Source organism: Fusarium oxysporum, chromosome VII (assembly GCF_013085055.1).
Source record: "Fusarium oxysporum Fo47 chromosome VII, complete sequence".
Taxonomy (NCBI): Eukaryota; Fungi; Ascomycota; class Sordariomycetes; order Hypocreales; family Nectriaceae; genus Fusarium; species Fusarium oxysporum.
In genome coordinates, this window is record NC_072846.1 from 2,257,354 (window position 1) to 2,490,839 (window position 233,486).

The following is a 233,486-nucleotide window of genomic DNA, read 5'->3' on the forward strand; positions in this document are numbered from 1 at the left end:
CTCTAAACCTACAAGAATCAGTTTCACGAAACATCATAATCTGCCTAGACAATATTGCGGCTGCTACATGCCTGCGAGGCACACCTTCCGACTCCTCACAGGACGTCTTTCTCGAGTTTCAGGCACTAGCAGCTTTGCATGGAGCCACACAGGTACGCTGGGTGCCAGGACACACCGACATCCCCGGCAACGAACAGGCCGATAAACTGGCCAATAGGCTTAGTTTACGCTTTTTATAAGGTTTTCAAAACTAGATTTTAGGGTATATAGGGTAGTGTCACGCTCGCTTGTCTGTCACGCTCGCTTATCAAACACCCTTTTTCTCTTTATAAGAGCTAATACATCTATATTATTCCTAATTAGGCTTTAGTTAAATAGGTGACTTTATCTATCCTTAATCTAAGGTTTGTTTAGTCGAAAAACCTTACTTATCCCGATACCAATCCTCGTATATATAAAGTAGCTCCGGTTCAATGGGAACCCTCTGTTGAAGCCAAATGGTACGATCCGACAGTCCACTGACCTCATGGCAGCTGGAGGCTTGCACAGTCCTTCTAATTGCCCTGGTTGTCTTCGTCCCGCACAGTGAATCAAGTGGGTGATGCCAAGAGGCAAGAATGACCCGTTTACTTTCTCTAGATACTCAAGGATGGAGTTATAGTCCCGTTGGCATCAGCTAGCATGCCTAGGTTGGCCGATCATCATCCTCAGAGTGCCTCTAGTGTGAAGAGTGGTTGGATGCAGGGTCAGCATTTTATTAGGTAGTGTACAATATGTAACTCGGCCGGATAGAATGGTGTAACGATGAAGTCAAGTGGACTTGTAAGTACGTAGGTTAGAGACTGGTCCAATAATTGACATGCTCCTTGGGACAAAACTAAGGATATGGAAGTTCTATGGACTATTTTCTCGGAATGAGGTCATCTCCACAACGCATTAACTAACACCAGAAACAGGCGTATGATACGAGTAAAACCCTTGAGCCAGTCATCTCTTCACCCATTAGCCAACCCAGTCCTTAGCTTCGGCCTGACGCTCGTCATAGTCAAGCATCGTTTGAAAGCGAAAGCTCGACCAAAAACTCGAATGGCTCAGCCTCTAATCGATATGATTCAAAAGGAGCGGGACCACAGCTTCCCGATCCTATGCCGTGCTGCATATAATCGAGGTTGAGGAAGTGTGTACCCCCCTTTCGAAGCTCATGAGGATGTTTGGCATTGTCCAATTCTTGGATAGAATGTTCTCGTAGAGAAAAGTTGAAAGGGGCTTCCATGCGAGCCTGCAAGGACATGCCGGCCTTTGAAGATTCAATGGCTGTCCAGCGCACGTCGCTCCTGTTTCCATGCTCCTGGGGCCACTCGTACATTGTGCCCAAGTCCTGAATTGAGGTTGACCAACGGCCATAACGAGCAGATTGTTTCTTGTCTCGATAGGACTCCCCAGGACCACGACCAAACCAAGTCGCCCTGTCAAAGTCGGACGGCAGCTCCATGGTGAGCCCGACACGTGGAATGATTTCGGGGTGATCGCCGTCAAAACTGCCTTTGACATGTATGCGGACAGAAAAAGGGTTGACTGTATATGTCATGGTTGCCTTGCATGCCCAATTGAGGACTGGAGGAGCCACCAAAACATGGGTGGTAATCTCAATGCTTCCGTCTTCTTGAGTCTTCCATGAAGCCTCTCGAACATGCATCTTGGCAGCATGAACAAATAGCCGCTTCCATTCTCCACCATCGCCACGGGCTCCCTTGTCGTTCTGCGTAATAGGTCTATACAGACTCAGTTCAGGGCCTGACTTGAGTACGGGGCCTTGATTCGTGGACCAAACGAGGTGACCGCGAATGAGATCGAAAGTGAAGTTGGAACTTTGCGAGGCTGTTGTCAAGAAAAGCTTTGCGCCTCCTTCGCGCGCAATTAGCTGTTCGCCTGTCTGGATAGACGCAAGACTCCAGTCTCGCCTGGGGTCAAGAGGGACTTGAGCCCAAGCAACTTCGTGATTCTTTGGCGCCCAGTCCATGGCCTCCTTGAGACGGAAGCTCACCGTCAACCATTCTTCCTTATCGCTGGGAGTTAATGTGGGCCAGTCAACCAGCACACTCTGTCCGGGTCCAACACTGGGAAGACACCAATCCGTCTCTTGGGTGGTACCAGACTCGCCTGAAATATACCATACCACCGAGAAACGATCAAGGTCCAGAAAATCGTAGTGATTCTGCACCAGTAGCTTGTCACCCGACTGTTGCACAGTGAAGGGCTCAATAACCTTTTTGTACTCTGTCAAGCCAGGATTCTCGGTGTGGTCAGACCAGGTAAGTCCATCCATGACAAAGTCGGCATCATTAGGAAAGTCACCAAAGTCGCCCCCGTAGGCGTAGTACTGGTATCTTCCTTGTTCGTCACTTCGGAGAAGCCCGTGGTTGCACCATTCCCATACGAAACCTCCCTGGAGCAGCTTCTCGTCACGAAAGGCTTCGACATAATCCTTTAGTCCTCCCGGACCATTCCCCATGGCATGCGCAAACTCGCACGTGATCAGGGGCTTATCTGGCCTCCGCCTGGCTAGTTGCTTCAGGTCTTTCGGTGATGTGTACATGACACTGTATAAATCAGCCGTCTCAGCCTCTCGGTCGCCTTCGTAGTGGACTGGCCTGCTGGGGTCATGTTTCTTGATCCAGTGATACATTGCGGCGTGGTTGCGGCCATAGGCTGCCTCATTTCCAAGCGACCACATGATGATGGACGGATAATTCTTGAATCTGTCGACGAGTTGAACAGCGCGGTCAAGATATGCTTCCTCCCAATCACCATTGTCAGAAACCCACTTGACGCTGAGTGCGATGGCCTTGATCATGATTTCCGTGCGACTCAACTTGTCCTGGTCAGGGACCTTTGGTTTCTCAATCGAGATGAAGCCGTGAGCTTCCAGATCGGCCTCAGCCATGACATAAAGGCCTATCTCGTCACAGAGCTCGTAGAAACGTGGATCGTTGGGTTGATGAGAGCAGCGAACCGAATTGATGTTGCTCTGCTTCATCAAGTGGAGGTCAGCCCGCATGGCTTCGTACGGAACGGTACGGCCGTACAGATGATGGTGATCGTGTCTATTGACGCCGTAGAATATTATGGGCTTGCCATTGATGAGGAAGTTGGAATCCTTCATTTCGACGCGGCGGAATCCGATTCTCTGAGCAATTGTGCGTCCTCCGAATGTGAGAGACAAGGTGTAGAGAACAGGTTGTTCGGCTGACCAAAGCTGCAGCGGCTGGCTGTTGGCGGAGAGAGTGCAAGAAGCCTCGGGCTGGAAACTCTCTTGTTGAACGAGAGTTCCGTTAGGTGCGTAGAGCTTCGCATGCACGGGCTCGTCAGATTTCCCTTGTGTGATGGTTTGAAGCTGCAGGGATGCTTGCGTTAAGCTCTCATCGATAATAGGTGTGGCCGTGAAGTCAACGATAGCATCCGGAGCAAAAGCAACCAGGTAGACATCTCGGAAGATACCAGATAGAAGCCACTGGTCTTGTCGTTCGATGTATGAGCCGTCACAAAACTCATAAACGCGGACAGCAATAGTGTTCTGGGTTCCTGGCGTATGAACTAGATCGGTAATATCGAACTCAGACGCGTTCCGACTTCCTTGGCTATATCCGACTTGGAAACCGTTGATCCACACGTGAAAAGCACTGTCGACTCCTTCAAATCTGAGACGTATCTGCTGACCGTCCCAGTTGGTTGGGGTAACAAATGATCTCCAGTAAGAACCTGTCTCGTTGAGGTAAGGCGCCCGAGGCGGATCTACGTGGAAGGGATAGTTGACGTTGGTATAAAGAGGCCTGCTGTAGCCTTGAAGTTGCCACATACCCGGGACCTGGACGTCGGCCCAGGTCAACGGGTCTTGGTCTGCCCAGTCAGGGGCTTCAAAAGGAGACGCATCATGCCGGAACTTCCATACACCATTCAATGATTGCCACTCGCTCTGATTGCGGTCAAATGACAAAGCGTGCTGCTCGGTTTTGTACGGAAAGAAATGAGCCCGGCACGGAAGGGTGTTGCGATGAAGAACTTGGAGGTTGCTCCAGTCTGGCTGAGATGTAGGAAACATGATGTGCTTAGAACAACTATCAATGTGTCGACGTTGGCGACATATTTATCCTCGATGTAGTTACGTCAACAACATGCGACATTTTCTGCTCTGCTTATACCTGGTAAGGGTCGTCGAGTTAGAGCCATTTTCTAGCTTGAGCGCGGGGTAATATGGAGTATCATGGCATGGCATGGCATGGTGCCAGAATAGTCCCCGGTCGTTGGTTAAGCTTGTAAATCTGCGAGCCAATCGGTCCATTTTACTGGGGGGAATGAATGAGTTAACTCACACATTGACCAATCAATGATTTTGCGCAATTCGGAACGACATGGTACAGTAGCATGACCCTGGCATTCACACCCTAAGAATCGTCCGTGGAGGAATTCACCATTTTAGGCTAGACAGCTACATGGGAGGTGCACCGACTTCGCTTACAGCCAAAGACATGCCAACCTGAGGGGTAAATGATTCAAGCATATCGAGTCTAAAACCATAATCCTTCCTTCTTCGGCACACCACAGACACCGGTAAGCCCGGATACCTGAGAATGCTTGCCACTCAGCTCTGTCTCTACCCCGCAAAAGCCTTTACCCCACGCTATGTTTTGACCCGCGGGTGATTCTTCTGGGGTCAGACCATTTCTGGGGATCCGGGGGCGGCTAAGATGCTTTTCTTTGGTCTGGACCAGCAGGACCAACGCGAAGAGACATTGGCAACTCAGTTTTGGTATGCTCATGGAAGTATATATTAAACTAACTCATCAACACAAGATTTGCAATGTTTCTTCACCAATGCAGTTGTTGAGCCTGACCTCTCTTTATTCTGAACATTATCAACACCATGACTTCCCCCGACACCAAATTCGCCACGACCCCGTCGGTTGCGGAGGGCACTGGGCGTGTCTCTCATGACACCCAACCGAACGATATCGAGAAGCCAAGAGCAAAGGTTGTCGAAACCAATGCGGCCTCAGTCGCTCTTGCGGCAGCCTTGGCTGGGAGACCGCCTGATGTGTGGTCCTGGTCCATGATGCAACTTTACGGAATCATGGCTGTTGGATACCTCGTATCGACCATCAACGGCTTTGGTGAGTTTACTACACCCCTTGAATACTTTTGCTGGTCGAGAGCTGATCAAGACTGTAGACGGGTCCCTCATGGGTGCCATCAACGCCATGAAGCCGTATCAGGAAACATTTGGTCTTGACGGCGCGGGATCATCCACGGGAATTGTCTTCATCATCTACAACATCGGACAGCTCGTCACTTTGCCCCTTACTCCCTTCTTGTCGGACGGATACGGTCGACGTGTCTCCATCTTTGTAGGATGTGCCGTGATTCTGATCGGAACTGCTGTGCAAGCCACAGCCCACACGCTCGGGCAGTTCATCGTTGGCAGGATGCTCCTTGGGTTTGGAGCCGCAGTGGCCCAAGCAACAGGTCCAGTCTACGCTGTGGAGCTCGCTCACCCAGCATATCGAGGCATGATGGCTGGAATGTAAGATTGCCCCCTCAATCCTTACTACCAGAGGGTAGTTTTCATGAATGCATCTAACTCAACGTCACTAGGTACAACAACTTCTGGTGGCTTGGAAACATTGTCGCTGGCTGGTGCACCTACGGGAGTAATCTGTTAGTACCCCCATTCTGGAGTCATTCTTTCTCACCTCCAAGTCTCTAACTCAACGCCTTGTTCTAGCCATTATGATAACAGCTGGGCCTGGAGGATCCCCACAATTATTCAAGCTGCCATGCCCGCTATCGTTATGATCTTGGTCTTTTTCTTTCCCGAATCTCCACGTTGGCTTGCGTCCAAAGATCGCAACGAAGAGGCCTTGGAGGTGCTCGCCAAGTATCATGGAGCTGGTGATCGCCAAGCGCCCATTGTGCAGCTCCAGTATCGAGAGATCCTCGAGGATCGAGCCGAGAATCCATCCGACGATCGTTGGTGGGACTTCCGCGAGCTTTTCCGTGATCGTCAGGCCCGCTACAGGACCGCCATGGTCATTGCAATGTCTTTTTTTGGTCAATGGTCGGGAAACAATGTCGTCTCGTACTTTATGGTAAGAGCATACGTGTTTCCCTCTCTAGGCAACATATGTTAACTTCTATGACAAGCCTGCAATGGTGCTCAACGCCGGAATCACCAACACGAATACGCAGTTGCTTCTTAACGCCATCAACCCAATTCTGTCCATGATTGCCGCTATTGCTGGTACTACTGTCCTGGATCGTCTTGGCCGACGACTTATGATGATCGGCTCGCTCGCAGGCTCCTTGTTCTTCTATTGTCTGCTCACTGCCTTTACGGCCGAAGCGCAAAAGAACGACAATCTTTCCTATGGTGTCATTGTCTCAATCTACCTCTACGGAATTTGCTTTGCTGCGGGAATGACTCCCTGCCAGACGCTCTATCCTTCTGAGTGTCTCGAGAACCGCACTCGCGCTAAGGGAAGTTCCGTGAAATTTCTCTTCATCAATATCGCCATGATTGTCAACACCTTTGGCATCTCAGTCGGGATTCGAGAGATCCAGTGGAAGCTCTACCTCGTCTACATCATTTGGATCGCTATCGAAATCGTTGTCATTTTCTTTTTCTTTCCCGAAACTGCTGGAAAGACTCTGGAAGAGCTGACGCATATCTTCCAAGCTAAAAGCCCTCGCAAAGAGAGCGTGAAAAAGACCAAAGTTCAGGTTGACGATGTCGGACGTATTGTCGAGATCGACAAGCCGGCTTCCGCCTAAATTGGGTTATCTTTACCCCAGACAAGAGGTCTATACTGTTAGGATTCCTTGGGTTTCTGGGGTACATAGTGATTTCTCCCATTAGGGAAAATCACCAGGGTGGGTGAGCTGAATGGAGAAAGATCTCAGACCGAAGCACCCGGATAGTAGATGGTTTCTGGGCAGGTGGCAAGTGCTATTTATAGGTACTATTTGGAACTGTTTGTCTGCTTCATTCGACATTTGGGTACTTTCTACCGAATTGCCTAGCGGTTGCACAGTTTCAATCAATGTAATTTGATCAGTAACAACTTTGCCACCACATATCCTTACTTGCAAAGACTCTCAGCTCAAATAAAGGAAAGCCTCCATGGCACCTAATGTGAGAGGGAAAAGGATTAGTCGAAGGCTCCCACTATGTCGTACGCATGATTAATCTGAATAAGGTAGGGGCCGTAACAACTCACCAAATGAACCGCGTCCCGTGAGAGGGTTTAGCCTGGACTCGGACAAGGCCCCGAACTTTGGGTCATCCAATTAAGAGGCCATAACAGGGGGCCCAGAAACCTACAGGGGCACAACCAAGCCGGCGTACAGGTATTTTGTCAAGGGTCAAGTCACTCTTAGACAGGGGCGTCTGGACGGATCTAACGCCACCCTCAACAAAATATTGAACTAGCCCTCGTTTGTATGTAGAACCTGGTCTCGGAGATCCTCTAGGTAGTACGCACACACCTATAAAGGGGTGCAGTAGGTTCTTCTTGTCCTTCCTCAAGTAATGGTGTCCATATACATCTGTCGCAGGGTAGGCATGATCTTCATGGCCTCAGGAAACAACTAGGTTAGTACTCCGCAATCTAGCTGTATACTTTATTTAACTCTCCCCACGGAATTGTGTGAGACCCGCTCTATAAGATTATCAGTGCGGGGGCGGGAAGGGGCCCGTAACCTCGGGTTCGTATAACAGGGGCCTATGCGAGCAACAAGCGACCCAATCGCACCTTTTTTACCCTGACGAATATGGCTGAAATAGGGATGGCTACATGATTACGTTTGAGCTTGTAGTGAGTCTCATCCTTCCTTCTTAGGGTACGGTTGACGTTCAGAGGTATATGCAGAGCTTTTGTCGCGAAGGAAGTGTCCGTGGGGATTTTGCGAGTGGTCGAGCTAAATTAACCGGCGAGGACTTGGGAACTGGTAGATCTAAGAGATCCTAGGTCGATAGTGGATGATAAAAGCTATTTATTGCGTCTTATCACTCATGATAAATTTCTTCGAACCAGAGCAAGCAACTCTGTACTTATCATCACAATGAAGAGGTCCCTCTTTACCACCACCCTTTTCGTCTGTTTCGGGACCACTCTCAGCCTTGTTCATTCTCCCCAGGCAGAGACGTCTAAAGAATGGCCAGGCCCAGTATTTGAACGCTCATCTCCCCCGCCGGCTCCTCCCAAGCCAGAGCCCATCTCTGTTATAGAACTCGCACTCCCTCCTGTTTCCGAGGACCAACCTGGATCCTGTGATAACAAGGTCAACCCAAGAGGAACAGGCTGCATCAAGAAGTTCCCAGATCTTATGACTGGGAATTTCCTTTCAGACAATCGCCATGTGGTAGCCTCAGTGAACTACACTGGTGCACCTTCCACTGGACCACGAAGCATCTACCAGGGAGCGCATCTCATCATTGCCAAGACGGACGGCAAGTATTTTCAAAACGGTGACACTTGGAAGTGCATCACTTGTGGCGTACCTGAGAAGAACTCCCGTGGCATGCATCATTACCTCGACTACCCGCAGGTGTTCCGCGATGGTAAAAAGATACTAGCTGGCACCAATATCATCGAGTGTGCAGCGCCTTTCCAGAGCGACAAGTGTACACCAGACAATATCAAAGTGTATCCTATCCACTGGTATACATCGAAAGACTCGGATGCCCCCAGCGGCAGCCTAAGAGAGCTCCGTATGCACCCGGACGGCAAGCATCTTGCCTGGAGCTGGATCACGCAAGCATCGGGAAAACTTGATCAGTATGGATTTGTCGGCCGCCTAAAACTCAACCTGTCACCCACGTCAGGTATACCTTCTGTACCACGATACGACTTGGAAAACGTGCAGCTACTTTTTGATCCCCAATCGCCGGCGCCCGTTCGGGTTGCGTCTGACAAAAAGCATCTCGTCATTGATCACCAGGCCATCAGCATTGGAGAATTGCGAGGCTTCACAGGTACAGGTCGCGAGCTACACTACGTTGGCTATCCCACAGAATCGTCCAACATAGATGTCTATGCCATTGATCTTGTCACGGGTCATGTGAGGAGATTGACCCAGCATCCAGAGTATGTCGACCCTGTGGACTTCTCAGTCGACGACAAGTGGATGGTTATCGAAGACACAAGAGGCACAGATCGCCAAATGTTTATCGCAGGGTTGAGGGGAATCCCTCCCGTCACAGACTTGGTATCATCTAGCGCGACATCGTCTACTCGAAATAACGGGTATCGCAGGTTCTTCTAGCCTTGGCTTCTAGACGGTGACGGTGATCGTGGCTCTTACTTTGGACAGCAGGTCAACGTAGGCTATGACTCAACACCAGGTAGCGGTAGCCCAAGTGATCCTGAATGGAATTCAATGGCAGATCCAAAGTTTTCTTGGGATGGAACGCAAATTGCTTGGACACAGTCCCAGACAGTTTCCCCCGCTTGCGGTGGACAGAACCCGCTGCCTTGTTATCCCTCAAAGGCGCAGGGGGGCCGTACCCAGAGGATGATGCTTGCACGTCTGACAAGCCGGAAGCCCATCGCAAAGGCGCCGCCTGTCCAGGAACTTCCTGGAAATATCTCTTGGGCAGTCAAGTACGAGCCTGGTTTTGCCCCACAAGGCAGGCTTTTCCCAGCACCAGGCGAGTATGTCCTCCAAGGCGCCTCCTCTGGCTATGCCAATGTGACCATTATTGGAAACAAGGAAGGAACTAGACTCCGCACAGTCGGCTTGGTTTACCACAGCTTCTCGGATGATGGCCTGAACGTACTGAAGGGTAGTGAGGAAGTGTCAGTCGATGTGCAGGGAGGCGTCAATCTGCTAGACTGGCACTCTGATCTTGTCCAAACCGGCCCATTCAATGGCACCAAGAAAACAAGCCCGGGAGGCTTCCAGTTGAGGATCGACGTTCGAGTCAATGAATTTATGGCAAACGGGACCTTGACAACCACAGTTGATGGCAAAGAATACCTGCAGCCAAAGAACATGACTTGAAAAGCTGGTCTAGGAACTCCTGGCTTACTGTTTAGGCTGCGACGTATACTAGTATGGCATGGTTATCGTGTCAATTGCAAGTAGACAGAATAGACGAATTACTAGTAGCCTTCTCACTGACACATGTCTACAAAGTAGCTCAGTACCTCCAAGTTGTCCGATGCTTTCGAGTCCAAGTTGGCCAGAATATCCAACAATTGCTCGAACAAGCTACGAGCTCTTATTTCTATTGTAGGAGTTGGCGCATTATTGACTATGGCAAGAAGAATACTGCCCACCCGGCGGACCCGTTCAACCTGACCCATCACACGCGTTAGCAAGAATATACCACAGAACAAGTCAAAGGCAAAGGCTGAACTGAACTGAAGACTCACCGCTGGCTCGCCCTGCACCTTGAAACACGCGAATGGGGCCATCTGAACTTCGCGGATAAACTCGCGAGCAGTCTCCAACTTCTGCATGGCCCAAGCAATTGGATCTTGATTGAGACCCACCACCTCTGGGACAGCCATCTCTATACATTTCTGTAGGATGACGAGTTTCATACAATGATACACAGACATGATGTTGCTTCTCTGAGCCCAGTAGCTCGCCGCCTGATATTCTGCGACCTGCGCCTCAACACCTTCGAGAGCACGCTGAGGGGACTGATGCCACTCTGGCAGGTGGTCAACGTGTTCAACAAAGTTCAAGTAGCGCTCAACCAGTCCAGAGATATCGGGACGGTCTACCTCGGTATTCGCTAGAAAAACTTGATTCCGAGTCGAAAACAACCTAAGCTCGCTGATCATATCCGCAGCAGCGGCCCAAAGGCGCCTTTTGAGATGAAATCCAGTTATAAGTCGCCTCTCGAGGGAGTGGCCGTTACAAGGCCGGGAGAGATCCAACTGTGAACTATCTTGATCCCCCTGTTCGCGAAGAGTGAGCTTTTCCGCGAGGTAGTCATTGGGTATCATGGAAGGCCGTGCTTCAAATGCGGCGGCAGTCTTGTCCGCCAGATACATTAGCCAAAAGTTGAGACGGAGAAGCTGCGCTTCGAGTTGTGAGAGTCGACTGATGGCATTCTCGTCATATAGTCTAGCCCTCACAGCCAAGAGAATACCTTCGCCGTGGATGTGCCACGAAGCTCGATCTCGCCCTGTCGAGTTTTGTAATGCGGCCGACTGCCATATGCGGATGTTGTACGACGTGGAATGCGGAAACTCGAGGTCGTATTCTTCATAGAGCCTCAGGGTCGCCCGCGAGGCGTCGTAGAATAGCCAAGTCAGAGATTTTGATGTAGAGAACAGCCCCTGAGACACGGCCGAGTTGACGAGTGTGCAGAGAGCTGTGATGAGTGTCAATGCTCTCAGGGTCTCTATGGATGGTGTTTCATCATCCTCCGAGGACAGGAAGTCGCCATCGAGGTCAAAAAGAGCAGCGGCCGACCGGAGAGTGGGTTCATGAGCAATTGGTGTATTAGGGAATAGGTACTGCATAAATATGTCGACACATTTGTGTGCGCATGTAGCTATCGTCTCACCCTTATCAGCCAGCTGATGATTGACAGCGGCAGCAAGCTTCTGGAAGATGTGTGCGGCATCGGGAACAAACTGATTGCGAGAAACCGTGGAAAATGCAGCTACAGAGCCTTGGCCCAACGTCTCTCTCAAGACAGTCGAGACTGAGGCCGGCGTTGCCAAAGTGCCTGAGCTGAAGGGCGTGGCCAGTGCTTCTGGGATATTCGTGGCTTGAGGGTCAGAAGCCGCGTCTTGCTCAGAAAGACTATTTACAGGAGAATCATTTATCAGATCGGCGGTAGTCTCCTCGATAGACTCGCATGTTTCCTCCTGGGACAGCTGTCGCGAACTACTTTTGGCGGGTCGTCCCCGTTTGCGGGGAACGATTCGGTGTTGACACGATATCCGCGAGATGCTACAATTGGCGCAGGGGTCCGCGTTGTCACACTTGACTTTGCGTCGCTTGCACGCATCACAAGCTCCCATGACGGGACGCGATATGATTTGCCCCAGGGTATCCGTATCGTGTTGCTGCATTACGGATACTGCACGGGGAAATTGACGTGTATTGAAAGATAAGGCGGAGAATATGTGGCAAGTAGTAGGTAATCACCGTGGAGACTGGGAGTAAACGGCCGCGGGGTATTAACGACATTTAAACACATGACGGGTAAATTCATACAGCATCCTTGTGCACGCCGAAGTGACATGGTCAGACTGCTAACCGCCCCTCATCTCGCTCGCTAGCCTTCCGGGAATATTTACTGCCAGTTGTATCCGTACATTTCATACTATCAGCTTTTATTGCAAGGTGGCTACGCGCCGGCACAAAGTACTCCGATGTGGTGGACCGAGTGATAAAACAAATCATGTTCTTAATGAGCGTTTTGTAGAGTATATAGATTTAATGAGCCCGCTCAAGGTCAATTTGTATCTAAAGGGCGGCTGGGAAGCGCGGCTTCTACCGAGGCAAATCATCTATGCTACCGACTCCTCCGCTAACCCGTTGGTGACAACTTGTGGAATACCTTACTCAACTTGGTACACTTGGACTTCAGCAATTCCAGTGCGAGCTGGAATAGCAATGGGAACAGCAGATTCTCCAATGTGCGACTCATCGCCTGGCATATTCGCCCACGTGCCACTACGCGACTCATCACCATTGAGATGTCTGGCCGTTCTGAGGGTTCCATTTTGGTCCGCCACCTCCTTCTCGTAAAGGCGTAGGAGCCCGCTCACGACTGAAGTGCCTGATCTTGGTTTGAACTGGACCTTGAAGCCCGTGCCCACCAATAGGAAGCGATCCTCATCAAGTTCAATGATCAAGCCGTATCCTGGCCCAGGCTGACCAAACACCACAGATCGACTGATGGAAAGCTCATACGAGGTTGCAAGCTTGACGATATTCTCCTTAGTGTCGGGAGAACCTGGTGGAATCCCGTCAAAAAAGAAACCGCAGATGTATGCCGACTCCTCTCTTGCCTTGAGTAGCAGCGGGGAAATGGACGATAAAAGCTCGTAATGGGACTTGAAACTGCAGTTGTCGATCCGTAGTGTGTCAACTCCAAAAGGTGCTGCACCTAAAGCCCCGTGGCTTCCTATGGCTTCCCATATTCGTCGGGCTCCATAATCATCTCTGCGCTGTTCGGGTATGAAGAATGGCTGTCCGTTTCCTGCGTACCTGGAGCAAATCTGGCCGTAGTCGCCGGCGTATATATCTGGAGATATGAAATCGAGTGAAGGTGTCAACCACTGCCAGACGTGGAGGAGATTAGGTGTCGGCCCTCCCGAAGGATATTCCCCCGGCACAGCGCCTCCTGACGCAATGTTGCCTGACGCATCTTGGGTACCGGGCATGGGTAGCCACGCATTGGTGAAAAGCGGAATATCATAGGCCTGTTTTCCTGCAGCGGCTATCTTCTCAACGTAGCAGGCGTAGTGGTAGGCCATGAACAGCTCGTCAGTGTACGAGCTCTTGCCAAAATGCTGCTCCCAGCTCTTGGCAAGTCCCTGATGCCGAACATCTGCCCTCGTACGTACGAACGTGGGAAAGTTGTTGGTAAACTCTGAGGGCAGACAATCCCAGTTGCGTTCAAGAAGCTTTACCAACTCTGACGGAGCATCGGCCTGAAAGGCGCTTTCAGCAACAGGGCCTACATCACGCGGTCCACTAAGCAAGCCAACCTCGTTCTGGACCTGCACCGCAATCACTGTTCTTGATACATCTGTCTCCTTGATATAGTTCATGAGCTTTGTAAAAGCTCGGCGATCCGCCTCAAGGCATTCGTCATGGAGAATCGAGATAACATTCGTATGATATAGCTCCCCGTCTCGTTGCCGCAATTGCATACGAGGGAATCTTTGGATGTTTGTCTTGACCCATGGGGGTACATAAGAAGACATACCTAAGAAGGCGAGTCAATATAACAGAAATCATTATAATGATGTTGCAACAAGCATACCGTTCTTAAAAGATCCAAACCAGAGGAGAATCAGCCGTAAGCCGTGAGATTGTGCATCTTGAATGATGGTGTCGAGCTCAGAAAATGTGAAGCGTCCCTCTTCCGGCTCGATATCCTCCCAAGCCACAGCACCCAAGACGGTGTTGATGCCCATATCTTTGAGATTCTTCCAGATGGTTTTCATGTATCGCGCCGAGCTCATGGATGAGTTCTGCAGCTCGCCTCCCAGGATTAGAAACGGCTTACCATCCACCTGAAGTTGCCATCTCCCCCCAACCTTCTTCAAGCAGGGTAAGCATTTCGTCTGTGTTGTAGACATACTGATAATCAGCTATTTATCAGCGCCGTTCTGGTGTAATTTGTGATACTGTTTCTGGCCGATGGAATTGCGATGCTGTCTAATAAGGATGTCTCAAGTGCGTGAGGTAAGTAAATTGATATAATCTTAGGACTCGTTAGGTTGGAAAAGAGTTGGATGAAAAGTAACTAATTTTTGTTTGTTGCGTGGCTTGCTTTGAGTTCTTACCTTTGCTAAATATGACGTGGCACTACGTACTATGTAGATATAGCATGGCCGTTGTAATCCCTGTCCAGGACTAAGGATATCGTTTACCGAGGCGAGAAATACCCCGTGGCCTCCGGTGAATTTTACAATTTACAGTAGGGGTGCAAAAGTTCTGACACATTTATCCGTAAACTTTTTGCACTAACGTGCATGATAAGCTTGCGGATCATCCAGGTTTTGAGATGTACTGCGTGGAAAACAAGATCATAACTCCCTATGCCAGCTCACTCATCTCATATACTCTAGCCCCTTGATATCGGATGTTTTGGCCGGCTTAAGCAAGCATATGGCCGACAGATCGAGAAGAAGATGAGAGCGGGTATAACATTCAAGGGGCAGAATTTGGACATAGCACAACTTGAATACACAAATCTGCATCAATGGACCGAATACACGTAAGGCCCTGGTCTGTACGAAACGTCCGGCCACATATTCGATCCGGCACTTGTGCCAAATTTGAGGTTATACCCGAATAAGTAACTTCTGGTGATGGATTGACTGTTTGAGGGATTTTCTATCCGGTCAGCAGTTATGTACAATTATGCGATATACCCCTTCTGCCGTAAACCGTAAATAGTAAGGTTGCCAAGGCCAGAGGCTAAGATTTAGCCTATTTGTATATAAAAGTGACCGAATATTCATGACGTTCCCTAGCGCAATATCCGGCTAATTCTAAACATCCGGATGGTACTTACGGGGCTTTATGCACATATAGATGTACCTTTTATCCGGATCGAACTGGCCGGACGTTTCGTACAGATCAGGGCCTAATGTCTGATAATTCAGAGAACTTGTAGGACATAGATGGTCCCCCCTCAATACAGCGGTGGGTGTGTCGACGATCAAGGATCTATGACGCTCGAGCTAGTACAGCTATGCGTAAACTAACCTGGTAGTGCGAGGTTAGAGAAAAGAACAGAAGAACCTAGTTCTAACCAAGTCTGCTAACCAGATAGGACTAGATACAACAGAGTATACTTTATGACCAGGAATCACATAGTATGCTTACCTTGCCATGTCGAGGTATGGATTGCAAAGTAGGAGAAAGAGCTAGGCTAGAAAGACTTGAGCAGGATATGGTTGCAGAACGCATCACTAAAGTTTAGAATGGAAGGATTAACTAGATCAAGTCTGGGTAATACTTTATTATCTATAATATTCTAAGAAGTCTATCTACTGATTGAATTAAAGTGCTTAAACCAAGTCCTAGTCACACCTGCCCCATGCAAGTTTCATTCTGATCACTGCTTGCAGAGTCTGCCAGTGTTCAGGTTATAATCCCAAGCATCACTTCCCACTCCAGAAAGAACCCACAGGCTGTTGGTGGGGTCATACTTGTTCTTTACCTCGAGCAATCGATCGTAGTAGCTTCCATAGAAATCCTTCTTGAAGTTGGAGTTGAAGGGGTTTCCCTCATTCATGTAGGCGCCTGTTTCAGGAGCCCACTCCCGCCACAAACTCTCAGTGCCTTCTTCAAGCTGCTCTGCAGTATCGTTGAGCATGTCCTGCGGTGCAAGGGCTGTGTTGAACTTCGCGCCATAGCTCATGACGTGGAGGTAGTTAGAGCGCCATGTCGGGAGCAGAGCGCCGCGCATACTCTTATCAACCTTGGCAGGTCCAGGTCCTCCTTGAAGACCGATGACAGCAAACCCTTTACTAAGGAGACGTTTCGCATAGCCAACGAGCTTTTCCTGGCTGAGATCTGACAACTCCGGACGTCCCAGAAGACGGCTCGAGACCATTGACATGGCGCCGGCTGTATGAGAACCCCCAGCATTGACATTATTGAAAAAGGATAGATAACTCGACTCAGAAATCTCATCGGGCATGATAGTAATGAGACTGCTGTTTTGTCCCCCACTGGCAGTCAAGAGATGCTTGGTGGTCGAATTGATAAGCTTTTCAACAGCTGATGGCGATGTGTTGTAAGCGTAGATGCCCTGACTAATGGTTACACCGGTCTTTGGGTTGCCCGAAACAATAGCGGCACCAGCCCAACCGGCGTCCATAAGAGACGGAAGATCTTGCAGAAGAGCAGCCTGTGCCTTGAAGCTGGCTTCAACAGCAGCAGAGCTGTTGCCAGCAGGGCTAACAGAGAAGCCGGCGTTGACGACTCTAGGCGCAGCATGAGCCTTGATAAGGTATTCGGTTACGATACCGTACTGGCCTGCGCCGCCACCACGAATCGCCCACAAGAGGTCCTGGTTCTGAGTGGCGTCGGCTACAAGAATCTGACCCTCGGTTGTAACAACGCGAACTTGGTAAATGTTGTCAGCTGCAAGACTGAATGTGCTTGACAATGGACCATGGCCTCCTCCTTGGATGTGGCCACCAAGGCCTACCGTGGCGTCGTTGCCACTCACAATGACACGGCCGTAGTTCAGAGCATGGCCAACGGCTTCGCCATAGTTGAGACCGCTTCCCGCAATCAAGACTGTATCTGTCTTGTTTGATCCGGGTATCTTCCACTTGCGCACGAGCTTTTTATTCTTCAGGTTATGGGTCCAGATAGATAGCGAATGAGCTCCAGCGGATCTATCGAAGTGTCAGTCTTTGAAGACATTGTAGTTTCTCTCAGACTTACCGCCCAAACAAATCGTGTCCAGTTCCCTTGACCACAATACGTATGTTCCTTTGGGATGTCCAGCGAGTAGCAATAGCAATTTGCTCGTTGCTGGTAGCGTTGACAATATGGCTCGGATATCCACCAAGATGACATCCATGGGTAGCGTTGTAACCATCGGCACCAGGTGGTAAACACGAGTTGTTGGCATAGAGTGGAGAACCGATCGACTCAGGCAGAGCGGCGTGGAGGGCGGCGGCAGTCCAGTTGCCCTCGACGGTTCGGCATGATAAGGGCGAGTCAAGTGGGTTGCCCCTATAGCATGAAGATGCGGCTGGATGGGTTTTGAGTAGAGCATAGCCGATGGTTCGATTGAGCTCTCCCCATTCTTCAACAGAAGGCCAATTGTGATCAGAGGGGGAGAGTTTGCAAGCTGGGACGGCTGAGGCTAGTGCTGAGCCTAGGAAAGCGAAAGCGTAAAAGAGCATCATATCCCGAGGTACCCCGCGGCACGAGTCCGGACACCAAGCAGTGTGTCAGTACTTCGTATACGAAGTAGACGATGTGGTCGTCCTCAGAATACGTATTGAAGTTTATTACCTCGAATAGTCGGCTGACTTGATCCAGAAGCGAACCGTTCAAGCCAGTAGGAGTGTTGTTGCCCATTTGAATCACTGAACAATTAGGGTCTTGTCGTGCTTTATCAACCCAATCATTGTTTTCAATCCCAGCGGCCTGCTCAGGTGTTAAGACATTTGTGCCGGCTTCCACAAAATACAATTATTCGATCCTGCCTCTAGCCTTGAAATCTCCATAGCGATCCGACCGATCTCTGACAGGACGGTAAGCAAAGTAGTCAAACCGGGCCTCTCGTGCTAGTCCGTTCAGATCCGAACAGGCCATCCCGACAAATGCACCAGTGAAAGGGGAGCCTCCCCAGTCCTGAGCACATTCATCCGAAAGCGTTGATGCATCCAGCACCGGCCCCATCTGCTTAAGTTCCTCATCTTTCATGGCGTAAAAGAAGCGTAATTTGTCTCCGCGTACTGACATAGCTAACTTTACTCTACCTTGTTTAGGAATCGAAACAGGCTCAATAGTATGACTATCCAGTGATGCTTCTTTGTTTGGGGCGGAAACCTTCATCAAGAGAAGTTCCCTCTCTCCGTCCGAGTGTGCAGTGACAGTAAGGTAGTAGAAGCTATACCGGTTGTAGTATGCAGTAAGCCCTGCGTACTGACGCTCATCCTCTGGATAGAACTCAATTATTGTCTCGGCATCGAATGAGAAATGACACTGTCGACGCGCTACAAGAGCCTGCTCAAACCAGGAGCCAATCGACTCGCGACCATATAAGACGAGTCCATTGTCTACCTCGAAGATACGGTTCGGCTTGGGCGTTCGGAGCCACTGAAAATCGGACGGGAGATTGCTCTCAAAAGTATATCTTTGCTCAGCCCAATAATTCGCATCATTGCGAGCCGCCAGCAAGTTAACGTGCAAACTGGGAATTGGACCATCCTTCACGTATAACCAGTCATCATCGGCCCAGTATGCCTCCTGTATAGCTGTCTCACGACCAAGGACACATCGACGTTCTTGTCCCGTAGGCCGACCGGTAAGATACACCAGATAAGTTCGACCGTCGGGCGTATCCACAATATCTCCATGGCCAGCCTTTTGTAATTCGGTAGACGGGTCGTCCTTTGAAGTCAGGATATGGTTCTCTGGATGATTCTCGTAAGGACCCCAGATTGATCGAGACCTTGCCATGGAACATGCGTGAAACCATCCAGTTCCACCCTCAGCAGCCAGTATGTAGTACCAGCCGTTGCGTTTGTACATGTGTGGACCCTCTACATACCCTAAACTCGTTCCTTGCCAGATGTTCTTCCTAGGTCCCACCAGCTTTCCCAGATCAGGATCGTACTGCTGCAAGCAAATACCTGCAAATAGAAGAGGTCGGTTGCGGTGGTTCCACAGCATATTGACGAACCATTTCGTGCCGTTTTCATTATCATGGAATAATGAAGGGTCAAAACCTGAGGAATTGACGTATACTGGCTCACTCCACGGTCCTTGGATATCGTCGGCGCACGTGATGTAGTTGGGAGTATCTTTGAAAGATCCGTGAAGTCGTCTGGTGCATGTATAAACAAGATAGAACTTCGATCCATCATGGGATAAGCATGGAGCCCAGACTCCACAACTATCAGGTATCCCACGCATATCAAGAAGGCTTGCACGATTCAAAGGCCGACACACTAGGCTCCAATTCGCAAGATCCTTAGAATGGTGTATCTGAACACCGGGGTACCATTCAAAGGTTGACGTGGCAATATAATAATCATACTTAACCCGAAGAATAGAGGGATCCGGGTTAAACCCAGGAAGGATGGGGTTGGTAACAAGAGGCATTTTAAATGGTGCCACAATGGAACTGAGACTTTAGATGTATGTAGGCCGGATTAGATAGATAGAGATACTGCGATTTTAAAGGGAAAAGTAGGGTTGTTGTGCAGCTCTACATGTCCACTGCTAAATTGCATTTAGCCTAAAAAGTATTTCGTATCTCTTTAGGCCACTCAAAGCTTATGGAGCTCTACAACATGTAATTTAATCGTTTGTTGGCAATCGATTAGTTATTTTTACTTTCTTGACTGGTCTTATGCATGTTTGAGTATCCCCACAAGCCTTGGGTGGCCTAAACAGTCATACGATCTCCTAAATTACTAACGACTTTTCTCTGCTCAGTCCGATCTGTGACAACCACCCGAAAAGCAAGCGTTCGTTATTAGCAGCGTTAAAAACTCGGCACATACTAAGCCGACTTAAACTTGGATTCAGTAGTCGAGATATCCCTGTGCTAAGACTTTCCTATTTAGATGTCACGTTGTAAGTTGGCACAGCAGTAGAAAGCAGTTAGCCAGCTCCCACCAACCAGGCTCAATCGGCCGCTGCCTAAGGCTACGCCAGTGTGTCTTGAGTGTGGAGCAGACGCTAGCTGACACTAAATTCACGCCACTACTGCTAAGCTCTACCCCAAGAGTCGCCGCCAACATCTGACATACCCTTATTGGCCTGAAATACTGAGGGGTTATTGTTTGTCTGCCAACAGCCGTCTTTCAATTTGCACGATCTACCAATGAAATAATCTGAATGCTTGGGTCATGGCAAATCAACCCAATAGCCTCAGCTTGCGGCAGAATCGGAAGCACGCTAACTCATTTCTCATTCCGTTTTTGAGAATTTAGATTATGCGTAGCCCGCTTCTTAGTATCCGTAGAACAGGCGATTGGACAGGGTGCTAAGCCACACTCCATGGCGGCAGCAAGGGCCAAGACGAAAATCATGCAATTGGTTGAGCCGTCCTACCTAGGGCGCCACCACATTGCACTAAGCTCGCCTGAGTCAACCGTGCATGCCAGACTCCAACAGCTGAGTGGTTTCTTCCTCCGTTTCGGGCCACGTCTCTCGACTCACGGAATAACAGGCCTAGAAAGTGTAGGGGTAAATTTAGTCTTACCTAATTGTTATTTACTAGGTAAACACAACAACATTACACTTTTTTCAAGTATCAAGTGTTGAAATGGTATATTTCAAAGCTTTTAATACTACTCGCGGGGCTAAATCTGCATCTGCTCATTGAAATCTCTCAAGGGGCTATCTTGGGCTCAGATGTAGGACCTACATCTGGAAAAGCTTGAATCGCTAGAACAGGCCAATCTTGAGCGTAAAGCTCGCAAGAAAAGGACCATTTCCCAGCCTTAACGATCCTTACTTCGTCTTTTCCATCTGGCAAAACAACTTCGGCTTCTGTCATAACTGGAACAACAATCTCCATAAAGAACTTGCCCTCCTCCACCCTCCACTCTATAGACGCCAACCCATAAGGTGTCTTTTGATACGCATTCGCAAATTGTATATCACCACCGGGCTGTGGTGCAAACTGGATTCTTGTCCAACCTGGTTCAAGACATTTCAGGCCCCCTAGACGCTCATATAAAAACGTTATCACGGAACCGAAGCAATAGTGATTGAAGGATGTCATTTCACCGGGGTGTATGTCGCCATTGGGTAGCATACTATCCCAACGCTCCCACATGGTTGTTGCACCTGATTTAACAGTGTATAGCCATGAGGGACATTCTTGGCAGAGCAGTACAGCGTATGCTACTTGCACATGCCCAGTACGGATAAGAGCCTCGCATAAGAATGGCGTTCCCGCAAAGCCTGTCCCGATCTTGAACTGGTTTCTCCTCATGATGGTAGCCAGACGCTGACCTGCATAGGACAGTTGATCATCGGACACCAGCTCGAAGCAGATTGCTAAAGCATAAGCTGTCTGAGAATCTGAGCTGATGCGGCCTCTTGGTGACACGTATTCTTCCAGGAACTCTTGACGGCAGTCGACTGCCGCTAGAGCGTAGCATCGAGCATCTTGTAGCTTGTTCAGTGCAGTCGCAACACGAGCCATCAAATCTAATGAACGAGTGAGAAATGCATCTGCCACTAGAATGGGGTCTGTAGACCCGTCCATTGGCTGTTCTGGTGGTGCTTTTGGGTCTAGCCAATCCTATAAAGTGTTAGATAACAAGCATCCACTGACAGATCCAGTCATGGCATCACTTACACCCAGTTGAAATGAGTCCCTGGCCCATAACCTTCTCTGGCCTTTATCATCCCGCGGTATAGATTCGATCCACCTCTTCATACTGTCATAGTTGTCACTGAGGATCTGCATGTCACCAGACGCCATGTAGAGAGCCCATGGTACTAGTACAACCACATCATGCCAAATCGCGACAGGCAGTGGAAGGTTCCAGATTCCAACATCCTCACCAAATATGTTGGGTGTGACATATGCTGGGATACCTTTTCGGCAATCTTGATCATATCTCACATCCACCATCCAGTCTTCCAGGAAGCCGTGACAATCAAATAGCTTCACGGCAGCCGGAGCAAATTGAGCTATGTCTCCAGTCCACCCCAGACGCTCATCTCTCTGTGGACAATCTGCAGGGATGGAAAGAAAGTTTCCTTTCGTACTCCAGCGTGCATTGCTGAAGAGCGTATTGAGGTTCTCATTGGAACATGAGAAGTCTCCCACGGCTCGCATGTCAGTATGACACACAACAGCCTCGACTGAATCGAGAAGAGTACTGTCATGTGCCATACCATCGATCTGACAGTACCGAAAGCCATGAAAAGTGAACTTGGGCTCCCATGGATGAGCAGAAGCGTCGCCGTCACAAATATACACATCAGTCGCTTCACAAAAGCGGAGGGGTCGAAGGCCAAGTTCACCATGTTCAAGAACCTCAGCATGACGAAGCTCAATCTTGTGGTGTTTTGGCCCCTTAATTCCCTTGATCCGTACATATCCGACAAGATTCTGGCCAAAATCAACGACTGTCTTGTTCGAGGGCGTGGTTATGAGTTTAACGGGACGGATGGTTTCTACTCGGCGAACAGGTTCCGAGCAACCGGAAACAAATCTAACAGATTCAGGCAAAGGATCAAGTACAGTAACTGATTCCCAACCTGCATCAGCCGAGTGGCTCGCATTAGACCAATGTCGGATCGCGAGGTTGGCGTCGTACTTTTCTCCGTCATACAGCTCGGCTTTGGTTGCAGGTCCCGGTATCGAGTACCAGCTCGAGTCTGAAATTACCGACTCTACCGTTCCATCTTCGTATGTTATCTCAAGTTGTGCCATCAAAGTAGAAAAAGGACCCCATCGGTGTTGTTGGCCGCCAAAGAAACCAAGGCGTCCACAGAACCAACCATCAGCAAGACGAAAGCCAAGGCAGTTCTGATCAGAGGATTTGAGTAGGTCAGCTACGTCGTATGTCTGGTACCGGATACGATTATCGTAAACTGTCCATCCAGGGGCTAAGAAGTCATCACCTACACGATGGCCGTTCAGCTCTGCTTCATAAACACCTTGGACCACGACGTATAATCTTGCCCTGGAGATTGAGCAGGACCTGGTTCCGAAAGCTTTACAAAGCAGTTGCTCTCGCTGAGACGAGCTGCTTCCCTGGACAAGCTGGGTCGAGCTAATCCTTTGGCAAACCCAGTTCTCTCTCGTCATCAGTCCAGTTTCGTAGAACGTCCCCTGGCTCCAAGAGGTAACGTTCTGGCCGTCAAATGCTCTTATACGTATAGAGATCCTTTGCCGGGGTTTTAGAGAATCCTTGTCGGGCCACGGCACCAACTGTGAAGAGCTCGACTCTATTTTGAAACAGGTCTGCCGATTTTGAGTGATAGCGACATCATTTTGAGTAGTTGACGTTAGGGGATGTTGAGTAATCTCAATTTCATACGCAGTCTGTATGAAGGTGTTCTCAGTAACCAAGGTCCATGATATTCTTGGTCTAGGATCATCCAGACCAAGACTGTACTGAGGTTGGTGGTGCTGAAAATGAACGTTCGCGACCTGGACATCTACCAACACCATGATGAAATTGGTTTTGGTATGCTGAAAGAGGCAGAAAAATGGCTTGACTGTGGAGAAGGAAGGTTGAAAGCTGGCTCAGGAATTGCATTCGGCGCAAGCTCGGCGTTTAAATACGGCTCTGCTCTGCGCCACGGTTATTCTTGGTGGATTACTCTTCCGAGATGATGTACGAAGTGGTGGGTACAAACGTACAGCCGGGTCCCTTGATGTTACAAACGTGAAAAAGATTCTACGTGGGCCGTTCCATTGGAAACAACTGCAGGCAGAGCAGTTACCCAAACGCTGTCGCCTACCAACTCAGAAAAGAATATTACAGTATTAGATGGAATTATCAGGACGTATGCTGCACGCGTGTCGCAGACTCATTTACAATCATCCCTGTTGCCAGATGATGTTCAGGCAGGCTAGTGGCTGTATCTCGTCAAAAACCCTCCTCAATAGACTAGACTGTGTTCTCCACCACTCCGTGATGTGCGGGGTGCTAGGTGACTCGGGAGATGCAGGGTGGAACTCAATCAGTCATAATTTGACAGCAACACGCAGTGGAAACTCCACATGCCCTATATGGCAAGCCAAAGCGCTCTGAAATGGTCAAGGGTAGTCTACTAGCCTCGCAGGAGTCCGTGGAAATGGCCAATACTTGTCTCGATCATGAGTCTATTTGCAATGATCCGCTTCCTCTCGGTATCAGTTTGTAGCGAGATGCTGCTTTAGTGTTCCTAAAAGGTATAGCCAGTTGGCTAGCAACATTTCGTCCCCTTGAACAAAGTCATCTGACGTCTAAGTGTCGGTCTAATCGAGACCGAGGGTGGTTTGCCCCGGATCTTTCGGACCAACCTCACACTACGGGGACATCGATGCCTGCGGTCTGACTACAGGACGTAGAGTTAAAAGCCTTGGCTCCATGCTGTAGTGGATTGCGCTAGCATGCCCCGCATCATGATTGTGGGGGATGATGGGGTGTGACTAGCTACCTAGAGTTAAACTTTACATCGGTTTCTTAACACAGCAGGGGCGTCCGTTTAGACATAATTTAACCTTAATGATCAGGCAATATACCCTTGTTCCTCCAGATTACCCCATGATTCCTGTTACTAGCTTATTCCGTCCATTCGCACATATCAATATACATCATTTGCCCTCAAGCTAGGTCTAGACCATGATCCTTTCATATTTTACCATGAACAAAAGGAGAATAAGCTGAGCTTGGCTTAGGACAGCATCAAAATGGTTGCACGTAGAGCGGTAGGGATCAGTAGTGAGAATCTCATGCCTTTATTGTAAACTTAGAAGAGTGACCCTGGTCTTGATGGAGGGAACACACGACAAATAATAATATAAAGGCTTGGAAGCTCCATTGGAAGGAAGCGCATCTTGTTTGAATCATACGCTCCATTGCCACCAGCTCTACCCTTGGCGAGACCTTTATCGGCCCACTCTAGTCATCTTGCAACAATGTTCCCATTCATTGCAAGGCAAGTCTGGTAAGTAAATTCTTACATTTTATCCTAATGCATAAGCTCACTGGGAATCAAGGTCATGCTTTTGTGCCGCAACTGCCTTTGCTGCCACTGTCGAGGCTATAACGCCTCCTATCGTAGCCAAGGGCCCTGCATGTGTTACCAACAATGGAGCCGTCCAAGTCACGGCTGACTGCGTTGATTCCACTTATAACACAGCCATCATTGACGCTGAGCAAGACTTCGCTACTCCCGTCGCACACCGGAGGGTTTCAGGGCACTTCAGTGAAACCAATATCGACTTCAATATCTACCTTCCAAAGTCTGGGTGGGATGGAAGGTTTTTTCAGCTGGTCTACCCTCTGCAGAACTCGACTGCTGAAGACCACGAGATTGGCTTCGGTGCCGACAGCGGCGGGTATACTAACCATGTAGCTGGAGGTGGAGGCTATCGTGCTGATGCTGCCGTGGCCAAGTTGTCGCGAACTATTGCTGCTAGGTATTATCAGTCTGATCGAAAGATCTATGGCTACATCTATGGCGCCAGCGGTGGTTCCATGGTTACCGTTGGGGCTGTTGAGAATACCTTCGACGTTTGGCAAGGTGCTATTCCTATAGTCCAGGCTATTACTGTCTCCAATCCAAACAACTTTTGCATCCGTGCAATGGCAAGTCTCGTCCTAGAGTCACAAAAAGAGGAGATCCGAGACTCGGTCCGCCCTGGAGGGGATGGTAACCCTTTTAGTCACTTGAATGCACTTGGAAAGAAGGTCCTCACCGAGGTCACTGAGCTTGGCCTCGTACTAGAATCATTCGAGGATTGGGAGGGCCTCGCTGGGAACAGGACAAACTTCCTACGGACCTTCCGAGTTCTGGTCCCTCCCACGATTGCCGGCTTTGATCCGACCTATGTCAACGACTTTTGGACAAAGGATGGATATCTTGGAACTGAAAAGTCCGACCTCGGTGACTTTTACCGCAAGGCTGCCGTCGAATTCAACACGACAGTCAATTCGGTTGTGATTGATTCAGCGAAAGTCCCTGTCGCTCTTACTCTCGCCAAAGCTCCTTCAACCCTACCGGCTTACGGGCTTCAGGCCACTATCAAGTCGGGGGATGGTAAATCGGCTCTCGGACAGTTCACCATACAAATTGCAAAGGGCTCTCGGACTGCTGAGATCGACCCCGGTCAGAACACAACTGTTCTTGCCATGATCTCCAAGGGTTCTCGGATCCAGGTTGACAACCAGGCATGGTTAGCAGGTTCTGCATACCATAGATACCAAGTTCCCACTCAGTCAGACCTCTACGGATATGATTATCTTCGCAAGGCCGATGGAACAGCCAAGTACCCCCAGCGTAACGTACTGATCGGTCCTACCATCGCTCGTGCTGCTAGTGGTGGGGCCACCTTTACTGGCAATATCACTAACAAGGTGATAATTATGGATTCGCTAAAGGACTTTGATGCATTCCCATGGCACGCCGATTGGTACAGGACAGAAGTCAAGAAAGCCCTCGGTGATCGATTCGGTCAGAATTTCAGACTGTACTATACTGCAAATGCCGATCACTACCTGGAGCCGGTGCCCCAGGATCAGCTGACCCGGATCGTCTCCTACCATCCCGCTTACGAACAGCATCTCAGAGACTTGAGTGCTTGGGTTGAGAAGGGGAAACAGCCACCTGCTGAAACATCATACTCTGTCGGCCATGGACAGGTCAAGGTTCCTGCCAGCGCGGCCCAACGCAAGGGTATTCAGCCCATTGTGGACCTGACGGTGAGTGGCAAGACACAAATAGTCACCAAGGCGAGACAAGTCGTCTCCTTCAAGGCTCACATCGAAGTTCCTCCGGGCACTGGGTCTGTTACGTCTGTCGAATGGGATTTTGAAGGAACTGGGGATTTTGAAGCAGCTGGAAGCTTTAAGAAGGGCAAAGCTGTCTTGGATGTGGCGGCTTCTCGATCGTACCAAACGCGAGGCACTTATTTTGCCGCTGTTCGTGTCACTTCCAACCGTAATGGAGATGCCAATACGGCTTATGCTCAGGTTGCCAACCTTGGTCGTGTTAGGGTAGTTGTAAACTAGTTCCAATATACTCGGTTACAGACTGTTGCAGTCTACTAATACTTTCTTTCCTACAAGAATTCTTGTGAAATCTCCATTATTATGTATATTTACCGTATATTTCCACAAAGTCCATTGACTATTGCAAAAGGGGCTGCCCCATTGTCAACTAGGGCTGATTCTATCCAATCCAATTGGGTATATTAGAGAGGAACGTAAAATATTAGACCGCCTCTGCCATATAATGCCTTAATGTTAATTAGTGCCTTGGTCGGTAATGTCAAGCTGTTAGACCTAACGCCAGCATCGATGAGTGTCGTGGAAACATACGGTACATGAGAGTCTTTCAATGGATTGCTTTCTTTCAATTTTTTTTTACTTCTTTCTAACAACCGTTTTGTTATAATTCATAGAAGCATCATAAAGCACAGAAGAGTAGCTGTGTACTGATAAAATGCTACTGTCTATTTCGGCAGCTCCATCCACTCCGCAGTTGTTGCGACCGCAGTCCCCCTACTACCACGTAAAGCCTTGTTTGTAGTTTGTATGACGACTCGTTTGTAGGTCGTCATACAGGGCTCTCCGTTATCCCGAACCTCGAGGACGATATGGTACTCAAGGCCCTTGGCCATTGCCTGGCCGCTGATCGGCTCTTGAGCGGACACTTCGGGGCCCGGAATTTGCACTTCAACCTGATCCCCACGACCTTTCAAGTCGACAGTAATGATGTCAAGGTCTGTATGAAGACCAACAGGCCATCCTTGTACAGCGGTTGGTTCCTTGTACTGAAACCAGTTAAAGGTGATGTCTTGTCCATCTGGGTCGTAACTTCTGGAAGCATCGAGAAGAAGCTTCTCGCCAGCCTCTACTTCTATCAGGACAGGCTCGGGACCACCGGTGCTGTCGTTGACAAAGACAACAGGTGCATGGTTAGTCTTGGAAGGATCATCAGTGAGTGTCCACTGCATACGCGCTGCAAAGTCGGTCTGGAAGGCATGTCGCCAGCGCCAAATGGTGGCGAAATTGCTGGTATAAGTCCGCCCATCCATGCCTACTACATTGTCGACGGCATCGACAAAATGATTGCCCGTCATGGACGGGTCAAAGTAGCTATACCGGCCGCCCCAGCTGCCCCAGTGAGGATGCTCCGGAGACCCCAGGCCGTTTTGGATGAGATAGAGGAATGTCGGGGTGTCACCTTCGACGAGGAACTTGAAGTCAGGGTACTTGGCACCCAGTGGCCCGATCTGGATATTCTCCTTTATCCACTCCTTTGTAAATTGGCTAGGGTCTGCACCGCCGACGTCGGTCGGACCTGACATGCCTGTCCACGCTGCGACATTATACTGGCACCAGCCATGGATAGAGCAGATGTAGAAGATATCCCGATATGTGACTCTGATCCAGGCACCAGTATCGTCCTGGTCAGAGATGGCATACACTCTGATCTTGGATCTGAAGTGAGCAAATGCCGAAGCATTTCTGGTCTTCTCAACGTGTGCGAGAGCCTGGGCAAGTGGATTGGCGCCGCCCCAGAGAAGAACCCAGATAGGCTCCTCGGACTCATCAACACGAGCAATGATGAGCTGGGAGCCGCTACTCAGTGGAGTGAAAGGCTCGAGGGCGATTTTTCCGTACACCGGGGGGCCGACCTTAATCATATCCCGAAGGCTTTGTGCGCTCGGGTACTGGTTGTCGGGATGAGCATGGGCGTTGAGGTTGTCGACGACCTCGCCATAGCCGTCGACGATGCTCTCAATCTCTTGCGGAGCTACACGGGACCTCATGTGCGTGGATGTACAGGCCACAAGACCGCGCGTGTCAAACTCATTGCTGTAGAGTAGGTAGCGCACAAGTGATTGCGAGTCGTCGGGTTCGTTGGTTACGTCGGTCAAGATCAAGACTCTGGGCTTGCCTTTGCAGGCCCGCAGCTGGTTTTGGAACACCATGACAGAGAAACTGTGTATTTGATTGGCGTGCCTGGAGGACAAGCAACCAGAGTCCCTGAACAGCTCTAAATATGTAATACGTAGTACGCTTGTGCAATGAAGCTCCTGCAGGTGCGTAAAACTTCCTTTTCGGGCCGCTCGGTGTTTCGCTCATTAACTTCCCCGATTTTATGCTTTTGCAGCGCATGGATTGTTGGACGAAGTTAACGTGGCCCGCCAAAGTGCAAATCAGGTCAAGTACAGGGTCGCGGTGTATTTACCAGATGTCTGCATAGAGAAGGCCAGTTTGTACTGTCTTTGGGCTGCCGAAGGTAGAGCTTGAGGATCGATCAGATTTGCTGCAGAAGGACTAGATAATGTTGACGTCAAATGGTTCTCTTCAATCTATTATCCAATTAATTGTTAATTTTGGAAGCTGATTTTTGTCTCAGCGGAGGTCATGGGAGTAAAATCACGAGAGTTATGCCGTAGCACTACTACGTAGTAATTCTAAAGAGAGGATTTAGAGAGCTTGCGAACCGCTGGGTCGGGTGGGACATGGATGTTCCCCTCAGTACAGTGGTGGGGTGTATCAACGATCAAGGGTTTACCACGCTCGAGCTAGTACAGCCTGTGCGTAAACTAACCTGGCTGTGCGTACTGAGCCACTCAAGGATCTGTCCAATCGGCGATTTGTCGTTCCCTGAGCCTCCACCTTCTATAATGAGCGTGAACCTAACCGAGAAGAAAACGACGTACCCCTTGCTGTCACGATGTGTATTTTAGGTAATGGGGCATGTGATGGTTATAGCAGTGATACTCCAGCTTGGCCCCCGTACAAAGATGTACAAGGGACTTGAAGCGGGGAAGCAACTCAACTCAGAATATACACACATCCAATGAGACACCCGGCAAAATCAGGGCTCGTAACACCTGCGAAAACCCATCCTCACCCCCTTTATCTTCATCTTGTGTTCTGTTCAATTCTGCCCCTAAGAGGTTTTACCATTATGGTATATGTAATCTTAAAGTATCCCTGCTTACACGTGATATCCAGTGCCTGTTCAACATACAGTGGGGGCAATAAGTTTGAATACCGGGCGTGTATATTTTTAAGCTGCTAGCTTCTTTAGGTAAGTCAGTGCGTATATATCAGCCTCACACGCAGCTTTTAGATATACTGATTGGCTGCCTTAAGCCTTTAACCGGGACCAGAAGTCAGCTGATGCTCAAACAAGCTAAACAGTGGGTGCCAGTACATCAGAAGGTATTCAAACTTTTTGCCTCCCACTGTATATCCGCAAGTTGACAGAAGTTTAAGCTGGATAAGACACGGTAACCCCGCAATCAACATGCAAAGACGGCAAGGGTTACCGCAATGTCAGCCGACCGAACTCGGCTCATCATGGAGCGAATGTTTTCCAAGCTGAAAGCTAGGCCCACAAACAACCTCTATAGTCTATATATCAGAGCTGATCGTGTCGGGTGATGCAGATCAGCCTGAGTTCAGGCAATGTTAGGCTACTGCCCGAGATCAGGCTTTTTACATGCTAGGGATTGCACGAATTATCCGCTTGTCTGATGGATCGGATGGACGAGAGGCTTGTTTCTGAAGAAGCAGAGTTGTGAACGAGCCAGCATGGGCCTGCATCTGTACGGAAATACAATTGCTCAACTGGATTACTGTGCCGCTATCAATTGACCCGACATACTGTCTCGTTTCTTTATTAGGCATAGAGCATGACATGGCTCGGGTTAATCCGTTAACGTCTCCTGATTCAGACCAGGAATGGCCCCCCTGCGCCATTCGCCTAAGAGTAACATCGCAGCTCCAGTGAGTAATGTTGCACTCAACCCCCGCAGAGGGGAGAATCTTTTTACCTCATTTTTACCAGTAAAACTTCAGTCGCCTGGTGTAGTGCACACACAAACTTTCCACACCAAGAATTCTCGACAGGGATTGAGAATTGCATTTGACTTTTCTTTCTATTTATTACGCTTAACTCTTGCACCTATCCCTTTCGGAATCAGATACCCTTTATCCAGTGAAGGCTGCATACTAAGGCTAAGAGTGACAAAAATGGCACAACGAAGCCATCTCCAAATTTACCCTGGTAGGTCCCCTAGCCATAGTCACTGTCTTGTAAGATACCGAGTCGCTCACCTAGGCTATCCATAGGCGCTACCTGGACTGCCGATAATGGCCAGCACATTCAGGCTCATGGCGGAGGAATCATCAAAGTAGGTGAGCGATATTATTGGCATGGTGAAGACAAAACAGAGGGCACCAATTTCCGGAACATCAACTGCTATAGCAGCAATGATCTCGTGGATTGGCACTACGAGGGTGCCGCCTTAACTCGTCAAGAGTCGGGCGATCTCGGCCCAGAAAGGGTTGTAGAGAGACCCAAAGTCATCTTCAACAAATCCACCAACAAGTACGTTATGTGGATGCACATTGATGACCCTGTATATTCCCACGCGCTTGTCGGAGTAGCAACAGGTGACACTGTGAATGGACGATTTTCGTACCATGGGAGCTTCCGCCCTATGGGATGTGCTTCTCGAGATATGGGGGTTTTTGTCGACGATGATGATAAGGCCTACTTGATGAGTGAGGATGTAGGTTATGCACACAGTCTTGAAAATAGAAGATACTTACTGGATACGCAGCGCAAACATGGACTCCGTATTTTCGAGTTGTCGCAAGACTATCTATCGGTAGATAAACTCGTCCATTTATTCCCTGAAAACTTCGAGAGCCCAGCCATGATCAAGCAGAATGGATTATACTACTTGTTCGGTTCGCAACTGACGTGTAAGCGCTCCACATGACTATTTTGAAGGGTTCTTCCCTAATCGTTTTACAGACTGGTATGCGAATGACAATAAATACACGACTTCAACATCCTTGTCGGGCCCTTGGTCACCATGGGAGCCCTTTGCCGACGTCGGGACCAACACCTACGACTCGCAAGTCACATTTGTCTTACCCACGGGGTCTGGGACGCTCTACTTGGGAGACCGATGGGAATTTCCACCGCTCCCGCGTAGCACGTACGTGTGGCTAATGCTCAATATCGACGGTACCAAGGTCACAATGCCTCCCGCCACAAGCTTTGTCCTTGACCAACAAGATGGAGCGGCGGGGACGCGTTTCACGAACAAGATGTTGAAGCAGTCTACGAACGGTGAAAATGGCCGCAACACAGATGGAGATAAACAGAGATTGGCCAACTTTGAGTTCGAGACAAGCATGGAAAGTGGCGCATCTACACTGGTCTTTCAGTATACAACTGAAGGTGACAAGGAGCAAAGCGTTCTCGTGATGATCGATGACGATTTCAAACAACAGGTGGCCTTCCTTGCAAGTCCAGGGCCTGACAAAGTCGCTTTGAGTACGGTTCATGTGATGAAAGGGTTCTCAAAGGGAACACATTCCGTTACGGTAGTGGGCTCTAGCGGTCAAGGAACAGATCTTCGTATTGATGGACTCATCATCCCAAATATTTAGCATTTGGCAATAAAACCAAGGTTACCCACGACCATATAATCGAACATGTTTATGCTAAACGTGCAGTTGTGCTTATTGTCGATAGGGATCACTTGAGGCACAAATTCGCATATTTGTCATTCGTTGCCATTTAAATTGACAGAAATTATCACCGACCGAACGTACCCCTAGAACCAACTGTACGCGCTTTTCAGTGAGTAACTCATAGAGTCGCTTCCGTAAGTCCTCCAGCTGGTGGCAAGATTCATGCCGCCCTTACTCTGAGCATGGCTGAAGCGTGGTGAATCATGCGAAATTGGCCGTCCGGTCAATACCGAGTGAAGGTATCTCAGACACGACGCGAAAGTCTAATCCGATCAGATGAGGTCTGGAACACCCTTGCCAGAAATTTGCAATTTTCTTGTCAAGGCGCTCATGTTGACAGACCTGGGTCTGGGTCATGGCGAAAGAATGAGAGACAGCATTAAGGAGCGGTGATTGGCTGGGTGGTAGTGGTACAGACGCGGTTCTAGACTATCGAAAACTTGCTGTCCATGTGCACTACTAGGCTGCCGTCTAGACTGATCTAATGCTCTCCACGAGACAGCATGAGTTTGGCATTTCGTGGTATCAAATACCGAGAATTGATGGTGACTAGCAGTAAAGCGAAGCGAAGCAAACAAAGCAAAGCAAGGCGAAAGGTATCGGCGTGAACAAGCCACAAGCCACAAGCGAGAATGAACGGTCCACGCCGAGGAAATCTCTCGCGGTTTAGGGAACGCCACTGCACACAGACCCATCACATTTAGCCGGTTGGGGAGCAAGTGTAACCGCTTGTAGGGTTCTGTCGTCTGTAGAGCCGTGTTGGGCAAAGGGGGGTTAAGCATTTCCGTTGGTACCGAGTAATGTACAAGGTGACCCAGGGGCCTAGGCTTGCCTCTGCACTACCCCATATCCTCTCTTTCAATCCAAGCGCTAATCCGCATCACCCCATACCCCATACCCCAGCTTAGTATCCGTACTGTACCACCCCGCTCGTCAACCATTATAGCGAATTCCCAGAACCTTAATCCATCACCTCTAGAGCAGCCGCACACTCGGGGCTTCTCCTGATGATTTAAAGACCCACGCTGCTCTCTGGTAAATCTCTTATTGCTTCAGAGTCCAAGCAAGCTCACGCTTTAGCATCAAAGAGCTCAAGCATCCTTTTCTTTTCTTTTCGTTGCACTCAATCGCCCCCATACTGCCCATCGTCATTATGGCTCTGATGTCAAGTGCCGAGAAAGACGTCAGCAGATCCGGCGACGCTGTCGAGCATCATGAAGTTGCTGGAGATGATCTTCAGCCCCCCAAGGAGCTTACTTCAGAGGCTGCTGCCAGGGGACAAGGTATCTCTGGATATGAGGAGCTGACGCCTTGGGAAACTATCAAAAAGTTCAAGATGAACGCTGCTGTTTGTTTCGCCGTCACCGTCAGTGCAGCTACAGATGGCTACCAGATCGGGTATGTGTTCCATATCACTCCTACCTTTGCTCACCTTGGTGCTCTTGGAAACAGCCACTAATGCTAGACTCGCCCAGACTCATTGGAAACATCATTGCAAACTCGGGTTTCGTCGAGCAGTTCGGTACTCAGCACACCGAGGAGGGTGTTGTCTTGGCGTCGTCTGTTCTGAGTGCGTGGAACTCTATCGGATCCGGCGGTCAAGTCGTCGGAATGGTAACCTTGCCTTTCCTCTCGGACAGGTTCGGCAGGAAAGCAGCCATGTACTGGTTATGGTTCCTTCTCGCCATCAGCGTCATGCTCGAGTGTGTTGCCAAAGAATGGAGGCTCTGGTTGGTTGCAAAGCTCTTTGGAGGTATTGGTGTTGGCTGTCTGCAGTCGACAATCCCAACCTACGTCTCTGAGGTGGCACCTCCCCGCGTACGAGGTGTCTTTCTCATGTGCTACAGTCTCTGGTGGATCATCGGACAGTTCTTCGCTCCAGTTGCTCTCCAGGTCATGCACGCCCAAGACCCAACTAATTATCTCACCCCGGTCTATACTCAGTGGTCTCAGATTGGGCTGATGCTCATCATCTACCTTATGCTGCCCGAGTCCCCCGCTTGGTGTGTTTCTCGAGGCAAAAGCCATCGGGCCAGAAAGTCACTCCGGGTCTTGTACCGCGGCGTGGAAGGCTTCGACGTGGACCATCACATTAGCCTTATCCAGATCAACCTTGAGCACGAACGCGCCATCGCCCAAGAGCAGAAAAATGAGAAGTGGTACTCTATCTTCAAGGGGCGCGACGGCCTTCGAACACTCATCTCATGCTGGACTCTTATGACACAGCAGTTTATCGGTCTTGGCATCTTCTTCGGCTACGCTACCTACTTCTTCCAGCAGGCCGGACTCAAGGACCCCTTCAAGATCACCTGCATTACATCGGGTATCAATATTTTCTTTAGCATTCTAGTCATCTATGCGTCGGATGTCTTTGGTCGCCGATGGCTTGCTTGTTATGGAACCACTATTTGCTGGACCTGCTGCGTGGTTGTCGGTATTCTCGGAGTCGTGCCCGAGACCAATGCAACCAACTACGTCTTTGTTCTCTTCGCTTGTATCTGGAGTGAGCCTTCTGACAATTTAACAAAACTTGATATCATACTAACTTCACTACTTAGATATCGGTCTGGTTGCTAACGGAGCTACTGGTTGGGGTTTTATTGGTGAGATTTCTTCTCAGAGACTACGACCTTACACAGCTGGCTTTGCTGCTGCTTCTACCTGTGTTATGGGCATTGTTTTTGGTGTCCTAATTCCTTATATGATCAACGCCCATCAGTGGAACTGGGGTCTCAAGACCAGCTGGTTCTTCGCTGGCCTAGGAGCGCCATTTACCTTGGCCATGTGGTTCCTGATCCCTGAGACATCTGGGTATGTTTTACACACAATACTTCTTTCAAGGGTGAGTCTGATACTGACATTACACTAGTCGAACTGCCGCCGAACTCGACGAGCTTTTCGAGCGAAAGATCAAGCCGTATAGGTTCCACAAGACCATCACTACCACTCAGCGCATTGTTCGGGTTAACAAGGGTGAAGAAGCATGAATGAGTGAACATAGTCAAAAGGAGACTGATGGAGAATGTTCGGCATTTCGGTTTGTCGCCATGCTCAGCTTCTTATCCAGAAGTCAGGCCATTTCCTTTCTTCTATCTATTTTGGGCGCCTCTGATGGGCCAGCAAGCTTCCATTGTGGCTGGGTTGTACTCTGTGAAACCTCTTTTTCAGCAAGATATGAGACGTTGCTTCGTCTGGTTAATTCCGTGTAATATTTATCCGTACGGTCTGACAGAATTATTGTACCTTACTATCTTCCAGATCTCTAGGTGGAAGACGGAATATAACATGCTGTTGGAATTACTGGCCAGTTTCCCCATCGAAGTTCTGCTTGTATGTGTCTGTTTTCTAGCTCCAGGCAGACCGAGTGTTATCTTGGTGTGCTTCATTAAAAAGACACAAGATATCTAACCAACGACTTACGGAAACTACCCTGTGACTTGCTGTGTACTATCTGTGACCGCATTCGGCTTCATATTTTGACTTCCTTAGGCTATGAAGAGAATTTAAGTATTTAACCTTGATAAAAAGGATAAGAGAGTATGTATCTCTTAATTCTTGAAGGATGCCACGATCCTCTTGTGGAAACATCAACAAGACCTCGCCAACATGGCTCGATGACTTGCAAGACTTCGCCTATCCGTCCCCAGTTTCTGTTCTTTCCACCACGTTCCAGTGATATGTTTGACTTTGCTCTTCTGAATTCTCAGTACGCATACATTCTTCTTCTTCTCTTTGCAGACAACTTTCTCGGAGAGCGGCCAAGTGGGAACTATATCAACTCCACCGATCTAATACCCTAGATGTGCATAGTACTTGAGAAACTTTCCTTCTCCAACGAATTGAGCGTACCTGGCCAGATCATATTGATCTCACTGCTGCAGCCGGCCATTGCAAGAAGTCAGCATAGTCGTCGGTTATATACATCTCTGATGCCCGAAGAATGTGTTCAGCCCAGCCATGCAGGAACCAGTCTCTTTTCAAGGTTTTAATCAGAGGGGCGTAATAGGCTAGTAGGAGCAATGCTATGGGTTCTTTTCTCTGTAGGCACTCCACAAATGAATCATCCATCAGGTAAATCCATATAAGGACTGCTTTGTGATGCAAGGGTGCTTGGACGGATCCATCGTTATCACCAAATGTAACCTCGTAGATAGCAGTAAGCATCTGCAGGGAGTCTACATAGACACCATTGCTCGACGTTGCAGTTGGCATTACCAAGTCGTGTAGTCTTGCAACAGGGCCAGTCCAGTCAACTCTTACGAAGCCCCTGCAGACACAGGTCGGACGAGGGTCTTCAGGTGGTATGCCACTATTACTACCAAAAGGCTCCGTATGTCCTGAGAACAGGACACTTTCGTCGTAAAGCTCTCGTATCAGTCGCGCACCACGTGCTAGTGGAAGCCATTTGTGAGAGGATGTACCCCCTGCAGAACATACAAAAAGATCGTCAGGACCGCTTGGTCCCGCGGCAAATGAACAGAAGCACACCAGTATGGTTGATACGTAAAGGCTGCCACAAGTCGATGTGTTAATGGCGGATAAGGCTTCATTTGCCTGGGTGAGACCAGTAGTGAAGTGATGTCTAGCGAGGAAGGTGTAGCGGGCTTTGCCGGGCTCTGTTTCGGACGCTAGAAATGCCAGGTGATATGCCGCAAGGGAGAGAGAGAGATGGAGCAGATAGGGGTACGAGATCGCGAGTAGCGTTGCATTTCGCGACCAGAACTTGACAATTGGGTGATTAGGGTCATCGGAGCCGCCAAGATTGGGCCCAGTGCAAGTGATGAACTGATGCAGCAACTCAGCCTGAGCGATGTTAAGTTCGGTATCTGAGGAACGCAGTGCCTGGCTAGACTCCGGTTGAACGTGTGTCTCTGATGCAAGGCCTTGAGTGGTCCAGTCCTTACGCGGCCGACCTCGCTTACGTCTTGCTGAGGCGACGGGTGCGGGCTCTGTGTCAACTTGAGGAACAACTGTGGGTGGCGATACGGATATGCTTTGCCGAAGATTCCGATAACGACAATCCAAGCGAAATCGGTCGCAATTTGTGCACCTGGGCTGAGACTCGTCACACTGGAATGCCTGGTGGTGAGTATTGGTATACGCGGATGGACCAATTGACCAACCTTGACCTTGCGCAGCTTGCAGTTGATGCAACCATTTCTTGACTTTTGGTGAGGCTTTTTCTTGAGCCGTTGACTTGGCAACATTGTGGGAACTGGCGCAATTACAGTAATGTCAAATCGCGACCCAGATGTGATGTATCTACTATGGAGTAATCGAAGATTGTCCAGTCGGCGCAAGAGAATATTTGTTGATTTTTCGCATACGTGGTCAAGCTAGGTAGTTATAGCTTCCCTGTCAGCTCTCTTCGGCCTTAAAGTCCAGGCATATGATCTTGTTTCTGGTGCTACGCTTGGTAACTTTAGGAATGGTCAAAACTGCGGAGTAAGATTATCAATCGTGCAGTCCAATCGGCGACTTCTCGTTTATGTATCTTTGCAACAAGTGGGTACGCTATGTGTTAGATTGGCGGCTGGGAATGGGCTCCACTTCCCTTACTGCAATATTATTCTTGTATCCAAAAGAGGGGTTTCACCCCTCTTTGACAGACTGATCAAAGAATCAAGTCGACGATCAATAACATCACAACATTCTGCTCCACACTTGGATACACTCACCCCATCGTATTCGTGCGTATCTAACAATTAAGAGTCTCATCCGCTTACGAGCCATCTGCGCGATACCGACGATACGCGATGTCGAACGATAACCCCTCATCAAAGAAGGTGCTGTTGCAGACCTTCGAAGATTGGGGACGATGGGATGAAGAATTCCAGACGAAAGCCATAAGTCTCCACCTATGGGAGTTCATCGATCCGGAGAGTGATGAAACCCTCATGGAAAGGCCTGAAAGACCAGACATTGGGGCATATCATCGGAGGATCCCTCCCCGTACTACGGATCCGGACTTCCTCCAACCAGCAGGGATCCAGACCCGCCGAAGTGGACAATCGAGCCAAACGGTTAGCCAGCCGTCCACCGCGGAACCGGTGGTCTCGCTACCGGAGACGACCGACCCACATAATCATGCTCGAAATATATCCGAACTTACGGCCGAAGACAAAGCATCGTTCACGTTTGAATGGCGGATCTATGAGCAGGATCACCGAGAATACAAGGAACAAGAAACCAATTGTGAAAAGTTGAAGACCTGGGTCACTGAGACAGTAGACTACGGCCTACGCCAAAGCTCATGTCGAGCGATGTGGGACCTGCGAACTTGGTACACCAACCTCAAGACGAGTGTAGGCGCTACGGAGAGGGAACAACAAGCAGCCGCGCGAAGAAAGTACCAGGCAGCTACAACACCACTCGCTAAGATTCCAAAGGACTTTACTGGATGGATTACTACTTGGGAAATGGCAACCAACCATGCCTTGGTCATGAAGACGGGGGGCGTGGAAGACCCAAATACCTGGTTCGAAGACTTAACAAAGGCTGTGCAACCAATTCTCGGTAGCTGGGTTGCTATCTACGCTGGCATATACAAGGATAAACTTGAAGACAAGTCGTTGTCGATCGGAGAGGTGGCAAAGGACCTCCGAAAGGAGGCTGAACGACGAAGCATCCTCCACGTCAACCAGAAGGGATCCAAAATCACAAGAGGGGTCTTTGGACCTACGTTTGCCGAAGAGAAGCAACCACCGGAACCGACGGATATACAGAAACCGACAAAAGAACAGAATACACTACCTCAGGGGCAAGACAAACTTGGAAAACGTAAGGCAGAGCATTCACCTTCATCAAGACGAAAGCGAGTTGTGACATCCAGGGATACCGAAGCTACATGCAGGGTCTGTGATGGCAATCATGTACTCGCCCAATGCTACTATGTCTTTCCAAAGACAGCGCCAGAGTATTTCAAGGAGCGGAAGATAATCCGCGAGGCCGTCGAGCACCGTCTCAGAAGTGATACATCTCTGAAGGAAGAGATAAATCGTCTAAAGAAAGTCGGTCATATCGAAGAGACTGAGTGACTAGGAAGGGCTGTTGGAGAATATACCTCGAGCTTCGTAGTTGCCTCCATTAAGTCGGCATTCCCATCAGCCACTACCCACTTAAGAACTCAGCTCTGCTGGATTCTGCTGCGACCATTCACATTTTCAACAACTGCGACCGATTTGACAAATACCGTCCTGCTGGACCTGAAGACTACGTATTCGCGGGCAAGCAGCGAGTACCCATCCAAGGGTATGGTAACGTGGACCTCCACGCCCAGGGCCCAGAGGGATCGAAGACGATTCGATTATGCGACGTGGCGTTCTGCGAGGGATTCCCTTGCAATTTAGTTTCGCTACGACAACTACACAAGAGAGGATACTGGTGGGATAACAAACCGCCGTCGAACTGCATTCGAACACTAAACGGAATCGTGGTGTGCAATGTGGTCATCCGACATGAACAATTCGTCATTGAAGATATAGCAATGGGAGAGACCGCTTTTGTCACCCAGAGACATAAATTTAACTCTTGGACGGGAAGAAGGCCCGCAAAAGCAGACGGACGAAGATGGCACCTGCGCCTGGGCCATCCAGGGCCTCGGGCTCTCGAGCATCTCGTCAATTCATCTCAAGGTGCGAAGATCAAGGGAATACCAACAGTTGAATGCGATGACTGTGCGGTTTCCAAGATACGACGACAAATCCACCGTCAGCCTCGAGAAGTAGGGCACAAACCTGGAGAACGGTTAGCTATCGACTTCCATGACATTACTCCTGACCCAGAGGGCAAGAGTAGCGTGATGTTGATCACAGATCGATGGTCCGGTTTCATTTGGGATTATTACTTGTGCAGCAGAGGAACAGGAGAGATCATCGCTGCAATCAGAGACCTTTTCGGTTTTCTCTATCATCAGTATGGAATTCAGCCCAAAGTGGTGGAGTGCGACAACGAAATTGTCGGCAAGAATCAGTTCGATGCAGAACATAGCATGATCTTCACATATCTCCGATCGCTTCATCTGACAATCGAGAACACTGCCGCGTACACCCCAGCTCAGAACGGGAACGCAGAAGTCTCAGGACATATAATCAAGGCAAAGGCTAGAGCAATGAGGGCGGGAGCACGACTACCTGCCAGCCTTTGGGTAGAGATTTACCGATGCGCTGTGTACCTCTACAACCGAACACCCAAGTACATTTACGATTGGCGTACACCATACGGTCGGTTCCATACATATCTCGCTCAACGAGACGGAATCTCTGTGGAAGATCGTAAACCTCAGCAGTCACACCTTCGAGTGTACGGATGTAAAGCATTTGCGATGACAAGAGATGCAATGAAAGGTGCAAAGAAAAAGCAAAGACTCAATCCGAGGGCTTGGATAGGATTCTTGGTCGGCTACCAATCCACAAATATCTACAGAATCTGGAACCCTCAAACCGGAAGAGTCATCTCAACAAGAGACGTCATTTTCAACGAAGATGAGCGATTTAATGGAAATATTGACCAACTGAAAGACGACTTATTACACATGGAAAAAGAAGAGCTCATTGAATTACTCGATCAAGTCGAGGAGCCTGAGATGGATCGTAACACGATGGCAGAAGAAGACCCGAGCGGTGCCTATATACCCCAAGGTAATTGGGAGGGCCTTCGTGGAGAAGACGAGGATGTTGAAGCCCAGCACACCTGGGAAGACCCCGCACTCCATGAAGTGGTAGAAGACACGGGAGCTGAACAGTCAGAGGTTGAGCCTGATCAGCCAACTGGAACTGACGAAGGCTTTGGAATATCCAGGGACGCGGAAGTCAGCGACGGACTACCAGAAGGCGGCACGGAAGACCAGGCGACAGCCGGCACCGATGACCAAGCCAAGAATTCTGACGCCTTCGTTCGGCCGTACCCGACCCCTGTGTCTCTTCCACCCATGGCACTTTTGACCATAGTGAACCGAGAAGTCTCAGGTGATTCGCAGGAAGAGTATCTCAAGCTCTGGGATACCCATGAACCTATTGAGGTGTGGAAGGCTGCCTTTGTTGCTGGGCGCCTGGCCACGCCACTTGGGATCTTTGAGGAAAAGGTGATTGACAAAGCAAAGTTTCAACGACTACTCAGAAACCCAAGGGTTCTGCATAGAAGAGATATGCCACCCTTACCACGAAGTCATTCAGACTTGATCAATCATCCAATGGGAACTCTATTTGAGGAAGCAGAAACAGCGCATCTTAGGAGCCATGAAGAGATGGAATCATGGACTGAAATTCCTCGAGACGACCCTCAAACAAAGGGAAATCAAATTCTTGACTGCATGTGGGTCTACGTGTACAAGTTTGACAAACACGGTCGCTTCCAGAAGTGCAAGGCGCGTCTGGTAGTGAGGGGCGACCAACAAGCCAAGTCAATTCACGAAGAGACCTATGCGGCAACACTTGCTGGACGATCCTTCAGGACGTTGATGGCCATCGCTGCACGCTTTGACTTGGAATTGATCCAGTACGACGCGGTCAACGCGTTTGTGAACGCTAAGCTAGACAGGACTGTTTTCATGCGCATGCCACAGGGCTATCGGAAACCAGGAATGATCCTGATGCTCCGGAAAGCGCTTTACGGGCTAAGGGAGTCGCCACTACTATGGCAAAGAGACCTCACAGCTACCCTACAAGAACTTGGATTCAAGACCGTTCCACATGAACCCTGCTGTATGACCAAAGGAGCAATAATCATCTTCTTCTATGTTGATGATATCGTTCTGGCGTACAAGAAGGAGAGAAAGAACGAGATCCAAAGTATCATAAACAAATTACAGAACAAATACAAACTCAGTGGAGGAAAACCATTGCAATGGTTCCTCGGGATTGAAATCATCAGAGACAGAGAGAAGAAACTCCTCTGGCTATCACAATCCGATTATCTTGACAAGATTGCTAACCTTGTTGACCGGACAGATTATCGACATGAAACCCCGATGAAACGAGAAGAGCTACTAGCGTACAACGAGCGAGCTAGCCTGCCATCTATCAGACGCTACCAAAGAAAGGTCGGATCGGTTCTATACGCAGCAGTCATCACACGTCCGGATGTTGCATTTGCAGCGGCCAGACTTGCCAGATTCAACGCAAACCCCGGACCTCACCATCACGCAGCGGCAGACCAGGCACTGCTCTATCTTAGAAGCACGAAAGCATTGGCACTGCAATTCGGTGGAGATGATACATTCAACGTAGCCAGCGATGCTTCGTTTGCCGACAACACAATGGATCGCAAGAGCTCTCAAGCATATGTTATGAAGCTATTTGGCGGTACCATTGGATGGAGAGCCAACAAGCAAGGCACCGTGACTACCTCGACCACAGAGGCGGAGCTCCTTTCACTTGCCCAAGCTGCAAAGGAAGCAATGTTCATTTCAAGACTGATCAAAGAATTGGGGATCAAATTGGATGACGAACGGATACGAATCCAGTGTGACAATCAGCAGACCATAAGACTGGTGAACAAGGATATTGGAAAGCTCCAAACCAAACTCAGACACGTCGACATTCACAACCACTGGTTGAGGCAGGAAGCACAAAGGAAAAGAATTCAAGTGGAATATCGACAGACAACGGACATGATCGCAGATGGACTCACGAAGGCTATGAATCATGGACAACTTCAAAAATTCGTCAAACAGATTGGCCTGACTGACATCACGGAGCATCTGATGAACAGACGCCTCCAGAATCTCGGAGAGGACGAAATTTCAGAAAGACTAGCTAGACTGGAACTTCATGTGTGAGCAGTTTCAGCCAGTAGGCCTCAACTGGGGGGGTGTGTTAGATTGGCGGCTGGGAATGGGCTCCACTTCCCTTACTGCAATATTATTCTTGTATCCAAAAGAGGGGTTTCACCCCTCTTTGACAGACTGATCAAAGAATCAAGTCGACGATCAATAACATCACAACATTCTGCTCCACACTTGGATACACTCACCCCATCGTATTCGTGCGTATCTAACACTATGCGGAGACTGAATTTTTCAGCTGCATACACTAACCGGAGTCGAACAAGTGATCGTCCACACGCACATGACATATGCGGGGTACGCTTGTGGACCTAAACAGACTGACAGGTTGATTGGAGCCTTAAACGCGTATTCACTTTACTCGATCAACCAGTTCTAGACATTTCATCCCGTGGAACTCCTTCTTTACCACCGTTCTTAACTCAGCTCGTAAGAAGTGAAAAAAACACTGGAGAATGTAATAATTCACTATCTACTGCTACCCGGTTCAATCACTGCACGGCTGAATGTCGCAGCTTTCTACCAACAGCTGGCCTCCAAGACTAATGGTCGCCCAGTTGAACACTGCGAACCGATACCCCACATACCCTAGAGCGTCAGTAGACACGGCGAAAGCTGGTCCAAGCCGTAAAAATTCCTCCCCGTCAAGACTGTACTCAAATGTGGCGAACCTCATCTCCTTTTCGTATCCGTCAGAAAAGGCGGGCGAAACGTCTGCTTTAATCCGTAGCCACGCCCGGTCGACAGCGATGCTTGTTTCTGCCTTGACAGTTCCTTCGGATTTTGCTGTCCAATCCAAAGCAACAGGATGCCCATTCATCCAGCCAACAGGGATATTGACTGGGGCATGTACTATGTCTTGGACGCAGACAAGTCGCGAGGCGCCGGCGTCTTTATGAATACCAATGTATGCGCTGTTGGTGCGGAACATGGATACACCAGCTCTGTCACCATCTTTCAGTCGTGAAAAGTCGAGACAAAAAGTCGCAGTGCTCTTAGGCCCGATCGTGCGGTGGGTGAGGGTGTTGGTTGCCAGGTGAAGGTTGTTTGTGATTGTCCCTGTCGAGAGTGTCAATCGGCTCTCTTGAATGCTCCATTTCGAATTGTCGGGGTTATGGTTCCATTCCCAGCAAGGTTCCAGAACGTTACTATTGAAGCAATGCGCCTTGAAACACGAGTTCTGAGATTTTTGGCAAGTTTGACCAATTGGCAAGGGATATTGCATGGGCCATGCGCCTGGAGGAACTGAATCATCAACCTCGACCTTGGGCCAGCCTTCGTCATCGAAAGTGACTGGGGCAAGCACAGGAGCTCGTCCTACAGGGAAGCCATCCATGAAAGCCATGTAATACCATTTCCCGTCTGGGGTGTCGACCAAGGCTCCTTGATGAGGACTTCCTGAACCTGGGATTGGAGAAAGTACGTTGCCAATAACGCACCGGCACTCGTAAGGTCCAAGAGGTCCCGAGGTAGATTTAAGAACATACTGGCCGCCGTACGGGCGCGTCAACCAGATGTAGTATACTCCTTTGATGTTGTACATTCGAGCACCTTCGAGGTACTCATCCGAACTGTAAACAACCTAAGCAAGACTGTTAGAATTTGTTATTAATAATCGTCGGGGAGTGGTTGCTTACTTTACTATTAACCTCTTTAAGCCCATCGGCAGTAAGTGTGGCAACGGAAATGGTCTTTGTACCATACGCCAGATAGAAAGTATCGTCTTCATCAATGAGCAGTCCAAGATCATAATAGAACTTGTCAATTGGGGGCAGTGGCGTCCAGGTTTCTTTTGGGTCTTTGGCTGTATAAATGTACGTCCTTTCGGTACCTTGTATTGGTCCATACCAATAAAAAAGCCCGTTACTTTTGCGATATTTGAGGGTTGACGCCCAGATGCCTTTCCCGTAGGCGCCACCATGTTGACCGTCAAGGTAGAATCTCTCGCCAAATGCAAGCTCTGGAACTGAATGTCCGATATATTCCCAGTCGGTGAGATTCGAGGATTGTAAGACAGGAGCGCCTGGCGAGAGCGCAAAAGACGATACACTCATGTAGTAGACGTCTCCAATACGGATGACCTCCGGATCCGGTAAATCTTCCCATTTCACCGGGTTTGAGGCAACAGCAACAACGTTGGTGCTGTTTGTAGACTGACTTTTTGTGCTCGGCATTGTGATAAAAGAGAGTTGGGAGAAGCTTTAATTCGAACGAGCTTCAGCGAATTCTACTTGGGGACATCAATCTATATACTTTATTTGACAGACTGGAATTCATTTATTCCAAACCTCGGGTGAAAAGACAGCGAGAATGGTGGGGAAACAGTGGCGAATTTGCCTAAAATGGAGGTGGCTTTACATGCAAACCTTCTCCGCAGTTCTAAAGTGCAACTTAGCATAACGTGAATGATAAACGAATCGGCCAGATAAGCGAAGCGGCTAAAAATCTCTCATCCTACATCTTATTATCTGATCAATTAGTTCACAACCGTACAACATGCCACAAACTATTAATGAGGCCAGCCTGCTTTTTGCACTTCAAGCCTGTCAGAAAAACCCAAAATTAAGTTTACGACGCGCGGCAAATCTCTATGATGTTGATCATCAAAGACTCTCTGATCGAAGAAATGGAATACAAGCCCGGGCCGATAGAATGCCTAACTTACGAAGACTATCTGATCTAGAGGAAGACACTATAGTTCAGTTTATTCTCGACCTAGATTCGCAGTAGACCTTGTGACGAGATTCAGACGCTCCTGTGGTATGTGTAGACGGCAACATCAATGATAACTTCAAATACACCATGACAAAATTTCTTGCCCGCTACTTGCTTAGAGTTAGACAAGAACCGAGATTCAAAACACAGTTTAAGCCCTATATTCCAAGGCTTGCACAGTTGCTTGCCCGCTACAATAGCGCTAGTCTGGAAACCGGTGATGTTTACTTGATGTCTCACGTCTTCGCCACGAGAGGTGCGGCACAGCACAAAGACCATATGTGATTGCGGCAGGGATATTGATCAATTGTAACCAATTTTCCTAGGCTTTTGAAGAGGCTTGTATGGCTCTTTCCCCTGTTGCGGAGTCGCCTTTGCTTTTGGTACTCTGTGATGCGGTGTTGCTAGGGTCGCCGTCCGCGCAGTTCTCTTTGATGGACTCGTAAAACTGTACAAAAACGCCAGCTACTGCGTCCGCCATTGTGGTAGCAACGTCCACTGATGCTTAGCCAGCGGCAGTAATTAGATCCCAGCGATAGCTAGGATAGCCGTTCAATGGGATGGGTGAGTGATGGGTGCCGGCAAATATTGCTTTTTCTGTCATGACATGACATGATGTGTTTGAATGAGAGTTACCCAAGAAATGCATCGAGTCAAAGACCAAATTTCATTATTAGTACGGTACGGTGGTGACAACTAGCGCCACTCATGACATGAATTCACTACATTGCTCGTCAACTAGCTAAATCTGGCACAAGCTGACGCATGTTTTCGGGTCCAAATGCGAGAACTCAAAGATTGGTCCTACTGGACTCCACTACACCCTCTAGCTCGAAACCTTCTCCAGTTTTCCTCCACTTCTTCATTTCATTTTTCCATGTGTAACCGAGTCAGTTTCCACTAGGCATACTACCAAATATTTTTAAGTACAGTGTTCGATAAGGGGGATTGACCGTGTGGCAAAGGCCTTCAAAGAGGGGATTCGCTCAGCAGTAGCCAAGATGGCGAATGGAGGATGTCTCTCCCAAAAAGGCCCCACTAGCTCAGGGACAACCCTAAACAAGGATCCAAACGTACTCTCGCGTATATATATGCCCTGCTTACCTCCACTGTGAAGACTCTGAGTTGGGAAACTCACCAACAAAAGATCAGTTCCAGTTGCCCATAATGCAAGAAAAAAGTCCACTCTACCCTACCGACGCAAAGGAGGTCGAATACCTCAAGCACAGTATGTTGCCGGTATATCCCCTCAGCATGACTTGTCTCTAACCACTTACCCAAGGTCCCTCCGTACAAGACGACCACAAAATAGATCTTGAGAGCTCGCTATTGAGCCAACAAATCCCGAAGCTATCGACAGATACCGCCGACTATCGGGAGAAGAAGCGCCTGGCAGGTCTAATTTCCCATGCCGTGCTACGTATGCTGCAATGCATATTCGCCGTAGTCGTGGCGATCCTGTACGGACTTGACCTTGCCCAAGCGACAAAAGACAATGCAAGGGCAGACGCGTCTTGGGTCTACGCCGAGCTTGTAGCCGGAGTGTCCATGATCATCTGTATCATGCAACTGTTCTTCATGACGGCTGTGTGGTACTGGGGCTTGTTGGATGCTCTGGTCTCTGTTCTATGGCTGGCGCAGTTTGGGGTGTTTGCTTCGATTTATCTAGACGCGGAGGGAGATGAAGCATTTGCGCCAGCTTCACACGGCAGGATGCAGGCGGCTGTCTGGGTCAATCTCATCAGCGTTCTTCTGTGGTTCGCGACAACACTATATGGTATTATAGGGTGCTGCGCTCGTTTCAGGAAATCACGACAGAAGGGCAAATCTGTCGAGATGAGTTTGGTGAGCGAGAGCTAGTCATGTGGTGATATTGGGGTACGGGATGACCGTTTGACGCTTCTTCAATGATACGATGTTTTTAAGAATAATGTGATTCTATACTGCAATACAAGCCATGATGCGGTACAGTGAGGGTACTCAGCTTGTACTCATTCTTCATCACGTTAATGATATATGTTAAAACCATACTCGAGGGCGTGTGTTGCAGCCTCTCTGTAGTTGAGACCGCTTCCAGCGCTCAGTACAGTGTCTGTCTTATTTGACCCAGGCACTCTCCAGTTCGGATCCAACTTCACGCGTTGCATGTGTCAATTGAACATAGCCAAGATGGGCACCGCTGGACCTTTGCAAATTCGTATTAGCATGAGCCGAGCCCCGATAGACTGCAACCAAGCATAAAACTCCCAGCTAAATCGGGACCTGCCCCTCGAAAACAACACGAATGTGTCGCTCCGATGCTCATTTAGCAGCAATGTCAATTTAGTCATTATTTGTACCATTGCCGACTCGAGCTGGATACCTACCAAGGTGACATACTGTGGTTTAGTTAGTTAGCACCCGGCGGTAAGCAGGAAGTATTGGTATATACACGCAATGAGGTGGACTGTCGTGTAAGGCGGACTAGGCCCATGGTCTTGTAATCTAACGATGCAACAAAGAGAGTGGTACTGTGGCGTGGCATTATGATGCAACTGGCCTCGACCTGGTGAAAACGCTGTCGATAGACTTGACCAATGCCGCTCACTCAATATCTGTTGCGCAATTGTTATTAACTAGCGAAAGTTTACACCATGGTAGCTATGCAGGAGAGAGAAAATGCTGCCGGGAGAAATAAAACGGAATTTGGGACATGATAATTGTAAAATGGTCAATTGCTACTGGTACTGCTAAAATGCCATGCCGATGGGGCGATGTCCAGATATCGGTCGAGAGATGGATCTTCGATACGGACGCCTGAAGCTTTGCTTTCAATTGAGATTGGTATAGGTCGAAGGTAGTGGTAATATGACGCATAGCTGCGTCGCGGGACGTGAGGAGAAGATCCTCAATAGCCGGATTGCATGCCAATATGATATCCTGCATCTCATCCCATTTCACCGCGGAGAATGGTAAACGACGGCGTGTAAGAAGACCGACAATCGATTCTATATATTGCTGTCGGTTAAAGACGCGGCGTAAAGTGGTATCTGATAGCCGACTCGGAAAAGAACTGTCCATCCGAGGCTGGTTTGATGGCCGGGTAATAATATCTGAGTCGTGCTCGTCTACGGTACTGGCCTCTGTCTGAAGAATAGAGGCATGTTTCCTTTTCGCGTGGTAAATAGCATTGCCATACTTTCCATTCGACCATGGACTATCTGGGGGACAATGAAGGCATTCATACGTAACACGACCAGATGTCTTTCGTTTGCCAGATGGGCCTAGTTTGGCCTTCTCTGGATGAGTGGTGCGGAAAATGACGTCGAAGCTAGATGATTCGGAGGGCAGATTATCGGGTGATGCTCTAGTCTGTGATCGAGTAAGGGTATCAGTGATAATTTTTGAAGACGAAATCATAATTATATATTGAGAGTCGAGGCAGCTTACTGTCAGACAGCGCGCTCTCACTAGGTAACTCATAATCTAATGATGATCGGAGTGATTGTCTTCTGTCTCTTTCTCCTCACGGTTGTTCTTGCTCTCTTCTTTCTTATCGCTAAAGAGGCGAGGCTATGATACTAGACCTGCTGACCCTGTAACAGACCTGTAACACTGTTCTGATGAGTCATGCGTAATCGTGCGACACCCGTTTCCTGTAGCTGCCTATTCAGCACTATCATCCATGCCACTTCTTTAACATAGACTGCGGAATTCAATGATGTTCGGCAGGGTGAAGGACTGGTGCTAGCATGAAGTGCATTTAGTGTGATGGATGCTAGCTACTTATACACCAAAGGTTGTACCATGGCCTGCTGCTTATAAAATCCTATGTTGTGTTAAAAATGTGACGAGAACAAGGGGGTGTTGAAAAAGTTCATTGCAGTAGATCCAACCAAAGTACTGTAGATAAGATTATCTAATCTTATCAGATAAGGGTGCTACACGGCCGATAGCATTTTAGCTATCGTGATATCATACTTAGCTGAAAAAAAGTGTGATATATATTCACGGCGATATAACGTGTTTGATAAGCGAGCGACGCACTTTTCCCTCTTACATCATACATTTTATCTGATCAGATATTTCTCAACAATTAACAAGGCCACAACCTTCAAATGAAGCCAGAACCCTCCTTGCCCTTCAGGCCCTTCAAAATAACCCGAAATTAAGTACCCGACGCGCTGCAAAGATATATGAGATCTCTGAGCCTAGGCTACGTCGGCGTAAAAATGGCATTCAATCGCGTTGCGATTCTATCCCAAACTCACGGAGACTATCTGATCTAGAAGAGCAGATTATAGTTCAATTCATTATTGACCTAGATTCGCGAGGATTTCCCTCGCGACTGCGTTTTGTTGAAGAAATGGCCAATTCTCTACTTGCAGATCGCGACGCGTTACCTGTTGGCAAGCGCTGGGCTCATAACTTCGTCAAGCGACAACCAGAGCTAAAGACGCGTTTATTTCGGAAATATGACTATCAGAGAGCTAAATGCGAAGATCCGTCTATTATTCGTGGCTGGTTTAGGCTCGTACAGAACACAATCGCGAAGTACGGTATTAGATCAGATGATATCTGGAACTTTGACGAGACTGGCTTTATGATGGGCCATATTATGGCCGGAATGGTTGTCACAGGTTCAGAAAGGCAAGGAAGGCCAAAATCAGTGCAGCCTGGAAACCGGGAATGGATTACAGTAATCCAGGCGATCAATGCGGAAGGTCAATCGATTGCTCCATTCATCATTGGTGCAGGCCAATACCACCTTGCGAATTGGTACCGAGAATGCGAGCTCCCCGGCGATTGGGTTATTGCAACGAGCCAAAACGGATGGACAAATAACCAACTGGGTCTCGAGTGGCTAAAGCACTTTGGTCGGTCTACAACTAATAGATCAACTGGTCCCTATCGTCTTTTGATCCTTGATGGTCATGAAAGTCACCACTCCGTCGATTTTGAGAGATACTGTGAGGAGAAGAAGATTATTACGCTCTGCATGCCGGCTCATGCATCTCACCTACTTCAGCCTCTTGATGTTGGGTGTTTTGGGCCGCTAAAAAAGGCATATGGTCGAGAAATAGAGTTTCTGATCAGATGCTCTATAACCCACATTTCAAAAACCGAGTTCTTTCCCGCCTTTTACGCCGCTTTTAAAGCTACATTTACAGAAAACAATATCCGGGGAGGTTTTAAAGGAGCCGGGCTTTCTCCTTTTGGCCCTGAAAATGTAATCTCAAAGCTTGATGTGCAGTTACGAACTCCAACGCCTCCCGAGGAGGCTGCTGAACCTTCGACCCCATGGGTTTCAAAGACCCCAAAGACAGCAATTGAGGCTCAATCTCAGTCTGAATACCTCGAAAAGCGAATCAGAAGGCATAAAAGCAGCTCCCCAGAGTCAATAATAGAAGCCTTAAAGTCTAATACCAAAGCAACAAAGGCAGTTATGCATGAGGTTATCCTATTAAGGAGTGAGCTCCGAAACATTCGGGAAGCAAATGAGATACTAAGCCGGCGCCGGAGGATAAAAAGGACTAGACTAAAGAAAGGAGGGGCAATGGCCGTACAGGAAGCATCGCAAGTAATTGATCAGATGGAAGTTGATGCGCAGGTAGTGGCCGAATCATCGAGAAGTGGTGGTCGAGCAAGGCCGAAGCGACCGGGTGGTCGGCGTTGTGGTGTATGCAGTAGGGCCGGGCATAATGCAAGGACCTGTCAGGTAGTAATTGAGACATCTGGGGAAAAGTATAGTGAGTGATTTTAATCGATTAAATAGTTTGCAGTGGTTTTATAATAATTTAAAGTCTCAAGGTTATGATTTTTGGAGCACTCGCTTGTCTGGAGCATTCGCTTATCAAACACGTTATTGTAAAACCTATTTATTACCTTAATAGCATTTACTTTAAATTACTATTTAACTTTATTAATATAGTAGAGCTTTGTTACGATTCGTGCCCGTAACAGCGCTGTAAGGCTTCTATAAGGCAGCTATAGCACACCTGTAATCGCTTGCGTAGCGATTATGGCCCGATCTTTTGCCCTGTGGCTTAACGGCTTGTGCAACCGTTACAAGCTTTCCCTTAGTAGTTATTTTAAAATTATAGTTTCTTATTAAATTTATTGCTAATTATTAAAAATACTGGGAATAATCTTAAAATAATATATTTATAGCTTATGTAGCCGCTATATTGCTGTTGAATAGTGCCAAAAAGAAGCTCATGGAAGTAGCTTGAAAAGCTGATAAATATTGTCATTAAAGATGACAGTTGCCACCTATTGCCACAGCTTAGCAAGCAACTTCCAGTTGATTCCATATAGCACAGAAAAGCCATATAAAGCTTGCGTTAAACCTCAAGCAGCAAGCGAGAGATGGGGACGAGACAGAAAAAGATGAATAATATATAATTCACCCCAATATTGGACAATTGCAGTGCTTTTAAATAATCTTAAAGACCTTAAGGTAAGTGTTACAGCGCAAGACCAGACCGGATCCCTGTAGGTCACGTGGCAATACGTTATCGCAGAACTTTAGAAGATCAGATAGAGGACCTCTAGAACGTAGCTCCTTGAGCTACGTCTTGTCAATAGAGACTGACCTGCCTGCAGTGCCTACCCGTAGCGATAGATTCTGTTCCGCCTGAAGCGTTCCCCGTTCACCTGTATACCGAGCCCAACCCGTGACACTATAGTAAACTATTAACTTTAATAGTCTTAAAATTAAAAGTAGATAGTTTTATTAATAGCACTCTATAATAATATAGTGTTTTTAATAAAAATAGACTGATAGATATGCTAAGGAACCTTAATTGTCTGAAGGCTAAAGTGCTATCTTGCAGTGCTCTTATGGCATATAATGCTCTCTATACCCTAATGGCAACGAATACCTCCAGCCTTACCGGTTCACCCTATCCTAGCAAGACTTATATACTGTTCTCAGTTGATCTTTCTCGAAGTAGTACTGCCTCGGTTCTCACGTAGCTATGGTGGTATTGCGGCCCGCCGCGAGTATATGTGTGATGGCACGTTATCGCCTATGGGCGAGTTCCTAAGTCTCCTGTTTTACGGTAACGCTCTTCGGCGGCCTCAAGGGTCGACTTTCCGATTTCATTAGAGCGATGACGGCGAGGTCCTCTCCTGGAATGGCAACCAACGACTTTTGATGGTAGACTTCCGTGGCCTGGCTTGTGAAGTGCTGCGCTTAGTTACAGCATCCTGTTCCCGTTTGATGTATGATTGGGAGCCTAGTTATATTGATTTGTCGCTGATTCGGGATAATCTTTTAATGATAACACCGGACTATTCCTTTGTATCTGATCCCGCTAATCAGCTAACAGATGCCTACCCCGAGTTGCTACTGAGAGCATGTATATCCCCAGTTGATGGTTTGCTCCGTGCATAGGGTAAAAACTAGAGTGTTTGAGATGTCAGAGCCACTCGTTCGTACTTGGAGGCTTATGATGAGCTCTTGTGGGGACTTATGGTGCTTTGTAATCTTGATGGCGGCCAGTTTGCACGGGTTTCGGAGCTATTAATGCTAGATTGTTTTAATACTGCTTCAAGAGAGCGAGGTATTAGCTTATGGGGTGCGAAGATGTGCTCTATCACTAGGCAACATAAGGCTTGTCTGGCCACTAATAATGAGTTTGATGTCGTATGCTTCTTCTCCAAACCTGTCTCCCGGCTCATGTTCCGGTACCTCGTCAATATACGGCCAGTCGTAATATTAAACTTGCGTAGATGTTTTCATATTGAACATACCGACGCGCTTCTCTTCTCCCCACTTTCTTAGTTAGGCCTTAGATTAACACCTTGGACCGCCTCAACATTCACAAAGGAGCTTCGGCGGCATTGTAGTGTTGCCCCTGGTATCCCATCCAGCATCGGGGTCCAGATGTATGGTCAAATCTCAATTTCTATCACAGAACGCCATGTTAATGCCGCCGCTGCACGCTTCAATAGATTTGATGATACGACCGGGACGGTCGGGCATGAAGTGGCTTATGCTGAGTTGAACTAGGCAAGCACTCATCATAACCTCACACCATCTCAAAAGCGGCCTTTCATATCAGATTTAGAGGAATCACCCTCGAATAACAAGCGACTGCGATTGAGGCCCTGATTTGTCGTTTGTGGGCGGCACTATGTCGGCTGAAGCAATAGCACAGCCTAGTAGCGAAGAATCGCTGGTTATTGGAATCGAAGAAGATGTCAACAGGTTTACCTGTGACTATATGTCCAGCCCGTCACTTGAGGGACATAATGAGGAAGTCGGGCCCAAAAACGACAATATATTGCCAAAAGTTGGGCCGTTTGTCCACCTAATCGAATTAAACTTAGTTATATGCCTCGATTGCAAGACAGCTGTCCTTGCCAGGCAGGTGAAGACATATTATGTCGATCCCCTATATCGTCAGCATTTTATACTCAAAGAACGCCGGAACATTAGTAACCAGATCGTGGAGATACCGAATATCATCAAGGATGCAGATGGATTTTTAAAAATTCTATAAAAAATACTAAATAATTTTCTTATTTTATATAGTTAAACTTTAAAATTATAGCTTTCTAAGATTTTTCCTTAATTTTAGAGAATATTTTAAAGAGATTAAAAATTAAGGTGTAAATCCTAAGAACTTTTAAAGTGGTGCACTCACTTGTCTGGTGCACTCGCTTATCATGTACGTTAAGTGTGATATCACGATAGCTAAAATGCTATCGGCCGTGTAGCACCCTTATCTGATAAGATTAGATAATCTTATCTACAGTAACGTGCATGATAAGCGAGTGCTCCAGACAAGCGAGTGCTCCACCAATCTATACCTAAAGACTCAAAAAGAGTAATAAAAACACCACAACCTATCCGATCAATTAAAATTAATTACAATCCTATTCCCTACTGACCTCAATTGCCTCCTGACAGGTTCTTGCAGTATGCCCGGTCTTTCCGCAAATACTACGTTGCCGAGGCTTTGATCCTTGTGACCTTCCGCGACCACCTCTTGAGGATTCAGCTGTTATCTGCGCATCAATATCTATCTGATCAATTGCTTGTGATGCTTCCCCTATAGTTAAAGGCCCTTCTTTCTGTACCTTAGTCCTTTTTCCCCTCCGGCGTCGCCCTACTGTCTTATTTTGTTGTTCAAGTTGTTGATTCCTATCATATAGTAAGACCATCTTATCCATAAGAACAGTTGTTGCCTTCTCAAAATGCTTTACGGCTTCAATTATTGACTCAGGGGAGCTGCTCTTATGATTTCTGATCCTTCCTTGCAGATACTTGGAATGCGATTGGGCCTCTAGCACTGTCTTTGGGGTCCTTGCAGTCCAAGGGGTCGATGGTATCGTGACCTCTACGGGAGGCGTCGGAGTCCGTAGCTGCACATCAAGCTTCGAGATAACATTTTCTGGGTCAAAGGGAGCAAGCCCAGCTCCTCGGAAACCTCCCTTGATATTGCTTTCTGTAATAGCAGCTTGGTGGGCGGCGTGAAAGGCAGGAAAGAACTCAGTCTTGGAAATGTAGGTTATAGAGCATCTAATCAGATGCTCTATTTGTCGACCATATGCCTTTTTCAGCGGCCCAAAGCACCCTACGTCAAGAGGCTGAAGTAGATGAGAGGCATGAGCAGGCATACAGAGCGTGATAATCTTGTTCTCCTTGCAATATCTCTCGAATTCGACGGAGTGGTGACTTTCGTGACCATCAAGGATCAAGAGGCGATAGCGACTGTTCGTTCGCTTAGCTGTAGCCCGATCAAAGTGCTTTAGCCACTCGAGACCTAGATTATTATTAGTCCATCCATTTTCGCTCAATGCAATAACCCAATCGCCGGGGAGGTCGCATTCTTGGTACCAATTTGCAAGATGATCCTTGCCTGCACCAATGATGAATGGTGGGATCGATTGACCTTCCGCATTAATCCCCTCGATTACAGTAATCCATTCGCGGTTTCCAGGCTGTACTTGCTTTGGTCTTCCTTGCCTGTGGGAGCCTGTGATGACTATTCCGGGCTCAATCACGCCCATCATAAAGCCGGTCTCATCAAAGTTCCAGATATCATCTGATCGGATACCGTATTTCGCGATTATATTCTCTACAAGCCGAAACCAGCCACGAATAATAGTCGGATCTTCGCATTTAGCTCTCTGATAGTCATATCTGCGAAATTTATGTGTCTTTAGCTCTGGTTGTCGCTTGATGAAGTTATGAGCCCAGCGCTTGCCGACAGGTGGCGCGCCGCGGTTGGCACGCAAAGAATTCGCGATATCTTCCACATATAATAGTCGCGAGGGAAATCCTCGCGAATCTAGGTCAAGGATGAATTGGACTATCATATCCTCTTCCTGATCAGATAATAACCGTGACTTTGTGAGAGTATCACGCTTTGAAAGAATGCCATGCCGGCGGCGACTTAAGGTAAAGCGGTCAACATGATATATAGCTGCGGCCTTTCGAAGACTTAATTTTGGGTCATTCTGGAGGGCCTGAAGGGCAAGAATAATCTTAGCTTCATTTGAAGACTCTGGCATATTAGGTTGTTGAGAAATATCTGATTGAATAGTGATAGTGTAGGTTGAGGGATTTTTGGAGCACTCGCTTGTCTGGAGCACTCGCTTATCATGCACGTTATATCTTACAAAATAAGTAATTCGCAGGAGACAATCGAATGGCAAAGTTACCAAAGAGCAAATGCATCCCAACACTCTTATCTTTGACGCTTCTTCAGAGACACTTACTCTCCGTCTCGGGCTGTCTTTACCTGGTAGAAAGAAGGAACTAAGTTGATCATAAGGGAGAGCTGTACAAGTCAGCTACCCCGCTGACAGGAACTATTATTGGAGTCCAATGCTGCGAGATGTAGCATAAGGTCGCGAGCGCGATTTTCGTAATGAAATGCACTATAACTCTTAAGATCATTGAACTTGACTTGATGTCGTCTTGTCGTGCAATTCAAGTAACGAGTTGTGAAGGGAGTTGCTTATCGAGGGCTAGTGGAGGTTTTATCTCGCGATCATCATTGAAGCAATGAGACTCAAAGTATATCACCAGACTTTGCCTTTCACTATCGTACGAAAGGATAGTTCGTATTCCCTACTTCAAGAGGCTACTTTGCCCTATTTTTGTCAATTGAACTATATCACGAGCTTGTTTACTGCCCTTACGTTAAGGTTGTAGCAAGAGGTGAGGCCCCAGAAGCAAAATGCAGCGTGTCAGCGGAACCTTCGTGAATCATTGTAAATCATTTCTAAGGTCGGGGCCATATCGCGCCAGCCTCGTGGGACCGAACGTTAGTCCATGTTGTCTCCTCTCTCTTTCTTCCTGAAGAGTGCAATCAAACCATGCTTCATCGACCTGCACTTCTTGGTTGTCTAGGTGCATGGGGGACAGACAGAAGCGAAAACGACCGCATGTTCTCAACCAATTCCAAGAGGAGAGCAACGGGCGTCTGAGCCTGGAATGGCGTTAACCCTTCCTTGACCAAGTGCCAAGCAGAGTGGAATAGCATGGCCTTCAAAAGATGGCCCATTTTGTCGCATTGGAAAGTGTAAAAAGATAAGGACACCACACTAATTTGCTATGCGACTGCCACTTTTGCCGGCGGTTTCAAGGCCATGGGAGATGGGACATCGAAGATAGAGGGGGCCCGCCAAGGCTCATGCGGAACATCATTTCTGAAAGAACGAGCTTTAACACGCGCTCATAAAGCTTCTCTTTATGCAGTGACTTGATAATCGAATGCTAATAGCTATAGAACTCATTCTAGGCTTTTATTCCCTGGTTGTCCCCTACAGACAGATAAGTCTATTACGCCCGGTAGCCATGCCTAAAGGATTTTGAAGCTAAAAATACATACACCTCTCTAGTTCTTGCGTTGATCTCGTCAAGCACTTGTGGATCTCGCCTTGTTCTTTTTCTCTAGTTCATTGCTCTTCTCCTTGGTCCTTGCGAAGGTTAGTAGCAAGTCAACTTGAAGCCCAATTCCTCCAAGTGTTCAGTCTCTTAATTTTGGCGGCTGACACAGTGCCCATCTTTAATTCTACGATGGTTTTACATTTACTATTAATCAATTTAATGGGCTAGCGGGATCTGGGTCATTTCTCATCGTGGTGGCCAGTGGCGATTGCGAATCTGATTGTCGTTCGTACAGCGTCCATCTCTGGCAACCACTCCTATCATCTGGCCAACCTTTGACCAATTGGCGAAGAGGTTTTTTATAGTCAACAATGTTCCCCCAGGGCTCTGGCATGGCCGTACTTGAAGCCGCTGCATTGGAAGAACATGAAGGCGTGGGTTGTGTGCTGTGCATTCTACGCCGACAGACTCGCAGGCGGGAAAGTTATCCATGGTGCTCCAAGTCATGCTATCATGCTACTCCAAATGCGACCACTCGGAGATCTTGCGTATCTGTCGCCACATGTACTTCTCTAACTTGTTGGCACACTTCACATAGAGCGAATTCTCACCATTGAATTGTCGACAGTTGTCAAAGATGAGCCGGGCGTCTTTAATGAAATCCTCAGGTGTCATGTATTGTTCCGCTTCCAGCCTGGCTTCCATAGTACTTAGGTCCATTGGTTCTTTGATGACTTCGTAATAGTCGGCGACATCGTCCTCGCTGACAGGCTGCCGGAATGGCCACGATGATTGATGGTCCTGGAGGTCATTTAAGAGACGTAACAGCTGCTTGTAATTCGGGCCGTGGTGGGATTGCCTAGCCAGCTCGTCCATACCAGGTGACCAACCTGACGCCCGGATTGCGTCGATGGATAGGGGATCAATCGGAGTAAGGCCGTTCTCCCACTGTTTCGGAGGTTGATGGATCACGTGGCTCTTACTAAAGGCTTGTATTTTGGCACGGACGCATTTCTTCTGCTTGAAGATCATGCGGCCTACCTCTAGGTAGCGAACCCTTGGGAGCATAGAGCACTGCATAAGAGTTCCGCCCTCATAGTCTTTTATACACCCCTTCCAAATTGAGTCATCCAACGTGATCTCCTTTGTAAAACCTTGTTTCTTGAAATAGGGGATGGCCGAGTTGTCGGCATAGGTCAGGAGATACATCATATTTGATGATGCCTTAATGTAGTCCTTCAGATGCGACATGAGGTGCGCCCCGTAGCCCTTGGCCTGCTCGTCTGACAAGACGGCGCAGAAGACAATCTCGGCGAACTTGCGGTGCTTGAACGGCCGGTACGTGATGCCACCTACTACTGCTAGCGGTTTCCTCACAATGACGATAGACATGTGAGCTCTATCGTAGACGAGGCGCGCGATGTAGCTCTTGGGCATCTCCGGTAGCTGCTTCTGGAAGACACATTTCAGCCCACCCAGGACTATGAGACTCTCCTGGTCACCACCATTGTTGACGACACGAAATTCTATCTCGCCGTTACGTTCTTCAATAACTGCGGGCTACATGGCAGGTTAGTCACATACACAGGTAGAGTACAATGTTTAGGACGGCATTACCTTCTCAGGAAGTGGAATGGGCCCCTTCCATAGTCCTTCCTGTGCCGGAAGCGAGGGCACGAAGTCAATACGATTGTTGCAACTCATGGTAGTCCGCGAGGAAGTTTCATCTGTCGCGTCAGGATTCGAGCCTTAACGAAAGCGAAAAAAGAAAAAAGAGTTTAAGGTCAACAAAAGTGTTATCAAGCCAGAAAGCTGACTCTAAATTTACCTCGATAGGAGTTGGACTGTTGATTTCGCTGATCAGTGACTTTCTGGGACTTTAATGAATGAATGAAATTTATTAAGCCGGGCAGGGCCAAACCTCAGAAGGCCAGCACACTGACAACTCTGAACAAGATCTCCCTACGTGGGGCCCCGCCGCTGACAAAGATCTTGCCTCAAATGGGCGACCGTTACGTGCACATCCCCCTGTGCACTTAAGGGCTTCGCACATCCCCCTGTGCATGTAATATCCTTATGTAAGCTGGATACGTAGCATTGCAATCTCACCGCCATTTCTCATTTTACAATATACAGCTTACCGACCTTCAATTACACTTAATCTACTGATTATTAACTCTCATGGCCTCAATTGAAGCTTCTCATCACTTCACTGATGATGTTCTCCCCCCTGAAGGTCAGTATAGCTCCAGGGAGGAGATCCGTACAGCGATCAATGTTTGGGCAGGGCCACGAGGCTATGCCTTTGTCATTGGAAGGTCTCTGAAGACAGATAATGGAAGAGGGATCGTATATTTCAACTGTGATCGAGGTGCAGGGCGTATACCTAAACTTTCTACGACACGGGGGACTGTAACCCGCTGAACAAACTGCCAATTCTCTGTTCTCGCAAAGGAGGGTCTTATTACAGGCATTTGGCACCTCAAGCATCGTGACGGGCTTCAATATTGTACACATAATCACGAACCAAGCCTCGATCCAAGGGCACATCCCTCACTTCGTCAGTTATCACGGGAGGATCAGTCAATAGTCCGGGACCTTTCTAATGCCGGGATTCCACCAAGGAATATCAGGTCTTATCTACGACAACACTCTGATACCATTGCTACACAGCAGGATATCTATAACTGCATTGCAGTAGGAAAGAGAGCCCTTGCTAAAGGCCAAAGCAATATACATGCCCTTGCTGATGAGCTAAATAGTGAAGGATTCTGGAGTCGAATATGCCTCGATGATAACAGCGTAGTTACAGCTGTAATCTTTGCACATCCTCGTTCACTTTTATACCTCAAATCATATCCAGAAGTGCTTATTATGGACTGCACATATAAGACCAACAAATATAAGATGCCTCTTCTTGACATAGTTGGCATTGATGCTTGCCAAAGAAGCTTCTGTGTTGCATTTGCCTTCCTTAGTGGAGAGGAAGAGGCTGACTTTAACTGGGCTCTCACTCAATTACGGTCTTTATTTGAAGAGCACAGTATTGGCCTTCCCTCTGTAATACTTACAGATCGTCAGCTGGCTCTTATGAACGCGATCTCCTCATCTACATGCTTCCCTAAGGCTACCTTATTATTATGCATTTGGCATATTAATAAGGCAGTCCTTAGTAACTGTATACCAGCATTTGCAAAGGGTAAAGATCATACAGAGGGAATGGAAGAGTGGAAGGAGTTCTATCATCTATGGCAGGAGATTGCATACTCAAAGTCCGAGGAGACTTACAATAAGAGACTTCTAGAGTTTAAGGAGCGTTATAAGACTAACCATCTCATAGAAGTAGGCTATATTATAACAATATGGCTCAATCCTCATAAGGAGAAGTTTATAAGAGCATGGACTAACCGATGGCTTCACTTTGAACAATATGTTACCTCACGCTATGAGGGTATTCATCACTTAGTAAAATCTGAGATAAATAGCTCACAAGCTGATCTCTTTGAGGCCTGGAGGGTTATTAATCGTGTTATCCTCAACCAGCTCTCTGAGTTATAAGCAAACCAAGCAAGGCAGCAGGCAACTACGCCAAATATTCAGGAGTCAGGTGCATTATTCGATAATGTCCGTGGTTAGGTATCAAACGAGGCTATCCTTAAAGTTGAAAGTCAGCGGAAACGACTTCTGCATGCAGTGCCTGCTTATACGGGAGTTTTCTCAAGAACTACTGGCCTGCCTTGTGCGCATATGATCTTGCCTATATATAAAAAGGGAGAATGCCTACAGATATCGCATTTTCACTCACACTGGCGTTATCAGCGTGTAGGAAGCCCTCAGCTTATTATCCAGCCTCGTCGGCAATTCGATCGCCTGGTGATTCTTCCATCAGCACCACCAACAAGCACACAGAGAGAGCCTTCTTTATTTGAACATGTTGAGAAACAGGCCCAGCAACGGAAGCCTCCCAAATGCTCAGCGTGTGGCAATGAAGGCCATACAAGAGTTTCCAAGGCATGTCCCCTTCGTTATAATGAGCTGAGATTACCTCCTACAACTGCTCCTGCTCCTGCTCCTACGTTTAAGCCTCCTCCTCGAGCGCCTTCACTTGGGCCGCCTGTTCCATTCCCTACTGTTACGGCTACGATGACTACAAAAACAACTACACAAACAGCAATATATATTGCAACTACCCCTTTGACTTTTTCATCACCACCTTTACAGGCAAGAGAACCAAGCCCTCCTCAGTATGATACTCCTGAGGCTATCTATAATCGTTACAAAGCATCCCGAGAGGCGTGGCGTGCTACCTTGCCTCCACGAGCTAAGAAGGATGATAAGGCATATAGGAAATCAAAAGGTCTGCCTGCAAAATACTCCAAATCCTCAGTTAAATATGCCCTTGATTGGAAGCGAATGAATCGTCAGTGTGACCTAGGCATTGGTAAAGGGAAACAGGATTGGACTCAAGAGGAGATTTATGCATATCTTGACTTTGAAGAGGCTGAAGAGGAGCATGCCGCTCTCGAAGAGCAGATACGGCTTGAAGAGGGGCCTTATCAGGGGCGAAATAGTATACAAGACTGCATCAACGCAGCAGTGCGTACTGGTCAAGCACGGCAGGTATATTTTGATAATTGGAACCCCTATTATAAAATCTAATTGAAGCTAAAGTTGCATTAATTAAGTTTATTATTAGCACTTCCATCGTTACCACCTCATTTTTGGATTTTTTAATTGCATTAATGCAAGGTGACCTTAAACGCGCGCAAAGTGATCAAATAGTGCTTCAACCTTCAGTTGTTTGCTTCTAGGTGTAAAATGCACCTATTAGGGAACAATTTTTAGTTGTTCTTCGAGCTTAGAGGCGCCCGCTACACGCGCGCCCGGATGCGCATTTAGATTTCTTTACGTTTTCTATAATAACCTAACATTTCATTTATATTACATTATAAAAATTCTGTATGTAATATGTAATAGCATCATAAATATGCTTATGATCTTAATTTTCTTATTATAATTTTCTTTTAATTTTATTATAATTATTAAAAGTTGAATGAGACTAATCGCGCGCCCGGGCGCGCGAATTTCATGAATGATGACTAAGCGCAGGTTGAAATACCTTATAACTAATTGAATATGAAAGATATAGTGATTAAAGTAAGATATATATATAGACATAATTAATAGATATCATAGATATTTTTCCCTAATTTTTAAATAAATTCTACTAATTTTGTAGAATTTAAAACGTAAAAAGTCTAAAAGCGCGCCCGGGCGCCTCTGTAGCGGGCGCCGAGCTTAGACTTTAGCTTACATAAGGATATTACATGCACAGAGGGATGTGCGAAGCCCTTAAGTGCACAGGGGGATGTGCACGTAACGGTCGCCCGTCGTCATGTGTACCTTATGTAAGATTGTGGGAGGGGTAATTTTGCACTAACTAAAAATTGATGGATTTTGCCCGCGAAATTCAGTAATAATTGGCTGAATGGAGGCCCCATATATCCACTAGATTCTAATTGGCTGTAATACTCGAGGTCGACGACAAGGTCAACATTTTCTAGGAAGGATATCTAGACAATAAGCAAGAAGAAGTAAGAAGAAAATAGATATACCAAGTCTTAAGCTATTATATTATATATTTATTTGGTGATAGTAAGTTTTATATTATATCTAGTGTCTAGTTTGAGGGGGCTAATATACGATGTTTTTCTTGATACCTTTGACTGATTATGTGCGGAGTAGATATTTGTCAAACATTACGTGTATTCGGTTCATTGATGTGAATTGGTGTATTCCTGTTGTGTTCTGTTGAAATCTACCCCTTAGAGGTTTTACCATTTCGGCTGTAATCTTAAAGTATCCCTGCTTGCACGTGAGGCCCCAGCACCTGTTCAACAATATTTTGCTATATATAAAAAAGCTAACGTACATGATAAGCTTATGTCACAGACAAGCAAGTGTCGCAGCATACTGTGCACCTAAAAGTAGCCTACCCTATAGTATTTTATTCCTTAAATAAAATAGTTAGAAATCTAGAAAGTTCATTTCTTAAAATAGTATAGTTTATTATATAAGAAAGTATTTTTTAAAGATTTTTATCTATTTTATTTTCTATAGAAAACCTCAAAACACAGTGCATTTTACAGTGTAAATAGACTTTCTTATATATATCTATTAAGAAAATAGTTATAATTTTTAGAAAAATAACACATTAAAGACATAATAGTTAAATATATTATACTATACTTTTAGCTGTTTCTAAGCTAGGTTGACATTTTAAGAATAATTTAAAAAACTCCTTTTAAAGTGAAAAGTGGCTTGTGACACATGCTTGTCTGTGACATAAGCTTATTATGTACGTTATTTATTAAGTTAAAAAATTATAATTAATTTATTATATAAGTTATATAGAAAAAAGCTTATTCACATTATTTGTAAGAGGAACGTAATATATTCGGTTCAGTTAGGCAGATCGAAGGTAGGTCTTAACAGTATGCAAAGCTGAAGCTTGCAGCTTCAGAAGATCTGTCTCCCTTGGACGATTACCCCTAGATTCTCCCTCGAGAGGCTGGTGCCTCAGGCACGAAGGCCTGGAGGGTCGTGGGTTCGAACCCCGTTACATTATTACACTATGCAAATAAGCTTTTCTATATAAAATAAAATAGTTAAAATTCTAGGAAAATTATATATTCTTACTCTTAGTGTAATATAATAAAAAGTAATTTTAGTAGATTTTTAGCTATTTTATTTAAGGTAGCTAGGTGTTATAGGGTAGGCTATTTTTAGGTATACAGTATACTGACCGGCTCGCTTATCAACCACGTTAAACTTATGGTAATACCTCAGGATCTTGAGATTCTCTTCCGCTGGAGCTAGGATGTTGATTGAACCCGTCATCATTAAGTAACACCCCCACAAAAGGGCCGACTCATTCATGGCCTTTTCGCGCGCGCTATAATGAAACGCCCCCGGAGTGCCACTAGGGAACTGTCACCTGCTGACTCTTTGCCCTGTTAAAAGACAAGAGAGCAAAAACTATCATGATGTTAGTATCACTATTGAGATCAAAAGTATGCTTCATCGGTGCTGCTAAATATCTCGCGCTTGTCGTTGTGGCAAAGATGTTCATCACGTCGCTGGTAGAGTTACTTGTAAACAGACTTGCCAAAAAAAAGTAATGGACAGATCAGCACCTGCGTCGCCGAGCCGGCCTGGCGGGTCTTGGCTTGGGGAGGATCCGCTTTGATCCCGGCAATTAATGACGTCTCTCCAAATATCGCTTGAGGATCATGATTTTATGTCAGGGCACGAGAACAGCAAGACTTGGGGAAATGGAGTCTTCTGGAGAAGCCTAAGTGGTCTGCAGAATGCTTGAAGTAATATTGAACATGTGTTGCAGGAAGACATCAGATAGTTTAGCATGACCAACGGCCAAAAGCATACGCAAGCGTCCTTTAAGCTTGTACACACTCTATTCCCTCTCCACCTCTCAGCTCTCTCCGATGTCATTCACAAAAATCAGCAACCGAAAAAGAAAGCCACCCATTGCTCTAGTCCAGCACCACCCTCTGGCAATATTCGGCGAGGCGTGTGATGGCAGACTTCGTCAACTCCGCTGTGACGACATGGATGAGTTGAGTTGAGTTGCCCCGAGAAATACAACCCTGCCGGCGATCTCTGTTGAACCCATGACCAATCACATGGCCTCCCCCTCACCATGCCCCCCAAGCTCAATCCCCAGAACTCAGTGGCGACCCCAGCTTTTCCCACTGACTAGCTTGCCATTACTGCAGTAGCTCATCACCAGCTCGCCATTGTAAGGTCATGGTGTGGCTGCTCCGCATCTAAAGCTCCCCCTCTAGGCTTTACTCGGACAAGCCGTGTAGTTCCTTGGATAGCTGGCAACCATGCACTCCTCATGTTACCCAGCTTGATGCGCGAAGTGAGTTTGTTGTGTGCAGACCGTTTGCATACACCTTCGCTTACTAGTTTGATCGACCGTGTTTGTGTTTAAAAAGAGACAATCTCCCGCGTTTGCAACTGAGCTTGTTACCAGGTCATCTCACACAGAAAGCATTGCTGGACTTTGCTTTCTCTTTCGTCTTATTCATACACATTATGACTCATATCTGGGGACGCCGATCATCACGATGAATGCTCTTCGAAGGGCATCCCTTCCCAAGCCCGAGGAGGCAGGCAAAGCATGGCCTGCCATCGCCATTGGCATGTTTGTTGCCTTTGGTGGTATCCTCTATGGGTATGTCCCTTACTTCCAAGCTCATCAGCAGAAAGGTGTTACTAATCGTCGTCATCCTTAGTTATGATACCGGTACCATCGCTGGTATTCTTGCCATGCCCTACTGGCAGCGCCTTTTCAGCACTGGCTACACAGACGCCAATGGCAATCCAAATATCACAACATCGCAAGAATCAGCCATCGTTTCCATTCTCTCTGCCGGCACCTTCTTTGGCGCCTTGTCGTCCCCATTCATGACAGACCACATCGGTCGTCGCCCAGGTTTGATGATAGCCACTTGGGTTTTCAACCTCGGTGTGGCTCTCCAGACTGCTGCTACTGCTATTCCTATGTTCATGGCTGGCCGATTCTTTGCTGGTTTTGGCGTTGGTCAGATCTCCGCTATTAGTAAGTCTCCCACCTACCGCACAACGACCCAACCCGATAAATCGAGAAAGAGCCCAATCGAGTCGATTTATTCTCTTTAATCATCATTGACATTTGAGAACCTGAGCCTAACGCTGCCTAGTCCCCCTCTACCAGTCCGAGACAGCTCCTAAGTGGATCCGAGGTGCCATCGTCGGAGCATACCAATGGGCCATTACAATTGGTCTTTTACTCGCAGCCATTGTAAACAATGCTACAGGCAAGCGTAACAACACTGGTTCTTACCGAATCCCCGTCGCCGTCCAATTCGCCTACTCCCTCGTCCTCTTCGGTGGCATGCTCATCCTCCCCGAGACTCCTCGATTCCTCATCAAGAAGAACAAACCCGAGAAGGCTGCCCGTGCCCTTGCTAGAATCCGCCGGCTTACTCCCGATCATCCTGCAATCCACGCCGAGCTTGCTGAGGTTAAAGCAAACCACGACTACGAAACGAGCCTCGGAACGGCTTCCTATCTTGATTGCTTCAAACCACCTATTCTAAAGCGCCAGTTCACAGGCTGTGCACTTCAGGCTTTGCAGCAGTTGACCGGCATCAATTTCATTGTAAGCTTTCCTCTTAAAACCTTTGTCGGCTTTAGAATTGACTAACAAGCTTCCAGTTCTACTACGGAACCAAATACTTCCAAAACTCGGGTATTTCCAGCGGCTTCACCATTTCCATGATCACGTCTGCAATCAATGTTGCTTCTACTGTTCCCGGAATGTACGCTATCGACAAATGGGGTCGGAGGCCTCTTCTATTCTGGGGTGCCATCGGCATGTGTGTCTCACAGTTCATCGTGGCCATGACGGGCACCTTCTCCACCGGTCAGGATAGGGACGGCACCATCTTTGTCAAGAGTCTTGCCGGACAAAAGGCTGCCGTTGCTTTTGTATGTATCTATATCTTCTTCTTCGCGTCTACCTGGGGTCCCCTGGCCTGGGTCGTCACTGGCGAAATCTTCCCCCTCAAGACCCGTGCCAAGTCTCTCAGTATGACTACTGCGACCAACTGGCTCTTCAACTGGGCTATTGGTAAGTTGTTCCGCCATAATACACGGATGCCTGATCGTTTCTAACTCGACGTAGCTTACTCCACTCCCTACCTTGTCGACTACGGTTCCGGCAAGGCCAACCTCCAGTCTAAGATCTTCTTCATCTGGTTCGCCTGCTGTTTCCTGTGCATCGCTTTCGTCTACTTCTTCATCTACGAGACCAAGGGTCTCTCTCTTGAGGAGGTCGATCAGCTCTATGACGAAGTCAGTGCTGCAAGAAAGTCTACCAAGTGGAGGCCCACCGAGTCTTGGGAGCATCGCCAGAGCGTTTCAGGACCTGGCGGTAAGATGTTTGGAAACAACCAGGGACGAGTCTCGCACAATGAGAAGGATGAGGTTTAAAGGGCAGAAGTGAGCGTTGTATATTATTATAAGGAGCTTGTTGATGGGTGTACTGGATTGGGAAATTCTACTGGCCGGAACTCCACCTAGGCGGACCAGTTCGGCTTTACTTGGCCGGAGGTTTACGATTATCAGATTAAATAGCATATGCATTGTGAATTAAATATCTATTCATTCATATATGTCTGGCCATCAGACAGGACACTCACCTGCCGTCAAAGTCTTGCCGACGTGCGTTCCAGTGCTTGTCGAGGCAAGAGTGATTTATTATGGGCTATCCCTTCGAGCGACACAAGGCTGCAACGGGGTCACGACAAGGGCGTAGGGCCAATTGAACTTAATGAAACGAACGTTAACGTGGGCCACCCAGGTCACTACACAAAGAAATCAATTTCGCAATCACGAAATAACATCAATTCTACTCACGATAATCTAATTCCAACTGGAACCCACATAACGTATCTTGAAATATTGTTCTTTCCTCTTTAATATCATCAATATATTCTTTGCCTAGCTTCTTGATTTGCTCCCTTGTATCTCTAATTGACTTGATGTTAGCAAATCGTTCATTTGGGCCCGGCTTCCCCTTCTTTCTCTTCTTAGGTCGAAAGTGCTCAATCAGATTCTTCTGATCCGTAGCTGTGCCGCAATTCCGGAAGAGGAGTCTAGCTGTAGATCCAAGTGCCTCCTTATTTATAACAATTTCAATAGCTGCACGGACTTCAAGTCTGCGGTACGGAGTGCAAATTGCGATCTCAATGGCTTCGTATCTCTTCCTCTTGGCACAAGGCGTTGCAAATCCGTTGCTTGCTCGTTGTCGCGCTCGTTCAGCTAACCATGGCATTTTAAGTGGCTTCTTCATAGAAATTGGCCACATTCCAGACCTTGTTCATATATACCTTCTTCATGAAGTCTGAATTAATATGAGTCTTATGTTGGTCAAGGACTAATAGTCTACATAAAGATCGGGTCTTTTGGCTGAGCTTCTGGGAGAAATGCGTCGTAGAACCATCTAAGCAGTATCTCTATATTAGACGAGCCTCTCTCGCTGCATGTGAACTTCCAGTCGGGTATATTATCCCTAAAATACTGTACTGTTCTTGAGAACTCATACACATAACTACATGTTCACCAGAGGGAGACAATCTCAGAGGCGATGTTTGAGCTTCGTGATCTTCTTTTTAAACAGCTTCTATTTATCCTATTTATCACTTTCAAAAGACCTAAAGAACGTCTGGCGGAGATTCAGGCCCTTGGTGGATGTCTGGTGTTGCGAACCCCGCATCAGATGTCATCGTCGTCATGGGAGATAATCCGGATGGTTCGGGCGGGGGATATTATTGCCCTCAGCAGAAGAGGGTCAGGATAATAAAGGTATTAGAGATAGAGAAATAAAATGGTAATATAGAATGGCAGGAGGAAGGTGAGACTAGTGAGGGAGCTCTAGGATAAAACCGAGCTCAGAAGCAAACTGCCCCTAAGTCACTCAGGGGTATCTCTTTGAGTGTCATAAGCCTACACTTGCGTACCGGACAGGGGGTCTAGCCAACCAGAGGACATCAAATAAAAGGTACATTCAGCCCCACGTAATTTATGCGGTGATAGAAGTCCCAACAATTCCCGGATTTACATAGGGGTACTTTGCACTCCTGACAGCCGTACCGTGACTGAACCCCTTTGCCCCTATTCCCATTATTGTATTAACTTGTAAGGGCTGCGGCTGACCCTCTCCAACCCGTATTCCTTTACAAGCTTTACAAGGCGAGGGGTTATTATTTCGGACCCAATTATGCAGTGTTACAGGCGTAAATTCGTCTCCAGTACGAAATCTCTGCCTTGACTGACTGTCAGGTTGATACTTAGCAATAAGGCTATCCACAATGTGTTGCCGCCAGTCAGCTTGTGACTTTATAGGCTTCCACTGTGGCTGCCCTTTAAGCTGTAAAATGAAGCTATTGATCAGGGCTATTTCTAGCAGGAAGTCCCAAGCTAGGGCCTTCCAGCTGCCCCTACGGACACGGCAGTCAGGGCTCCAATAGGCTCGCCTTTGGTCACCTTGGTCCACAGCATTCATCTGTTCATTGTAGATAGTAGCAATTGACGGGGTAGAAATAACCTTCACAGGCTCGGCACCAAAAAAACGCTTGATTGGCCGTGCTGACGGTTGGTCTGTTGTCGGTCTTTTCCTCTTGCGGTCAACACGTTCAACGCCTGTGAAAACCGTAGATAAAAATAACACAAGAGCGTTGTCTTTCCAAATGATCTGATTAACCTGACCAAAGATAAATTAGTAAGGGAAATCATAGAGGTCCTGTCTTTCTAACTGACCAGGTTATCCTTCGTAGGGACTGCCGTAAGGTAGTTGAACTCAAGGTCAGCGGCTGCTGTGTTGTCAACCTTCTTCAGCTTGACTAGGGGTTCATGGAAGCCACAGTTCTGACGGGCTGTGCCTGTGGCTCCGTGCCCTAGTTGACGGAGCCGGCGGAAGAGGTTAGGGGAGGAGAATAGGTTATCTAGGAATACGTGATACCTGGCTTTTGGCAGCAATTTTACCAGGGCAACAACCACAGCTTGGGTAGGATTTAGATGCTCTGCTCTCTCTGACTTCCTAACTGGCCGTCTTTGCCGCTGTTTCCGTACCTGTGGTGATTTTCGCCGGTAAGCAGGCCTGACCCCTACAGGCCCGTATTTTCGCTGTGGCCGGTGCCAAAGCCACCGCCTTCTTGGGCCACAGCCCAAGCTTTGAAGCCTCGAGGGATAGGTTTGTTAGGTACGACTGTTGTCTCCAAGTCTCTCCCTAGGAAGCGGACCATACACTCATCTATAGCAATAGATGTGCCTGGTGTGTAGAAATCTAAAGACGCCTGCTGTATATGGTCAGACCAGGACCTAACCCGGATAAAGGTTCGGCTATAATCCTCAATAGAAGCTTCCTTATCGATAGTTGTGTGGTCAAGAAGGCGAAGGTTCCGTGACAATAGCTGGAATCGTGTGTAAGTCATCCATTTTGTAATTGGATGAAGAGGGCGTTGCTTCCCTAGGGGCGAAGCCTTCCAATAGTCCTTGATCTGCTTATCTGTATGTAGTCTCATATAAATGAAGATTGCAATCCATATATAAATTTCTGCAGCAGAGGTTGATTTCCATTGGAATAGCCGTGACTGTGGCTTTAATGTACGACGGCCACAGCGAGCCACTTCAAGCACGTGGCTAGCCCAGCTATTCGTGTAACAGGCCCAGCTTTCTACTAGCGAAATAGGTACAAATTGCTGGAATAGCAACAGCGGCTCCTGGGGCAAGGCTGTGATCTTAGGGGCCCGAATTGGAAGCTTCAATGGCCGAAAACGGTAGCCGCGGGAGGGATCCGGAGCTTTGATTGGTCGGCAGGTATTATCAGCTGGCTGCTCACGGCGGCTGTTAGCAACAACAATACAGCTATCGTCATACGCGTTGACCGCTAGGTCGGAGGCTTGTTGAGAAGCCATGAGGCCGTAGGGAATGAAGAAGAAGAAATGTATGATGAAATGGGTGGGGTTGATTCCTTTGGCCCTCCAAGTCACTCCATGTACCTCAGCCAAAGCGGGGGTCATGTGGGGCTCGGTACGGAAGTGTAGGCTTATGACACTCAAAGAGATACAGTACCTCTCTTTATCTGTTTGTCTTTCTATCCCTCTTTTTTTTTTAACTAGCTATTTTCCTATTTTCTTTTATTATTTCTTAGGTGTCTCTTTTAGAAAAATCCCCTCTCCTATTGAACTTTCTTTTTCTGCTGCTGGCTGCTTTTTTCTTGCCAATTACCTTCGCCCCTTTCAATGAGATCCTCTTTCACTTCACTCTTTCCTTACCCCTGTCGACGCTATGTCTCTTACCCCGCATAATATGCTGCCGCCGGTACTTCCCCCAGCCCACAGGGATCTCCCACTTTGACTGAAACAGGCTTTCAACCTCACCCCACTCTGGTCCCTCTCTCTAGCCAATCACAGCCTTATATGCTGACAGGGGTTTCCTCTTTTACTGAAAATGGGACGGACAATAGGGATGTAGACATCTGTTGGTAACTAACTAAAGCTTTGCCCCGCAAAAGCTGTCAAACTTATCCGAGCCCGCCAGCTTCAAACACACAATGTCGGAGAAAGTCCATTTTAATATGTCAATCACAACATGTCAGAGTGGCCATATTAGGTATCAGACGAAGAGGATTTTAAGAGCCTGATTTTCTACAGAGTTACAAGGTGTCGCACTGGATGTGCTTAAAATGGATTGAAGGTCGGGTCATTCATAATGAGCAGCAGTAGTGAGTTGATTGGTTCTATCTTCTGTGTGGGGTATTCCATCCCACATGTTTTACTTTAAATCACCCAGCTTGATTACTAAGGGCTGTTGTTGCTGAGGATCATTAAGACCATGCCCGGCCTGCGAGACAAGGTGCTGGTTTTGTGAATTAGTCGGCCCCCCCCCCCCACAATAAGGACTAAGCTTGCCCAATCAGCGTAGGATAGCTCGAAACAGATCCGACTAAACTAACAGCCAATCAGGCGGTGTTAACGAAGGCCGAATGGTACTCACCGTATGACAGTCTGTCTTCGCTCATTCAAATTGCTTCTTATCTTATCTCGACAGGGCTAACCTCCTCGTCGCTGCGGCTAAAAGGCCAAGAAATACGAAAAACCCCGCACATCAGTCAGCCCGCATTGATTTTATTAATCATTACACATTGTGGCAAAAGCAAACTCGTAACTGCGACGGCTGATATTTTGAGGCTCACGGGCATTACGCAACCATCGAACCACTCGCATTATAAAACCAAGTCCACTAATGCGGGCACAACACCATTTCTCTGTCAAGGTCCCCCTTCCCGGCAACCTTCCGCCTCAATTCCTCATTGGCTGGCTACAGAAATACACCACGACCCTGAAACACAATTTCTCCGTACTCAGCTTTGTGGAGATCTCAACTCTGCCGGCGTCGATTGCAGACGATCCTTTTATTGGGCCTTGGGACGCCGCTATTCGCACATACCACATAGATGAGCTGTACACGCTGATCCCCGGGCTCACGGTGCGGATGCAATGGTCAGCAGTTTACAAATGTGTGCCTGGCGGTATTCGGCTGCGCGTGTCCGCCCCTAATGGAAACGTAATTCGGTCGCAATGGATTGTTCGGCCATGTTGGGACGGTTCAACTCTAACAAGTCCGGGATCTGGCTCTACGTCAAGTTCAACAGTTGTGGAGGACATGTGGGAGCTATATGACGAGGGATATCTGGAGGGCAATAGGCTGATAATGCCATTTTCTAGCAGATATATCGACATGGTGCATGATATCCAATCAAAGGACATGGTTGAAGCGGCGTTGCTGGACTTCATCACTGGGAAATTCACATGAGTTAATCTGATGAAGGAGACCAAACCCCCCAGATCTCCTAAATCCTGACTGAGAAGCTATCTTTGATCGTCTTATTTATACCAATTACCCTACTATGCGCAGTCGACGAAATACAACAAATCTGGTCAACTCTCCTGTAAAAAAAAACTTTCCTTGGCACCCGCTATTAGCGTCTTGCTAGGGCCAAGAATTTTCGCAAGCCAAAATGGCAGCAAAAGCAACTGTGGGGCTAACGAGACCCTAACAGCCGCTGGAAGAAAGGGATTCAGAGAGTTGACCTTTCTTCGTGACGAGTGTCCAACGACACTGAGCTCCGCGAGCTCTTTACATCGCCTCCGGGCGCCATTTCCTATATGTTATCTACCTCTTCTTTCTACCTCGACATTTCGGCTTCGCGAGCCTGCGACATTTCGGGCTCTGCGCCCTCGATTTTCCCCTGTACGACCGACCTCTGCAACCTCGGCTGCCCAGACAACATTTGCGGCATCCTGCTGCTTGACATTCAGGGCCATTACACCCTCACCCTCACCTTCGCCTGTAGTTTAGCGCTGCCTCGACCGACCACTGCCGCTTTGGTTGCCCGAACAACTGTTGTTTATATTGCGCAGTAGTGCTAGGTGAAAATATATATTTTATGAAACTTAGTTGTTTTTTTTTTTTATTAAGATAAGAGTTCTTCTCAGGTTTATATCTCTAAATGGTTTCATCTATGACTTTAAACTCTAAATCTAGGACTTTCAGACTGTTAGTCTGAATCCTGAAGGGAAGGGGGATCCCCGGATTTTCCAACAACAACACCAACAGCCCTCAGCTGCTCGACTTTCCGGGCCCTTTAGTGCCCCCGACCTCGACGCGCGAGCCCCATATGACTCGCTGCCCTTTTTGCAGCTCGGAAGCTGTATGAGTAATCTCTACAGTTGCATACTGCCTAGAGACCCTCTTCTTCTTTATAGCTCTAGCTGCTGCCTGGGATATAACCAGGCTTTAATAATTTGTCTTACTGGCTGAGACTACTTAATAAAACCGCTAGGTTGAAGAAGTTCAGCCTCCGCCTCTTGGGCTCGAATCAGGTGATCGTCGGCCATCGCCTGAGCAGCTTCCTTCTCCATCTCTGCTTTCTTCAGAGCATCCATGGTCTCCTTGAGCTACGACTCGAGAGAAGCAATCCTAACCATGTAAACTTCCAACTTGCTGTCACTAGGTACAGCTGTCATAGCCGCTGCGTTGCGGCGGAAGGTTTGAAGTGTAAAAGAAAGAGATTTGGGCAAAGTCTCCCATTGTGGTGGGTAGTCAAGCTCACCTTCTTCGCAGTCCTCAAGGAGCCAGATAGGAGCAAGCTGAATCGCGAATTCCAAGTCGGCCTGGGTAATCTTGTCCGCATACGAGAGCGGGCCAGATTGTTGGTTCTTGTGGTGATAACGACGGATTTGTCGCGATCGCAGGCGAGAGTTGTCTTCAGCTGAAGGCTAAATCATGATTAGTGCCTGAAATCTGTTTTGTTGGTGTTTATTGTGTTGTTGAAAATATTGTCGTGATGTCCTAAGTGAGGTCCTCTTCAAGTTGATAATTTTGTCGAACGAGAGTCTAGAGGTATGGGACGGATTGGGTATAAATAGTTAGAAACGGTTCCTTTGAACTTACGTAGCCTAATCTGAAATAAGGTGTTCCTTCAAGTTCAGCTCAGAGACCTTGCCTGTTCAGACAAACGACGCAGATTGCTGAGACACAGAGCTATAACAATGGCAGTGACTAGCCACTTACACCAGCTTCTTTGTCCATTCTCTTATGTACAAGAGCTTGCCATTATCCTTTGTTCCAAGTCAGTGCAGTAAAACTGGAACACCTTTGAACAAAGCCTGAAATAAGTTTGCCTAGCTGCACAGTGCTACAGATCGAAAGATGAAATTTAAGTAACAAAAAGAACACTTGGCATTAAAGGGAGCAGAGAAAAAAACCATTTTTGCTATTCTAATACAGGACACTGGTTAATCAAAGGCAAGTAAGATGGGTCAGCGAAGGTGAAAATTGTAATAAGTGTAGACAGATAGACAGGTCCTTAATTATCCTGACCTTATTTAAGAGAAGAAGAAGCCTATGTATGCAATGATTGGAAAGCTTGATATTGGCACACAGCTTTCAGTCCTCATTGCGCCAGCCTCATTTAGCTCCCAACAGTTAAGTATGTATTTAAGCATCGTCCTCTTTCTTATATCAGCTATATATAGAAAGGCATTAATCATATAACAGTTAACCAGATCAGTACTGCAGTAATATAATTATTCCGCATAGAAATTAGACTACTAATTCCCTGCAGCGTTCTAGTAAATCCTCTTTACTGCCTTATTACCATCTTCTTATAGTTATTACAATATTATCTTTCTATAATACTTATACAATTTCGGCAAAGGAGCTAGAAGGGCCCATTCATCTAGGCCTAGGTCTACCATACTAACTAGTATAATTTAGTATGCAAACTCTAGATCTTCAAAGGGTATCTTTCAGGCAAAATGCAATTTATTATTGTTAGCTATAAGAGCGCCCTAAAGCCCTAAGAAGGCCCCTTTCCCTTCTTCTTACTAAACAGGCAAGTAAAGATAAAAAATGCTAAATAGGCTATATGCTATATCTTCCTCTTATATCATTACGCAATATGCCATCTAGCTCATCTAGGCAGCAATATAGGTAATCTAAAAATCTTTCTTACCGATAAGATAATATGCTATAATGCTGGTGATATCCTGATTGATTCCGCTAACACCCATTCAGACCTAAGATAATTCTAGTGCATATCGTAAAAAAGTAACTTGCCAGGTGCAAGAAACTCTTGTAATACCTATTTACGCGTAAACCATACAGACATCCCACCAGTCTCAAAACTTCAGAAGACTTACGGGACGACCGTGGTGCCCGGGCTCTTGCGCACGTCAGAGAGATATCAACCATATCACAGCGTCGCTAGACCATTTGAACATGGAATTGATGCATTTAGATAGCCTACTATTATCGGACTTATTGATACAACAGTCATCAATCCATATCCAGTGGAGAACCTGCCTCAGAGCGGTGATGCAAGCGCCTAGGATCTTATCGAGTTGTGGCAAGAAAATCTTGTCTGATCCCCATCGGCGGAATAGGATGGCGTAGCATCGTTCCACGGTAGACATAGGGGTTGTGTTCCGTATCCGACGGACTTAGCCGCCATACAAGTGAGCCAATAAGATGAGGAATCATGCAACTAGACTAGCATAAATATAAGCTTATCTTACATCATAACCTGCTCCATTTAATTTCCACTACTGCAACAACCTTGCCTAGTAGGATTGCAGACGTAAGGGATCTTCCCACCAGTCTTACCATATTAGATGAAAATGAATGGCAGGATCACCATGTGAGACGCAACCTACAGTGATCAACTCTTAATATAACTTTTAGAGTTTACAGGATTCAATACCATGTTGCCAACCATGGCTAGCAGACACGGACTTGAAATACGGATGAGTCTGGAAATAGCAAGAAGGCATCAATCACAGCTAGTAGACACGGATTTAAACTCCGGAGGAGTCTAGAGACGGTATCACTCACAGGTATATAAGGTGCCGTGATTGATGCTTACAGACGGCTTTGAACTACTTATAACTAAAGCCTTCAATCTCAAAATCACATATTCATTTACCCAAATATTATCACACGCTTTTATCAGTATAATTTTTTATTCGTAAAGATGCCTTCTTTCGCCAAAGCCATCCCTACCTCTCTGGCAGTTATTGCCGCCTATGCCCAGTGGGTTAACGCCCTGGGCTGCTATAGCGGGGGTCTGGGTTTCAACAACCTCCATGGCGGTGATAATAACAATGACCTGACCGAGGAGGTTAAAAACGACATCCATACCACCTGCACCAAGGCTGCCGGCAAGACCATCAAACCTTCTGAGCCTTTCTGGCTTTGTACCAACTGGGAGAGGAACCAGTCGCCCAACCCGGACTGTTTCTCTAACTGTATCGACGGATGCAATGCACTTGATGAGAACGTTCGGTGGGGTTGTCTCCTTGGTTGTGATAGCAACTGTGGAGCTATTGAGGGCGGTTTTAACCACATTGACTGGGCTATCGAAGTCCGCGACGGCCAAGCTGAGAAGGCAATTTCCTACGAGCAATGCAGTGAAGCATTCAACACAGAGCTCGGTGGCTGTCATGCAGGCAGCGAGCAGAACCACTTTGACTTTTGGTTCAGAATCGACCCAAACAGGGATGCTTGCCCCTAAAGGAGTATTTCAAAGCTTGGTATTTGCATCTGCTGCAAAACGGTGAAAGGGTTATTATATTACATTCAGTCTTTCTATTATTATTCAATAAACTTATCTTCTACATTATTATTGCAGCTCTAGATTTAAGATCAGTAATGTAAGTAGGGATAACGTACATGATATGACGCGTCACAGTCGGCAAGTAATCGGTTAGCCATTTCTTCTATACCACGTAGTCGCGGGGGAAATCCTCGCGAATCTAGGTTAAGGATAAACTGAACTATTATCTGCTCCTCTAGCTCAGATAGTTTGCGTGATTTCGGGATAGTATCACGCTGGGAAAGAATGCCTTGCTGCCGACGCCAAAGGGTTGTAAGGCTAACTTTGTAGATTTTTGCGGCGCGTCGGAGACTTAATTTTGGGTCATTTTGCAGGGCTTGAATATCAAGCAGGATATTAGCTTCTTTATTTAACTGTGACATGTGTCAGACATTACGTGTATTCGGCTCATTGATGTGAATTGGTGTATTCATGTTGTGTTCTGTTGAAATCTACCCCTTAGAGGTCTTACCATTTCGGCTGTAATCTTAAAGTATCCCTGCTTGCACGTGAGGCCCCAGCACCTGTTCAACAACATGATGGGTGATTGAGTATCAATTGATTAAATAGATATGATGTAGGTTGAGGGATTTTTGTTCCACTCGCTTGTCAGTTTCACTCGCTTATCGATGGTGCCCGCAATTACGTCGTAATTCGCTCAGACCACGTGACGACTTATCCCCCGCAAAAAGCGGCCCGTGAAATCGTGTGCGCGGCGCCTGATAAGTGCATTTGATAAGTTCCCCGCAACTTCTCAGGCCCCAGACAGGAAACAAACACCACGTAGAAAGGCCTTGATCGACCGAGATGGCCGCAGACGACTCGTACACGGCCGCAGACGAGCGTGCCCGTGCCGCCCGGAGGGCGGGCCTTCAGGCGAAGAAGGACGAACAGCCGGCGAACACGGCACGGAGTTATGCTGCGAAGCAGCGGGAGTGGAAGGCGCGTTCCCCCGGCCGCCGCCCTCTCTTTTCCCCTTTGCCCTTGTCTCTTTTTTTTTACGTAGAGTCCCATAGGCGGCTAATAGACGAGAACTTATAGGCCTGGTGCCGTACGCCTCGGGCTGCGGCAGACGGCTCACTTTATAGCTGGCCCGACGGCGAGCTCGTAACTCCAGACAAGCTAGCAGGGTGGCTCAAAGAGGATATCCTCTTACGACGCGTTGCCCCGCCGCAAAAGAAACCACGGGCACGGGGTAAGGGCAAGGGCAAAGGAAAGGCTGTACAGTTACGGCGGCAGCTCGAACAGGAGCAGCTCGAGCAGCGCTCATCATATGTCAATCAAATCAACTTCGGGGCCAAAGTTGATTTGATTGACAGCCCTTGAGCTCAAAGTTGATTTGTTTGATTTGATTGATACCCTTTTCAATTCCGTGAGTGGAGACCCCTACCCGAAGTCATCCCCTCGTGTACACCAACACTCAGCTACCCACCCAACTACCTAACCTTACTCCGCCCTGCCTGACCCAGTTCTTGAGGCATTGAACATGTTCCAATGTATCTGCGCCCATCGAGAGCCTCTGAGAAGTCAACGTCAGCTTCGCTAGGCTGAATTGTCTCTCACAATCGCTCGCCATCGCTGGAATAGCAAAGACATCCAGGGCAAAGCTGCTCAGTGAAGGAAACGAAGCCCTGTGGTCTCTCCACCATTGGATAGCATCCTGCGTATCCTGTGGCTCGAGACGGAGGTACCTTTCGAGCTCGCCGACACTGCCACCCGTCGCAAACGCTTTCTTTGTCTTGCTATTAATCCACTGAGTGTACTGATCATCCTCTTGACCCATCGTCCTTGGCGCTGCGTCGTACTTCGTTCTTCCTCGCACAGTCCCTGGTTCGCGTCGTACCAACGGGTGAAGTAATCCTTGATTCCAGCCTTGGCATCACGAACCCAAGCGAGTTGCTCCTCAGACACCCAAGTCGCCTCTAACCAGCTGATCCCGAACCTCGGGTGAAGAATGATTGCTGCCGCAAACAAGGGAGATTCTCCGAGCTTGTCATAATACTCATTCAGCTTCTTCCACCCGTTGTTGATTGATGCCCGGATGTAGGCTCGATGGTCCGCTGGTAATGTGCTCTTTTGCGACGTCTCGGACGCCGATCGTTTCTCCGCCGTAGAATAATCAGCCCGAGAATGCAACGGTAAGGCAGATTCTACGAATCTCGGAGGTTGACTCCGCTGTGGTAGCGCGTAAACCTCATCCTCCTCAAAGCGGGCAGGGAGACGGCGAACGCGGCTTGGCCGACCGTTGGACTCTCGGAAATTTGCTGACGCCGTTGCAATCCGCTCCGCAGCATCCACTTGAGTTTCTCCCATTGTCTCCTCCGTAACCTCACTATAGAAGACCTTCCAGTCCTCAAAATGCTCCAACAGATATTCCATTCCTATCAGCACCTCCCACAGGCGTCCATGGCTGTCACCTTTACCCCAGCCTTGCGTCCGCATCGTCTGAAGGTATATGGGTTTGAGAATCTCGTTGACTTCGCCAAGAACCCGCCAGTCTTCGCTGGACAATATGTCCTCCGCCGGGATCCGTCTTGCCCCGTCTTCCTCTTCTTGAGTTGCAAAGATAAATGCTCTGATATCTGTCTGCTTTCGCAAAGCCCTCTCAATCATCATGTAAGTGGAGTTCCACCGCGTTTCGTTGTTCATGACAACCTCGAGCTCGGCCGTGGATTCCTCGCAGAGCCGGTATTCCTCGTGATCCTGCTCTCGGGCAACTCGCTTGAACTGTTCGCTCCGCTGCGGCGATGAACGGATAAACTTGACAATGTTGCGGAGCTTCCCAATGGGTCCCTTCGTGCGCCAATGATCCAGGTCCTGCTCAACAAGACCGCGCATGCCGTTGATGTCAGACTCCAGCTCGAATGACTCGGCGTCTTTGCCAAAGAGAAAGGCACGCGCGACGAGATTGAGCGTGTGCCCATAGCATCGCATCCGGCGGGCTTTGATATCAACAGGTCTCATCGATGGATCGAGCCGCTGGTACATATAGTACAGGCAAATATCATTTGCCGTCATGTTATCAGAGATGGCACAGCCAACGCGCCCCTCAATCTCCCATTCGTGGACGATGTCGATCAGAGAACCGGCGAGGTTCTCGCCACTATGAGCACCAAATTGACGACGCAGAGCCAGCAGACGGGATTGCTGATGACCCAGTTGATCTATAAAGTGCGCAAATACAGCCATGATTGCAAAGCGATTCGGTGACGTCCAGAGGTCGAAGCTAATATGCACCGCTGTCAAAGCGTTGCGGAGCTCTGCTTTGATGGTATCCCGCTTCGCTTCAAAGAGTCGATGTATCTCTCTAGTGACAGAACTACCACTCCACGCCATCTGGAGTACTAAATCACTGTCGAAATGGTGGAAGATCTTCCGAAGAAAGCTGTGCTCGAAGATGGTGAATGGCACATCGCTATCAATGACGAAGCCGACGCTTAGTTCTTGGATGGCTTTTATTTTCGCCCTTGGTATGGCGCTCTGTTCAAGCCGGCGCCTTTTCGGTCTTGCACCAGAATAAATATCAATGACACCTTCGTCACCGGGGCTTGACTCGCTAGACTGGCTAGCTGGGGTGATCCGGTGAGCTCTACGCAGGTCTGTTAGCTGCTGGATATCTTGTCAATGAGATTGAACGGATAAGCACAGACTTTCGAAGATGGTCCGCTGCGGAAGACGTGGCTTGCACCGAAAAGAACTCCGCTGCGCCTCTCATATCACATCGATTGCAGCACCAGACGTGACCTATCGGTAGATCCTGCTAGTTCAGCTCGACTAGGAAGGTCCCGTGCGACCTAATCCAGCTCTTCCTGCCCTTTGCACCTTTTCGAGCTAACAAATCCTCCTGGACGAAGCGACGGTTCTTCCAGGTAATCTTGGGCAGATTCTCAATGGTCGGGTTGGGAGGTAAAGCTCCAACGGCTGCTTCTTCCAACTGCTTGGCGACCGTTTTAGGCTGAGACAATCGTGAGAAGACGGAAGAAGGAGGTGTAGGGCAAGGTGTCAATGTTGTTGGCGGAAAGCCAGCTGGCGACGGGGAGAGTGGCGAGTTCGACATCCTACTGATGAAATGGAATAAAAACCACGTGTAGAAGGGATTATTTTGATGGCGCGACATGGTTGGAAAACGCGTTCCTCATTGCATACGCGCGGTGGGGTCATGCGTTAGATCACGATAGCAGATACTTAGCTTTGCCGCTAACCTCCCCGCCATTTGAGAGTAGACTTCCATCTGCGACTATCTAGTGTAGGGTAGTGGCTCGGGAAGATCTGGATTTTCCCTCGAGATTAGACGATCACATGATGCATATGTAATAGACAGACTCTATTGATACGCACCCAACTCTCAATTCGTACGCACCCTACCACATTCAGCCACAATGCCTCCGACATCGCCCCGTGAGCTATGTCTCCGCCATTTCCAACAATACGGCCCACAACCATGGAAAACAAGACAAGGCTAGCCCTAACTTAACTGCAGCTATCTTTGGTGCTAAGGCAGTATTGAACTACCTTAATTTATTAAATTCCTCCCCGGGTAACTTCCTAATCCGTTGCAACAGTAATGCCATCCCCAACCTTTTGTTTTCCCGTTTCCTTTGCAGGCGACGACTCTGTTATTTCCGGGTTTTCTTCCACTTCAAGAGCAATATGCCGCTCAATTGGCTTGTTCGTATCTTCCTGTCTCTTTGCCTGTTGACGAGCAGCTTGAGTTGTTACTAAAACAGCAACTTTACGCCGTTTTCGCCGAGGTTGTTGGTCATGGAAGTCAGCTGCATCTTCCTCGTCAAGAGTTGGGCCTAGTTCGAACTGGGAGTAATTTCGACGCGCCGACCTCTGCACGCCACTTCGTGTTGAGCCTTGAGGGGCAAATTCTTGTTCTGGGATTGCACGTTCGTTGCCAAATGGTTCACTATTTCGTGGTCGACCCCTAGGTATCCCCATTGGAGGACGTTTTATTTGAAGAAGAGGATCGTCAATATCTCGTGATCGTTTGATATGCCAAAATGGATCCAAGTCTTCCTTCTTTAGTGGTTCGTCTTGAAGAGCCAACTCCAAGAGCCTGTGAGCACAAGGCAAGCCATACTGAGTTTTTGTAGAGCCCGTACAAGGTGGCAACATCTTCTTGGAGACCTCGCTTGATTCCATAAGCCTGTGGATCTCGTCCAGCTGGTCTAATGCCCAACGAGTGACAGTTAAGGGCAACTGGCCAAGCCATTCTCTTCCCGAGAACTGGTTCCGAATAGTGGTATTTGCCCGCTGTATTTTGTCTTTATACAGCTGACGTTTATCGTCTGTCTGACTAGCCGTTGCTGCTTCAACATCAGGGAGGTCAGACCGAAGGGATAGGTGGTAGGTCTTTAGAGAATGATGGTTTGATTCGGCGGGTGCTGTAGTAATCAATCCGAAGTTTCGATAATAGCGAGTATAGCAGCAAGCCCATTCTCTCTTCAAGGGCAAGTATGTATCCTTGAGATATCTAAGAATTCGCTCCTGGTGTGGAAAGGTCTGTTGAATTTGCCTCCAAGCTTGATTGAAGTCGTCTTCCGATCTGGTATATACCATATATCTCCAGAGGAGGTACATACCGGCACGAGTATTTAATACTCGTTTAGGAAGAGGACCAAGCTTTGCATTCTTCATGTCTTTGACCTTGGTATTCCCACACTCCAGCTCTTGGACATCAGCTGCGTCTGCATTGTCTTGATCATCGTCCATATCAGAGTCCAGTGAGCCGTTGGCTTTCTTCCACCACTTCTTGATGTATAAGACCACGTTGCTGTTGATATGGAAGACGCATAGCTGAAGTTGCGTATTGGGAAAGATTTGCCGGATTGCATTACGCAATTGATCGTCCTTATCTGTGATAACGACCTCTGGGGGACTGATGATGCCTGCCCGTTGGAACCTAGATACCTGCTTGAGAAACCACTCAAAACTAGCAACTTGCTCATTATTGAGTAGACCATAACAGATAGGCATAGATGTCTTCTCTGAGGATACGGCCACAACAGTAACCAAAGGCATTCTATAGCAGTTAGTACTATATGTAGCATCAATCTGGAGACATGACGAGAATTGTTGCCACATTTTGCCACCTTTGTGATATCCCCAAGCAGCATTTCGAAAGCGGAATTCGTCCCCAATCCAGTCTAGCCCCCATATCCAGACTTTCTTCGACTCAGAGAGCGTCCGTACAAAGTCGTTGGCAGGGCCGTAGCCCTGACGTTTGGTCTGGTTGACTTTCCATCGCCAGTTGTAAATATCGGTTCTCCGAATAGGAATCTTTGGCCACTTTTGACAGAGTTGCTTATGAACGGATCGACAGGAAATCGTCTTGTCAAGACAGAGATCTACCAGAAGATTCATTTGTTCCTCTGTTAACCTTCTCCAATGGTAGTGCTCGGTAAGATTTTTCGATCGGCCGTGATCTCGATGAAGAGGACTGACAATTCTCATGGACCATTCGTAATTGTTGGTCTGGAGAGATTGAACGATGATCTTGAACGGGCAGTTGGCGGCCAACTTTGTGGTAGTCGTATTCCGTATTTTGGCAGTGGATTCCCTTGGATTGTACCGACTCTTATCACAGACAAGCTCATATTTTATCGTTCTTGTCTTCGCCTTATCCTTTTGACTTCGTAACGTAATGAGGCCCATCCTATTCTCAATACAGAACTCCTTTAGGGCATCAAAGAGCCCGTCAGAAGACTCATAGGTTGTTGCCAGAAGTGGGGAGTCCGAGGGAAAGGCTACCTCCCAAGGCTGACCGTCCCAGTCGTCAGGGTCGTGGAAATCGTCACAGTCATCGGAATCGCTACATTCATCCGCTGATTCGACTGGTAGCGCTTCACGGGGTTCAGGAAGCCCTGAAGGAAGCGCCGGAGGCGGAATCGGAAAGGCCATGGCGATAGCTTATTGTTAGGTCACACAATGATGCTGGGTGAAGCTGTTGTACTCCATCTACTTCTTGTTCTTTGGCTATTCTCCTGTGAACAGGATTCTAATGCTCTATATAGTTAGTCTCTGAACAAAGTGTAGAGGTTAGAGATCTAGGACTTTTGAGTCCTACAAAGTCCTACCATCTAGGACTCGGCCCTATAAGGACTACTGGAGCACCTGCAGCCAGCTGGCAATTGATTATCTTCTCAACATTGCTTAATTCGTTGTTATTATCAGTCGCGAAAATACTGCACACGAGATATCATTGTCGGCGAATTGCAAGATTGGCGACATCGGGAGGCATTGTGGCGAGTATGTGGCTGAATGTGGTAGGGTGCGTACGAATTGAGAGTTGGGTGCGTATCAATAGAGTCTGTCATATTTGATGCACAAGGGGGACTGCGTTGTGGCAGCTTAAGCCTAGCGAGCTTCGCTGTCCTGCAAGAGAGAAGACATAGATGAGGATGAACACGGCGTACAACGGACGAGGCCTGGAGAAGTCACTGTAAAACGTATGACAAGTTTCCTAGAACAAGCACTTCTCCGACGTCCACTTCAACATGACTTGTGCAACACAGAGGTACGACCTAAGGTTGAGCGAAAAGCAGCCAAATTCCATATTAGCGATCTTATTGCTATTCAAGCCGAGGATTATGGGGGAATATTCTGGAAGGTGGAGCATCTTTATCAAGCTTTGCTCGAAGCGAAAAGAGTTTCAAAGATATTGAGTTGAGCGAGAAGGAGAATAAGCGTGTCCCCGTTCTACCAAACGAATATCCAGCGCAGTACCTTGGCGAGGCTGTTATAACATGGAGAAGTAACCAACGAGCCTCGGGAAACAGAGCCAGCTTCCTCGAGGGTTTAGCAGTGGATCCAGGCATATGTTCGAAGAACATATTGTGAAGGCCAAATTGAAGCAGCTGCCACGAAAGTGGTGAAGGAATATTAAATAGATAGATGGAGCTTATTACGCTCGGGAGAACGAATCTCATAAAGGCAGTAGGTACGCTAAGCCGTTTACGATTCCTCCGCATTGATCCGGTCTACACATCTCTTTGAGTGTCATAAGCCTACACTTCCGTACCGAGCCCCACATGACCCCCGCTTTGGCTGAGGTACATGGAGTGACTTGGAGGGCCAAAGGAATCAACCCCACCCATTTCATCATACATTTCTTCTTCTTCATTCCCTACGGCCTCATGGCTTCTCAACAAGCCTCCGACCTAGCGGTCAACGCGTATGACGATAGCTGTATTGTTGTTGCTAACAGCCGCCGTGAGCAGCCAGCTGATAATACCTGCCGACCAATCAAAGCTCCGGATCCCTCCCGCGGCTACCGTTTTCGGCCATTGAAGCTTCCAATTCGGGCCCCTAAGATCACAGCCTTGCCCCAGGAGCCGCTGTTGCTATTCCAGCAATTTGTACCTATTTCGCTAGTAGAAAGCTGGGCCTGTTACACGAATAGCTGGGCCAGCCACGTGCTTGAAGAGGCTCGCTGTGGCCGTCGTACATTGAAGCCACAGTCACGGCTATTCCAATGGAAATCAACCTCTGCTGCAGAAATCTATATATGGATTGCAATCTTCATTTATATGAGACTACACACAGATAAGCAGATCAAGGACTATTGAAAGGCTTCGCCCCTAGGGAAGCAACGCCCTCTTCATCCAATTACAAAATGGATGACTTACACACGATTCCAGCTATTATCACGGAACCTTCGCCTTTTTGACCACACAACTATCGATAAGGAAGCTTCTATTGAGGATTATAGCCGAACCTTTATCCGGGTTAGGTCCTGGTCTGACCATATACAGCAGGCGTCTTTAGACTTCTACTCACCAGGCACATCTATTGCTATAGATGAGTGTATGGTCCGCTTCCTAGGGAGAGACTTAGAGACAACAGTCGTACCTAACAAACCTATCCCTCGAGGCTTCAAAGCTTGGGTTGTGGCCCAAGAAGGCTATTTCCTCCGGTGGCTTTGGCACCGGCCAAATCGAAAATACGGGCCCGTAGGGGTCAGGCCTGCTTACCGGCGAAAATCACCACAGGTACGGAAACAGCGGCAAAGACGGCCAGTTAGGAAGTCAGAGAGAGCAGAGCATCTAAATCCTACCCAAGCTGTGGTAGTTGCCCTAGTAAAATCGCTGCCAAAAGCCAGGTATCACGTATTCCTAGATAACCTATTCTCCTCCCCTAACCTCTTCCGCCGGCTCCGTCAACTAGGGCACGGAGCCACAGGCACAGCCCGTCAGAACTGTGGCTTCCATGAACCCCTAGTCAAGCTGAAGAAGGTTGACAACACAGCAGCCGCTGACCTTGAGTTCAACTACCTTACGGCAGTCCCTATGAAGGATAACTTGGTCAGTTAGAAAGACAAGATCTCTATGATTTCCCTTACTAATTTGTCTTTGGTCAGGTTAATCAGATCATTTGGAAAGACAACGCTCTTGTATTATTTTTATCTACAGTTTTCACAGGCGTTGAACGTGTTGACCGCAAGAGGAAGAGACCGACAACAGACCAGCCGTTAGCACGGCCAATCAAGCGTTTTTTTGGTGCCGAGCCTGTGAAGGTTATTTCTATCCCGTCAATTGCTGCTATCTATAATGAACAGATGAATGTTGTGGACCAAGGTGACCAAAGGCGAGCCTATTGGAGCCCTGACCGCCGTGTCCGTAGGGGCAGCTGGAAGGCCCTAGCTTGGGACTTCCTGCTAGAAATAGCCCTGATCAATAGCTTCATTTTACAGCTTAAAGGGCAGCCACAGTGGAAGTCTATGAAGTCAAAAGCTGACTGGCGGCAACACATTGTGGATAGCCTCATTGCTAAGTATCAACCTGACAGTCAGTCAAGGCAGAGATTTCGTACTGGAGACGAATTTACGCCTGTAACACTGCATAATTGGGTCCGAAATAAAAATCCCTCGCCTTGAAAAGCTTGTAAAGGAATACGGGTTGGAGAGGGTCAGCCGCAGCCCTTATAAGCTAATACAAATAATGGGAATAGGGGCAAAGGGGTTCAGTCACGGTACGGCTGTCAGGAGTGCAAAGTAGCCCTATGTAGATCCGGGCATTGTTGGGACTTCTATCACCGCATAAATTAGGTGGGGCTGAATGTACCTTTTATTTGATGTCCTCTGGTTGGCTAGATCCCCCTGTCCGGTACGCAAGTGTAGGCTTATGACACTCAAAGGGATTAATAAGTCTTTTAATTTATATTCTTGTTTATAAGTTTATTTTATTTAAAATATATTAAATTGACTTAAGTATAATTTATATATATATATTCCTTTTCTCTTATTCTTATATTACCTAGCTAATATAAATAAACTTAAACTAAGTTATCTCTTCAGGCGGCACAAGACTGCAGCGGGGTCACAACAGGGGTGTAGGTCCTATCAAAATGAGCGCTACTTGAAGTACATTTGCACGCACCTAAATTTGCGTGTGATAGAAGTACCAGCAGTCAGCCGAGTTACAAATAGCTACCTCACATACTTTGCAACCGTATCGGGTCTGCACCCTTCGTTCATTTCCTGATATCGGCTGTAGATAACCTCCTTTTTTGAAGGGTCGAGGCTGCCCTTGCCGGCAGCCTTTGCAAGCTAGGCAGTCGGAATTTATGCCCCTATAGACATGATTGATATCTCTTTGTAGGTGATTCTGCCGTGCTTCTATATCCTTAGTGTCTTCCTCCTTCCCTGTACGGCATTTCTTCCTTGTGAGACCTTCACTTGCGTATCTGTTGAAAATGGCGTTATAAATGCACTCTTTCCAAGCTTTGAGCGTGCTAAAGGGCTTCCAACGAGGCTGCCGTGTTTTCTTCTGTAAAATGAAGCTATTCGCAAGTGCGACTTCAAGGAGGAAAGACCAAAGCAATGCCTGCCAAGGACCACGGCGGAACCGATGCTCATATGTTGTATAGGACCTTATCTGATCACCGCGGTCAACGTGATTCATTTTATCGTTATACTGAGCGGCAACAGTAGGAATAGGGATCATCTTGAAGCTATCTCCATTGAAGACCTGCTGCAGGCGTTGTGACTCGGCCTTTGTGCCTCTTTTGGCGGACAATTTCCTCTTTTTTGGTATGCGCTCGTGAGGGGCTCCGCCGAGCACAGTTGAAAGAAAGAGCACAATGCTGCTATCTTTCCAAGCGATTTGGATGACCTAGGAAGAATAGAAAGGGACAGATTAGTAAGGGAGCTACAGGTAAAGTTATCCGTACCTGTTTATCTTGTGTCGGGATCAAGATTACCTCGTTATACTCCAAAGCTGTGCCGTCAGGAGCCTTTCCGGTCTCTTTTATATGCTTCATATCCGTGGTGATGCCGCAGTTAGGTCGTGCCGTGCCTGTGGCACCGTGGCCAAGCTGCCGAAGAAGGCGGAAGAGCTGCGGTGAGGAGAAGAGGTTATCTGTAAAGACGTGATGTGTCTGCGTTGACAGCCGTTTTAATAGGTGAACCACGACGCTCTGTGTATTGCTGAGAGGGATCTCGGTCCGCAGCTTTCCCTTCTTACCGTACGGCATTGGTATAGGTAGCTCGACTATAACAGCCTTATATGGTGATGCCTTCACATGCCAAAGCCACTGCAGAAAGAAGCCCTGTTGCGCAATAACCCAGACTTTGAACCCTACCGGCGTAGGCTTATTCTTGACAACCGTTGTCTCTTTTGATCTGCCTTTAAAAGGGACCATACACTCATCTACAGTCAGATTAGTCCCTGGGAGGTAGAGCTCAATAGACACCCTTTGTATATGATTAGACCACTCTTCAGCCGCTTGGAAGGTCTTTGGAAGATCACTCTCATCCCTCACATCGAGCTTGGTGTAGTCAAAAGTGCGGAAATACCTCGTGATCAGCTCGAACTTCTGTAAAGGCATGAACTTGATGATTGAGTGAAGAGGGCGCTGATCTCCTAGGCTAGGGGCCTTCCAATGGTCCTTTATCGATATTTTCCTATGAATTCCTAGGTAAATAAGGACCCCAAGCCATAAATAGGCTGTTGCGGTGGAGATGCCTTCCCACTTGAGAATGCGTGACTGTTTGGAAAGGGGCGTATTCCAGTTATCAATAACGGCGTTTTCGAGCAGGTGAGCGACCCAGCTGTTGGTGTATTCGATCCATGACTGTACAAGGGAAATAGGTACGAAAAGCTGGAATAATTCAAGTGGTTCTTGGGGCAGAGGGTTGATCTTGAAATCACGATATTCTAGCTTGAAAGGTTGAAAATCACCACGGCGGCCCTCTTCGGGCGGAAAATTAGGCACGCCGGTGGAGTCATTAGCTGCCCTCAAAGGCGGGCTATTAAAGCTGTGATCATCTATGCTATCTTGTATCTTTTGGGAGCTCATTGTTTTAATTGAGACTTGTTAGGGTTAATTTGTATGAGGATTTTGATGATTTTGGGTGCATTGAATGAAGAAGCTGTCTGACGAGAACTTCACGTACCCCGCAGGTACTAGCGTTGTTAGTAAGCAAAGTGGGACCAGTGACCTGATTGCAGTCTTGTGCCGCTTGAAGAGATAAGTTAACCCTAGTATATTATGTTACGATCCTAGCGGTTACGTCACACGTACCCCACAACTTTCACCAATCAAACATGGTCACCACGCACTAAGGGATTCCATGCGTGACCGCCAAGACTGGGTCACCAGGAATAAAACAGAAACACCAGTGATTCTCAGAACCACCAGTAACTCTAAGAATCACCAGCGACTACATTCTTTAAACCATGACTGCACTCAGTATATAGACCACATTCATTAGCACTTTCATAGAACTTAGCCCACCAGCTATCAATAACACTTCTTTACATCAATAAGCCTGATACGCATTACTTAATCATTAAGAGGCGTGACACTTCGCAACGCTCAGCATCACGCCCTACGTTATCTGCCAACATAAACCTAGAACGGACTAGTTTATCCCTTGGAAACCACAACCGTCACATATTATATCTTATTACTTATTTCTATACTTATATAAGTATTATACGCCCTCCTAACCTCTCTCGCTCCCCAAGGCTATCTGTTACTTTTTTATTTCAGGTAACAAGGCTATAATGCTTTATAACGCTTTTTGTTTCAATTTCACCTTATACCACAGTCTTCTAAAGGGTCAAAGTATACCCGCCAGAGTAGAAACGCTTAAGAGTTAAAGATACTTAAGTGGCAATTACTATCTTATTATCTACTATATATCTACTAGTTATCTTGGATTACGCTTATAAAAGAAATAATTACCGCATTATGTATGTCAGAAAGCTATTCCGCGTTCATTCAAACCCCTTGCTCGCAAACTCCTTCTCAGTCCAGTCCCACAACTCTTCAACAGCCTTCTCATTATCCAAAACCGCGTCCTTATAGTCCTTGAGCTTGTGGTTATAAAAACGACCGCTCCTGACACTCTGTGACTTGGCTGTGCTCGCCCATAGTTGGGCCTTTGCGCCAGCGTGTACATCCATGAGGAAAATGGACCCAATCACACTGATCAATCCACCGAGCCAAGGCCGTCTTTTCCGGAAATCATCAAGCAGGCCCGTATTGACAACTCCTGGGTGGATCGCAACAAACTTGACAGTTGGATAGAACTTGCTCAGGGAACGAGTGTGGTAGTAATCAGCGAGCTTGGATTGACCATAGCGAGCCAAGCTGGAAATGTCTTCGAGGGGGGTTTTGACGCGAGAAAGAAGTATCCCTTCCTTTGGCGCCTGTTTGAAGAGCTCAGAGCTCAAGTTAATAACTCGAGCATCTCCCCCGTATTGTTCGGCCGTTTTGACGATAGTCCGGAGAAGAAGCTTGGTGAACAGGGCCGGTCCCATATAATTGGAACCAAACTGGATTTCATAGCCGTCAGCTGTAAGACCGGCAGGGGCGGACATCAGACCGGCGTTGTTCATCAAGATGTCGAGTCGATCAGACTGGCCAAGAAAAATGCTGGCTCCTTTCTTAATGGACACAAAGGACGACAGATCCAACTCCAGAAACTTGATCTGGCCCTTGAAGTTAGGCACGGCATCCTGTATCTCCTTGATGGCCGCATTACCACGCTTTTCCGTTCTGGCTGTGATGAAGATGGCGGCGGGGTTGTGTTTTGCGAGCTGGAGGGCACTCTCCTTGCCGAGCCCACTACTGCCGCCGGTGACGATGATGACTTTCCCTGTCAGATCTGGGATATCGTCCTTGGGGTTAAACGACATAGTGGAGATAGTGTCTAGAGGCTATGAGATGGAGAGTGTTTAAGACAGAAAAAATAAACGCAAATGGCTTAGTGGCTGGGCTGGGTATCGAGTAGCTGCAAATAGAGAAATGGGAAGTGCTGGTGAAAACCAGGATGAATTAATTAATGGTCGTCCTTAAAGCTCGCAATGATGTCAAACCGAGGTTAAAATATCTATATTAAAATTGCCTCTTCGAAATATGCTGACCAACCAGGAATTTGGCTGCGGAGCACAAAATTATACTTTCCGCAAGCTACTTATAGCGCCGTTTTAGCCTGGTTGCGAAAATTCCAACTCCGTCGGCAGAAGGCGCAATTTATTCGCCCGGGGTGTGTTTACTAATCCGAAAATATCCAGACACGAAGGGCTTTTACGACAGTACAGCCAACACCAGCTGCGATACCATTCACAAGCTTGAATCCTGACTACATGGACTCGGATAGAGGTTTTCCATAGTCCGAGAATTAATTAAGGTACGCGTATACGCATTCAACTGGCCATGTCCCATTTGTCATCAGAAAACCAGTTTGCTTTCTAAGCATCAATAACGACCTGAGAAGAGGTTATGTGGAAGGCCAGTGTGTTTCTCGCTCCTACTATGTATAAAATAACGGCGGGATAACCGCAGTGAGGGTTGTCCATCTCATTCAGACCTCCACCATAGCCAATCCACCTTCTCCCAAAACATGTTTCCCCTTCGTCCTTTGAGCTTGGCCATAGCCATTTCCATGGCTTCATCTGCCCTTTCGTTAGATCTTCCCCAATATACGGGTCTAAAATCCGCCCAGAACGACAGTATTCTCACCGTCACGCTCCACAATCCGTCTTCGCCTGTCAATCTTTGGAACGAGGATACTCAAAATGACCTGACTGACTTGGTCTCTCGACTCCAATATGATAATGAGACCAAGGTTGTCATCTTCAATAGCGACGTGCCGAGGTTCTTTGTCGCCCATCTCGACCTCACTCTCCCTGCTCTAGCCAAGCGTAAGTTCTCTGACCCATACGACGTCCTGAAAATGAACGAGCTCTAACGGAACCCAGCTGAGTTCGTCGAATCATTCGCCACTTTGATGTATAACGTATCGAGGCTGTCGCAAGTCACCATCGGCGTAGTCGAGGGCCGAGCACGAGGCGCTGGAAATGAGTTCCTCGTTGCCTTGGACATGCGATTCGCCACCAAGCTAGACACCGCATTTGGTCAACCTGAGGTCGGCAGCGGCTTGTTTCCCGGAGGAGGAGGTAGTCAGTTTCTTACGAACTTGATTGGTAGAGGACGGGCTATGGAATACATCCTTAGCTCCAATGACATCGATGCAGTCGACGCTGCCGAGATTGGTTGGATCAATAAGGCCTTTGACACGTCACGCGAGCTGTACGACTATGTCGATAAGCTCGCGCAGAGACTGGCCTTGTTCCCCCTATCAGCTCTTGCTGGTGCTAAAAGGACTGTTCACCGAGCATCGCCATCGCTTGAACATGTTATTGCAGATGCGAGGGATTTCTTCAAGCAACAACAGGATCCTTTGGTGCAGGAAATTGGAGAGCGCTCTGCTGCGTTGTCTCGGAACGCGTCTGTTGTGGATCTGGAGCTCAATCTCCCCGATGTCCTCCCTCTTCTGTATGCCTAAAGTTGAGGGTCATTCCGGTAGGTCAAATTGGAGTTATAGGTGTGCATTGCACTATCTATATTTTGTCTCGACCCAGTTAGAATTTATTGCTTGAAGTAATAATGGATTCAACGTTTATTTAAAAGCGTGCGAGATCAATGTGTACGAATGAGCGAATAGTACGAACGAAAGCCGGAATCTTCTATTCAAGAGGGTATACGCAAACTCAGCTGCGACCACTCTTCATGTCAACGAAATAGATTCCAATACCATCGCAGCAATACACCTCATCACCAAGCTGAACTATGAAATGGGCCCAGACAGCAAACTTTGCGGCAAACTCGGCCTCCTCTGCATGCTTATATCGACGTGGGCTATGGTAGCGCCTGACGTGGTCAACGGCGCGATGTTGCAGTGCATGTATCGCGGCTGGAGATCAGGCAGGACCTTATGGGTGCTGTATTACTGGAGAGCCCTGTTTCTTTAGTTGATGCTACGGCGCTATTGCTGGAACACATTCTGAGCGGGAGCGTGTCCAATATCGACAAAGGCCATGCGGGCCCAGTATGAGTCGATAATTCTTCCGATCTTGGTACTCGCCACCCGTGCAAGAATATGGAGAGGTGTCTCGTTACTATCTTGAATTGAACCATAAACTCACGCACCACAGGTGTTCCCAATCCAGGGACATCATCAGGGTTGTTGACGAGACAGGCGAGAAAAGGCCAGGCTTGATTGTAGTTACCAGTACTGGGAGAACCGCCAATGACGACTCGAATCGAGTCTCCGATAAGCTTCTTAACTTCGATGATACTTGCAGCAGCCGATCTGTTCGCCTTTTCCCGAGCCGGTGCACAGATATTAGATGTTTGAGACCCAGTTCGCAACGGTTTCCCACTAAGGTCTATAAAAGTGCGTGGCCAAAACCATGATCCTTGACACCGGAATCAAGTCATTTGGTGACAGCACCTAGATAAGCAGAGCCATGTTTGGTGCGGGTCTGCTGAACACCCGCCGAGCTCTCATGATCTCTGAAATAATAAAGATTGGCCTTTCACCAAGGACCCTTGTCGCCTTCAACGTAGTTGGACAAGGCCGGTGATCGCCAGCCCCATGTATTGACAAACAATCGTATTCGCCCTCCAGCAGGTCATGAGTCCTGTTCACATTGACCGGAATGGTGCCATAGACTCGGAAATGCTTTGATTCGTTGTGTATTTGTCCACCAGGGCCAATGTTTGGGTTCGCAGTGTAAACAGTTGGAAGAACGCCTTGAGTAGAGGCAGCCGAAGTGGTCGAAGTTTCACTAGTGGTCGCGATTCCAGCGGAGATTGAAGGGGAAATAGCCTAGAGCTCTGAAGTCATGATTGGGGGAGAGGTATTTTCGGTCAGCGCGATTGAAGTCGATTCGGAGGTAGACTGTTCGGAGGTAATTTGGGTGAGTTTGCCAGCAGAAATTGTCGTCAAAGAGTCGGAAGATGTGAAGACTTTAGAATGAGTAAAGATGCTAGAGTCAGTCGAAAGGCATACTAAAGTGGTTGAAGTAGAAACGGTAGAGTCTGTGGAAATGGAAAATTTAAGCGAAGGAGATAGCTGTCGCAGACCAATGCGTCTTGCTCAGGGCATAAGTTGGCACGGAAATATTTGACGGGACGGCGGGACGATACCGCTGCCTTCTATTGCCATGCTTTGGCTTGGGAAGGGCGTTGAAGGTTAAAAAAGAAAAAGAAAAAGAAAAAGGAAGAACAAGAAGTTGAAGAAGATGAACCGGAGCATGTTGACAGAGTGGACGGCCTCGAGAAGTCCATGAAAACAATGTTGATTCTGAGTCACCTACACTTAAGCCCGAATTCCGAACAAACCATCTCTTATACCATTATAGAACCTCATCTCCCAATAGACCGAAGCTGCAGGATAACGTCGTTATTTGAGTTTGCCTTTTCGAAACGTACAATAATCGGGCCAGTCGTTTGAAACCTCGCTGAATCGATCAGCCGCGCGAACCAGCAGTTCATGTTCCACCCAGGATTTAGCGTGAACAGGTACCAAATGTCGATCGTGATTACCAGCTACATTACCACGAAATAAACAAGTTCAACTGACAGGCAATAATAGCGCCACTTTCCCGTCTTTTTAACATTGAAATTCCGGGGGACATTCCGCCCCGTTTACCGCATTCGCGTATCGGGACATTTCTGCATTGATTGCTTCAGGGCTTGAAGCATCCTCTCTACGAGATATTGCGTGTCAGTCACGATCTTTTTGGGTGGCTATTCTATTGGGGATCTCGCACCCCAGTACTACAGTTCTAAATGTGGAGGTAGGATCGATATGGTTCTGACAAACGTCTGGATAAGCCCTAGGGAGCGCCTTCGGGACATTCATGATGCCTTGATCACATTTCATAATATTACAGCCCTGCTGATTTTCGATCTGGTTAGGCTTCCTCGTTGATGATGAAACAGCCGATGGCAATCGGACAGGGTTTATGAGGTAATTTCGAAAAGATGGCCTCGGTGCGGCGGACAGCGGATTTTGGCAAAGGCAGTGCAGTGATTGCGTCAACCAACACAACTTCCAGTCCCTTGATGACCATCGGGATTATTAAGCCATCAAGCATGAACCCCGTAGTGCTAATCTACAGGAATGGAGAAGATGGCGCCGGATTGATTAAATAATCACAAATAACACGGCCGAGGCGCGGGACGGACCCAAGTTGCACCGACGCCATGTCGTAAAATTGCATTCGGTCTAACATCAGGCCGGACACAGCTCCATGGCGTAAGAGGCAAAATATTTCACTTATAAGTTTTTCATGCGCAGCAATTCGTAGCATCAAGGCATTCATTTAATACCATGCGTCAACTATAGAGCTACATCATCTACGTCAAGTTACTGGCCAATTATACACCATGACTTCCCACATAGAGCAACCAATAACGCTGAAAAATGGCTTGACGCTGCCAAACCGGTTAGCCAAGTCTGCCATGGCGGAGAACCTAGCAGATGGGGACCTTTTGCCAACCAATCAAGTCTATACTGCCTACAAGACCTGGGCCAATGGCGGTTGGGGACTGATAATCACAGGTAATCCCTCGCTCCATACGAGCAATCGATGGAACCATTGATCACTGACTGCTGCATCAAGGGAACGTGCAAGTTGATCCTCGTCACCTGGGTCAAGCCGGAGATATTGCCAACAATGATTCAATCGACAGGGGCCGCATTCTAAACAGCTGGAAGAAGTGGGCATCCGTCTCTAGAAGCGGCGGAACTCCGACTGTCGTCCAGATCAGCCATCCCGGTCGGCAATCTCCACTCGGCGCTGGCACACGAGGTTTCTTCGACAAGACGCTCGCTCCTAGCGCTGTCCCTTTGCGACTCGGCAAAGGCGTGTTCGCGGGGGTGATCTCCAGTCTACTGTTTGGAACGCCAAGAGCCATGACGGTTGCGGAGATTCTGGACATTCAGGATCGCTTCGTCAAGACAGCAGTTCTTGTCGCTGATGCTGGATTCGACGGCATAGAGCTTCACGGGGCACATGGATACCTCCTCTCGCAGTTCTTGAGTCCCAAGACTAACCGGCGAACCGACGAGTATGGAGGATCAGCTAAGAAGAGGGCAAAGATTGTAGTAGACATTATCAAGGCAATCCGCAAGGCCGTACCCCCAAGCTTCACAGTTGGTATCAAGTTCAATTCAGTCGATCACCAGTCTTCACAAGCCCTGGAGGAGTGCCTCGAGCAGCTCCGCTTAATCACAGACTCCGGGATCGATTTTCTAGAAATCAGTGGTGGAAGTTACGAGGAGCCACTTGTATGTTCCTCCTCCCAGTCAGTGGTTCCATTACTCACAAGCTCCACAGGGTATCGTCGACCCCAATAAAGTCCCAGCCACCAAAAAAGAAAGCACGAAGAACCGAGAAGCCTTCTTTCTTGACTGTGCGACAGCTATCAGAGACCAATTCCCTGGCCTGCCGTTGCTCGTCACGGGCGGTTTCCGCAGCCGCAAGGTGATAGAGGGTGCTTTGGCAAGCGGTTCGCTGGACGTGGTAGGTCTCGCACGGCCGGCAATGCTGGATCCCTCTGTTCCGACAAATACGCTCCTGGACAAGAGCAAGAAGGACGATGAGGCACGGGCCATTGCCGTTTCTATTCCAACCCCTTGGCTGCTGAAGAAGATTGGCAACTATATCATTGGTGCTGGCTATGAAACGGTCAGTTCCCTGACCCCTGAACGCGATAAGGTGCTAACATTTAATCTTAGGCCTGGTATGGAAGGCAAATCAAGACCCTGGGTAAAAAATAATGTTTTGAAAGTGAAAGTGCTACGTATGGAGGAAGAATTTATCTAATCAGTATTGTTATCATTTGCGTATAGACTACTTGTTATGCTTTCAAGATAGACGCCTGTTTGAGTCCCGGTAGTCCCGCAGTTGCACTTGTAGCCATCTTATGATAGAGATTGCGGATAACGCTATAGAGTTTAATAAAGCTGACTCTCTATTTAATCCATAAAAGAATTCGCCGCGGTACAATTAAGAAGTCTTCAGTTTTCCCGTTATGGACGAAAAGCGGCATCTTTCCTTATCATCCCTCCGTTTTTTTAAACCGTATGATCTCCATTAGTATCCCTCGTTTTGGAAGTTGTTGAAGTGCAACTCCCCGGCCATATTTCTCTTGAATCATGCTCTTTCTTCTTGTGGCGACGAAGATAATAAATGAATTTTTGGACATGCACATTATTATGCAGATAGCGAGGGGATTCCGATAATGCCTGTAACTCCTCCTCAAGTCCTCTGGATCGCCGTGGAAACTTCCGAGTCGACGATGCGCCAAATTCCGACGATATGAGCGTCACATACAGCTAGGGATTGATTATTCAATCGTAAACGCATTCTAGTATTACAATAAGACTGAAAACTCGTTTGATGTAGTTGAAGAGACTGACTGCGTGGCTGAGATAACAAGAAGGAGTGCTATCGGGCTAATTATTACTCCCGTGCCGGCCTCTACGGCTTTATTACGTTTACAAAGAAGATTCTCCCCGGGATATTTGTCCGACCACCCTGAAAGTTAAGCTAACCGAAATTGTATTACGCTATTACTGATTAAAAATAATTCCGCTCACGTTGGAATCCTAACTGTAGGTGGCTCCCCGAATGAAAATCACTGAAGAAATGTTTAGTGAACTTGATTTTAGGCATACCGAATGATTAATAAATAGGTAAAGTGATTGAGGGCGATTTCATCTAGCAAGGGAACTAATTATATAACCCACTCGAGGAATCCTGATTTCTATTTCATCACTACGCTCTGTATCAATCTCTGTGTCTGGGCGATAGTGCGATAAGTTGTTTTCTGTCTTGCAACCTACTGCGACCTTACATCCACCATGACCAGTCTAAAGCTTAAGGAGTTCCTTAAGCGGAATGAGCATGTCACGCTTGACTAAATCTGTTTTACAAAAGCTAACATTTCCCAAGGGAATCCCAGGAAAATCACCAAGCGCCGCCTTTGATGCGGGATCTAGTCAACGTCGTCCCCAAGTCAGGAACCATCTGCATCCGTTCGTATTAGCTGCCCCAGAGCTTTATCATTCTCGCCATCTAACAGCCGAAGTAACTTGTTCGGATGCTCGAGTCGACCCCCGTGACTACTTTGGCCTTAAGTTCGGAGGTAAACAGCCTGGCTACATTACTGAACTTTCTTCACGCTAATGCCAACCTAGAGGCCCTAGTGATTCGTAACGCAGGTGGTCGTGCTGTTGATGCTTTCCGAAGCCTTGAAGTTATGGGGTCAATCGCTCCCATTGGCCTGATCGTTGTGGTTCATCACACTGGTATGAGTCATTGACGTTAAAAATCAAGCAAGAGAGCAATTATCTGATGAACAATTTAGACTGCGGCGGAATGTTTACTACCGAGGAGGAGATACGGTCGAAACTTAGTGACAGAGCCCCTGCCCACGCTGCTTCAATTAAAGACAAGTGGTTTGGCACCTTTAGAGAGTGAGTAGTATCCACCCTAGAACCTTTGCCGTACTAATTATTCTTTAGTGTTGGAGTGGATGAGAGCGTTCGTCAGGACGTAGAAGAAATCAGGAGATGGTCGTTTTTACCGGCAGAAACTCAGGTTGTGGGTTATGCACTTGATATTGAGACGGGGGTTATGAGGGAGGTCGCTTCTGAAAACCCATGATCTGGTAGGTAGAGATTGAATTAGTTAGGTTGGCTCCGTCTCTTGTTACTTGCTAGCTCAAATTCGAAAAACAACTGTTCGTAGTAAAGCTTTTAGGTACAGGACAAAGGGGCTTTTATACTGCCTTGCTGACAACTGAACAAAGCAATGGCAAGAATGGATAAAGAGACAAGTTACCGCATCCTTAGCAACCACTGTATATTAAGCCACTAATATCCTGCTAATAATATTACATGCACCAGTATAATACCATAAAAAACATATAGTTATGAAGAAAAAACTAGGTATTTAGTAAAAGGCTCACGAGAGGCAAGATAAATAGGATCCGAGGCCACTATTTACTAAATGCGGAAGCAACTGTTTTCTATGAACGTGGGGGCTTTATATGTCTTTATTTCGCTTGGTCCGTGATAACAAGTTACAAAACGGATAAGCTTGCCAATTCGGTGCTCCTGCATGTTGTTAACTGGAAAACTTGCACGACTAGCACTTTTCCGTTGGACTCAACTCCTTGCCCCCGCGTAGCCGAAGGTGGTTACCGGTATAGGAACATATCTGCTGCATCATATTCCCATTTGCCTGCTGTGCAGAGTGAATGCATGATTAATAATGTGATATTAAGCCACTATCGGTTGATTTAGATAATACAGCCGTTGGCGAGAATTGTAGGGGATAGCAGCCCGATAGAGCTGGCGTTTTAGTGGATATGTTTATTCTAGGACTAGACTTCTTGATTACTAATCAGGCGGCGCAGAAAGTTAAGGATGTCCGATCCCAAGTATAAGTAGAGTTTAAGAGGAACAGGAAACAGATCCGAATATATTAGGCATTGGCTGTTCTTTACACACTACGCTTGGCACGTTTGAAAGACTCTCGCGGTCTAACTAGCTACCAAATAGACCTTACCCACCTTGCGAAATACCTACAAGATGACCCTCGAGAGTCGCTGGCAGTCTGTAATTGCCGTGTTAAAGGTTAAGCCGGGAGCAGACGACGCTACTTCTGATAGGCGACCGCTGCTAAACCGTTGGCACTACCGGCAGTCCAATATCAGCACTGGGAATCGTACAGCTAGAAGGTCGCCTCGTGCAGCGTCGGCATCAACAGTATGGGCCGCTTGGCCACCACTTTCTGCCTACTAGGTAATTACCCCGTCATATCCGTCCTTACGAGGGCGACGCGGACTCTAACATTCAACAAGTCCGAGCCAGATCCCGTTGGTCTACTGCAGACTGCAACAGTGGGTGAGAAGTCACTCAATCCACTAAAGTAAGGGCAGGTCGCAACGGACCCGACCTGGTGATTCTAAATTATCGAAGCCCTAATACACGACCTGAACGACACGTCCATTCCTTGGTATAGCTATATTACTAGTAGTTTAAAAAGAGCTTTTCCTTTTGGCGACATGTGGTTGCAGGAGGTGGATGAAGTGTTGTATGAGCGACTGGGGGACTTCTCTCTTCCAGAGGACTTGATTGAGCCGTTTTTGGATCGGACACCTAGAACACGGACAGTCCTTACATGATATATTTCAAGGGTAATCATATGCCATAGGATACTGATGTAATTGAGTGGTATTAATCAATAGGGTTCTTAGTCTATGACAGAATATGCTGATGGGTGTCGTCTATGTACATGAGATTGACGTGTGCTCGTCGTAATTAGATGGTCTGCCTGGATTCGAGCGGCAGCTCTCTGGCACCTCAGATTTGAGTTGATCCCCAGTTAGATCCAGATGATAACAGAAAGGCAAAAGTTAGAAACTAAACAAAGATCGGGTACAGATGGCATGTCTTCAGTTACTTCAACTCAGGTATCCGAATGATGACTGCGCCAACTCCAGAACCGCTGTGCCACTGACGGTGGGCTTCTTGAATGTCATCCATATCCCAGATTTTGCGAATGGGCACCGTGATCTTGCGCTTGCTGAGCAGATCGAGAAGAGTCTTCATGTTGGGCTGGTAGTCCGGCTGGTCTCGGCTGATGAGGAAGAAGGCGGTTCTCTTCCCTCTCCAGGGTATTTGGCCCTTCAGCAAGAACTTGACAGTCGGCCATGTAGCTGGGACTGGGGCTTCGTTGGTAAGGGAGTGCTTGTTGGCGCCAAAGCCGACGACAATGCCGTGGCTGTTAAGGATGTCGTATGATTCATGGAAGCTCTCGAAGCCGATCGAATCAAAGACGGCGTCGACGCCACCCATGTCCTTCATGGCCTTGATCCAGTTCTTGTCAGTATATACAAAGGGGATGCCGCCCTGCTCCCGGACAGCGGCGTGGTTCCTCTCTGATGCTGTACCGTAAACCGTCGCACCCAGCAGCTGGACGAGCTTCATGGTGGCATAGCCAACAGAGCCGCTGATGCCATGGATGAAAACGGTCTGTCCGCTCTTCACCTTGGCAACTTGGTGGACCATGCCGTAGGCGGTGCACCAGTCAAGAATGAGGCCTGTCACCTGCTGCAAGTCGGAACCCTCGGGGACGGAGATGAGGTGCTTCTCTGGCAGGTTGACCAGCTGAGTCTGAGCATCATACTTGGTCAGGCATGCGACAGTGTCGCCGGCCTTAAACTTGGAGCTCCCGCTGCCATTGGTCTTCACAGTGCCGACGAGACAGTAGCCGGGCGTCAGCGGTGGCTTCTCCTGGCTTGGGTAGACACCACGCCGCATGTTGATGTCGGCGCCAGAAAACCCGGCATATGTGGGGGCGACTTGCACCTCCCCTTCAGCAGGCTGAGGGAGGGTGGCCTCGACGATCTCAAGGACTGATGCATCGCCGTACTTGGGGATGACGACTTTACGGAATGTGGTTGACATTGTGAAAGATTCGAGGATGGTAATAAAGGGGACGATGAGAAGAAGAAGCTCTGTTCTGACGAAGCATAAAATCTGGGGCAGGGCTGGGCCTCTTTTACGGGCCGTACCAAGATGAATAGATGTGGATTTTGGCAATACAATTTGCTAAGACGAAGTTTTTATGTGTGCATCGACAAATGCGGGTGGTATTGCAGTGTTGTTGAATAATCGTCATAGAAGCTGATCACATTCCTATGACTTCAGCCTCCGCCAAAACTACCTTTTTCTGCCTAGTATGTGTTGCCTGCGGAGTAACTATCTCGCCGAGACCAGAACTCTAATTTTAGAGTAGGTCCGGGTCCGCCTCCGTGCGGATTTTCGGGGGTGGCGGACGGTAACATGAAAAATACTGCCGATCCTCGAATAGAAGAAAGCGACTTAAGGCAGTGTATGTAGGCGAAAAAGGACTGAGAAAAAAACCTTCCAGCCTTACCTATCAACTAAACCACTCTGTCAACCATGTCTAACTCAGCAAAACGATCAATCCTAATCACTGGGTGCGCGCTCAAACCCACTTTCCCTGCAGCTCCTGACTTCTAATCTTCGGTCATTAGGTGCTCCCAAGGTGGCGCTGGCAATGCCCTGGCTTTAGAATTTGCTTCCAGAGGTTTTCGTGTCTTTGCCACCGCACGTTCGCTTAAGACACTCAGCAACCTGACTGCCAAGGGCATTGAGACCCTTACTCTCGATGTGACCAAACCTGAAAGCATTGAAAGTCTCAGGGCCGAAATAGCGACTCGCACAGGAGGCACTCTGGACATCCTGTTCAATAACGCCGGTGCCTGTAAGTCGCCCACTCTCGCCGGGTTTCTCTCTGTCGCTCACTAACAACTGTTCCCAAGTGTACGAAGCACCTGCCATCGAGGCCGACCCTGCCCGCGTCCGCAGCCTGTTCGACACTAATGTATTTGGTCTGATGGAAGTGGTTACGGCCTTTACTCCTCTTCTCCTCGCCTCCGTTTCTTCAAATTACGCGCCGACCATCGTCAATGTTGCCTCAGTTCTGGCGCGACTCCCGAGCCCCTTCTCCTCTGCTTATAACGCGACCAAGGCGGCTGTAGTGGCCTACTCAGATACTCTGAGACTTGAGGTTCACCCTCTGGGCTTGAAGGTTGTGACGCTCCATATGGGAGAAGTGTCTACCCCACTGATGGCGACCGACAATATCAATTTTGGAGCCGAAAGCATTTACCGCGACGCGGAGGACGGTGTCAAACAGAGAACAACGACCCATCTAGCTAAGACAATGCCGCCAGAGCAATTCGCTCGTGAGGTGGCTAGCGCAATCATCGATGGAAAACAATCATTCCTCTGGAAGGGCACTAATGCATTTCTCGTATGGCTGCTGAATGCGTTCGGACCAAGGACTGTCTTCGATAACACCCTACTCAAGGCAGCGGGTTTGGACGACAAGAAGACTCGGGCGAGCGTTTACAAGCGAGGCCAGGAGCTCGCCCAGCGTAAGAAGGTCTAAGCAAGCATAGGATACATTGGAACGGGTCAAATCTAGGGGTTATTTTTTATTCTTATGTAGTCGAGCTGTGCTTAATTTTGGTTGTCCCAATTACTACTTTGCATATACTATTTATGCTCTTAGTTGTTGAAGGCTCTGTATGTCTTACTCTCTGGAATAATCCAAGAAAGCCCCTAGAGAACTGTTATAGCCTTATGACCCCCGTAGACAAAAGGCATATATATACACACGCAGCGAGCACGGGAACCGAAATTATAACGCACGGGGAATGCAATAGGATTGTCCGCGTAAACGATCTAGAGTATGCCTTCATACAACGCCGTCTTGAATGTGTCACGGTGGAAGTAATGTATCGTCTAGTATCATTAAAGCTAGCGAGGATGTCTTTCCTATTTTTGACGCAGGCGATAGTGAGTGAAAGGAGCCGACACACACTCAACCCGTCCACGCAACAGTTCAGGCGCTCTGCGAGGTCGAATGCGGACAAGTACAAGATGCGTATCATCATTCATTACAGAGGTATACGCTCTTCCAAGATGATAAGAAGGAAGAAGGAGTCTGCGCGTTACTTTGTACAGTATAGAAAAAAGAGCATATGACACACTCTGTAGGCGGAGTGCTTTTAGAAAGAACTACAGGCAGCTCGGTTGATGTAAAAACTATCACGCCTATAACATGATTACCAAGGACTTGGTCACAGTGGAAGGCAAATGGGTTGTGATAAAGGCCTCGCTTGAATTCATTGAGTCCTAACGGAAATCGTGCCTGGAACTACTGGATTTCTACAAGGTCTAATAGAGACGGGTTATCTTCCTGATACATTGGCCTTGGCGCAGATGTTTCATCTTGGTCTAATAGGTAGATAGGCCGGCTTCATCATGTTTGAGGACCCCATGCCCAGGTATCGAGCGACGACCGTATCAAACCTCAGGCCACTCTTCATCCTTGATATACTCTTCCATCGTGTAGACCGGAACATCGATGCCAAGCTATTATAGTTGTAAGCAAGAGTTTGTGGTTCAGATAGCGGGCACTTACATTTTCGGGATAAACAACGGTTGGATCACGACCATCGTAGCCAAATTCTCCGATGTACTCGAACATGTCTGCCAGTTCCTCGCCGATGCAGCCAGGAACGGCCGCTTCGAGGACTTTTCGGTCGAGACGCTCATAGCGGCAAGTCACTCCATGGACTTTTCCCCACAGAGCTGCAAATTCGTTCCAGCTAATTAAGCTGCCATAACCCAGCAGGTTCTTACCCGGCTCAACCTGAACGAGAGCCTTGGCGAATTTGCCTTACACGTCTAGTCTTAGCGGTTCAAATTCTCTAAGAAAACATGGAATGGAATACATACCTGTATCCTGTCGCGGCTCGACCAGTGGGACCGGCGCGTCACCATCTGTGGGAAGACTCAGCTTAAAAGTGCCATCAGGTTGCTACCGATACGTTAGCTTCACTTTTATTTAAAGCAGATACCTGTACAAGTCCTAAAGCCAAAGCTCACCTTATTCGGCCGGGCCATTTGCAAGCCCTTCTTCCAGTTAGTCACATATAGACCAACCTGCAGATACGAGGTCTTCTTGTCTAGTGTCGGATAGGTAGCCTTGAGGTATTCCACCCCCTCCCACTTCGCATCGAAGTGAAGGTTGTGGGTATACTTGCCGTTACTCCACTTTCGCGTATGCGAAAGAGTTGAGAAGACTAGTCGATCCAAGGTTTCAATTGTAGCATATGCAGCGTCTGCAATGTTGCGAGCCTGTTGCTTTTCGGCCTCGTAGGCGATTTCGGTCTCGGTCTTGCCGGTTGATGATGCCAGGGCTTGTGTTTTGGGGTCATACACAACGCCCCAGAAATCGGTAACGCCATAGATCACGTTTGATCCGGCAAAGGCCGACTTCAACGTCGCAATGTCACTGATGTTGCCTTCGATAAGCTCGACGCCCTTATCAGCCCATTCTTGGCTCGACGGCTTGCTTGGATCACGTGTGATGCCCCGCACATGCCAGCCTCCCTCCTTCAGGAAAACATCGGCAACAGAAGCACCCTACTAGTTGTTAGTACTCTGATCACTGGTGAGAAATCTTAGTAGCTTACTTGAGTGCCGGTCACGCCCACAATTGTAATAATCTTTCTTGCCATTTTGATTGACGTTTGGGTTTGCGTTTGGATGTGGTGTTAAGAAGTTTAAGTGTTACGAGTCTGAATCTGAACCACTTCGCTCAGCTGAGAAGAAAGCACAATATATAGCAGAATTACATGCACCCAAACTGACAGCAGGCTTGTTAATCGTGCGAAGGCGGTGCAACATTATACCGCTCGTCCGCTCCGGAATCCGAGCTTTGTGCTCTCGGTCGGCGGATAATGCATATAAACAGTGTTAGAGAATTGATTAGTAAAGAATACAGACTACCACTACTCATGTGCTCCTGAGTTTACATAACATAATGCAGTCATAGAAGTTAGTGTTTTTCTTTTGCTAGGCAGTTAATAGGAAGTAACAAAGCGGACCGGGGTAATAGTTCAGCCGCACTAAATTCCAGCTCGCCTGCTGTATTAGGCAAGTAAATGATTAATAATATAACTTTAAGCCACTATCGGTCGACTTAGATAATTCAGCCGCTATTATGAAATTTGTCTTATAACGTCAGACACCTGGAAACCGGCTACCTTTCCTTACTATAACCTAATAAAATACTTTACTAAAGCACCTGTTTGCATTCTTGGTGGTTTTGAGTCCCTTCACTTTATGAATGTCAGTCTTGGTCTACTTTAGTGGCTTCCTAGCTCACTCGGTATCCTCGCCCATGGGTCTCACAATACCAACCCTCCTGTTGGTATTAAAAACGGCAAAATTGTAAAGATGCCGATGCGCCGACTGAGAATATTACTTGCAGTTTGCTTATATATAAAGATGATACTCAGTCCTCTCTCAGGAGCTACAAATATAGCTTCTGAAATTCATTTAGCCTGAGATTGCGCATTTCCCAGTGGTAGTTCCAAATTCGGAAATGGTTATACATCGGGGTTGCCCCTAGTACTACAGTCCAAAATCAACTCTAGTAGAGTTGATTTTATTGACCCACTTTAAACCTAGTAGAGTTGATTATTGCCAGGGTGTAGAGTTGATTTAACGCTGTCCTATATACAGGAGTAGTAGTGCTGATCAGAACAGGGGTTTGTCAGGGGTTTGCCACAGAACGCGACACGTCCTTTCGCGTAAAGTGCTATAGGGGGGTAATATCATACTACTAGACAGTCTCGTTGTTGATCAAAGCACTATCATTATTCAGATCTTACTACTAGTCACCGAGTCACTATGACAGCTTCAAACTTGCAGGCCGGCAATGACTCTCACCTCCTCGTGGTGCCGGCTGGGAACCTGGGAATGCCCTTTGCCCCCGGGGCATTCGCAGAGCTAAGAAGAGTCATCACCAACCAGCACTTGTCCGCTGGTTTGGGCGGTGGTGGCGCGATAGGGCTCACGAGCCCTACCCCCCACAAGCAACAAGGGAAAACTTTAAAAACCACCCGAGACACGACCGCGAAATCGAGCCTACAAACGATGAACATATGGGTCGTGGAAGAGGACACCCTTGGGGTGCTTCTGGGCTGCTCTGTTGTAAGGACACCAAGACGCGCCGAATAAGCGGCAGGAAGCGTGAATGGTCACAGCGAAAACGAACGAGAAGGAACGGCATTCTTGAACTTGCACAGAGAACGACAAGGCACCTTGGTTAGTAGGAGGGACGACACTGCGTTGCTCGGCTGTTCTGGGTACAGAAAGGATGCAAGTGGATAAACTCCTGCGAGACACGGTCGGCCTCGCAAGAGAGATCTTGCGAGGTAGCGCGAAACAGAATTGACAATCTGCGGGGCGCGGCATATAATGGAAGCGACGGAAGGCTGGGCGGGCGGGCTGCAGTTACGACACTTTCTATATGGCCCGAGAGGACGGACGCGCGTGTCAGTCTACCGAGAGGACAGGAGCCTAAAGATGGCCATCGAGGATGGGACTTTGGGTTGGCTGTGGAGGTGGGCTTAAGGAGCAAACTGGTATTGACTTGCGAACCGGCAGTGCCCCGCGCAAAGAGCGGAACAGGATCCAAGGGGATGCAAGGTAGAGGGTCTATGTAGGTAGACGCGCTGCGCCTCTACTAGTTATTTTCTCTGAAAATACAAATCAATACTTGTACCGCAGCTCGTTAAAGCAGACGGAACAGCAACAACGAGCCATAAAGAACAAGCCGAAGAACTGTTAGCCAAGTTCTTTCCGCCACTGCCAGACAACATCGAAGATGAAGGACCACGGCAACAAAGAGCCCCAGTAAGGATGCCAAATCTAACTCTAGAGGAGGTGGAACGTCAACTGTGGGCGACAAAATCATGGAAGGCACCAGGAGAAGATGGACTACCAGCGATCGTCTGGAAGCAAGTCTGGCCGTCAGTGAAACACGACGTCCTCGCCATCTTCCAAGCATCACTGGACGAAGGCGTGATACCAAACCAGTGGAGACATGCTCGAATCATCCCACTCAAGAAGCCAGGTAAAGATGATTACACGACTGCGAAAGCGTAGAGACCAATCTCGCTTCTCGCTACGCTGGGTAAGGTGTTAGAGTCGGTAGTTGCTGAGAGAATCTCCCACGCGGTGGAGACTCATGGACTTCTTCCGACCAACCACTTTGGTGCGCGCAAGCAGCGATCAGCGGAGCAAGCCCTCGTACTCCTGCAAGAACACATCTTCTCAGCATGGCGCTCACGTCACGTTGTGAGCCTTGTTAGTTTCGATGTTAAAGGCGCATACAACGGCGTGTGCAAAGAGAGGTTGCTGCAGCGGATGAAGGCGAGAGGGATCCCCGAGGGTCTCTTGCGCTGGATCGATGCCTTTTGTTCAGAGCGAACTGCAACCATTGTAATTAATGGCCAAAGTTCCGAAAGCCGACCTCCACCACAAGCAGGACTCCCGCAGGGGTCGCCCTTGTCACCGATATTGTTTCTATTTTTCAACGCAGATCTAGTGCAGACGCAGATCGATAGAAATGGTGGTGCCATCGCCTTCGTCGATGACTACACGGCGTGGGTATCGGGACCGACAGCCCAGAGTAACCGGAGAGGGATTCAAGCGGTCATTGACAAAGCTCTTGACTGGGAGAGACGCAGCGGTGCGACATTTGAGGCGGAAAAAACGGCGATCATACATTTCACCAGGTACACAGGCAGAGTAGACTCAGAACCATTTACTATTAAGGGTGAGAGAGTCTTTCCGAAGGATCAGGTCAAGATCCTGGGGGTCATCATGGACTCACGGCTTCACTACAAGCAACACATCGCAAGGGCAGCAACGAAGGGTTTAGGAGCTGCGATGGAACTGAAACGGCTGAAAGGAATGGCTCCCTCGACAACGAGGCAGCTTTTTACAGCCATGGTAGCCCCTGTGGTAGACTATGCCTCGAACGTCTGGATGCATGCGTGCAAAACAGTATCGGCGTATGCGATCCATCGAGTACAAAGGATAGGAGCACAAGCAATCATAGGATCCTTTACAAGCGTGGCGATAGGAGTGGCCGAAGCTGAAGTCCACATAGCGCCCATTCAAGAAAGGTTCTGGAGACGAGCAAGCAAGTTATGGGTAGACATACACACGCTGCCGCGGACCAACCCGGTCCGGAACCTCCTACGAGGAATCAAAGCCTTCAGGCGCTTCATATCTCCACTCAGGCGCATCGCGGATGTATGCAGAGAGTTACCGAAGGATACCATGGAAGTCATTCAGCCATTCACTCTCGCTCCGTGGGAGGCACGCCTACAAGCCATACTGAATAGTCAAGGAGAGGAAGAAGAAAGCAAGACCAAAGAGCTAGCCAAAGCAGGATGGGCGGTCAGGATAGCGACAAGCAGCTCCGCAAGAAATGATCTGGTCGGCATGGGAGGAACTATCAGAATCCCTATATCCGTGGCAAGAGCCGGCAAGATCAGTGAAACCTTTTCGGTCACCCTGGGTACGAGGGAAGAGCACAACCCCTACACAGCCGAACTAGCAGCGATTGCTCATGGCCTCGGCTGTCTGCCAGAGATAAGGTATCGAGTTATTGTGATCTTGACGAGTAACAGATCTGCAGCCCAGGCTATAGGTAACCCACGCCAGCAGTCAGGCCAAGGGCACATCCGAGAGATATATGATGCTGTAGAGAAGCTACGAGGAAACGGCAACAGAGTCAATATCATCTGGCTACCACGCGACAGCGAGCTCAAAATCCAGAAGACAGCCAAGATGTCAGCTCGTTACGCAACGGAGCCGTACATGACACCACGGAGAGGAATGATCAAAGCAAAGACCACAATTCTTAATCGAACGAGGGCAGGTTTGCGAAGCGAGAGGAAGTTGCCAGAAGGAGTTGGCAGACATTCTAGGAAAGTCGACTCAGCTCTGCCCGGTAAACATACCCGCCTGCTATACGACCAGTTATCATCGAAGGAAGCCAGCGTGCTGGCGCAGCTTAGAACCGGAATGACGCGACTGAACGGCTATCTATATCAGATCAGGGCAGCATCGACGGATGAGTGCCCATGTAGGCGGGCAAAGGAAACGGTAGAGCATTTCCTCTTTCGATGCGTGACATGGACGACACAACGCAAAGAGATGTTTCAGTGTACGAATGAGAAACGCGGCAATCTCTCTTTTCATCTGGGAGGTAAGGCAGCATCAGACGGTCAGGAATGGACGCCAAACATGGACGCAGTACGAGCCACAATCAGGTTCGCGATCGCTACAGGCCGCCTGGAACAGACATGGTCCAAGCGATACTAACCTAGCATCAAGAAATCAATACTAACTAACTACAATCTCTGACGCCTCAAATAACTAACAGCAGGCTCGCTTCAGCCGCCGAAGATAGGAAACTGAACACTTGGAGGGATTGGGCTTCAAGTCGGCTTGCTACATACTAATATTTACGAGGATAAGGGAGAAAAACGATGACTGGACTGGAAAGAACAAGGCAAGATTTTCATGGGCTTAGCGAGAGCAAGGCAATTACCATGCAGTACCCACCTGCCGGTCATACCCACCTACCGGTCAGCGAAAAAAAGATTCCCCCATACATAATGCACTTTTTCAACCTCATGCGAAAAACTTAATAAAAATAGTAAAAATAAGTTTATCTCTAGAATTTAGATCAAAATTGAATCTATTTTAATATTTTCTGGGTCTTTTAACCTCACACCCTGTGCGGGTGCGTTCGACACCTAATTCTTCTTTCCCTGAATTTGACCTCTCATCCTCTTCTATCCCTCCCACCTCAATCACATCCTCAACAACATCCGCCCCTTCAATTGCTTCGTTTGGCTCTGAAATAGTGTCACCAGCTGCTAGAGCCTCTGCCAGCGTGATAAATTTCTTATTGAGGTTCGGTATCGCCTTTCTCTTCTTGCCTCTGCTCAACCGGCCAACTTCCTCCTCCAGGTTGGCTATTCTGGTGCTCAAAGAGGCGATCTTGGACTCTTGAGCTTCAAACCCTCTCGATATCACAGAATAACGTCTTCTTGTTGATGGGCTCTTGTTCTTCCCCAGATCTCTGATGTGGCGGCTGGTCGTTGGCGTATGATCAGAGTCGACTTGCCCGTCTCTGTGGCCGTCTGACCCGGGCGTCGTTTCTTTCTTGTCCGACTGAATCTCAGGATTCAGGAGCGCTTTCCGTCGTGAAATCGGCCAGTTTCCAGTCACTCTCCTGGAGAGTGACTGGATAGCCACGCGTGTTGTTTCATACTGTTTCATATGAAACTGAAACAGTCCCTGGACCCGGATTCGTATGAAACAGGAACTCCCCCAGTTTCATATGTTTCAGTCGGTTTCATATGTTTCATATACGCCCGATGAGTCCCAAATATCTTAGTACTTAACCTAGAAAATTTCGCAAACCAAATGCCTTCAACGCAGTTAGAAATTTGCTAATAGTAAATATGTGTCGCATATCACCACTAGGTTCGTGCGACTGGATATAAAACGCGGCCCGTACTTTAGAGTCGTGTCTCCGGTTTCACATCCGGCTTGTCGCATCAAGGACTCCAATCCTAACGACATGAGCTTAAATAGCTATGCCCGAACACATGGCTGTTCAATTTCATTTGTTCTTTTGTTAATCTGAGTGAGCAGTGGAAGAGAAACCCAGCCTGGGTCAGCAATGCCGTGAAGGCTGTAAGGAAGATCTGGTCCACAGACTACAAGAGCTACCAGCTCCCAGATGAACAACAGGAGAAAGAGCAAGAACTCGATGAGTTTGATCGCTGGAGGCAGAAGGTGTACAGCACAGCGAGTGAGGTGAAGGATGAATTCGACCGCTTTATTTATGTAAGTAATTTGAAGCCTTCTAATGGCCTGGTTTTGATGATACTTCGCAGGGCTCACAGGTTGGGATTGGACAACAAACGGCCTTACAGTGGTGGCTTGAACCGACCCAGCGAGAGAATTTCCCCCTCCTCTGCCGTATGGCTATTGACATATTCTGCATCCCCCCCATGTCTACGGAAGCAGAGCGAATATTCTCAGGCGCAAGACGGCAGGTTAGATGGGATAGAAGTAGCATGTCTGCCAAAATGGTAGAGGCATGTGAGTGCATTAAAAGTTGGATAAGTGTTCCAAAGGGAAAGAGCAGGCCGCTTCTTGCAGGGGTGTTTAGGGAAGCGGAGGATATCGACGCGGCTGTAAGGATACTCCAAGAAGATATAGAGATGAGTAAGGGGGCAGAAAGTGATGGCGAGCCTAGGGAATTGGTAGTGTAGGTAGGCAGACAATGCCAAACATCTTTGGGGTACTTGGAGATAAGGTGTATATCGATGCGATGCCGAGCTTGTCAAAAAATTGGACTGCACCTGGATATTGTTTCGTATGAAACTGAAACCGGTTCATATGAAACTGAAACTATACTGACGCCCGGTTTCATGAAACTGAAACTCCCCCCAGTTTCAGTTTCATAGCGTGGCTATCCAGCACTGCTCGGTACTTCATGATTTACCGATCCCCGCACATTTCATCATCGCTGCGTAACAACGTCCCGTATCCATGCATGCCGGTCAGTATTTCTCTGCTTTGACAAGGTTCATGCCACATAAACACTAACTTCACTTGCTTGAGTAAGCTTCAACTATGCTAATGTGGCTGAGGTTAAAAATGGGCAATTGATAGGGACGCATCAAGAATTGATAGGGGCGCATCGTCCTTAAGGACGCTCCAGCTTTTATAACATCCGATTGGCCCAACTTTTCAAGACCCATAAATACTTCACCATGAAGGCGGTGAAACCAGCTCCCTTAACAACCGTAGCTCTTGTTATTGAATTGCGCAGAGATGCTGGGTGTGCTTAGTAAAATTAAGGTGGTTATTTTTATTAACGCGGTGAGATCTCTCTAGGGGTTTATATCCTATGGATTCCATCTAGGACTTTAAAGTGTGATCCTGAAGTCAAGGGGAAGCTCCCAATTATTCCAAAAGTACTTCCTAGCCCAAAAGCAACTGTATCGCTGATATTCTCTAAGAATGGATTGCGCAAATGTGCTAATATGCTAGGCATGATTTACTCCACAGAATTAGAATCATTCCGTTTAGAGCAACTATCTACTTTTTCTCTTACAGTGATTGAAGGAAGAATCTCTTCGTCGCCGTTCCGCAGCTCCCATTGACTTCTTTGTCTCCGAATACTCGGTTGCGTCTTTCGCCCACTAGCACGTACTCCTGTAGTTCTCCCCTCTCTGAGAACAGCCGACCGGCGGCGTGCCTGATACCGGTGTAGGGTACTGGCTTGGCTGCTGGCCTGTTGGCTTGCATCAACTTCCAGCCTCGCCAGGGTCGACCTATTCTGGCTTCTTGGTGGACGACCGCGTCTACGCTCAGATGCCTTGCTTCTGGCTTGTTGGCTTACTCCCGATTTCGTCCTGACCACTGTCGACTTGTTTCGACTACTGGGTAGTCGACCGTACCCACGCTCGGAAGAGCCCATACCATCTGGTTGACTCTCGCTTGACCTGATAGTCAGCCTTACCGGAACCACCTGCGCAATGTTCCTGGGTCTGCCACGGAGAGCTGTAGCAATCTTGGGGTCGAGAATCCGTCGGTATGGGTCTTGAGCGGATGATTCTCGTAGTCGCCATCGTGGATGGACCTCCCATCTGGTGAATGACGCGGCAGACCCCAGCTTTGAATAGACCTTGTGACAACAAGGGATCCCGAGCTCAACCGAGACTGAGCAGTCATCATTGCAGTCCCCGAGAGGCTTTGGGAACGGATTCTTACCGGTTGGCATCGCTTTGCGAGCTAAGCGGTATTGCTTGTTGATTAGCCCGAGGCCCTTCGACGAGATTGCTGCCCGGAGGTCGCCAAGATACTCAGAGCCGGACCCCATATACTCGCGAGCAGTGAGGACCTCATCCGCTGCGCAGGCATCACTAAAGTCCCGCTCTTGGTCCTTTATCATGTCCTGCATAGCCTCGACAAGCCGATAGAGATGACTCATACCATTCAGAAGATAGCTCTTGATGTTGTTGTTGCTGGCTTCTGTCCCAGATGTGACGCGGATTCCAAAATTGCGATACTTCCTGATGAAACAGCGGGCCCACTGAGCTCTTACAGGCATGTAAGTTCCATGGAGATACCGCAGAATAGCTCGTTGGTCGTCGAACTCTTTGCAGAGGTTTCCCCATGCCTTCTCGTGAGCTTCCTCGGTCTCGGCAAATAAGACGAACTTCCACATCATGAGAACTCCCTGGTAGCTATGAGGGATGACCTCAGATGATGTCGCATGGATAGATTGTTGATCTTTACGGCTTAGCTGAGCCTGTCTCTGTGGGGCAGAGTCATCTCTCTCGGAGTCGTCGTGGCTGCTACTCCCATCGCAGCGGTCCATAGCCCACTTCTGCTTTGACTTGAGCAGGACATTCGAATTGATGTGGTGGATACAGAGCTGTTGCTGTACATCGGGAAACTGATCGTTCAATGCGGCTTTCATCTGTTCGTCGAAATCTGTAATGATAACATCGGGTCGTCGGATGGAGTGCTGCTCTGCAAGCTGTCGAATGCTCTCGGAGAGAAACTGAAACCCCTCCCGTCTCTCGTTGTCGATTAACCCGAAAGCTGCATTAAAAACAGAACCAAGACAAGTTTGTCCTGTTGCCTGGAATAAGGGAAGTTTGAAGTGATTGGTATTATATGTATTGTCGAAGCTGATGACCTCGGGGAACCGCTTCCACATCTGAAGGCAGTAGGGAAAGGTCCAAACAAGTCCAACGAGACGGCTTGGCTCGTTATCCACCCATTTGGCGAGATAGGGAATATGCAGATCGTCGAACAGCTTGATCAGTGCCGCGGTGGGAGTATAGCCACTCAGCTTGTCTCGATTGATGAGAGCCCGCGCGTTATAGATGTCCCTCTGCGTGAAGATTGACTCGGGATGCTGCTCCTGGACTACAGCCCGTACGTCACGGGCCCGGATACCTACCCGGCGGCTCATAGACTCAATGGTTGCCCTGACGGGTGTAGTAAGTCGTCTGTGGGAAGGATGTGCAGACGGTCTAATGCTACGATCATGGTTGTGTTGATTATGTTCCGGATTCGAGTGACGACGTAGAACCCATTTGCCTTCTTCTAGAGCTTCAGCAATCACCATCCACTTACATCCACACTTCCGGGATTTCCGCTGCCGAAGACCTGCGCCTCGGCTGGGTCTTGGGTCTCCGTATCGATCGCACCGAAGAGAATAGCGGATCTTCCTCCCCTTATACGAGCGGCCGTTGTGCTTTGCAAAGCCAAATCCATTAGCTTTCGCGAAGGCGTTGACTGAGTCAAGGAGAGTTTCGACTGTTGGGAATGGGTTGCCTGGGATCGGTGGATTCGGGATTGCATCCGGGGCGGGGGATGAGGAAATCCTATGCGATGAAGATCTGATCTCTTCAGGGAATTGTGGCCGGCTGGACGTCTCGAGGCGGGGAGTAGGGAGGAGGGGATTCGAGCGCATCTGAACTGAGTGGTGACCAACCCCATCTCTCTCGCCATTGGCGTACTCGTTCGTACGACTGGGCAAGTTCAAGTGTCAGTCTTCGGTCTGTCCCGATTACTTCCTGCACGAGCTCAAGGGCAGATTGGAATTCGGCCCTTGCGGGCGACGACTGTTCTTGTGGTGATTGAGGGGGGAAATAGGAAGGTAAGATGTCTGTTTCTGGGCCTGGTATAGGTATTCTGACCCGCTGCGGTCGTCCTCCCCGAGATGGGAAATCGTTTGAAAGGTATATCTCGTGATCAAAGCGGAGCTCCCATAGTGGCTCATGAAGCCCTTGAGACCCATGGGGCTGTGGCGCGGTCGTGAATATCCGTGGGTAAGATGCAAAGAGGTTTTCGATTGCATCTCCGTCGCCGGCTCCGTAGTACCGGCCGACACTTGTTCCAGTACTGCTTGCTGAAGGTGGTCTGCTCGCGAGTATTGGTGGGCTGAAACTAGCTTGCCGGCTCTGCCGCTGTCGTTTTCGAGAATGCGATTCGCAGCTAGGACTGGGGCTTCGGGCGTGACGTCTTGAATCGCTCTCTGAGCTAGGAGGTGACTCCGATTGGAGCATGACGAGAGACCTAATGATTGATGGTTGAGAGACTGATGTTCGATCATCTGCTCATTTAGATTAAAGAGAGCTGAGGTCGGGTACTTCGGGAGCGTCGGCAGAATCCTGCCTGCACTAACAAAAAAGTGACTGGCGAATCAGAGGCTGCAAAGCTGGAGCGTCCCTAAGGACGATGCGCCCCTATCAATTCTTGATGCGTCCCTATCAATTGCCTAAAAATGGGCCAAGGTGTATATAACACAGGAGCGACTAGCCGGAAAAACGATATTCTTTTTAAAAATAACTTCTATTTATCTTATTTATCACTTTCAAAAGACCTGAAGACTGCCTGGCGGAGATTCAGGCCCTTGGTGGATGTTTGGTGTTGCGAACCCCGCATCAGACGTCATCATCGTTATGGGAGACGATCCGGATGGTTCGGGCGGGGGATATCATCGCCCTCAGCGGAAGAGGGTCAGGACGACGAAGGTATTGGAGATGGAGCAGCAAAATGGCGATATGGAATGGTAGGAGGAAGGTGAGACCAGTGAGGGAGCTCTGGGACAGAACCGAGCTCGGAAGCAGGCTGCCCCAAGTCAGCTGGTAGTATGGTCGAGGCAGTCCAGAGCTTGAAGCAACTACTAGAGCAGGACTTGAACAAGAAAATCGAAGCGATGAAGGCCGAATTTCAACTCGAGTTCACCAAGCTCAGTGATCGCATGGCCGAGGAAGTCGCCAGGGCCACGGCCCAGATGGCACAAGAATTATCGCAAGCCCGAGACCAGCTCACCCAGGTTTGCGGCGAGCTGGAGCAGACTCGACTACAGCTAGGCATGCTGAACAAGACTGAAACACCACGGTCGTCGGTTCAATCGTATGCAAACGCAGCCAGGATGACATCCACCAGCATGTCCAGTCAATCTTCGTCTGCAGCCCGATCGGCAACTCCAGAACCGGTGTTCTGCACTGTCGACACATCCAGAGTTTCTGAAGACAATCTTGGAGACGTTACACCAACAATGATTCGTAAGACCGTGGAGCAGGAGATGCGACAGTCGAGTGATCAACCTCACTGGCGATGCGTCGCAGTGACCAGAGATGGACGGAATGCCAACCGCCTCAGGATTCTAGGTAGGAACGAAGAAGAAATACAAGAGATCAAGGCCATCCCCGAAACCAGGAAAGCTCCAGGTGCAAGAGTCCTTCGGGACCAACTATATCCTATCAAAGTTGATAGCATGAATCGTATGGCCGTCTTTGACCAGGAGTTAACATCCTCCCCGGAGCAATAGAAGCCTTAAACCAGGAGAATGAAGTCCAGATTGCCAAAGTAGCCTGGTTGAGCCGGAAGGTCAACCCCAAGTCATATGGATCCATGGTAGTCTACTTAACTAAGAGCACCGATGCCAAGAGGCTACTGCAGGAACACTACTTTCTCGTCGCAGGTGAATCGGCATATACGAGTGTATTTGTGCAGACCACTGGACCGGAATAATGTTATAACTGCCAAGAGCTCGGCCACAAGGCATTCTCGTGCAGCAAGACTCGAGTATGTGCAAGGTGCGCTACCGCAGGCCACCATCACAGCGAGTGCCAGGCACAGATACCCAAGTGCGCCCTCTGCAGCGGTCCGCATGAGTCATTCAGCAGAAATTGCCTAAAACTTCACCCCAGGCGGCTTGAGTAAGTCGTCGCAAGTGATTCTACTGAATGTGAGAAAGCAAGATACGGTACATGAGAGCCTCATGAGCGATAAGCAACTACAAGAATACACTGCGATAGCGATCCAAGAGCCCCAGGCACACCAAAAGGACGGCAAGCTACTAACGGTCCCTATGGGGCACTCCAGATGGGTTAAGATGGTCCCCACAGTTTGGAGAGAGGGCCGGTGGCCGATTCGAAGCATGTTATGGGTAAACAAGGATGTGGAGGCGGAGCAGATACCGATTGAGACAGCGGATATGACGGCAGCCATCTTGCGACTCCCTGAGCGGCTGGTTCTGGTTGTTTCGGTTTATGTGCCAGGAGGAGACACCCAAGCTTTACAAGGCACTTGCAACGCTTTGCGCCAGGTCATCTCAGACGTAAGAGAACAAGCCGGTAGACTGGTGGACGTGGTAGTTGTCGCAGACTTCAGCCAACACGACCAGCTATAGGGAGGAGATGGCATATCCTTGACGAGGCAAGGCGAAGCAGATCAGATTATCAACCTTATGAATGAGTTTGACCTTATAAGCCTGCTCCCGAGAGGAACGAAGACATGGAGTGGTGGGGGATTTTGAGACAACAGTCGACCTGGTCCTTGCTTCCGCGGACCTAGTATCCTTGAATATCAAGTGTATGATACACGGTACAGAGCACGGATCTGATCATGGTGCCATTGAGACAGAGTTCGACGTCTCGGTCCCGGTACCGCAAGCTCAAGAACGGCTCTTGCTCAAAAACGCACCATGAAAGGAAATCAACGTTCGAATTGCCGCAGCATTAGAGTCTACCCTGGAGGAAGGTACTGTACAGCAGAAGACTGACAGGCTTATGACAGTGGTGCTAGAGGCGGTTCGCGCTCTGGCACCCAGAGCTAAGCCGTCACCTTATGCAAAACGCTGGTGGACCTCAGACCTCACGCAACTCCGGCATATATACACACACTGGAGAAATCGCGCTAGAGCATTGAGGCGAGCAGGATGGGCATGTCAAGAGCTTGAGGAGACGGCCAGAGGAGCAGCAAAGCAATACCACGATGCCATCAGACAGCAGAAGAAGTCGCACTGGAATGAGTTTCTAGCAGATAACGACAACATATGGAAGGCGGCAAAGTATCTCAAGTCTGGAGATGATACAGTATTCGGCAAAGTACCCCAACTCACAAGGGCCGACGGCACACACACAACCAACAACATCGAACAGGCTGATGAGATGTTAGCCACCTTTTTCCCTCCATTGCCGAACACATCGAAGAGGAAGGGAATCGATCCCAACGAGAATCTGCCATCCCCATGCCGGATATTACCATGGAGGAGGTGGAACGACAGCTCTTTGCGGCAAAATCATGGAAAGCACCTGGCGAAGACGGACTACCGGTCGTAGTCTGGAAACAGGTCTGGCCTTCTGTCAAGCACCGAATCTTATCGCTATTCCGCGCATCGCTAGAGGAAGGAGCGCTACCGGATCAATGGAGACACGCCAAGATTATCCCAATAAAGAAACCGAACAAGGAGGATTATTCGATCGCAAAGGCGCGGAGGCCCATATCGCTCCTATCTACCCTAGGCAAAATACTAGAGGCAGTCGTCGCAGAACGGATCTCACACGCGGTTGAGACATACGGATTGCTGCCAACAAACCACTTCGGAGCTCGCAAACAGCGGTCCGCCGAGCAGGCCCTGATGTTGCTGCAGGAGCAGATCTTCGCTGCTTGGCGAGGCCGACGGATCCTTAGCTTGGTAAGCTTTGACGTCAAAGGAGCCTACAACGGAGTATGTAAGGAGAGGCTCATCCAAAGACTGAGAGCAATGGGTATACCGGAGGACCTGCTTCGCTGGATCGAAGCCTTTTGCTCGGATCGCACAGCGACTATTCAGATCAACGGACAGGCATCCGAGATGCGAAGTCTACCACAAGCTGGACTCCCACAAGGCTCACCTCTGTCTCCGATTCTGTTTCTCTTCTTCAATGCAGACCTTGTGCAGCAGCACATTGACTGTTACGGAGGAGCGATAGCGTTCGTGGATGATTTCACGGCGTGGGTGACAGGTCCGACGGCAGAGAGCAACCGCGATGGAATCAATTAGATTATCAAAAAGGCGCTGGACTGGGAAAGGAGAAGTGGCGCGACCTTCGAGGCAGAAAAGACGGCGATTATACACTTCACCCGGAAGGCATACAAGTCCGACTCAGAGCCTTTTGCAATCAAGGGACAGCTTGTTCGGCCCAAGACCCAGGTCAAGGTTCTCGGCATGATTATGGATGCTGGCCTCAAATACAAAGAGCACATTGCACGGGCAGCGACAAAAGGTTTGAAGGCTGCAATGGAGCTGCAGAGGCTCAGGGGTCTTACTCCGAGGACAGCGAGGCAGCTATTCACAGCCCCGGTGGCCCCGGTGGTGGATTACGCCTTAAACGTATGGATGCACGCATGCAGGTATAGAAGAGCCAGCCCTATCAACCGGGTTCAGAGGATTGGGGCAAATGCAATCGTAGGGACGTTCCTCACAGTGGCAACAAGCGTAGCAGAAGCAGAGGCGCATATCGCCAGCGCACATGAACGGTTCTGGAGACGGGCCATCAAGATGTGGACTGATCTACATACCCTTCCGACAACCAACCCTCTCCGAAGCTCTACATCTCGCATTCGAAAGTTCAGAAGATACAATCGCTCGCCATTCTACGAGGTAGCAGTGGCACTCAATGAGATCCCGATGGAAGAACTAGAAACGATCAACCCTTTCACGTTGGCACCCTGGGTAGAACGGGTGCAGACTATAGTGGATGATGGGGATAGTTTAGGGACAATGCAAGCAGATCTAGGATGGGCGGTACGGGCTGCAGTGAGCAGTTCGGCGCGGAATGGGGTAGTCGGAGTCGGCGGGGTCATCGAGATCCCTGCCTCGGTGCGAGGAGGACCGAAGCTTGAGCGCTTTTCCTTCACGCTCGGCATGAGGACGGAGCAGAACCCATTTTCCGGACAACTAGCAGCGATGGCTTACACGTTGAGACACTTACCCGACCTTGAGTATCGAAGCGTGGCACTGTTGGCGAGCAACAAAGCCGCCGTGCTCACGGTCCGAAACCCTCGCCAGCAGTCAGGTCAAGAGTATCTTGGATGCATATATGATTCCACCAATGTATTGAGGGTCAAAGGAAACGTGGTGGCTGTCGTATGGATGCCCATCAGTGCTGAACACAGGCTCCTGAAAATGGCTAAGAAAGAGGCGCGAAGTGCGAGCCAAGACGGTGCCGTCCCGGCTCGGAAGTTTCCCCGAATGCGATCGACGACCCTGAACATAGCCCGATCGGGTCAGCGTGCAAGCAAACGGCTACCAGACAATGTTGGGAAATTTTCGAAGATGGTTGATGCTGCGCTCCCGGGCAAGCACACTCGATTGCTCTATGATGGCTTATCACGGAGAGAAGCCAGCGTGCTAGCACAACTTAGGACAGGCATGGCCAGATTAAACGGATACCTCTTCCGGATCAGCGTAGCAGCGTCACAGTAATGCGCATGCGGACAAGCGATAGAGACAGTAGAGCACTTTCTCTTTCGATGCAGGAAATGGACAGCGCACAGGACTGAGATGCTGCAGTGCACCGAGACATTGAGAGGGGACCTCTCATTCTACCTAGGAGGAAAGTCACCATCAGATGACGCCAAGTGGATGCCAAACATGCAGGCAGTCCACGCAACTATACGATTTGCAATAGCGACAGGACGACTCGACACACAATATTGAAGCCAGATTGCAAGAACCTCACCTACTTACTCTTACTAACCCACTCACGCCCTATACTAAGCACCCTGTGCCACAGAGGCGGACGCCGCTTCAGCCGCCGTAGATAGGACGCTGGACACTTGAAGAACAGCCTTCAAGCTAGTTCGCCGGTAATGTTACTAAAATATGGGAGAAGCAAGGCACAGCAGAACAGAAAGGAAAAGAGTAATCAAGGAGCAGGCGCTGTATGGGCTTGAGGACACGAATTTCATATTGATGGTGTAAAACCAAGGTTCAGTATGGGCTTTAGGAAAATGCGGACACAAATTGAGCAATGTGTGGCACAGCATGGGCTTGGGGAAACGAGGACGAAAAGCAGGCGTTGTATGTAAGCATTAGTGACTAGTGCCCTTTCGGTCAGAACAGGCCGCCGGGCGTAATAAATTGTATTGTATTGTATATGGGAATCTTTGGATCTCATGTACAAAGACTCGAACCCGACTCAGAGGTGGAACGAGCTCCTCGATGGGAAGTGGGCACACATATTTGACCGTAAGTGATAACTCTACCGTTTTTGGTCTTGTCTGACGATATAGAAACGCATCTGGGGTACGATGGGTACTGGCAGCAGCCAATGAGAAACACCCTGCCGGATTTGAGATTCGTTCAGGATGTCTGGCCCTCACTTGGAGGACAATATGGAGTGGGTATCGAGGAATCGAACGCTACCCTTCAGGGCGACAGCCGTTGGCATCCTTTGTCTACCAACGTGCTCAATCTCCCGCCCTTGGAACCTTATGGACCCCAATCTCGATATCTCGACGTCTTCTTTCGAGGATCCAGCTCCTGCAACTGGTTTGCCGCACCATAGGAGGACTACGTCTTGCTCTCACAGTACAATGGAACAGTTGGTGGACACAACGGCAGCGATAGCCGTGTCTATGTCACGGTTGACTGGGACAAGGCCCCGAAAGCTCCCAACACCACAGAAGTCTTCATCAACATAACGAGTGACTGTCGCGGCTTTGAGAGGTATGCCGGTCAGGAACCACGCGTGGTTGCAACAGTCATCAACCGAGAAGTGCCTGATGACTTTGAAGGCTTTGTTGAATCTGATGGACACGTTTCAATCGAAGCATCGCACTACCAAGACATATATGAAGGCGACTCTGACGACGAATCTGTCGAATACCACACTATCAAGAACTACGGCCGTACGCTTGCAGGTGTTGGGCTATACCCTCTCGATACTGAGACACTTGAGGTTGGTGAAGGCCCTGCTCTCGAGTATGAAATGTACCTCTTCAGCAACCACTCGGCCGCCAACGTTACGCTCTTTATCTCTCCAGCTGCCAACTACCTCGGAGATAGAAATCCGCTCGAATATGCCATCGTGTTGTTCCCATCTGGAGAGGACCAACCCGAACCGACAATCGTTCAACCTATTGGTCCGAACGTTGGCAGTAACATGCCCGAGGGATGGGGCTATGTTGTTCCCAATGCTGTCTGAGGTGTGCACGGAAACTACACAACATCTTCATTTGATATCCCCAAAGAGGGCGCATATACTCTCAGAATCTGGGCGTTGCTGCCGAATATTGTCATCCAAAAGATTGTGCTCGATCTGGGTGGTGTAAGGGACTCATATCTTGGACCACCAGAGAGCTTTCTGCTGGGGAGGGATGACCAGGGGTTATATAATGGGACATCATTTCTGAGTACGCCGGAGATTGTGGGAGGGATGTCTGGGTCAACTTAACCGGGTTACATGTACCATAGGTATCTTGGTTACGTATTACACCAGTAACAAAAGTGTGCATGCCCATACTCATGATGTGATCCGCCCGCAGCACTATCACTTTTCCATCCCTTGTTCTCTAAAACTAGATTTATGGAGGACATGATATAACCCTCAGCCTTCCCAAACGCACTCAGGCCGGTAATCACAGAAGCCCACACATCGCTAGAACCACCTGGTTAGAAGGCTCTTCTCCGTTCACATCCCCAATGTAGCCCAATCTTCCTGACCCGATCTTGGTGAAGGCAACTGCGGCCTCCGTAGACGTGGCCGTTTCAGTGTACCAGGCCGCTGTTCTCTCGATCCCACTAACAAACAATGCTTTCTGGCTATAGGTCCGGGTAAGTTGGCTTGTAAGATGGCCATCGATAACACCAGGTTGTAGACTGACGTCAGTCCGATGATAGGAACCTCTTTTCCACGGCAGGCCCAATTTAGCAAAGAAGCGGTTGAACTCGCCCTCATTTACCATACTGCTGAAACAACCCACTGCCACGACTGTAGCCCCTTCTCGAAGCTGGTCTATAACGCGTTCCCAGACCTTTTTGTGGCGTGTAATGGCCCCATCACCAACCAGAATGATCGGAGGAGACTCGCGACCAAGTATTTCTAGGGCGGCATCTGGAGTTGCGGCCTTGAAGAGCTTGGCTTTCGAGGTTAGGTGAGAGACGAGGTCGCTGCACACAGCGTCGAAGAACGACTCGCCTTCAAGACATAGTGCAAGTACATATGGGACTGATTCAGTCTTAGCAGTTGATGTCTGAGGAGTGCTCAAGGTAATGTCGTTGAACTCAGCTTTGGCCGTCTCAGTACGGGCAGCGTCTTTCGCGGCCGCATCAGCATCGGTATTCAGATCCCTCGGGATTTGCAAAAGAACAACACGCAGTCCCTGGGTCTTCCATCTGTCAACCTCACCGAGCAACAGCTCCCACAGGTCTTTGTTCTTGACGTCACCACCACTACGCAACTTCCACCCGTTGCGAACCCAGCCTTTACACCAGCCTGTAGCTCCCTCAACCACATAAGATGAGTCAGTTGCAATCAGGAGATCATCAAAGCCTTCTGCTCGCCAGTCGCAGAGACGTAGTGCAGCAATCGTTGCCCGCAGCTCCGCCCGATTGCTGGTGTCTATACTGACATGTCCAAAAGGGCCCATATCCTCAAGTCGACCAGACACAAAGCCGCGACTACCGCTGTTACTGCTTTCGGTTGGGCCGAACACAACTGACCAACCTGCGCGAGGATCTGGCTGTCCGTTGTTGATGCAGGCACCGTCAGTGTATACGAGTACTTGGCTCTGATTAGTGCGGCGGACAAACCGAACTGACTGGGTGTTGCCAACGTAGGTTGGAACATATTCCTCGAGCTCACGGGCGACCGGTGTCGTGTGATTCTTCTTCGAAGGAAATGCAAGACCGGTGCCACGCTTCCTCTCCAATTGTTGTGGCATCTTTCCCGGTTTCTCCGATTGTGTCGGGTTCGCATCACGGGAGCCAGTTGAGCCCTCATACACACGGGTAAAGCTCGAGGTATCAGCTTCGACCATGACGAGAGCGTCCTCGCTCTCTTGCCAAGCGCTTCGACACTGGTATACAACTTGTTCAGCCTCTTGTCGGGAGCCTGGACTGTAGTGAGGCGGAGGGGTACAAGGTTCGTCGTCAATCAGGGCCTCCCAGAAATAGGAATTTGCCGCATTGGCCTCGCGACAGAGCTCAAGATACTGGCTCCGTAAAGACGAAATCAATGTTTCGGCACGATCGAAGTTGGTGGAGTGCATCTTGTTACGTGCAAGGCTTCCGATGGGTCGATCAACATCAGCAAAGGATGGGTCTGGCTCGAAAAATTCCAAAATGCACTCTTGTTGAAAGTTGTAGACTGATTCACAGTCGAGATAGAGTCGCAGTTTCAGAAGCGTGAGGGCTACGAGATGACTGAGGCTGAGGTTCGAAACCCGAGCGCTGAGTTTAGTCAAGGATTCGAAAGCGTTGGCGCCGTGAAGGTTCAAGAATGGTGATCGAGAGCGAGCTTCAGGCCCGTTCCTGGCCCACCATTTGATGAAATCGTAGCACTCTTGCTCCCGGTCAAGTCGAAGAAGAACATGAGGGATAAGGTCGCGCAAGCCTAAAGGGTCTGTAGGATCTTGCCGCAGCATCTCGTTGAAGCGCTCGAGTGCGGCTTCTGAGGCATCTCGTGTACCGCGCTGAAGGATCTTGTCGGTAGCGGCGAACCGCAGCCTCATTGCCTGCTTGTTCATCCCGGCTGAGGTTGTAGTTAATGCAGCTGAGCCATGGATGGAAGGTTGATTTGAAGAGAGGCAGCCTGGTGGTGAAGGCGGGGCGAGTAACTGTTGGATACGCAGCTATACGATGGGGTGAGTGTATTAAGATGTGGAGCAGAATGTTGTGATGTTATTGATTGTTGACTTGATTCCTTTTTATCAGTCTGTCCGTGAGGGGTTTCACTCCTCTTTTGGATACAAGAATAATATTGCAATAAGGGAAATGGGGCCCATTCCTGTTAGATTGGCGGCTGGGAGTTGCTGGATTAGTGATAGCGCCTCGATAAAAGAAACATGTATTTTGTGGGTCCCCGGATATATCAATACCGGGTAGCGGAGAAAACATCTAAAAGGACAGAACAGAGACAGAAGAAGAAGGACGAGCTCCTGGGACTAGGTTGATCCTCAAGTGTGAAAATTAACCCCATTTTAATTGGACATCAACCCTACTCGCGTATCCAACATTTCCCAGCCGCCAATCTAACACTTGTCTGGCCCACTCGCTTATCATACACGTTAGTCTTATTAGCTGTCTCAACTGGGCCCGAAAACATTTTAACTAGGTTAGGCCATCGCCAAATATGCTTTAGTTCAATTCATCTGCGGGGTAAGATGTAACTACCGAATGTCTCGGTCTTGTGGACGCCCAATCTCGCTTCGTCACACCACTGTCATAACTATTCTTTCCATTAACGTGCATGATAAGCGAGTGTCGCAAAATCTCAACCTTTAAACTAAACACTACCATCAAAACACCACAAACTGTCTAATCGATTAAAATTACTCACTATTCTCTTCTCCAGATACCTCAATATCCTCCTGACATGTTCTTGCATTATGTCCCGTCTTGCCGCATACACTACAGCGCCGAACCCCCGGTCGCGCCGACCTTCCTTGACCACCATTCCTCGAAGATTCGGCCACTACCTGCATATCAACATCCATCTGATCAATTAAATCTCTTGCTTCCCCTACAGCCATCACTCCTCCTTTCTGTAGTCGGGTTCTTTTTGCCCTTCGGCGCCGGCTTAGTATCTCATTTGCATCTCGAACTTCTCCGAGCTCAGCCCTCAATAAGGCATTTTCATGCATTATTGCCTTTGTTCCCTTTGCAAGTGACTTCAGAGCTCCTAGTATTGACTCTGGGGAGCTACTTTGGCGCCTTCTGATTCGCCTGTTGAGGTATTCAGACTGAGATTCGGCCTCGAGAACTGTCTTTGGTGTCTTTGAAATCCAAGGCTGAGTCTGGCTGGCCTTCTCCACGGGAGGCGTTGGAGTCCGTAGCTGCACATCAAGCTTTGAGATCACACTTTCGGGGTCAAAAGGAACAAGCCCAGCTCCTCTAAAAGCCCCTCTGATATTCTTTTCGGTCATAGTAGCTTGAAAGGCGGCGACAAAGGCAGGAAAGAACTCGGTCTTCGAAATGTGATGTACAGACCTTTTGATCAGATCCTCAATTTCTCGACCATAGGCCTTTTTGAGCGGCCCAAAGCACCCAACATCGAGAGGCTGGAGCAGGTGAGACGCATGAGCCGGCATACAGAGCGTAACAATCTTGTTTGCCTCACAATATCTCTCAAATTCGACAGAGTGATGACTTTCGTGGCCATCAAGGATCAGAAGACGATAGGAACCAACTGATCGATCAGCTGTGCGTCGATCAAAGTGCCTTAGCCACTCAAGGCCCAGTTCGTTATTTGTCCAGCCATTTTGGCTCATTGCAATAACCCAATCGCGCGGAAGGGTAGGTTCTTCGTGCCAGTTGGCAAGGTGATTTTGGCCCGCGCCAATGATGAACGGTTCAATCGCCTGGCCTTCTGCATTAATCGCCTGAATGACGGTAATCCATTCACGGTTTCCAGGCTGCACTGATTTTGGTCTTCCAAGCTTTTCTGAACCTGTGACGACCATTCCGCTTGAAATCATACCCATCATAAAGCCAGTTTCATCAAAATTCCAAATATCATGTGATTGGATACCATATTTCGCAATTGTGTTCTCTACAAGCCTAAACCAATTGCGAATAATAGTTGGATCTTCACATTTAGCTCTCTGGTAGTCATACCTCCGAAATAAACGCGTCTTGAGCTCTGGTTGTCGCTTGATGAAATTATTAGCCCAGCGCGTGCCGACGGGTGATGCATTGCGGTCAGCGAGGAGACAATTGGCCATTGCTTCAACAAAAGACACTCGTGGGGGAGACCCTTGCGAATCTAGCTTGAGAATAAACTGAACTAAGGTCTCTTCTTCTAGATCAGAGAGTTTCCGAGAGTTCGGGACAATATCGCGTCGTGATTGAACGCCGCGTCGGCGGCGTTGTAAAGTACGGGAATGAACGTGATACATTTCTGCGGCGCGCCGGGCACTTAATTTTGGGTTATTTTGAAGGGCTTTAAGTGCAAGAAGGATTCTACCTTCGTTATTAGGCTCTGACATGCCTAGTGGTTGAGAATTATCTGATCGGATAGTGATGATGTAGGGTGAGGCATTTTTGCGACACTCGCTTGTCTGCGACACTCGCTTATCATGCACGTTAGCTTACCTCTCAATTTTCATCTCTTTCCTAGGACGAGAATCGCAAAAATAAAGCATCAATGGAAGTCTCGTGGCCGCTCGTGTTGCGCATAATCCTGTTGCTTTGCCTTGCTGGCCTAGCACGCTTCTTCTACCTCCTCCACAAAGTCCGCTCCAGGTTCCGAGCACTGCCTGAAACGCATGGCATTGTCAGTATCCTTTTCCCCCGAAAGCCTGGCAGTCAATATCTAATCGCGTCACCAAGCCAATTATGCCCCACTCGTATTTATTTGGACATCTCATCACTCTGGGGAAAGTCTTGGCCAAGTATCCTCGCGATGTTGCCGGATTCACCGTCCCCACCGTACTCATGGAAGAGTTCCCCGATGTCTGCAAGGCTGAACTCGTGTATATGGACGCGTGGCCCTTCTCTTCTCCTATGCTGGCAGTCTTTCATCCGGACATGATGGCGCAGTTCTGCCAGGACCCATCCATGCCCAAACACCCAATGATGCGGACCATGTTCTCACCCATGACCCAGGGAAAGGACCTGGTGACCCTGGAGAATCCGGACTGGAAGGTCTGGTGGGCGAGGCTCAACCCTGGCTTCTCTGCAAGGAATATTGTATCCCTCCTTTCCGACTTCATCGAAGAGATCCGGGTTTTCAGAGACGGCCTCAATAAAATGGCTGAATCAGGAGAGACGTTCAGACTGGCGGAGAAGACAATGAGGGCAACAGCCGATGTCATTGCCCGCGCAGTACTGTAAGCAACCCCCATAGAATATATAGGGCAGCTCCTATGCTAATTACAAGAAGAGGGGCTCGCCTGCAATCGCAAACCACCCACAGCCCACTCTACACCGCCCTCAAGAACCAGGTTTCTTGGATGATTGGAAGCCCAGTCAAACTCATCCAAAAGTTTAACCCACTACGGACTTTTGTGACTTGGAACAACAACCGCATCATGAATAACGAGGTGTTCCCGCATATTTACCGACAGCTCAAAGAGACGGATACACCTAGCATGACTAAGACGATCAACAGCCTTGCCATTCAAGCTTACAGGAAAGAGGTACTGGAGCAAGGACGAGTATCCGACAAAAAGTTCCTCTCTGACGCGGTTGCGCACCTGAAGATATTCATGCTTGCAGGGCATGACACAACATCTACCGTGCTTTGCTACATTTATTATCATCTCCACAGAAGCCCATCTGTCTTGGCTGCGCTGCGGGCTGAGCGTGACGCCGTGCTAGGAGAAGACCCAGCTCGTGCAAGTGCAGTGATTAGCTCAAACCCTGCAATCCTCAACCAGCTTCCCTATACCTCCGCTGTCATCAAAGAAACTCTTCGTACACAGCCCCCCGTTGGATCCGTCCGGTCAGGCTCTCCCCGCCTCCTCCTGACACATCCAGAGACTGGCCAGAAATACCCCACTGCTGGTTACATGTTGTTATCTGCCATTCATGCTCTGCATCGCAACCCGGACTACTGGTCAAATCCTCACAAATTCGATCCGCAGCGCTGGCTCACCAAAGATTCCGTGCCAGTCAAGAACTCGTTTCGGCCGTTCGAACTGGGGCCCCGAAACTGTATTGGGCAGGAGTTAGTACAGGTTGAACTAAAAACGATCCTAGCGATGACTATTCGGGAGTTTGATTTGACACCCATATATGATAATACGGAAGTCTTTGGTGAGCCGGGATATATGGCTGATCTGCCAGGTGAGATCACCTCGCACCCAAGAGATGGCATGCCAGTTAGGGTTGTATTGACAAAACGCGGCGTCGATTCTGTCATCCCCTTGGCACGCAGTAACTAAATCCACCACCAAATCTGCTAATCTATGATGGTCGGGTTGACCTGTGCGTTCGAAAAGCACAAAAGAACAAATTTCGACGCAACACCTCCTAACCGTAACAATGCGCGAGCTAAAAATACTGCAGCGAAAGCTTCCATAAGTTGATTTAATTGAAGAAGTTACATTTTTTTTCCATCTAAAGCGACCTGTAACGGGTAAATTATGTTATGTTATGTATATTTTTCGTCCGGGGGGCCATCGGCCCCGAAAGTCCCCTATTGGGGCACAGGACGTGCTGAGCTAGAGGAATTACAGTCTATCTATACGCTAATTACAGAGATATTTGGCCCTAACGGCGGCCAATACATGGGCAACTAGGTGCCCAAATAAAATAGCGCACCAGGTGCCCAAATTATGTCAGCAATCGTCGCCCCGATTGGCCAGCGCGCGTTAGACATGACCGACGCGACCTGCGCTCTGTATGATAGCAACACAGCCAACGAAAATGGACCAAAGCCACCGGCTTGCCTTCCCGGACGATGCCCTCCCGCCTGAAGGCATATACGAATCCCATGAGTCTCTATTTGCAGCCATTAATTCTTGGGCGAAACCTCGAGGTTATGCGTTCACGACGGGGAAATCATTAAAGACGTCAAGTGGCCGCATCAAAGTCATATTTGCCTGTGATCGAAATAAACTCCCACCGAGCACATCTATTACACGCCAACGCCGCACTTGTAGCCGAAGAACCGGCTGTAAGTTTTCAGTGCTGGCCAAGCAATCATTGGATGGAAATACGTGGGTCCTAACAGGGCTGCCGTCAGATCAATCAAATCAGATTAGGACGTAAATCTGAACTGAACTGATAATTTGCCCTCTACATCTGATCTGATTGATTGATAGATAGATATCTGATATATAATAGGTCACGTGGAGCTATTCCCAGCCTCACGATTCTGCCCGTGGGATCTGACTGCCTTGTTGCTTAAGCATACCCCCCCCAAGAGTAACACACCCTCCCCTTATCCAGTTCTTCAGTAATTGGATCGACTCAATGCTCGAGAGAATGTCGCTGTGAGCTGACTGTAAGCTTCGCAAGACTGAATGTTCTCTCACAATCGGTTGACATGGCCGGGATTGCAAGGGCATCCAATGCAAGTCTACTCAAACGCGGGATTGCTATGATCAATCCACAAAGTCTGGCTAAACCTATGCCGTATCAGAGCGAGAGGTAGAAAAAAGGGGTGATCTACCGTATTTACTCACGAGATTCGGAACGCCCTGTGGAGTCAACTACCGTTCTTACGGCTGATTTAGCAGCATATAATTGGCTTTTTGGATTTAACACGGCTATAATCGACTTTTTGAGAGTCTAAAAAGGAATTAGCCACTTAGTACATGGCATTTGACTCCACAGGGCGTTCCGAATCTCATGAGTAAATACGGGTATCTTTAGATTCGCCTCTACCTAAGACCCCGGCAAGCAAGGGTCCAGGACCAATCAGCTCCGCTGACCCCTGTAACATTGTAGCGTTTCAGGAAGAGCCACTCTCTCCGGAGCCGGAACATACGGATAATCCGGTGTATCTAGGGTAGCCGCTCTCCATTCAGATATATCAGATGTACAGACGTTGTATTTGAATTGATTGATCTGGCAAAATTCCATATCTGATTTGAATTGATTGATTTGATTGATATATCTGATTGTTAATCTGATCTGACGGCAGCCCTGGAAGCTATCCCCAGCCCTGTCAAGTTCCCCCAAATACCCTAACCAACTAGCGGAGAAGATCCCAGATTTTCTTGACTCCCCGAAGCGGCGTTTTCATAGTAACTGCATTCTTAACGTTGATGAAACGCCAATTCCTATTGAATACATAGACGGGTCAACATACGCCCCAGGGCTGCCGTCAGATCAGATCAACAATCAGATATATCAGTCAGATTAATCAATTCAAATCAGATATAGAATTTCATCCGATCAATTAATTCAGAACAAGTGTCTATACTTCTGATATATCTGATATCCCTTGCATAGAGAGCGGTTACTCTAGAACTTCTAGATCACCTATATATATGCTCTAACTCCGGAAATATATATAAACTATTATTAGAGTATCAGCACATCCTTCTTTTATCATTACACTTTCTTATTAGATATATGTTAAGAAAGTAGCCTTATCTACACCTAAATCCTTAATAAGTGTATAATAGATACCTTAATTTGCGCTTTACATAGTTATAAGCTACAGTGATGGCTTTCTTTATAATAAGCCTGCTTACTGCTCTAGACTCTATTGATTTAAGGATCTTTACTCCTGCTAATCTAAACTGAGGAGCCTATATAGCCCTCTTATAAAACAGCCTTACAGCTGTGAACAGCACTATTAGTGTTTTACTCAGTCTTAGGTAGATAACTTAGATACTATTATTATTACTTAACGTGCTTGATAAGCGAGTGCACCAGACAAGCGAGTGCACCACCGCACTGTATAGCTAAAAATAGCCTACCCTATAACATCTAGCTACCTTAAATAAAATAGTTAAAAATCTAGAAAAATTTATTTTATATATTTAATAGCTATTTATCTATAAAAGTATTTTTCTTAGATTTTTAGCTATTTTATTTTATACACTAAAGCTTAATCATACAGTGTAAATAAGCTTTTTATATACTAGCTATAAATAAATTAGCTAGAATTATTTTAATAATAATATAGCTTTTTTATATAGTTAAATAGATAACTTTTAAATTTTAGCTATTTTAAGCTTAGCTTGGATTTTGTATAGGCTTTTAAAAAGTAGCTTTTAAGGAATAAATTAAGCTGGTGCACTCGCTTATCAAGCACGTTACTCTATTTTCTTTAGTACACCAAAAACACACAAAATTTCAACTGCCCGTCTTCACTGCACGTCTTTTTATCATGGTGGCCAAGGCTTTTCAGGTCGGGATTATTGCCGGCAGTCAGCGGCCGATCCAAGTCGGCAGTCAAATCACAGATTGGGTCCAGGGAATCATCGAGAGGCATCTGGGCAACAACAGCAACATCGGATTGCGCCGCATTAATGTCAAAGACGTCAACTGCTCTGTATATGACGAACCTTATCCACCAATTCAGATCACCAGTTCCGACCAGTACACAAAAGACACCACGAAGGCTTGGTCAAGGATTGTTGCCCCTCTGGACGCATTCGTTATTGTTACACCTGAGTACAACCTCAACGTTCCGGCCGGCCTGAAAAATGCAATTGACCTACTCTACTTTGAATGGACCAAAAAGCCGTTTTTTATCGTTAGTTATGGAGGCGTGGGCGGAACATTTTCCTACGAAAACTTGAAGCGGTCCTTAAGCCTCGCTATCAAGGCTCGTGTCGTGGAGAACGGGGTAAACCTGGCTTTTGGTCCAGCCGAGAATGGGATTGCCCCGAAGGCATTGACAGGGCAGGACTTAGGCTTGTCTCTGACTGCAGATAACACGTTGTGGGTGGATAAGAGGGATGACATAAAGAAGGGTTGGGAAGAGTTAGTCAGCTTGTTGAACACAAAGCCAACGGAATAGCCGAGTCAATGCCGTGCCGGACAATCTTTACAATCATTACATTCTTTGCACTCGTTAAAGGGAGCGTGGAAGTAGGCGCGGCTGTGAGCGTTCTGGCCGCGAAATGGACGCGACTGCTGACACAGATGATGGAAGGCGCGATGGGCAGCGACGCACCACTTATGCAGATCATGTTCTGAGCGATGCTTCAGGAGAAGTCAAGCCATTATCATGAGCGGCAGAAGAAAATGCCGGAGAGGCTCTGGGACGAGTTGATGGCGAATCAGCGAACGGCCGGAGATGATCTGGGCGCTCCAGCATGAAATCCAGGTGGTCAAGGCGCAAGCAGCGTAGGAATTGAAGAAGGCGACGAGCTTAGATATATGCACGAACAGGTCACTAGGCAGCTGAGGATCATACAAGAGCAGACAAGCGAACAGGAATGCGGTGCTGCATTCATCCGGCAACATGCTGCCATGGGCGGTGGAGGCGTCGGCAAAGGAGAACGAGGTGACGATCGCCAAGATGCACTGGCTCAGTGACAAGGAAAATGGTAAGATGTATGATTTGATGGTGGCCTATGTGACCAAGACGGGCGACGTACGACGGCTACTTGAGGAGAGATATTTTCACCTGGCCAGAGAGTCGGCCAGCACCAACATCTTTGAGCGGCGCCAAGGTCCAGCTCAATGGTACAACTGCTAGGAGACTAGCCACAAAGCTTTTGCCTGCAGCCAGGCCCAACGATGCGACAGGTGCGTAGAGACTGGTTATCGTCATCGAGATTGCCAGGCGGTCGAGCCGAAGTGCGCTCTGTGTGGAGGGCCGCATGAGTCGCTCAGTCGAACCTGTCGGATGCGACAACTGCATACCACTGATGGGCACTAATCTCCGGATACTGCAGTTCGGCGTGCGAAAGAGAGGTGTGGTATAGCTGAGCATGATGAACGATGAGGACTTCCAGAACTATGCAGTGCTGAATGTGGACGGAGCTTTGAGGGCGACACCGAAAAATCATAGGAACTGGACGAGATTCTCACCGTCAAAGAGACACGAGAGGCAGTGGTTGACTCAGAGCATGCTCTGGGTCCACAGCGAACTAGAGGCGGAATAGATACCGGTTCCTTTCGGCTGACCTGACCGGGGCGATACTTAGGCGGCCCGACCGAACGCCGGTCAGATCACAGGGCGATCCAAACCGAGTTTGATCTGACAACGCCCGAGATAACAGCAAGCTCGAGGCTGCTGTTCAAGAATGCACCGTGGAATACAATCAGGGGAGAGAGTGGGGGATAAGCTCGCACCACTCCTGTAGGATGACGTCGTTTAGACGCAGACGGACAGGTTGATGGAAGTGGTCCTCGGCGCGATCCAAAAACTAGTTCCACGGGTAAAGCCTTCAACGTATGCCAAAAGAGGGCGGAAAAAATATCTCACGAAGCTTCGTAGAATATACACGCTCTGGAGGAAGCTGGCGAGGGCCTCGCGACGGGGCTGGTCAACCAATCGACAGCATAGAAGGTCGAGCCAAGGAAGCAGCCAAAGAGTCTCATGACACCATCAGAAGGCAGAAGAAGGTGCATTAGGAAGACTTTCTTGCCGGTGGGACGAATACGTGGCAAGCTTCCAAGTACTTGAAACCCGGAGACAAGACGAACGGTAACAAAGTGCACCCGCTGAAAAGATCCGATAGGACGGCGACGCAGGGCAAGGTCGAACCGGCAAACGAACTATTCAACGCCTTCTTCTTACCGCTACCGGCAGACATAGAAGACGAAGACCCACGACCGCAGCGCAGAGAAGTGGCCATGCCGAACCTGACGATGGAGGAGGTGGAGGAGAAAGTCATGGAAGCCAAGGCATGGAAAGCGCCTGGACACGATGGGCTGCCGGCGATGATGTGGAAGCAGCTGTGGCGGGTGGTGAAGGAGCAGGTGTTGCATCTATTCCGAGATCATCTACACATCTGCCAACATGTCGTTTGGTTGAGTGCCATCCGCTACGATAGCGGCAATGGTATCGCCAACCACCGAAACTGAAGCGTTGTAAAGAACGACATTCTCCAGTGTTTCGTTGCTGAAGGTGATGACGGTCCCGTCTGTGAAAACAGTCAACCCTGCTGCCGCCAACGAAAGCAGCCAAGTAAGCTGTACAAGGCTTAATAGAAGCATCGTGGATTATGTGCAAGGTTGAACAGTGTTCTGATAGTTAAGTGCGTGATACAGTCGAACAGCCCAGGTAAACATCCCCTTCTATAATTGAGCGTCGGAGATTTGAAGCCTGGCGCCTCGGAGGCCGAGAGAAAGCTTGCAGTGATTGTGTAGTAATTGAACCATTGCCCCCATCTACAATGTAACATGCCAAACCACATAAATGACGCTGATTGGTTTTTGCATATCGTATCCTCTATGAGTAATGTAATTTCTTTCGAGTATGTGTGATGTCTTGTCAGCTAAAGGTAACAGGCCCAGCTCGGCGAAGGCTGCGGGCGGAGTCACGGAGTTCCGGAGCTACGGAGTAACAGGGGGGTCACGGAATTGCGGACTAGAAACAGCCTTTGATGGCGTGCCGCATTTCTATTGCGGAGTCAATGGCTCTCTGCCTCAACCCACCTCTTCCGTCGCCGAAGTCGGCAACAAAGACCAACAAACACGATATCCAAAGCTTGCGAGCGCTGTAGACGGCGCAAGATTAAATGTGACGGCCAAACTGTCTGTATGGGCTGCCGAGCGGATCCTTCCGCCTGCGTCTATCGGCCCAAGGTCCGCCGCACCAGGGCCCGACGGTCAACATCCAACCATCCAACCCGAGGAGTCAATTCCGTCAGCTTGTTCTCCGAAGTTATTGAGCCTCTGCATAGTCCTTCGCCCGGTGAGACAGAAATCACAAACTCTGCACTATGTCGCGAGGTGACCGCTGCACACAATTTCCCCCACTTCGCGGGCCATTTGGAAATTTCTTATGGCCCAGCGTCTAGCTTTGCCTTCCTCCAACATGTTCACCGGGCGATTTCCAGCCACGACGAAACAGAAAATGCTGGAAGACCTCTTGATGAGGGGGGCTTGGACAGGTTCGCGATGAGAGGTGTCTTCTTTGGGCTCCCGCCAAGAATCAGTTTGCAAGCCATCTCGGTCCAAGACACCATCCACAAAATCATTCGGAGACCCAGTGCTCTCAAATTCTTGGATACTTTCAAGACTTTTTCTCTCCATATATTTCCATTTTTCACATCAGAAAGCCTCGATGAGCTACTAGACAGGGCGTATAGTCCAACTTCTAGCATCCCACGTCAGTCCCACGACGAAGTGGTCCTCCTGGCCATCCTAGCCAGTGGTTCGCTTAACGCGGCCGAGACTAACGAAGCTGAGCGACTCTTCCAGCATGCAACTCGGCACGCCGAATCGTCTGGCGACGCTGTCACCCTTCCGACGATCCAATTCTCCCTGCTAATGGCCGACTACCAGCTGAACATGGGCCGTCCAAATGCAGCCTACTTACTGATTAGTGCGGCCTGCTGCAAGGCCTACGCACTGGGTCTTCATAGATTTTCTACACAAGTAGCTCTAAGCGAGCAAGAAATTCAAGTGCGCCGGGCTACTCTGTGGACTATATTCTCATACGACAGGCAAGTTATAACTCCTAATCGTCAAAATGATCCATATCTGATGTGATTGACTACCAGCTGGATCGCATTCAGTCTAGGCAGGTCAAACAACATGCGGAAAGGAGATATTACTTGCCCTTATCCAGACAAACAAACTCTGCTCGTTGACCGTTGCCGTATTGCAGCCGCAATGGAAGAAGCTTCAGCCTCCATATATAACAAACGATTTGACTCAGTGTTGCAACTGTATAATACAGTCGAGAGTCTTCATGCCGTTGTCGTGCAAAACTGCAAGCTGCTCAGCCGCGAAATAATGCATTTTGTGATTCAGGGCTCGCCAGCCGAGACCCTAGGTCATGTCGCCCTATTGAACAGTCTGTCATACCCCAACTAAAGTCTGAAAGGTAAAGAAATTCACAGATATCTAGTTTATTATAATCTCGTCATTACCATCTATCGCCCGTTTATGATTACAGAGTATCTTGTACAGTCTGCTGGCAGAATTGACCGTGGCGAAATGCTCTGGCTTCGGCCAGCCTGCCGGAAAGCTACAGCAGCTGCTGAGGACTGTATTGTCCTCACACATCAGATACGGCGGGTTGTCGATGTCCATCGAGGAAGATGGCAGGGGAGGCCCTCCAAGAGGATTATGGCAGAGTAGAGTCTAAATGTGTTTATTTGAGGCGCTTCAATGCCTTCGTTGAAACGAGCTGCGCTGTGTTACTCTACAGTTCTCGTTGCAAACCATCCAAGCATCCAAGCAATACAGAGTTCATTCAACTTGGCCTTGACTTCCTGCAATCGATGGCGAACGATGAACTCGTCGCGAATGTTGTCCGATCTGTACGGCGGATAGCGGCCGCTGTGGAACAGACTCTCTCAGTAACGAAGGGCCCTTCTGCCCTTACTGGATCTTTGTATCGAGACACGCCGGCAGAAGATTATGCACGGCTCGAATTGTGTCTCCTCTCATGAGAGAGAACACCGTATCTGAGGGTGCGAGTATGGCTTCGCTTGCTATCGATGAAGCGCACCCAGCTGGGCATCATGAGCTGCCTCACTGCCCCGAAGTCAATGTTGATATCTTGTCAGCAGACCAGTTCGATTTCATTCCGCTTGATAGTTATCTGTTCCTTGATACCTGAACGATAAGATCCTTTTATTTCATTACTGGACTCTCCTCTTGTACTTGATGTCTGGTACTTACTAATGCTCAATTGGATGCCTGTCTGTCGACTTCCAATGCCATGGATAATTTAGAAGCCCTGCAACAACTGAAGGCTTCATTGGGAAATTTTATGCTGTTCCATTGACGCGGGTTGGCCTTGAGCTGATAGGATGGGTGTTATAAGCGACTGGAAATACCGTCAGAGGATGAATCATCTCGAGAATGGAGTTGGCGAGGCCCATGTTTCCGAGAACAAAGTGCATAATCCGCCACCTCGTAAAACCGAAGGCACTGCACCGTCCAGAGTAACCAATACCCGTTGGCTCGAGCCGGAGGGGGGCCACTAAGCAAGCTTAGTTGGGCACAAAAGTCCGGGACAGTCACAAAAGGGTGGGACAACCCCGCTTCGCCGGCTGTCGCAAATTCCCTCGATTTTGTATGTGAAATCAACAGAAATCTAGACGCCAGTTAGCCAAAAAAAAGGAGTACTGTTGTCCAAGTGCATTATGCCTTTAAATGTAAATATCAGAGTAGTTTAAGTAGTCGTTTCTTCGCGCCAACGACTCCAAAAGGGCCTCTCTCGTGATGCTTCCAAATTAATGAAGAAGCCTCTTTCAATACGCGATGCTGAGCGGCAGTACAAGGGCTCTAACAAGTCATCCATTGCACGTATCGTCAAGCAGCTTGAAGCGGCCAAAACAGCGGATTTTAACCTGGTTCCTGAGCTAAATAATGGTCGGCCGCGACTCCTTTCAGATGCCGAAGAAGAAGCTATCGTATGCTTCATTATTTGGATGCAGAAGTCTGGTCTTCCGGCCTCCAAAGGCGAGATTGAAGATGCAGCAAATACAATAAGAAGTCGCCGTGATCCTCACGCTCAGCCGGTCTCACGGATGTGGTACAGGCGCTTCCGTGACGATCATCCCGAGCTTGATACCTCGATTTTGAAGTCGAAAGAAGCGGCTCGCTATGAGTATGAAGAAGCCGGCGTGGAGGAGACGAAGCAGTGGTTTAAACGACTTTCTGAAGTTATCACCAGATACAGAATCGGCGCCTCAGAGTGTTGGAATGCTGATCAAGCCGGAATTAGAGTCGGAATACTGCGAGAACGTGTGCAATGCCTCGTCGTACGTACCAAAAAGAAGACTCCAACAGAGGTATTCTCGCCGGAAGATAGGGAGACGTGTACGGTGATCGGTACGGGCAACGCCGCAGGAGCAACTACTCCTCCTTGGCTCATCTTCAAAGCTTTTCCAACGATCGAGTGGTCAGATATCGATGGTGATCCTAATATGCGCTTTGCACAGTCGGAAACGGCTTTTTCCAACGCCGAGATAACGCTCGAGTGGGCGAAGCACTTCAACCGGTGGTCTTGGGAGAAATCTGCTACTGTACAACATCGTCAGCTGGATTTTGAACAGTGGTTTGGGTGTAACGAGCACCTGAAAAGCGAATTCAACCCTATCGCTCCATATGACACGCCTCCGGGCACGGAAGGGAAGGAGGAAGAAGAGCTCGTGTGGCGGTTGCTCATAATCGACGGCTTCTCCGGTCACGGCTCCTTCGCCTTCAGAGAATATTGTATAAAATTCAATATCCTCGTTGCTTTCCTTCTTCCTCATTCAACGCATATGCTTCAACCGATGGACCTAGGCGTTTTTCAGTGGTTAAAGAATGCACACCAAAAAAGGCTGCGAGAAGCTTTGCGGAAGGGAAATCTGACGTTCAACCGCCGTGACTTTGCAGGCTCCTGCTCCTTCAAGGTATGTGTTAGCAACTCACATCTTGTCCAAAAGACCCCTCTTTTCACATACTAATTCTCACAATATCAGGAGATCTTCGAGGAAGGCTTCACAGCTGCCCACATTATCGCAGGCTTCGAAAAGTCAGGCATTTTCCCGCCGACTGAGGCGCCGGCGGTTAGTTATCTGCTGAAGAAGAAGCTGAAGACTCGTAAGGCTATCGATCCGGCGTTATCTTCACTTTTACCGGCGGAAAATCGCTTCCCTATGGCCTCTGATACAGCAAGAGATGTCAGCAACCGCTATCACGATATTCTGAGCTCCCCAACGCACCGGGGACTTGAAGCTGTACAGAAGATCGTTAGTGAAGCTATTGTGCTTGAAGATATCGTGAAAAAACACGTTGCCAATCGTCAAGAGCGTATTGAGAAGAGATATCATCAGAGAAAGCGCGGAAAGCGAGGAAGACCGGTAGGAGATTATTTTCATAATATAAGCTTAGAAGAGCTTCGTGAACAGCAGGCTGAATTTATTGAAGCAGGAGCAAAGTCTGAGCAGAGATCTCAGCTTCGGAATATACGATCTTTTGCAATCCGGCAGATGGAAGAGATAAAAGCTGAGTGGCAGCAAAAGAAGGAGGTTATCGTCGACGGCGTTGAAAAGAAGATGCGCTTTAAACAGTGGCTTGAACACACCAAAAGAGATATAGAATACGCTTCTCTCGATGCCTCACGAGCCGAGATATCCTCACAGCTGAAGAAGAAGGAAGATTGCTTCATGATCGATACCCAGCTTGCCCCGGAAGCTCGTGAGGCTATTCGCAACGCCGGCTTCGCAGCAAAGCCCCTCTCAGCAGCAGATTTATCCGGCCTTCTCAACAGCGATGACTCCGTCGATTTTCAACTTACGCAACCGCCGGTTGATGCCGATTTTAATGAAGAAGATAGCCTCATCGATTTATCGGAAGAAGAGGATGTCGCAATGCCCTCATCGCCGCCTTGCCTGCCCGACTACGAGTCCCCCTTTCCAACGGTGCCCTCAACACCATGCCCGGCTCAACACCAAGCCCAATTTCGCGATGCCCTCATTTCACTCATTGGAGAAGAAAGATCCGCTATAGGAGCCAGTCACAGGCCTCAGGAAGGACAGGAAAGCACCCAATTTACTAGAGAAGGCGTTCTTAATCGGCAGGCAAGCTTGCCGCCGCTGCAGCTATTTCCCTCTTACAGTTACAGTCAATAGCAGATATATCATCACAGGAAGCTTCATTTCAATAGATACAGAAATTTCACCTCTTTTGACGCCTTCAGAATGAAGATACATTGACAATGCCGCAAAACACACCAAAAATCGGGTCCAACGGGTGTCCCACCCTTTTGTGACTGTCCCGGACTTTTGTGCCCAACTAAGCTTGCTTAGTGGCCCCCCTCCGGCTCGAGCCAACGGGTAATCCAAAGAAGAAATTAATGCCGTTTTACACCTAAAACACCATCAAATCATTTCGATCTCATCAATGAGCTCCCCTCCGATTCTAGACGAGATACAGGTCATCACTTCCTATGATGACAAGAGCTTTCTCCATAAACGGCACAGCCGCCGTATTTGGCCAGATGATTCAATCCGGGCCACGGGTTTTCCGACCGAAGAGGACCAAGGCACGAGCTTCGAGCCCTTCCAAGTGAAAACACGTGAATTTCACAGCAACACCCTGCCTCCAATGCCTCTGAAGCTATTCTAACTTTTCCTCCCTATAGCCCTCGTTGAGATATGGGTCGTCTACAGTAAAATCTGGATCTCGTGGCTTAAAGTGAACGGTTGGATCGACAGCTGGAAAACCGAAATGAACCGAACCTCAAAACTCTACAAATGGGAAGGTCCAACGGCTTCAGAGGTGATGACGATGATTGAAGTGCTTATTTATATGGGAGTGTATAAGGAAAAGAGCATACGAAGCTATTGGGAGAGCCCTAAGCCCGGTGCTCAGATGCACTCAGATGACACACCGACAACGAGCCGTCAGGTGAGGAATCTAGCCAAACACCGCAGTCGCCCGACGCGAAGAAATTATAGCAAGATTGCCAAAGGCTTGGAAGCTTTAGAGATGAAGGTGGCCGTTCAGAATGAGCGGATTGCGGGCCTCGAAGAGCAGATGGCCTAGGTGTGGCGAGGGAAGAAAAGGAAAGCGGTACTAAACCTGAACCGACGATTTATAGCTCTAGCAGAGGCTCTAGCAACTAGATAAGCCCTCTATGACTTAAAAAAGGCAGAATTAGAGGTGGATGTGGATGAGGAAGCCGAGTTGGTGATCGAGGTGGGTATCAGTTTAAAGGAAAAAGTATAGGATCTGATATAAGAAACAGAACACTGCCAGCGCATCCGCAGTGGGCGGAAGGTAAAAAGACCGCGTAGAGAGTAAAATAGAAATAAAGGCCTATTAGTATATCCTAAAACTTTACTTATAAATCTGGAGTCTAGGCTGATGTTGGGTTAATTAAAAATTAGATTTTATATGAGAAACCGAAATGTTTGGTGATATATTAGGTGGTCCTGGATGGTATATGAGGCCCTTGGCTAACTTGTCTAATTAGCCGTCGTACTGAGATTGCAATGGGCGATCACCTAATCCGTTTGTTCTAAGTAAACTTCTACTTTTCTCTCTGTGTTTGCTGGAAAAACCATATCCTTCGGCCCTTCGTAGGCTGCATTACTAGTCATATAACGGACACACTACCCTGACACTGGCGGCAATTGTGAAACTGCTATTGTAGATAAGCGTTATATGGAAAAATATAGTAAACTCTTCTTTATAGCTACCCTATATTAAATTTTATGCTTTAAAGCTTATCTGGCAGGGCGTTAGAGGGCCTGAAGGCTGCCCTAAACCTGCGAGAATTAGCAACACAGAACATTTACATATGCCTAGACAACCTGGCAGCTGCCACGTGCTTACGAGGCACACCCTCTGACTCCTCTCAAGACGTCTTTCTCGAGTTCCAGGCTCTGGCGACATCGCATGGCGCTATCCAGGTTCGTTGGGTACCAGGACACTCCGACGTCCCTGGCAACGAACAGGCCGACAAGCTGGCAAAAGCGGCATCATTGCTCCCTGAGCCCGACGGTGCTAAGCCGACGCTAGCTTACCTACGGAGGATCGCAAGGCAAAAACCAAAAGAAGCATTCGAAGCATGGTGGTCAGCCACCGCTCCTGAGCAGTACAAGAGACTCAATCTCATGGCGACCACAGGCTGCCCGCCAGAGCTGTCGCTCCCACGTGCAGCCTTGCACCATCTGTTGGCAGCGAGATCCCTTCATGGGGACTTCGCTGCGTATCACGAGAGATTCGACCACGACGACGCACGCCTGGTCTGCTCATGTGGCCGACGCAAAGCACCGGATCACATCTTCTACTGCAGAAAGGTACCGCCACGTCATCGGATGAGGCTGACACCCTCACCGAACGCAGCAGTCAATCTAGCAGTAGGAAAAGACTTCACCAAATTCATCGACCTGTCCAAGAACAGCGCGTTCTTTGGAAAGATCTGCCCTCGTCATTAGGCGACGACGACCAGAGAAGCACTTGCGACTCTCATTCCTTCTCTTCTCACATCTCTTTTGTAGACCTTTTCTTTCTCTCTTTATCTTTCTCTTACCTGTTCTCGACCAGATGAAGGGTGTTACCACGCCCTCCATCTGGTCGTGACCACATTGAGGCAGTCTTAAACTGCCACACGCACAGGCCGATCTCAACTCTCCTGAAATCAGGCTTCATCAGCGGCTGCGATATGCCATCCCGCTGACGGGCAACAGGCTCGATAGAATGCGCCATTTGTGCCGATGATATGCTGGATAGAGTGCATCCTACTGACGTGTTTACAGAAACTGGATGCCGAGGTGAAGACTAATTTCGCGTTGCGAATGACCAACCCTTTGTAGCCAATCGCATTTCTGTAAATAGTGTGTAGATAGATTCCGACTTCTCTAGCTCAGCACGTCCTGTGCCCCAGTAGGGGACTTTCGGGGCCGATGGCCCCCCGGACGAAAAATATACATACATACATACATACATACATAAGTGGGGCGTCGCGGATTAATATTCGGGGCGCGGTTGGTTGCCATTCTGAACCACTGTTGTACTTTAAATTCTTGGCACGACGCTGTCTACCCCTCTTATGACGTTATTTTATCCCTTTGTCATTCTCCGCATGATTTCACGTCAGTGAATTTCTGCATACTCACACATGTCCTCCTCATCTTCACACCCGTTTATTAGCGGCAACCAATCGCCTTTGAGCGGTTCCAAACTTCGTAAACTTCGACCAGCTCCAGGGCCGAGTTCTGGGGGGACTAGTTCTGACTCCAGTCAAGGACCATCGCTCCAACCTCGTCTCCTTCCCCGCGCCAATCTAACAAAAATCGCCAGCGAACCGTGTCGGAAACGAAAGGCCAAAGTACGTGCGAAGCTCAATACTTTTATATTTCTCGTGAGAAATCAGCCAGATTCAGCCCGCTAACCCGCTATCTCTCCCACGCAGTGTTGTGGCGAACGTCCAAAATGCAAGGCTTGTATCAACAAAGGTCTCGAGTGCCATTACCAGGCTTCCGATCAAGACCTGTTTGACCTAAAGCGCAAACACGATGAAATACAGGAAAGGGCCAACATTTACGAACGGCTCTACGACCTTCTGATGAATCTACCAGAACAAGACTCGCATGCCATCCTCCGCAGACTTCGCAAAGGCACTGATGGTGCCACAACCATTCTGCAGGGGGATGACGGCGACCTTCTCTTACAAGTAGCATCGGCGTTAAATACACGACCGTGCAAGGGACAAGACGTCGAAAACTTGTCTGATTGGCTTCGTGGGGCGCTGCCCTCGGGTGGTGGTGGGTTGTCTGTCGTTGCCACGCCAGGTAGCCATAACGCCAACCTCAGTGACGCTTCCGCCTCTACGCCTGCGGGCGGTACTTCGGCGGCCGCATCTTGTCCCCTAAGCTTGGGACCTGGGAACGCCACGGGTAGTAATCCTGACCCGAAAGTAATGAGCTCTTCGGAAAATCGTCGAGGGCCGTCACACTCTCGGAATGCATCATGGGTCGAGGGCATGCAGGATGACCATATGCCTGCTGGACTACCCCGATCCCATGGGCTAGATCATGTTCCATTTGTTTTAAACCAACGAGAATGGGAGCATCATCCTTCGGCATGGACCGCCATTACCAATAACATCAACTTGATACTACATCTTCTTGCTTTGTACTTTTGCTGGGAGTATCCAGTATTCGCACCTCTTAGCAAAAGGCATTTCCTTCAAGATTTTCGCGATGGAAGACACAGATATTGCTCGCCCTTACTTGTTAATGCGTTGCTTGCCCTTGGCTGCCGCTTTTCCACCAATCTTATTACTAGGACTGATTCTGAAGACCCACAGTCGGCAGGCGACCACTTCTTTAAAGAGGCGCAGCGGCTCTTTGACCAAGAGACAGATCACCACTCTCTAACGACAATCCAAGCCTTGGGAATCATGTCGATTCGAGAAGCTAATTGTGGTCGAGGCTCAGAGAGTCGGTATTATGCGGGACAGAGCATACGGCTGGCTTTTGAGATGGGCCTGCATCGTACCCCCGATAATGGAGATCAGGAGGAGCTTGCTGTTCAGTTGGCGACTTTCTGGGGCGCATTTTCTCTAGATAAGTAAGAACGCTAAACAGCAGAAGTAATAAGTAGCCATCAAGCTGACAAATGATATTTACCTAGTGTGTCTTCTCTGGTAACGGGTTCATTGCCTAATTGTTCTTATACCCTGCACTTGCCATCTAAGCCTGCTGTTGTAAGAGATGTTGAGGCATCAGTCTGGGTTCCTTACACAGATGACGGTAAGCTGTCGGAGGAAGAGATGATATATTTCGACCAGTGTACTGACTCGGCCTAGATGCGCCACTGCAGCTACAGTATGAGCAGCCATCTAATGAGCGGTCGGTATATAAGTGCCTCTGTGAGCTAAGTCAACGGGTACACAAATCTCTATACCTTCTGCACTCACCTAGAAAGACCTTAACAGCACAGGGCCTACTGGGCATCTATACAGAGTACCTCGACTGGTACAACGGAGTGCCCGAAGTCCTGCGGCTCGGTCACAACTTTACTCCGGCAGTGCTATTCGCCCAGTAAGAAAAACTATTTTATTAAAATGGCTTAAACTATTAACCATTGCTCTAGCATGTACTACCACTTTGCAACCTTACTACTCTTTTGGCCCTTTGTTAACTTGCGTATTATCGAGTCTGAGGTATCACCGCGAGACGTCTGTTTACAGGCTGCAAATGCCATACAGGGCTTTCTCACATCCTACTCGCGGATATACCCACTGAAGTTGGCGCCGTCTTTCGTGCCATACTTCGCGCTGGCCTCATCCATCATCCACCTTGCTCTCATGGCCGGAACGGTACAGGCACACAAGTTAGGCACGGCAGCGAGGACTGACCTTCACCTCTCTGAGGCAGTGAAGCAGGGTATCGATGGACTTGCAGAAATGGCGCGTTACCATCACGTTGCCGAACAAGCCCTCCACCTTCTCCGCCATCTGGCTAAGGAGTGGAACACTGATGTCAATATTGAGATAGGCGCTGCTCTAGATCTAGAGGAGTACGAGAGGCTTGGCAGATCATTCGGTGGTATTGTCAATTTCTTTGCGCTCACTATGGTTGCCCAGGCCTCTGTTTCCGACACCATTACGGATAAAGATGTTAGAGAAACAGCGCCGTGTCAACCCGGAAAGACAGTAAAGAACTTGGAGGACCTGCTCTTTTTGCCATCCGCTATGCAGGGGCTTCCAATGCTCTCAAAGGACAAGGCACTAGCGGAGGCAGGCTTTGCCGTATTATGAAAACCTGCTCATGCCTTGTCTGTTCCTGTGAGGTGAATAGCTTCGTCCCTACGCGTATGTGTTCTGGGTCACTAAAATGCGTATCACTGCATGCTGTGATGCCCATGGCCGATAAGCATCTGTAGAAGTTTGCTATGAATCCGACTTCGCTATGCTTGTCAATACCAGCGTAGTAGGCATTTATATGACTGCCCCTATATTTTTCTTAAATTTCAATATACTAATCGAACTGTAAAGGCACTTAATATAGTCTTCGCGAAACTGCTAGTAAGGGTTACCGATTATAAGCATAATGACTTTGTTGCTTACCTATAGTCCTACACTTTGGTACTTATGATCAGAGAGTTGGCTTAATAGGTATGCTATTGCTGCCAGTTCCCCAGAGAACGAATTCTGCTCCGTTCTCATGCCACGTGTAAAGTAGAAGCACTTAAGCTTTGTCCTTCTATGCGCCAAGGCAGGAATCCCAATGACTCTACTAACTCCGACTACCATATTCCGTGCAAAACTTCTTACTGAGGTGCGTACTGCCTGTCTTATACCGGCTTGTATTATTCCCAAGCTATCCTGATTATTAACTATAGTTTACACTTATTCTATACAAGGTACTAACATAAAAGGGTTATTTATTTCTAGCTACTCTATTAAAGCCTTATCAAGTTCTACTGCTACCTCATAAAATGGCGAGCGATTTTTATCTTCTCGAATTTCGGATGCGAAACGTAGCATTTAGGGCTGGGTTTGCAGGGTGCGTAGATCAGTGGTTGCCCGCTCTGAGCCGCTCATATACACTGACGATGTGTGCCTGTATTTCTGTTACACCTATTGCCGCCGTGAGGAACGTCCCGGTGGCTGGATTTGCCCGAATTATTTGAGCCTGATTGATAGAGCTTGCTTTCAGTACTAGCAGGCATGCATTGCGACGTTTGAGGCGTAATCCATAAATGGGGTTACTGTGACTGTAAACAGCTGTCTTGCTGATCCTGGAGTGACACAACTGAGCCTCTACAGCTCTATGGCTGCATTCAATGATTTAGTCGCTTTCCGTGCAATATTCTCCTTGCGCTTGAGGTCAGCATCCATAATTACCCTGAAAACCTTAACCTGAGTCTTAGGTCGAACAAGTTGCCCCCTATCACGAAAGGTTCTGAGCCGGACTTGTATGCTTTCCGTGTGAAGCGTATCATAGCATTGTATCCTTACTCGAGGTGCCTTACAGTAGTAGATCTGAGGCCTTGACCATCTGGAAGGCGGCAATGGGATTATCGTTGGTCTGTATGTGGTTGAAAATCTCTCGTGCTTCTTCGATCGACTGTGAGTTTGTCATGCCGTATAATTCGTGTATTTTTCCAACAGAGTAATCAGTTCGTCATTGCGTCTTTCCATGACTGGCATATCTTCGCTCTCATCGGCGCTGTAGACGCAAGCTGTGATTTCAATGCAGGGTTTGCACATAGGCCTTCCGCCATTGCACTGCACTTGCGTTAGGTTGCATGATTACTTGGTTAAACCAATAAGTAAGTCAAATGAGGTCGTACTCTCGGCTTCTTCTTTCTATAGGATTCACAGGCCGTGCGAGTTCCCGCTCCCCTCGAGGGGCCTTGATCAGCCCTGAGATAAATGATTAAGACTAAGCGTTAGAGCCATTTTCCATTAAACTCAATCTTAGTGCAGGGTTACGAAGTAGTGGCTAGTATTTACTCGTTATTGAGAATCCTGAACTTGATTGTAGGGATGTTAAGGGTTTCCGCATACTGAGAATTATGTTATATTTGCATGTGATTCTGATTCGATATCGTCCAGCCGTGAAATAATGCCGCTCTCTAAGTCATAATGGTGTTTTGTGTAGGAGAAGGAGTCCAGGCTAGACAGCTGATATTTAACAAAGCCTTCGCGACAGGAATACTAGTGTTCGCCCGACCGTAGTCCTCGTATCCTCCTTTTTATTTGTCTTATGTTACGTTACTATGTGATACAAACATCAGAAACAGGCCTAAGCTTCGTCAACAACACGACAAGTTGGCAACTCCTGGATCGCTTAATTGAAATGAGATCACCGCTGATAATGTTCTAAGTGTATAGTAATCTACATTATGGCAGTGTACTGTGTATTTCTCAATTTCATCTAGATACCATCTTTGCCTGGATATCGATATACCCTGAACAAATGATAAGATCTCTTCTGTGTCTGTAGTACCTGTTGGCTTATGTGGGACTAGAACCCTAAGACCTGGCAGAGTTTAAATAGTACGAAAATCAGCCGCAGCCCGAAATGATGTCTTTCACCATGCCCATATACTACATAAGCCTTACGTTCAAGTTAAAAGAGAAGCGGTAATTAGATCAATAGACGCACATAGTATCAGTTAATCCTAAGGGTAAGCTTATCTTTAGAACATTCATACCGTAATTTCTTTCCGGGAAATCATCGTTTGTTTAGGATCTTTCTTGGCAACTATGATATATTCGCCTCCGTGTCTTGATTGATGGACAGGTCCTCTCTGTAGGACCACTCGTCTAGAGCATCATCTGCATTGATGCCACTGCTAGCATCGACGTCATGGGGGTTGATACTGGAATAATACAAGTTCGCCCATCAGCTCATATCCCCCTCTGATGACCCTGTATCATTCGCAGCTATAGATGGATCGTCATCTTCCCCAGATGTGGAATTATCGGTACTAAACGGCGGAAAGAAACTGACAGGGGATGGCAGTGGAACTGGTACCAGTCTCTTGATGCGCCATGACAGATACTCAATCTCGATATGCGGTGACTCTTCGATTGTTTTTGCTTCTGAACCACCGGGGACGGGACAAGTTAACATCGCCGCCCGTTGATGAATCCTTTCTATGTTTTCATTTGGCCTTTCAGTCTGAGGCTCGGAAGCGCATGGAAGGAGGTCTTTTTTAGGCCGTTTAGTATTGACAACAACCGTAAAGTGATCAGCGGGTAGAACACCACTAAGTCCGCAGGGAACCAATGGCTGTTGTCCCATGTATTGCTGATTGTCGTTCCAAACCAAATCCAGCTCGATATCGCTGGTTTGTTCACTACCATTGTTTATTGAACCCTGAGCTTCATCATTATCCTCGCCCATGGCTGAAGTCTGCTGATGCAGGTTTTGGCATAGATCCGTCAACGGTCTGTAGCCGATGAAGGACCCAGATGCTGTTCGTCGAGGACACCGGGGGAAGTCTGGTACTTGCCGAGAATCCTTTTGGCTTTGGCCGCTGGAGAGAGTGCGACTGGTTGATGACATGGTAGCTGGATCGCCTGACAAATCAATACAGAAAGGCGCGCCGCTATAGTATGAGATAGCACCCTCGTGGTGTTGCGATCTAACAGCCGACCCTCTGGAGTAATCCAAGCCCAAGTCCCCCTCGCCAGGATTATCGTCGTCCACCGCCGTCAAAGGCCAAACCGTTAAATCCAGTGAAGTGTGCCTAGCTGACGAATTCTGCTGAGCAAATAGTGGCTTGTAGCGGAAACTTTGAACTCGAGCGCAAAGCTGTGGATCAAATTGAGGCATATCCTTACTTGAGCCGCCAGATTGGGATTTATTGGTAGTAAAACGGGTAGTCTTCTGGCGTTTGCGTTTCTTTTCCGAACCATCAATATCGTCGGTAAAAGAACCAGCTTGCGAGTCGTAGCTAGGGCTGCAGCTACTGAGCTTGGTATGTTTGGATCCGCCTCGCCATCGAATTTTCTGCCCGTCAGGAGACAACTGCAACTTGGTGCTGCCTTCAGAGACAGAAGAGCGTACAAAATCTGATGTTACGTTGATTAAATGGAGCTGGGCCAAGTTGTACAGCAGGCTCAAATACACCCAGCCCTCAGTGTCTAGGTAGACGTCTTGGATACTCTGCTGTGCAGGCGAGGACTCGGGCGGCAGTCGACTCAAATGCCGGATGTAGTTCATATTCTCAGACGGCATATGAGTACGATCGGGGTCCAAATCACATGGTCGTATGGGTCGCTGTTCTGGCAAAGGCAGGACTAGAGGAGACAGCTTCGTACTCGAGGCCGAGCCACTGTTATTGCCCCCAGCCTCTATGTCGTCCGGATTGGGATCAGTAATCGAACCACAACCCCTTGGATTGCACTTGTTTCCTTGGGGACGCGATTGTTGTTTGAAGAGGGGGATTCTTGCTTCCTGGATAGGCTTAGTCCCATGAGTGGGTAATTCGTAGGTTGTTGACAGGCCCTCCATCTGTGCATCCGCTATATCATGTGTTACAACGAAGCTACCACCCGGCCGCACAAGCGGCACCTTCGAAATGTCGGCACCGTTAGTCCCGCCTGTAAAGAGCTGTTCGAGACGGCGAACGACAAGACTTTTTCGCTCCTTGTCTGTCATGGTCATGTGTTGCGGGTATAGGCCGTCGGGAACATCTCGTAGATAGTCTTCGACCTGGCTGTTTGATGATTTGGTTGAACTCATAATGGGAAGGCTAAGAGGCGTACTCGAAGGCCCGGCACTGGCCGACAAGGAGACATAAGCAGAATCGGTTGGCCCGAGGTTGGTACCTGGAGAGGAAGGAGCATGTTTGTAGCCAATTCCACATTTCGAGTATATGTGACCATGGCTGTGGGGGGATGCCGTCTTCTTTTTTTGCGATGATGAAGCGTCTGGAAACTCCTTGAGGTCGGTGGCAAAATCCCTTAGTATGGCCTCTAGTTCTCTCTTTTTTTGGAGGGGCAGCCCCTGAATCTTGATCTCAAACAGCTTGTCTTCATGAAGTGCGGCCGGGCCCAATTTCTTGTGGTGCTTGAGCTCCTTCTTTAGCTGTTGAATCTCGAGTGTTAGGTCGTCAATGATGCTGCGGTAGTCATCGGCGCTATTACTATGTGTCGTGATGGGCATAGGAGGGCCAGGCTGGTACTGACTATTTGAGTATGACTTCTCCATATTCGATGAATCAGGTTCTTTCCCAGAGGGTACATTAACTACGCTCTGCATCAGTGTCTTCTAAACTACCCTCAGCCGGCTAAAGTCAATTCTTACTGTCCATAATACCGCAATTGGCGATCACATTATGGGTTAAGTCGTTAAGCCACTTCAGTGGGTCGTTCGACCCCGTCTCAAAATTGCTGCTGGGGGAGTTACGGCGGAGAGAATTATGAGCTGGTGGTGGTAGTGGTGATGGTGGGGTTCTATGTGAACTGCTTTGATTCGACGGCATATTGGCCCGGTAAGCATATGGGAAGTAGAGCAAGACTCTAATAGGGCTGCTTGATTATCTATGTCGCAAGGATTTCAAGTATGCCTATTGTCAGGCTACACTATAGTAGATATCCAAGGTTTGAAGATTGAAGACTGGTAATACGGTCAGAAGACGGCTAGCAACAATCAATTGTCCTGTAAGATAGCAATAAAAAATCCAGTTATAAATGAAAGTACATAAGTGCAAGAATCGACCTGTCGCAAAAGAGTCGCAAAGAGTGATATAGGCAGTGGCTAGTCATTAATCAGTTGACCAAGACCGTTAATTGTATATGTGCAGAGGGGGGACCGCGGCAGTATATTATGCTGGGTTTGGGGGAGAGCGTCGGCAGGTTTTGAGATACTCACTAAGACGAAGTAAAGCTACAACCGGCAATAAAGAGTTGCAAATGATTTCCAGATTATGCAAATTTGTTTTGAAAGGGGGTTCGTCGATATCGAGTCTTCCTGGTTCGTTAGGCTGATAAAATATCTGGAAATATCCAACAAAGAGGTCATGGGATGAATCTGCTTTTCTCGGTGAAGGTCCGGTTACTGAAAAGGTAATGGACATTCAGTGTATCTTCCAAGCCTAGCGTGCCAGTGATGGAAACGGAGAGGTCGAGTCGCAGCAAAATGATCTAGCGAGAGATCTATTTAACCGCGGTGCGTGCTTAAGGACTCGACTAATAGCGTCGCCTGGAATACCTCAATGGTCAGGCCCAGAGGTCGCCAAAACTGCTACGATAAACAGCTGATACGTTCATATATCTGGGCGTTCGACGCAAATAGTCGTATGGTGGCAATTAATGATACAACAGCCGTGACGCTCCGGTTGGAGCGTGCGCGGTGCTTTGCAGAACGTACGAGCACGGAAAAGATGTGAGGACGAGGGGGAGATGCCGATCGTCGCCAGAAACAGAGACTGGGTAGTATGGACGCATTGATTGGTGGGGTTGTGGAGTTAAAGCGGAGGGTGATCCAAGAGCCAGGGTCCGCGGAGTGGGGCTATCCACACAATTGATAAAGCTGGGCGTGGAACACTTTACGAGAGCATGAATCCAAAAGAAATATTAGGAAACAATTACTATTAATAAGCGTCAGCAGCGGTACCGAGGGACAATTAGGAATTTCGCGGGCAGTTACAGTGGGATGCAATAATTTTGAACAACTTTTGAAATACTGATACCCCCTGTCTAGCCTATTTGGAGTTAAGCCTGCTTCTAATCTAAGGAAGAAGCTCGATCTAGCCAATCACTATATTCTTATTAGCCGTGCAAAAGCTGATATGTACGTAGTAGCTAGCTTAAAGAGGCTAGCAGTAAAAGAGCATACACGCCCGGTATTCAAACTTATTGCATCTTGCACTGTAGGCATTGCTCCGGTGTATCCGAAGCGCTCTGATATGATGGCGAGGTTCTAGACCGCGGTCCCGCGGTCCTCGCGCCAAAGCGCCGAAGGTCTAGACCACCATACAAGTAACGGGGTGGCATTATATCGTAACTGACCAACCAAGGTGAATCATTCTGCTGACACCCAAAGCCACGCAGCCCCTCTTTTTCAGTCCATTTCTTTGCTAAAAAGCATGGCTGAAGGTCTAGAACCAGCATGATCAAAACGAAAACCATGATACACCCCACATGTGGTATGACAACAACAATTAGCCAAGCATGCAGCTTGGAAACGGAAAACTAGAGTCAAACTATCCCTTTCGCTGGCAATAAGCCTTCGCAGCCGTCACTGGAAAGAACCTAGACCAATCCAAGTGTGCAAAATAGGTACAACCAGCTGTTGAGTGTAGTTGCTAAAATGAAGTAATTACGGAAGGGTGATAGCCAATTGAGAGGCGCCAATATATGAATATACATACTGATATATGGAAAAAGGCCAACCTATTGCATCGGGATGACTCCTTCTTTGACTCTTCCCTAGTCAAAGTTGTTGTCACAGCTATACGGCTCTTGCGAACATAATCAGCAATCCCCCCGGAGTTAAGGCTTGGGAAGTACACAAGAAAACGGAAGATGACTAACGCCCCCACCCACAACAACTACAATCTTTTACACTCTTTTACAGGCAGCCGTTTGAAAAGTCAAGCAAAGCGCGACGCGACGCGAAACGCCGCGATTGACGCAGTTGCGGACAGCATCGTTGTGACCTCGGAGGACGCCTGCCCTCGGGATTCCAGCATGCGTAAATCAGACTGGCCACGAAAGCTAACAGCGAAAGGAATGGAGAACTTGTCCGGTAATGTTGGGATAGTAATGCAAGCCCTGATCCGCGAAGTATGCGACGAAACAATGAAACAGATGGCGAAGGCGCAGCAGGAAACCGTCAAGGAAATCACGACTTCTCACGAGAGAATCATTGGGACTCTGTGGAATGCCTGGAAAAAGGAGCAGCAGGCGCTCGAGCAAATGATCGAAGGCCAGGTAAAAGCGATCAGGCAGCTGCAACAGGGTATTCAAGGCATTCAGGCGCGAGCCGCACAGGAACGAAAGCTGATGCAGGAACAGATTGACGAGCTCAAACGAATGCAGCAGCACGCCTCACGCGATATCGAGCCCCTGCAAGTGCAGGCCACCGAAGAGATCAAACACATCCACGAGAAATTAGATTCAAGCAGCTCTAGCCAGTAGTGGGAGACCGGGTGTTGCATCTGTTTCGGACATCACTGAGAGACGGAGAGCTGCCGGTCCAGTAGAGGAGCGCGAAAATCATCCCGCTCAAGAAGCCGGGCAAGGACGATTACAAGGTAGCCAAGGCCTGGAGACCGATCTCACTTCTATCGACGCTGGGAAAGATATTGGAAGCGGTCATGACCGGATCTCGTACGCGGTAGAGACATTCGGACTGCTACCCACCAACCATTTCGGCGGAAGGAAGCAACGATCGGCCGAGCAGGCACTCCTGCTCCTCCAAGAGCACTTCTACAAAGCGTGGCGCAACCGGAAGGTGCTCAGCCTGATAAGCTTCGACGCGAAGGGAGCGTACAACGGGGTGTTCAAGGATCGACTACTGCAGAGAATGGAAGCCAGAGGCATCCCTAAGGGATTGGTGAAGTGGATCGACGCTTTCTGCTCCAATCGGTCCGCGACGATCGTGGTAAACGGCTACACCTCTGAGCGACCCGACCTGCCACAGGCTGGACTTCCGCAAGGGTCGCCCTTGTCACTGGTGCTGTTCCTTTTCTTCAACGCAGACCTCGTGCAACGCAAGATCGATACAAAAGGTGGATCGATCGCGTTTATTGATGACTACTCAGTCTGGGTGACGGGTACGACAGCAGAAGCCAACCGAGTAGGCATCCAGGCCGTCATCGACAGAGCACTGCAGTGGGAAAGGCGAAGCGGGGCGACATTTGAGGAGGACAAGACGGTCATCATACACTTCACGCGCCATCCCGAACGCACCGATGAAAGCCCGTATACGACCAAAGGCCAGGCGGTCATGCCAAAGAAAAGCAGAAAGATACTGGGATTGGTGATGGACTCGGAGTCGCGGTACGAGGAACACATAAAGGAAGCAGCTACACGGGGACTTCGGGCGGCCATGTGTCTACGAAGGTTGAAGATGTTAACACCCCGGACGGCGAGGCAGTTGTTTGTAGCAACGGTGGCCCCGACGATGGACTACGCTTCGAACGTGTGGTTTCATAGACGCGGGTGGAGAGAGACCAGGTGGCTGAACGAAGCACAGAAGATGGGTGCGCAAGCCATCACAGGAGCCTTCAAGACGGTTTCGGTGACAGTGGCGGAAGCTGGTATTCTACCTATCAGTGAACGCCACGCGCAGGCCGGCACACGGCTCTACGTCAATATGCAAACACTGCCGAAGACGCACCCGCTTGCGACATTTAGAGTGAGAGAGACACGGAGCTATCTTTCGCCGTTGACGAAACTGGCACTCGCCCACAATGGAGCAGTAGAACGGATGGAAACGATCGAGCCATATGCGCTATCACCGTGGCATAGGCACACGGCGATGGAGTACGACTCAGACAAGGGGGCAGCGGTGGATGTAGATATAGGTGACGAGTTGACCGAGACCAGCAACATGAGACAAGTGCTCATCGCAACGAGCGCCTCCGCGAGAAACGGACTAGTTGGCATGGGCGGCGTCGTGGGCAACACCGCTGGCGGAGGAGCGACGGACGATGTAATGGCAAAGTACTCCGTCACTCTTGGCCCGAGAGACGAGCAAAACGCATACACGGCTGAGCTGGAAGCGATAGCAATGGTCCTGAGGTGCATGCCTGATGGACTCTAGCATCAAGATATCATCGTTGCGACACGAAATCGATCGGCGCTACAAGCGATTGCAAAAGCCCGACAGCGGTCAGGGCAAGGCACCATCCGGGAGATCTACAGACATGCGAGACGACTGGAAAAGGGTGGCAACACCATTAAAATGCGCTGGGTATTATCTACAAACGAGTCTTTTACACTGGGAGTAAAAGCAAAGACCGAAGCACGAAAGGCAACATATAGCGGATGTAAAGCAACGAAACCGCCGCATCAGGCTCGATCGGCCCGACTGAGAGTACTACTGGCACAGCGCAGACCGTGCATGGTGCTACCAGAGAGCGTAGGCGGCTATTCGAAACGGCTTGACAAGGCGCTGCCCGGCAAACACACGCGCATACTATATGACGCCCTGAAGAGACGCGAATCTGACATCCTGGTGCAACTACGAACGGGAATGGCACGAGTCAACAGGTATCTGCACAGGATAGGCGCAGTAGAGACAGACACATGTGACTGCGGCCTCTTCCGATGCCCACAGTGGGACGAGCAACGAGAACACATGCGAAATGTCGACCGGGAAATACAATACAATACAAGTCTATTACGCCCGGTAGGCCAACGCCCAATGGGCTCTGAAGCTAAAGGTACATACACTTCGCTAGGTATTGCCTTGCTCTCGTCAAGCCCATACGATTCTCGCCTTGTTCCTTCCAGTCTAGTCATTGCTTTCCTTCTTTGTCCTCGTGATTGTTAGTAGTAGCAGGACAACTTGAAGCCCAATCCCTCCAAGTGTTCAGTTTCCTATCTTCGGCGGCTGAAGCGGTGCCTGCTGTTGACTATTTGAGGGCGTCGTGGGTTATCGGTTAGTGTTGATAAAATGTTGCTAGGTGAGTGGTGTTCCTGTCATCTCTGTTCTAGGCGACCTGTAGCGATCGCGAACCTGATCGTGGCCCGCACCGCGTCCATGTCTGGCGTCCATTCCTGACCGTCTGATGCTGGCTTACCTCCCAGATGAAAGGAGAGGTTGCCGCGTTTCTCATTCGTACACTGAAACATCTCTTTGCGTTGTGTCGTCCATTTCATGCATCGAAAGAGGGAATGCTCTACCTTTTCCTTTTCCCGCCTACATAGGCACTCATCCATCGGTGCTGCCCTGATCTGATATAGATAGCCGTTCAGTCGCGTCATTCCGGTTCTAAGCTGCACCAGCACGCTGGCTTCCTTCGATGATAACTGGTCGTATAGCAGGCGGGTATGTTTACCGGGCAGAGCTGAGTCGACCTTCCTCGAATGCCTGCCAACTCCTTCTGGCAACTTCCTCTCGCTTCGCAAATCTGCTCTTGTTCGACTGAGAATTGTAGTCTTCGCTTTGGCAACTCCCTTTTGCGGCGTGATGTATGGCTCTGTTGCATGACGGGCCGACATCTTGGCTGTCTTTTGAATGTTGAGCTCACTATTAGAGGATAGCCAGATGATATTGACTCTATTGCCGTTTCCTCGGAGCTTCTCTACAGCATCATATATCTCTCGCCAATTTTAGAAGGACGGGTACCCGTCCGCCTATTGACCGCCGGATAGGACTGTCATCGTGCACGAACCAGTTTTGTAGTATCCTGTCATGTTACCGCCACGACTGCATACAGTAGGCTCTGGCATGGCCGTACTTGAAGCCGCTGCATTGGAAGAACATGAAGGCGTGGGTTGCGTGCTGTGTAGTCTACGGCGACAGACTCGCAGGCGGGAAAGTTATCCATGGTGCCTCAAGTTAACCAAGTCATGCTATCATACTACTCCAAATGTGACCACTCGGAGACCGTGCGTATCTGCCGCCACATGTACTTCTCTAACTTGTTGGCACACTTCACATAGAGCGAATTCTCGCCATTGAATTGACGACAGTTGTCAAAGATGAGCTGGGCGTCTTTAATGAAATCCTCAGGTGTCATGTATTGCTCCGCTTCCAGCCTGGCCTCCATAGTACTTAGGTCCATTGGTTCCTTGATGACTTCGTAATAGTCGGCGACATCGTCCTCGCTGACAGGCTGCCGGAATGGCCACGATGATTGATGGTCCTGGAGGTCATTTAAGAGATGTAACAGCTGCTTGTAATTCGGGCCGTGGTGGGATTTCCTAGCCAGCTCGTCCATACCAGGTGACCAACCTGACGCCCGGATTGCGTCGATGGATAGGGGATCAATCGGAGTAAGGCCGTTCTCCCACCGTTTCGGAGGTTGATGGACCACGTGGCTCTTACTAAAGGCCTGTATTTTGGCATGGACGCATTTCTTCTGCTTGAGGAGCATGCGGCCTACGTCTAGGTAGCGAATCCTTGGGAGCATAGAGCACTGCATAAGAGTTCCGCCCTCATAGTCTTTTATACACCCCTTCCAAATTGAGTCATCCAACGTGATCTCCTTTGTAAAACCCTGTTTCTTGAAATAGGGGATGGCCGAGTTGTCGGCATAGGTCAGGAGATGCATCATATTTGATGATGCCTTAATGTAGTCCTTCAGATGCGCCATGAGGTGTGCCCCGTAGCCCTTGGCCTGCTCATCTGATAAGACGGCGCAGAAGGCAATCTCGGCGAACTTGCGGTGCTTGAACGGCCGGTACGTGATGCCACCTACTACTGCTAGCGGTTTCCTCACAATGATGATGGACATGTGAGCTCTATCGTAGACGAGGCGCGCGATGTAGCTCTTAGGCATCTCCGGTAGCTGCTTCTGAAAGACACATTTCAGCCCACCCAGGACGATGAGACTCTCCCGGTCACCATCATTGTTGACGACTCGAAATTCTATCTCGCCGTTACGTTCTTCAATAACTGCGGACTACATGGCAGGTTAGTCACATACACAGGTAGAGTACAATGTTTAGGACGGCATTACCTTCTCACGAAGTGGAATGGGCCCCTTCCCTAGTCCTTCCTGCGCCGGAAGCGAGGGCACGAAGTCAATACGATTGTTGCAACTCATGTTAGTCCGCGAGGAAGTTTGATCTGTCGCGTCAGGAATCGAGCCTTAACGAAAGCGAAAAAAGAAAAAAAAGAGTTTAAGGTCAACAAAAGTGTTATCAAGCCAGAAAGCTGACTGTAAAATTACCTCCATAGGAGTTGGACTGTTGATTTCGCTGATCAGTGACTTTCTGGGACCCTAATGAATGAATGAAATTTATCAAGCCGGGCAGGGCCAAACCTCAGAAGGCCAGCACACTGACAACTCTGAACGAGATCTCCCTACGTGGGGCCCCGCCGCTGACAAAGATCTTGCATCAAATGATTTCAGGCCGGGTAACCCTTGGCAACGTAACGGGGTTCCACTTTAATTAGGCCGAGCTTCAAAACACGTTTGCAATGCAAATATCCACCCTTTATTGTTTAAATTGCGCAGTAGTGCTGGGTGAGAGTATATTTTACGAAATTTGGTTGTTCATTATTGGGATGAGAGTTCTTCTCGGGTTTATATCTCTAGATGATTTTACCTAGGACTTTGAACTTTAAATCTAGGAATCTCAGCCTAACAGTCTGAATCCTGAAGGGAAGGGGATTCCCGGATTTTCCAACAACGCGTTGAGATGCGTTAGTAAGGTGTAGTAGTAGTAGTATTTATTACGCCCGGGAGAACGGACCTCATAGGGCCTGTGGCTACGCTAAGTGTCGCACTGAGCGTGCTTAAAGGTAGAATGAATATGATGAGCAGCAGCAAAATGTGTTGATTGATTGTCTTAAGTTATCTCTTGTGCGGGGTATTCCATCCCGCACAGTTACTTAAAGCATATAGCTAGATTACTAATGCCTACCCTGCGACACAAAGTCAGGTTAACTAAAATAATAAGGTCATGTGATAGAAAGTGCTAACGTACATGATAAGCGAAACCAACAGATAAGCGAGGCCAACAGCATACTGTGCAGCAAAAAATAGCTTACCCGATACTATTCTGTAGCTTAAATAAAATAGCTAAAAATCTGGATAAATTATTTCTCAAAATAGTATAGCTAGTTATACTTAAAAGTATTTTCCAGGGATTTTTAATTAATTTTATTTATATAGAAAACTTTAAGATACAGTGTATCTTGCAGTGTAAATAGACTTTAAAGTTTATAGCTATATAGAATTTTTTTAAAAACCTAAGAAAATAAACATAGCTTATTTTAAGACTTATTTATAAGTTATCAGAGTCTTAGCTATTTTAAGCTTAATTTGAATTTTTAAGAATTATCTAAAAAACTGCCTTTAAGGTGAAAAGTGGTCTGTTGGTCTGGCTTATCCGTTGGTTTCGCTTATCATATACGTTAGTTTAATAGTTGTAATATCCAGGTTTTAGCTATTTTAAGCTTAAGTTGAAGGAGAACTTCTGAATGAAATAATAATTCGAAGTGTAAATACCAACAAATCAGCAAGTGCAACGCTTGCTTATCATATACTGTTACATCGTTTGGGATCATATGAGCAAGTTTAGAAAGCAGATTAAGCATCCTGTATAGCCATGTCAAGGGCGAGACATTAAAACAGCTCGGATAATGCACGGTGTATTTTTGTAGATTCTCTCAACGCAATGACCCCTAGCCAGTACGTTGCCCCTGTCATCCTGATAAGTCCTAGATCTCGTTAGAAACAATAATTATGCCTCTCTGGGCACATCTTATTGGCATTAGTGGCTGAATACATGGTGAAACCCTGATTAGCTGGTGTTTATTTGGAACCAAAAGATGGGTTTTGAACATGAGTTGCACTTAAGGCCAGAGATTCGAGACTTCGGTCTTTTAGACTAGCAGGGAGCACAACACCACGCTCCAAACCCGACCTAAGAATGCGGGGTTTGGATCTGATTCTTTTTTTAGGGTCCTTCTGAAACCTCCGCATGGTCGCACGTCACCCCCAGCCATTAATAGGGTCGTTGTTTTAAGTCAAAGTGTTAATCGATGGCGGCCCACCTGATGTCGAAGCGGTCCGGAAACGTCAGCGATTGGCCGCTCGGACAGTCTGGAATGAACTTTATCCCTTCAATTGTGGAGGAGCTCCGGCAGGTACCTTGCCCCATACTATCCCTGTCAATGGCGAGGTACCTCGGGGACACTACACGACACGTCGTTGAGCAAGACCGTCCAACCTCCAATACAAGCCAATCTTAATCAATGACTTCCCAATCAGCACCATCATCACCACCTATTGAGGCACTTAATGCGTATGATGATAGTAGTTTTATCAATGAAGAAAACAGCCATCAAGAGCACTCGGGTGATAGCACTCGGAGACCGGCCTTTCCCGCTGCCGATGGCCGAGGCTTCAATTGTCATCCCTTCGAGGTGCCGCGACGGAATCTTCTCGTCAACGAGCTGCCCCAGAGCCCATTGTCACTTTTCCAACACTTCATACCCATTTCTATAGTCAAAGAATGGGTTAAATACACCAATGATTGGGTTACTAGCCTCATCCAACACGGCGTTGTCGATAGTCAAGAACACGAAATGACAGAAAAGTCACGCCTCAATGCCTGGAAGCCAACCACGATTGCAGAGATGTACATTTTGGCTTGGGATCCTTATCTATATGGGGGTCCATAATGAGATAACGGTTGAAGATTATTGGAAAACATCTCGGCTAGAGGATCAACGGCCTGAACACTCGATAATCAAATCCATGACTTACGATCGATTCCAGATTCTTTATCGTCATGTCTGTGTTTTTGACCTCACCGAATTCGCTGACGGTTATGAAAACCTTCCTACCGTCTTCCAATGCGTTGAGTCATGGTCTCAGCACCTTCAACACGCAACGACAGAGCTCTGCGAGCCGGGCTCCTATCTTGCCGTCGACGAGGCTATGATCTGATATACCGGAAGGAACAAGCAAGTCACGCGCGTCCCCAACAAGCCTGTTGATACAGGCTTCAAGGTGTGGATAGCCGCCCAGCTAGGCATCTTCATGAGGTGGATATGGTACCACCCCGGCGCAAAATACGGTCCGAAGAGGAAAAAAGTCAAACTGCCACGTTTGCCAGGGGCTTCAATTAGGGCGACCAAGGCCAAGAAGCTCAAGAAGGCCATTGGAGCCGGTTAGTCGCAATAAAAGGAGGCGTCAGACCGTTTGGGGGTGTCAGCAGTGTAATGTAGCGATTTGACACTCGAGGGATTGCTGGTACTTCTATCATGGCCTAAAATAGGTGGGATGCTAGGTATCTTTGATTTGGCTCATTTTAATTGGTTGTATCACTCTGTCGTGACCAGGCCGGAGCCCCTCCACAATTGAAGGGATATTGCAAACACAGCGCTTATATCACGTATACCCCACAAATTCCCTCCAATCATAGCCTTACTCACCACATTCGCCGTACGCAATCCATCTGCGCTCCAACAACCGTATGCTTATTGACAATACTCAGTTAACACCAAGTAAGTATCCTCTCATTACTCACTCGTATCCCAATAAGCACTACAAGTATATATACTCATTCATTGGTACTTTATAAAACTTAGCTTGCCAGCTGTCAATAAGACCCCTTTACATTTATCAAGCCTAACACGCATTAAATCTACGATTAAGAGACATAACACTTCACTTCGCTCAACATCACGCCTTACGCCCTCTGCAAACATAAACCTAGTACGGACTAGTTTACCTGTTTGGAAACCCAACCGTTAAAATATGCAACCTGCCAACATAATCCTAGTACAGTCTCAGTTATCAATACCTTGGGAACCCAACTGTCACAATAACTAGTTAGATCAGTTGAGGCTATGGGCACGGACCTATCACGCCTCCATAGCTAAGCCCAGTCCTGATACTAGCCCACCCTAACTATGCGTTCCGCTACTTTAGGTAATGTTGACCGGGTTTAACGGCTTCACCATGTCAATGTGACTGTGTATGTTGGGAAAAAGGTCTGCAAAGTGTTTCAGCCTCGTCCTGATTAAGGGTTGTCCTCACCTGCTTAGCGATGACTGCGGGTGGAACCTAGTCCTTAAATGTTGTGGCTCGGATTTAATTGCCCTTGTTCCATGATGGCCTTGCAGGGTTATGGAAGGACTAAATGTGACAGATGTTGGCTTGCATGCCTAAAAGCAACATGTTGCATCAAGAGGCTGAATAAAGGGGGAGATAAGACCGCTCCAGGATCAGTGTGGTATGGGTCTTATCTTCCCTTAGCTCTATGTTATTTCGTTGAATAAAAGGCTAGTATATAGATGCATCTTTTATAATCTACTCTCAGTTTATTATTAAGTTGTAATAAAACACTAATTATTTAGGATTATGAATTGATTAAAAAATTGATAATAATCATTATTTATACAATTTAGGGATTTTAATTTATTAATTTATTAATTAATAATAATATAAAAATATATCTCACATATTTATTTTTATAAAAAGAAGTTTATTAATAGCTAATAAATATATTTTACATAGTTAAGGTCTTATTATAGTCAAATAATAGTAAGCAGTTACTGAAAAAGACTAATATAGTTTAAAGGTTAGTCTTTTTAAATATAGCAAGGAATTTGTAATGGTCGTACCTAACTACTACGCCACAGGGCAAAAGATTGGGCTATAACTGCTATTATAGGAATTACAGTGGTGCTTACAGCTGCCTATAGAGCCTTATAGAGCTGTTACGTGGACCAACCATAACAGAATTTTATATAACTAGTAAAAAATAATAAGGTTCATATAAGACAATTAATAGAATTATAATACGTATATAGTTAAAGAAAGTTAATAATTTAATAATAATTGCTTATATTCATTGATATATTTTATAAGTAATGATAATAAGTATTAAAAGCTAAAAAGCTATAAATCAGAAAAGAAAACCTAAAAGAAGAAATTAATAAGTTATAACGTACATGATAAGCATATGTCCCACATAAGCATGTGTCACATTTTGAACTTATACCTTAAACTCCAATATTTAAGAAACGATTAAAAATCAGAAATAAGCTTTAGACAGCTTATACTATAAAGTCAGGCTAATTAGACTAAGTCCTATATATACTGACTTTATTTTACTTTATTGACTTTTTTAAAGACTTAGTTTTGAAAAAATATATTTACACTGTATATTCTTAAGTAATACGACATATAAACTAGCTAGAGCCTTATAAAAAGTACTATAGTATTTTACTATGTAAGAAATAAGGCAAATTATTTTCTTTAGATTTTTATTAATTATATTGCTAATTTTCAAATAACTAAATCTTACTCTTTTCAGTTATACAGTATAGTGGGACATATACTTATTTGGGACATATACTTATCATGTACGTTATAGAAAGTATTTGTTTTGATATTTATTATATATTAATATTTTGTATAAACTATTTCCTTATACCTTTAATCTTATTTTCTAACTTTAAAACCTTAATTACCTATAAGGTTATATTTTACACCTTAGGCTACTGTCTAATTATCTTATATTTAAAAAAGAAAAAAGCAATTATTGTTTTATAGCTCTGCCTTATCATCCTCCAAACCAATTTCCTCTGATTCCTAGAAGTACTAGCGTTGTTGCCTTATTTATATAGCCTTCCTCTGTATAACTCCGTAATTCAACGGCACACCATGCAGCCATTCTTGTGCTTTGACGGCCTGAAAAACGGTATGATGTTTTGAACACCAAAATACAGAGTTCCTCGGCCGCGGTTCCCTCGAGATTCACTTATGGCGTAAGACTGAATAATGGTTTCTTTTAGGGCCATGCATGCATGCATAACAAGTAGCTGCCAAGACTCGGCACCTTGCCAGTGGGACGGAGCTATTCCCGATTTGTAGGTTAATTTAATTGCGTGTCTGTTACCCAAGTTAATCCTTGCTACATGGTTCACGGTCTGCTCGCAAGGCTGGCAGTCGGCTTTGTAGGAGTTAATCGGATAATAGTAACATTTCCATCTATAGTTGGAGCATACTCTATTACATTCATCGTCGCCCATAACTGAATAACTCCCGCATACGTAAGAAGTCACACTTCAAGTGGTTAACCTGTTATCACTGAGTGCTGAGTGCCACAAAATAGAGGACTCGCTTATTGAATGAGCCTCCTGTAACAATCTTCACCTACTAATAACCATTTCCTGCAAAGCTCTGCAAGCCAGCTTATCTGCAGAATGGTTTGTCGCATATTCGGGCACAGCCGACATGCATATCGAAAATTTGTCACCATATCGGTTGGCAGAGGTTTAGGATATCAGCAAATGAGGGCTAGCGCACCAGTGGTAACCTTTGATGCTCTCCTTGGGTTGCGACCTATGGAGTTTGAAAACATAACATCCAAGGTCCACGATAATAAAACCTATCAATCTCAGTAAATTTGCAAGGCGCGGCACGGCGACAATCAAGCGGGGACAGACCAATCCAATCCAATCCAATTTATTACGCCCGGCGGCCTGTTCTGACCGAAAGGGCACTAGTCACTAATGCTTACATACAACGCCTGCTTTTCGTCCTCGTTTCCCCAAGCCCATGCTGTGCCACACATTGCTCAATTTGTGTCCGCATTTTCCTAAAGTCCCATACTGAACCTTGCTTTTACACCATCAATCTGAAATTCGTGTCCTCAAGCCCATACAGCACCTGCTCCTTGATTACTCTTTTCCTTTCTGTTCTTCTGTGCCTTGCTTCTCCCATGTTTTAGTAGCATTACCGGCGAACTAGCTTGAAGGCTGTTCTTCAAGTGTCCAGCGTCCTATCTACGGCGGCTGAAGCGGCGTCCGCCTCTGTGGCACAGGGTGTTTGGTATAGGGCGTGAGTGGGTTAGTAAGAGTAAGTAGGTGAGGTTCTTGCAATCTGAATTCAATATTGTGTGTCAAGTCGTCCTGTGGCTATTGCAAATCGTATAGTTGCGTGGACTGCCTGCATGTTTGGCGTCCACTTGGCCGGGGACAGACCAGGGTTAGCTATAAGTGGTGGGGAGACGAGGCTCCGGAGAAACAGTGCAAGCGTGGACTTGTGGCTTCGTGGCCTATCCTGTTACGGCGAAACATACATACGCTCCGCGTCATGGTCCGTCATGGCCTCCAATATATGTCTGCAGATGATCAATAGCCACACAGCTCACTGAGCTCCTGTGACAACGGCCTGGGGGGATTCGGCGAACTCGCTTTCAAAAAATCCACCAAAATCGCAAGTCTCGAGTTCGGTGCTTTCTTTCCCCTAACCACGTTTCATGTTTGATACTGTATTAGGTCAGCTCGGTGTGCCTCGTCTGTATCCTAAGCATTTGCAAAAGGCTGTTCTGGATGCCGGTGCCGGTGCCCGATTCCGCTCCCTCTTTCAGCCTTTGTTTTAAGCGTGGCGTAATAGCCATCCTGTAACCAACACGCCAAATTAATAAGACGGAACGACGCATAATATGATATGTCAGGGTCGGCACAAGTCCGAGCGCCAGTGCTAAGAGGGCGAGAGCTGGCAAAGCGTCAGTTTAAGCTCAATGTTTGCCGACAGTCATTCTTTACATTCCTGGATCACTCACCTCACAAGCCTTCCCAGATACGTGACAGCGCAACGCTCTCGTGCAATGCTTGTGGTCACACGTATAAAATATAGGCCTCTTCCCTCTTAACCTCCCCGTGGCCCTGCTCCATTATATACTGCTTGGACTCATTCATTAAACTATTTGATTGGTATCGACTCCTCTTCGATGGTATACACCGATTCATATACGGCTGCACTCCAGGGTCATTAGAACTTGGCCGTCGCAATTCACTACGCTGTAGCTGCCACTCGCATATCTGGTAGCGCTATCGAGCGTAGTCCTGAAAACACGATACACTAAACGTTTTACATATATGCTATCAGCATAACGCATAATTTTTAGCTTAGGGCTCAATATTCATCCTTCTGATTCAAGAATTCAAGCAGTGTCTGCCAAATCAACTGCCGAACCTTACCTCAAGACTTGGTCGAATCGCTGACTTCGTTTTACCGTCTTGAGCCAACAACATACTGGTGGCTCCTCAATCTAATATTCTCTTCTGAACCCTCAAATTACTCAGCATCCAGTTCATTATTGGATATTATGAACAGATGGCGGTTGTCGTTACTTGATTAAGCCATAACCAGCAACATCGCTATATTCCCTTTCAGTATCCAGTCGAAGCCTCCCAAACGTCGAAATGGAAGTCATGGAGTTAGTCGAGAACGAGCCTACCGCTCGTCCATTCCAATGTGATTGGCAATCCTGCACAAAGGTACATCGTCTTTATTTTGAGAGTTCTAGTCACGATCTGATAGTTGGCATAGAGCTTCAACCGTAAGAGTGATCTGCAAAGACATTATCGAATCCACACGAATGAGCGGCCTTACGCATGCCCGATATCGGGATGCGGAAAGAACTTCATCCAGAAAAGTGCCTTGACGGTTCATATCCGAACACATACCGGAGAAAAGCCGCACCAATGCCAGCATGACAATTGCGGAAAGCGTTTTTCTGATGTACATCTTGACTAATGTTTATAAGCCTATAGAACGCTAATCAAGTTTCAAAGTCCTCAAGTCTCGCCCGTCATCGACGTGTCCATACGGGCAAACGTCCGTACAAGTGTACCTATGATGGTTGTTCTAAAAGGTAAGATGAGGAACGTCTTGGTCTACCCTTGTACTAACACATGATGTAGCTTCTGTAGAAAAGCTACGATGGTTGAGCACCAACGGAGATCGCACCAGTACGGAATGGACCCCAATGACATCCTATACGATTGCTCCTCAGATTCAGAAGACGACGAGCCTCCTTTGACCCCCCAGCACTCCTCAATGACCTGGTCGCCTCGTGATATTGTTTCTATGGAGCAAGCGATTTCGAATGGCCCGTTGCATCGCGCAACTTCGTATGCTGACTTTGGGCTACAAGTTCACGGCCAGCATATGTCACAGCAATACGTCAATAGACAGGGCATTCCCTCAAATGCGCCTCAAGAGTTCCACTGCCAACCTATACCCGACTATTACGTCGGTGCTCCAACACTCCGTCGAACAACGACTATGCCATGCCAAATGTACTATGTTACCGAGCAGGGCAATCCGGGGGTTGTAACGATGAATAACGCAGCGCAACGTCATTACCGGCTTCCTCGACAAGTGGAAAGACCTCCTGTAGAGTTGCCATATTCGACCTCGGCCATCGCAACCTCGATTCAAAGTAGTCCCAGAAACCTTTCCGTTTCGTCGGTTTCTAGTCCCATTGCTCAGGAATGCTTTTTCACATATTTGCCCGGGAACCAGCCGGAATACGTGCAGGCAGACCGTCAACATTCCATCGTCCAATATCAGCATCCTATGCAACACCTTATGAGCCAGTCCCAACCGCCAGTGGCCTCTCAGGCGCAGCCGCTTCACGCGCCTGCAGCTGATCATCCACCTCAGAAATCCGCTCAGGCCCAACTGGAACAGTGGTCAACTAATGACCCTCCGATCGAAGCTACGACAATCGGGCAGTTGCCGGCGTATGGCACTGTGGTTTATGACCCTGATGGACTGAAGATCGAAGTTGACGATCCTTCGATGCAGCTGCCAAGCAGCAGGCTTGCCAGTCTGTGATTGACCTCGAGGCTCTGAGGCCGCTTTATGTGTTATGAGGATTCCCTTGCATGATTATACCCTTGCGTCGGCCTGACCTAAGACGACGCTTTGTAACATTATATTTATACCCGGGTCGGACCAGAATGATCCACCTGCTGTAGCAATCATTATCTATATTGGCTCCCAACTGATGTACATGCCATGATAGGCCTGCTTGGAGGCCAATTTCGTCAAGTATTCAGCATCCTATCCTCAGCAGCTGAATCATAGTCTGTCAAAATGAGATTGTATGATGATAGTAGGATTCGAATTCAATGATTAGTGTGCCTGAGGCTTCTGGGCTATGCCGAGCATCCCCGTTGCAATGACAAATTTGATCGTCGCTCATACTGCTTGCATATCTGGCGCCCATTTGTCACCGTCAGGCGGTGTCTTCCCTCCCAAGAAGAACGTATTGTTTATATTGCGCAGTAGTGCTGGGTGAAAATATATTTTATTGAACTTGATTCTCAATTATTGAAATGAGAGCTCTTGTCGGGTATATATTTCTAGTTGATTTCATCTAGGACTTTCAAACTAACAGTCTGAATCTTGAAGGGAAGGGTATTCCCGGGTTTTCCAAAAGAACGAGAGGTTGCCCATCTTTCTTTGTGAGCATTTCAACATGCCGTCCCATTGCGTTTTCCATTTTGTGCATCTGAACAGGAAATACCCAGATGTCTCGGCTGCTTGACCACGTACACACGTATTCGATTCTGCTGCACCGATCCTGTACAGAAAGTTATTTAGTCTTGCCATTCCGGTACGGAGCAGGACCAGCACAATACTACTAATACCTTCCTTCTATCTCGGCGTATGGTGGCCTCGTGCACAAGACACTATATCAGCACAAATGAAATCCATTCATGGCTTCGTCGCCTCACTCTTAGTGAGACGACGTGACAGCTTTCCTTACTTACAATAAAGCTGGAACCTAGCACCCTAGACCTTCTCGCCCTCGGCGTTGGCCTAGGTACTATTCACAGGCGATTGATCATCAATCGGCTAAGAAATTGGGTCATCTCGCTTAAATCTTTATGATGAATCGTCTGATGCTAGGCCGAGTTGCTGATTGGCTCAAATTAACCCCAACCCCACACTTGGGGTTAGCTTGGAGTTAACTTGGGGTTAGCACAACGCAGAGGAAAGGGGACTTCAATCAATCAATAAAAACAATAAGAATACTGGTCTCTTCTCACACCAATCTGGCGACGGTCTCTTCAAGTGTCCGTTGACGTTTCTCACTAAAACCTAGAATACGCTAATGAAGACAGGGGTAAGAGATCGTTGAAACTTCACGCTTAGAGACCATGCAGTGAGCGTGGCTGGAAATTACAGTGGGCTTTGCTGACTAATTATATGACCCTTTCCTCATATGGTCCCGTGCTCCGAGCGCACAAGACCTGTGCGTCGCCGCTGCTTCAGTCCCGCTTACTTCAGCCCACGCAGTTAAGTTCTCAGTGGCCCACTCAACAACATGCTCCTTTCGAGACGGTGGCTGTCAATGAACACAAATAATTTTTCGGGCATTTGCTGCACCCATATTTCGCCAAAGCTGTCTCGATCGTCCCCAGGGCAGACGGTAGAGTTACAAGCCTAAACCACTGATCGTCATTCAGCCGTCCTCTGTCATGGAGTCCGTGCTGTGTCTGTAATAGGCAGTGATGCACTAAATCAGACCATGGTTGCATTAACCGACCTAGTAGGTTGGTCTGGACCCCATTGATCGGCAAGGTGACACAAAACACGATCCAATGATCAGCTAGTATTACGAAACCTCTGAGTTTGCATGGGGTAGTCAAAAGGTGGTGGCGCAAATGCGGTACCACTTTGTACCACCTCTTCTGGGGTAGTGGATATGTCATATCTCGTGTTGGAGCATGTCGAGAAAGAGACATCCGGATACATCATCTTGGGAACATTTCCAACGCCGTTATTTTCAGCGCAGCCTGAGTTGAGACTATCACAGAATCAAGTGCCGCGGCGACCCCTTTCAACCTCAAGAAATATCCCGTCCCTTCCCCCGGTGCCAACTGTCTTCGCGCCGTATCCGACCGTTCCCCAGGACCTCCTGAGCTACAGAGACCGTATAGACTGACGCCATTGTCCCTCTCCTCCCAGCATGGCAATCAAGCCCGAGTGTTCTACCGTACCGGCATGCAACTCGGGCCGTCACAAACCATCGGAAGCCCCGCCCAGGCGCACAATCGAGAAGCGCCACGACACGCAGTTCAATGATACGTTTACCGAACTACGTGATAGTATCTCCAGTATGAGAGTTATAATGGCAAAGGAAGGAGAGGAGAGTGCAATGAAGGATCCGCAAGAAGTAACGCCTAAATTGATAGGAGATGAGGTTAGTCAGCACCCAACTCATGACATAATAATTCTTACCTATAATAGGAGGCCATTATATGTATGGCGAGAGAGTATATTGCGCTCCTCGAGGAGAGAAACAGATCTCTCGTAGAAGAACATACAGTACTGCAGTCGACAATTGCTGCGTTTGAAATGTTATTTCCACGTTACTGATCTTCCAATGCATGCTTTGCGCATCGACATGGTCAGTGTTAACGTGGATATCGCGGCGGGTGATGAGAGACTTCTAGGACCGCCAGGGCGATTGGGGGCAGCCGAGGCAAGAGGGAGGGGAAACTGTTAATATGTAATGGATACTTAGCCCTGGAGGTACGGCCACACTGATCGAATTCATTGTATGTTGATCTTGGACAATTGTTGCCCTGCCTAGCTCAGCTAGCTGCCTTGATAAAGTGCGGAAACATCCGTCCTGTGAGCATAATGGGAGTGTTCTTGTGGCATTGACGACAAGTAGAAACTTGTTGGGAGGATAATAGTGATCTGAGAATATAGAACTTCTCACAGACCCTGCGGTGCCAGCTAAAAATTCCACAACGGCAAGCTGATCAAGTCAGGGGACTTGACATTTGATGAATCATTCAATTCTATCTCTCACTAGAGACCTAGTGCATGGGTTTGGATCCTCTTGGACTCTACGGCCCAACTTACCCTCCTCCTTGTCATTAATTGTCTTTCTATTCCGAGCTCTATCTTTCCTTGGTTCATGCCAAAGAGCCTCAAGAGAGGCTTGAATCTCCATAGCACGCTTAACGTGCATGATAAGCGAGCGAGGCACTTAGGTATCTTTCCCCGCAATGCCCAGCCAATAAGTACCTAAAAATTGTTAACGTGCACGATAAGCATAAGCATGCGAGATACCCCACTTTCTACCTTAAAAGCCCGTTTTTTTAAAAAATAATTCTTACAAATTCGATTTAGCTCTAAAATAGCTAAAAATAAGACATAAGTTATTCAACTAAAATATCATCTTAATATGATTTTTATTTCAATTTTTGCTATTTTATATTATGTAGTTTTAACGAAAATTAAATTAACACTGTGTAGAATATAAATTTAAGTAGGAAATAAAATAACGTGGTTGATAAGCAAGTGGGACAGACAAGCAAGTGGGACAGCATACTGTACAGCAAAAAATAGCTTACCCTATAACACTTAGCTACCTTAAATAAAATAGCTAAAAATCCGAAAAAAATATTTTTATAAATAAATGACTATAGGATATGTAAATATATTTTTTGTAGATTTTTAGCTATTTTATATTATATAATAAAGCTTATTTACACAGTGTAAAGAGTATAAGTAAGCATTTTTATATATAATTTAAATAATAAATTAACTATAATTATTCTATTAATAATATAGCTTTTTTATATAGTTAAATATATAACTTTTAAATTTTAGCTATTTTAGGCTTAGTTTGGATTTTATATTAGCTTTTAAAAACTGGCTTTTAAGGTATAGGTTAAGCTGTCACGCTTACTTGTCTGTCCCACTTACTTATCAACCACGTTAGGCAAAAATTATTTAAAATTATATTTAAGTATAACTGTTGAGCAGGACTGGGTGTCACGTGCAAGCAGGGATACTTTAAGATTACAGCCGAAATGGTAAAACCTCTAAGGGGCAGAACTTGAACATAACACAAGATGAATATACAAATCTGGATCAATGGACCGAATACACGTAATGTCTGACAATAACGTGCTTGATAAGCGAGTGCACCAGACAAGCGAGTGCACCAGCTTAATTTGTACCTTAAAAGCTACTTTTTAAAAGCCTATATAAAATCCAAGCTAAGCTTAAAATAGCTAAAACTTAAAAGTTATCTATTTAACTATATAAAAAAGCTATATTATTAATAAAACAATTCTAGCTAATTTATTTATAGCTAGTATATAAAAAGCTTATTTACACTGTATAATTAACCTTTAGTATATAAAATAAAATAGCTAAAAATCTAAGAAAAATGCTTTTATAGATAAATAGCTATTAATTATATAAAATAAATTTTTCTAGATTTTTAACTATTTTATTTAAGGTAGCTAGATGTTATAGGGTAGGCTATTTTTAGCTATACAGTGCGGTGGTGCACTCGCTTGTCTGGTGCACTCGCTTATCAAGCACGTTAATAAGCTAACGTATTTGATAAGCGAACCGGCCAGACAACCGAACCGGCCAGTATACTGTGCAGCTAAAAATAGCTTACCCTATAGCATTTTAATACTTAAATAAATGAATTAAAAATTAAATAAAATTATTTCTTATAATAGTATACCTTATTATATAATAAGGTATTTTTAAAAAAAATTTAATTATTTTATTTTATATTAAAAACCTTAAAATACAGTGTATTTCACAGTGTAAATAGACTTTAAAGTTTATAGCTATAACGTGGTTGATAAGCGAGTGAGTCAGACAAGCGAGTGAGTCAGCGCACTGTACAGCTAAAAATAGCCTACCCTATAGTGCCTAGATACCTTAAATAAAATAGCTAAGAATCTAAAAAAACTGTTTTTACATAATATGTAGCTATTTATTTATAGAAATATTTTTTTTAAACTTTTAGCTATTTTATTTTATATAGAAAAGCTTATTTACACAGTGTAAGTAGTGTAAATAAGCTTTTTTTTATTTTACTTATATAATAAATTAAATACAATTCTTTAATTTAGTAAGAAGCTCTTTTAAATAGTTAAATATATAATATCTTAATTCTAGCTATTTTAGGCTTAGCTTGAATTTTATATAGGCTTTTTAAAAGTAGCTTTTAAGGTATAGGTTAAGCTGACTCACTTGCTTGTCTGACTCACTCGCTTATCAACCACGTTATAGAGTTTTAAAAAAGCTCTAAGAAAATTAACATAGCTTATTTTAGGACTTATTTATAGGCTATTAAAATTTTAGCCATTTTAGTCTTAATTTGAATTTTTAAGAATTATTTAAAAAATAGCTTTTAAGGTGAAAAATATACTGGCCGGTTCGCTTATCAAATACGTTATACTAAGCTAAAATCCTTTTTTTTATTTTTTTTTTATAGATTTTTAGCTATTTTATCAAAGCTTTAAAATACTATACTAGATGTCACAGACAACGGCCTCTCACAAGACCGAGCGGCCCAGAAACGGGACTTCCCTCAAACGACTCTTTCTGACAGATTAAGAGGCATGCCGTCCCGAACTGAAGTCACTCAGACAAAGGGGCTGTCAATGGCGGCAACGGTAGTATCACCGGCCCCATCATCGTCATCCTGTATACTAATAAGCGCTCACCCAAAGAAAAGATAAAGGCGTTCTAAAAGATCCTTTCCTAGCCAACGACAATTATAAAGCTGATGTGTCCAACTTCAAAGATTACTGCAAGAGACGCGACCCTTTCGCCGCCAAAGACACAGTCCACAAATCTGCCGTGACAGATTTCAACACTGCTGCTGGGAAGTCGAATGCTGATAAGGCGGAATTTTCTGTCGCCCTCGGGCAGTGGTGGCCAGCACCGCACCGCCCGGGTGTACAAGCCACTTTAGGAGTTTCTTCATTAACAGTTGCTTATTCATTGGCTTGGCGATGTAGTCATCCATGCCTTTCTCCAAACAACGCTCCATATCGCCCTTTAACGCGTAGGCGGTCATGGCGATTATGGGTAGACGTATGCCACTGTTCCGTATCCGCACCGTTGCCTCGTAACCATTCATGACCGGCATACTAATATCCATCAGTATCAGATCAAAGGCATCGGCCGTCGCGGATAGTGTCGAGACCGCCTGGGCGCCGTCCGAGACAACTGTTATGTACCGGAATCCGAAGCCATGCAGCATTTCGACCAGGATTTTTTGATTGATAATATTATCCTCGGCCGCGAGGATCCGCGCCATCGGTGAGATCTTCATCAGTTGAGTCAGCTGTTCCGTAAGATCCTCGCCCTGTGAAACCTCCTGTCGCGACAGGTCGCTGCTAGGGATTGGCAGAGCGTCGACGGTTTGGATCTGCTGAAGGCTGCTGAGCTTCTTAAGCTTGACTGAGAACCAAAAGATGCTGCCCTGCCGTTCCGGGTTAGGTTTGTATCCAATATTCCCACCCAACAGCTCAGCAATTGATTTTGCGATGGACAGTCCGAGCCCAGTTCCTTGGCGACGCTTCTGATGCGGAGTATCAAGCTGCGTAAATGGCTTGAACAGTTTCTGGGCGTCATCTTGCGTCACGCCATGTCCAGTGTCGTAGACCTCAGTCAGGATTGTATAAGTGGCCACGTCTTCCGCGAGCAGCGCTACACTCACCAGAATGTACCCCTGTTCGGTAAACTTTGCGGCATTGCTGACAATATTCTCAACAACTTGGCGGCACCTCAGAGGATCCCCTTCTGCCCACTTTGGCAAGTTTGGTGACAGGTTCAGTCTCAGGGACACTCCGGGTTGTACAGTGGTCTGCACAGAACGCACGGCCGATGTGACCACACTAGCGATATCAACCTTGTCATTCTCGATGGAAAAACTGCCTGCTGCAATCTTGGAGTAGTCGAGGATGTCATTGATAATCCGCAACAGGACATGGCCAGACTCGTCAATCATATTAGCCGTCTCCCGCTGCTCCTCGGTTAGGCGGCTATCCAGAAGCAGGGAGCAAGCAGAAAGCACACCATGCATTGGTGTACGGATCTCGTGACTGATGTTTGCTAGAAAATCATTCTTCAACTTCGTGCTCTCCTCATAAGCAGCAATTAGCCGCAGTTCTGCCTCTTTTCGCTCAGTGAGATTCCGGGTAACCTTGCCGAAGCCGACGTGGATGTCATTCTTATATATGGCCGTGATAACGACGTCAGCCCAAAACCGGCTGCCATCCTTACGGTAGCGCCAACCTTCATCTTCCACCCTACCTTCACGCAAGCAAATCTCGAGTTCTCTTTCCGGCTTCCTAGACCGGATATCTTCCTCGCTATAAAAAATCGAGAAGTGCTTACCGATGATTTCTTCCTTCTTGTAACCCTTGCTTAGCTCGGCTCCAGTATTCCAGGACATCACGTTTCCGCGGGTATCGAGAAGGAAGATAGCGTAATCTTTCACAGCTTGGACGAGGATGCGGAAAGCATCATCAATGGGCAGCCAGCTTTGTGTCATTACACCATCGGCAACTGTAGTGTGGAGTTCGGCCTTATCCCATTCCAAGATCAAGCACAGCAGTTCGTCATCTCTGTGGACAGGCATAATGCGCGCAGTCCAAGAAATACCCTTTGCAGTATAGGCCGCATAGCAGAGACGGAGAGCTCGGGCCACAAGAGCAGTCTCAATGGCGTACACGAAGGGAATACGATCGAATCTTTCGGTCAGCGAGCCCTGGTAGAGGGCGACGAAGAGGTCTTGATCGATAAGTTCTTCACGCCTGCGACCCCACGCCTCCAGCAAACCAGACGAGGTTCTCTGTATGCGATACGACGGTGAGACGACAAGAGTGGGGACAGGCAAGAAATCAAAGATCTCGCTCATGGCGGGGACGTTGGCGTCGAGCGCCTTGGTGACCACATCCATTGGTAGCTGATGGACAGAGTCGTCGCTAATACGACGTCTCTTGGCTCTTACAAAGTTGATGCCCGCTTCAACCACTGAGGAGGTAATGAATGAAAGAATGAATGAATTTATTCCTCAGGACCCACAACGCCAAATCTCGCTATATTGTTTTTCCGACCTCTGGCCCCTGAGATCCTCAACCTGACCAATCCTGCTGCTTGCCACTTTTTCCCAGCCCCGCTTGCCCCGCGACAGGCCTGTTTGAAAGACAACTTCTCCAAGTGTTCAGCGTCCTATCTTCAGCGGCTGAAGCCTGGTCTGTCTACTAGAGGCTGTGCTATGTTAGTTGTTAGTCAGTACGTATTTTATGTTTGTGTAGCATCCAAACGTCCTGTGCTTATCGCAAACTTAATCGCTGCTCGCACTGTTTGCAGGTTCGGACTCCACTTGTCCCCATCCCTGTTGTCTTGCCTCCCAGAAAGCACGGCAGATTGCCTCTCTCGTGGCTCGTCCCACCGTGCGGATCGGACGAGGAACTGGTCGATCGTTTCTTGTCGCACTGAGCGTGCTTAAAGGGTTAAAGTGAATGTGCTAAGCAGCAGCAAATATGTTGATTAATTGTTCTTGAGTTGTGTTGAACAGGTGCTGGGGCCTCACGTGCAAGCAGGGATACTTTAAGATTACAGCCGAAATGGTAAAACCTCTAAGGGGTAGATTTCAACAGAACACAACATGAATACACCAATTCACATCAATGAACCGAATACACGTAATGTCTGACAAAAAATAGGTTAAACTCCGGTTACATCAGTCAGTATTATAAAAAGTATAATGCTGCATGCATTAAGATGAGGGCGAGTAGGATTTTATTGGCTAATAAGCTTTGGCCATAAGGTTGTGATTTAGGGGACTTTTGTTGATCACTTTAAATCACTATTATTTGTTCCTAATAAGCACTAATTTAGCGCTGATAGGCTGTCCCGTGTCCGAATCCGCGGCTACTGTATGCACCAGGACTATGGAGACCCTCAGTGACGGAAATGGCACGCCGGTGTCACTATCCACGCTACTGTCCTCATTGGCCTGTCGAAATCCCCATCCGGAGTTCGCGCCAAGCAGCTCATCAGGTTCAGATTGGGCGGAGTGACAGCTCCTTAATATGCAGCCTAACTCAATTCCGGACGTTGGGAGTGGGCTGTGCCGTTATAACCGAGTGAGGCGGCGAGTCTCTGAGGTATCACAGCATCTCATATCTGGTTATTCTCTGTGGCTAGATAGAATAAAAAAATAGATGTTGTTCTGTTTATATTCCTACTCAATGTTGACCCCGCAACCCTATTGTGGTGGAGGATTTGAGTCAAATCGCCTGCGAATAATACCTAAGGGTCACCAAGGTTGGCACGGACGAAAAGTAGATAATGCGACGGGATACTTATGGTCCTCTGTACAGTAGGACCTGGTGTTCTTATTTTTACCCTGGCTTAGTGCGCTGACATATTCCAATTTGACATGGGCCAGCTAGTTTCGACCCCCAACTAGCCCCGCTCACATCAGCTCACGAATGCTCTGACATCATGAGGCATTTTAGCATGTTGACAGCTTTGAGAGTCTGATGCAATTCTTGTCGTAAACTCCTCTCCGATCTATTGTCGTGACAATGCTTTGTGCGGTATGCATGTCCATATTTCAGAACAGCGCGACGCGCGGTCTTCATCACAAAGATCATGAAAGTGTTGCCGCTGCCGCGAAGAATGGGTGTAGAATATGTTACCACCTAAGTCCAAAGCTTCCATCTGACAACTTGAAGCCTCTAAAATATGAATTTAAGTGGGCGAACTTCTGGGAATTTAGTTGGGAAATATATTTCTATGAGACTGGTGGCGGTAACTCTAACACGTCAATCGACGACGACAGGCCCCCAACCCACTCAGACTGGTTGGTGTTTGTCAAGGTATTTTCCTCATCAGACAGTCCATCTGGTTACAATGAGTTTCTCGACCTTATTGCTGCCGATCTAGATTCGGATCCCACTCGGGTTCGAACAGACTTCCCTTCTTTGCGAGATATCCCAGATAATTCCGGCCACGAGAATGTTACACGCGTGGCTAAGAACTGGCTCCAGACCTGTAAGGATCACCACAACTGTGGATCTGCCTCCGGACCACAGGATGCAGGCTGGTATCCAAAGCGGCTCATCCATGTTGGTAACGAACAACAGTCGCCAAGATTGATTTTATCAGAGAACGAGACTCTAGAAGGCAGTTATGCGGCGTTAAGCCATTGTTGGGGGGAGAACCCAAACTTTCTCATGTTAACATCCGGCACGTTATCCGATTTCTGCAGCGAAATTCAGTTGCAACACCTTCCCGCAAGTTTTCGAGATGCCGTCATCACCTGTCGTCGAATGGACATTCAATACATTTGGATCGACTCGCTTTGCATCCTACAGGCTGGAGACGGTTCGCATGCAGATTGGCTCTCACATTCTGAGGACATGTATCATGTATATCTCAACTGCGACTTGAATATTTCTATCGATGTTTCTCAGAACCCCCATGGAGGTGCTTTCAGGTCGAGGGATCCGGCATATCTTCAAGATTGTTACCTCTGGACAACGTTCCTCGCCATGCCCAAAATTGGACGCCCACCAAATGCATCGTCAACAAGCTCGAGTGAGCATACATACTCGGATGAATTAATCAACTCGGATATTTCAAACGAAAATGAGCATCGACTAGTTGATGCAGAAAAGCAGTCAAAGTCCAGGAATCTTTGCGCAATATTCACACGAGATGACTTTTCTTGGGCGAGACTCGACCTTCCCCTTAGTAAAAGAGCATGGGTGTTCCAAGAGCGGCTCCTCTCACCCAGAACCTTACACTTTGCTTTGGATCGCATCTCCTGGGAATGTGATAGAAGCCGCAACCTCACTGAATATCTCCCCGAAGGTGCGGGAAATGGTGAATGGACAGGTTTTGATTGCCTGTACCAAACCGCATACAGTATTCCAGAACATGGACATGTTTTCACATTTTACTCTGACCTTGTGTTCCCGTACACGGACCGTCAGCTTAGTCATCCGAATGAAGACAAACTTGTTGCCTTCGCCGCCGTCGCTCGGCGCTGCGTCTCATGGTTTGGCACCGAGTACTGTGCTGGAATCTTTCGCAGTACAATGCCACACGCTCTTCTCTGGGAGATGTGCCCGAGTGGGCCGATAAGAAGGTCGACGGCCTACCGCGCACCATCTTGGAGCTGGGCGAGCATGGAATGCCGTGTGACGTTCCAAATCCTTGATGACGAACAGACCGTTCTATCGGATGTAGTGCATGTTGCGGTGGAATTAGTTGACCCAGAAAACCAATTCGGTCAAGTCAGATCTGGTTCCTTAACATTGACTGGACCTCTAGTGGCCTCCGAAGCACTCATCCCCAGGGAAGACAAGACGGAAGAGTGCTCATCCGAAGGTAGGCTTGGACGTGCCGGCTACCAAGATATCCGGGCTATATTAGGGCATACGTTTGGGATTACTGCCGATACAGCAGACTTGTGGACCGAAATTGGAAGGAAGCCTTGGGTAGTTTCTCAAGAGAACATATATCTTCTTGCGATTTTGGAAACATCGAGTGAGCCCCAAACTTATGGCCTCCTATTGCAGAAGAACTGTGATGGAAAGTTCACCCGAGCTGGATACTGGGAGGCAGGACCGGGGTTTGTATCGAAACATGCACACACGACATGTCAGTTTATATCCGAAACTATCACAATAGTTTGAACATGTACTAGTTATAGGCTTAGACCCATTAAACTTTTCAATATATCTTACAGATACTAGTCGAGTATTATAATAAAGTCAAAATCAGCCCAGCTACTAGACTAACTCACCGCCACCCCACACACCCCCCGTCCCCGCACACTTCAGCACCATCAACGCGTCATCAACACAGGATTCTTCATTTTATTCTATATTATCAAATAAAATCCGTTTTTTTTTTTTTTTTTAAATTTCAGTGGCAATAGAATCGCAGCTATCAGATCATGAAATGAGGATGTTATTGGCCATTAAAGACGTAGAAATCATTGGTTTGCGGCCCTCAGCGGTAAAACACTCAGTCAAGCTCTCGACATTGCATGATCGATGCGCCGGAGGCCAGGACATCCGCACGGCACATCAGAAAGATCAGTCGCTTACTGTAGAGCAGGAAGATGACCTAGTCAACTATATTATCGAACGAGAGCGCGCTTTTCAGCCTCTCACGAAGAAGGATATCCATGACTTCGCACAGGCGTTATCATCAGTCAACGGGCAAGTCTCTTATGTCGGCAAGAACTGGGTTGACAGATTCTTTACCCGCCATTCGAGTATAGAATTGAAGCCATCGCGAGTCGTAGAATCCGCGAGGAAGCGTTCTGTGACGAAGGTGTCACTTTCCGAGTACTACGATGGCCTCAACGGGGTAGTCAACACGAAGAAGATAACTAGGCCTTATATGTATAACGTTGACGAGACCGGCGTACAAATCGGTGAGACCAACGGTGGCATAGTAGCCGGAACAGCGATGACTTCTTCCTCAGAGAGGATAAAGTCCGACAATACGACTTGGAGCTCAATAATCGAGTCCGTATCAGCGGACGGTCGGCGTCTCACGCCTTGTGTCGTTTTTACCGGCGAGAACCTCCAAGGACAGTGGTTTCCAGCCGTTTTTCCTGATTGGAAGTATACTTGCAGTCCAACCGGTTGGTCTAACAGCGACATCTTCATCCGTTGGTTCATGGGGGTATTCATACCGCATCCTGGCCGTCAGAGTCATCATCAACCCAGAAAAATGCCTCCCCCTCTTGCCACTTGCGATACAGCATATGTCGTTATTAAATCGTCAGTTATATCTATATAGCCTCATTAAAGCCGTCAAAAAACGCCGTTTCTTCGCACATATATATATTATCAATAAATGCATACCCTGAATTTCAAGTCAGTTGGCCGGTCGGTCGTAGAGAAATCGCGTATTGAGTCGAAATCAGGGACCGGGAGACATGGGAGGTCAAGTTTGAAATTTGGTGCTAACTAAGGCTTATATGTAGTTGGGAACTTTAGCGCCATGCAGCCTCTACGGACCCACCGAGCTACCCAATTTCATGAGTTTGTACGGTAATGCACTTCTCAATGTGGCTATGTGGCCGTCCATATTTCCTCTTCCCTTCCTTAAACAACCAGTAAAGACCAGTCTGTGATAGAAACCTGACTTGTTAACATTCTTGATCCCCAGAAGACAAATAGCGCAAAGCTGTCATGACTTAGTAGCTGTCGTTGATTGCTTAACTGATAGCGATACGTTTTGACTCGTGCTTCTTAACCTTGGGGACCAGAATATTGAGGATGCCGTCCTTGAAGTTTGCAGTCACCGAGTCCTGATCGACCTGAGTCGGGAAGTTGAAGCTGCGAGAAAACTCGCCGACGCTGCGCTCCGAGAGCCAGTACTTGGCCTTGTCAGACTTCTTGGTCTCGGGCATTTCCTTCTCAGTAGTCTCAGTGCCGGCATCACGTGAGGCGGACTTTTCTTCCCCCGCACTGGCCTTCTTGCTCTCGTCGCCACCCTCGATAATGGCACCGCCCCTGCTAGTGCCCTCGATGAGGCCTGCAGGAGGAGTACCGACAGTGTAGGTGCGCTCAGTCCTGCCACTGATGAGCATAGACTGGGGCTCGGTGAACTCGATGTGGACATCCTCCTTGTTGATGCCAGGGAGCTCGCCATGAAGCTCATATGCTTCCCCGGTCTCACGGACGTCGAATTTGGGCTGCCAGCTGGGCGTACCAGTGCGACGGCCGCTTACTCTCTGGCGAGAGTAGTTATCAAAGTCGTCTAAAAGACGGAAGAATGGAGTGAAAGAGGTATCGGAGTCGTAGAGGCTTCGCGGGAAGAAAGCCATTTTGCGTGTTTGGTTGATAGTAGGCTTGAGACCGAGGTGCTTCAGGTTTCGTGAAAGTGTTCTAGGAAGAGTTGATTTACAACCGTGCAAAAGAAGTCTGCTCATTTCATTATTATTGTTTGTTGAATGTGTTGCGGAGAATAGAACGATTCGAGTTGATCAGGATGTGATACATTGCTTTATACTCGGTCGGTTGGTAGAGTGGACATCAGATCGAAGGTTCCTACGTCTTCGCAAAACTCAAAAACCTGGCAATGGCATTTCTAGAACGAACCTGAATAACCCAGTCCAGACATAATAACGCATAAAAACTCATATATCGACGTGTTTGTTGTAATACTGACGTTTGCACTGGCCAATGAAAGGTCTTGAGTTTCCTGGTGGTGGTTGCGAGACATCACATGACAGCTGTCGAAGATTCTGACAGTTGCCACAACTGCGTAATGAGATTCCTAGTACCTTGTTTGCCAACAACTCCAGGCCGAAATACCGTAGATACTCGTGAAATTCAGCGCGCGACTAATGCAAGCCAAGGGGCACTACTGTGGTGATCACTTCCTCATACAAATTAGGTGTGTTGCTGAGTCAAAGTGGCGATTATCAAACCTTATTGATATCCAAATGACGGGTAGACTACGTTTCCCAGATGCTGTGATCTTCCTCTTTCCAAATCACGAAGTGAAGCTATCACGAAGCCGTTTTTCGATAGAATGGCGCCCCTTCAGGAGGTTGACCCTAACGCGAGGGTATTCACAGCAGTCCCTCCGCGTAAGAGGCGTGGAAGACCGCCTGAGTTACTGAAAAACCGCCGGCCAAAGGGAGGGAAGCAAGTCATAAGGAAGGAAAATTCGTATTCAAAAGGGAAAATAGAGGAAGTGATACTTTGGATGATACATCATCCCTTTCAATTGTGGAGGAGCTCTGGCCAGGTCACGACAGAGTGGTGCAACCAATTAAAATGAGCCAAATCATAGATACCTAGCTTCCCACCTATTTTAGCCCATGATAGAAGTACCAGCAATCCCTCGAGTGACAAATCGCTACATTACACTGCTGACACCCCAAACGGTCTGACGCCTCCTTTTATTGCGACTGACCGGCTCCAATGGCCTTCTTGAGCTTCTTGACCTTGGCCGCCCTAATTGAAGCCCCTGGCAAGCGGGGCAGTTTGGCTTTTTCCCTCTTCGGACATGTTTATGTTGTGTAGCAGGCGTGAATTCGTCTCCAGCTCGAAAAAGCTGCCTTGATTGGCTTTCCGAGTGGAAGGCTTTGAAGACCTCGTTGTAGAGGCATTCCCTCCACTTCTTCTGGTTCGTGTAACGGTTCCAGGCCGGCTGGCCATGTAGCTGTAAGAGGAAGCTGTTTACTAGCACTACATCCAGTGAGAAGGTCCAAGCAATAGCTTGCCAAGCGCCTCGGCGCATAGGACGATCGTAGCCAAGATATGACCGTCTTTGGTCGCCTCGGTCAATATGATTCATCTCGTCGTTGTAAGAAGCAGTGATTGTAGGTATCGATATTAGCTTGGCTGGCTCACTAAACAAGCGCCGTATCGGTCGTGCCGTCGGAGTCTTCATCGATGGTCTCCTCCTCCAACGCTCAGTCCTCTCATCGCCGGCGAAGACGGTTGAAAGGAACAATACGAGTGCATTGTCCTTCCATGCGACTTGGTTGACCTATAATAGGGGAGAAGGAAGACTGGTCAGTAGATACGTTAGAAGAAGATCAAATTATCTTACCTGATTATCAGCCGTTGGGATGACCTTGATCTCATTGAACTGGAAGCCCGACATTCCTGCCTTGTCGGCCTTTTTGGCCTCCACAAGACCATTGTAGATGCCTACACCCCTTTTATCCGGCTCACTTTCGGTGAAAGTGGAAATTCGCGGTCTTTCATTGGCTCACACCCCTGTGCATCCTCTTTCACCGAAAAAGTGACGGGGTTGTCGAGCTTCTAGCTGGCTTTTTAATTAAGAGTGGATGATACACCTTCTCATTGGTTAGCCTCTTCCTCCGTCGTAACCTTCATAGCTAGACTTGCCTTTGTGGCGCAAAACGATGCTACCTCCTGAAAGCCTTCATGCAAATCGGCATTTTGACCGCGCGCGTTTCGCGACCGCGCCGTAGAGATACGAAAATGGGTCCGGTATATGTAATAAAGATTTGACCCTTTTCAATCGACCTTCATCCTTGAGAGCCATATACTTGCATTATACAATATCATCTAACTAATCCGGTGACTCGGGCTGTTCTCAAACATGTGGCCTTCAGAGCTCCGTCATGGTCATCCGCCAGTTCATCACGACGTCGAACAGAATGAAACAACGCTGTGGCTGCGACATACGGGGTGGTCTCGCTTATTTCACAACCGGTCGCTCGCCATCATTGCGGCTGCAGCAAGGAAGCCTAAACCAGCATGGAACGAGGATTATCCATTAGGTCAATGGCACGATGAACCACTCCGAAGTCCGGCCGCCGTAGAAGCCCAGCTACGAGTTATACTTGGCGGCATCAACCTCATGATCGATCGTGCAACATTCACGCTCCTAAAAACCTCATCCAGGTCTCGATGTTGGATGAATACGTATTGGAAAGACAACTTTTGGCCTCACGAGTTCAGGATTGTAGGATGCCTGAGAAACTATGTTGATATATGGAAACGGTTCATTTGTTACATGTTCAGAGTTTCCAATTTCGATACACACCAACAGCGCGAAATCTTCAACTTGCGACTCCGAAGGGATGAAACTATCATGATGCGTCATATATTATATCTGGTCTCTCTTTTGTAGCATGAGACTGCACCTCTGGATTTGAACTCAGATGGAGCATCGGATGAAGAGGAAGACGAGCCTAGTGACTATGATGATGGAGATAGAGATGAAGATAATGATGGAGATGAGGAAGATTATCTGACTGACTATGAAGGGCTGGAGATTGAGAACCAGTCCAACGAAAGCAACGAATACCATGACGGGAATCGTGCCGAAGACGCCAAATACCATCCAGGACCACCTAATGCATAACCCCACCTAATGCATAACCAAAATTTCGCTCCTCCCATACAAAATCCAAATTTTCAATTGCATTGTATTCGGCCAGGCATGAAGATACTCGCGAACGAAGACCTGCACTATATTGCTTTTTTCATCAAATTTTCATATCGGCTTGAGTTTTTCCCGTTCCGCCCCGTAGCCTGGTTCTCTAGCCCTTTGAATTTTGTCGCATTTCACCTCATGTACCCTAGGCGACTCCATCCACTCAAGCCGAACTTTCACCTAATTTACTCGCCATAACTCCTTCCGTAATGGTTCGCCGTAATTATACCGAAGATGACGTAGCTGAAGCTATATTTGATACCACCGATAGAGGCCTCTCACAGAATGAGGCGGCCCAGAAACGTGGAGTACCTCAGTGGACCATTTCGAGACGACTTTCCGATCAAGCAAACAGGAATGAACGTATCCAGGCCCACCAGCGTATTCCAAAGAGCCAGGAGGAGACGCTTATTCGTTGGGTGCTGCGACAAGAGTCCCTGGGCTATGCTCCCTCGCACAGCCAGCTCCGCGCCTGTGTCGAGGCCATCCTTCAACAACAAGGCGATAACAAACCTTTGGGCAAGCACTGGACCACCAGGTTCGTCAAACGTCACCCAAAACTATCTACCAAGCTTGGAAAACGCCAGGAAGCCGCCAGATTTGACGGCTTTACTCCGAAGGCGGTCAATTGGTACTTCGATATCAGGGAGAACGAGTACGGCTGGATCAAGCCTGAGAACACAGTTAACGTGGACGAGGGCGGTATAATGGCGGGTTTCGGTAAGTCTTCTACAGGTACTCTATAGGCTTTTATAGGGCATAGCTAATTAGTTGTCCATAAGGCCTGGACAGCCTCGTGATCGGGAGCTCTAACCCAAAGAAGAAGGCGATGTTGAAAGGCGTTCAGTCGCGCATGTGGACCTCGTTTATTGAGGCTGTCACCGCAACTGGTCGTGCTTTGAAACCGGGAATTATCTTTAAAGGAAAAGAGCTGCAGAAGCAGTGGTTCCTTAACGAATTCGAATTGATAGCGGACTGGCGCTACATCACATCACCGAACGGCTGGACAGACAACCATATTGCTCTCGAGTGGTTGAAGGACGTTTATCTACCACAAACGGAGCCTCGTGATGCATCGGATGCGAGACTTATCATCCTTGACGGTCACGGGAGCCATGCGCAGGTGAGCATTTCGGAGTTTTCGCCGCTGAGTCACCCGCTATAGGGTCGCTGACGAGCAGTCAGGACGAGTGGATGGCTACGTGCTTTCTGAACAACGTCTACTGCTGTTACTTACCAGCACATTGTTCCCATGGTCTGCAGCCATTAAATAATGGGATTTTTAATGTCATCAAAGGTGCGTACCGGAAAGAACTCCAAAACCTGGCTAGTTTGACCGATTCTGCGCCGGTTGACAAAGTCAACTTTATCCGGGCATACGCGAAAGCCAGGGAGGCGGGCATGAGGAAAGATATTATCTTATCCGGCTGGAGATTTACTGGAAATTGGCCTATAAATCGTCATAAGGCTCTAACACATCCTGAAATTCAACCGGACAAAGAAAAACTGCTGGAAGAGTTAAAGACGCCGAGCCCTCCTCAACTGCACTCAGATGATACGCCAAAAACGAGTCGGCAAGTGAGGGAAATGGCCAAACACCGAAGCCGTCCGACCAGGCAGAAGTACAGTAAGATCGCAAAGGGACTGGAAGCTTTAGAGATGAAGGTGGCCGTTCAGAATGCGCGGATTACTGGCCTCGAGGAGCAGATGGCTCAGGTGCGGCGAGGGAAGAAAAGAAAGGCGGTACCAAACCCGAACCGACGATTCGTGGCTCTGTCGGAGAATCTAGCGGCTGGAGAAGCTCTTCCTGACTCAAAAGAGGCAGAAATAGAGGTGGATGTGGATGAGGAGGTCGAGTCGGTGATTGAGGTGGGTGTCAGGTCAGAGGACGAAAGTGATGACTTTATGGTCGTAACAAAGCACTGCCGGCGCACACGGAGCGGTCGGGAGATCAAAAAACCACGCAGGCAGTAAAAATTAAGCAATTTTCTAGAAACTTTCTCCAAAGCCTCATTTATTAATTGAGAATCGGGCCTGTTTTTGTGGACATCAAAATTTGGATTTTGTATGGGAGGAGCGAAATTTTGGTTATGCATTAGGTGGGGTTATGCATTAGGTGGTCCTGGATGGTAATGCCCAGCATCATTTCTTCAACCTGCTCCTCAACCAGTGTGATGGCCTAATGGTAAGTCCTACAGAAATCAGAGAGCCTCACTTCTTTATCATTGCCAACCACAAACGAACCCCCATCAGGTGCCCAGGAGAGATTCCCGGGCATGTCCTCCTGTCTAACAATGGACTTAGCAAACGCCTTTAGCTCGATGAGTTCCCCAAAAGGTGTATAGCAGCCCCGCATAAGATATTTTTGGCGGATAGCTTCGAGGCGCTCGGGCTGAGAAGAGTATTGGTCTCGAGATGGCCAGTGGTACGCAAGAGTACTGTAGCGATACAGAGGAAGAGCATACTCTAAGAAAAGTGCACGTCCAATCCACATGAGTGCCGCTAGGCCAGGTGTAGAGTTGTGAGCTGAATGATAAGACATAGACCGCCTTTGTATCCCCATAACAGCAGTATAGTAAATGATAGTGGAAGACGACATGTCTCCAGCGGGGTCTCGATATGTCCAGAACATCATTGAGAGCTGAAATAAAGCTTCAGATAGCTCCAGCCAAGGCCCGGATAGGAGGCCGAATTCCGATTCGTCCTGCATCGGGTTATCCTCCTCTCCAATGTGCGTGTCTTGTTCGGAATCACTCTCCTCATCACTCTCATCACCGCTCGCATAACTTGATTCGTCGTCCTCAACAGGGCGAACGCAATAGCAGCCTTGTTCACTCCTATGCAGTTGTATCACGAGAGACACGATGTAATGCATTATAATTTCCTTATTCAGCCCCAATTTTGAGTTGTAGAGCTCTTAACGTTGTCGCTCCTTGAATACCAAAACCCGAAAGACGAAACAGATAATCGCTTTTACATGTACATGTACCTTTTCAAGCATGACACAGCTCGAAACGGATGTGGCCAAAAGACATCTTTTGAATATGTATTCAGCCAACAACGAGACGTGTATGACGTGCGAGTTATTGTAGCTATCACACGATTGAACATGAGACCAACACCCTGGAGCAAAACCGCAGTTGAGTTTCGGCCTCAGCAGAGCTCTTGACCGAAGCTCCCTTCCATTGGGCCCAGTAGATAATCTTGACCTTGGATGAAGTCCGGTTGTGCTGATGCAGTGATAACTTCGAGCGGCCGGTTACGAAATAGATCAGGCCAACGAGTGTTTCGGAGTCATGGCGCCGTCTCGTTTTGGTCGATAATTCCAGCCCGATCATGGGGACTGCTTCCCTGATGTGTTCTTGGCGCTTTCATCGATATTTATAGCGCAATTTTTGTTCCTGTGTCACTCAGTGATATCTTTAGGGGCTTAATATTTCCGAGAGCTATGCCCTCTGTGAGTTCTACACGTCTCCTGAATGCGTGGCTTCAACGCGCTGTTCGCGTCCAAGTCCGTAATCAAACTTAGATTATATTACATGTTACAAGGCTCTCAGCCATTGCATCAAACTCTGTGAGAATCGTACAGCGTCAGAAGTTGAGCACCAATCAGACGGTTAAGCGCCCCCTCCGTCACCGAAAGTGGAGCCGCGGCAGTTTCACTACGTACCCTCTTTCAAGTGAAAGAGGAAAACAGGGGTAATGGTCCAGGACGCCTAAAAATCCTCTTTCACTTGAATCTGGAGCTGGAATAATGATGTAGCGCTAGAAGATGCTAGCACTCCCAAAGGTGCTCTTTAGCCACTCTGGAGAGGTCCAGGCAGCTATCATCCTCCGCACCCTTAAATCCTTCGGGATAACAACGAAACTCGGCTATCACACAGGAGATAACGCCACTTCAAATGATATTCTACTCATAGGGCTCTTCCGGTCTCTAAAACTTGAATTTGGGGTTTGTATACACTACCTTTTAGATGAGTATTCACTTATATCGAACAGATTGATTATGATCCAATTACACACCGCGTACGCTGCCTTGATCATATTCTTAATCTTGCCCTTCAAGCCTTTCTCCTTGCCACCTCAAAAGAAGCTCTCAAAGCTGCCCTTGCGCCTATTGAAGAGACGGAAGATACCGATCCTTACGAACTATTCTCTGCTTATCTTGTGTGCTGGTCATTGAAGATAACCCGGCCTCAATAAGAGCTCATGGACAAGCCCAGAGAAAAGGGAGTAAAGTTAAAGCGAAATATAAAGGCTTTGAAGCCTGGTGTGCTACTACTGCGCTCCAGAAGCTTCATAACCTAGCTGCATGGCTTCGAAACAGCTCTATCCATCATGATCGATGGATAGAGGCTGTCGGCATTACACTAGGGATTGATAACGACACTCGGTGGTCCTCATGGTACCATCTCATCAAGCGTACGACACGCAAGGAGCGAGAAATTAAAGACTTTATTGACAAACACCCTGAATGCGATAACTTTCGACTCAATTGTGTGGAATGGGATGCACTTAAGCGTACGGAGGGGTTTCTCTCTGTATTTGCTAGTGGTACACTATGGGTTGAAGGCAGTGAGGCTTCATTATCCCAGTGCCTTACCCTGATGGATGCTATACTCACATATTTTGAGGACCAGAAGGTTTATCCTACTTCATCAAGATAATGCTTCAAGCTGATGTTTTATAGGTGCTATATAAATCAGGCTTAGAGAAGGATCTCCGCATGGTTCATTCTATTGAGATGGGCTGGTTTATCCTTGATAAATACTACACCCTCGTTGAGTCAACGCCAGTGTACGCCGCAGCGATGCTTCGAGGGATCGAGAGGCGGAAGCATTGCCTTCTTCAGAACTGGCCTGAAGAGTGGCATCAGAAGACTATCGATGCTGCTTATTCGATCTAGCAGAAGGAATACGCGCATTTCCCTCAAGAATCACTCCCTGCCCCTGCTGCTGTTGCTGATATCGACACGTGTCATCCCATCCTCGAGGAAGAGGGTAGAGAATGAATTAGACCGGCTGGAACGTCGTCTAAGAGTTCAACCTACTTCGCAAGAGGATGAAGATACGTTTATGGCGGTTATTGAAGATAAAACTATCGATATTGATGCTCTGAAGATAACTCCTCTTCAGTGGTGGTTAGTTCCAGAGCAACGCCGGCGCTATCCTCGTCTCCACCGTATGGCCATCAATATCCTCTCAATCGCACCATCCTCTACTGAACCAGAACAACAATTCTCGGGAGCATGCCGTGCGCAGAGCTGGGATAGGCTTAGGTTATCGCCAGAGAACCTCCAGAGGTTAGAGTGCATGGGCAACTGGTTCGCGAGGAAGCTCATCTCTTCGGAGGAGCAGCTAGCGATGATGGTAGAGGCTGTGGAGATGGATGATGAAATGAATATTGATTTCAATGAAGAGGGTTGGGATGTATAATACAAGATGGCTTATTACCAAGAATTGAGCATATATACAGCATCTGCCTTCCCTACCTACCTTATAGTCTATCCACCAATCTACCCACTACTCTACCCACCACTCTACCCACTCTACCCGGGTAGGGTAGAGGAGACCACTCATCTACCTGGGTAGGGTAGAGAAGTGGGTAGAGCTCCCTCTACTCTACAATGCCCAAGTATGGATGGTGGTCCTGTCATCCTCCAATTCCAAAATTGCCCCTTGTCGAGTGGATGGGGCCATCCTTCGGCTTCTGGCGCTCACCATCTACTAGGTTAAATGACTCAAGACACCGCCGGCGGGGCTCCTCGTCCCAGCCATGGACAGCCTTTAAACAAGGTCTAGGGCTGGGGCCACTAGCCCACACGTTGTCGCTTGGTTCCTCGGCCAGGGGTACTATCTAGCCCCGGGTCATTGCGAGAAATTTCTTCTGTGCTCGCAGGATTTAGAGTACTGGTAGTACCTCCGTGGGGTATCGTTTGTTCCGGGTGTAGCAATGAATTGTTGTTGTGACTATTCGAGTCCGTGTCAGGAGCGAAGTTGAAATCGTTGCCATCAGCGCCAAAATGGCCATCGCCCAAGAAAGCATTGCTGTCGAAATACTGATCAAGATCTACCGGCTGAGGGTCGAAGTACGCCTCGCCATCACCCAGACCAGGGATTTGTCCGGCGGGGCTTAGCGGGCGAAGTAAATCACCTAGGTTACTGATCTTGGCGTCCTGTTCGTTCTGTAGACGTTGGAGTTGATCTAGGTCGACCTGCTTCACGTTGATCTCATTCAAAGAACGCGGCGCCATGGGTGGTTGCATTATGGGGGAGAATGAGGCCGTCTGGTTCGCTTCGACCGGCGGAGGTGAGACAGAGGCTGAGGTGGGCATGGCTGGCGTAGCCATGTGAGGGATTGACTTGGGGATCTGGGGAGGAGCAGATGTTACCGCGACAGGGATTGGGGCGGGAGTTGACCTGATAGAGGGTGCAGACGAGGACTGAACAGCCATGAAATTGACCTGCTTGCTCCCCTGGTCAATAATTAGAGTGTTAGGCGCGTTAGCGACAAGGTCGGCCGTCTCTGGCAGATCCAGTCCGTGAGTGTCGGTTGCGTTGTGGCCGTTAATAACCTTCATTCGTTCATGAGGGCATTTTTCTAGCTCTTGGCGAAGACTGGGAAAAGTCATGTCGATTGGAGAATCATTAACAAATTCCGTGACATTACCCATCTCGGGATTGCGATGGCCCACGGGCTGGTACGCCGAGCTGCTAGGCATAGTTGATGACCTAGCTGACTGGACGCGGTTGTTCTGGTTTGGGATGGGTGGCAGCAGCCCACGAGCCTTCATGCGAGGTGTGCCGTAGGTAGTGGGACCCATCTCTTGAATGAAGTCTCCAAGATCAACGACATTTGCATGCTGCGTAGACTGCTGATTCTGGTTCGTGATCATGCTGGAGATGATATCGCTCACGTCCTGCGAGTTGCCCTGATCTTCTAGCGTTTTCCGGAACAAGTTGGCGAGAAAGTTGAGAATAGCGCTGATCGACCTCTGGTGACGGTCGTGTTGGTTCTGGAGCATGACGAGCTGGTTGTACAGGTTGTTGTTGTTTCTCTGCAGTCGATTGATAGCGCCGAGAATCAGCTTTTGTTGATCACGAACTTTGTTCAACTCCTCTCGTATGAATGTAATCTTCCTCTTAGGCATGGGTTGGGACTCTCCATCAGGTAAGGATTGAGTGGGCTGGGTAGTTGAGGCTGCCAGTCCCGGGCCAAGTACTTCCTCGTTCCCGGCCTCTTCCTCGCTGTCATTGTCGCCCTTGGCACCTTTAGCGTCTTTCTTTGTCTTGCTGCCACTCTTGGGCTTGTTTATAAGCCACAAAAGGTTAGGATGGCCGCGTCGGAAGTAGGGGTTAGAGTACTCGCTCAGGCTCTTGTTCTTGGACTCACTTGCCCGCATGGAATTATCGGACAGACCCACACATTTGTGGAAGCCATACATATTGAGCTGTCGAACAAAAGACGCGTAGTTGTTATGCTTAAATAATTCTGGAATCAAGGTTTTGGCAAATTCGTCTTCGTCTAGTACTATGAACGAATCTCCTTTTTCCGACCATCGAATTAAGTCTTCATTTTTGCGCTCTTCCAGAAAGCTTCTGGTGGTTAGTTTGCTTCTTCAATCATTATACGATGAGGGTAACTTGCCGGCTTAGTTTTTGCACAAACGGTGGGATTCGCTTTCGTTTTGCTTGTGCTTCCCTTTTAGCCTTCTGCGCCATCTCCTCCAACCACTGAACGTTGTCCTGCTCGTTCAGGTTCTCGGAAGGGTTCTGCCGAAGCAGGACATTTTCATCGCCAACAAAATTTCCCCATTCATTAACAGATCCGTCAAAGTTTGTCCGCGGATTAGTCGGAACAAGCGCACGATTCATCTGTCGCCGAGCAAGCGAGTTTGATGGAATCGGCACAGGCTGGGGATACTGCGGCTGTGCCAGCACCAGCCCGAACGAGTTGCCAGCATGCGCATTTCCATCCATGAGTCCATCTAACCTGTTCACGAAGCCCGAAGCATCGCCCATGCCATTCCAACGCAACATCTGGTCCCCCGCCTCATTTTCCGAGTTGTATGGCTGCTGCATCTGCTGCCTGAAAATGGGCCTCAAGGAGTTCACGCTTCCTGGAAGCGGTCAAAGACTGATTTGAGTGGATTGACGTTTTATCGATACCTAAAGTCGTTGGATAAAATTTCTAGGCTGCCTTCTGGACAGTCCGCTTCGTCCACTAATTTGTGATCGATGGTTCACTAATGTGTGCTTCAGCGGGCTAGGAACTCGAGAGTAAATGTAGATTTTACCAACACTTCTCCAATCGGGGCGCGCAAGGTGATTCGTAGTAAGCGGTCAACAATTTGATTTCTTGATCGGTCGTGCCGGACTTAGAAAGAGGGAGTGCTAGGCGGGTGTGAGGGCAGGACGATAATAATCGCGTGAGCGCGTAGAAGATCGAAGAGAACAGTGCTGCTCTACGCCTCAAAGGAGCCTTGTCTGTCGAAGCACGATTGCTGGTAAAGAAACGCGCAGCCCTGTATATTCGATGGAGGTGGGTGAACAATGACGGGAACAACAAAATAAGGGCAGCCACGCGTTGGCTTTACCTTCGTGTACGAAGCTTGCGTGGTAATACCTCAAAGAAAGGTGAACACTGATGCGCGTCTGGCTGAATTATGTAGAAGAAGGCTGGACAGGGTAGCCTAGATAGGTCAACTTGCTGTTGGTGGACCTTGCTCTATCTGGTCGGATTAAGGTGGTAGGTATCGGTGAGTGTCATGCCAATTCTGGAATCCAGGATCAAGAGCGATGCACATGCACAGGGCCCAAAAGCTCAAAGCAACAAACGGAGGTGTTGCATTTAAGTTCGTGTTGGTGATGATGTTGCAGTTGACGGTTGCGATTATGGATCCCCTTTGGAGCATCTGGAACGAATATAAAGGGCGTGGCTACGCTAAGCCATATACGATTCCTCCGTATTAATCCGGTCGACCCGGAGAAAAGTACCACTTTTCCTCGTTTTAGCCTCGCTTGACCCTGGTTGACATGCCTGTTGTCGCACTGAGCGTGCTTAAAGGGTTAGAGTGAATATGATGAGCAGCAGCAAATGTGTTGATTGAATGTTTCTTTTATTGTCCCTCGTGCGGGGTATTCCATCCCGCAGAGTTACTTAAAGCATACAGCTAGATTACTAATGCAGTTGTTTCCTGAGGCCGTGAAGATCATGCCTACTCTGCGACACCTGTTGTTTATATTGCGCAGTAGCGTAACTCTCTCTTGTAAAAAGTTTTCCTTGGCACCCGCTGTTAGCGCTCTGCTAGGACAAAGAAATTTTACAGGCCAAAATGGCAGCAAGTGCAGCTGTGGGGCTAACGGGGCCCTAACAGGTGCCGGAAGAAAGGGATTCAGAGAGTTGACCTTTCTTCGCGACACGCCCCTAACGACACTGAGCTTTGCGAGCTCTTGACATCGCCTCCGGGCGCTATTTCCTACGTGGTATTTGCGGCTTCTTCTTACCTCGACATTCCGGGCTCTGCGCCCGCGATTTCCCGTACGACCGACCTCTGCAACCCTGGCTGCCCAGACGACATTCGTGGTATTTTGCCGCTCGACATTGGTGGTCATCGCACCCTCACCTGCAGCTTTATGTTGCCTTGACCGACCTCTGCAGCTTTTGCTGCCCGAACAATACCAGCAGCCGTCAGCTGCTTGACTTCTTGGGTCCTCTGGTGCGCCGGCGGTCAATAGGCGGACGGGTATCCGTCCTTCTAAAATGGGACGGGTCCGTCCCAATTGCCATATTCAGTCTAGCCCTCTCCGCTATCGGATTGCCTCCCGCTGTGCAATTCCACTATCTCGAGTGGTTTTACTTGAAGTCCCATTAACCTGCTATGATTTTTTCAAAGCAAGTCGATGACTTTGATTTGAACAGCCTTGATGTTTTCAAGTGATACATCCACTCTAATAAACTCTACTAGAATTACGGCTGAACTACAATACAACTTTCTTCCTGTTCCGCGGCAGAATACAAGGCTTCTTGTTCATCGATATCCCGCTGAGCCATCTCCCAAAGCTCGCCCATGCCTCTTCTGCTTGTAAACAGTCGTCCGTTCTCGGTCTCCTCAGCTACTCGTGCTTCGATGCGACCAGTCTCTGCTTTGTCCCAGTCTAAGTAAGCCACCATCTCTTCTTTAGTCCACTCTCTCAGACCCGTCGAGGTTTTGCAGTACCTCCCCATCTGCTTATAATCAAGGCACCAGCTGTAGCTTGCTTTTGGGTATCCTAAAGGCAAGCCCATTGCTTTTCGATACTGGCGATTACCAAGCCAGCTTCCCGGGGGTTGAGCCTTATACCAGTCCTCTCTTGACTTGACGTATCTCTGGTGGATGGCTCGTGGATCGTCATACCTTAGATGTGTAGTTGGGTCTGAAGTTGGGTCTCCCGAGGTTAACTGTGAAGACACCGGCGGTGTATACATAGATGGTACAGGCGATAGATGCCGAGGTTCTGGAGTCGTTATGTGTCGGTCCACCTGCTCTGTTTCGATGGTTAACTGGCATGGCAGATCTTGACAAGTTAATTCAGGCTCAAACTCGAAATTTTCCAAAGTCGTGATTGGTTACCACTGTATTTCGTCGAGCGTTTCCATCGCTGGTGGCCTTGGCTCCTCCGGGACCGCAAAGGGTATCCATTGAAAATCTTCCGAACACGTCTGCGGCTGGTCTGAAGATATAACGGGCAATGCTCTTAGTTCTGAGTATCGTAGTGGACACTCCTTTGAGTTCCTTGCGTGACCTAGTATATGACATTTGCTGCATAAAGGAGGGTTTCGTATCGGCCTCGCCTTCTCAATGACTTCAAAGCCACTAAGTTCTCTTCTCACACTAGATAACGGCAAAGACGAACTCGCAGCCACTGGATCGACTCGCTGGCGGGGGTCTAAGAGGGGTCGCCGATTATCTTTCCGAGTCAAGTGCCAGTGCGGATGGAAATCTTCGAGTTGTGGTGCCTGGTCTCGAACTAATAAACCCTTCAGCTTGTGAGCGCAGGGTAGCCCTTGTGATCGTGAGAAAGAACCAGTACAGGCTGACATGGGAGCAGAGTCTTCATGCAATAAAAGCTTTCGTTGCTGCTCAACTTTTCGCAAAGCTTCATGAGACACCCAGCCACGTACTGCACCATAGAGAATACTGGAGAGTTCGATAGGTGTCCTGATCTTCTGCTTGGCTTGGTTCGACTTCAACTCCGCCAGTTGATTGAGTAGTGCATGCTTGATCGATCGCCAAGCTTCGAACAGGTCCAATGTAGATACTTTGAGGTGGCTCTTAAGCAACCAGTGTATGCCTTCCACCCTTGAAGTAACGACGTTGTCAAAGTGGGGATGTTAATTGACCCACGCCTTCACCAGCTTCTCTTTGTATTGATCGAGCCAGTTTGTCTTGATATATTTGACTTCTTCGATATAATCCGCGATGTATTTCTTCTCAAACTCGGACACATGTTCGTGGAAAGTTTGTTCATTTGGTGACTTCATGATTGAATGCCAGTGGCCGTAAAACTCATTCCAAGCCTCGATTCCCGGGTTTTCCCCATGAGTCTGGTGCGTAAATCTCGGCTGGCAGTAGCGAAGAACTGCCTTGTTAGCATGCCAGAGACATAGCAGCGGCCTTGATGATGGGAAGCAAGTATCGACAGAATTCATACATGCTAGGCAGCGATCAGTCAAGATGACTGAGGGATGCCTAATCCTGCGGTTTTCGCACAGCGACTGGAATCGATCTAACGCCCAAAAATAGTCTTCTTCACACTCCCCACTCAGGAAAGCAAACGCGACACAGAACGAACGTTGACAAGAGTCGACACCGATCAAGTCTAAAAGTGGCATGTCGTATTTGTTGGTTTTATAGGTACAGTCTAAGATTAAGACATCCGGATATGCCTGTAGATATGCCACTGAATCGGGGTGCGCAAACAGAACAGCTTTGACTCGGCCGTCTGGACCGGTTTGGAACTGACTCCAAAATCCTTCTCTAAGCAGCTGATCAGCAAGCGCGTTTATGCTGCTTTGTCCTTGACAGACTTCTCGTCTAGCATCTGCAATACGGTTGTATATGTCCCGCTGTGTCGCTATCGTGTCGGTGTTCTGCCGCATGAACGTTCTAATTTCTTTAGGGGCTATCCCAGCGTTGGCAAGGCCAGTCAGCTGAGATAGGTGCTCCTTGGACATTGTTCGAAGTACCGGGTGGGCAGTGGTATCTTGGCTTGGTTCATGGTTATGTAGTGAGAATCGGCTGTCAGAATGGTGCCGCAGAGTCCAGGTGCTTCTATCTTTATTCTCTTTCGCCAGTACAGAGAACTCGCAGCCTGTTGTTCGAGTTGTCGTCTTACGTTGCCGTTCTCTGGAAACGATTGGATGGTTACGGCGACGATCACACATGTATGTGATTGTCCTCCTGCCTGTTTTCTCCTTAGTTGACCTTCCAGTTATGAACGCGTAGCCCCTGGTCGCTGCCCAGATGTTGATTGCTTCGAAAAGCGCCTCCCGTGACTCATACTCGCCTTCAGGAGGGAGACAGTCACCAGGAAACTGTGTCGGACTTTGAGATTGGTTGACGTTCATAGCGAAACAGTCGTCGTAAGCCCGTAGTCTCGACACGATTAGCTGCGAGTGCAGTAGAACGCGACATTCGAGATGGCGCGAGAGGGAGACCGATAGCGGAGTGAGCTATACCAGATATGGTAATTGGGACGGAACCCGTCCCAATTTAGAAGGACGGGTACCCGTCCGCCTATTGACCGCCAATCTAATAGAGGAAGGTGCACGGGCCACAAAAAGTGGTATTGTTGTTTTCGCTTACATAAGCCCCATTCCTGGGTTTTTGCCATGTGAAGTGTTTGATTGACAGACCAATTTCCTTGTCCTTATGTATCTATAGATCAGATAGTTTGTTTAGGCCGCTTCCTGGGCCTGAACCTTCCGCCTGAGCCGACTAAACTTTGGTGAGCTAGGGCGTGGATCATTGTGCGCTCGCAAAAGGTGGAAGGTTGCTTTTGTCTTTATTAGTGGAGCCGCATCGCCGACTACCACTATCAGGACTGTGCATATCGCACCTATTGGCTTGATGGCTTGAGTGGGTAGCGGAGGGCAATCCCCGAGCGACCTTTTAGCTTTGCAGTGACAACTCTTCTGGCGGCGACTGGCGGCTGGTTGTGTATGGGTAAGGCTGTTGCAGTTGGGGGCCTGATTGACCTGCAAGGAAGGGGGATAAGATCACATGCGAAAATAAGGAGTCTGCGTGGAGCCTTCGACATAAACTTTCCAGATCAGACCACAACAGGCTAAAGCCAATAGTGGACCATGGTCCCGGCGTAGGAATGCCAACGAAAAGTTCAAGCTACGTGAGCCTGATATAGGCTCGAAGCTGAACATTATAATATAAATCCGGCGGCTACGCGCTTCGTGCATTTTGAAATGATAGACTAAGTGGTCTGATTAAGAAACCATCAAGCAATCATGACGATATTAAATAGTACCCCACCGAACCAAGACGACCAAACCCCAGCGCATCCAATCCTCATAATCATCATTATCGTAGTTTTTCTTATCTTATATATCCTTCTCGTATACGAGTATGTCGTGCCCTGGTCGACAAATAAGAGCATATGTACTAGAGCTAACAATAAGGAAGCATTAAATCCAGAACCCCTAGTAACAACCCGCTCGCGAGCTCAGAGTCAGAGAGCGTCCAATCGTCGAGAAGCACAAACTCCGAGGTTAGCAACCTGCAACAGCTGGACTCAATAGCTCCGCCGCGGGTGTATAAGCAAGTAACAACAGAGATGGAAATCGAGGGCCCAGGAGAACATTCGGCCTGGCCCGACGCGCTCGTAATCTGGTAAGCCATTTAAATCAACAGACAGTTTCATTCTTAAATTGACTGTTCTTGTTATATAGCGGTATATGCTTGGAAACGATGGCGGATAGTGATATCGTCCGTCGGTTACCATGTGGGCATACATTCCATTCGGGTTGCATTACTCCATGGTACCTGGGGCAACATTATACTTGTCCCTTGTGCGTATCACACTTCATGCCATCGGGGTGTGCACATGTCAGAACCGGCACATGAAAAGCACAATGCGTAGGGGTTCACCAGTACCGAGTAATCATGACCTCACGAACTTTGTCCCCCAAGATTTGCAACTATTCGTGCCGAGTGGGGACCTTGTGTGAGGCGTCATACTGAGACATTCTGTCACCTGTGCTGCCAGTACAAGCTTTCGTGGCTGAACTTAAATTCAGCAAGCAGAGTTTGTATCGCATGGTCGAAGTCAAACTACTGCACTTTTGACTTCGTGGCTAGCCATCAATCATATCATAGCTTGCGTTTTCATTTATCCTGCACAGCTCCATGGAACATGTTAGTGAGTTCGGGGGGACCTATTATGTTTGTTAACTACTGTTAAAAGTGACAAGTCGTCTTCGATTTCTCCCCGGTTACTGGCAGATGGATACTGAGCCGGTTCACCTCTGCCGAGTTTTTATTCCCGGATACACTACTCGGGTAGGGCGTAGAGACCGACCCCCCCGTGCTTTCCTTTCCACCGTAGGTGCCCGTGCGTCAAGCACGGGGGGGTAGGCTGACTAGGGAAAGGGGCGGGTGACTGGGGAATAAATTAGATACCTTATTTTTGTATATAGCCCCACCAAAAAAATAAGTCACTCCTTTAGTTGAATTTTTCCTCTTTGTTGCACTGATGATGCCCGCGATATGTCATTACCCCTCACAAACATCACGAAATCACCACTCAACGTCCTCAACACCAACAAGGTAATTACTTTATTCAGTCATGATAATTGCAATTTCTATTCAATTGACACGATGGATACATCAATCAAAAGCCCTGAACCGGCTCTTACTGCAGTACAAAAATATATCAATTCTGACACCGGAAACTCCAATGTCTTGCGATATACAGCTCACAACTTTGAGACGCGTACTGTCGCGGCTGTCGAGCTTCTAAGGGAAGGATATTACTCCTCAGCCGTTAAAGCTGCCAAGGCATGGAGGGTACCATATAAAAGGTTGCTTTCTCGACAAAAAGGAAAACATCCTGTCTCTCAAAATGGCGGCAACTTCACGCTTTTTTCGCCGGAAGAAGAGAAGGCGATCCTCGCTTGGTGCTGGCGCCGCGTCACTCAGGGACATCATATACAGATGCGTACTCTTCGACAGTATGCTAATTCCATTCTAAAAGCAACTGACCGACTTCCAACGGCTTCCAGATACTGGGCAAGACGTTTGCTAAGAAGATATTCCTCTATTCTTCATAGAATGAAAAGTTCAACCATCGCAGTGCAAAGAAAGGCGATGGCAGACCGAGCCAACGTCGAAGAGTGGTTTCGCAAGTGGCATGATTACGCGGAAAAAGCCATAGATTACGAGGATGTGTGGAACATCGATGAGATAGGCTTCCAGATCGGTTATCTTAAAAATGGGATATTCCTGTGGACTTTTGGGGAAATCGACAAGCCTATGTTGACTGATGCACACGAGACAATAAGCGTCACGATCATTAAGTCGATATCAGCAAAAGAACGGGTTATTCCAGCGTTTATCATCATGCCGGGCGTACAGCTGCCGTCTCGGTGGGTTGACAACCGCCTTGAACCGGGCACAACGATCGTTACAACACCAAATGGCTATATCGATGATATCTCCGCGCTAGAATTCTTCGATCACTTTGAACGGCTTTCCCGGACTCAAAAAATTCCGGGAAAAAGAACACTATTACTAGACTGTTGTGAGAATCATTTTACCAAAGAGCTTTTCCAAAAAGCCCAAGATGCAGGCGTGGTGTTATTCCCTTTCCCGCCTCACTTGACACATATGCTTCAACCGCTAGATGTGGGGCTATTCTGTGTATACAAGGATTTGCATCAGGAAATCCTTCTTCGTGAGGTTGCAGATGGCGCTACAGACTTCAATAAAGCTGACTTTTTGTTCCATTTACAGGAGGTACGCGCCCGTACTACTAAGAGAAGCACTATCATCTCATCTTGGCAAAAGACCGGCATCTATCCCTTCGATCCTGAAGTTGTACTAGCCCGTATGATAAATCCCTTATCATCACTATCTTTAGAGGTAGCTGAAGAGTCGTTACTCGGCTATATCTCACGAGGGTCCTCTTCCACCCACAGCAGCGATAGCAACTCCGGAATGAGTGAGGAAGACGGCGTTCCGCCGCCTCATGAGATACACTATTCGAATCGTCACGACCAGGAGATACGATTGATGTCAACGCCACCTCCGCGCGTCAACTGGATCGAAATGAACACGCCGGAGCTCAAGTTGCGGCAGATCCGTCAGTACGAGGAATATGTGGCCCTCGGATCGAATGCTCAATAACCTCGGGCACGCCTCTGACTCCCTCAGTGTCACATGTCAATGAGAAGCTGCGGAAAGCACATACAACTCTCGCAGTCAATGGGATTACTGCGACTCAGGAAATGCGCCGTCTCAAGGAGAAAAACCTTAGAAGGTCTGCCCGGGATCAGGGGACCACCATACCGGCAAATTACGGTCCAAATACTATATACGATGCCAGACTTCGCGTCGCAAAGGATCAGCACAACCGGCTGGCCGGTCAGGCGACCGAGGAAGCTCGTGTGCACACTAAAGAAGTTGGGGTTGAAGTCGGGTATTTACGACGATGGATTGCAGCGGCCAGGAAGATGCTCAGGGCTTCTTTAAAGGATCTACGGGTTGCTGATCTATACAGCAGCCAGCCGACTTATTCTCAGAAAAGGAAGCTATTCACAGTGGCCGAATTTTATATAAAAAAACAACACCAAGATTGTATACGGTCGACAGCGGTGATAGGGTCAAGATACCGGCTTCACCGCGAGCTTCTGGCTAAAAGCAAAGATTCCAAGGTGAAAGCGACTAATGCAAAGGAATCAGAAAGTCGGGAAGCTCCTAGAGTATTTATCTTTCACTGGGATCCCCAATTCCTGCTTTTATTTGGCTATGCCTTCAATATAGTGAAGGAGGCGTTGGAATTTATTGTCAGTGACGAGGAAAAACGCCGCTCCAATCGGAAGGAGATGGCGTTGGAAGCTGACGGCTTGGAAATGGATGAAGATGATGAATATGACGATGATAATGAAGAAATAGTTATTGGGGATACTATTGAAGTCAGTTAGGGCAAGTTCGTTGTCCTAAAGGATGAAGAAAATACCGAATAGTGGTGATGGTTGCTTGGTGTTTTGGTAATATGTATTTTTGGTGGGGGTTGCAGATGGAGGGGTTGGTCCGGTCACAATCATGTTGTTATCCGTGGCAAGGGAAGTACATCTAATTTGGTGGCGCGCACATATAAAAATGAGGTAGCTTAATTTCCCTAGTCAACCGACCCTTTTCCTAGTCACCGTACCCTCCGTGCCTGACCCTCAGGCTCCACGTGTTTACGCCTACATTACAGCACACTCGCGTTCGCAAAGGAAAATCTGAATGCCTTGCCTGTCAAGGCCTCCGGCTAGGTCAGCGTCGGTCTCGAAGATCAAGGGCAGTATTATTTGCGATTAGCAGTAACAGTCGAAGGGCGCCGCAGTCACGATAGGTGTCAAGAATGTAATGTAGCTTTATGTAGACTTGGCAATTGCTGAGACCTTTGGCACAACCAAAGTTAGGTGGGGATAAATGTACCTTTGATTTAATGCATTTTTATTGGCTAACCCCGCTGCTAGGTACGGAAGTGGAGGCTTACGACAGTCAAAGGGATAATTGATGCCATCGTCTCGCCGACCTACTGCCCTACTGTACCAACTACCCCCTCCTTTTGGATGATGGAGAAATAATAGGGGAATCATGGTAGCCCCACGAACCTTGAAAGCGTGCACGGACGAAAAGAATGTGTCGCAATCATCCTCGGGAACAACAGCCCTTAGTAATCAAGCTGGGTGATTTAAAGTAAAACCTGTGGGATGGAATACCCCACACAGAAGATAGAGCCAATCAACTCACCACTGCTGCTCATTATGAATGACCCGACCTTCAATCCATTTTAAGCACATCCAGTGCGACACAATATGTTGTCCAACTCGTCTATGAGCCCCGCTCGTAACCATGACCGTAGAGTTTGAATTAGCCCTATCTAGATACCTCAGTGCCCACAAGCCTCAATCCCGTACCTCGCCCCACATAACCCCGGTCATGACGACAATACAAGCGGGGTACGGAACGTTGGGGAGGGTGGCGGCAATGTAAGAAGGGGGCAGACTGATTATTGGTGTAGCGTGTGCAAGGTTCCTCTCTGTAACAACGGGAATTGCTGGTACCTCTATTATAATAGGAATTAGGTAGGCAATAAAGTACCACTTGTTTGAGGCATTTTAATTGGACCGACCTCGCTGTCAGTACGGTGGACAAGTACTGTAGGGTCCAGTAGAGGCCCATTGGCAACCGGAATGACTACCATAGAACCAATTTTGGGGCTGTCATTCTTAGCTCACTCATTCGTCATTCTGAACTATCTTTCATACTGTACAAACGCAACCGTATCAATCTGCACACGGGAAATATTCCCCGTTTAATCCAGCCAGAACCAAAAACCATGATGCGCCGAGAGCCCCAACGATACACGAAAATAGATAGCTTAGCCCCTGAGAAACAGAACACAATTAGCCCAATGTTTCGCACAACTATCCTGCGCTGGATATTGGACACCAATTAAGATATATGACGAGAGGGAGAGTCGTGAGGGAGTTTGAACTTACAGAAGCGCTAATTCCAAATCACCATGAATCCTAGCCTTAAGCTCGATCTCGATATCTAGATTAAGATCGAGGCGCAGCCTCAAGGCGTCGTTTTTCCCACCATCGTCACCGCTTTGTTGCTGGACAGCGTTGTTGCTCATGTTTCCCAGGGTATTTGTGTCGTCCCTGAGGTTGTTGTCCACGTTATTACTCACGTCTCCGGGAACGGGAACCTGTTCTAAGGGACCTGGCTGTTGCTGCTGTTGCTGCTGTTGCTGCCTGGACTGGCGTCTGGCGATATTGCTGCGCTTCTTGCCCTGGCGTTGCACCTGCTGGGGCTGCTCTTCGCTGGATTCCGATTCCATGTCCTGTGAAGAAACGCGACCCTTTTCCATTGACGACATGACGATTTCGATTGCGGGAAATTTTGTGGTCGATTTATTAGATATCGGTAAGGTGTTCACTTTTACGCCTCCTATGTTTCGTGCGAGAGGCCATATAAGTCCACTAGAAACGCGAATAACAGCATTTCGCCCCTTCTCAACACCCATGAGGTCACCCATCGAGGTCATAGCTCGTTAACGTCAGAATGGCAATTACCCAGGCCTATGCCTTTGAGTGCCACAGCCCTTAGGCGGGGTCACGACAGGGGTATAGAGCCAATCAAGATAAATGAAACTGATGGTACTTTTCCACACATACTAATCTGTATGGTAGTAAAAGTCCCAGCAGTTTTTATTGTTACAAAGAGCTACCTTACAGACTTGGCAAATATCTTACGAACTGCCGGTACCCTGCACGTACTAACCTTATGACTAAGCTAAATGGGTCGAGTGACCTTCTTAAGGGCTATGGCACTCAAAGGGATAATCTTACTGAACACCTGTAACCCCTCCTGCCGAATGACAACTGGTGATGTCACATCCACTCCCCTGCAGCTCGACCCACTAACCCTGACCCAGACCCAGACCCTACTGCACCAGTTACCAGCCGTAGTCCCATGTCTGGGTGTCGTCTAGATAGAGTTTATTACGCCCGGGAGAACGAATCTCATAGGACCAGTAGGTACGCTAAGCTATTTACGATTCCTCCGCATTGATCCGGTCTACACAAAAGAAAGCCCTACTTCTCAAGTCTTTTCCGTTCAAGCCTTGCTTGACTCCGCTTGACAGCCCTGCTTGAAGACCGACTTCTTCAAGTGTTCAGCATCCTACCTGCAGCAGCTGGAGCATGGTCTGTCAACTTGAGGCTATTCAATGTTAGTAGTCAACTGTGACGTTAATATTTTAATATGTTCTGTTTTTCCTTTCTCAACTCAGTCTTCCCGTCGCCATCGCAAACTTTTGTGTGTGTGTGTGTGTATTTTTCGTCCGGGGGGCCATCGGCCCCGAAAAGTCCCCTGCTGGGGCACAGGACGTGCTGAGCTAAACTATCTATAATTGCTGTCGCATCCGAACTCACCAAGAACACCCGCAATGTCCACTTGCATCAACGGAGAGCGCCGGACGCCCTTTCCCTCAAGTGACACCTGCCCTATTCGTAGCCAGCCCTACGGTAGTTTCAAGTACATCGTCTTGGACGTCAAAGCAGGTAATCCAAGGAAAGTCCTTATGCAACTGCTATTCCATCTAGTTCATCCAGCATATCATCGGCACAATGGCGCATTACTTTCAAGAGGGCATCCCGTCAGCGGGGACAGATCCCTCTCCAGCCTAGAATTCTCTTGCACAGATAGACCAACTAGCTTTCCATACCCTAAAGCAGGAAGTCTATGTCCTCTCAGATCGCCAGTAGCTGCGACCTAAACCGGGCATCCTTGGGGAAAACCCTCGTAGGAGAAAAACCCAAGGCGGCCAGAACGCTGCTCTGTGGACGAGACAATCGCCTCGTTCCACGATCTCCAGGTAAGCTCTGTACCATTTCGACCCAGCGGTTTTGTCTAGTGGTCTCAGCCAGACAAATTGTGGAAGACCGGTTGTGTTCCAGGCAGCAGCCGAGGCTGCAAAGAAGAAGAGGTTCTCTGGGTGGTACATGACTGCAGAGATCGGTCAAGCAGCTTCCGAGCTGCAAAAAGGGCAACGAACCATGTAGGGTCCGTGCGTCAAGGTCGAGGGCACCAAAGGGCCCAGAAAGTCGAGCAGCTGAGGGCTGCTGGTGTTGTTCGGGCAGCCAAAGCGGTAGTGGTCGGTCGAGGCAGCGCTAAACTGCAGGCGAAGGTGAAGGTGAGGGTGTAATGGCCCTGATTGTCAAGCAGTAGGATGCTGCAAATGTTGTCTGGGCAGCCGAGGCTGCAGAGGTCGATCGTACGGGAATCGAGGTGCGCAGAGCCCAGAATGTCGCAGGCTCGCGAAGCCGAAAAAGTCGAGGTAAAAAGAAGCCGCAAATACCACAAATGAAATAGCGCCCGGGGACGGTGTCAAGAGCTCGCGAAACTCAGTGTCGTTGGAGACACGGGTCACGAAGAAAGGTCAACTCTCTGAATCCCTTTCTTCCAGCAGCTGTTAGGGTCCCGTCAGCCCCACAGTTGCTTTTTTGCTGCCATTTTGGCCTGCAAACTTCCTTTACCCTAGCAAAACGCTAACAGCAGGTGTCAAGGAATTTCTTTTACAGGAGAGAGTTGCGGTAGCGGAAGATGCAATTTCGTATATTGAATCTAGGGTATGTTAGAGATGTATAAACGGCATGACAATGTAGCTTACGCCGCCTTGCGCGTTTGGCTAAATGAAGATTAGAAACGGAAGGCAAGGATGACATTGTGGCATACGCAGCCTTGCGCGCGCTTCCTGGTGATCGGGTGCCACTTATGCTTGATATTCCTGATGAACGTGAATCATGAGAAGCGAAAGCTGAAAACCTGTTCACTGCATAGCTTGTAACTGAATACTGGCGTCGATTGATTAATCAGGCTAATATGAATATCCCATTGGCTCAGGCATCAAAAAGCCGCCGATTCGATGCAGGACTTCAGTCGGTAGATCAAGTAAGCTAGGCTTGTATGTATCCATGTTGGTGATGGCACTGTAATAGACCTGCGAGTATCAAGACGTAGAGAAATGAGGGAGGTTAGTGTTCATTGCTAGGCCGAAGCAGGGTCAGCTAATTCTTCGGCAGATGAGAGGAGCCCGATCAGCGCTAAAATTTATTGAGGGGTGCATAATATGACTGTTGTTACGTTCTCATGACGTCATTTGCACGAAGTACATTACAATGTCTTGCTCTCTGGTACGTTATTCAGGTGGTATCGTTCGGCTTCAAGCCGTTCACGAGATTGATAAATGCGGTTACATGACCCAATTCAGCTATGCTCATCTCGATACCACATGTAATCCGTTCAAGAAACTCGCCATCATCCTAATTCCTAGTCTCTCATTCCTCAGACTCTGGCGTATGCAGGATGCGATAGTAATACCAGACTTTATTTTAGGGGTTCTGAGTAGAAGAATCGGAGTCTGGGGCCGAAATCTCGGTAGGCGCCAAGATCATAGTAGAGGGACCAGATAGAACCATTAATTGACTCATTGTGTACTGGTGCATTTGACTTGAATACGCCCGTAGGATTGTCGGTCGTTGTGTGAACTGGGAGTTAGGCATGGCGGAGAAGATGATGGTATCAAAATGATGACCTGGTTGCCTGGTTGAGGGATAGCCAGCCAGGGCTTATATACAAGAAGTCGGCTGCAAACTCACCACATGACCTTATACTACGGTGCGAGAACGGCCGAGGCTGATCGTAAGTACGTCATTGCTTATCTGTTGATTGAAAGGTACGAGAGGGTGGTGAGGAAACCTGATCAAGCGTTGCTGCTAGGATTATTTGTTTGTTACAGGATTAAATCCTACCCTCATGTCTCCTGAAAGACATCCCCCCATCCTCTCCGGTAGTCTTTTTCACCTCTCCTGCCCTGCCTTACTTTTCTACTCACCCAACCTGCATACCATTCCGCGAGCATGGATTCACCTAAAGATACTGACACCCCTACTGAGAAGGGCAAGCGTGTCCACCATTTTATATGGTATCTCACCAAGGACACCAAAGATACCGAATCTTCCCCATCGCCAGCTAGAGGTACCAATGAACTTTTCGTACCCCGCACGTACTGATGTGATTACTAAGGGATATGGGGCTTGTGACATGCCGGAGGCTTGTGGCACTCAAAAAGCTAGCTAGCTTTAAATATCTCGCACCGGGGCCAAGGGCAAAGCTCCGCACTCTGCCACTCACCACATTTGACGGGCGAAAACCCTTGAGTTAAACTGGCGGACATGGGTGGTTTTCACCCACTTTCCTTTGATAACCCAGTTTTGGGGCTTTCCCTCTACGTACCTTCGTGATGATGGGACGTTTCATGCGGGGCGAGGTACATCGAGAAGCTCGTGGCACAATGTGATTCGCCTTGGATATACTTTGAGGACGAATGTGTAGAGTGATGTAAATATGATGACCCCAAGGGCTAGAGGGACAAGATTTAAGGTAGGCCGAAGGATGGAATTGCGAATTTCTTTTGACAGTGGCATAACTTATTCATAATATTAAAGGTTTCACTTAGTTTTATAACAATCATGCATACTCTGTTCTCTCGGCGACACCGAAAGAGTTCACCTTACGGCAGTTATCCAGATTCTTCGGATGACAAAGCCTATTGCAGCGAACACGGAGGCAGGCCAAGAACCAGGTCTCTAAGTCGCCAAAGTTTTGATCTGGAGGATCCAGCCCGATGTTGTCGCTCCGGGACTCCTCATTCCGAGAAGAGGCGTGCTCAGTCCGTCGATCGACAACATTACTACCATCGCCGCAGCCGCCCAGTGTCACCCCGCCGAGCCCGTCATCACGGTAGAAAGAGACGCGACGAAAGCGAGCCGCAGTCCCAAGCTTCTCAACGCAAGCTAAAACATGCCATCAACGCAGCTATCGACACCGCTGCCGTGGAGGTATTCCGTCTAAGAAAAGAGCCTGGTGAGTGGATTGGAGCCAAGGGAACGAGAGTCGCAACAGCAGCGGTGGGTGCGGCGGTGCTAGACGCGAGGCATGATGGATATGCACATAGACATAGCAAGTGGACTTTGGCAAAGTCAACGCTTGGGGGTCTTGTTGCTAATAGGCTGTTGAATGGGCCTCGACACGATCTTAGATATCATCAATAGTGATGAGATGCGCATAAGGAACATGAGGCTTGGGATGGAAGGAATAATTCGTTAAGAAGCGAATGAGGTGGTCGAAAGTTGATCAATATGGCGAAAGATACGTTCGGCTCGGCGATGACGGCACTAGCTTGGGCATTAACACCGACTTCTCCTGCGTCTAGAAGCAGTTTATCGATAGACTCATGTCCTCTCGCCGCGCCACCCGAGGTGTAACGCTGCGATCTATGTAAATTCTGGGGCAATTTGTGTCTGTTTCGTATCTTTGGCTCCCCTGCGCAACGAAGTGAGGCGTTGTGCTGAACGCATGTTTTCATGATTTCGGGGGTCACTTCAATTCTTTTTTATTTTTCATTGATTGTATATGGTCCCAAGAAACATAACTCAATCAACACCAAGCTGATCATTTGGTCTTCTAATTTGCTAGAGCGCTTTAGTATATAGGCTATGCAGCCGATGCAAACCATTCCATCAACTCAGCTCAACAGGTGTCATACGGGATTCGGGCGAAAAATCGCACAGCTATTTTACCATCCTACATTCCCAATTGCTTGGAGCCGACTCTTCTCGCGCTCAACAATTCCGTATCATTCGAGCAGGGCCACTCACCTAAACCTGTAAGGATATGGTTTTAAGAGGGGTATCGATTCTTGCGTTACTCACGTTCTACCGCAATGAAGGCCAGTAGGGGAGATCTTGCTAACGTGCACGGTTGGGAAATTGCGATCAGAATGAAGAATAAGTTGGGGTTAAGATGGTCTTGCCCATATTTGGAAGAACATCGATGCGTGCACGGGCCAGATTCTGTGTAATTCGGCACATTACAACAAGCCCTTGTTACAGTAGTAGGGAATTATGGGGAAAGTGGCAAGATGTAAGGACTCGTGAGGTTGAGGTTGTAAGGGATAAAATGAGGGGAAAACAATGTAACGAGATACAACATTGTGGGCCGTATGAGGCGTAACCTCCCGGGCGGAATAAATTCATTCATTCATTCGTAGGGAATTATGCCTGCCTCTCCGCTCTAACAGAACTTCATCACTAGTACACGACCTGAACGGCAGCCGATAGAGACCGTTGATCCCACCCTAGCTATTGCCATCATTCGATAGTCAGGAGGTAGCCAAAGCATCCCCTTTCCATCTTTTACAATCCATACACTGTCGGTACTTATACCCCAGTCAGAGTTGCGAAAACCCCGTAACATTGCGTCAGTCGACTGATTATCAATGGCAAGCGGTAGAGCCGGGAGATCCAGTTTCGGAAGTCTAATGTCGGTAGAGAGGAGAGAGTTTGTCATCGGATCAAATGAAAGGCGAGTAACCACCAGGTCAATCTCGAGCGTCTGCAGGCACGCGCCCGTTGCTGCATCCCAGACCTTGACTGTCTTATCATCTGAGCCCGAGGCGAGCTGCTGGCCATCCGCCAAGAAGGCCACCGAGCAGGCTTTCTAACCATACGCGTATGGTTTAGTTAAACCATATATTACTCATATATTGCCCGTATACCTATACCATACGGTCTGAGGCGTATAACCGTATATGATCATACGCGGGATAAAGTTGCTCTGAGTCAAAGATAGTCAGGTAAGGAAATCGGCGGCACTAGAACATTTTGACCATCCTCCTGGTCCTGAATGGCCTCCCTTTCCAATAGATCCATAAGGTAGAAAGGATACTTGAATGGCAAATCGGTTGCTTAAGCTATGCGTGGGCAACTTGGACTGCCGTGCAACGTCTCTGTAGCTCCAATCCTAAGGCAACTATCAAGATCGCTTCGAGTCACATTGTCAGGTTTCATGTCAAGATCAAGTCGCTCACTTATAGCAAACAGTTAGTACGATCCTGCCTGCTAGGCAACAGCTTCTGACTTGCAGACAGCAACAGTATTCCATATCATATAGTCTCATACGATTCTACTCCTCGAGATAGAAATCAAGTCTCATTCGTTAACCTTACCCGATTCACTGAGCGACCTTCTGACTGCCGTGGCCGACCGTCAGCTAGCCACGCCTCCGCGTCGCGCGACACTTCATGACGAAGCTAGTGGAAAGCCATGATGCCCGTTGATTGCTTGCGATGGACTCCTTCCTCAGCCGCACGCCTAGTGACCGCGAGTCCTCCATTGCTGCAACGATCGAGACGGCTTCTGAGATACCTGATACGCAGAGCTTACCTTCCGTTGAATCTTCCACTTCAACAACTCCAAAACGCAAACGCATCACTACGGCCGATGCGACGTGGTAACGCACTCGAAAACCTCAAGGGTCCGAGCCTGAGCGCGCTGGGCCAAAGCAAGACTTAGTGTTCTACTGCAAATACTGCAGCAACCCACCGTACTCCACATACGTGTCTACCACATTCCGTAACCACCTACTTAAGATACACTCAGTTGAAGCCGCTGGCTCGGAGCCAAATTCGACCAAGAAAGTGCGTACCAGCCTCATCAAAGAGACGTTCAACAAAGCTGGCGAGATTGAGGTTGCTAAGCTTCAAGAAAGAGAGGAGCAAGTTCTTCGGAACGTACTTAATCCAAAGGCTGCAATGGAAGCCTTAGTCCAGCTGGTTACTGTCCGCAACCTCCCATACAATTGCAATACTTGGCCAGAGTTGCACGCTCTGCTTATGGCGGCAAATTACACTGCAGAAGAGCTTATCAACACCTCCCACGGCCATGTCCAAAAACTCTGCTCGAACTCATATGCGATCCACAAAGATATTCTCCGAAAAAAGCTACAATCCTCACATGCCAAGCTTCACCTCTCCGCTGATGTATGGAGCGCACCAAACCACAAAGCTGTTCTAGGAATATGTGTGCAATTTATGCAGGAAGGCACGAAAAATCCCTGCCAGGCACTGCTGGCCTTGCCTGAACTTCCTGGCATAGACGGCCCTGGAAGCCACAGCGGAGCCGAGCAGTGGAAGCTCCTTCAGCCAGTCATTGAGGAGTACGGCATCTCACGCCAGCTGGGATATATTACGGGATATAATCACGGTTCCAATGACGTGCTATGTCGTCTATTGAGCCACTTCCTTGATGGACGAGGCGTCGCCTGGAATGCAAGACACCGACGGATTCGTTGCCATGGCCACGTTGTCAACCTTTGCGTCCAAGCGTTTCTTCTCATGGATAGCAAAGAGGCTGTGCTTGAAGCCTGCAGGCAAATTGAAGAGATGGACCAAGCTTCGTTCAACATTGACATGATGCAAGGTTGGAAGAAGCGAAAGGAGCGTGGCTGGAGTCAACTCGGTCCGCTCGGCAAGTTGCATAATACTGCTATCCATATTAGAGCCAACGATTACAGGTATAATCTCTTTCGGAGGCGTGCCGGCAAAGTCCTCGGGCTCGACAACGATACGCGCTGGAACTCATGGTTTCTCCTGCTCGATGCCGCTCTTGATAAGGAGGAGCATATCAAGTGGTATCAGGACAAGTACTACGACGCCCTTGTGGACGACTACTTAGCACCACCATAGATGCGTAGTGTTGTACAACTTTACAACAGTTGTACAACAATAAGGTCACGTGCAACGACCAAACGGGTAGAATTAAGGTGCCATGGCTCTATATCTTTGTCTATAGCATTCTAGTCATCTTGTAGACCTACATCCATAGGTGCCCCATCATCTCTAGCTAGTGGATTGCATACTAGACCCAATCCAACCTCTCCGGAGGGGACAATTAGTCCTTCTCGTAGCCAGTTGCCGATACATTTCACCTTCTCAAGATTCTTGCAAGTGATTCGAAGCCGGTCCCACGAAGCAGTATGTTGAGCACCTGAGAATGCTCTCTCTGGCTCAGCTGATTCAGATGGGATGGAAAGGATATCGATGGCCATCCGACTGAGCCGTGGATACTGTGCCCGTTGCTCAAGACGAGACTACCACTCAAGAGGAGGACAGTCGATTTCAAGAGGTAAAGCGTTGATAAAGGAATCCAGATTGTCTGAATCGGTAGAAATAGCCTTCTGCTTCACCTCAATTGACCTGAAAAGAAACGATAACTGACCATCCTTCTTCGAGGGTAGCGGTGCAGGACGACGTTCTGGTTCCTTTGAGATCGCAAGTCCTTGATACTCTGTCATCCAGGTGTCCCGAGCACCAGCAATAGCTGCCTCATGCCAGTCTCGAGGCCAATTTTGCTGAATATATGCTAGTCGCTTAGAAGGATCAAGTAGTAAGGCGGCAGCATAGACCGGGACATCTTCAGTCACAGTATAGTATTTGTCTAAGACGAACCAGCCCATCTCAATGGCATGGAGCATCCGAGTATCCATTGAGCCAGGCTGCGAGTGCTGAACCTTTGCACTTTCATAGTGGAAGAATAGAGCATCCATCAGAAAGAGGGACTGGGAGACAGAGGAGCATTTTCCCTCGGCATATAGAGTTGCTGATGCAAAGGGCTCAAGGAATGCATGGGTTCTGGCCAGCAAATCCCAATCAGAACCACTTAGAACAGTATCTTCAAGCTCTCTGTCATGCTCAAGTAGAAACTGATTGATCTGAACTTTCTTCCTAATGGCATTGTCGATCACTTTATACCAGGAGGACCATCGTGTGGCATTATCAATCCCAAGGCTGAGGCCGACAGCATCACGCCAGCTATCACTGTGGAGTGATGAGCTACGAAGCCAGAGAGCAAGGTTATGGAGCTTCTGGAGAGCTGGAATGCCTTGCCACCCAATATAGTCCTCATCAATACCAGTCTTCTGACTGGCCTTAGCTGTCGATTTGAGCCTTTTACCTTGCAGTACAGGCTCTTCCTGTTGTGATATGGTTTCTGCTAGTGTGGCGGCAAAGTGGTCGACCATATCCGCACTCTCATCACTAATAGTAGCATTGAGGGCTGCTGTGAGAGCCTCCTTAGATCGAGCAAGAAGGAAGGATTGCAAGGAGAGGTTAATGATATGACCAATGCACCGGATTCGACGCCTCTTGTGGTTGAAATCGATCCACTCTATGTCAGATAGAACCCAACTAGCTAGGGGACAAGCATACCTGGAGCTCTGCCTTCAATTTCTCTGATAGTGCCTCCAAACACGTATTATTTGAAGTTGCATTGTCCCCTGTGTGGTAGCCTACTCTTAATATATCGAAGTTGCGTAGGACTTCCACAATCAAGGCTGCCTGGGCCTCACCACTATGACTGAATGGACACTCTGGCAGTCTCAAGAGCGCTTTTCGAAGTGTGTAGTTATAATCAACGCATTGGGCACACACTGCTAGCATGGCATGGCGATGCGGTGATGTCCAGAGGTCAGTTGAGATGTGGATCATCGATTGAGAACCTTGAATGAGATCTCTAAGCTGGGAAGCATATAGCCCATGGTTGGCATTTATGATCTTCATAGCCTGATCACGGGACGTAATCAGGCAGTCTTCAATGGCAGGATTGCATGCCAGGGCAAGACTCTTCATCTCATCCCAAGTAACTGAAGAGAATGGGACCCGACGCCGCGTGAGGAGTCCCACGATTGCCTCAATATACCGTTGAGCATTGAAGACATTCCGAAGAGTACTGTCGGATGGTTGGAATGTTATATATGAGTCTATGGATGGCTGCGTCGATTGCTGTGAGTTTTGAGACGTCTCACTAGCCTGGATAAGTTGCCGGTGTCGATTTTGAGCATGGGTTATGGCATTGCTTGTGTATCCGTTGCTCCAGCGAGTTGAGCAGTGAAGACAGACGTATTCCCTTCGACCATAAGACTTCCGAACCCTTCCAATTTGAGCCTTGTTCTTCTCAGGCTATCCTACTCAACACGGAAGAAGCTGTAGAAGTCCCAGCCCAGCCGCTCGATGGCTGTTAATTGAGCAGATGTTGAACTGATAGGCGATGAGCTATTCATAGTCGAGATTCTAGGAATCAGTGCTTAAGTATATGGCACCCTAATGGTGCCTAAAGCGTCTAGGATTTGTAGTGAGATTCGCAGTATCAAAACAATAGAGACAGGGCAGCTCGGCCATAGCATTGATTGAAAAGTCATCACTCGCATGTGGAAAATATCGAATCAAATAAGCCTCTTAATTTATATCTAATGAGGGACTGGGAGCTGGCTTCTTGTAGCTATGTTTCGTCATAAGTAGCATTGATGGCCTTTAGGCAGCCGTATGCTGCCTTGCGCTAGTTGTGATGTGGCGTTCGTGCTGTCCGTGAAACTATTCACGACAGTTATCCTTGGCCGTGACAGAGCTTATCCGAGGAGTAAAGAGAACATAAACTTATATGCCTGTCTACTAACGGTGGGCGTCTAAGAGCCATAAGTGTGCCACGGGTCGTAGCCATCAGTGAGGTCGTTTACTACTCAGCCGGTGGTGGATAGCTTCACAGCGTAACAAGGCCATCGTGGCACGTCACGTTTCTGGTGTATACGATAAAACTAATATCTGATTAGCTAACACTACCAACTTGACCAATTATATGGAGCGCCTTATTGTTGTACAACAGTTATTTGGGAAGTCCGGTAGTGTTGTACAACTATACAACAGTTGTACTCATATAACAACACTACAATACGTATGTATGCCCGCGGCTGTTATCGCTGAAATCCGGTTTTTCGTATCCCTTTGAGTGCCACAGCCCTTCAGGAAGGCCACTCGCCCCACTTTGCTTAATCATAAGGTTAGTACGTGCGGGGCACCGGAAGTTCGTAAGATATTTGCCAAGTCTGTAAGGTAGCTCTTTGTAACAATCAAAACTGCTGGGACTTTTACCATCATACAAATTAGTATGTAGGGAGAAGTACCGTTAGTTTTTTTTTATTTTAATTGGTCCTATGCCCCTGTCGTGACCCCTCTGAAGGGCTGTGGCACTCAAAGGGATAGCTTTATTGACTTTAAATGACGACCAACAGCGCTCTTGGAAGCTTTAAATCTATCTGCAGCTTCTCTTACGGTAAGAGGCTTCCCTTCTTTGGTGTTGCGGTGGCGGCGTTGAGAGAGCAAAACTGCCCGAGCTGCGGCAACGGCGGGGTTGAGATAACGAGGATCCTCCATTTTAGAGATCTGGAAAAAAGGGCACTTTGAATACGAGATATGACGAGATTGTACTTGGAATTGTCTGTCAAAAGTTGGGTTTTTGGTGGTGAAAACCCATAAATTTAGACTGAGCGGGGTATCCAGTTGTCCCAGATTTTTGCCCTTGTCCCAGATTTTTGCCGCCCACTCTCTGAGTGGGGCCCCTTTTAGCCCAGATCCACGAGTATCTTCAGAACATTTATGGAGCCTATAAGTGGTCTTGCAGTACCAATCGGATGAAAAGTCGACGCACAATTTCCGTAGCAATGGCGTCATGGGGCGAGGGGGTTCTGAGCTGATCATCAGTCGCTGATTGGAGATTGCCAGTACTGTCTGATATAGAGTCATTATCGTCTCACTATGCATTCATGACCGACGCTGTGGAATCATGACGTCCATATTGCATCCCCGTTCTGAATTGAAATAAGGGTCCAAATTCCTCTCGTCTAGGCCTAGATAGTTCAACGTCTTCAAACGAGATCATAACGAGTGTTGAATTACGTGTTAAACATTATGTCACTTCCCCTTACCACTGAATCATCTACCGTCATGTCCGACTTGAATACCCAGACCACTGTGCAGAATGGGCGCGGCCACGGCGCTCCTCACACCACTGGGCACTCCAAGGCTCAAGAGAAGGCACCCCAAGGTCTAGAGGAGCACCTTCCCGATTCTGTATGACAACTATCATCACATGCCTGGGAGCCTGCAGCTAATTATTTATTTCAGGTCCACCGCACCGGCGCTGAGCCCGGTCAGTTTACTCACAAACCTCACGCCAAGGACGGAGGCAAGGCGTCCATCGTGCCTCAGAAGCTACAGGAGAAGCTTCCTGAGAGAATTGAGCGTGCAGTCCCTAACGCCATCCACAACACTGATGACGCTGGTGGCCTGCACCGAAAGCAGTAAATAATGGTTTAGGATTGGCAATGAGGCTGGAAATTTTAGAAGTCCAGTTTTATCTTGTATATTAGGCTTAACTTGTGGGCCTATCCTGGCTCGGAAATATTCTTTTAGGTTTTACCCATATTACGTTGTTAGACCGAAAGACTCGGTTATAAATGGCCAAGATTGTTTTGTCCATTGCGAGTGAATGCATCGCGTTTTTGATGGCAAGGTCTGTCACACTAACACCAAAGCTCTTGAATAAATACTAAGCCTTCCTGCACCCCCTTAGCTCATAGCTGAGTCAACAATGACTGGTCACTGTATCCCATGGGTAGTTAGTGAGCCTCCAAGGCGTACCTCGCCCCACGTAGGCCCTGTCATCGTGACGGTACCGACGGGGAACCTAAAACCCCCTCTCAACTCCATGTGAGCGGCTAACGCAGCTATATTGTTCCTTAAACTGTCTCATTTGTGCTCCAGAGTCCCTGGATTATGCGCAACCCGGTGACCATGCTGATCCTCGAAGAGTACCTGATTCAAACACATCAGTTCACTGCCAATACGAAGAACCCATTAAAACATACCTTTGGAGGATTCTTAACTTCTTCTTTTTCGGCGTCCTTTGCAGTTGTCACAATCCTCTCCACGTCTCCCTCGTGTCTACCACCACGGATCCGCGTCCAAACGTGATCGCCTTTGTTTATTGGCTCTGCGTTCTTGTCCTCGATATTAGACGCCATTTTGTTTCACTTGAGAACGTGGAATAGAATTTGATAATTCCTAAGTTTTTAAAGAGAAAAGTAGTTTTTAGCTTACGGAGACCCTTTTTTATTATTAAAGACGAATATGATACCAGGGCAGTCTGACATCAGAAGAGCATTAATAGATTGAATAACTTGACGTCAGGGCCACATGTTAATTAAATAATATTCAAGGTTTCAGCAACGATCTCCCTCATATTAAGTATTTTGTGTGCTAGGACTGGAAGGGATCCCAAGTCCGTTACAGTACGAACCCAGGAGTACTGGCCTTTTGCTACCGTATTCCACAGCTTAGTTGGGTTTGAAACAGCGACTGCATCTGGATGAGGTCAAATATACGACTGTCATCGAAAGTGCCGCTTCTACACGTATCATTAGACAGGCGGAACGAATCAAAAGCTTGCGAAGGACAATTTGGTTAACCCTATCTCCTGAGTGCGTGCGGACCTCCACTGTGGTCACGGTGAGGGGGTGTGACCAATTAAAATGCACGAAATAAAAGGTACAAAATTCCTATGCTAAATTAGGTGGTGATAGAAGCCCCGGCAATATTGCTCTTTACAAATTGCAACATCACAGGCATCCGAGGGTGGTCTGATGACACACTGTTTCACTGTTGTTGGTCGCAATCTTAGAAGACCCCTGCTTGCACGTGACACCCCAGCTCATGCCTATTGTTCAACAGAAACGCGGCGTGTGCGGCAAAAGTGGATCCGTGGTGCAGGGACATTGATTGGTGGAGAAGCGGAAATGCGGCGCACTTCTGGTCTACATTCTTGAGTAGGGCAGCTAATAAAGCTGTAACCACTTTCTGAACTAGAGATATCGTCTTTGATCTTTGACAAGTCGACGTGTGGACGTACACCAAACATCAACTGATCGCACAGCGCTTCTGCCTGTGTAATGAAATGGTCTGCGAGTTTGCGGAAGTTATTCATTGTTATTTGAAAGGTGGCGTGAGATACCGTCTCACTATCGTTGCTCCAGTGGAAAAGCATAGATGGTGGTTCAGTGCGTGCAATGTTACGTGCGAAATCTCGAAGGCTTATCAGCTCTGCCAATGGGTATTGTGAGCCCAGAACCATATACTTGGCTCGGACTTGATTAAAGCACTCGAATTGCCCAGCGTCTGGCCGTTGTGGGATACCGACAGACCTATATTCTACATCATTATTCCAGCTCCAGATTCAACTGAAAGAGGACTTTGACGCGTCTTGATTGGGCCGTCACCCCTGTTTTCCTCTTTCACTTGAAAGCGGGCACTTGACGAAACTGCCGCGACTCCACTTTCAGCCATGGCGGGGGCGCTTAATCGTCTCATTGGCGCTCTACTTCTGACCCTGGACGATTCTCATAGAGTTTGAGGCGATAGCGCAAAGCTTTGTAACATATGTAATATATAATTAAAGTTTAATTACGGACTTCCACGCAAACAGCGCGTCGAAGACGCGCGCCTAGGTCAGGTTCAAATTTCATAGAGAGTATAGTCCTTAGGAATATTCAAGCTTCCAAAGGCAGCTCTTAGTAAACGAAAAAATAATATTTAGGCTTGAATAGTGATGGAAATGCCGGAGCTGCAGATAGGGAGCAGTCCTCACGGCCGGGCCGGAGTTATCAACCCAAACGAGACGACACCATGGCTCCGACATACTCGCTGGCCTGAACTATTCCGTAATCGATCACTCGAAATTATCACTACATCAGCACAACAGCCCGACTTCGTCCAAGGTCAAGATTACCTACTTGGCCAGTGGGGGGGAAGTTCAATCAAGAGCTCTGCTGAGGCCGAAACTCAGCTGCGCATTTTGCTCCGGGGCCTCGATCTCATGTTCAATCGTGTGATGGCTACAATGGCCCGCACGTCGTACACGTCTCGCTGCTGGCTCAACACATACTCAAGAAATGACTTTTGGCCACATCCGTCCCGAGCTGTGTTATGCTCAAAAAGATACATTTCCGTCTGGAAGCGATTGATCTGTTTCGTCTTTCGGGTTTTGGGATTCAAGGAACGGCAGCGTCAAGAGCTCTACAATTTCAGGCTAGGACTAAAAGAAGAAAAGATGATGCATTATATCCTATCTCTCGCGAGGCAACTACCGAGTCGTGAGCAAGGCTGTTCCCACATGCACCCTGTTGAGGACGATGAATCAAGTCACGCAAGCAGTGATGAGAGCGATGGGGAGACAGATTTTGAAGGAGACACGAACCTGGGAGTGGAGATTGGTTCACAATATCAGTCCGAATTCCTCTTCCCATCTAGGCCTTGGCTGGAGCTATCAGAAGCTTTGTTCCAGCTCTCGATGATGTTCTGGACCAGGCTGGCGATCAATTCAACCATCAACTCAATCCCGTCAATTTTATGGAAGTTGAAGTCACGTGCATCAATTCAATCAATTCCATTTGACACTCCCATTGATTGTTTCAATTCCACCTAGATGCTTTCAACGTTGACCATCGGTTGAAACTGTCGATAATGGCAGTGGTTCAGGGTAGCGCCCAGTCCGTGTAGTCCCATAAGACGCGTCCACAGGACCCCTGCTAATACTTTTGCCCCGTATTTTTGATGCACGTGCCAACTGCACCTAGCATTAGGGGTTTATGAACGCGTCTCAGCTGTCGTCGCGCCCCATAACCCTTGCAGAAAGATCATTGCGTGCATTCTACGGAGGTAGGGCCAAAAAGTCCTTGCCTACGCTAACACCGCGCTAAAAACAGAAAAGCGGGGTAAAAAGAGGAGGTACTTCTAAAAGGGTCAGTTTATTAGGGGATAATCCCTGCCTTCTAAGTACTCATTCCCTCCCTTACAATCAATGATTTTTCTAATGTGTGCAGGTATCCTCTCTATCCACTCTTGGATCTTCCTTTGGGGCAATTCCTCCCAAGCAGCCTCCCACTTGTGAATAGCTTCACCTTTACTTTTCAACGCACCTTTCTTAGTAGTATATCTCTTCATCCACGGCCAAGCTGCCTCAATAGCATTCAAATCAGGCGAATTCGGGCACCAAAGCAGCCGCTGCACCTTCCACGCGTCATACACCTTCTGCTGCGCATGGTGAGCATGTGCCGGCGCCTTATCTTCCTGAACGACGGTATTTGTTCTTTCCTTCATACATTCTACTGCAAAAGGAAGCAATTTTGGAATAAGAATTGTCTGCTGATACCGCCACCAGTCAATACCGCCCTTGCCCTCATGAACAAGCTTTCCATTTTCCTTGGTGAAGTTTCAGACTGGCTTCCTTCCTGGCTTATTACGCAGCGCTAATCTTCGTAAACCGCTGGTAAGCTCCCACTGCTCCTTCATTATCGGTTCAAGCGCCTCGTTCAGCTCCTTTATTGCCTTATTAGCTACCTGCTTTTCCTTCTTGGTCTCTGGCTTCCAGCAATGACAAGGTCCCTTTTTATCATACGAAAAGGCGCCCAGAACATGAACTCGCTGGATCCTTTCCATCTCTCGCGAATGCAGCTGCGAGTGACTCGTTCCTCCGGCTTCCTCCAGATCCGATAACCGCCGCGACGGTGAAGAAGGATAACAGACGTTTCATCAGACCAGATTACTGACTTCCAGTCTTCTAGGGTCCAATTTTGGTGGGTGAGACACCATTCCAGTCGTTCCTTCTTCATCTTCGTCGTCAGTCCAGGCTTCCTCGTCGGCTTCGTTTTCCTGTAGCCTGCAGCTTTGAGTATGGACGTCACCGTCGCCTTGCTGATATCTATCCCCACCAGGCTAAGCTCGCCGGATGGCACGAGCATATATTGCATTTATTGTGCGGTACGGAATGCCTGTTATCTCCTCAATTTCAGCGGTGGTTTTTGCTGCGCCGGCAGGCGCCTTCAATGTCACCACTAAAGCCCGGGTCGCGATATCTGTTGGCATAATTGTATATATAGAAGGAAGAAACAACAGAAAAATCCCTCGCCGATAAGTCTCATACAAATTGGTGGCAGAGGTCTAACAGAGTTTGCAGGGGTGGTTCTCTAGTGCCTTGGCAGGCAAGGACTTTTTGGCCCTACCTCCGTATTCCTTTCCTAATCTTCAAATGGACGCCAACGTACCTGTCAAGTGCCAGAGTCCCGACTGCAGCGCACCTAGTGCTTCACCTAATAACTTGGATGTTTCGCCAGGAGATTGGAAAGCCTTCCCATGGCACAAGTTTCCGGGTTTCTCAATTTCGGAACGCGTTGGCAGGCAGACTTCGTGGGTTTGGCAGCACGGCTTTGACATTCAAGCCCGCGATTCTCCCACGAAGAGGAAATGGGTTTGCAAGCATTGTCTTTGGAAAGCTAAGCCCAAGATGACAGACTTCTCTGCTGTTGGCACCCAGAATATCGAGAAACATCTGTTCAGGGAGCACGGACTTGTCGATAAGTCCGGAAGGAGGAAGCCGCCCGCTCTTTGGAAGGGAAAGCAGGAGAAGACTCCCTCAAGGAACATTGTGGAGATGCTGAATCTTGACACCTCAGACCCTAAAGAGCAAGCCATCGCGAACGCCCTCATGCAGCGTTTCGACAGGAACCACTTCCAGAGACTGCTCCTTGAGTGGGTGATCGACGCCAATATCTCTTTTCACCAACCCGAGCATGGCCGGCTTCGACGTATATTCGAATACCTGAACCCATCAGTCGCAGCGACGAATGCTCATATCTCTCATGACACGGTTCGAAGCGAATCATCGACCTTCATCTCCAACAAAAGACACGCATAATCGACCACCTGAGGAGTGTTCCAGGTCAAATTCATATTGCGTTCGATGGCTGGCGTTCAAGGAATCGGCATGCTCTGTATGGGATTGTCTGCTTTTATGTTGACAAAAATGGAGTCCCGTCGAAGTTGGTCCTTGGCCTACCGGAGTTGAAGAATTGCCATTCGGGGGGGAAATATTGCAGCCTAGATCCTCGAGATCTTGGAGAGCTATGAGATACTTGATAGGGTGGGGTACATCACGCTTGACAACGCCGGGAATATGGATACAGCAATGGAGGAGATTGCGGAGGCGCTGGGATTCGATCCGAAGAAACGGAGAATGCGATGCTTCGGCCATGTGCTCAACTTGGTGGTGAAAGCCCTGTTGTTTGGGTACAAAGCTGAGGTTTTTGAAGCAGAAATTGATGGAGAATCTAGTTCTGGCGCTGCCCAGCATGAGATCTAGCGAAAGAAAGGTCCCATTGGGAAGCTCCATAACCTGGTCCATTGGATCCATCGGTCTGACAAGTTGACCTATCGTCTCCGTGCGCTGCAGGAAGAATTTTTTCAGCATTCTGACAACCCGAAGATTCGAGCAAGGAGGCCTGTCGACGTTGTTCGCGATAACCAGACGCGGTGGTTGTCGGCACTGTATATGATGCGACGCGGTCTCTTGTTGCGTCCTTTTCTGGAGGACCTAGTTGAGAAGGTCACGCTTGAATTCAACAAGGAATGCCGCAACGGAGGGAAGAGATACCGCTCTGTCTCCGGGAGGAGAGTCTTCTTGGGGAGAAGGACTGGAAAGTAATTGAGTTGATGGACAAGGTGCTGCTTGATTTCGAGGAGGCACTCCGGATGCTTGAAGGAGATGCTCAGAGCCGGGTACGTAAAGGTGGCCGTATTGAGGCATATGGCAATATGTGGGATGTTGCTTCAATGTATGAATTTCTGATGGAACGTCTGGAGGAGTGGAAAGCAGCAGCAGAGAATTACCCGGATCCTGAGCACTTCAGGGTAAACATCAACCTGGGATGGGATAAGTTGAACGAGTACTATACGAAACTGGACGAGACGCCAGCTTACTATGCTTCCGCCATTCTAAATCCGGCCTCACGTTGGGGATATTTCGAGAATACGTGGACCGACAAAGCACAGCTGCCATGGCTTCAGGAGGCAAAAAGAATGGTGGACTCTGTGGGAGGAAGAGTATAAATCACTACCGAATGTTTCGAATTCAGATGAGGAACCTCCTTTCAAGCGTTTAAAGGCAATGAGTGCTCTCGAAAGACACCGAGCACACAGAACTTCGTCTCTAGCAGGCAGATGTCCTTTGGATAGGTCAGTGAACGCAGACCATGACGAATATGACCACTGGCTGTCGAGTCCGGACGCTAAGAGCGACCCTCTTGTCACGGATCCCATTCAATATTGGTGGGAGAGACGGAAAGATTACCCTCGACTGTCGCGAATGGCTCTTGACCTGCTTTCGGTACCGCCTATGTCGGCAGAGTGCGAGCGTTTGTTTAGTGTTGCTGGGCAAATGGTCTCACCGCTGCGGACTCGACTGGAGGCTAGCACGATAGGGATGACACAGACGCTAAGGTCATGGGTGCGAAATGGCCTAATCGACGCGGTGGATACGTTGGTTGACGTATCAGATGAGGTTGGGATTAGCATTATATGGGAGACAGAGGAAGATGGCCGAGACGATGGCGAATAAAGTGTTGGGCATCTCGGGGGGCGTATGAGGTTCAACATGTTCAATTCAACGCCACCAATTCAATTTACAGATGCGGTGGTTCAACTCCACGGGCCAAATGCTGAGTAAGCTGTCAACGCAACGCCACGCGAGGGCGAAATTGATGGAATTGAATTGATCGCCAGCCTGGTATGTTGCAGCCATTGTGCTCCACCCTTCGCACAAATGGCACTACATCCAAGAGAACTGTAGAAAGGAGTGGGCTGAGTCATCAAAGAAGCTGATTGAGACGCTGTGGAACGAATATAAACCTGTGGAATCAACGCTTCCTCTCTGCGAGGCCCCATCGACAACCACGAACGAGTTCTTGAATTGGAGGAACAAGCATCTGCAGCCGTCGCTCGCGATGGACGAATACGAGCGATATTGCAATTCTGAACGGGTTTATGGCTTTACAAGCGCCCTTGCATGATGGCTAGAGAAGACGCAGCAGAAAACCTACCCGAGCCTGAGCAAGATGGCCGTGGATATACTGTCAATTCCTGCAATGTCTGCGGAGCCTGAAAGACTCTTCTCTGGTGTAGGGACAACGATTACAGACCGCTGAAATCGACTTGGGAGTGATGTAATTGAAGCATTGGAGTGCCTGAAGTCATGGTTTGGGATACAAGATTTTAAGGGTGACGAGATTTGTGCAGAAGCGGTAGAGTGATGGGGTCACGTGGAATATATTGGGTGTACTGTCACACTGCCAATGTATTGGGTTCTTGGCAATAAATACAATATGAGTCATGCTCATATTGGGTAATACAATATGCACCCCTTGGTAATATAATAATACTGCGAAGGGGTTCATATTGGCAATATCATATTGTTTATATTATTAGCAACACTGAAGGTTACTCGGGGATAATCCCTACTGGCCTGCCTTCTAAGAATTCCTTCCGTCTTAACGGAAGTTTCCTTGTCCGTTGCAGCGAGACAAAGGAGGGTTGTTTCCTGGCTTGGCACAGGCGGAGATTGCTCCTTCAATCCAGGTGATACCATTATAGCTTCCTTCGTTGCGGCTATCGGTATACCAAGTACCAACCTCCGTAGCAGATCCAATGCAGCCACGGAACTGACGACCCGAGCGACGAGTGGTGAGAGGCTTGGTGATCATAACACCACACTGGCCGTTCTTGATAGTGGCCTTGGTGATTACCGACGTCTGCGTGGTCCAGGTGCGGCTGTAGTCAATGCCAAGAGACGCACCCAGGCGATCTTTGATGAACGTGAGGTCGACTCCTGCACTACCTCCAACAGTGTTGGCAACGCTGTAGCCTGAGGAGACACTGATGTCCATGTCGCCGACGGCGCAGATGACGGGCGACATCTGTACGTCCCAATCGACGAAGGTTTCAACCCTGTCAGTAATGATATAGAAGGTACCGTCGCAGTCGGCTCTCTTTCCCAGGTCGCTTTTTGAGAATTTGGTGTTCTCAGACTTGGGGAGGTCAGTGCCGTTGTAAGATATCCAGGACGGGTCGAGCTCGGGAGCACCAATCTTGATACCCTCGGCCTTGAGCTTGGCAAGGTAGGCTTCCTTCTTAACGACGTAGGCTATAAGACTTTGAGCATCCGTTCTTGCAACGATCGTGAAAGTAGAAACTTACAAGCACCCTTCACGGGGACGATGACCTCGTCAGATTGGATTTGTTGGTTGGGAGTCCACTTGGTGGCACCTGGGAATGGGTTTTCTTCCAAAGGCATCGCGCCAGCGACGGAAGCGAGGAACGCACAAAGAAATCCGAAATGATGCATCTTGCAGACGACTATAAGACTCAAGTTTGAGAGAAGAGGAGATGAATATGTGAATTGAGATCGTTGATTTGATCTTGAATGGAGTGGGAAATGACCAGCTATTTATGTTCAAAGGCACTGGTCATAGGTAAGGTTACAAGTGATGGGACTATCCCACTGAAACTCTTTACTTCTAACTCCCAAGTCATTCAACAGCACTAAGTCTAACAGCTTTCCAACTATTGACTTTCGAAAACGGAGCGTACATGCTACGTCATTCCATGCATTTGGCAGCTTCTAGGCACGTTCCCGATCGTTATTTTAATGAAGTTTTGTCAGGGGATTACATATACCGCACCTGCCCTTTTTGACGTGAGCTCTGGAGATCTGAAGTGGAAATTCGTATTAAGATATCAGGGTCCTCGATGATCGAGATACTATTCTGGTTAGGTTATTGGTGGGGCAATTAGTTAAACACGAACAACTGCTCATTTGGTGAAACACCTGGAATCCTTCAGCATTGGGTTCTTGAGTCATGGCAAGAAACTAATGATTTGATGTTATCTTATAGGCGGGAATATTCGACAAAGTTAACTGCCGATACACGGCCTCCCCCGATGTCGCGTGCGAAAATATATTATTGAAATTGTGAAGTTGTTGCGTAACTTATGCTTATATAGAATATTATTACTAAGTATAGAACCTTAGGGTTAAATATCTAAAACTTTAATACGACTGTTCTATAAGTAGAGTTATCTATGTAGGGATAGTTCTTATAAGTATAGAAAGACATTTTATGTGAAGCTAAATTAGCCTAGAAGCCAAGAACAGGCTATAGTAATATAAGGTATAAATCCTAAGGGCTAATGCATACCGCTATTTATTATTATAGCAGGTAAGAATTACCTCTTAATACAGTTTAAAGATAGTCCTTTACTGCAGTACTGGGTTATTACTGTAACTGAAAATGGCTGGATTATAAGTGAAATAGGCCTGGTATAAATAAGATAATTTAATAACCACACTATACTACATATAGCTGGCAAATATTGCCTCCTTGTCCTAAATAGTTATTAAAGTTACTACTTGGCCAGTTTCAAGCTATATTATAAGGAGCATAAGATTAGTATACCTTATATACTAATGTTAGCTTATTTATCTTATATACTTCAGCCTCTTAATATTAGTAGTTTGAGCCTACTTTAGTAGGCATACAGTTAATAAATCAACAGAACAATAAAGGAGGGTATAAGACATATTAGCGAGGGTTTCTTTCTTGCTTTTTATGCACCTTTCTAAAACTCTATAACAGAGAAGAATGTTTAGAGAGGCTTCCAAGGGGCAGGTCTTGCGCCTTTAAGCCCCGAGAGTGAGATTTCGAAGCTTGACGCAAAGCTACAGATGCCGATACCAGTCCTAGGGGTCAATGAGTGCCAGTACCTTAGGTGTCGACGACGCCAAGCAATCCGATTAAGGCGACTTTACAATCGGATTTCACTAAGAATAAAATCTCTAGAGATCAAGGAATCTCTCCAACATCCATTTTAGAAAGTATAGATTAATTTACTAAATGAACACAGGGAATCATTCGTTAGATCGCCTTGTTCAAGTCAGAGGTGCAGATCCTTCGGAGGAGAATGAGACACTTAGCCAGCGTCGACGGGTTATGAAGAAACATCTGAAAGAAAGAGGAAGCCTCACAGTAGGCCGAGAGCAAGACTTTCAGGGCCAGAATGAGATCAACGTTCAGCTATCGGTTGAAAGTTGAGGAAATGGTCGACGAAAATGGACGACAGAAACGAAGCAGCGGCGGTGCGGCGTATATGGCAGGACGACGCATAACGCGCGAAAGTGTCAGATAGAAGTAAAACTGTCTGGAGAAGACGGGAGCGACAGATCTGATGTCATTAGATGCATTATGGTGGATATTACAGGGGTGTAAAGACGTCTCGCTTGTCCGGGTCGCTCGCTTATTATTACGTTACTAAGTTTTTAGTAGTCTCTTACCTCTGTTTTTATTAGCATATGTTGGATTTTAACAAAAGACCATAATAGATACCAATAAATACTATCGTCAGAATAGTGTGACAAGCTAATATCCTACTTCTCTAGCTTTTATCTTCCTAAAACCTAATTATTAACTCTATCTTCTTCTGTCTTCCCACCTAAAATTGTAATATTGGGTTAACAACTGTCGCGCTTGTCCATCTAATTACGTCTGGCTGAGAACGAACGAGCCTGACTCCGGACGACTGCACCAAAACTCCCCTCATGTATTATGCGCATGCTTCCCGCGATTCAGACTCGATTTGTTACCTTCCCCCGGTTCCTTCCTATACTCGGCCATCGCGCCCCATAACACGTCGTTGAATTGGCCTCTGCCTAGATAGACTTGACTAGCAGCCCACTGTTTGTCAGGTTTATTGAGCCTTTACAATGGACGCGTCGAACCAGCGATTGGTTGTGGCTGCTTTGGCGCGAATCTTAAGGGACGTTTGGCCACGCGAGTGATGAAGCACGTAGTCCGCCCGTTTGGCTGCAATCCAAAGCACCCTGGCCTGAGTGATTCCTAGTGAAGTCAAGGCTCCGATTGCTAGCGGAAGAGATATGGCCTCGTCAAGTACTAACGTATTTCACCGCCACCCCGTACACCCCCCCACCCCACACACCCATGATAACCTCACAACAGAATCTGTAGATGACTTCAATCAATCATACAGCAACAAGTATCTATTCAATTAATTTAAGATTTTGGATACTGATTAAAGAGCATACTCTCGACCGTTGGTGTTTTTGGCGGCTTTTTTCTACGTGGTTTTCGCCTGTTTTCCTCAACCTGACGTAAGACATTCTTTTCGGCTTGATCTCGTGCTGTGATAATCTGTTCAATCTCAGGAAAAGCTTGGTTAGGGTTAAATTGAACGGGGACTCGACCTGTAGGAGCTTTTGCTGCTGCTGACGCTTTAAGTACAGCTTTTTCCTCTTCTAGGTGCTGTATTTGACTGTTCTTCTGGTCAATTGACTTCATCGCCTTCTTCAGGATACAATTAAAGTCGCGAATTGATAGATTTCCGTCTTTTTGAGCCTCTTGGAGCTGTTTTTGGATATCTTTACTTCCTTGAGGCGTTACCCACACGGTCTCGGCAACTACCTGCCGCTTCCTTGGTGTTGTAGGCCCTTTAAATGACTTGCGTTTCTTCTCTTTGGGCTTCAAAGATTGCAATGCCTTCTGTACATCGATTGGGAATAGACCAGTGGCCGAGAAGCCACTTATTATGTTCCTACGAGTCAGGGCTTTCTGGGAAGCCTCTTCATAAGCTTGTAGGAATAGTTGTTGCTGATGTGGCGAGGTCGCTTCGTATGAGGCCCAAAATCGGGTCAATTGGCGATAGTACCGTTTTAATGGTCCAAATACGGCAACATCGAGCGGCTGTGCAATATGTGAAGAATGTGAGGGTAACCAAGAGAGCCAAATCTTGTTCAGCCAAGCCTTTTTCATCAATTCTGCTGTTATGTGTGACTTATGCTAGTCTAGGACTAAAAGTCTCCATTGGGACGGGTCTGACGGCGTAGTCTCTGGTATAAATACCTCCATAAACCATTTGAGGAAGATGTCGGCGTTAGACCAGCCTGTAGGACTCGTAGTGTACTTCCAGCCAGGGAAAACGCTCGGAAACCACTGTCCTTGGAGGTTTTCGCCGGTAAAAACGACCGTTGGGGTGAGACGCCGTCCGTCTGCTGATATAGACTCCAATATCGAGCTCCAAGTCGAATTATCTGACTTTATACGCTCTGAACTAGATGTCATGACGGTCCCGGCCACAGTCCCGCCGTTAGTTTCCCCTATTTGGACCCCAGTCTCGTCGACGTTATACAAATATTGCCGTAAGATGTTTTTAGACTCAATGACCCAGTTGAGACCGTGATAGTACTCCCTAAGCATCTCCTTCGTGACGCAACGCTTCCTCGCAGCATCTATGACTCTCGATGGCTTCATTTCTATAGTCTGATGGCGGGATATGAATCTGTCGACCCAGTTCTTGCCGAGATACGAGATATCCCCGTTGACCGCTGGCAAGGCTTGTGCAAAGTCGTGTATTTCCTGCTTCGTCAGAGGCTGAAAAGCCCGCTCTCTCTCGATAATATAGTTAACAAGGTCTTCCTCTTGTACGACCGTTAGCGATAAGTCTTTCTGACGTGCCGTTGTGATATCTTGGGCTCCGGCGCATCGATCTCTCAAAGTCGACAGCTTGATCGAATGTTTTCGCGCCGAAGCTCGCAATCCAATCAACTTTTGGTCCTTTACTGCCAATGACATCCTATATTCATAATCTGATACTTGCGAATTCATTTCCGTTAATAGAAAAAAAAGAGGATTTAATTTGAATTTTACAGAAGTAAATAAAGTGGCTTGTATTGATGACTCGTTGATGGTGTTGTGGTGTGCGGGGTGGGGGGGTGTACGGGGTGGTGGTGAAATACGTTAGATTCTAATATCCAGCCAGACCGTCAAACGGACAGTACCTGACCGGGGCTTTTCGACTCCGCTTGGCCTGTCTAGCGTTGAATAATCGTTGCGGCAAGTTCCGGGGCCGATACAAACCTTGGCTAATGGTCAGCGATGAACGAGTCAGGAATCGCAGTTCTACGGAGTAGGCCGCCAGCCACATTACAGCTTCGGCATTTGCCATACACCATTTGCGCGCTAGCTGCATAATTACTTGGGCACCATTGGCGAGGTTGGTCGGAACACAGAATCTAAACGGACTGCACGGGTGCCCGACATTACTAACGCCTGTCGAGTGAAAATAACGTGCATGATAAGCGAGTGCTCCAGACAAGCGAGTGCTCCATTGCCTTATATACCTTAAAATCCGGTTTTTAAGAGCTTATAAAAAGCTTATATTAAGTTAAAAATAGCTATAACTTTAATAGCTTATCTATAAGTTTTAAAATAAGCTATATTATCTTTCTTAGATATAAAATAAACCTCTATATAGCTAGTATTTAGAAAAACTATTTACACTGTATAAATAACACTTTAACCCTTAAATATTTTTTAAAAAATATTCAAAAAAGTTTATTTAATACCTTTAACTATACTATTAGTAGAAATATTTTCTCTAGATTTTTAACTATTTTATTTAAAGTAGTGAAGTCTTATAGGGTAGGTGATTTTTAGTTATACAGTGCAGTGGAGCACTCGCTTGTGTGGAGCACTTGCTTATCATGCACGTTATACATAACGTAGTTGATAAGCGAGTTAGCCAGTATACTTTTCACCTTAAAACCTATTTTTTAAATAATTCTTAAAAATTTAAATTAAGCTTAAAATACCTGATAATTAAATAACTTATATATAAGTCCTAAAGTAAGCTATATTAATTTTCTTAGATTTTTAAATAATCCTATATAGCTATAAACTTTAAAGTCTATTTATACTGTAAAATACACTGTATTTTAAAGTTTTCTATATAAACTAAAGTTTTTAAAAATCTTTTAAAAATACTTCTTAATAACATTAACTATACTATTTTAGGAAAAAGCTTTATTTAATTTTTAGCTAATTTATTTAAGGATTGAAATACTATAGGGTAGGCCATTTTTAGCTGCACAGTATCCCTTGAGTTGTGTTGAACCTCCCGGCCGTACCAGGCCCCACATGCCCACCATCTTCTAGGAGGTACATGGGTGGAACCTCTTAATAGATTGGGAACGTGAGCAGTGTGATGTAGCGATTTGTAACTCGAGGAATTGCTGGTACTTCTATCACAGGCTGAAATAGGGGGGCGACAGGTATCTTTTGATTGACGCATTTTAGTTGGCTGTAACCCCCTGCTGTGACCTGGCGGGAGGTTCAACACAACTCAAGGGATACTGGCTAACTCGCTTATCTGGCTAACTCGCTTATCAACTAATGTGGTTATAAGCGAGTGTCCCATATAAGCGAGTGTCACAACATACTGTGCTGCTAAAAGTGGCTTACCCTATAGTATTTTTAGACTTAAATTAAATAGCTAAAAATCTAAAAAAGAAATTAATTAGAATAGTATAACTAGCTCTACATAATAAATTTTTTTTAATATTTTTAACTATTTTTTTTTATTAATAAAACCTTAATATACAATATATTATACAGTATAAATAGACTTTAAGGTTTATAGCTATATAGAGTTCTTTAAGAAATTTGAAAAATTTAATATAGACTATTTTAAAACTTATATAACGTAGTTCACAAGCGAGTTGGCCACCTAAACGAGTTGGCCAGCATACTTTTCACCTTAAAAGCTATTTTTTAAATAATTCTTATAAATTCAAATTACACTTAAAATAGCTAAGATTTGAATAGCGTATATATAAGTCCTAAAGTAAGCTATATTAATTTTCTTAGATTTTTAAAAAAATCCTATGTAGCTATAAACTTTAAAGTCTATTTACACTGTAAAATACACTGTAT

The 233,486-nt window shown here is 47.8% G+C and overlaps 59 protein-coding genes across 59 annotated transcripts; 30 read left to right on the top strand and 29 right to left on the bottom strand.

Moving 5' to 3' along the window:
* Positions 1 to 1,045: 1,045 nt before the first annotated feature.
* On the bottom strand, positions 1,046 to 4,099 carry FOBCDRAFT_204275 (putative beta-galactosidase; the record flags this gene model as incomplete). Its single annotated transcript, XM_054705828.1, has 1 exon — positions 1,046 to 4,099. One exon carries the CDS (start codon positions 4,097 to 4,099, stop codon positions 1,046 to 1,048), a length of 3,054 nt encoding a protein of 1,017 aa, XP_054561803.1.
* Positions 4,100 to 4,921: 822 nt separating this feature from the next.
* FOBCDRAFT_241883 (lactose permease) lies at positions 4,922 to 6,825 on the top strand (the record flags this gene model as incomplete). Its single annotated transcript, XM_059610416.1, has 5 exons — positions 4,922 to 5,168; positions 5,227 to 5,578; positions 5,650 to 5,712; positions 5,780 to 6,143; positions 6,199 to 6,825. The coding sequence occupies 5 exons, from the start codon at positions 4,922 to 4,924 to the stop codon at positions 6,823 to 6,825; spliced, it is 1,653 nt and encodes a 550-aa protein (XP_059465397.1).
* A 1,290-nt stretch (positions 6,826 to 8,115) lies between these two features.
* FOBCDRAFT_204277 (saponin hydrolase precursor) lies at positions 8,116 to 10,056 on the top strand (the record flags this gene model as incomplete). Its single annotated transcript, XM_054705830.1, has 2 exons — positions 8,116 to 9,261; positions 9,319 to 10,056. The coding sequence occupies 2 exons, from the start codon at positions 8,116 to 8,118 to the stop codon at positions 10,054 to 10,056; spliced, it is 1,884 nt and encodes a 627-aa protein (XP_054561805.1).
* A 113-nt stretch (positions 10,057 to 10,169) lies between these two features.
* FOBCDRAFT_139841 (uncharacterized protein) lies at positions 10,170 to 12,041 on the bottom strand (the record flags this gene model as incomplete). Its single annotated transcript, XM_059608063.1, has 2 exons — positions 10,170 to 10,352; positions 10,431 to 12,041. The coding sequence occupies 2 exons, from the start codon at positions 12,039 to 12,041 to the stop codon at positions 10,170 to 10,172; spliced, it is 1,794 nt and encodes a 597-aa protein (XP_059465398.1).
* Positions 12,042 to 12,584: 543 nt separating this feature from the next.
* Positions 12,585 to 14,336, bottom strand: FOBCDRAFT_139283 (family 35 putative beta-galactosidase glycoside hydrolase; the record flags this gene model as incomplete). The annotated part of the gene is made up of 2 exons (XM_054705832.1): positions 12,585 to 13,960; positions 14,018 to 14,336. The coding sequence occupies 2 exons, from the start codon at positions 14,334 to 14,336 to the stop codon at positions 12,585 to 12,587; spliced, it is 1,695 nt and encodes a 564-aa protein (XP_054561807.1).
* A 1,487-nt stretch (positions 14,337 to 15,823) lies between these two features.
* FOBCDRAFT_140106 (putative isoamyl alcohol oxidase) lies at positions 15,824 to 17,633 on the bottom strand (the record flags this gene model as incomplete). Its single annotated transcript, XM_054705833.2, has 2 exons — positions 15,824 to 17,117; positions 17,167 to 17,633. The coding sequence occupies 2 exons, from the start codon at positions 17,631 to 17,633 to the stop codon at positions 15,824 to 15,826; spliced, it is 1,761 nt and encodes a 586-aa protein (XP_054561808.2).
* A 292-nt stretch (positions 17,634 to 17,925) lies between these two features.
* FOBCDRAFT_276956 (family 43 glycoside hydrolase) lies at positions 17,926 to 19,563 on the bottom strand (the record flags this gene model as incomplete). Its single annotated transcript, XM_059611533.1, has 1 exon — positions 17,926 to 19,563. The coding sequence occupies one exon, from the start codon at positions 19,561 to 19,563 to the stop codon at positions 17,926 to 17,928; it is 1,638 nt and encodes a 545-aa protein (XP_059467571.1).
* A 1,237-nt stretch (positions 19,564 to 20,800) lies between these two features.
* FOBCDRAFT_186474 (bacterial alpha-L-rhamnosidase-domain-containing protein) lies at positions 20,801 to 23,608 on the bottom strand (the record flags this gene model as incomplete). Its single annotated transcript, XM_054705834.1, has 2 exons — positions 20,801 to 21,721; positions 21,779 to 23,608. The coding sequence occupies 2 exons, from the start codon at positions 23,606 to 23,608 to the stop codon at positions 20,801 to 20,803; spliced, it is 2,751 nt and encodes a 916-aa protein (XP_054561809.1).
* Positions 23,609 to 25,063: 1,455 nt separating this feature from the next.
* FOBCDRAFT_262696 (uncharacterized protein) lies at positions 25,064 to 27,158 on the top strand (the record flags this gene model as incomplete). The annotated part of the gene is made up of 2 exons (XM_054705835.1): positions 25,064 to 25,092; positions 25,145 to 27,158. 2 exons carry the CDS (start codon positions 25,064 to 25,066, stop codon positions 27,156 to 27,158), a joined length of 2,043 nt encoding a protein of 680 aa, XP_054561810.1.
* Positions 27,159 to 27,601: 443 nt separating this feature from the next.
* Positions 27,602 to 29,086, bottom strand: FOBCDRAFT_276959 (uncharacterized protein; the record flags this gene model as incomplete). Its single annotated transcript, XM_054705836.1, has 1 exon — positions 27,602 to 29,086. One exon carries the CDS (start codon positions 29,084 to 29,086, stop codon positions 27,602 to 27,604), a length of 1,485 nt encoding a protein of 494 aa, XP_054561811.1.
* A 2,059-nt stretch (positions 29,087 to 31,145) lies between these two features.
* Positions 31,146 to 32,579, top strand: FOBCDRAFT_296047 (glycosyl hydrolase; the record flags this gene model as incomplete). The annotated part of the gene is made up of 4 exons (XM_054705837.1): positions 31,146 to 31,179; positions 31,245 to 31,687; positions 31,739 to 31,883; positions 31,936 to 32,579. The coding sequence occupies 4 exons, from the start codon at positions 31,146 to 31,148 to the stop codon at positions 32,577 to 32,579; spliced, it is 1,266 nt and encodes a 421-aa protein (XP_054561812.1).
* Positions 32,580 to 33,816: 1,237 nt separating this feature from the next.
* FOBCDRAFT_186483 (general substrate transporter) lies at positions 33,817 to 35,918 on the top strand (the record flags this gene model as incomplete). Its single annotated transcript, XM_054705838.2, has 4 exons — positions 33,817 to 34,061; positions 34,139 to 35,166; positions 35,222 to 35,474; positions 35,533 to 35,918. The coding sequence occupies 4 exons, from the start codon at positions 33,817 to 33,819 to the stop codon at positions 35,648 to 35,650; spliced, it is 1,644 nt and encodes a 547-aa protein (XP_054561813.1). The 3' UTR covers positions 35,651 to 35,918.
* Positions 35,919 to 36,521: 603 nt separating this feature from the next.
* Positions 36,522 to 37,870, bottom strand: FOBCDRAFT_139571 (uncharacterized protein; the record flags this gene model as incomplete). Its single annotated transcript, XM_059608054.1, has 2 exons — positions 36,522 to 37,742; positions 37,775 to 37,870. The coding sequence occupies 2 exons, from the start codon at positions 37,868 to 37,870 to the stop codon at positions 36,522 to 36,524; spliced, it is 1,317 nt and encodes a 438-aa protein (XP_059465399.1).
* A 6,063-nt stretch (positions 37,871 to 43,933) lies between these two features.
* On the bottom strand, positions 43,934 to 45,620 carry FOBCDRAFT_251835 (glycosyl hydrolase; the record flags this gene model as incomplete). The annotated part of the gene is made up of 3 exons (XM_059610970.1): positions 43,934 to 45,028; positions 45,084 to 45,277; positions 45,314 to 45,620. 3 exons carry the CDS (start codon positions 45,618 to 45,620, stop codon positions 43,934 to 43,936), a joined length of 1,596 nt encoding a protein of 531 aa, XP_059465400.1.
* Positions 45,621 to 47,328: 1,708 nt separating this feature from the next.
* FOBCDRAFT_138944 (uncharacterized protein) lies at positions 47,329 to 48,021 on the top strand (the record flags this gene model as incomplete). Its single annotated transcript, XM_054705841.1, has 2 exons — positions 47,329 to 47,389; positions 47,444 to 48,021. 2 exons carry the CDS (start codon positions 47,329 to 47,331, stop codon positions 48,019 to 48,021), a joined length of 639 nt encoding a protein of 212 aa, XP_054561816.1.
* A 5,278-nt stretch (positions 48,022 to 53,299) lies between these two features.
* FOBCDRAFT_138605 (uncharacterized protein) lies at positions 53,300 to 53,929 on the top strand (the record flags this gene model as incomplete). Its single annotated transcript, XM_059608000.1, has 2 exons — positions 53,300 to 53,531; positions 53,562 to 53,929. The coding sequence occupies 2 exons, from the start codon at positions 53,300 to 53,302 to the stop codon at positions 53,927 to 53,929; spliced, it is 600 nt and encodes a 199-aa protein (XP_059467572.1).
* A 352-nt stretch (positions 53,930 to 54,281) lies between these two features.
* FOBCDRAFT_204289 (uncharacterized protein) lies at positions 54,282 to 54,650 on the top strand (the record flags this gene model as incomplete). The annotated part of the gene is made up of 1 exon (XM_059609114.1): positions 54,282 to 54,650. One exon carries the CDS (start codon positions 54,282 to 54,284, stop codon positions 54,648 to 54,650), a length of 369 nt encoding a protein of 122 aa, XP_059467573.1.
* A 3,857-nt stretch (positions 54,651 to 58,507) lies between these two features.
* Positions 58,508 to 59,695, bottom strand: FOBCDRAFT_296054 (Bromodomain-containing protein; the record flags this gene model as incomplete). Its single annotated transcript, XM_054705843.1, has 2 exons — positions 58,508 to 59,551; positions 59,609 to 59,695. The coding sequence occupies 2 exons, from the start codon at positions 59,693 to 59,695 to the stop codon at positions 58,508 to 58,510; spliced, it is 1,131 nt and encodes a 376-aa protein (XP_054561818.1).
* A 6,449-nt stretch (positions 59,696 to 66,144) lies between these two features.
* On the top strand, positions 66,145 to 68,053 carry FOBCDRAFT_296055 (general substrate transporter; the record flags this gene model as incomplete). Its single annotated transcript, XM_054705845.1, has 5 exons — positions 66,145 to 66,251; positions 66,313 to 66,638; positions 66,760 to 67,220; positions 67,277 to 67,691; positions 67,746 to 68,053. The coding sequence occupies 5 exons, from the start codon at positions 66,145 to 66,147 to the stop codon at positions 68,051 to 68,053; spliced, it is 1,617 nt and encodes a 538-aa protein (XP_054561820.1).
* A 418-nt stretch (positions 68,054 to 68,471) lies between these two features.
* On the bottom strand, positions 68,472 to 68,930 carry FOBCDRAFT_204293 (uncharacterized protein; the record flags this gene model as incomplete). The annotated part of the gene is made up of 1 exon (XM_059609115.1): positions 68,472 to 68,930. One exon carries the CDS (start codon positions 68,928 to 68,930, stop codon positions 68,472 to 68,474), a length of 459 nt encoding a protein of 152 aa, XP_059467574.1.
* Positions 68,931 to 72,868: 3,938 nt separating this feature from the next.
* On the top strand, positions 72,869 to 73,438 carry FOBCDRAFT_186492 (uncharacterized protein; the record flags this gene model as incomplete). The annotated part of the gene is made up of 1 exon (XM_054705846.1): positions 72,869 to 73,438. The coding sequence occupies one exon, from the start codon at positions 72,869 to 72,871 to the stop codon at positions 73,436 to 73,438; it is 570 nt and encodes a 189-aa protein (XP_054561821.1).
* Positions 73,439 to 74,583: 1,145 nt separating this feature from the next.
* On the bottom strand, positions 74,584 to 75,217 carry FOBCDRAFT_276972 (uncharacterized protein; the record flags this gene model as incomplete). Its single annotated transcript, XM_054705847.2, has 2 exons — positions 74,584 to 74,904; positions 75,200 to 75,217. The coding sequence occupies 2 exons, from the start codon at positions 75,215 to 75,217 to the stop codon at positions 74,584 to 74,586; spliced, it is 339 nt and encodes a 112-aa protein (XP_054561822.2).
* A 1,145-nt stretch (positions 75,218 to 76,362) lies between these two features.
* FOBCDRAFT_140495 (uncharacterized protein) lies at positions 76,363 to 76,602 on the bottom strand (the record flags this gene model as incomplete). Its single annotated transcript, XM_059608093.1, has 1 exon — positions 76,363 to 76,602. One exon carries the CDS (start codon positions 76,600 to 76,602, stop codon positions 76,363 to 76,365), a length of 240 nt encoding a protein of 79 aa, XP_059467575.1.
* A 647-nt stretch (positions 76,603 to 77,249) lies between these two features.
* FOBCDRAFT_92706 (uncharacterized protein) lies at positions 77,250 to 77,486 on the top strand (the record flags this gene model as incomplete). The annotated part of the gene is made up of 1 exon (XM_054705848.2): positions 77,250 to 77,486. A coding segment is annotated over one exon (237 nt), but the record flags the coding sequence as incomplete, so codon positions are not given.
* A 13,520-nt stretch (positions 77,487 to 91,006) lies between these two features.
* On the bottom strand, positions 91,007 to 91,950 carry FOBCDRAFT_321422 (uncharacterized protein; the record flags this gene model as incomplete). The annotated part of the gene is made up of 1 exon (XM_054705851.2): positions 91,007 to 91,950. The coding sequence occupies exon 1, from the start codon at positions 91,928 to 91,930 to the stop codon at positions 91,007 to 91,009; it is 924 nt and encodes a 307-aa protein (XP_054561826.1). The 5' UTR covers positions 91,931 to 91,950.
* Positions 91,951 to 92,637: 687 nt separating this feature from the next.
* Positions 92,638 to 93,676, top strand: FOBCDRAFT_140586 (ClpP/crotonase-like domain-containing protein; the record flags this gene model as incomplete). Its single annotated transcript, XM_059608095.1, is given in 3 exon segments — positions 92,638 to 92,891; positions 93,042 to 93,480; positions 93,497 to 93,676. 3 exon segments carry the CDS (start codon positions 92,638 to 92,640, stop codon positions 93,674 to 93,676), a joined length of 873 nt encoding a protein of 290 aa, XP_059465401.1.
* Positions 93,677 to 96,412: 2,736 nt separating this feature from the next.
* On the top strand, positions 96,413 to 97,869 carry FOBCDRAFT_186501 (uncharacterized protein; the record flags this gene model as incomplete). The annotated part of the gene is made up of 4 exons (XM_054705853.2): positions 96,413 to 96,648; positions 96,710 to 97,377; positions 97,427 to 97,777; positions 97,828 to 97,869. Exons 1-4 carry the CDS (start codon positions 96,474 to 96,476, stop codon positions 97,867 to 97,869), a joined length of 1,236 nt encoding a protein of 411 aa, XP_054561828.1. The 5' UTR covers positions 96,413 to 96,473.
* Positions 97,870 to 98,955: 1,086 nt separating this feature from the next.
* On the top strand, positions 98,956 to 99,760 carry FOBCDRAFT_139530 (carbonic anhydrase; the record flags this gene model as incomplete). Its single annotated transcript, XM_059608050.1, has 5 exons — positions 98,956 to 99,000; positions 99,032 to 99,239; positions 99,292 to 99,402; positions 99,462 to 99,570; positions 99,619 to 99,760. 5 exons carry the CDS (start codon positions 98,956 to 98,958, stop codon positions 99,758 to 99,760), a joined length of 615 nt encoding a protein of 204 aa, XP_059467576.1.
* Positions 99,761 to 101,483: 1,723 nt separating this feature from the next.
* On the bottom strand, positions 101,484 to 102,713 carry FOBCDRAFT_164940 (chaperonin 10-like protein). The gene has a single exon (XM_054705854.2). It carries the CDS (start codon positions 102,568 to 102,570, stop codon positions 101,560 to 101,562), a length of 1,011 nt encoding a protein of 336 aa, XP_054561829.1. The 5' UTR covers positions 102,571 to 102,713; the 3' UTR covers positions 101,484 to 101,559.
* Positions 102,714 to 103,022: 309 nt separating this feature from the next.
* FOBCDRAFT_251840 (uncharacterized protein) lies at positions 103,023 to 104,341 on the top strand (the record flags this gene model as incomplete). The annotated part of the gene is made up of 4 exons (XM_054705855.2): positions 103,023 to 103,106; positions 103,164 to 103,393; positions 103,452 to 104,069; positions 104,322 to 104,341. The coding sequence occupies exons 1-4, from the start codon at positions 103,069 to 103,071 to the stop codon at positions 104,339 to 104,341; spliced, it is 906 nt and encodes a 301-aa protein (XP_054561830.2). The 5' UTR covers positions 103,023 to 103,068.
* Positions 104,342 to 104,815: 474 nt separating this feature from the next.
* On the bottom strand, positions 104,816 to 106,315 carry FOBCDRAFT_262705 (uncharacterized protein). The gene is made up of 5 exons (XM_059611308.1): positions 106,179 to 106,315; positions 105,589 to 106,128; positions 105,439 to 105,520; positions 105,122 to 105,378; positions 104,816 to 105,072 (listed from the first exon to the last, which is right to left on the bottom strand). The coding sequence occupies exons 1-5, from the start codon at positions 106,221 to 106,223 to the stop codon at positions 105,004 to 105,006; spliced, it is 993 nt and encodes a 330-aa protein (XP_059465402.1). The 5' UTR covers positions 106,224 to 106,315; the 3' UTR covers positions 104,816 to 105,003.
* A 16,299-nt stretch (positions 106,316 to 122,614) lies between these two features.
* Positions 122,615 to 123,599, top strand: FOBCDRAFT_251842 (uncharacterized protein; the record flags this gene model as incomplete). Its single annotated transcript, XM_059610971.1, has 2 exons — positions 122,615 to 122,641; positions 122,985 to 123,599. 2 exons carry the CDS (start codon positions 122,615 to 122,617, stop codon positions 123,597 to 123,599), a joined length of 642 nt encoding a protein of 213 aa, XP_059465403.1.
* A 213-nt stretch (positions 123,600 to 123,812) lies between these two features.
* FOBCDRAFT_227933 (uncharacterized protein) lies at positions 123,813 to 126,298 on the bottom strand. The gene has a single exon (XM_054705861.2). The coding sequence runs from the start codon at positions 126,139 to 126,141 to the stop codon at positions 124,033 to 124,035; it is 2,109 nt and encodes a 702-aa protein (XP_054561836.1). The 5' UTR covers positions 126,142 to 126,298; the 3' UTR covers positions 123,813 to 124,032.
* A 2,646-nt stretch (positions 126,299 to 128,944) lies between these two features.
* On the top strand, positions 128,945 to 130,659 carry FOBCDRAFT_164951 (cytochrome P450). Its single transcript, XM_054705862.2, has 2 exons — positions 128,945 to 129,444; positions 129,498 to 130,659. Exons 1-2 carry the CDS (start codon positions 128,951 to 128,953, stop codon positions 130,498 to 130,500), a joined length of 1,497 nt encoding a protein of 498 aa, XP_054561837.1. The 5' UTR covers positions 128,945 to 128,950; the 3' UTR covers positions 130,501 to 130,659.
* Positions 130,660 to 133,362: 2,703 nt separating this feature from the next.
* FOBCDRAFT_227936 (flavo protein-like protein) lies at positions 133,363 to 134,095 on the top strand. The gene has a single exon (XM_031195542.3). The coding sequence runs from the start codon at positions 133,404 to 133,406 to the stop codon at positions 134,037 to 134,039; it is 636 nt and encodes a 211-aa protein (XP_031028532.2). The 5' UTR covers positions 133,363 to 133,403; the 3' UTR covers positions 134,040 to 134,095.
* A 2,451-nt stretch (positions 134,096 to 136,546) lies between these two features.
* On the top strand, positions 136,547 to 138,635 carry FOBCDRAFT_321433 (fungal-specific transcription factor domain-containing protein). Its single transcript, XM_059612068.1, has 3 exons — positions 136,547 to 137,643; positions 137,701 to 137,996; positions 138,051 to 138,635. Exons 1-3 carry the CDS (start codon positions 136,736 to 136,738, stop codon positions 138,281 to 138,283), a joined length of 1,437 nt encoding a protein of 478 aa, XP_059467577.1. The 5' UTR covers positions 136,547 to 136,735; the 3' UTR covers positions 138,284 to 138,635.
* Positions 138,636 to 144,695: 6,060 nt separating this feature from the next.
* Positions 144,696 to 147,656, top strand: FOBCDRAFT_227941 (fungal-specific transcription factor domain-containing protein). The gene is made up of 5 exons (XM_054705864.2): positions 144,696 to 144,980; positions 145,065 to 146,224; positions 146,288 to 146,406; positions 146,463 to 146,697; positions 146,750 to 147,656. Exons 1-5 carry the CDS (start codon positions 144,771 to 144,773, stop codon positions 147,414 to 147,416), a joined length of 2,391 nt encoding a protein of 796 aa, XP_054561839.1. The 5' UTR covers positions 144,696 to 144,770; the 3' UTR covers positions 147,417 to 147,656.
* A 2,356-nt stretch (positions 147,657 to 150,012) lies between these two features.
* On the bottom strand, positions 150,013 to 152,602 carry FOBCDRAFT_296076 (frequency clock protein; the record flags this gene model as incomplete). Its single annotated transcript, XM_054705865.1, has 2 exons — positions 150,013 to 152,366; positions 152,425 to 152,602. The coding sequence occupies 2 exons, from the start codon at positions 152,600 to 152,602 to the stop codon at positions 150,013 to 150,015; spliced, it is 2,532 nt and encodes an 843-aa protein (XP_054561840.1).
* A 2,080-nt stretch (positions 152,603 to 154,682) lies between these two features.
* Positions 154,683 to 155,257, top strand: FOBCDRAFT_321436 (uncharacterized protein). The gene is made up of 2 exons (XM_059612069.1): positions 154,683 to 155,082; positions 155,139 to 155,257. Exons 1-2 carry the CDS (start codon positions 154,812 to 154,814, stop codon positions 155,141 to 155,143), a joined length of 276 nt encoding a protein of 91 aa, XP_059465404.1. The 5' UTR covers positions 154,683 to 154,811; the 3' UTR covers positions 155,144 to 155,257.
* Positions 155,258 to 158,446: 3,189 nt separating this feature from the next.
* Positions 158,447 to 159,965, bottom strand: FOBCDRAFT_227951 (Bromodomain-containing protein). Its single transcript, XM_054705869.2, has 2 exons — positions 159,758 to 159,965; positions 158,447 to 159,700 (listed from the first exon to the last, which is right to left on the bottom strand). The coding sequence occupies exons 1-2, from the start codon at positions 159,842 to 159,844 to the stop codon at positions 158,657 to 158,659; spliced, it is 1,131 nt and encodes a 376-aa protein (XP_054561844.1). The 5' UTR covers positions 159,845 to 159,965; the 3' UTR covers positions 158,447 to 158,656.
* An 8,011-nt stretch (positions 159,966 to 167,976) lies between these two features.
* Positions 167,977 to 169,396, top strand: FOBCDRAFT_241914 (uncharacterized protein; the record flags this gene model as incomplete). Its single annotated transcript, XM_059610417.1, has 3 exons — positions 167,977 to 168,058; positions 168,341 to 168,428; positions 168,478 to 169,396. The coding sequence occupies 3 exons, from the start codon at positions 167,977 to 167,979 to the stop codon at positions 169,394 to 169,396; spliced, it is 1,089 nt and encodes a 362-aa protein (XP_059465405.1).
* A 2,052-nt stretch (positions 169,397 to 171,448) lies between these two features.
* On the top strand, positions 171,449 to 172,058 carry FOBCDRAFT_45380 (uncharacterized protein). The gene is made up of 2 exons (XM_031195902.3): positions 171,449 to 171,773; positions 171,821 to 172,058. The coding sequence occupies exons 1-2, from the start codon at positions 171,540 to 171,542 to the stop codon at positions 171,947 to 171,949; spliced, it is 363 nt and encodes a 120-aa protein (XP_031028163.2). The 5' UTR covers positions 171,449 to 171,539; the 3' UTR covers positions 171,950 to 172,058.
* A 2,762-nt stretch (positions 172,059 to 174,820) lies between these two features.
* FOBCDRAFT_227956 (uncharacterized protein) lies at positions 174,821 to 177,387 on the bottom strand. Its single transcript, XM_054705871.2, has one exon. It carries the CDS (start codon positions 177,309 to 177,311, stop codon positions 175,212 to 175,214), a length of 2,100 nt encoding a protein of 699 aa, XP_054561846.1. The 5' UTR covers positions 177,312 to 177,387; the 3' UTR covers positions 174,821 to 175,211.
* Positions 177,388 to 178,947: 1,560 nt separating this feature from the next.
* Positions 178,948 to 181,065, top strand: FOBCDRAFT_139825 (heterokaryon incompatibility protein-domain-containing protein; the record flags this gene model as incomplete). Its single annotated transcript, XM_059608062.1, has 2 exons — positions 178,948 to 180,757; positions 180,833 to 181,065. 2 exons carry the CDS (start codon positions 178,948 to 178,950, stop codon positions 181,063 to 181,065), a joined length of 2,043 nt encoding a protein of 680 aa, XP_059465406.1.
* Positions 181,066 to 182,326: 1,261 nt separating this feature from the next.
* FOBCDRAFT_227960 (HSP20-like chaperone) lies at positions 182,327 to 183,373 on the bottom strand. Its single transcript, XM_054705874.2, has one exon. The coding sequence runs from the start codon at positions 183,321 to 183,323 to the stop codon at positions 182,607 to 182,609; it is 717 nt and encodes a 238-aa protein (XP_054561849.2). The 5' UTR covers positions 183,324 to 183,373; the 3' UTR covers positions 182,327 to 182,606.
* Positions 183,374 to 185,533: 2,160 nt separating this feature from the next.
* On the top strand, positions 185,534 to 186,010 carry FOBCDRAFT_117962 (uncharacterized protein; the record flags this gene model as incomplete). Its single annotated transcript, XM_054705875.2, has 1 exon — positions 185,534 to 186,010. A coding segment is annotated over one exon (477 nt), but the record flags the coding sequence as incomplete, so codon positions are not given.
* Positions 186,011 to 188,495: 2,485 nt separating this feature from the next.
* FOBCDRAFT_277007 (uncharacterized protein) lies at positions 188,496 to 189,191 on the bottom strand (the record flags this gene model as incomplete). Its single annotated transcript, XM_059611535.1, has 2 exons — positions 188,496 to 188,508; positions 188,557 to 189,191. 2 exons carry the CDS (start codon positions 189,189 to 189,191, stop codon positions 188,496 to 188,498), a joined length of 648 nt encoding a protein of 215 aa, XP_059465407.1.
* Positions 189,192 to 191,686: 2,495 nt separating this feature from the next.
* On the bottom strand, positions 191,687 to 194,397 carry FOBCDRAFT_186541 (HSF-type DNA-binding-domain-containing protein; the record flags this gene model as incomplete). Its single annotated transcript, XM_054705879.2, has 2 exons — positions 191,687 to 193,914; positions 193,985 to 194,397. 2 exons carry the CDS (start codon positions 194,395 to 194,397, stop codon positions 192,129 to 192,131), a joined length of 2,199 nt encoding a protein of 732 aa, XP_054561854.1. The 3' UTR covers positions 191,687 to 192,128.
* A 5,867-nt stretch (positions 194,398 to 200,264) lies between these two features.
* On the top strand, positions 200,265 to 200,423 carry FOBCDRAFT_122326 (uncharacterized protein; the record flags this gene model as incomplete). The annotated part of the gene is made up of 1 exon (XM_059607753.1): positions 200,265 to 200,423. A coding segment is annotated over one exon (159 nt), but the record flags the coding sequence as incomplete, so codon positions are not given.
* A 4,482-nt stretch (positions 200,424 to 204,905) lies between these two features.
* On the bottom strand, positions 204,906 to 205,515 carry FOBCDRAFT_186542 (uncharacterized protein). The gene is made up of 2 exons (XM_054705881.2): positions 205,085 to 205,515; positions 204,906 to 204,970 (listed from the first exon to the last, which is right to left on the bottom strand). The coding sequence occupies exons 1-2, from the start codon at positions 205,465 to 205,467 to the stop codon at positions 204,964 to 204,966; spliced, it is 390 nt and encodes a 129-aa protein (XP_054561856.2). The 5' UTR covers positions 205,468 to 205,515; the 3' UTR covers positions 204,906 to 204,963.
* A 1,023-nt stretch (positions 205,516 to 206,538) lies between these two features.
* On the top strand, positions 206,539 to 207,464 carry FOBCDRAFT_296095 (uncharacterized protein; the record flags this gene model as incomplete). Its single annotated transcript, XM_059611877.1, has 5 exons — positions 206,539 to 206,653; positions 206,696 to 206,748; positions 206,899 to 206,967; positions 207,007 to 207,285; positions 207,321 to 207,464. 5 exons carry the CDS (start codon positions 206,539 to 206,541, stop codon positions 207,462 to 207,464), a joined length of 660 nt encoding a protein of 219 aa, XP_059467579.1.
* Positions 207,465 to 208,300: 836 nt separating this feature from the next.
* FOBCDRAFT_251854 (uncharacterized protein) lies at positions 208,301 to 208,661 on the bottom strand. The gene has a single exon (XM_059610972.1). The coding sequence runs from the start codon at positions 208,652 to 208,654 to the stop codon at positions 208,484 to 208,486; it is 171 nt and encodes a 56-aa protein (XP_059467580.1). The 5' UTR covers positions 208,655 to 208,661; the 3' UTR covers positions 208,301 to 208,483.
* Positions 208,662 to 211,226: 2,565 nt separating this feature from the next.
* Positions 211,227 to 213,356, bottom strand: FOBCDRAFT_251855 (uncharacterized protein; the record flags this gene model as incomplete). The annotated part of the gene is made up of 2 exons (XM_059610973.1): positions 213,232 to 213,356; positions 211,227 to 211,652 (listed from the first exon to the last, which is right to left on the bottom strand). The coding sequence occupies exons 1-2, from the start codon at positions 213,286 to 213,288 to the stop codon at positions 211,227 to 211,229; spliced, it is 483 nt and encodes a 160-aa protein (XP_059467581.1). The 5' UTR covers positions 213,289 to 213,356.
* Positions 213,357 to 213,363: 7 nt separating this feature from the next.
* Positions 213,364 to 213,672, top strand: FOBCDRAFT_122035 (uncharacterized protein; the record flags this gene model as incomplete). Its single annotated transcript, XM_059607751.1, has 1 exon — positions 213,364 to 213,672. A coding segment is annotated over one exon (309 nt), but the record flags the coding sequence as incomplete, so codon positions are not given.
* A 4,095-nt stretch (positions 213,673 to 217,767) lies between these two features.
* FOBCDRAFT_140677 (uncharacterized protein) lies at positions 217,768 to 218,127 on the top strand (the record flags this gene model as incomplete). The annotated part of the gene is made up of 2 exons (XM_054705885.1): positions 217,768 to 217,893; positions 217,948 to 218,127. The coding sequence occupies 2 exons, from the start codon at positions 217,768 to 217,770 to the stop codon at positions 218,125 to 218,127; spliced, it is 306 nt and encodes a 101-aa protein (XP_054561860.1).
* A 444-nt stretch (positions 218,128 to 218,571) lies between these two features.
* FOBCDRAFT_139485 (uncharacterized protein) lies at positions 218,572 to 218,846 on the bottom strand (the record flags this gene model as incomplete). Its single annotated transcript, XM_054705886.1, has 2 exons — positions 218,572 to 218,637; positions 218,691 to 218,846. 2 exons carry the CDS (start codon positions 218,844 to 218,846, stop codon positions 218,572 to 218,574), a joined length of 222 nt encoding a protein of 73 aa, XP_054561861.1.
* An 878-nt stretch (positions 218,847 to 219,724) lies between these two features.
* FOBCDRAFT_117027 (uncharacterized protein) lies at positions 219,725 to 219,919 on the bottom strand (the record flags this gene model as incomplete). The annotated part of the gene is made up of 1 exon (XM_059607732.1): positions 219,725 to 219,919. A coding segment is annotated over one exon (195 nt), but the record flags the coding sequence as incomplete, so codon positions are not given.
* Positions 219,920 to 220,489: 570 nt separating this feature from the next.
* Positions 220,490 to 221,017, top strand: FOBCDRAFT_118446 (uncharacterized protein; the record flags this gene model as incomplete). Its single annotated transcript, XM_031195337.3, has 1 exon — positions 220,490 to 221,017. A coding segment is annotated over one exon (528 nt), but the record flags the coding sequence as incomplete, so codon positions are not given.
* Positions 221,018 to 226,196: 5,179 nt separating this feature from the next.
* Positions 226,197 to 227,050, bottom strand: FOBCDRAFT_241924 (uncharacterized protein; the record flags this gene model as incomplete). The annotated part of the gene is made up of 2 exons (XM_054705891.1): positions 226,197 to 226,849; positions 226,903 to 227,050. 2 exons carry the CDS (start codon positions 227,048 to 227,050, stop codon positions 226,197 to 226,199), a joined length of 801 nt encoding a protein of 266 aa, XP_054561866.1.
* Positions 227,051 to 233,486: the final 6,436 nt, after the last annotated feature.

Coding starts and splice junctions, on each gene's coding strand:
- FOBCDRAFT_227936 (XM_031195542.3), top strand. CDS start 133,404: ATGGTGGCCAAGGCTTTTCAGGTCGGGATTATTGCCGGCAGTCAGCGG.
- FOBCDRAFT_227941 (XM_054705864.2), top strand. CDS start 144,771: ATGTCCTCCTCATCTTCACACCCGTTTATTAGCGGCAACCAATCGCCT. Junction 146,225..146,287: donor GGCGCATTTTCTCTAGATAA/GTAAGAACGCTA, acceptor ATATTTACCTAG/TGTGTCTTCTCTGGTAACGG. Junction 146,407..146,462: donor GGTTCCTTACACAGATGACG/GTAAGCTGTCGG, acceptor GACTCGGCCTAG/ATGCGCCACTGCAGCTACAG.
- FOBCDRAFT_227933 (XM_054705861.2), bottom strand. CDS start 126,141: ATGAACAAGCAGGCAATGAGGCTGCGGTTCGCCGCTACCGACAAGATC.
- FOBCDRAFT_164951 (XM_054705862.2), top strand. CDS start 128,951: ATGCCCCACTCGTATTTATTTGGACATCTCATCACTCTGGGGAAAGTC. Junction 129,445..129,497: donor GTCATTGCCCGCGCAGTACT/GTAAGCAACCCC, acceptor AATTACAAGAAG/AGGGGCTCGCCTGCAATCGC.
- FOBCDRAFT_251854 (XM_059610972.1), bottom strand. CDS start 208,654: ATGCCTAACTCCCAGTTCACACAACGACCGACAATCCTACGGGCGTAT.
- FOBCDRAFT_321436 (XM_059612069.1), top strand. CDS start 154,812: ATGCGTAAATCAGACTGGCCACGAAAGCTAACAGCGAAAGGAATGGAG.
- FOBCDRAFT_45380 (XM_031195902.3), top strand. CDS start 171,540: ATGGCAATCAAGCCCGAGTGTTCTACCGTACCGGCATGCAACTCGGGC. Junction 171,774..171,820: donor CTAAATTGATAGGAGATGAG/GTTAGTCAGCAC, acceptor TACCTATAATAG/GAGGCCATTATATGTATGGC.
- FOBCDRAFT_321433 (XM_059612068.1), top strand. CDS start 136,736: ATGGGCTGCCGAGCGGATCCTTCCGCCTGCGTCTATCGGCCCAAGGTC. Junction 137,644..137,700: donor ACTATATTCTCATACGACAG/GCAAGTTATAAC, acceptor ATTGACTACCAG/CTGGATCGCATTCAGTCTAG. Junction 137,997..138,050: donor TCATGTCGCCCTATTGAACA/GTCTGTCATACC, acceptor ACAGATATCTAG/TTTATTATAATCTCGTCATT.
- FOBCDRAFT_227951 (XM_054705869.2), bottom strand. CDS start 159,844: ATGAGTTGCAACAATCGTATTGACTTCGTGCCCTCGCTTCCGGCGCAG. Junction 159,701..159,757: donor CCATTCCACTTCGTGAGAAG/GTAATGCCGTCC, acceptor CCTGCCATGTAG/TCCGCAGTTATTGAAGAACG.
- FOBCDRAFT_227956 (XM_054705871.2), bottom strand. CDS start 177,311: ATGGATGTGGTCACCAAGGCGCTCGACGCCAACGTCCCCGCCATGAGC.
- FOBCDRAFT_164940 (XM_054705854.2), bottom strand. CDS start 102,570: ATGTCAACCACATTCCGTAAAGTCGTCATCCCCAAGTACGGCGATGCA.
- FOBCDRAFT_227960 (XM_054705874.2), bottom strand. CDS start 183,323: ATGAGCAGACTTCTTTTGCACGGTTGTAAATCAACTCTTCCTAGAACA.
- FOBCDRAFT_262705 (XM_059611308.1), bottom strand. CDS start 106,223: ATGGCAAGAAAGATTATTACAATTGTGGGCGTGACCGGCACTCAA. Junction 105,379..105,438: donor CGAGCCGCGACAGGATACAG/GTATGTATTCCA, acceptor TAGACGTGTAAG/GCAAATTCGCCAAGGCTCTC. Junction 105,073..105,121: donor CCGTTGTTTATCCCGAAAAT/GTAAGTGCCCGC, acceptor CAACTATAATAG/CTTGGCATCGATGTTCCGGT.
- FOBCDRAFT_186542 (XM_054705881.2), bottom strand. CDS start 205,467: ATGTCGTCAATGGAAAAGGGTCGCGTTTCTTCACAGGACATGGAATCG.